Source organism: Ochotona princeps, chromosome 5 (genome assembly GCF_030435755.1).
Source record: "Ochotona princeps isolate mOchPri1 chromosome 5, mOchPri1.hap1, whole genome shotgun sequence".
NCBI classification, from domain to species: Eukaryota; Metazoa; Chordata; class Mammalia; order Lagomorpha; family Ochotonidae; genus Ochotona; species Ochotona princeps.
Window position 1 is genome coordinate 80,421,102 of NC_080836.1, and position 288,358 is coordinate 80,709,459.

Sequence of the window (288,358 nt, forward strand, 5' to 3'; positions counted from 1 at the left end):
CTACAAGCACCATGTGCCAAAACTGCCAGCCACACTGCTCCAATCCCAGATACCCAGGTTCTTACATACACACACACACACACACACACCCCAATTTAAGTGTTTTTTATTAAGTGCCTTGAAAAGCAAAGAAAAATGTATCTCCCTCCATCTAGACATCCGTAAGTATCTTACAAGTTACGGCATTCTTTCTTCCCTGGCCCTCATGGCTCCATTCCCAGTTCCCCGAACTCATAGTGAAATGTGACCCCCATGGCAGTCAGAGCCCTTGATGACTCTCAACTCACCAGGAGAGAGAGAGGCACCGGGAATAGCATCAAGATGCAAATCTTGCTTTTGTTTTAATGCCTAAGGATCACCTATGTGCTAGAAAGACTTTTTAAACCCAACCAGTGTGGCCAGTCTGGTGCATATGGGTAGTAGACTGTCAGACCATTTTGCTGCTATGGTTACCAACACTTTTGTTTCTCTACTACCCAGAGGGAAAAATAAAAGGTGAATGGGACTGGCTGGTTCCTTTAAACAATAACTTATGAAAATGCTAGTGCAGATGGTGATGTCACAGTGTTTGGTATACAGAGAGGGAGACTCCACTCTGACAGCTATTTATTCCTGTGTGTGTGTGTGTGTGTGTGTGTGTGTGTGTGTGTGTCTCTTTACGCGCCTTTGAGTTTTCTGTATCTATTGTGTATGTGAACGGTCACGTGGGACTTGGTAGTGCTGTTGTGACTTTGACCTAGGGCTGCTGATCTTGGCACTCGTGGGCACAGTGGTAGTTAGAGGTAAAAAGTGAAACTGTCAAGCCTCAAGGGCTTAGTGTTAGGAGCCCCTCTGAGCTGGGTGTGCAGTAGGTGCAGGGTTTTTTTTAGGCCCCCTCCTCCTCTACACCCTCCCGTGCAGCTCTGTGTTCACAAATCTGGCAAGTCCTAAAAATTTCCAGAAGAAGCCTACAGCAAAAGAGCCGTGCAAAAGCCTGGCCTGCTCATGCCCAGTGAACCATTTTGTAATTCCCCAAAGACCAGCCCTTTCTGGGGCCCGCAGACCCATTCTAAGTTAGCTACCACTCTGCTTGTGTCCCCCCACATGCATACTCATCACTGACTGACTGGAGGCCCCCAGGGGCCCTGAGTGCTGAACATAAGCAGGGTCCTCAGGGCTCCATGGAGATACCTCATCTAGGCTGCAAGCTGGTCTGTTGTGAGCTGTCCAGCAAGACAGCTGGGTTCAATTATGACTCCACAGAGAGCAGGGTGGGGGTGGGGGTGGGGGCACCTGGGTGCATCATCCACTTCTGCAGGTAGGCTAGCTGACCCATCTCCTGAGCCGTTCCCTTTCGGAAATCCAATTCACAGTATTGATCTCCTTTTTGCCTTGTACTGAATGACACGTTACCTCCACACTCTCCCAGACTAGTCCACAGGGTTGCTTTTTCTCATTGCTGGGGAGGGGGACTTGACAGGGATGAGGGTCCAAGGGAAGAACAGGAATGACAAGAAATCAAGGGGGAAAAGCAAACTGTCACACAGGAGGTTAACTTTTCCCGGGCTTGCAGTTAAAGGTATTCGACCATTCACTGGCTGAGCCAGATCATGGGAACTTGAGAGCTTTTACTGTGATTCTTCAATGTAAAAAACAACAACAACAATGTCAAACTGTGTTTATATGATTTGTATAAAGCCTTTTTAAAATTACTATTTAAATAAACATTATGCCAGAGGTATTTTTCTGCCTTGTGCTTTCAGGGGATAAAGAGACTTGGGACTTGAAAGACTAAATCATCTCAGAGTGTCATAGATTTTTTCCTGGTTTTCAGAAATGAAAACCCAATGTTCTGGGAGACCTCTTTTTTTGAGTCAGTTTGGATTGTCGTAGCCGGGGCACCTTAATCCACAAACATTTATTTCTCACAGTTCTAGAGGCTAGGACAAACCAAAATCAGGTCCCCGGTGTCCAAATTCCGTGTCCAATGAGAACTTCTCCCCAGCCTTGCAGATAGTATCTTTTTCTGTGTCCAACTGACTTCCTGGCAAGAGATTCCTCTGCCTCCCTCTAATAAAGCCGCTAATCCCAACAAAAGAAGCCTACTCTCCTGACCTCATCTAAACCTAATGCCATCTCAATGAGGGTTAGGGGTTTAAATGTAGGATTTGGGGGAGGACACACATCTTTAATCCCAGCAAGCTAAGATGCTTGATGCTTCTCCTGAGGTCATGTTTCTCAGCATTAGTGAGTAGGCTGATTGGTTGCCTTTGAGAAAATGAAGATATAGGAGTTGGGGGAAGAGCTACCTCACTGCATGAACTGAATGAACCAAGAATCTTTCCTGGAAGACTCCAGAGGCTGTGAGTGCTACCAACTCTCCTCCTCCATTGAGTATCAGCAGGACTTGCAACTTTGGATGCTTTGCTGCTGCTTTGGTGTTCACAGCATATACCATGGTATCTCTCGAAGTAGGGTCCTAGGCCAGCAGCTTCAGCTCAATCAACAACTTGACAAATGTGTGAATTCCTCAGCTCCATCTCAGCTCAGAATGAGAATCTATGGGGCAGGGCCTAGGGTGGCTGTATATTCATAAGCCCTTCAGGAGATGGTGAGGCACTCTCAAGTTTAAGTACCACTGGTTCAGTAAGAAATGAAAGATTTCTTGGCCTCATGAAGTAGTTAGGAATATTTTTGCCTCTGGGCTGGCATTGGGGTATAGCACATTAGGTTGGTGCCAGCAATGCCAGCATCCTTCCCATATGGGTACCAGTTCATATCCTGGCAGCCTCACAGCTTGACTTGAACTTCAGCTCTCTTATGGTAGCTGGGGAAGGCAACAGAAGGGGCTTAGATTTTTGGGACCCTGCCATCTATGTAGGAGACCCACAGGAGGGTCCTGGCTCCTGGCTTGGGCCCAGCCTAACCCTGGCCATTACAGCTGTTGGGGAGGTGAACCAGATTGCACAGCAAACTGCATTCATCAGAACGCGTTAGGAAACATGACCTCACACTTCAAGAAAGTACAGGAAGTCTCCAGGCAAGAAGAAAGAGTTTTCTTAGAAGCTCCTCTCCCCAAAGCAGCTATGAACTGAGACTCAGTTTTCCCCTATCCCGAGCTCTATGCACCCTGAAAGGAAATTTGATCTGATCACATATTCAGGAAATGTGTTTTAACACTTCTTAAAAATTTTGTCAGCTCCTGTAGTTTGCAATCCCAGTGAGAGGTATAGAAAGTGAGCAAACGTTAAGGTAGTGTCTGGCTACTATAAATGCAATGATGGAATTCATAGGTCACTCTGACAGGACGTGACCACAATCCTCCCCCCTCTACTGGGTGCTCTTAGAAGGTATTTCAGAGTTCATGTTTACACTAAAGCCTGAAGATATACAGAGTGATGAGCTAAGTAAAGCACCTGGGGAAACACTTTACAAGTTGGAGAAGCAACATATAAAGATCTGTTATTGGATCAGGATTGATACACTCCTTGGAACACACAGCAGTGAAAGGACAGTGTGACCCCACTGCGGGGAAGCCTCCATGGGGCTGGGGAGCGGGCAAGAGCTTGTTCACACAGCAGCACTAAAGCCACAGCAGGTGTCTCCAGTGTGTATGATTTTTCAGGTTTTTTTTAATATTCTGGTGGGGGTGATTAAGGATTTATTTATTTGAAAGAATTACAGAGAGGGAGAGGCAGAGAGAGAAAGAGAGAGATGTTTGATTTACCAGATCACTCCCAAAATGACTTCAACAGTCAGGATTGGGCCAGACCAAATCAGGAGCCAGTTTTCTCTGGGTCTCCCACAAGGGTGGCAGCAGCCCAAACACTTGAACCATCTTCTGATCTCCTCACGCCATTTTGCAGGAAGTTAGATCAGAAGTGGCATAGCTGGGATATGAACTGGCACCAATATGGGATACATATGTTGCAGGCTATGTTGCAACCACTATACAACAACACTTGCCTCCACATTTTCTCAATTTATAGACAGGGAAGCCCTCTTTCCTCCCTGTCCAGTAGGGGCACCCTGGTCAAGTTTCTACAACTCCCCCTCTTTGCCCCTCCAGGACTTCTCATGATAATTTAGCATCTCTGGAGACACCTGACTGCAGGATTGCTAACCCTTGCCACAGGATACTGGTTAAAATAAAAGTCGATATCCCCTTTCTTCTAGTTGAGGTTTGAGGTATTTTTAAAGCCCTAGAAAATTAATATCTCCTGATCTTTGGCAATGCAGTGCTTACATAAGACCTTTTTCTTTTTTCTTATCTGCATCCTTCTGGAAATGTTTACATGATCCCTGGGGGAAGCAGAGAAACACAGTTGGAACAGAACTCTTCTTGAGCAAAACAGGACCCATCTGGATGCTCAGGCCACCTCCTGCCCCCGCGGTTGTGGTGATGATGATGATGGGGGTGGGGTGGTGGGAAGGGGCTCTGGAGAAGAAGTTGAAAAATGACTCCTGTCCAGTTCTCACAAGCTTCAGACCCTACTCTCAGGCTGAGCTGAGGAGAGCCCTGAGAAAAATGCTCTCCCCCAGTAGGAAACAGGCTGTGAGAAGCAATCGAAGAGGAGAGTTGAATCAAGGAAATTCCTCCTGCAGATCCATCTCGTGGTTCATTCAGTGGCCTTCCAATAACTTAAATGTTCACTGCCATCATCAGGAAGCCTAGTGGCTCCCCTCAACTCCCCTGCCCAAAGCTAAGGCAAGGCAGAGCCTGCTCTAAACTCCTCGCTCCCTGCCTACCCCAGAAGGCTGGTTCTCCTCAGTCCTCAGCTGTCTTAGTGACCCTGAGAGATGGCTCCTGCACAAATGACCTGCCTTCCTTGTGCTCCCTGGAGACCTGAGCACTGGACTTCCGGGGGAGCTGTGAGCCAAATGGATTCTGTGGCTTATCCAGAGAGTGACACCTGTTTCCTCCCCATTCTGTGCCAGAAAGTCCCATCGGATATGTGTGTATGTGTGTGGAAGGGTTGTTCCTATCCTTGCAGATGTAAGAATGTTTGGAAGGAAAAGAGGTTCCTGCTAAGGAAATGTGTCTCACCAGAATGCAACACGTCTGAGCCATTCCAACATGGAGATGACCATGCACGGTGACCCTAGTGTGGCAGGGTGCTCCTCTCTGCTGAGGACCCCACCACACAGGGGTTGGGCTGAGGCCTTATGAGGCCCCTGTACACACAGGTGCACCCATGCTCAGCAGAAGGCCCCTAGAAGCAGAACGCAAAGAACTCGGGCCAGGCATCACAAGTGTGAGGATTTGGGTGCTCAGTCTTCAGCCCCTCATCAAAGCAGCAGGCTCAGGCAGCTGTGACCAGATGTGATGCTTCACCAGCTTCTCCTGGACATGGTGCAGCTCTGTTTACGGGGAACAGGCTGCGCTGCCACAGTCCCCAGGCTCCTGGGAACCATCGGCAGGGCCAGGTTGCCGGCTTGGAGCGTAGCTCCACTCATCAATCTCATCCCCAAGCTCTTGACTGCCTCCACCGGGAATTGCAGTGTTGCCTTCCCACGCACCCGCTGGTTGTACTCGGGAGTGCCAAGCCTCACGCGTGCCAGCCCTGCCAGGGCCCTGACGCCAGAGTGGGTGGCAGGTGGCCAGACTGGACCAATCTCTCTTCACAATTTTGCCTCCTGTCAACTGTCCTTGAGCAATCGTATCTCCCTTCCCAGCCAGGCTTTCTCTTTCAAGGCCTGTGGGAATTCAAAGGCAACCTTACAGGGTTTTTAAATCCTCAGTGTTCCCCATCCTTTGAACTTGAACATGTTGCAGAGGTGGGAGGACGCTGGTCCCAGAGCTAGAGAGACCAGGAATCCAGATTCAGTCCTGACCCCCAAAGGCATGATCTTGGGTAGACCATGTAGCATTGGTAAAATGGGCATTGGAGCCAAGTGGCTCTTCAGCCCCAGCAATGGGATCCCAGCACATGGAGTGATTATGTTTGTCTTTTCTCTGTCTGTATTGTACAGCCCAGCGAAGACAAAGCTCTGCACATGCTCTCTCCCTTAGGTTCCCTTGGACTCTTTTCCTGCAAAGATGCTGGGGATGGCATCTTTGGGCTTTCTCACGGAGCTGGCCCCCAATCCCAGCTCCTCCATAGCAGAATCACTCTCTTCCCAAAGTCCCTCATTTGTGTTTACATAGAAATTGACACGCTTAATTGTATCTCATTAGCCCTTGAGGGAAGAATTTATGTACACACTCATTTGTAGAATCAGTGTGTTTTATATTAAATGTTTATATGAGCCTTGCTTGGTGCTAAGTGGATAAACCAAGTGATCTGGTCCCTGACTTCAGTGAGTTTACAGTTTTACAAAGAGTCACAGGTGAGGCAAATGTCTATCCAACTTCAGCAATGTGATAGGAGCTGCAAAGAGCAGAGATCTGGGAGTGCCTAAGCAGGAGTCTGATCATGTCCCCTAGGAATTAACTTCCCATGAGCAGAAAGGGCAGGTTGGAGAATGTGATAGGATGGAGTTGGTAAGTGCACAGCTGTGGAGGTCCAGGAAAGCCTGGTTACAGCCAAGCATGAGTGAGCAGTAGCATCTCATTCATTTTTACATTGGGACTCAGCCCACACACCAGCACCTATTTGCATGCATAATAAATGCTGAAAGGATGAGTGAGTTGTACAACTTCCCCTTGTGATAAGCATCAAGCTCTCCAGTGTGTACACTAACTTTTTGTTACCTGTGCTTCACTACTGTGGAAAACATGTGCAAGAAATTTTCCAGGGCCAGCATCAAGGTGAAGTAGGTTAAGTCATTGCCTGGGACACTAGCATTCTGAATGGACACCAATTTGACTGCTGGCTGCTCCACTTCAGACCCAGGTCCCTGCTAGTGTGCCTGAGAAAGTGGCTGAAGATGGTCCAAATGCCTGGGCCCCAGTCTCCATGTTAGAAAGCCAGAAGAGGCTCCTGGACCCTAACATCAGCCTGGTCCAGTCCTGGCTGTTGCAGCTATCTAGGGAATGAACCAGTGGATGGAAGCTATTTCTCTGTCTCTTTCTTTCCTCTCGCCCCTCTGTCTCTTCTCTTCTCCTCTTTGTAAGTTTGTCTTTCAAATAAATAAATAAAAATTTTAAAGAAATAAAATTTTCAAGAGCCAGAACTGAGAAATGACACCCACAAGTTCCAACAAAGAGACAGCCACTGTAAGTTTCTGTTTCAGTATGTTAACTTACATTAAATATAATATTTAGGTTAAAATTCTGTTGAAACATTTGAAAGCTTGCCAGATAGAGCAAATAAAATGTGGCCACTGTAGAAAACAGTATGGCAATTCCTCAAACTGTTAAACATGGAAATACCATGTGCTTCAACAGCTCCACCATTAGCATGTGTACTCAACATAATTGAAAGCGGCTACTCAGATAGATGCCTGTGTACCCATATTTACATCAGCATTAGTCACACTATCCAAAAATAACTCAAATGTCCATCAACAGATGAACAAATAAACAAAGTATGATATATACATGCAAAGGTCCTTTAAAACACTCATGAGAAATTAGATTTAATGATAGGCCTACTTTGATGGAAAAATAATGTTTGGAATCCCTAGTTTTTTCATCATATGCAGTTCCATGAATTTTTAATATATTTGTATCATGAGATATTATTCATGCTGACAGATACTATAACATATGCTAACTTCTTAAAAGATTTATTTATTTCTATTGGAAAGGCAGATATACAGAGAGGAGGAGAGATCGAGAGGAAGATCTTCCAACCGATGGTTCGCTCCCCAAGTGACCACAACGGCTGGAGCTGCGCCAATCAGAAGCCAGGAGCCAGGAGCTCTTCCAGGTCTCCCACGTGGGTACAGGGTCCCAAGGCTTTAGGCTGTCTGCAACTGCCTTCCCAGCCACAAGCAGGGAGCTGGATAGGAAGCAGGGCCGCCAGGATTAGAACCGGCACCCATGTGGGATCCTGGTGCGTGCAAGGCAAGGACTTTAACCACTACGCTATCATGACAGGCCCAACATATATTAAGTTACACTAAGTGAAGTAAATCAGATACCAGAGGACAAATGTACAATTCCACTTACAGGAGATGTCAAAATAAGCAAATTCATAGAGATAGAAAGTAAAGGTTAGCAGAGGACAGGGGAAAGGGTGAGTGGGGAGTTATTGTTGAATGGGCACTGAATTTCTGTTTACACTGATGCAAGGCTCTAGAAATGGATATTAGTGATGGTTGTAAAACATTTTGAATTTTCTGAATCCTATTGAATGGCACACCTCAGAAAAATTAAATGGAGGACCCATCGTGAAGGCTCAATGGTTTAATTCTCTCTTTGCAAGCATCAGGACCCCATATGGGCACTAGTTCATGCCCTGGCTGCTTCAATGCCAAAATAACTCCCTGCTTATCAGCTGGGAAAGCAGTCAAGGATGGTCCAAAGTCTTAGGACTGTGCACCTACATGGGTGGCCTGAAAGAAGCTCCTGGCTCCTGGCGTTGGATCGACGCTACTCTGACCATTATGGATATCTGGGGAGGGAACCAGTGGATGGAAGATCTTTCTTTCTGTGTTTCCTTCTCTCCATAAATCTGAGACTGACCTGCCTTTCCAGTAAAAATAAATATACTTTAAAATTTTAAATACAAAAAGAATGGGAATTTCATATACAGATTTTACCACAATTTTTGTAAAAGCACCTCACTTTTCAAAAAAAACTACTGTGGTGGGCTCTTGGTAGAGACATTACCAACTGCTTTTGAGATCCCACATTCTGCATCACGGTGCCTGGATTCCAGTCTTGACTATGCTCTAGGACGGCAGCAGGAAGATGGAGTGCCCAGCTCCTGGCTTCCACCTGGCTCAGCCCTGGATGTTACAAGCATTTTGGGAAATGAAGCAGCCGTATGTCTGTCAATGTGTGTGTGTGTGTGTATGTGTCACTCTCTCTACTTTTCAAATAAATAAAAATAAGCAACTAAAAATGTGAACATACTATTTAGTACTCAGAGCATGTTTAATCCTAAGAAGTGTTCTTGGTTTCTTGGACCCTAAGTGTAGCTGGGTGTTCTGAACTTCACATCTGGACCTAGTTGAGTAGCTAGCTTCCGCCGCACCTCAGGATTCCTAGGGCCTTCCTGGGATCCAGAGCCCATATTCCCCAAGCCAAGAACCAGTGCATGAATTCTGATAAGAATGGAAGTACAAAACAACAGTGGAAGGACAGAGGAACAGTGCCTTCCCTAACTACAGATCCAACTAGAGAGAGAGACCAGGAAGTGACTCCCTCAGCCCTTGCACACTGTCAGCAAGGAGGTGGAGATTAGAAATCTTGGCTGGGTTTCCCATCTGTTGTCTAATCATCATGATCCCCAAATGCAGTAAAAGCTGGTTGTAAACCCCAGCTTATGACTGACCACGTGGCTGGAATTACAGCTGCAGATGGTGATGCTTGTGTGTGTGACTCAGGCGAGAGCCTTGTCCCCCGCCATCAGCGGATCTTTGCACCAGAGTCGGTAAGAACCCATGGTGCTGGCAGATGCCTAATTGTACCACCACTTGCACCCATCCCTTCCTGTTGCAGGAAACTGCCTGCACAACTCATTTGTAGCAAGAAACAACAGGTGCAAAAGACAGAGGCCACTTAGGAGGCATTTGGACCAAAGAACAGGGCTCAGAGCAACAACAATGCCACAGACTCGGCAAGTGTACATTCATCCGCCTACAAGGTGGGCCTGGCATCACACCACAGCCCTGGTGGGTGTCTACGGCTGCGGTGCCAGGTGGTGCCACCTACTCCTCTCCTCATCCGACACGAAAGGCAGCTTGGGAAAGCATCACATGCAGAGATGGGTCGTGTCCAATTCATTTTTACTAGGCACTGACAAGTCCCTGTGAAAGTCTAGAAATGCGTGGCACAGCAAAACACGCGGGTCACAATGCACTGGTGAATGATTACAGGAGGAGAAATTCATTACAGGCTGCCCTCAGCTCCCATCACATAAAGAAGTGTTACATTAACAAGATGGAAGGGCTCTAGGCGTCCCCTCCCCAGCACAGCCCCAACTGCCTCTGTCTGCCTCTCCCTATTTCAACTTGTGCTGCCTGGTGGGAACGGAGCCTGGAGGTGGGGGCAGGTAACTCAGCTGTCCTAATCAACAGCAGGCTGGGGCAACTCCATGGCAGCCAAAGTCAGTGGAGCAGCTCTGACCTGTGTGCTACTTGAAACCCTTCCACCAGCTGGCACCAGAAATGATGATGGTCGTCTGGCACCCATGTGTAGCATGCAAATAGCAGGAGTCATTTTCAGCTATTCACGCAACTCACTTCATATCTGGATTGCGTGTGTGTGTGTGTGTCCCTATAGTCACACCGGTGCCTCTCACCTAAAGGCACCTAGACTCCCTTTGGGGTCTTAGCCTTTCCTTTCACTGCTGTAGGTAGAGATCCTAATGGGGTGCAGTATGGAGCTTGCACTGGACACTGTAGAATGGATATGGAACAACTCTGCATCAAAGAGCTCAGGGGCAATGAGAACAAAGCGTCGGTTTTGTGGTCGCTGTGGGGACTTCCTACATCAAATGCCCTGCAAGCCCTTCCCGGTCACTGTCACACACAGCCTATGACACACTCTTCTTTCTAGTCTCTCTTCCATAATTGCCACTTCCCACAAGAACAAATCGCAGGCTACAAGTGCAAGGTTAATCGCAAATCAAAAGCACACACCTGATGTAGCGATAATTCATCCTAAGCAGGCCTTCAGCCTCTCCTGGAGGCCATCAACACGCAGAAGAGCCAGCCAGGCATGAGTGCCCAGCCAGGCTCAGGAGGGACAGACAGCCGAAGCAAGGGGCTCCCCACAGACGCCTTCCAAATGGGACTTGCAAGCTCAGAAACATGACCATGCCCCCGTAACCAATCTCTGCCTCCCGACAGGCCCGGAGCAGTGCCCGCTGTGTCAATGTTAGGTGGGAAGCCCACCCCAGCACACTGGCCAGCCACTACAGGATTAGAAGTGCAACTTGCAGATGGCCAACCTCCTTCAAGAAGAGAGATGCTTCTTCCAAAAGTGCACCCTGGAGCGCTGCCCTCTGTCTTCTCGGCACTGGGGAAGCCTTCCAAGATGCTCAGTTAGCCCAGGCCCATCCACCTCTCATGTCACCACCCACATTTTCTCCTCTCCTCCTTTGTCAAAGCCGCCAATGCAGAAACTGTCACTGCACTTGGGGTCAATCCAGAGGCCAGACTGAGACGGATTACCCTGCTGTGGTTTCCCCAGTCCCTAAGTTCTTCCCATGGAGCCTGCAGTGGCTGCACCTCATCCCCCCAGTCCTGTGTTCATTTGGCATCTGTGGGATGTCTCTGCTATGAACACATGATAGGGGTCTACATGGTGGCGCAGCACATGAAGTCTCCTGAGATGCCTGCATCCCATACAGATGCTAGTTTGAGCCCTGGCTGCTCCACTTCCCATCCAGATCCCTGGTAAGGTGCCTGAGAAGGCAGAAGATGATGACCCAAGTACCTGAACTTCTACAACCCATAGAGGAGACCCAGAGAGAGTTCCAGGCTCCTGACTTTGGCCCAGCCAAGCCCTAGCCATTGCTGTATATGGGAGATAGGCCAACAGATGGAAGATCCATCTCAAAATCTGTCTCTTCCTCTCTCTCAACTCTAATTTTCAAAGAAATATTTTTTAAAGTTTTCTTTTTTAAGATTTATTTTCACTGGAAAGTCAGATATACAGAGAGGAGCAGAGACAGAGAGGAAGATCTTCCATCTGCTGATTCACTCCCCAAGTGGCAGCCACGGCTGAAGCTGAGCCAAGCTGAAGTCAGGACCCTACACAGGTGCAGGGTCCCAAGGCTTTGGGCTGTCCACGACTGCATTACCAGGCCACAAGCAGGGAGCTGGATGCGAAGTGGGCTATCAGGATTAGAACCGGCACCCGTATGGGATCCCAATGCATTCAAGGCAAGGGCTTTAGCCAATAGGCTACCACGCCTGGCCTATAAATAAATAAATAAACATTATATAAAAAATATATAATATAAAAATTATATAAATAATATTATAAAATTATATAAATAATAAATATATAAATAAATTATATGAATAGTATAAAATTATATAAATATTATAAATAAATTATATAAATATTATAAAATTATATAAATAATATTATAAATAAATAAATATATATATAGTAAGAGAAGGGGACAGACATCACATTGCTTTCTTGCAGGGGCAAAATTTCATTCCAGAGAAGCAAAGGTGGCCATCTGAGGCCACTGCCACACCCATCCACCTGCTGATGTGGACTTGGAACTCTGTGCTGTCGTTTAGAAACCATCTTTTCCAAATCTGTCCAAAACATGTGGCTTCACCCCCAGTGGTGACAGGTGTGATTGGAGGAACACTTTGCGTACCTCCTCTCCCCTGTGTGCCTTAGAAAAAGGCACTCCAGAACGTTCAGGGCAGGTGGCAGCTCAGATGGAGATGACAGCCAGAGGCGTCCCTGACAGCCCCTGGCTCGCCCAGGAACAGAGAGTCGGAGCTCTGATTGATACCCGAGAGGGCAGCTGTCATCAGGGAGGACACAGAGGGAGATAAGGGACTCAATCAGTGTCAGGCCTGTCCCAACACGACACAGCCATAAATCATTTTGGGTAAAGATTCTCAGCTGCTTAAGTAGAGAAGGGCAAGCAGGTGACAGAAAAACAAAGGGGAGATGTGGTCAGGTGGATTGCAGGAGGGACAAGGCACCAGGTGCTGCCCTGGGTGAAGGAATAGCCCCCCTTGGAAGAATCCCAGCTATGTGTCCATTCACCCTTAGCCAAAAGGAGCTGCAGCATTTGCCTGGCTTAATTGCACAGGCCTCAGATACAACCCAGGGTGAGCTTCAGAGGTTATAAGCCACATCCCAGTGAGGCTGTTACAAATGCACACATTCGTGTGTTGCACCAGTGGCCCAAGGCGGTGGCAGCAGAGACCCCGTTTCCACCTTTGTCCCTGTTGCTGATACCTGGTGAGGCGCAGCACATGGCGAACCGTGGGGAGGACAGCAGCTCAAAGAAAGGCTCACTGTTTTGATGAGACAATTTCTCTAATTCCAGAAAGCCTAGAAGACTGCCCCTCAGCAACCCCCATCCACACTGCAGATGTGATTAGCACGGGCCAAACCCATTTCAGAGATTGCCTCTCCATGTATTCTAATTAGACATTTAAAAAATAATAACCTTTTTTTTTTGTCCAGGGGACAAAGATTCCTAGGTTGGAAATAAAGAATGGATTAACGATTAATTAATTGTTGGCAGGTGTGGGGAAATGTATCTAAGGCTTCTTAGCATTTTTTCTCTTTTCTCTCTTAAGATCACTTCTTATTTTAATTAATTTTTTGCCACCCCACCATTTCTCTTATCAAATATTCAAATAAACTAAACAGAGTATACTGAGACTAAAGCACTCAATATGGTGTTTAATTGGAATTGTAGCCTGTTTTCTCCCAGTAGAGTCTCGGGGTACCTGGAAGCTTTTCCTGGCAGTGCAATTGGACTCCAAAAGTGCATTTTTAGCATCTAGCTAATCTTCCTCTCAGGTGCCAAGGGCATGGATTGATTGAAACAAGGCAAAGTAAGCCACTGGGTGGTTTGGGGTTTCCCACGCCTGGTATGGGATGCAAATGGCAACATAACAAGGCTGTGGACTTTCCGTCCTCTCATTCTACTCCACTCCTCATGTGTGTCTGCATCGTACAAGTGAAGGCATGACCCTGGGTACAGAACCCAGCTGCTGGGTGGGCCTGGGCTGATGGCGGCCACGTGCCCTCAGCTGCCAGCATCACTCCAGATTTGGTGGGAGGAGGAACAGTCATCACATTTGCCACTTTTGCCTGCTACTGGACAACTAAGTCTGCATCTGTGTCTTCAAACCCAGCCCCCAACAGAGCAGGGGGGCCAGGCAGGGTGAATGCCTCCCGAGAAAAGTGGACTTTGTGCCCTGTCCTTTGCAAAGAGACACCACTGAACTCCTAAGACGTGAGACCATTTCCAAGTCAGGGAGCCAGCCTCCAGAACGCCACAGGGACTTGGGACACAGGCCTGTGATGGAGCCAGGGGTGCTGGCTGCTTCACCAGCAATTACGTATTTCAGAACACAACCCTGGTGTCTTTCAACAGCTGAGAGATTCCTTTGGAGGGACGGCCTCCCCTGTTTCCTCAAAAGCAGTCAACTCATGGAACCACCACCATGGATCTGTCCAGAAATTATGATTAGTGGGAATTCAGAAGGAATGGATAGGCAGTGTGAAGAGTGTCGAGGGTGGTCTCTGTGTCATTCAATCCAAATTAATTTTCTCCTGATTGAAGCAAAGACAAAAAGTTGGCCATGACCCACAAGCTGAGAGGGTTCCTTGCCAAGCATTTCAATATGCAGGAACGGAAAGGTGGAGCAAAGGACTATTAAAATTACACAAGCAGAGAAGGATTCACCAGAGGAAGATTACCCTTGCCTTTCTCAGTCACTCTCTCTCCCGGGCTGCAAAAGTGAGACAGGGATCCTTAAACGATTTGTAAAACAATGATTGACAGAGCTTTTCAGATTCTCAGGGATTGGTTACAGGGCAGCTATAACATAAATGTATAGATACATACATATAAACATGCAAAGCCATCATGTATATATGAAGAAATGTTCTTTAAAACATTTAGTTAAATCAAAAAGCAAAGTGAGGGGCTGATATCCTGGCATAGCCAGTTAAGCCTCTACCTGAGGTTCCAGCTTTACATATGGGCACCAGTTTGACTTCTGGCTGCTCCAATTCTGACACAGATCCCTGCTAGTGCACTTGGAAAGACAGTGGGAGACGGCCCAAGAACCCTTGCATCCATGTGGAAGACCTGGATAAAGTTCCTAGTTCCAGCTTAGGACCAGCCCAGCTCTAGGTATTATGGTCATTTGGGGAGTGAACAAGTGAATGGAAGATCTCTATGTCTCTTCTCTCTGTAAATCTGCCTTTCAAATAAAAATAAATTAATCCTAAAAAAAAAAAAAAGCAAAGAGGGAGCCAGTGCCATGGCCCAGCAGACTAATTCTTTGCCTGCAGGCATTAACATCCCAGATGGGTACTGGTTCTAGTCTCCACTGCTGTACTTCCTCTCTGTGCTTGTGGCATGGGAAAACAATGGAGGATGGCCCAAGTCCTTGGGTCCCTGCACCCACTGGAAGACCCAGATGAAACTGCTGGCTTCGGATTGGCTTAGCTTCAGCCATTGCAGCCATTTGGGGAGCAAGCCATCTGATGGAAGACACTGCCTCTCCTTCTCTCTATAAATCCGCCTTTCAAATAAAAATAAATACATCTTTTTTGAAAAAGGCAAAGTGATGAACCACATCTAATATGCAGAATAGACTATGTCATTCACTGGATCCAGTACAAAATGAAATTATGGAGTTCAGAAATTATTGAGAATTTCAACAGAGCATTAAAGCAAGTACAAACTCTCCTTCCATCCCCAACACAGAGTTCCAAGTGACTGCACATTCTACTCCCGTGAAACTAATCCTGCTGCAGTGCTACCGATGGTTGTAAGCCTGAAGTGTCACATAAGAAATAAACAAGGTGTACCTGTGGGAAGGACCAGTTAGGAGAAGAATTTCCTCTACATGCACACTTATCTATTTTAAGAGCTGGATCATGTGGTTGACTTTCCCATTAAATACTTAGGAAAAAGTTCTCCTGGCTCCAGAAAATCTCTCACAGGCCATAAACAATACATGGGCTCCCATTCATGTTTATTTTGTGATTACAGGTTGCTATGCAAAAGTCCTGCAGAGGAGAAGAAGGTACTAGAAGAGACACATCTGTTACAATGAATAAGGCAACAACTGTTCTCTTTCTCACTGCCACTCCCCAGTAGCGGCAGACTTTCATGAAGCCAAATAACATAGAGTATGTTATCTTGAGCTGTGATCTCCATCAGCTTTCCCTCAGCTGCCTGAACTCTGCAAGGCCTCGGGCACGTGGGCCAGGGCCTATTTTCAGAGCTACCCTTCCGGTTAGTAAGCGCTACTCTTCCGAGCAGGGCGACTCTAGTGACTCCAATCTCATTAAATGCCCGGGTTGGATGGATATATCCAGAGTAACAGTGATAATCAGGAATCACAAGACACTTCAAGCTTAAGCAATAAGACCTGCTCATGTGTCTCCTCAATGGTGGCAAAGCAATGAGTGAGATACAAACAGTCAAACTAACAAGTCTGCACGTACTCAGTATGTCCACAACGTGATGAATGAACTGTTCATCTAATCCTCATGCTTCTCTCCCAGGCAGGTCCTGCTACTTTTTACTTTCAATAGATAAAGAAATAAGGCCCAACAAGACGAGTAACTTGGCCCAACATTACACAGCAAAAAAAGGTTGGAATCTGATTGGAATACAGACATCCAGTTCAAAAGCCCAAACTCCTATTAACCAACACAGAAGGAAGTCCAAAATTGAATGTCAATGATCTGTATAATGCATGTCTTTGCAGCTATTCCACTGAATAGAATCTTCTGCATTCCAGAACACAATAGCACTAATTTAGAAGTAAGGGCTGCCTATTTTCATTTGGGTAGATAATGGCCACGAGGTCCCCTGTGCCATCAAGTCAAATGGACGCTAGCTCACGACTGTTCAAGGCCTACAATAATTTTCAGTATGGCTCTGAACCCTCTTTTCTTTGGAAATATCACCTCTGAAACTGCAACAATTTGACAGTTCTTGGGAGCAACTCTGTCTCTAGTCTTACCCTCTAGACTCCCCAAGTGATGGAAGTGGTGGAGGTTTTTTTCAGGTGAGGGATAAGGAATGACTTGCAAAAGCACAGAGAAGTCAAGCAAGACATTGCAGAGCAAAAATCAGCTGGCATTCCCAAATGGGAGAAAAAGATTCCAGGACTTGTTTCAAATTTTAGCCACAGAAAAATTAGAAAAGTGGGATCAAACCCTAACATTTTCTTGGGAATTTTCCTCCTTCTGAATTGCCTAGTATCCAAGAAACAAGCATCTATGTAACAGTACCTTGTGCATACCTGCACCTACTATATTGTCTTACATTTATCTTCTATGAAATTGTAACCTTTGATGAGAAATCAAACACATGTTATTGTTCCAGGATCCAACATGACCAACAATAATCATTAATAGCCATGATATGCAAATCATATGCAATCTCATTATGCAATGCAACACCTCTCTGCACCTGCTATGACGTATTTTATTTTAATGATATTTGTGACAATTACTAGAAAGTCTACTTATTTTTATTTTGATGATACTTTGTGACAATTACTAGAAAGTCCACTTCCAGTCGGCAGAAACTTGAGATGAATCTGAAATCTCGTATCATTTCAGATTCAGTTGAACAAAAATTGGAAAGTCAAACTAAAATGATTTTGATGCAATAAAAATATATTTTACAAATCAGCTTAATGTATTGCCCTTGAAGTGGCTCGCTGTGTTTGTATGATGTTGTCAAGTAACTTCTTAGTAAACACTTCTAAGCTTGTTTGGCTTACTTAAATTTACAACATAAAAAGAAAGAAAAGAAGTTTGGCTGATTTTTACAGATTCAACAGCCACAGCAATGTGGAAGGAAATACAAGCAGCTGGGCTTTATGAAGTCGCTAATTTAACTGAAAAATAATCATCTAAGCAGAAACACTTCCTCTGCCACATCTGGAGGAACAAGTGGGAGAAGTGAAGGTACAAAATGTTCTTTAAAAGGACAATAAAATATTTTAAATTTTCCTTTAAAAATGTTTTACAGAAGTTCAAATATCTTAAATATTTTAAATAATTACATATATATTTTAAAGATTTATTCTTATTTTTATTGGAAAGTCATATATACAGAGAGGAGTAGGGACAGAGAGGAAGATCTTCAATCTGTTGATTCACTCCCCAAGCGATCTCAGCGGCTGGAGCTGAGCCGATCCAAAGCCAGGAGCCAAGAGCCTCGTCCAGATCTCCCACGCGGGTGCAGAGGCCCAAGTCTTTGGGCCATCCTTGACTGCTTTCCCAGGACACAAGCAGGGAGCTGGATGGGAAGCAGGCCCAACAGGATTAGAACCAACGCCCATATTAGCTGCTAGGCTATTGCACCAAGCCCAATAATTAAAATATTTTAAATATCCTTTAAAAGGATATTTTCCTTATTGGGAAAAAAAAGAATCTGAATTTTATGTAAATTGTCATTCAGTCTTCCTCTCCCTGTTATCGTTTTTTTTTTCCTTTTCCTCCCCACACCCTACCGTCAAAACGGTGGGACCCAGGAAGCAGGAAGGTAGTTTGGGATTTTGATGAGGAGTAAGTTCAGCTGCCCCTTCTTGGGAACGAGACTGAGCTGAACCTTGGCCAGGTGATGAGACTTCATGAGGAGACCAAAACATTAAGTCTTCCAGTAAAAGCCGCGGGTTGGGAAAGGTTGCCAGCAGTGTGTGGGGAGAGACCAAGGACTTCCAACACCCTAGCTAACTGAAGATTTAGAGCTTAAAGGAAAAGTCGAGTTACCAAGAAACAATGATCAATAACAATCAATCTATTGGAATGAAAAACTTAACCTGAACCTGTACACTATTTGCATATGAATAAACCCTGTCCATACTGTTCTAAGAGTTACATATCAATTTGGGATGTTATTTCTGTTTTTTGTTTTTTTTTTTCTCAAAATTAGTGATTCCTAGAACCTTATCTATTTCAGAATTACCAAGGAAGCTTTTCTTCTTTGAGATTTCTGTATTCAATCTAATACGGTTGGGACTGAGGAACCTGTGTTTTATTGAGGTAGAGTTCGCTGTCTCTGGTTAATTTTAACAAAGCTTCTCTGAAGATTTAGAATATCTGTCCTGTGTCTATGCAGCTGAAGCAAGGAAACGCCACCTAGTGGGATTTTGCCAAAATTACAGGCATAGTGCGAAGAACAGACATCTAATTTTATCATTTGTAATGTCAAATACCTGCTCAATAAATGTTTCAAACCTTGTATTACTTATTCCAATTTAAAATGTTAAATAATTAAGATAGATATGGATTATTTTTACAAATTGAGTAGCAAAAATCATGTGAGAGAAAAAAATGAGCAGTGGATTTGAAAAATGACTAAATTACTGCAGTTTCAGAGTCTAGATAACCTAGAAACTGCATGCAGAGTAGAAGCTGGAGGACTGCAGAAACACATTTATGTACTTGTCAATTCTCCCTGTGTCTTTCAATTAACAGTAGCATAGGAACTGGTGCAATGGCTCAACTGGCTAATCCTCAGCCTGCAAGCGGCAGCATCCCATATGGGTTCCAGTTTGAGTCCTGGATGCTCGACTTCTGATCCAGCTCCCTGCTAGTGTGCCTGGGAAAGCAGTAGAGGCTAGTCCAAAGCCTTAGGACCCAGTACCCATGTGGGAGACCAGGAAAAGGCTCCTGGCTCCTGATTTCAACTCAGCCTCAGTCACTGCAGCCATTTAGGGGAGTGAACCAGTAGTTGGAAATCTGTCTCTCCTTCTCTCCATAAATCTGCCTCTCCAATAAAATAAGCAAATCTTTAAAAAAGAAAGAATAATAGCCTAATAAGAAACTTCAACCCAATGAATTAATACGTGGATTAAGAAATCACCATTGGGCTACAAATCTCTATTGGCCCTTTACCTGCATTTAAAAGTGAGGCATGCTTCTCTGATTGAGTTGAAATTCCTCCTTCTTCAGGGAGGTTTCTCAGGCAAGAAACCTGTATTGAATAAAAGGAACCCTGTCCTGGAGAGCACTTTGACGACACAACTTCAGCCAGTGGGTAGGTGTTGTTTGGCCTGGAAAGTCCGACCTTCCACACTGACCTCTCATTTCACTCCCCTGGATCAACAGACGGTACAGACATCAAACCTTTGCAGAAAGCAGCTGCCTTCCAGCACAGCATGAGGACACATGGAGCAATTGGCTTTGATGGTGATTTTCACAACCAAGGGCAAATGACTTCTCTCGGTCATCCTTTCTGCCTCCATTAGAGGAATATCCCTTCCTTTTGGGATTGTGAAAAGTTGAACTAATGTATGTAAAATGCCTGGGATATAATAGGTGCTCAATAAGTGGGAGTTGCTGTTTTGTGCATGAGTCTTGGGAAAACGTATGTGTGAACATTTAGTTATTAATTAGAAGGTAAATGAAAGCTAGCTGGAGGGAACTGCATTTGACCTTTAGCAAATTATTTCATTTAGATGCGCTGATGCAAAACTATCACATCATATGAAGAAGAACGAAAAGAAATCTGGCTGACAAAAGATATTTTAATAAATACTCAATCTGTCTCCAACATACTCTGTGGCCACCCCACCCTCATTTGTATGCTGTCTGGAGAAGCTTTTGTGCCTTCCCCTCTCTTGTCATAGTCCATCACTGGCTGATTGGAGACCAGCTTCAGTTCTGAAAGGCCTTTGCTGAGCACCTGCAGCTAGTCACTGCTCCCACAAAAGGAATTGCTAATGCGTTTCTTCCTCCAAATCAGCTTGCCATCAAATGAGCTCCCGGTGTCCTAGGTTGGTAGACTTACTTAAATGATGCCTTGGCTGTGTTCAGCTCAGCTAGTGCAGTGCGATGCAGGGACCTGAGGCATCTGTCCCTTTCTATGCCCATTTTATTGATAAGCAAAGAGAACCTGCCACACTGGGGTAAAATTCCTGATGCCAGGCTATCTTAAGAGAGTCATGTCTGTTACCAGGAGAGCAGTGTGCCGGTTCCAGCTGATGAGAGGAAACGGGGAGGAGGAAATGAGCCACCTAGAGGCAAGGTGCAGGCAATTCTGAGTCTAGAGATAAGAGTGGGAAATCAAGCAAAAGAAGGAGGCTCTGTGACGGCATTTCTGGAGGGGAGAGCTATGTGCAGAAGAGAAAGGCTGCAACAGGGAGGCAGCAGGAAGAGGTTGGGGCTAGAACTGCTCTTCGAAGAGTCAGTGACAAAGAACGCCCTAAGCCTTAGGGGAAAAGAGAGCTGAGTCTACTGTGCTTTTTTTTTTTTTCTTCAAAAAAATGAACTAGAAAAGAAAAGATAGCTGTAAAAGGAAGCCACTGGCTGATACCAGCTTGCTGGAATAGACTGCAGGTCCCATGACTAGAACAGACATTTGTATTTTTCACATGTGATTCTTTTATGCTAAATAACACAGGGTAAATGGTGCTACCAGGGGCATCGTCTTCTGTTTCTCTACCTCCCAACCTACCTGGGAAGAGGATGTATTAGAAAGTCCAACCCAACGAACTTTGCAAAACGGCTGTGATTAGCTTCAGCAGGCTCCAACTGTGCAAGCAGCCAATATAATAAGCTCACATGTTGTGACTGATTACATCCATTATCATGCCTGCATATTTATGCTCACAGAGGAGCAGAAGGAACAGTCAGAGAAACATCTTTGGGACCAGTTTATTAAGCCAGTGTACAAGGAATTGCCCATTTTTCATCCTAAGAAGCCATCAAACCCTTCAGCATTTTCATTAGAAGTCGTTTATTTTAAATAATGATTCAGTGAATCCTTGAACTGTTTTTCATCCAAGGATTTCAAAACACATTACTATTACTGCTGATTCTAAGCATTCAGTAGATAGCATTATATTAACTTTCTAGACAGACTAAAGCATCTAATGGTGAAATGCAAAAATGCTGCAGAGGAGTTTAGTTGAGCCTGCTATCTGTGTAGCTGTTCATGCTGTATGCACACCAACATCCAGATGTATAGCTATGAGCAGAGGACATCGGTCATGTTGGGTGTTATCTGATGTTGTTGCATCTTCTCGCGTTTGGGGAGGCTCTTTTTCCCAGCCTCCCTTGCAGCAGCAGTGCAGCCCTGCATCCTTGACTCTAGCCATCAGACGCACCAGTGAGGATCAGAAGTCTAATCTCTGGCACAGAAATTGCAAAAAAGCAAATGAGAGTGTCAAGTTCACAGTGGTAGCAGCACTGACTTCCTCATTAGACCAGTTTGACAGAACAGTTGCAGACATGGTTCTGAAAGGTGACTTTCTGGTCTGGTTCTTCAGCTCTCACAATGTTTGACAAACTTCTAGTATTTTTAATGCACATCTCTCCTGTAAGATCAGCCAGACTTAACTTCTGTCACTTACAGCTGCAAACTGCAAACAGGTATACCTTCCCATCTGATAACAGCTGAGCTCACAGATGACTTCGTTTGTCTTTAGGTTGATAGGTTGATCACTTACTAGCAGTCCATGTTTGAAATCGAGTGCAAGTTTACTCATTCGATACTTGATATATACAAAGACCTAGTATTTACTGAGCACCTATGTGTTATGTATGAAACTCTGTGCTAAGAATTGTGGGAGATGGCTGCACACCTGTTATCCACTGTGTATCACTGTGAGCGTTGTGGGTATAAGGAAGCATGTGGTCACCACCCCCGAGGGTGTGTAGTCCACAGGAAAAGGCAGACAGTAATCGAGGAATCACAGTCAGTGTGAAACAGCCACTACCACACGTGATATGAAAGATAGAGCAAGAATCCTCCAGGGAAGGATACCAGCATGAGATTGGCTTTTGAGGCAAAAAAAAAGCAGATTGAAGTCAGTTGAAAAGATGTGAAAAGCAGCCACAGACTGTGGCCAGAAGAAAACAATGTTAGTAACTCAGAGGAAGCTAATGATAGCTAGGGCTGGCGAGGTTGTAGGTGTAGCAATGGCGGGGGGTGGGGGGAGACTGAGAGACTTGGGAGATACTTTAAGAGGTGAAATTAACAGTACTTAGCCATGAAAAAAATGCAAAGAGGTCAGGATAAATCCAGCTTTCTGCCTTAATCCACTGGTTAGATGGTGGCATCCACCACTGGGGGTTGGGGGTACCAGAAGACAACCATATTCATAAAGTCATCCCAAGCCCAAGCATGCTGCATAAGTTGCCTTTGAGACATCCATGTGTTGGTTGCACACTGGTACAGAACTTGGAACAGAGGACTGGCTGCAGGCACAAAAGAGCCCTTGTGGGGTGACACTGGGCTAAGCCACCGCTTGAAATGCTGACATTCAGTCTCAGAGATCTATTCCCAGCTGTTCTCGCAATCCAGATCCTTGCTAATGCACCTGGAAAAGCAGCAGCAGATGGCCAAAGTAGTTGGGCCACTACCGCCCACATGGGAGACCCAGATGGAGGAAAGAGATAATTATTAGTACTCTGGAAGGTGTTGGCCCCATAGCATGAGATGTAAGGATAAATGAGCAACTGAATAAAGAATAATCAACTCCTGGCACCCAGGAGCCATCTGGACTAGGAGCCAACGGAGTTGAGGCAGAGATAACCTCCAAAAGCCAAGGACATCAGTGAAGGACAGCATCATTTTGGACCCATCTTGAAAACGGTCTAGGAAGAGAAAAGAAAGTGCGAGAAAGCAGCTACAATGGGAGGAACTTTTCCTCAGTGTTCATTTGTTCTAGACTCTGATATTTTCCGCTGCTCAGCACCAGGATATTTGCCTGAGGGTCTCAAAATTTTTTTTTTGTTGTATGTATCCAGATTTTTTTCTTTTGCCTTCTCAATATTCCGCTGCTAGTGGGTTGCATGGACTGATCATAACTACTGGCTCCTGACTGCAACTGATACACAGTTGAACTGAATTTATTCTTAGCCAAGTGCTTCAAAACATAAACACACACAAAGTCCGGGACTTCCGTCCTGCCTCCGCCAACCCCAACACTAATTTCTAAGCTAAGCACATGAAAGAAAACAAACTCTCAGCACCTTTGTGTGGCAATGCAGCTATTGAGACTTGCTCCCATCTTGGGAAATACAGGTGAGGCAGCCACATACCTCGCCCTGTGTCATGGCTTCCAAGATAAGCATCCTTCAGGAAGCATTACACAGCACTCAAAATGACATGACAGGGAAAAACCTATTGGTTTTTTTGTTTTTTTTTTTTTTTGTAGTCTCAATCTGTATGAGTAAGAGCTTGCCCCCAAATTCCCCTTCTGTTGACACTTGGCAGGACTTCTGTCATCAACAGTTATATCAACCAATACCTAGCGGAGTGCCTGGCACATGATAAATGCTCAATACCTGTTTTTAAAAATCAGATGGAAATGAGCCATGCCTAATTTTATAATGAGCTAATAGAGTAAAGCAATTAGAGCTAAGCACAAAGTAAATGCTACATAAATATTAGCTATTAAAGTTATTATCAAGAGCTACTGCATCTTCTTGTTCACCTTCTGGAAATTAAGAAGGGCCTTTTACACATGCCTCTCATCCCATCCTTCTTATTTAAATTCTATCACAACTTACAAACATTTAAAACACACCTCACATACTCACACACAGTAAAAGATCATGGCCTCACTCATGCATTGCTGATGGGAGTATAAGCAGGGCAAAGACTTTGAGGACAATTAGCAAACATCAATCAATTACAATTACAATGGCAACTGTATTGCAGAGTTTACCCTACAGGTTAGCTCACACCCATGTGCCATGCAGAATGTTTAAAGTTATTCATTGCAGTCTTGTTTCAAATAGCAAAACAAATAAGCAATGTCCTTGAACAAGGAACTTACTAGATGAATCTTAGTAGATACACAAAATGGAAAAATTACAGCAATGAACCAACTTTCAAATAAGGAAGATCTCTTTGTAGTTAGACAAAATCTGTAAAATACATTGATAAGTTTAATTTTTATCTTTATTTTCATCTACTTAAAAGGAGAGTGAGGGAGTCTGTGCCATGCTGTGGTGGGCTGTCTGCCTGCTGTGTCAGCATCCATATGGGTTCCAGTTTAAGTTCTGGATGCTCCACTTCTGATTCAGTTCCCTGCTGGTGTGCCTGGGAAAGCAGAAGAAAATAATAATAAAACAAGGAGAGCAAGAGAGAGAGAGAGAGAGAGAGAGAGGGAGAGAGATCTCACCTCTTGGTTCACAACCCAAATGGCCACAGCAGCCAGACTGCACTCAGGGCTCCCATGTAAGTGGCACAGACTTAGGCAGTTGGAACACCATTTGCTGCCTCCCAAACACATTAATGAGAAGCTAAATCAGAAGCAGAGAAGCCAGGACTCAGATTGGCTCCCCAGTATGGGATGCAGGCATTGCAAATAGGGACATAACCTCTATGCCACAATACTTATTCCAATATTTCCATGTTAAACAAAACTACATATGGATAGTGAATAAAGCATCCCAAATTTCTCACTAAAATGGAGGTTGATGAAAACATGGACTTAGTTATTTTACATTAAAACAAACTGTGGGAGGATTTGGAAGAGATGTAACTGCCATGACAAAAAATAAAAAATTAGATTAAATGGACTAGGAACAAGGTTTGATAAGAGATTTACTGTAAAGTTTTCTTCTATTCAGAATAGATAAGAAAATATGATAGATAGGGGCTCGGCAGCATGGCCTAGTGGCTAAGGTCCTCGCCTTGATCCCGTATGGCCGCTGGTTCTAATCCCGGCGGCTCCACTTCCTCTCTGTCTCTCCTCCTCTCAGTATATCTGACTTTGTAATAAAAATAAAATAAATCTTTAAAAAAAAAAGAAAAGAAAATATGATAGATAGATACATAGTTAGACTGATCCAACTTTGAAGCAGCACGAAACCCATCTCTTGTTCACTTAAGCTTGCTCACCTGTCAATGCCCTGTGATTGAAGTTGATGTCCTGACAAGTCAACCTCTTAGACAGTCCTGTCCTCCATCCTTCAGAGACTGACCCCTACTTACTGTGGGACACTGCTGTTTCGGGATGGGGAATGGTACCTGGAGAGCTATACCCCTATACTGGCTAAATTAAATCAGTCTTGGGCTATGGGCCTATTGTCAAATCTATGCATTCCTTCTGGGATGTAAGAGTATAAATTAGGAAAAATCTCTCAGGCCACGGGCTCAGTATTATAATTTTTCATTTCTTTGCTTTCATCAGTTTAAATTCAGACGTTTAATGTGATTTGCAAATAGGTTTGTGTGATATGATATTAGAGGTCAGAGGACTTTTCAATCCATCTAAAAATAGATAAACACACTGCAATGAAAATCCATTAAAAGTAGAAACAGCTAATCCTTTACATGGGGAGAATAAATAAGTCACCTCCAGGCTTTCCATCATAAATCAGCTATGTCATCATCAGATGCCCAAGCTGGAAGAGCGGAGCAATTGAATTCAACTTTGATAATAATAAAGAAGAATGGGAAAACTAGGGAGGAAACATTTGTTTTCCTTCTATGTCGTTCTCTAAACAGACTATATAATGAAGGAACTGCAGAGAGACGCCTGATTTCATGCCATTTGTGATGAACCTTTCCCTCATTTACCTCAGGTAACGGGTCTCCAGGGTGTCTCTGACTCACACATTACAGGATCTAGCAATGCCACATGCCAGTCTTCTGGTTTGATTCACACCCCTTCCCAGTCAAAGCTTTCCAGAGAGGAAACTTTTCCTCTTCGCCTTTTGGTGCTCCCCCTGGAGGAGTAAGAGGGAACAGCACCATCCTCACAGGTCCAGGGCTGATCCTCAGGGAAAGAACTGTCCCTACACTTCAGTGAATCAGGGTCAGCAAGGCTGTGGAAGAGGACCCAGCCAGGAGATAAAGAGGATCTCACAGGTTAAGATTGTTTGATCCTGCAGTTCAGGGGGCTTGCTCCACAGATGCTATCTACTCCTTAACTCCTGCCAACACTCCCTGATTTACGATCCAATTCTACCTCCATCTTACAGGTGAGAAGACAGAAATGCAGCATAAATGAAAGCATGTGTGGCTGTACTCAGCAGTGAATCAGAAAGTTCAAGGACACTTCAGCTTTCACCAACTTTCAGAAGAGGCTGCCGCTCAACACCCCCAATTCCATTCTGGGCCCTTGACAGAAGGAAGAGAAAATCCAAGGCCAGAGGGCTCTAATCTGAAAGGTTAACAGAGTCACTTTGGGTTTTAATAATGATTGCTACACCAGGAATATAGGCTTTAGTAGGCTGACTGTTCCCAGCATTCACGAGCCTTGTCTATCCAATGAAAAATGGCTGGTAGTCAGCTTTTTGCAAAGCTGATCCGGAATCAGGAGAGATGTGAGATCATTCTGAGTACAGTCACACCCTACCTCCTCATTCGAAGTAAGCCCCCCACATGGTGATTCAGCTTAACACCTCCAAAACACAGGCTACATCAGCAATAAGAGTGCATATAATCTGAAGCAGAGGGCCTGACACAGGAGCCTAGTGGCTAAAGTCCTCGCCTTGCATGCCCCAGGATATCATACGGGTGCCAGTTATAATCCCAATGACCCCACTTCTCATCCAGCTCCCTACTTGTGGCCTGGGAAAGCAGCCGAGGATGGCCCAAAGCCTTGGGACCCTGAACCTGAGGCTCTGGGCTCCTGGCTTCAGATCCGCACAGCTCTGGCCATTGCAGCCACTTGGGGAGTGAGTCAATGGATGGAAGATCTTCCTCTCTGTCTCTCCTTCTCTCTGTATTTCTCACTTCCCAATAAAAAAAAATCATAAAAAATATATAAAGTAGAAAGGGCAAACTATGTAGCAATTAGCTATTTCTACCACACAGTATGTGAGGAGCAACCCAAAATTCAATGGTTTTCATTAGGACAACTGGATAACTATATGACTAAAGAAGAAAACAAAATTAGACTTTTGTCCAATATAAAACTTGTTAAAATGAATCAATGGAGCCTGGTGCAATCACTCAGTGGCTAAATCCTCACCTTGCATGCACCAAGATCCCATATGAGCATCAGTTCATGTCCTGGCTGCCCACTTCCCATCCAGCTCCCTGCTTGTGGTCTGGGAAAGCAGTAAAGGATGACCCAAAGCCTTGGGCCCAGCATCCACAAGGAAAACCCAGAAAAAGCTCCTGGCTTTGGATTGTCTCAGCTCTGGCCACTGTGGCCACTTGGGGAGTGAATCAGTGGACAGAGAATCTTTCTCTAGCTCCTTCTCTCTGTAAATCTCACTTTCCAATAAAAATAAATAAATCTTTTTAGAAAAATGGATCAATGGCTACATGTAAGAAGTAAAACATCATCTAGAAAGTAAAAAGGTAGCTCAGAGAATGGGAAAGACCATTTACAAATCACAGTTCTGATAAGGATCTAGTAGTCATATACAGAACTCAGTAATAAAAAAGTAAACAACCATGGTGGGCATGTGGCACAACAGTTAAGCCATTACTGGGGACACCCTCATCCCTATCAGAATGCCCAAGCTCATGTCCTGGCTAGACTTCTGATTCCAGGTCCTGTTCATTCACAGCCTTGGAGGCATCAGGTTATGGCTCATCATCTGGCCAGGTCTCTGCCACCCCCATGAGAGGCCCAGGTTGAGTTTCTGGCTCCTGCTTGCAGCTTGGCTCAGCTCTGCCTGTTGAGGGCATCTGAATGAATTAGCACAATACCTGTGTGTCTGGGGAAGAGGGTTTTTTTCAAATAAAGAAAAATAATTTTTTAGAATTGTTGAATGATATTATTCCCAAGAAGTTATACATATCAACATCATTAAGCGATAGAACAACACAAATCAAAGCTACAGGGAAGTATCATTTTACACCCACTAGAGTAATTGCCATAATTTTTAAAAGAAGACATTGAGGAGTAGTGTAACTAGTATTAGTGAGGATATGAAGCAATGGGAACCCTCCTAAGTTCCTCGTAGACATATAAAACAGTATTGCCGCTATGGAAAATAGTTTGGTAGTTCCTCAAAATTAAATATAGAATTATCAACTGACCCAGCCTCTCTACCCTAAGATAAACACCAAAAATAACAGAAAATTTTGATAGGAACACACAGAACAATGCTATTCATAACAGTTAAGAGGAAGAAACAACCCAAAAGTCTATTCCCTTGGTACTGATATGGAATAAATCTATACAATTAAACATTATTTAAGCAAAAAAAAAAAAAATGACATACTACACGCTGCACCATAAATTACCTGAACATTGCTATGCTGAATGACACAAAATGACACGTACTCTGTGAGTTTATCCATATGAAAAGTTCAGAATTGGCAGAATCATAGGAACAGAAAGCAGATTAGTGATGGGCAGGGACTTGTGGGAAGAGACAGTGGAGTTTGACTGTCCATGGGTGTGGGGTGTCTTTTGGAGGTGATGAGAACATTATGAAATAGATTGTGGTACAGGTTGTGCAATACTATGTATGTACTATCTATAACATAGTTTTTAAAATGCTGAATTTTATGTGAGTTATACCTCGGGTATTAAAAACTCAATAGCTTCCATTGTCTAAACATGATTTGACTGTGTTTCCCAAAGTTTTATGTGCCAGTGGCTTGGTCCCCTGGTGACACTATGAAAAGGTGATGAAACCTTCAAGAGGTAAGGCCTAGTAGCAGGGAATTATGTCATGGGGGCGTCACTCTAAGAAACGATCAATCCTAGACTCATTCAGAATTAACACCTAGGAGAGAAGCGTGTTACAAATCAAGACCTCCTCATGCTGTTGGCTTCTTCTGCATGCAACTGTTTCTTTTTCCTCTCTGCCAAATTGTAACCCAGCCCTTGGCTTTATGGCCATTTGGGGACTAAGCCATGGGGTGGGAGACCTTCCTTTTTCTGCTACTCCCTTTGTCTCTAATACTGTTTCCAATAAATAAAATAAATATAAAATTAAAAAAAAATGGTGGAGGGCTGTGAAGAATTGGGACTTATAATGCAATGTACCACAGTTCTTTTTCTAACAAAAAACAAATTCATTTTTTAGTCCTAAATAGTAATATCGTTTCCACCAGTTTTTCCTATTTTTTTAGAGAAAGGGGTCTTTTTCTAAGGAATGTGATCCTATTCACTCTCAAGTTAGCCCTGATTATCCTGTAAAAAACACAGATCAAAGTGAGTGTCTTCTTAATAAATGGTGCTGGAAAAACTGGATAGTCACATGCAGAAGACCCCTACCTCTCACTATTTACAAACATCAGCTCGAGACAGATTAAAGACATAACTGTGAGACCTGAATCTTCAAGACTATTAGAAGAAATCACAGGAAAAACACTTCAGGACATTGGATTTGGCAAAGACTGCCTAGATCAGACTCCAAAGCACCAGGAATAAAAGCAAAAAATAGACTGATGGAATTTCATCAAACAAAAGAGCTTTTGCACAGCAAAGAAAACAGAATGAAGACAACCTTTAAAATGGGAGAAAATACAAAGCGTACATCTGACAAGTGGTTAATATCCAGTGGTTAATACATACAAAAAATCCAAACAACTCCATAGCAAAAACAAACAGTTCAGCTTGAAAGTGGGCAATATATCTCAACAGACATTCTTCAAAGCAAGACATAGAAAGGGCGAATGATTACATGAAAAAAAGTTTACCATCCCTAATCATAAGGAAATGTAAATTAAGTCAAAGCCACCATAAGATACCATCTTCTCCAAAAAGATTGGCTATTAACAAGAAAACAAATTAATAACAAGAGTTGGCAGGGATGTAAAGAAAAGGTAATCGCTGCACACTCTGAGTGGAAATATAAGTTAGTGTAAGAACAGTATGGAGGTTGCTCAACAACACTAAACATAGAACTACAATCTATAATCCAGCAATCCCACTTCTGGCTATATAGCTAAGGGGAATAAAATCCATCTATCAAAGACACATCTGCATTATTCACAACAGCCAGGAAATGTCCATCAGCTGGTGAGTGGAGAAAGCAAATGTGTTACTTACACACAATAGGATAGTTCTCAGTCATAAAAAAAAAAAAGGCTGAAATCTTGTCATCTTCAACAGCATGAATGGAACAGGAGGTCATTATGTTAAGTGAAGTAAGCCCAGCATGAAAAGAAAAATGTCACATGATCTCACTCATAGGTGATCTCATAGAAGCCCAAAAAATTAATGTTGGCTATCAGAGTCTAGGGAGGAAAGTGAAGGAAGGACTTGGGAAAGGTTGACTGATGATATTAGGCTATAACTAGAGGGGAATAAGATCTAGGTTTCTGTTGCACTGTGAGGTGAAAATCTATCATGTTAATTGCCTGTATATATCGCTATCTAAAGCCACAAAAAGAATTTTTGGATGGTTTCACTATAAAGAAATGTTAAATGCTTGAAAAAATAAATATAATTATCCTGACTAGACATTACTCAATATTTACCTATAACAAAACATCACATAAATGTGCAATTTTTATATGTCCACTGAATATTTTGCAATAAAAGAAAAAAGTATGGGGTTGGTGCATGGCTCAACAGGCTAATCCTCTATCTTCAAGCGCTGACATCCCATGCGGATGCTGGTTAGTGTCTTGGCTGCTCCACTTCTGATCCCTGCTTGTGAAGGCAGCAGAGGATGGGCCAAGTCCTTGGGATCCTGTACCCATGTGGGAGACCAAGAGGAGGCTTCTGGCTCTGGGCTCTGAGCTCATGGTTTCAGACTAGTTTGGCTCTCACCGTCGCAAAACAAGGAGATGGAGGTTATTTCTCTCTTTCCTTCTTTCTGTAGATCTGCCTATCAAATGAAATTAAAATAGTTTTTAAAAAGGAAAACAAAATTTAAAGAAGATAAAAGAACATGAAGGACTACGTGGGAATTTTGTTGGCCAGTCCTGGAAGCAGCATACATCATTCCTGACTATACTCCATTGGCCAGTACTCAGTCACATGACCAGCAAGCTGTATAGTTGTAAAGGAGACTGGGAGCTGCCATCTAACTGTACACCTAGAGGAAAGTAGAACTGACAAAGATAGTCCTTGCCAGCCTCTCCATTTAACAGAACTGCTGTTGTTTGAATTCCAAACCATCTAAAGTTGGCTTATAAAATTTGCTCCTTTAAAACTATAGCAATAGAGGATGCAGAGCGGGAGATTCAGCTGAAGATTAGTGGAACAATAGTGTGAAGAAATATCAGCACAAATAAATAAGAATGACACCAGAATTTGAAGAAAAAGCCTGTGGGATCAGTGACCCAGAGGATTCCCAAGAAGGAAATGGCCTTTGCTGTGACAGACCAATGCCGTCATGTCACAGCAGTCTCAGCCTCACTCAGTCTGGCCTGGGGAAGACCTCCATGTGTGTCACATGTTACAGCGTCCATTAACACTGTGCTCTTTGTACTTCTACTGTCAACTTGAATGTAATTCAGATTGAACAAGCAATGTAAACAAAGTGATTTGGACACAAAAATCCTTTTTCCCCTCTCTCCTCCCACATCTTTTGCCAACCCTACAATCCCCCCGTTACAGCTACCCTGAACCACAGTAAAGGAAAATCCAGGCCAACAATGCTGTTAACACCTGCAAGAACAATGAAAGGCAAAAGGAATTCAAGAATCCTACTTCCAAAGTACTCGCTGTACATCCCTGGACTGGCAAGATCTTCATTTTTCTGCAGTGACCTGCTCTTCTCCCCTGAAATTTCAAGCCCGTTGCCATTTCCACCCCCTTCTCAATTGGGGGCTTTATTATCTTAAGGTGTGAAAAGTTTCTTGGGCAGAAGTCTGCCTGGGAGAGAAATCAGAGTGATTTAAGCAGTGCCCATGTGTGTTGGAAATGGAAACGAATCCCCAGCTGACACATCAGAGAGGGAAAATGTAAGCTCAGATGCATTTATTAAGGGAGGCTGAATGTCTGCTCAGCAAGCCCCTCCTTCTTTTTAACTCTCAGATGCTATTTTAATATAAAGCCACCACAAGTCTTCAGCAAATCTCAGCTTTGAAGGAAAAACATCAATTCCTATCAAAGCCTGAAGAATTGTTGGAACTGACAGAAGTCTAAATTCATTTGTTGGTTTCCCCATTTCTCCCTCCATCTTTTCAAGCCAACCCCTGCCTCCCCCAACTGGCCCTAAAGCACAGGAATAGAGCTGCAAATCAAGGCCTGGGGAACATCCCATACGACACTGGGAAGGTCTAAAGAAAGGTTAAAGCAGAAAGGAAATGAAATTTATAGACTTAGCATTAAAATCTTAAAGGACCTTAGGAATAGCAATGAATCTGATGCTAGGAAAGGCAGGGGCTGTCAGAGGCCATGGCAGGCAGGCCTGACAAGGGTCATAAATCTAAGCGAGGAGTGGAAAAAAATAGGTGTCCTTTCAGGTGGAGGCAATGTGATGAAAAGACTACAAGCTGGACTTAAAAGAGAAGCAGGGCCACGGAGGCACAGTGGGGAGAAACAAATGAGGAATTGCAAATAAAAAGTGAAAAGTGCAGTAGACGGTGGGGGTGGGAGAAGGTTGGGCTTCCCCAGCAGAAGCCAGCAACCTGAACAACCAGCAGCAATTTTAGGCTGTGGGCTAGAGATGGGGAAGATGTTTGAAATAAATCCCCCCAAAAAGAAAACAAAAGATGTGGTTGCTCCATGCTATAGGCATGAGATGAAATGCAGAGCAACCTTGTAAGCAACCAAAATTAACAAGCAAAACCAGACAAAGGCAAAGATAGAGAGAGAGAGAGAGTGTTGGGGGCAGCATGGTGGAGATGTCAAACGAAGCACAGTCCTTGAGGAAGACAACAGCATTCAGTGACTGGAATGCCCAGGAGTTGCAAAGGAGTCGGGGTGGAGCAAGAACTGGGATTCTTTTTAATTTTTCATTCTGTATATTTGTAGGGGGCGTGGGGTGGGGGTTTAGGGGGTGTTTTGTGTTTCTGTTATGCCCTCTGGGGTCTAAGCAGCATTCAATGAACAAACTAAAATACATAAAACAATTACAACTGAAAATATCAAATCATGCATCATGATGAAATCACCAAGCTTCTGTGGTCTTCCCACCCAGGCCAAAACCAAACTGCCGGAGCTCAAGCCAGCTTCCCCCATGCCCTGGGGTTCAGCATTGCCCTTGCTTGCCCTATGTCCCACAGCAGAGAAGCAAGCAGATCTGCTTCCTAGTTGTGGGTAAGAATTAAACTCATACACCATCACCTACATTTCGCACCTATGAGATGGGGTCTAGTTGTTGCCATGATAATGGCATATGTGTGTAACTACACAATGATTCTTCCATTCATGGAATATGCGCATCATGAAACATCTCTGCAAGAGTTTCAAAACTCTTTGTACCCAAATAAAATTATGTTTTGATGTTCCATCTCACAGAATCTTTTCAAAAAACTCACACAGGTGTATATATCCACACAGGAAATGCAACCTTTCCAGTTACGAAATAAGAAAATCAGGATACTTTCCCCATGTGTCTGACACTCTGCCCGACCCATTGTCTCTCTACATTCTGCACATCTTCTCTTTTACTAGTTGTTTTTTCCTTCCCACGAAAGTGCTGTCACTTTCATTTCCTAATTTCTCCTTCCTCTCCTTTCCTGCCAGTTTTACTCTACCCAGTTTCTCACTCTCATTTGCTTTGAAAACTAGAACGCATCTCATGTGCAATGTCACTTCATAGGTGAGTACATATGGCCATTAATATTCATTAGCTTTTGTATTCTTTTTTTTTTCTAGTAAAAATATAGGGAAAAATGGTACATTTTGAGGTGTTAGACTGGTTGATTAGTAAAGTATCCAACCCTCATTCTGTAGAGAACTAGGAGGTGGAAAAGCTCTGGAGTGTTTTTTGATAACTTTGGGCCAACCAAGAAGAGGGAAATGAGCCAAGCTGAGGGATGACCTTGCAGAAGAAGGCTAAGCCTCCAGTGAGAAGCATCATCTTAGCCTTCAGAGGTGAATTCCTGGGGCTGGCTCTGTGTCATATTCAGTAAAGCTCCTACCTGAGGTCCAGGAATCCAATTTGGGTGCTGGTTTGAGTCCCAGTTGTTCCACTTCCTAGCCAGCTTTTTGTTAATGTACCTAGGAACACACAAGAGGCTGGACCCTGCACCCCTGTGAGAGACCTGGAAGAAGCTTCAAACTGGCTCAGCTCTAGCCCTTGCGGCCATTTGAAGAGTGAAATAGTAGATGGAAGATATCTCTTTCTCTCTCTCTCATATGTATGGACCTGCAACCTGAATTCTGTCTAAGATATTTATATATGTAAGAGAGAGTGAATTTACACACACACACACACACACACACACACATAGAGAGAGAGAGAGAGAGAAAGAGCGCGTGTGTGTGTTTGACTTTCAAATAAATATATTCCTAAAAGAAGGGCGTCACCCCAAAATATTTCTGAAACATGGGGATCACCTTCTATGTCCAGGTCTTACCTGCAAATCAAGGGATTTCTCTTATGAATTCAGAGCTTCAACTCTTTAAACTGACAATTGCCATGTTTTTAGTCCATTAAAAAACCAGTGTGGATCAGGAAAAACTGGCTGTTTTCTTGTGATAGAGCCTTGAACTACCTTAAACATAGAAAAAAAACCCTCCAACATGGGATGTGAATATCCCAAAAATATTTAAGAGGTAAAGGATGTAGAAAATAAAAAAGGAGTCAAGGAACAAGATGGAAAAGCACATACTACTTCAGTTATATGGAGATAGATATATCGGGCCTCCTATAGGAAAAAGGAAAAAAGCGTGTTTTTGGTTAAGTCAATGAAAACAGAAATAAATGGACTTAACTTGACTTCTAACTCATTTGGTGAAAAGTTAGTGGATCAGAAGTTTATTTGCAGAGCTGAGGTCTTTCAGCAACTTAATAACAGGCTTCCTGTTTGACTTCAAGTAAGTTATTTAACTACTTCATATCTAAAGTCACTCAACTGTAACGTGAATAAGACAATATGATAGCCATGTTATTTTTGGCTCTCTGGCTGCTTCCCAGCCTAAAATGTGTAATTGAATCTTACAGAGGAATTTCACAGAGTTAATGAATATCTGCAAATGCTGACTTCATGATATTATCATTGGAGAGTGGATGTTAATAGCTCTGGTATCATCACCCCCTCTCTTAAATCACCGCTCTCTTCTGCTCAGTATGACCAGGGTCTACAGAATGTCCATCCCTGCTAGAAAAGCCCTTGCTCCATTCTACTGATCCATAGATCCATCCTTTACCATCTCAGAAGAACTCTCATTAACATTATCTTCTCTTGTTCATTCTTTTTAAAATTTTTACTTACATATTGAAATGTGTTTAAAGGCAGAGAGACAGAGTTTCCACATGCTGGTTCACTGCCCAGTTGTCCACAACAGCCAGGGCCGAGACAGTTCAGTCAAGAGGCCATGGCTCCACTGGACAGCAGGGCCCCAAGCAGTTGAACCATCATCTGGACTCTCCCAGCGTGCACACCAGCAGGAAGCTGGATGGGAAGTGGAGTAGCCAGGACTCAAACAAAGCACTCCATTAAAGGATACAGAGGTCCCAAGTGGCAACTTAGCCACTGTACCAAACACTCACCTGATCCTCATAACACCCTCCAATCCACTTTCATCATTTTATATGGTTTTGTTTCTGAGAAATGTCTCTACACAGACCTTTCTGCAAAAATGTCCTTTTTCCCATTTTATTCTAGTGCTGTAATGGTTTATGCATCAGCTTCAGACATGCCTCCACATAGTACATCACCCCCAACAGTTCTGATAACTCTTTGGCAGAGTCTTTTTTCTCTTCTTGCCCAGGAGCCATTTTTAGAATTCTTCTCCATATAAAATTCCCAATAAAGAGTTTTCCAATCATGTGGTTTCCCTATCAACAGCGTACACAACCTCCAGTTTCTATTTCTTACCTCTTATATGCCTGCAACCTGAATTCTGTCCAAGATATTTATAACAGATACCTCTTCTCACAATTATAATGTGTGAGACATTTCCTTAAAACCCAGTAGTTTGGGACCCACTGCAGTAGTCCAGTGGCTGACATCCTCACCTTGCATGCACTAGGATCTCATATGGGCTCTGGTTTGTGTCCCAGCTGCTCCACTTCCCATCCAACTTCCTGCCTGTGGCCTGAGAAAGCAGTAAAGGATGGCCCAAAGCTTTGGGACCCTGCAACAATGTGAGAGACCCAGAAGAAGCCCCTGGCTTCAGATCAGCCCAGCTCCAGCCATTGCGGCCACTTGGGGAGTGAACCAGTGGACAGAAGATCTTTCTCTCTCTCCTGCTCTCTGTAAATCTGCCTTTTCAATAAAAATAAATAAACCTTAAAAACACTCAGTGACTTGAAATATAATGGCTTTACAAATTTTGTGAGTACATGGGTGTTTCAGGTAGTTTGGTGCTGCAGGCATGACATGACTGATTACAACCGAATGTGTTCATGCACCTGTGCCATTTGGTGGGTTTAGGAAGGACTGGGTGATCTCAGGTTGTCTTAGTGGAGACAACTGGGATGTCCTGGCTCTGTGCATGGGGCTCTTCACTCTCCAGAAGACTAGCCTGAATGATGACAGAGTTATGAGAGCACAAGCGTGCAAGGCGCAGCAGTAAAATACTGTTAGAAAGCATACAAACCTAATTAACCAGAACAAAATACATGGCCAATCCATATTCAAGAATAGGAGGGGAGGGAGGCTCCCTTCATGATGGAACGAGACACAAAACCATAATTTCAGAAACATAGGTTAAGGGATGAGAATAATTAAGACTACTTTTCTAGTCACACTACCACTATACCTCCATATAAATGTCCTGCCATCAGACAAAACAAGCAAAGAAAATACTGACTCCCTGCCTAGACTTGCGGGCAGCACTGGCAGTATTCCATATCCCTGAGCTCCCTGAGGTTAGAACCTGAGAACCATCATTCAGCCTAGTTCATACTATCAGCACTGCCTGGACATATCAGACTTCCAAAGCTCTTAGAGTCATTTCTATACAAACATCTGCATTCCCAGAGACCCATCGTTTCTTCAAGTCACCTACATTGTTTTTCTGTAAGCATCACGTTGACCCACTCCACTTCTTATAAAAATCTCTGCTCCTGATCATGTCCCTCCACGGTAACTGTATTCCTCAATAGGTTGGCATGCCACATCTTAATGGGAAATAAAAATAAACACCAAAGTACAATGACACTATAGTTGCAATTCAATTTATCTGTATTTTCTAACTGAGCCAAATCCAGAAAAATGCTGAAAATTACATGTTAGTATCTTCATGTCATTCAGTCATGCTGTATATCCATCTTTTACTACATATAATAAATGCATTTAATTGCTGAAAAACTCATTAATCTGGTGCTTGTTGATATGGCTACTGTCAAGATTAATTATCTTTTCTCAAGTAAGATAGCTTTTCCCTTAGAGTCCTTGAGTAAAATAAAACGTGACTGCTTTCACAAATATGTTTGAAAATTATAAAGAGATCCAAACTGAATCAATAATTTCTAGAACTAAAGCCTGTGACTCAGGTGTAACGTCCTATTTGGACTAAAAAAAAAAAAAAAAAAAAAAAAACACTTCTCACTGGTTTGCTCATTTTAATTTTTTAAATGAATGTTTATTTCCTGTTGCTGTAACAAAATACTTGAGACTATGTAGCTTATAAGGAAAAGAGGTTTCTGTAGCTTACAGCTCTGTGGGTCCAAGAGCATGGCCTCTGGTCAGATTCTGATACGGGATTTGTAGTGAAAGGGTTCACATGGTGAGGGAGCAAGCAAGAGTGGAAAGCAGGTGCATGAGGCCAAACTTCTAGGCGCACCCTTGCTTTATGGCAACCAATTCTCTTGGTAACTAACCCAGTCCCGCAAGACTTGACTCACTTCCTTTGGACCTAATCAAACCTCAAGAAACCTACCTGAGTCTCTCAGGAAAGATAATATATTCATGAGGATGGAATCTACATGATCTAAGTATTTCTTAAAGGTTCCACCATCTCTCAATGCCAGGACATTGGGAATCCAATCTTAACATGAGTTTTGGTGGGGACAAACCGTATTCAATTCATAGCAGTCTCAAACCACGTTTTCTGTTCTGCAGAAATGCCCATGTTCTTACTTCATCTCTTCGTTAGGCCATTTCCAGAGAATAAGAAAACTTTGTCTTCTCCACTCTTCTCTATACGTCCCCAAATTGCTTTGGCATATAACTGACATTTAATTAGTATTTACTGTTTTTACAGTAGTGTGGAGCTCATTCAAATGGACCACCCCTTTGTTAGTGGACTTTACAGAGGCACCAGCTTGGAGTGGGAAAGTACAGTCTCTTTAACATCTGGAAAAAATGCAAAGAGCCTGGTCTGAACCTTCTTCCCTAAATATTTCAAATTCATCTTCCTTTTGAGTTTGTATGTGTGTGGTTATGACTATTGTTCTTGGAAAACCAGTGTCTGGTGCGTCTTTGGGTTTTGGACTCAGAGCCCTAAGCTAACTTTACCCCTTTTTACAGTTGCCCTCTATTCATTTTGTTGGAACTCAGAGACTCTTTTGCATGTCCTCAATTCCATGTCTTTTATAGCCTCAATTTCCAGGTCTCAAAGACAACATTAATGGTCCTTGGAGGGAGGACTCCTTCCTGCCCAAATATTGTTTACATAAATCTGGTCTTTTCCATCTCTGTTTTGCATGGCTCAGTCATCATTTTCTGCTATATATAACCTTTTTACTTCTATTCTTACACTTTCAAGTGCCCCATGACTATTCTTGAGAGACTACCTGATCTTTGCTTATCATTGCCTACTAGACTGTCTTTGATTTCTTTCTTCCCTCCTGCTTTTAAAATAAAACCAGACTAGAGAATCATAATAACCAGTAGGTAAGTCAATAGGACCAGAGTTAGCGAGGACTAAAGTTCTGAGATTATTTTCTTTATACACACTCCTTTCTGATTTGCAAGGGATCCATTTGCAAGGAATCCTTCTCACTGCACTGACTTCAAGTACTGTGTTTTACAAAGCTCCCTCTGACACACTCACCTTAGCACTCCCCACTTCTCTTTCCCACAAACTCTTGAGGCCCCAGAAAGTCTTCTTTCAATCCTTACAGACAAGCAGTTCCACTTATTAGTTTGACTCCTTGCCAAGTTACTTTTCCAAAACACTTTCAGTCTGCATTATAAGCCAACGCTCCCACGAGAGCTGGCCTGTTTCCTTCCCACACTGATGGTGTGAGGGGGGAAAAACACTCCACACATCAAAGAACAGTCCGACTCAGATCTGTGATTGGCTGAGAGACAATTCAGGGTGTGGTTCTGGGTCAGCTCTTCCACCCACCCTCTTCCACCTGCAGAAGAGAATCAATGAGCAACAGGAAAATTAGGAAAATCAAACAAGATGAATTAAATGAGCTTGTCTTTCCACACTGTAATCTGCATAGTGTTGTGGAGCAGTTTTGAATCAAGATGTAAGCAGTAGCCAAAACTATTAGTAGGTTGGGAAATTGGGTGCATCAAGGGTCAGATTTCTAAAACAGTGCTCTTCAGCCAAACCTCTGAAATACTAAACAAAAACAACACTCAGATGCACTGAAAAAACCCATCCAAAGCATCTGGTTTCCTTAGCTGGTGCACATAGCAGGAGAAATGTTGGCAGGACATTTGATTACCATAAAGAGAGAGCTATGCAGAAACCACATTAGAGTAAACTCAACCAAAACAAAGTCAAATGTTGGAACTGGTTTGAATAGATTATGGTAGTGACTTGAAAAAGAGTCTAGCCAGGATTAATGAGAAATGCAAATGAACTGGCCCAGAAGCAAACCAGCTCCCCCAGTGATGTGACCCTTGGTCCCTTAGATTTGGAAGTAAGGTAAATACCTGCCATCCGCAGTATGGCTAGAGGCACATCCCCTCCCCATGACGGGTGGCTGAGGCCAGGCGCGTTAAACACTTCCAGAGAAGCGCTAAATCCGCCTGATGCCGAAGCGTGTGTGCAGATCCCCTGACTGCCAGCTCCACCCCTCTATTCCTTTCAATGAAGAACTACATGGAGCAGCTGGTTTTGATCACATCGTCCATGGCACAGGCTGTGAGAAACACATTCATTTTGTTAACACACAGCAACATATATATACATTTACACATACATATTTGCACATACTTTTTCTCTGGGTTGTGTATGTATATGTCTCTTCATTGTCTAGTGTTGGCAATAATCTTCCATCAATCTTTCAGAGTGTCCTGTTAGGAACTGTCAGCAAAACCTTCCCTAATTTGGTTTCTTGGCAGCTGAATTCAACCACCATTGCAAACCAAACTGCAAAGCTTTGGAAAGCCCAACCCACCCATCTGGACAGGCCTTTCTCAAAGGGACTCTGACCTCTCCCAGAGTCCCTCCCCCCGAAGCTCCTCTTAGCATTCTTCTGCTGTAAGAGACTGCTGAGAACCAGCAAGCAGTTTGAGAATCTATGTGTGGTTCTCATCACACTCTGCAGACTATCCCAAGTGGGAGCAAAGATTCAATGAACTGTAGGCTTGAAGTTCAATGGATCAGGAAAAGGTTTCCCTAACGAATATTAATGAAAAGAATACGGGAAAGTATCGAATGAGGTTGACAGCATGCCTGGGACTCGGTTATAGGTCTGCTTTTTTGACGGCAAAGGGAACACTGACTAATAGGTCTGCTGATAGGGAGTTCTTTTCATGAGGGCACTTTAACCGGGCCACTCCTTCTCCCCAGATAGCCAGTCTGCTCGTGCCAGGGAGCCAGCACCACCACCCCCTGCTTGTGCTGCCCAGGGGTTGGGCTTGAAAAATGGGAGGCAGCTGTGGGAGACAAGAGCCAGACCTCCTTCTATTTATTTATTTAACCGCTCATCTAGCCTGGGTGCAGCTATGTGGTTTTCCATTTACATGGTCTGCTAATTGGACAGCAGTATCTGCCTTGTCTTGGCCCATTCTTAGAGACCAGAGGAACAGGGTCTGTGTAGTTCCAATGCGAGGGTCAAGGGTGGTCAGTTACAGCATGCCTTAGAACCATGGGGGAAAGCCTGATAAAATGCACAACCCAAGTCCCCCCTACCCCAAAGATTCTGATTCTGTAAGTCTAGGGTTAGGTGTGAAATTCTCCCTATCTAACAAAGCCAACACTGATGTTGCTGCTCTGCAGATAACAGCACTGCCTTTGAAGGAGCAGCTAGCAGTAGAGAGCAAGCTTTTCCCTTCTGTCAAACTGAAAATGGATGCTCACTGGTAACTAACTTTCTCCAGATGAGAAGAAAGGACTGTGATCCTACAGGTACAGATGTTTATCCCACCACCCTCCAGCTCCCAGCCCCTAGACAAAACAACTCAACCTTCAAGGCCAGGCTTGAGTCCCTCTGGAGTCTGAACCAACTCCTGCTACCAACACAAATGCCTGCCTTTCCTGAACTTCTCCCAAACTTAGTGCTGTCTGCTTTTGTTCCTCATTATTCACTAATTGCTCCTTGCATGTGAATTTTTTCATAGACCTAAACTCTAACGCAACTGGACAAAAGCCCTTTCATCACTCACAGAGCTAGAAGCAAGCCCAGAATTCTCCTTACAACAAATTTTTAAAGATCAAAGCCAAGCTAAATTAAGGTGCCTCTGAATGTAAGAACAGGTAACACTGAGAGCTGTGATCGTAATGGGGTTATCAAATCAATTCAGCACAATGTCATTTTGGCTGTGGTTCTACATTTTTTGTTTGAAGTGGCTGGCACAAGATAAAGAGGCTCTGGTCTGTGCAACAGAAGATGGCTTATCTTTTCTAGTATTTTTTTCTAGACATGGATTAGTTCAAACTATTCTCAAGATGTTCACGATTGGATATTGCCATATGAAACAGGGGTAAAGGCAATATGGTAGAGACTGTGAAATGGCTGTGTGGAAAATGAGGTAGGCCTTCTCCCCAGGTAAGGACTATTTAACTACTGGGAATTATCTTTGAACTATTGGTGTAAGATAGATGTGTGTTGTAATCTCTAGAACAACCACTAAGAAAGGAGTTAAAAAAATAGAATATAGATTAAAATCATTAAAACTTTTAAATTTCTCCTGCTAGAAAATAGTTAGGGTGCCGCCTCTGTGGCATAGCAGGTGAAGCTGTCACCTACAATGTCAGCATTCCATATGGGTGCTGCTCCACTTTTGATCCAGCTCCTTGCTAATGCACCTGGGAAACCAACAGAGGATGGCCCAAATACTTGAACCCTTGTACACATGTGGGAGACTCAGAAGAGGCTCTTGGCTTCTTGCTTCTCCAGCCTTTGCAGCCATTTGGTAGTGAACCAGAGACTGAAAGATCTCTGGCCATTTCTCCCTGTCTACGTGTAGCTCTTTCAAATAAACAAACAAATAAATAGATAAATAAATACATTTTTTAAAAGAGAAAATATTCACTTAATGTAAAATAAAGCAGCAGAGGAGAAACAGGAGCAGACATAAAACATGTAGAAAAAGAAGCTAAATGGAAAATATGAACCCAATCATACCAATAGAAACACTATGAGTAGATTCTGCAATCCAATTAAAAGGTAATCACTATTACACACAATAAGAAAATAGGATCCGGGCCCGGCGCCGTGGTCTAGCAGCTAAAGTCCTCGCCTTGAACACACCAGGATCCCATATGGGTGCCGGTTCTAATCCCGGCAGCTCCACTTCCCATCCAGCTCCCTGCTTGTGGCCTGGGAAAGCATTCGAGGATGGCCCAAAGCTTCGGGACCCTGCACCCGTGTGGGAGACCTGGAAGAGGTTCCTGGTTCCTGGCTCTGGATGGGCGCGCACTGGCCCGTTGCAGCTCACTTGGGGAGTGAATCATCAGATGGAGGATCTTCCTCTCTGTCTCTCCTCTTCTCTGTATATCTGACTTTGTAATAAAATAAATAAATCTTTAAAAAAAAAAAAAGAAAAAAAGATCCAACTATATACTACCCACTGAAAACATATACTAAATTCAAAAAGCTAGAAAGTAAAAGGATGGAAATAGAAACACCATGCAAACAGAAATTATAGAAAACATGAATGGCTATAATAATATCAGACAAAACAGCCATTAAAACAAGTAATGTCATTGGAAATAAAATGAGTATTTTATAAAGATAAAATTACCAGTATCAGATGGTACCACAAGTATAAACCTATGTGCAACTAACAGCAGTTACCAAAAAAAACATAAAGCAAAGATTATTATAGAAGGAAATTAGAAGAAAAGATAATAACAAAAAATTTAATACTCTGACTTTGGCAATAACTAAAGAGAAGTTTGCAAATATATAGAACTAATCTAAAAAATACGCCACTCAACAGAACACATATTATTTTCTAGCACTCATGGAACATTCTTCTAAATAGACCATATGACAGGATATAAGTCAGATGTCAACAAATAATATAAATTATTGTCCAATCACTATGGAATTAAACTAGAAATTAAAAACATAAGGAAAATTTATGAATAAGAAGAAATGAGATGCACACCAAAATAACCAGTAGGTCAAAGAATAAAAATTGCAACCGCAAAAATACTTTAAGATAGGTGTAAATTAAAACACGGCATTCTGAAGCTTTTGGAAAGCACCTATAATAGTTTCTAAAGGTAAATTTGTAGCTGAGAATGTTTATACTGAAAATAAGACATTTCAAACCAATAATTCAGGCTTCTACATTAAGACTTCCTTAAAAGGAAGAGAATAGCAAACACAAATTAGGCATATGTAAGGAGATAATAAGCTATAGATCAGAAATGAAATAGAGAACAGAAAAATATCAATAAAACCATAAATTTCTGAATCTTTAATTAGAAACAAACAACATTCCCTCTTTGGAGAGAACACTCAAATTGTCCAATCAAAATTCAAATTGGAGCATTACTACTGACCTTACCAAATCCAATATAATCACAAATGAAGATCAGTTCATCTGAAGCCAAGAGCCTCCTCCGGATCTCCCATGTTGGTGCAGGCTCCCAAGGCTGTGGGCTGTCCTCGACTGCTTTCCCAGGCCACAAGCAGGGAGCTGGATGGAAAGTGGAGCCACCAGGATTAGAACTGACGCTCACATGGGATTTTGAGTTTGAGAAGTTTCTGTTGACCTATCTTCTAGCTCACTGATTCTTTCCTTAGCCATGCCTGATTTCTGAGATGGTTGTTCTTTTTATCTCCAACATTTTCTTTTGACTCATTCTTGATGTTTCCATTTCTTCACTTACATCAACCATTAATTCACGTATGCAGTCCCCTTTGACCATGAGCATACAGTTATTTCAGTTCAGTCTTAACCTTCCCGAACCTCTGCCACATCTGAGGCTTATTCTGATGCTTGCTTTATATCCTCAAACTATGTGATTGCATATGTATTTTTTTCTTTTAGAATGTCTTGTGGTTTTGTTGTTGTTGTTGAAAGCTACACACGATATGCTGGATAAAAGACAGTGAGGTAAACAGGCCTTTTACATGAGGTGTTACGTTTATCTGACTCAGAGTTAGTGTTCACTGTTGGTTGCAACTGTAGGTGTCAAAGTCTAAATGTCCTTGAGGGTCCTGGTGTTTGTTGCTCCATTGTCTTTCCTAGCTATTACTAATTAAATGAAGCCATGGAGTTCTTTTATCCATAATATACTATCACTGACCAGGAACCTGATTGGTGTGTTGGTAGGGTGTGGTGGGAGAGGAAACATTCACTGACACAACAATGTGATAGGAAAGCCTGTGACCCCAGTTTGCACTCTTTAAACCCTTCCCCCACCCCATCTCCTCTAGGTGACATTGTAAGACTAGAGGGGCCAAAGTTAGTTACTTCCCTTCTCCTTCATCAGAGGCCAGAAAAAAGAGGTAGAACTGTTAGTTTTCCTTCCTTTTGATTCTTTGGGCCATGCCCACAGCCTCCCCCCAAAATTGCTCCTTTTTTTTTTTTTAGGGAGAACAGAATCCTCTTGTAATTTCCAAATGACGTTCTCCCTTGCCCTGGTGGTTGCACAAGAAGAACCATTAGTCTTCATCTTCAGAATCTTGAGAGGAGGTCAGTGCTGTGACTTAACAAGTAAAGCTACTGCCTTCAACGCTGGTATCCCATATGGATGCCACTTCAAGTTCCAGGAGCTCTACTTCCAATCCAATTCCCTGCTCATGTCCCTGGGAAAGCAGCAGAAGTTGGCCCAAGTCCTCAGATCCCTGCACCCATGCAGGATATTTGGGTGAAGCTCCTGGTTTTGGCCTGGCTCAGTTCCAGCTATTACAGCCATTTAAGGAGTGGACCAGTAGATGGAAGATGTCTCCCGGTATCTCCCTCCCTCTCTCTCTCTCTCCATCCATCCCCTCTCTAAAGAAATCCTGAAAAGGAGGAGTCCTCAAAGTGTTCAATTCTCCAGCCAACCCACACGGAGCCTACAGCTGTTCATCGGACACCACTCAAGTTTTGCTATCAGGGCTGGCCTATGTGTTTGAACTGGTTCTCTTCCTAGGCTGGGAGACTCTGCTTCAGGGGCAGTAGTTTGCTTTGTTTCCTAATTTGTTGATGTTGAAAAGAAAACTTGATCTTCAGTTTGTTCAGCTGATTTGGCTGTTGACACCTTCGAAGCTCTTAATCTTCATACCATAAGCAGGAAGTCAGATGGAAGCATTAGGAACAACTGTATGCTAACAAGGTAGGTAATTTCAGACAAAATGGGAAAAGTCCCAGAAAGACACAAACTTTCAAAAATGTACTGAAAAACTGAGTACTCAAAATAGACTTATAGAGCCCGGTGGTATGGCCTAGCAGCTAAAGTCCTCACCTTGAACACCTCAGGATTCCATATGGGCGCCGGTTCTAATCCCAGCAGCTCCACTTCCCATCCAGCTCCCTGCTTGTGGCCTGGGAAAGCAGGAGAGGACGGCCCAAAGCTTTGGGACCCTGCACCCGCGTGGAAGACCTGGAAGAGGTTCCAGGTTCCTGGCTTCAGATCAGCGCAGCACTGGCCGTTGCGCTCACTTGGGGCGTGAAACATCGGACGGAAGATCTTCCTCTCTGTCTCTCCTCTCTGTATATCTGACTTTGTAATAAAAATAAATAAATCTTTAAAAAAATAGACTTATAAAAGATGCAGAGGCCAAATCAGTAATTTTAAAACTTTATACAAAAAAAAAAAAGCTTCTCCAATATGGCTTCACTGGTTAATTCTATCAAACATTTAAAATAGAATTAATACTGCTTCTTTACAAACTCTTCCAAAAATCAAAAAACTAAAAGGAAGTAATTCTTTGTATTTCATTCACTTACATTATGATGATACAAAATGAGACAATAATATCCTAAGAAAATAAGATCACAGATTAATATTCTCTATATAGATACTCCTCAACAAAATGTAGCAAACAAAATCCAGCACTATATAAAGAGAATTATACACCATGATCAACTGGGATTTATCCTAAGAATACAAGGTTTGTTTAATATCTAAAAATCAATCACTGTAGTACATCATATTAATAGAATAAAAGACAAAATCCCCATGAGGATTTCAATAGATAGAGGAAATTCATTTGACAAAACCCAAGACCATTTAATGATAAAAAGCCTCAATAGACTAGGAATAGAATAAAGAGCAACCATGAAAAACCACTAGCATCAAATCCAACGAACAAAAAATGAAATAGACTGCCCTCCCTCTAAGACTGAAAGCAAGTCAACGATACCCCGCCTTTCCATTTCTGTTTCTATTCCACATCATACTGCAATAGCCAGGACAATGAGACAAGAATCAGAACTAAATAAAAGACACTCAAATTGGAAGGGAAGAAGTAAAATTGTCTCTATTTATGGATGAGAGATGTTACGCAGAGAAAAAACTAAAGAATCTCCTAACCCTTGAGAGATACACATCAAACCTTTTTAGGACTTATAAACAGGTTCAGCAAGGTTGCAGAATATAAGCTTGATATATAAATTCTGGTTGTGGTTCTTTACTATAGCAATGAAAATGCTAAAAACAATGTGATGAAAACAGTACCATTTACAATAACGTCAGAAAACACTTAGAAATACGAAGTGTAAGTCTTCTATAATAAAAATGACAAAATATTGTTGAAAGAAACAAAGCAAAATTTAAATAAATGAAGATACATTCCCATTTGTAGACTGGAAGAGTTCATATTAAGTCAGTGCTCTCAAACTGATGGATTTGTACAGTATAATCTCTAGTAAAATCCCAACTGGTTTCATTTTTTTCCAAGTCTGTAAGAGAATTGACAAGCTGATTCTCAAACTCATATGGAAATGCAAGCGACCTAGAATAGCCAAAATAAACTTGAAAAAGAAGAACAAATTTAGAGACTCACGCTTTCCAATTTCAAACTTACAGTAGACGCTATGGAATAGCTCAAGGACAGATATAGGTTGATGGAATAGAATTGAGAGTTGAGAAATCAACCTTACATTTATGGCCAAGTGATTTTTCAACAAGAGCACCAAGGCAACAAAATGGGAATAATCTTTCACCAAATGGTACTGGACATTACATATAAACATGTGAGCTTCCTCACATTATATATAAAAATTCTAACTCAAAATAGAGTAAAATTATAAAACACAGGAGTAAATCATGGCCTTGGATAGGTGACAATTTGTTAGAAATTGCACCAAATGCACAGCAATAACAGAAAAAAAGCTAAGTTGTATTTGATTAAAAGTAAAAATTATCCTTATTTTGTTTTGTTTGTTTTATTTGAAAGGCAGAGATACAGAGAGAAGGAGAGACACAGAGAAAGATTTAAGATTTTCCATTTGCTGGTTCACTTTCCAAATGGCTGCTTAGTCAGAGCTGAGCCAATCCAAAGCCAGTAGCTTCTTTTGGGTCTCCCACATGGGTGCAGGGGTCCAAGGACTCAAACCATTATCCACTACTTTCCCAGGGCATAAGAGGGAGCTGGATCAGAAGCTGGATCAGAAGTGAACTGTTGCCCTTATGGGATTACTGGCACCACAGGCAGAAGCATAGCCTATTATGCCTGTGGTATCAGCCCCAAAAGTAAAGTTTTTCTGCTTTTAATTATACCATCTGGGGCCAGTGCAATAGCATAGTAGGTTAAGCCTCTGTCTGTGCTGGTATCCCATTTGGAAATCAGTTGGAGTCCTGATTGCCCTATTTCCAAATCCTGTTAATGCGCCTGAGAAAGCAGAAAAGATGACCCAGATCTTTGGACCCCTGTGCCACTATCTCTCTCTCTCTCTGTCTTCCTTTCTCTCTCTTTAACTCTTGCTTTTGAATAAAAATAAATCTTTTTTAAAAAATGATACCATCAAGGCAAGAAGAAGAAAATCCACATGGTAGGAGGAATGTTTTCAAATATATGTCTGATAAAGTGTTTCCAACAGGAAAAAAAAAATTGCAAGGAAGGGAATGCCTATAACTCAATAATTTAAAAAGAAATCAAAACTAGGCAACGATTTGAATAGAAATTTCTCCAACAAAGATACACAAATAACTAAACTGTGCATGAAAAGATGCTGAAAGTTTATAGTCAATCAGAAAATACAAATCAAAACCACAATAAGATATTGTTTCAAACTTACTAGGATGGCTACCTAAAAAAAAGAGGAAAAGAAAACAATTACAACAACAAAACCCAGACAACAAAAAGGGTTAGTAAGAATGTGAAGGGACTGGAACCTCGGCTGCATTGCTACAAGGGACATAAAATGATGCACTCACTTTGGAGACAGTTTGGCAGTTTTTCACAAAGTCAAACCCAGAGTCATCAAATGATTCAGCAATCCCACTCTGAAGGATACACTCAGGAGAAACAAAACCCTACATTCACAGAAAAAAAAAAATCATAACAGCAAGACTATACCAGCCAAATGTGAAAATATTCCAAAGATTCCACCAGATGACAAGTAGGTGAGTAAAATATGTGTGACCATACAATAGAATTCTGTACTAAAGTAACTGAAAAAGAATCCAGTTCTGATACATGCTACAGCATGGGTGAACCTAGAAAACATACTAAATCAAGGAAAGCAGTTACAAAAGACCATGTATTATGTGATTTCATTTCTATAGAATGGCCAGAGATGCCTCATTACAGGAATAGCAAGTACATTGCAGTGGCCAGAATGGGTGTGGGCCAGAAGGGAATGAGGCATGGGTTCTTGTGGGTGGGCCTAGTGCTCCCTGCTAGGATGATGAGCATATTCTAAAATTAGATTGTGGTGATTGTTATAAAACTCCATGGCCATGCTGAAAACCATTTAATTGTACATTTTAAACAGATAGATTTTATGGGTGTGAATTATAGCTCACTAACGCTGTCAAAACAATTAATGTGGTGAGTCTAAAAGCTCGGAAACTTGCCACACGCAGCCTAGTTCACAGGCAAATTCAGCGGGCATCTAGAAATGTTGTAGAGTTCACTATAGCATGGCTGGATCCCAATGCTGCCACCCAGCCACCAGCAGACCAGCAGCCTGCATACTCATGTGTGTGTGCGAGTGTTACCTGGGCTGCTTTCCTGTGTGTACCTTGTTCAGGCTGCCTGTCCCACCAAGATGCCCAGCAACAACCCAGTCATAAAGGCTCACACTCTGCCTCTCTAGCCACTCCAGTGGGGTGTGTTTCCCCTAGCTACACACAAATCCCCTAAGCTGGTTTTGGGTCTTTCCCTCCACTGCATCAGGCTTAAGTTCTGATGGGTCTGAGCTGGACGCCCTGCTTATCTCTAAGCAGGTGTTGGAGAGCCTCAGTGACACACGAACTATAAGTGATGATTTTCCTAAGGAAGTTTGAGGGACAGAGAGCAGAAGCAAATGTAAGTGTTGGGATCCTCTACAGGGGCAGGAAATACTTTCAAGGCTGTTATTACACATTCTAGGCTTAGGGGAAAATCTATTACGATCCCAGGAAACAATTTTTAAAGCCTGTGTGAAGAACAAGGTGTACCCACAATTGGGTAATAGACTTTGACTGGGTAGTCATGTACACAAAAGGTATCCTTGAAGAAGTCCTACAAAGACAGCAAATAGTTGAATCTGCTGGGGTTCTGAGGAATCCGGTTCTTAGGATTATCTAGCTAGATTCGGCACAATTTCAACATAGAGTCCCTAGTGCAGTATACTTAGTGTATACTCCTGACTTCATAGACATGTAGGACTACATCATGAAATATGAGGGAGAAGGAGAAGGGCTGCAGATAACAAGATTTTGCCTTATGTTGTTTCCTGGTTTGCAATCACAGAGCAAACGCACCTTTGCCACTTCCCTCCTGGAGACATTTGGGGCTCACGATTAGTCACTTTCAAGGTGGCTGAATTTCCATCTGGTTCCTATGATCTCAGCATCTGTAATCCTTGTTATTTCAGAGAAGACTCCTAGGAAACTTTTCCAAAAGTAATGTTTCAATAAAATGATGCACTTGTGCCCTTGAGTAGCCTAGTATTGATCCACAAGGGATTTTCACAGTATTTTGATTTACATGCATCAATTTATCTTTGCAAATAGAGACCAGATATGGTCCTTTTTTTTGTAGCTGGGTAAATGGGTAAAAAAACATTATTTTAATTAATACTAGTCTGATTACTGCTAATATATTAGAATTTTCCCTCTGCTACTAATGATAGCTAATATTTATTGAGAACTTCCATGCAATCACTAATTGTCACACAATTCCAAGAGGAACAGTACCACTTCAAAAATAAGGAAACTCAGAGAGATTAAGTAATTTATTCAATATTCCCACTACGTTCTTTATATTTTCCTCTCTTTGAAACTCTAGTTTTCATATACATTAATCTTTTTTTTAAATCCCACCTTTAGGGGATGGACTCGGAACTTAAACATACTCTATTCAGTGTGCTTAACCACCTTAAAGTAGTTTTTTGAAGAGTCTCTAAGCTGTTACATCCATCGAAAGCCCTGGTGACTCCGTTGTGAGGAGCAGGTACTGCCATGACTGGAAAGGCACACACATGAGGCAGCATAAGCACTGGTGCAACATGCACATTCACACACACACACACACACACACACACACACACCACAGATGCTCATGGCACTCATGTGCATACACCACTTCTCCAGCTGCGCTCGCTCGCTCACTTCTTTTGCTTCCACAGAAAACAGAAACCAATGCCATTTATTTCCTGGATGACCATTGATAAAGTACATAAACTGATCTCAACATACATAAAACAGCCAGCCTTCTTTATCTTACCCTTGTCAAGATCAAGCAAGGTTATGTTGGGACACTCACTTTAGATAAAGAGTTGGAGAATTCATGTCAGGAGATGTTGCATGTCCTTTCCTTTCTCAAGGTGACTAAGACATGAGACCCCAGTCTCTGCACATTGCTCTCAGCAGCCCTAGATATCTAGGTGCTGACCACATCACTTATCCTCCCTGTCTGCAAGGAAAAGAACAAAAACAGACAAGATAATTCCAGAACCAAGTCACCTTACTCTTATCTATGCCAACCCAAGAAAGCATATCCTAGGCTCTTTCTGCCCCTGGATGGGTGTCAATCTAAAAGTTGGCAGTGTGATCAAGGCTCCTTGGCAGCTAAGTTTTTTGAAAGGAAGGCAGACACCTGTTAACAAGACACTGGTGGGAACTAGTAGCTGACTCTTCGGACCTATCAGGTTACAGAAATGATGTCAGATATAGCCATCTGCATTAAAGAAATGTTTCCCATTTCCCAAGAATGGAGTGGGATCAGGGGCAAAACCATAGTCCCAGCTAGCAGAACTTTATCATGAAGAAATGTGAGAGAAGGCCTGAGAACTCAGAGAAGCTGTTACAAAGGAGAGATCCCCTCCCAAGACCAAGTAGGTGCCAGCCCTCAGAGGCAGGCCTCCCAGCAGACATCTGCCAGCACAGTGGGCTGATGCCTCCATTACCTGGTTTCTTGCTTTTGGAGTTCTCAAGACAACCAGACTGAGGCAGTCTCTAGAAGAACTAGAGCTGCATCTATAACAGCCTGAGGGCAAGGGAGAGTAGAGGCTAAGTGTGCAGGTTTTCCTGACACCACTGAGGCATGAACCAAACTGGGGAGACAGAAAGGGAATGTAGCACTGTGGGGAGCAGGGTGCTGAAGCCACTCCCCAGAATAGGAAAGCCGGAATAGGAAAGGCTGTGGCAGAATGGCGGCTGGCCCAGGGCCAGGAGGCGGGGTTGGTCTCACCAGCAGGTAAACAGGAAGTCACAGGGATAGGCTAATGCCCTTGCTGCGATTATGTCATTGCTACCGGCCTATCAGGTAGTGCCAAGTGGACCCACAGGGAGAAGTGATTGGTGGAGAATGGTAAAAGCTAAAGAGGGATGAGGATGAGGAGAAAGAGGGAGAGAAGAACGACGGATGGAAGAAGAACGGGGCAGCAGAGAGGGGAAGAGGGGCTAAGATCTTTGGGTGGAAAAGCGGCTGAGAGGGATACAAAAGCAGTACAGAAGCAGTAAGACCTATGTACAGGGACAAGAACGGAGGAAAAGCGGCAGAGAGGGGAACAAACGCAATGCAGACCTACGAGGAGAGGAACAGGAAGAAGGATGGCGGAGAGAGGGCTGCAGAAGCGGGGAGGAAAGCTAAGACCAATGGAGAAAGAGGCAGCGGAGAGAAGGGTTTAAACGCGGCCACTTTAGGCAGTTAGGGGTCCGGTTGTGGTTCCGGCTTTTCCCAGACCCGCAAGATTGTGCCTCGTTATTTAGTGTCACTGATAACATAGAATGGTTTGGTTCAGGCTTTCAAAGCTTAGAAGATACCAAGCTTCCATCAACAGATGAGAATATTGAATCATGGCGAACAAGTGTAACGACCTCCTGAAAGGACACAAAGGAGCACCCTCATGGCAAGCACATAGAGAAAACCTGTCCCTGACTCTCCTATTCTCACAAAGGAGCAAATCACAGGGAAGGAAGGGGGTCCAAGAAGGCAAGGCTACAATCCCGCCTTCTGTCCAAGCCAATGAAGCCAGGAACACCAGGAGGGAGGCAGAGAGCTTGTAATGAACCCTGAGACTGAAGCTGAAATTGCAAAATAAATGGGAGTAAATCTCAATAACCAGAATTAAACTGTTTTAATAAGCAGAAATGAGTGGAAAATTATGGAATCCAACTGTGAAGTTGCTAAGGGAACATGCTGCTCCAGTGGGATTGGCAACATCATGGGCCAACAGAGCACAGCTGGTAGGAGTTACTGGAAATACAAAGGGGTCTCATGTTTATTTGCCAGTGAGGTGAGATCTCCCTATTTAAACTTCAGTGTACTGAAGATGACAAGAAAGGCATCCATTCTCACCTATATGGGCCAAAAGTCATGGCTGTGTGACCAGGTGAAGAGCCCTGGAGTTAGAACCAAATGTGGCTCTACTATCTACTAGCAATGTGGCCTGGGCAAGTACAATTCACTGTCCTTATTTGGGGGATGTTATAGGGGTCTTGTGTAGATTGGCAAAGAAAAATCCATATAAAGCATATAACCAGTGTCTGGTAAATGCTGAGTTCTTAAATTCATGGTTCTTATTACTGATCTTTACTCAGAAATCCATAGTGTTCCCAATGCCACCATCTTCCTCCTTACTGAGGCTGTCTCTAACTCTCTCCTCTTAGCTTTTTTGCCACTTCATTAACTTCTTCTTCTTAATCTCCTTGCTAGAATTTTTCCTCCATTCACCTGTCCAAACTCAGTCCTGCCCTTCTCTCCACCACTTCTGTGATCTCTCTGGGCGTCCACACCAATCCCCACCACTTTAGAAACTATTGATGGGCCTTAGCCCTCAAATACCCAGTCCAAGCCCTGAGAGCTTCACTGAGCACCCAGCTCTCAGACTCACTGCCAACTTGATAGCTCCCTTAGTGGTCTCATGAGTCATTTCACATTTAGCATTCACATGTGAGCTATGATTCTGCGCTAATCTGCCACAACCCATCCCAGTTCTGCCCACTTAACTACCCATCCAGCCAGGCCCAGTTAGTTCTTCAAGCCAGAAACTTGGAAGGAATTCTTTAATCTCTCTCTCCATTACCATCCCCACCAATCTAGCCAACTTAGTCCTGTCCCCAAATATATCCTCAATCGTTCATCTCCCCACCACACCCACCACACACATACCCACCACCATAACACACTCCATCCTGAGCTCATACAAAGACAATGGCAATGCATGTCTGATGGGGCTTCTTGTGATTCTTCTCTTTTTCACTATATTTGTGGCAAAAATGCACATAATGTCAAGTCAGAAGCTTTATGAAGTGTATGATTCAGTGTTGCATGGTCTTCACTTCACTCTAGCTCCAGAAGACTTATCGCCCTAAAAGGAAACCTCACCCCTATGGAACAGTCACTCTCCTCCTCTCTTCCCCTTCAGCCCCAGGCACTCCTGCTCTACTTTCTCTCTATCCCAATCTAGCTATTCTGGGTAAATCAACCAGTGTCTGGCTTTTTCTGCTTAGCCTGGTATTTCCAAGGTCCATTCATGTTGCAAGGTTTACTCCTGTTTTTCATTCCTTGCTTTCACATTTGCCCCTTCTTTATTCTCAGAAAGAAGCCAAATCTTATAAAACTACGCTTCTCTCGTTTGTAGCATTTTTCCAGCTGCCCACTGTCCTTAGGATAGAGCATAAAATTATTGCAGAGACACTGAGCACCTGCATCATCTGACTCTGCCTTCCCTGGCTTGCTTTGTCCTGCTGTGTTGATCTTTCCAGCCATGCAGCCTGGCTCGTGCATCTTTCTCCTTCTTTCTGCCTCCAGAGAGGAGCCCTACCTATCCCTACTTTCCCCAGAGCACCTGGCTCCAGAACACATCACACTTTGTAATTCAGCATCCAAATGAGTCTTCATGTTTTGGCATATATCTTCCCTACTAGACTGCAACTTTTACTGTTTTTGTTTAATTTTTACTCTTTTGTTCATTTATTTGAGAGAGACAGAGACAGACAGCAGAACTTCCATCAGTTTTTCTACTCACCCCGCAAACAGCTGCAATAGCCAGGTTGGGCTAGATTGAAGGCAGGAGCTCCAAACTCAATCCAGATCACCCTTGTGAGTCACAAGGACCCAAGTACCTGAGCCATCACAAGCTGCCTGCAAGGGTGCACAACAGCAAGAAACTAGAATCTGGAATAGAGCAAAGACTTGAACACAAGCATTGGATAGGGGGCACAGACATCCCAACTGGTATCTAAACTTCTACACAGAACACCTGCCTCCCAGGTCCATTTTTTTTTTTTTTACTAGTGTTATATCAGAGACTAGCACTGTGTCAAGCACACAAGAGTTGCTCAAAAGTACACTGTGACTGTGCAAATCGATGAACTTTCCAAAGCAGAAGGAGGAGGTACCAGTAACTTGGCCACTTCCACTGCTAAAGAGTGTGATCCAAAGTTACTCACATGGACATAAGCTCTCATTTAGCCTCATCACTGCCGCTGTCAACAAAGTGACTTCCCGCTGACCTAATGGTGACTGCGTCGCAGCAGCCTCAGGAAAAAGCACACTTTCTGGGTAATTCCAGTTCTTCTCCTGTAATTTTCACTCCAGGCAGCTGGAAGCTAAAGGCTAGCAGCCAGCTCCATGAAGTATGACTATAGGGCTTAGAGAGACTGTAGGACAATTTCCCAGCTTCTAGCCTTCGGTTGGCCAACTCACACTCAAAGCAGGAGCTTTCCAACATCCTCATTTGCAAGGTTCTTCCGGGAGACCCAAAACACCTTCATTCCACTCACCACCCCCAAAAGAAGTGTTCAGGAGAAGAATGGCCCTCAAAGATCAAAAGAAGGCTGTCAGGAGCAATTACTAATTCACATCAGCAACAGAAGCTTAGCATTAACATTCACCCTGCAGGAGAACAGCCTTGCAGACCACCGGGGAACCTGGACCACACTTCAAGAATTTCTAAGGAGACTGGGGAATTTCCTGCTAACCGCCCTGACTCTATTATTGTGGTCCCAGAGACCCACCCCAGTCAAGTTAGCATCACTGTTAACCAAAAGCAGAGCCAATCCCACTCTGGGCGGCTTGCTCCTCTTTGCTGCAGCACCGTCCTGCCTGGAGTGCTTCTGTCAGCTGGCATGATCTCCATCCCCTTTTCATGTGGCTTCCCATTTGCACATGTCTTGGTCTGAGCACATCTGGAGCAAACAAACAGGGTCCGTTAATTCTAGTACTCCAGGGCTTACAGACCATCAAAAGCCACAGTCAGGCTTTAAAAACAACAAGAGGGCCCGGCGCCGTGGCCTAGCGGCTAAAGTCCTCACCTTGAACACCTCAGGATTCCATATGGGCGCCGGTTCTAATCCCGGTGGCTCCACTTCCCAACCAGCTCCCTACTTGTGGCCTGGGAAAGCAGCTGAGGATGGCCCAAAGCTTTTCGACCCTGCACCCGCGTGGGAGACCCGGAAGAGGTTCCAGGTTCCCAGCTTTGGATCGGCGCGCATTGGCCCGTTGCGGCTCACTTGGGGAGTGAATCATCGGATGGAAGATCTTCCTCTCTGTCTCTCCTCCTCTCTGTATATCTGACTTTGTAATAAAATAAATAAATCTTTAAAAAAAAAAAAAAACAAGAGAGGCCACAAATGGGGCTTTTAACTTGCTCATCCCAGATCACCTCTGCAAATGAGCCCCAAGTCCCAAAGAACATTGAATAATACATTCAGATAGTCCATCAACAAATTGAACATTGTCCAGGCACTGGGTTGGGGACTGAACTGGGGGCATAGATGTTTCAGTCTGTTCTGGTAGAGTTTATAGCTTAGTGGGAATACGCAAGGTGATGACTATAGAACTTTACTCCTTGTTACATTAAGGGAAGTGAAGCATCCTTTGGGAACTCATAGAAGGAACCATTTATCAAGATTTGGGGGCCCGGCGGCGTGGCCTAGCAGCTGAAGTCCTCGCCTTGAAAGCCCCGGGATCCCATATGGGCGCCGGTTCTAATCCCAGCAGCTCCACTTCCCATCCAGCTCCCTGCTTGTGGCCTGGGAAAACAGGAGAGGACGGCCCAAAGCTTTGGGACCCTGCACCCGCGTGGGAGACCCGGAAGAGGTTCCTGGTTCCCGGCACCGGATTGGCCCGTTGCAGCTCACTTGGGGAGTGAACCATCGGACGTAAGATCTTCCTCTCTGTCTCTCCTCCTCTCTGTATATCCGGCTTTCCAATAATAATAATAATAATAATAAAGATTTGGAAAGAGGAATTATTCCAACAATGTCTTTAACTACTAAATAAACAGTATATTAGAGGGGGAGAAATAGTGGATGTTATTCCAAAATGCCAAGGATGAAGAGGGAAGAGTGTTATGGGGAATTCAATGCGAAAGATGGCAGCAAAACTGGTTCTTGTCTCACACAAAAGAAGAATTTTCATGCGGACAATTTCAGTGTGTAATGCAGGATTTATTTAAGAGAGAGAGAGAAGTATCCTGCTGCAGTGACAGAGGCTCCAAGGGAAAAAAGACCTGAGAAAATGGTGGAAGTATTTAATGCAGAATCTCGGGGAAGAGGACAAATGAATCAAAGGATGGAGAGGGAAACTCACTTACGATGGGCAGTCTAGTTCCTGGTCAGAAAGATGTGACTGGCAGCCCCCTCCTTCCATTCTCTTTGCTTTTGTCATGACCACAACTTAAAGGATGGGAATTGATATTCTGGTTTTGTCTCTTGGCTCTCTTTTGAGGGGACTGAGGGACAAAGCTAGTAAGAACATGCCCTTGAAAGGGTTAAAAATTGAAGAAATAAGATTTTACCTTTTCAAAAAGTCACATTGTGTGAGGAGTTAGACTGGGTGGTAGGCAGTTAGGGTATTCTGGGTCCCCAAGTCATTTTTCTTCCCAAATATAAAAGGGAATTTCCCCACCATGTTTTAGATTCACCAGAGCAGTCTCTTCCAAGGGACAAGGGTGCTATTAGCATATCAATTCCCCACCTGAAGCACCAGCCATTACCTCCAGCCACTGTGTAGGAGGGTCCCAGGCCTATCTCCTTATCATTGAAAGGAGGACAGGAGGAAGTAATATGCAGATGCCTAAGGCCTGGAATGTCCTGTCTAGCACCTCTCTGGTCTTTTTGTCCCAAAGGCAGATACCTGGAGACCAGGAAATTCCTTTGCCCTTGGAAAACCCCCTCTTTGAACTAAAGCTTTAAAAGGGTCCCAACACCCCCATCCACGGGTCTTTTCTATCTGAGAACCCCCTCCCGTCACTAGGGCAGGAGTCTCCTTTCTTAGCTTTTCTAATAAATCTTACTTTAAAACTAAACTGTGTCCGCATGAAAATTCTTCTTTCCTGCGAGACAAGAATTTGAGGTTGCTGCAGTATTCAGGGTTCAAAAACCCTACAACAACATCACCATGGTCCTAACTACCTAGAAGCTCATCTAACTCCTCCCAAGAAAACAAAGTTATTCACGAGCAAGAGAATACTAAGGAGACAAATGGGGTCTGAGGGAGAGCAAGATAATGATTACACGATGGTTCAAATCAATCATGAAATGTTGTGATATACAGACACAGGGAGCCCCAGAACTCTGGCAGGTTCAAAGAGGAGGAAAGTTTGATTCTTCACGTTAGTTTGCAGGTGTCAGGGGGACATTTGCATGGGGCTGTTGTGTGGGTTGGTGACTTGTGAGGTCTCTTTACCCACATTTGGGAATCAAGAGCATGGGTGTGCTTTTTGGAGGCATGACAGTTCATAAATCCACACTGAGAAACCTTTTTCTGGTGGCAGTTACAATTAAGCAGAATTGGAAGGATAATTAGAATTAACAACCAATTAGAAGAGTAACAAAGAAAAAAAATCACGATGAAGACAGCAGCATATACAAAACACCAGAACGGAGAGAATTTAAGGAACTAAAATCAGCTTAGTGTGGTGAGAAAATTAGAAGGCCATCAAGATACAATTCATAAGAAACACCAACATTCAAAGAAATTGAGACCATCCAGGCCTGCCAAGGTCTTGGCCACTCCTTCAAGTGGGTGGCACCAGCATTGCTCACTTAATTCCTAACTGGTTAAGAGACCACCAACGGGGAACATCTTACCTGTAGGTTCCCACCCAACAAGCAGGTGTCAGGGAAGGCTTAAAAGCCCAACACCATTCCTCAAACTTTTGATGTCTCTCCCTCCCTCCTTTTGAAAGGGACCCCACCTCCCAACTTTCTCTTGGGGAGGGGGGAGTGCTTTCACTTTCCCTCTTCTTTCCCCGCTCACCTGATCCCTTCACAAAAAAAACTTTTCTCTCTACAACCAGTTGTTGGCTTTATATTTCTATATTAAGATGAGGAAAAAAAAAAAAAAACCCACCAGGCTTTTCTGGTAACATATTTTTCCCTGGCTCCCAACATGGGGCTTTGAAAAAGAGATTTAGACTGGAGCTACATGTTCCAACTCAACTGAGAGAAGACTTCACAAGGTCGGTATGCCTTGCCTCAAGTGGGACTGCACCCATGGAAGTGACCCTTGGCAACCCATGGCTCTGCACGTGACACCCTGGCCACGGCCTAGCTACGGTCAAACCTCCAGAGGGATTGTATTATTAGGAGGGTGGTGTTAGGATGGGCAGTGTAGCCCTTTAGAGGTCCTAATCCCTAACCACCTCTTTGCCCTTTCCTATCACCTTTGTTTCCCTTTCAGGAGCAAGGCAATGGGTGCTCATGCTCAGAGGGAACCTGGAGGAGGACTGACAGTCTCTGGCAGAGGCCACTCTTCTACGTGATTTGAAACTCCCCAGGTGGATTCTGAATGCTCAACGCCTGAATGGGTACCTGAGTGCCATGTTTCCACTCACGTTTCAGGCTGATCTACCCCTGGAGGAGGAGGGGTGAGACTCCTGGGAACCCCCACGAGTGTGCGGCTTGGGTTTGACCCCTTAGACTCATGCAGACCTTTGGATGTCCTCCTCTACACTCCCCAGATGACTTGAGAAAAGACTAGTCCCTTTACTGTCTCCATTCCATCACCCATGTGGTTTCCCACCTCTGAAACTCAAACAGCCTTAGAATGGGAGGGATACATTCAGAGCTGTGCTATAGGAGCCTGTCCCTTAGAAGCTCCAATAGTTACCGGGGTCTTTGAGGATTTCAGGGGGCCTGAAGCCACACTTTGTGTCTTCAGGTTGATATTTTCAAAATCCTATCACCTGTGAAGCCAAGAACAGCAGCAGAAGAGGGAGAGGCATGTTTGGGAGTAGTGAGTCTTTGAGGAACTTTGGACTTTGGCTCTGTCTCTGTCTCCATTGTTATTCTTATCTTCCTTCATTTGGGAAGGGGAAATTCCCAAATCATCTAGGGAAACATTTAAGAAACTTTGCCACTTTCCAGTTCATTCTGAGGAGCAATTTGCCTTTCCGTGGAATGGAGAACCCTCAAGACTGTTATAGGGCACGCTCCCACAATTTGATCCTGTAGATGCCTTACTAATTTTGAGCTAGATTAAGACCACACAAAATTTGTGGGCTTTTGTTTTGATCAGGCTGAGAGAAAAATCCAAGCAGTAAGAGTCATCTTCCTTAGCTCCAGGGGCTATTTTGAATTTTCACAGCAAAGAGAGTGTTACCAAGGATTCTGGAGCCTCCATATAGGATAAGACAATGGTCAGGGGCAGGCGGGGAAAGGCAGGGGTAATCGTGATAGTCCCCATGTTCGTGGATCCTGTCCAGTGGACAGGAGTGCCATTTTTGCAATGACTGCACACGGGGTCAGACTGGACTTGTCCCCAGTTCTAACATACACTTGTGGCACAGGCTATTTAAGGGAGAAAGGGGCAAGTCTCTCTCTCTAGCCTCTTCATGTTTCTACTTTGTTGCTTACATGGGATCTTAGAATTTGCAAGTGAACTCCTGGACACCTCTTGGTTGTATCCTTAAAAACTGGGACTTATTTGACTCCCGGATCCTGAGCAAGGTTCACAAAACCAGGATGTACTTGACCAGGCAGGAGTCCCAGATCTAGCATGGTGCAGGAAACGGGAACTGATTAATTCCGGTACATGCTACTTCTGATAGGTATGTCCCAGAAGGCTTGGAAGGCTGAGCAACTGTGGGTTTAACCTTATCCTCACATTCCTCCCTTCCCTGTGGGCTTCAGGGCACACCTGAACACTACAGATTGGTTACAAGCCCGAGAGATATTTCAAACTTGAGAGAGACAGAAACTGAAGGATGCTTCTGTTTTTATCCTCCCATTTTAGATGGGAAATAAGCTATTTGCCACAAACAACACTTTGGGGCTTATCCTAAAGCATTGGGGTTCCTTTGAATCTCCCAGCATTTAAAGAGAAAGTGCCAATTTTAACTTGAACAAATCCCTGATTAGGGCCACAGAGAAATTCCCCACCTTAAAATGTTTGAGGAAGACTTCAAGTATACTCCATTAGATTCTGTGTAGAGAGGAATAGGTGATAGACGACAGATTCTTAACTGCCCTGAACATTAGGAAAAAGCTTGAGAGACAAGATGAATATCCCCATTGGAGCAGAAGTAATCCCTACAAAGAATCCCAACTGGGACCCACAGGTTGAAAGACATGAGTGAAAATGAAATCACTTCATTTATTGTATTTTAGAGGGATTAAAAAAGGCAAAAGTGAAGTGTCTGAACTCACCACTGTTCATCAGGGAGAGACTGAGCCACCAACGACCTTTCTAGAGTGCATGAAGGGTGCGATCATAAAATTCACTAATTTGGACCCAGATACAGTGGAGGGTGGAGCGATCCTCAAGGACAAGTTCCTTGTGCAGTCTGCCCCAGATATCCGGAGAAAGCTCCAAAAGCTTATGGCAGACCCTGATAAGTCCTCCTTGCATCAGTTTATCCAGGTAGCCAATGCTGTTTACTATAATTGAGACTTAGAGTGAAATGCTGGCTGCCATGAGTGTGTCCACCTTAGGAAAAAGGACCCTGAGGTGCTGCTATAACTGTGGGAAGCCAGGCCATTTTCAGAGGGAGTGCCCTCAAACCACAGGCCAGGAGTATCCTCTGGGACAATGCCCCATCTGCAAGGGGATCATTGGAAATCAAACTTCCCCCAGCTCCAGAGAAAACTGGGGTCTGCTGATCAGGATTCCCAGTGACGGGTCCTGGGGACTCCTATCCAGGCTCCCACTACCTCGGTTCATACTGAGGAGCCTTGGGTCTCCCTGATGGTGGGCTCTCAGAAGCTCAATTTTTTACTAGACACAGGTGCTCAATTTTCTGCCTTGCCTTTTTCTCCTGGACCAAGATCCATTCAAAGTAACTGTAAAAGACTTCTCTGGCCAGTTTCCTTGGCCTTGGGCCTGTACTTGGGGAGATCTCCACTTCCACCACTCTTATTATTTCTGAGCCACCAGCCCCTTTATTGGGGTGAGGAGGTCCTTGTAGCCTTAGTCTTCGCCCCTGATGAGCAAGAATGTTTTCCCCTGAGGTATATATTGATTCTACCATTTGAGGTCAGCACCCACAGTCAACCATATTCTCTAGAAGAAACCTGTGAACCACTGGAGGATTTGAAACTGCTTTCAGAAAGGCACCTGCCAAATAAGTTTAGCAACCAAAACGCTGGCTCCATGAGTAGAAATTTAATATCACAGGGCTACAATCCAAAATATCACTCACACCCAAGGATGACATCCGCTGGCCATAGCAGATGTCCTTAGTGTCTTAATGGTATTCAGAAGTCTGCTATATTTGGACCCTGTACTCTCAATTGTCTTTGTCTTCTTTGTTTCCTAATTAGGAGTCATCAGACTCCAGATGACCCCAAATATGCAACCTTGTATGACGACCAACTTCTGTCACAGCAACTTGGATGACCCAGACCATCATTCTGTGGATCCCACACCTCCAGGCGCCCCTTTACCCAAACAATGCCCTGTTTCAGCAGGAAGTAGACAGAAGACATCGTTGTCCTTTACTCCTACAGAATCAGATGTGGGATTTCAAGGGGAGGGTCTGAGACCATCCAGGCCTGCCAAGGTCTTGGCCACACCTTCAAGCGGGTGGCACAAGCATTGCTCACTCATGTCCTAACTGGTTAAGAGACCACCAATAGGGAACATTTTACCTGTAGGTTACCACCCAACAGAAATGTTTAAAGGAAATACCACTTTGGCAGAGGGCATTTGGCATAGCTGCTAAGAAGCCACTTGGGATGCCCATATCTCTTACTGGAAGGCCAAGGTTCAAGTTCAAAGTCTGCTCCCAATTCTCACTTCTTGCTACTGTGTTGTCTGGGAAGCAAAAGGTAATAGTACAGTACACAAGTCCCTAACATCCACGTGGAGACCCAGAATGAGGTTCTGGGTGCCTGACTTTGTTCTGGCCCAGCCAGACTTCTGCAGGCATTTGGGAGAGTAAAATTTGAGAGATTCCTCAACACCCCATTTCTCTGGCTTTCAAATAAATGCACATTAAATGCATTGAAAATGAAAGGAAACACCACTTAAAACTCTAAGGAAAACAAAGACTTAGCTAAGGAAATAGAAGAAAACCACAGAAATCAAAGGAAGCAAATAAATCAAGATATTGGTTTACAGGGTCACCTAGTGCCAGGAGGCTATATCCCTAGAGCCTAGAACATAGGCTGGAACCAAATGATTTTTCAATTACATTAAGTTACCTGTATGAAAAGTCTCTCCACTGAATTTAGCAGTCTGGCTCATCAGTAGCCTGGAAAAGGAAATTTCTCATGGAGTGAGCCAGGTGTGGTGGCATGAGGAATGAATGTGGGCTAGGAAAATAAATGTTGATAACCCCTTCATCTTAGGGCATCCCCAGGCCCAGGAACATTTTGTAAAGCTTGGACAGGAGAGCTGCCCAATCTGTTTGCTTTCCATTCTCTGATGAGGTGTGGGAGATCACCCCTGGATCTCTGCCTTTTTGTCCTATTTGGAAAGTTGTAGGTACACAATGAGTGACCTATGATATCATTGGAGGGTCCTGAGACATGACTTCTATCCAATTACAGTGCTGTTGTTGGGTGGGAGAACTGTTAGGAGATGCCTTTCTGCCTTCCCCTTTCTTAGCACATGTAAGTTTGTGCTTGCATTACAATAAATGGACATGATTGATTAAAAGAAAGAATATTTACAAAACAATATCTTTTGAAAATTAGTGTAAAAGGGAAGATATTAAAGTAATTCTTTTAAAATAAAAAATAAGGCAAAATGGCTCAGTCTTATCATTTCTAATTAGCATGATATTAAGGACCCAGGCACTACAAGAAGAAAAAAGAAAAAAAGAAGGAATGGGAAAGAAAAAAAATAGAACTGTGTTTTCAGACAAACTGTCTACATAGACAATGAAAATGAGATCTGAGCAAAGTTTTAAATTATAACAAAGTTTAACCAAAGTTAGTTATATTTTTGTTCTCTTGGAACAAGCAATAGGAAATGTAATTATAAAGGAGACCACACTTTCAATAGTTTCAAAGGATATCAAGAATCTAAAAATCAGGCTTAGCGAAATGGTTTGACCAATCCTTTCCCTTCAAGCACTAGGATTCAATATGGACACTGGTTCCTGTCTGGCTGCTCAGCTTCCCATCTAGCTCCCTGCATGTGATCTAGAAGTCAATGGAAGATAGCTCAAAGCCTTGGCACCCTGCACCCATGTGGGAGGCCTGGAAGAACCTCCTAGCTTCAGCTCAGGTCTGGCTGCTTTAGCCATTTGGGAAGTGAAACAGCAGATGGAAGATCTTTCTCTGTGTCTCTCCTTATCTCCATAAATCTGATATGCCTTTGCAACAGAAATAGTATGTTTTTTTCAAAGATCTAAAAATCATCACAAAAATATGTGCAATCCCTCCACAGGCAGAATTATAACACTTTATTAATAGCCAGGAAAATGATCGAATAAATCAAAGGGTAGATCATTTTATGAAGAGTACTAGCACAGTATTGCCTGTCTCTACAGTTCAATAAAGTTATAGTCAAAGTGCTAACATGTGTTTTATGGAATTTAATAGGCTTGTTCTAAAATGTATAGGAAATAGTAAAAATGAAGGGGAAAAATTACCAGGGTCTTTATCAAGCAGATGAGCCTGGAGAGAAAGCTTGCTCCATCAGATACCATGAGACTGCAGTAATTCAGACAGAATGGTATTGGCACTGGGACAAACAGGCCATGGGAGAGAAAAAAGAGCTCAGAAATAGACCCAAACATTAGGGAGCTTTGTTATGTGACAGAAGTGCCCTGCCAGATCAGGGGAAAAATAAATAGAACTAGGTAAAAAAGGTTATCCATACAAAAAATATGAAATTGTATCCCTACATCAAGCCATACACCAAAATTGATTCCAGATGGATTGAGGGCTTACCTATAAAAAACACAGATTTAAGACTATTAGCAAAAAGCAGAAACAGATACCTTATACACTTTGAAACACTCAAAAGGTACTATTTCTTTGTAAACTGATAATTGTGGCCATGCTAAAATTAAAACCTCTATTTATCAAAAGAAAATGAAAAATGAGATACAAATTGGGAAGCCAAAAGGGCATAGTATATGATTATTCTTGCACAACATGGGCTGTTTCAAGCAAACCAGACTCCAGGTCATTCTACCTCCAGCTAAAATTCTACTCCTGGCATTAGGTTATGAGAAAGTCTCATCCATGAGCATCTTTAGTCTTTACTTGGGCAGGCAATGTATCTTGATGAATTTCAGGATGATGAATGCCTAAAGGGAAGAGGACAAAGGCTACTGGGAGATAAAGGGAATGCTAGGTTCCAGGTGAGGAATGAAGAAACAATGAATTCATGGGCTATTTTGGAGAAAAAATAAGCAAGTTGTATGATGAACAGAGATGTCAAAAAGCACCCACAAGCCCAAGTGTAATAGCAAAAGATTGGTCAGCTGCAGTTACAGATACTTGTTTTGAGATCTCTCCAAAGGCACTTTCTTAAAGGCACCGAGACTTCCTTTAGGAAACTCATTCCCTCCTCCACTGGCCATTTTCATGGAAATATTAACAACATATTCTGTTTTGCCCTAGCCAAGGTGCTAACGTGAGATTGAAATAGACCTTAAGACGTTTGAGTGGCAGTATTCTGCTTGGCAGGTGCTTCCTACAGCAATGTGAAAAGGAGAGGGGATGGTGGGGGGAGGGGAGTACAGACTAAGAGCACATCACTGTCACGGGCAAGTGCAGCTCAACCCCTTTAAAACCCTCCAGAGCAAGGTGTAGGATCACTTCTCAGAGATTTGCTGCCCTGAAGTGGAAAGAAAGGTGGGGTACATACACACCAACTCCTGTGCCTCATTGAAGGTCCCTCTTGGGGAGTGGAGTCCTCAGGAATTCTGACCTGCCCTATGTGTCTTTAGGCAGAGAAACACAGGAAGCTATCAACAGGTCAGGGAACCACTGGCAGGTGACCTCCATGGGTGCATGGCTGGTGCAGAGATAGCATCTGTTCTCCAACAAAGCTAAGTCATGTACCTCCTCACTCTTGGGAAACTGAAGTTAACAAAAGTACTTGGAGACTGGAAAAGCCGAGATCTGCTTCTGCCATGACCAGACCGTTTCTAATAGAACATCCCTCTTCTGCCACCCCCTCCTATCCTTCTGAAAGACCTGGTTTCTAGTCTATTTCCAGACCTACTTCTCTAGGTTCTAGGACATTTCTGCCAACTTCAAACATTCCTTGACTATTTCCAGAGTTAGTTTCTACTGTTTGAAACAAAGAAATATAACCACTTTACCTGGGGACCTATTACATTTAACCTGGAAATTTCACCCACCTGGCACATCTGAATATCTAATACACCTGGAGATTGCTGACATTAGCTGAGTCTTTAAGACTGTAATTCATCTCTGTGCATCTCAGGATCCTCATCTATAAAATGAAAGGACTGACAAAGATTCTTTCCACGTTTCTACCCCATAGTTAGATTCTGATTGAAGTTGAAGTAACTGATGGTTAGACATTGAAAACCTCATGAAACTTATTCATATAACCTAACCTTCAAACTTCCCTCCGTGCCATGTCTAAAGCCTCCTACAAATAGTAATAAGATCACTGTGGGTTGACTGGCCATGCAACTCAGATGGCAACACTGGCAAGCTCCTAGATCTTTTTCCTACTGTATTTGGAAAGCCATCAAAAGCACACCTGAATTTTAAAAATTGCTTTGTGATTACCCACAGGAATTCTTTACGTGTAAGGTGAGAATGCCCACAGAATTCCCATCACATCAATCTCCCAGTCCAAACATAATTGGATTTCTCTTTCCTCACTTCCATTCCCGTAGCTTCTGGGGAAAAGAATGGAGCAACGGCACACAGAGTCCATTGTTCTCCTACGAGGATTCAACAAATAGATGCCAAAGTCAGACAGAGGCTGAAGCTGCGGTTGGTGATCACCTCCCAACTAATGCGGCAGCTGAGCCAGCGCAGAAGGATTGCAGAACAGGAGCAGAATCAGGGCTCTGATCCTCCATGAAGTTGTGATGATTTCCCAAGACATTCAGAGGTGGCTGATACAATGCATGGTGTGGACTGAACAGCATGAAGGCATCAACCGTCTGCAGCTGATTTGGCAGCCCACAGCTATTCCTGACAAATCTAAACAAATCACCATCCCTGGCTTCCTGGTGCCCTAGGAAAGTCCTGCAGTAGCTGCTCTGCTCAGGCCTCCCAGGCAGTGCTGAGGAAAACATGCAGATTCCACAAGTTCAGAGCCAGCCTTCCTAGGGCATCTGCTCAATGCAGCAGCTGCCACATTTTCAGACTGCTCTCTGCAATAACCCAGGTTTGCAATAACTAATCATACATTTGCAACCCTTTCCACTGTGCCTCCAGCTAGCATGGTGGGTCCCACAGACCTGTCTCCCCCATAGTCTAGTCTATGGAAGCCCAGAATTTATCACAGTCCCAGACAAGAGAATCTAGTAGCTGTGCTGTGACACCCTAACCATGCCTTCCTAGCTCCTTCCCAAAGGCTTGCTTGCTAGGTCGGTGCATTTGGCCATCACTTGAAAGCATATTTCCAACCTCCAAAATGCTAACACTTTCCTTTCCCCATCCCTCCCACAGCTGCCAGAACAACAGCAGATCTGCCAAGACTAGAGATGGTCACCTAGTTAGACAACATTTCACTGGGGAAATGGGATGGATCCACCCTTACCAGCTGGGCACATGGTGTAGGTGGGAGAGAAATCTTGTCACTGAAACCTTTTCCTCCATAAATTAAAAAAAAAAAAGCCCTCACTGTTTCTGCCCCAGTAGCATTTTAAGGGGCAGCTCTGAGGAAGGCAATGTCATGACAATCTGATGGGCCGCTCCCAGAGGCTGCTGTTGAGATACCACATCTTAGGTGCACTGGAGCAGGGGGCTGGTGAGGGAAAGCCCTATGGCTCACAGGGGAAGCACTCCCCTCATACTGCTCACGCGGGGAAGGCAGTGAAAGAGTGTCTGACTGTAACCTAAGCAGCCCATTCGTCATGTTCAGACAGCACAATAGACATGCCAGCCCTTCCAGGACTTCCATGTTGTGATCAACACCATGACTTGGGAGCAGGGATCTCCTTTTTTGTATGTGCCTTAATGTCTTGTTAGGTAGCCTAGACAGTAAGGCTGGAGGGTTTCTCATGGAAACCAGCATTTTTGAGGGAAAATGGAAGGGAGGAGAGGGCAGGAGAAAGGAAGCAAGCAATGGAAGGCAGAGAGTAGGGAGAGAGAAGGCTGGAGGGGTGAACAGAGCTTCTCCACCTGGTGATTATAAGGCAACATAATCACGGCAGAAACACCTGAGCTCCTAGTTTGCTGCCATGTACACAGCAGGTGCTCAATAAAAACTTGCTGGTGATACAGTTAAATGCAACTTCCTAGACAAAGTCTGCTTTACTCTAAGTGAAATAAATACAGGCTGAATTGCATTGAATTGAAAGTGGCAGCGGGTTAGTGGTGTAGTTTCAGGAGCAATGGAAAGATGGTCCCTTGTCCCAAATCACTTGGCTTCAGAAACTGCCAGAGAACGGCACATTTTTGGATTCCTCTTTCAGGTTAACAGGATAATTAAAACCTTGTTAAAAGCAAATACTGTCGGGGAAGATTGACCCCTGAAGCTACTGGTTCTCTCATTTATGCAGGGTGGCAAGGAGAATTCAGTTTCAGACAGCTCTGATGGGCACCCGGAGCTATCAAGGTCTGTCCTGAGAGGCCTGGAGGCCCTGCATGCTTCCGAAGAAAACAACACTGTGAGGAATTATTTTGTGTCTGCCCAGGGAGTAAAGGGGAACTGATACCAGATGCCACATGTTTGCCATGAATTCTTTAAACATGTTAACCCTAGCAAAGAATAGGGTCCTTAGGAAATGCACGTTAAATGGACATTCTGAAAGAGCAGACAGCCTAAGTTGGATGGAAGAAGACTGAAGGATGGTTATTGGAAAGCTAACTTCCCCCATTGCAATCTTATCTTAAGCAAGAATGTACTACAAACTCGCTGACCTAAAGAGTGACCATAGCTCTTACTTCTTCATTACTTCATGGACACCCAGGGATAAAGTCAACACACGCCACAAGCAAACCATGTCTTGAAGACTCCATTTTAGCTTACAAGTTCACCTGAAATTCACATCTTTGTATTGTAACTCTTGGCTCTCTTGTAGAAATATTTAAATTATTATTGCATTCTATGAGTATACTATTTGCTGTAACAAACCCAGTTCAGAATTTAGTGATTTCTTACTTTACAAATATATTTTTCCATCACAGAAAATGTGTGTGGCTGATCAATGAGTAACACTTGGTCTTGCCAATCTACCTTTCTTCAGGAATTCTACATCATTTCCATTCAACAGGTAGATGGGAAAGAGACTGCTTAGAAATGGCTTGGGCCCAGGACTGCCAGCCATTCCTTTCACTTTCCATGAGCAACAATTTGTCACGCAGTTCCACTGAAATGCAAGGGTTCTGGCAAATAGATTTCCTGACTCCTACCTAGCAACAACTCCAGCTAACTGGGAAACTTCTGATTCATCATCAGTGTTTTACTTTTCCATCTCCCCAAATTGGTGGTATAAATTAATTTTTCAAAAAGATGTACTCAGCTTTATCTTGCATCTTTACTCATCCTAATCACATGGCCACATACTCCCAGAAGAGAATCCCCATTTAAGAAACTCGTAGGTGGTCCATTTTCAGTAAGATTAAATTTCCATTTGGAGCCCAGTGAAAACCAATTTTAATGGACTCCTCCTCCGCTTTACCTCCTCCTCTGATGGTTCCTTCTTCTCCTCCTCTCAATCCAGTTAGGTACCATCAAGATGTTTAAAGTGGGCCCAAAGCCATGCTGAATATTGCCAGGAAATGACTGGCTGGCCGTCCACCAAGAGGCCTTCCAAAGTGGCATTATCTTAATGAATTTTTCACAGTCCATGGTCTAGCCAGAAGACTTTCTGTTCCAAAAGTTCAATCTTGTTAGCATTCCATGATTTTCCTGACTCGGAAAGGCTGACTCATGTGAACTAAAGTCACCAAACACCAAAACTTCTCATGAAAATGGCAATACTTCTATTGACAAGGGAATGTGAAATTGTCAAGGAAATCAAATATTCAAATTATGCTACTCAGCATTTTTTTTCCTCATCAAAGAAAATCCACTGAGAAGGTCAAGTAACACTCAGAAGGCTTTTTGGTTTATCTGGATTCAGAGCATGCATGGATCATTTCGTGGGCCAACTTGAAAGCTTAATAGCATCAGGTGATTGGTTCCCACTGAAACTATCAATTCTGAAACATTCATGCCCACTTGTCAGACGGTCATTTTAGTCTTCTTGTCTTAATCCTGTGCTCCCCAACCCCCTTTCCGATGACACATCCATTAGACACATCCATACACTCTGCGAGGTTATTGCCAGATCTGTACTCTGCCTTCCTCTGACTCAGCAGATATTTTGTCCCTAGCATGCATTTGCCTATGGCTGGCCTTGCCTGTTGTGTTAATTTTCTAAAGTAGCTTGCAGAGCTTGTAAGAGGCAGAGAGGGGAAAGGGCAAGGAACTCCTTCTCATCTCTGCCAACACCAATTGATGTCAGCATAGAACAAGATAGAAACTTATTTGAAGAACTCAGCAAAAATGACTGGATATTTGTAGATTTTTGACTGAAAAAAATTTTTTCCACTCTTTTTGCTGGAGCCACGGCAGACCCAGCAAGAGGCACGGAGATCTTCCTCCCACCCACTTTCAAGGTTGGAGCCCAGAGCTGGCGCTATCAAGTGCACCCTGAGGGAAGAGTTGCACTTAGAGCCAAACAGGATTGTCAAGTTCAGCACCAGAGAAGATTTCAGTTGCCCTGAATGAGAACAGACTGTGGATATAGGACAAGCAAAAGTACTTACCATGGTGCAAGAACAGGCCTTAAATTCAGAGGTCAACAAGGTTCCAGGGAAGTGGAAGAAGCAGAACCCTGAAGAACAAAACAGTACCGCACAGAAGTGCCTTCTCAACAGGTACTAGCCAGTAAGAAGTCTGAGACTGAACTAGGCACTAGGCTGGCTACCTAAAAAGAAGCCTTCTTTGAGTTTGCAACATCAACAGGCAAGTTCATAGGATACTGAAAAAAGGGATTCAAGCACAGGCCATAGCTAGATTGCCCTCCCATTCAATCATGTTATTGAAAAATGAAGGGGCTGCTTCACAGTTGCAGCCCTGACAATAATTGGAAGCTTGTCTTCTGCAACTCGCTTCATCTTCCTGTGACTTAGTTTTCTCCTCTGTTCAATGTGGCATTTGATGTCAGTGCTGACCAAACTCCTCTCCTGAGGTACTGATATATTTTGCCTACCAAGATAAAGCATCCCTGTAACCACACATCTATTCCTACAACTACTGGGAAACGGCTTTTATATATATATCTTCTTAACTTTTCCATGGAAAGTGAGCAAACAGAACCTGTAACAAACTCCCAGACTAAGCCAAGCACTCTCACAAGCAGGCCAATACCTCCCTAAGCCCTTTCTGTCACTTCCTTGCCCTCAAAAGTAACTAACATCCTAACTTCTAACCAGATGAAAGGCTGGTTTTCTTGGATTTGAAGTCTTATGTAAACTGGGTCACACAGTATGTAGTGTTATGTGAGTGGCTTCATTTTTTCAATTATTTGTCCACAAAACTCATCCATGGTGTTACATGAAATGAGGGTTGGCTACTTTCTTGTTGCTCGATGAAACTTCCTTGTATGAACACATCACAGATATATTTATCCATCATACTGTTCAGGAGTTAGTGAGTGTCTCCTGTTTTTGGTATCAAGAATGTTACTATGCAAATTCTTATGCAAGTCTTTAGGTATATATTGATAAGCATTCACAATTTAGTTACCTATTGCTGTATAACCAACCACCACAAATTCACCAGAACATATGTTTGTTATCTCAGATTTTCTATGGGTTGGGATCTGATCTGGGTCTTCAACTTTAGGACTGCACTCAGGAGTCAGCAACAGCTAGGGACGCATCTGAAGGCTCCATGGCAGGAGGATTTTTCTCCAGATTATTGCACTGGCAGTTTCCATTTCCAGATGACTGTTTGGCAAAAGCCACACTCATTTCCATGCCACGTAGGTCTTTCAGACACCATCATGTGGAATCTAAGAAACAACAGGAGAGTTTGCTACCAAAATGGAAAGCACAACTTTACGTAATTTCATAGAAGTGATATCGCTTCACAGTTACTGTATTCTATTGATTAAAAGTAGGTCATAGGTTCCATCCCTTCCTGGTGGGACAAGATTATACAACAGCATGAATCCCAGAGAGTGAAGATCACTGGGGTCATCTTAGAGTGTGGCTGCCACAATTTCCCTTAGGATAATAACCGGGAGTAGAACTGTTTACCAAGGGGGTTAGATAAACTGACACTCTCATCAGCATTCACTGCACACGATGGATAGGGTTTTATATTAGTTTCCTTCTGCTCTTGAGTTATCAAATTGTTCCTGGCCTGAGGGGGAAAATGGCCTCCTGCACCATGAGCTGATTGCACTGGGAGGAGGAATTCTGCAGTTCCTTGGCTCAATCTGCTCAAGCCTTAGGCCTCTATTCATAGCACTGGACTACCCCTGCTCTCCCCAGACAGAATGAATTCCTGTAAATGCATAGTTTGCAAAGGTGTCAACTATAGCCCACGTCATCAAGGACAATGGCCAACAAGTCACAGGGTGAGGGACCCTGGAGATGGCATCATCAACTCATTTCCTGGAGTTTTCTCCATTTTAGTCTCTACACAACTTGCAAAGAGCCACTGGAGTGGCCCTGGCTGTGTCCTAAACTGTCAGCTAATCCTAAAGAGGCATCCACAAGCATGGGATGGAAAGGCTCTCACTATCACGCTTGCACAACAAGAAATGCAGTTGACCCACACTAACTGTTCAGTTGAAATACAGTAAGAGGTAGAACACTTCCAGGCATTCAGCCTTCAAAGGGGGTTTCTCGGCTTCTCTACTGCCAATGCAGCACAGACTTCAGAGGCAACAGAATCTGGGAACAATGCAATGAGCCAGAGCATGCAGGTGATGTCCACGTTTTTCATTAATATTTCTCCACAAGTGTGTCAGGCACAGTGGGCTCCCGAAAGCTACCAATTCAGCACTGGGGTGACAATGTGAACGAGCTGGCTGGATTTTTTTTTTTTTTTTAAGATTTATTTTACTTTTATTACAAAGTCAGATATACTGAGAGGAGGAGAGATAGAGAGGAAGTGGAGCTGCCGGGATTAGAACCAGCAGCCATATGGGATCAAGGCAAGGACCTTAGCCACTAGGCCACGCTGCCAAGCCCGAGCTGGCTGGATTTAAAAAAATTTTTTTCAACTGCTTCCCAAGAAGTTCTTGAGGAACAATTGATTTGAATAGGTTCTGAGCAAAATACCCTCCTTTGGACACCTGGGAAATGTTGAGGTTAATTGGGACTTCTGATGCTGATTGTGGAGGAGTGTGGGGGTTGCTGTTTTTCCTCCAGTGAATTCCATCTCCTTTCCTCCTCCTTCCTTTCATTGGGGTTGTTAGTGTATCAGATGTAAAGAGTATTAAATGGAAGCGTGCTTTTGTGTGGAAGTCATTACTGTGAACACCTGTTCACTGTTGAGTTTAATTGGACTACAGCTGGTGCTGATTGTGTGGAAAGGGGGGTTGCTCTCCTTGCCGAGGAGTTCACTGTCAGTGGTAACAGTGGGGAAGTCAGCGCAGCAAAGTTCAGCTCACACATTGTACAGGCAAGTACTCCATGTCCCGTGTGGTTAGCTGCCTCTCAGGGGCACCGTGGCAAATCCAGACAGGCATGAAAAGAAAGGGTTCTTGCCTTTTTGGTCTATTTTTATTAAATCAGCTCAGTTCTGCATATGGAGAGTCAGGGAAATAGGAGGAAGATGATTGATGTAAACTTAGCATAATTATTTACAAAGGAAACAAAGAAAAGGCGAGTGCACTCACAGTCATATTCTCAGCAGTTTAAGCTGTTCGCTTGTGTCCAGAGATTACAGCAACAAAGCAAACACATAAATAGGAAGCCAATAAGGCAGCCCAGGGGTAGGCGGATAATGGCAGATGAATATTGCATTCCTGGTCGCAGAATAGAAAAAAATGTGTCTGTAGCCTTTAATAATAATAATGTATATTTTTAAAATCCTCTCAGGTTGTTGACTTAAAGAGAACAGATGCTGACTTGCATATTTCAGGAGTCTAGATGTAATTCACATTACTTATTCATTTAATATCAAAATGCATTGAAACATTGAAACACTGAGGCTGCTTTATAAAGTCTGTTGCTTGATATTAATATTAATACTATTAGATTCCAAGGTTTGGAGGATGCCCTATGTCCTCGGAACAACAGCAACTCCTACAGTCCCTGCTGATCAAATCTGCCAATCATTGGTTGCGGCCGCTCAGTGAGCTGCTTCCTCTTGGCATGCACCTTACACCCCTAATGGAAGGGAAGCAGAAGCACTCCTCAGAGTGATGAGCCAGACCAGCAGTTCTGTCTAAAAACTACTCCAGAAGCCAATGTTCTGGGTCAAGGCACTGCTTGAGACCCTCACATTTTATGTTAGTGCCTGGATTCAAGGCCTACCTCCATGCCTGATCCGTCTCCCTGCTATTACACATCCGGGAGGCAGCAGATAATGACCCAAGCACTTGATTACTGTCACCCATGTGAGGGACCAGGGTGAAGTTCCTGCTTCCTGGCTTTGGCCTTGTCCAACCCCGCTTTTGCCAGGCATTTACAGAGTGAGCCAGCAGATGGAAGATCAATCTCTCTCTGTATCACTCAACCTGTCAAATAAATGTCTTCTTTAAAAAAAAAAAATTAAAACCTATTCCTGCACTCCATTTTTTGTTGTGTCACTATGTGCATGTGCCTTTGGTGAATGGATGAGAAATCACAGTTGCCCATTCATGCTTGCTGAGGCTGGGGTTCCAACCTCAGTCCAGGAAGGGAACAGGGTGACCTTCCCTAGGGACAAGAGCAGAGCAAGAAGCAGCCACACAAGCTCCCCTGCCTTGACTTCGGAAGTCTCTGCAAACCCTCCGAGAGTCAACCACTCCTGGCTCGAGTGTGGCCTCATTAGAGCAGAATCCAGCAGGTGGCCATTGTCTGGCTGTGAGGCCTTGCATGGATAGGATCAAATGAAAAAACATGGCAAAAAATGCTTTGTCAACTGCAAAGCGCCTTACAAATATAGCAATGTTTATGACTGAAGAGTGCAGTTTTTCAGCCAACTGAAAACAGATTTCTTTTTTTCTTTTTTTTTTTTTTTTTTTTTCTTTTTCAGCGTGAGAAGCTATGTCCCTGTGAAAGGCAACAACGAGAGATTTAAGGGTGGGTAGTGTTCGCCTCCTCTGTTCTCCGTTTGATTGCTTATGATGAACGATTCTTTTCAAGCAGACACCAAGAACAGCTTTGCGGTCAATCAATGGATGTTCTTCCCCAATTGTTTCCATTTTCAGTCTCAGCTTTGTAACCAAATATTACAAATGTGCTGTTTGGGGAAATGCATGCATGCACATGCGTGTACTCACAGTCACACATACACTCACACATGCCCTCTGTTTTCCAGCACAGATGGTACGCAGTTTGAGTTCATTTAAATGAGGTCACAGATATTTCTCCATACACTGGTGTGATCTCTCTGTCGCCACACAAGCCCCCTCTTCTGCCCCCACCCCCAGTAGTCTGAAAATGTGAGATGCCCTTGATTAGATCATGGGAACAGAACGGAAGCCCTAGACACAGCTCTTCAGCAGCAGTGGCCGGGCACTTGCCTCTGCTCGCCCAAGAGCCAATGCAGGATCCAAATCTGCTGCCTATATTGAATAGTCAACTGTTTCACTCTCCGATGATCAGGCAGAATGGGAATCAGGCCACAGAAGAAAAAAAATGACTGACACTCATTTTCCTGAATTAAGAAATAGAACCATATGTGGAGCGTTTCCAAACTGTAACTTAAACTACCCTTTGTGTGATGACTCAGCCTTCATAAAAATGCATGCTAGCGATGGGCACTTGGCCCAGCCATTAGGGTGCCATTTATACTGCCCATATTACATGTGTAGGTTCGATGTTCCACTCCAGCTCCCAATGCCAGCCTCCTGCTAATGTACTCCCTCCGAGGTAGCAGCAAGGGCTCAAGTGAGTCCCTGTCACACAGATAGGGGACCAAGATGACAAAATCCAGATCTAATAAATAAACTTCTAAAAAAAGAAAAAACAGAACAGGTACTGGCTGATCTAAGCACCTTGCAGAAGGGCATGCTAGAATCTCTCAGGGACAATGTAGCACAGCATGGGCCTGCTCTGGGCTTTGGTGTGCAAGGCCATATCCGCTTCAGGCAAAGGGTTCTCCAGTGAGCCTAGGACCATCCCCCGTGGGCAGCACCCACACAAGCTGCCCAGCAGCCCTGCTGATGAGCACTATCGAAGCCAGCATCTCTGAGATGCTCATCGCACAGGGCGTTCATTTTATCTGAAGCAAACTGAGCACCCTCAGTGTTGGCCGCTGGCTGACTCCAGCCTAGGAGAATTCTTCAGGGCAGACACCTGACACCTGCAGGTTTGTTTCTGTGCTGTCCAGGGAGCACAGCTTGCTGTTAACTTTGTCCATTCCACTTGATGGCATGCCCAAACCACTCCCATGAAGCTGTTCCAACTCTTCTTCCCTCCCACTCCCCGCCGAGCCCATGCAGTGAAATCCAGAGATTTCCCTAACTGGGCAACACCACCTCTCTCTCCAGCCTGGTCAACTGGAGTGTCCCTGAATAGGCATGTGGGTTTGGGCAAGTCACACACAGAGGGTGAGTGGGCACAGGAGCCTCACACACAGCTTTCCCTGAGCACAGTCACATGTTTTCCCACCCTGGCATTGCTTGGCTTCACTCAACTAATTTGGAACAGGGATCTTGACACCAGAATATGCTCTTATCCTGCTCTGTGGCTGAGGCTGCTCCGCCTGGGGGAGGACCTGCTCAGTGAATGCACAATTATCCACCCAGTATGCTTGTTAGTCACAGCTGCCCTGGGCTTGGTGGCTTTGTGTTCTACAGGAGATGACATCCTGGCAGAAAGGCCATAATAGCCCTGTCACCCTCCATGCTGCATCTGATCCAAGACAGCAGTTTCCCATACCCCATTCCCTGTTCTGCACATCTCCCTCTGAGCATAAGTGAGACATGAGTCATTCCATTAGCTCAATAGTTCAGATCTTAATGTCACGTATGAGGTACTGAACATGCAGATTTCTGGGCTCTGGATCTAGAGATTCTAATATAATCAGTCAGGTTGAGTGCCAGGAATCTGCATTTAGGAGCTATGAGCCCAGGAGGTGGAGATCAGCGCACGTGTCTGCTTTGGCACCATTACCAGCTTCTGAGCTAGTGCTCACACCCAGTGGATACCCAGCGGATGCCCGAACTGGAAGAACGACCAAATGGTGACTGAATGGTGCTCGCAAAGGTCATGTCCTATTCACCAAGGACCAAAAGTATCAAGTGCACCTCTCCACAATCATCTAGGAATATGTAAATAGAATGATAGAACTTCAAAGTTGGCAATTCCTTTTGGAAAGAGCACACACTAAAACTATGATTTTAAAAATGTTCATTATTTTAAAAAATTCTTTACATATGAGAAAACGAGACCTCCAGCACTGTGTAATAGGAGGGCTGCATTGGCCCATGGCTTGCCCCGTGAGAGAATCCTACCTGAGCCCCTACACGTAGATGTGTGACCTGGACAGATGAGACCTGCTACAAAATGAAGAGAGCAGAGCCCACTGCCACCGTGCCCCCAGCCTCCAGAGCCCACACAGGCACAGACCCAACTTAAACATGTGCCTGAAAGACCATGAGTGGGTCTTAGTTCATGATCACTTGGTTCTCTCACACTTACATGAAATAAATAAAAACAAACGAGGCTGCCGCCACGTGGCTGGCCCTAAGCTCCTGGTCCACATGTAAAGAAAAGGATGGGGAGAAGCAAAAAGTTGGGCTCAGAGCAAAAACATTGGAGACATGCATTGGTTTTGACAGACGGAGGAAATCACTCCCAGATGCCTGGGTCTGTTCTCTGCTTCCCACTCTGCATTCCCCTGGCAGCCTCTCCCCAGAAACCCTCCTGCCCTGGATGCTCTCCACCACCCGGGGACTTCCTGGCCCACAGCAACACAGCCCCTCTGTCCTCAAGAGGCAGCCCTCCTGCCCAGGGCCTCAGAGCAAGGCAGCTGTGGACACTGGCAACTCTCAAACAGCCCAGTGAGGAACAAAACAACATGCAGATGCCCTGGTCTGATCAGGCATGCCCCCCAGGTCTCGGACAGTTCCCTCTCCCACCAGAGGTAGGAAGGCCCCGAGGTCAACTCTTTAAGCACCTAGCAATTCTTCCCCAGGGACCTGTGAGTTAAACGAGGTGACCTCAGCCCAGACAACTTGTCAGTAAGTTGCCTTTGGAGCCTGACAAGAAAGGTGCATTCAGGGACAGGAAGCAGGAACAGAAAAGAGAAAATGCTTGCTAAAAGACAAGGCAACCGGTTGAAGCCAAACAGCATTAGCAGTAGCATCTCTCCCCAAAGCCAAGGCAGCTCAGAGCCAAAGCAACTGTGTTATCTGAGCACCGTGGCTTTGGCTGCCGGTGCCTGAGAAAACACAAACAGAATGTAAGGACGTCTCAAAGCCTAGGCCTGCTAACAGCTCTAAGATTGCCCACCTGGGAATAATGTATCAGGCTTTCTGTTTTCAACTGCGCAGAGTTTAATGTTCTGAGCATCATCCCACAGCTCTGGTTTAAAGATTCCTCGTGCCATTCCTAAATCAGGACATTGAAGCACATGGGCAATAATGGACACAGCAGGACAACGGACAGTGCAGGTCAGAGGATGACTCACCAATGGGCTCTAGCCCTGGACTTCCACTGTGCTCTCACTGCTGGGCGTGAGGTGGTGGTGCTCTGGAGATGGGAACTCTAGATGTTTTGCAAAGCAAGTGGCTTAGATTTGTATGTCAACAGAAAGGCGGGTTTCTTCTCCCTTGTACAGTTTTAGTATTCACCGAATTGTAAAAGTGCAAGAATAAATCTAGGAGAAATTATACTTTTTGAAGTAAAATTCACCCTGTAAATTAACCCTTTCAGAGTGCACAGTTCCATAGCATATTCAAATATCCACATTATTGGGCGACCTCATTCATGTCTAGTTCACCCCAACAGAAAAATTCCTAATCAGTAAGCCCTCCATTTTTACTACTTAGGCAACTGCCTTGGCTCCTGGCCACCACCAGTCTACCTTCTATCTCTACCAATTTATCTAATCTGCATGCTGATTTTGTTTAAGTGAAAATAGAGCTTGTAAATTTTATGTCTGGTTTCTTTCGTTTAGCCTAAGGGCTTCACTGTTCATCCCTGTTATAGCATGGGTATTGCACCCTTTCTCAGGGCTGAGTGATACTACAGTGTCTACATAGACAACTTGTTGTCTATCCTGCTTAGCCATCGATGAACACTGGATTGTACCTAAGTATTGATTCAACGAACATTCATATCCAGGTACTTGGTTAAATGTCTCTTTCCAATTCTCTTGAGCAGCTATGTAGGAGTAGAATTGGTGGATCACAGGTTCAACTTTTTGAGAAATCTATACCTTGTATTTTATATGACTCTCTACCAAAGGTGTTCATTATTTTGGAAAATCACCCTGTTGATGCCTATGCTTAGCACAGCCTGTATTTGTGGTTACCATAGTCCCAACCATTGACAATCACTGATACTCTTAAAAATGTGTGGAAAATGTAAGGAAAACAAATTTTATTTTGATGCAAATATTTTGGAATGCATGCTTAGTTTTTCATAATACACACTTCCATGTACTTTTTGAAGACCCCTTAAACAAGCACCAACCTCAACAAGCACCAACATACTCAAACTATTTTGTGAATTTATGAAAGGTCTTCAAAACGTTCATGGAAAATGCATATCATGAAAAAAAATTGCATGGGTTTCAAATATTTTTGCACAAAAAAATATATTAACTTATTGTTTTGGGAAAAGAAAATTATCTTCCCTCTACTGGTTTCACTCCCCAAACACCTTCAATAGTTATGGCTGGGACAAACTAAAGCCGGGAGCCAGGAACTCCATCTGTACCACCCAGGTAGGTGACAGGGAATCACGGGCCTGGATTCCTGCTGCTTCCCAGGGCACATATTGTCGGGGAATCTCCGAACCCACGGAAGAAAACCCGATGCTGCGTGAACGTGTAGGAACTCTTTATTGCACCAGGCAGCATGCAAACAGGAAAGCCGCCTACTCCTTCTTCCTCTCCCCTCTTTCTACTCTCCCCTCCAGGACCCAACCTGCTTATATATAACACCTAGCCAATCAGCTAAAAGGTCACCCCTGCACGTGGGAAGCGACCAATCAGCTAAAAGGTCACTCCCACAGGCAGGACACGCAGCCATGCCCAAAGGGAAAGACACTTCCTGAACTTGTTTACCGCTGCCCTCGTCAGGGCATTGGTCCGCGGTGCTGTCCTAGACAGCCCCATAGATCATTAGGCGCTCTCAACACACATGAGCAGCAAGATGGAGCAGAGATGACGCCGGGACTCCTACCCAGGCACTCCACATAAGAGATACAGGCATTCCAAGGGCACCTCAACCACTGTACCAACCGCACTCCTAACGTCAGGTTTCTGTTTCATTTTTCTGTGAAGTTTTTAAAGTGCCTTCCTACATTTTGGGAAATATCATTTTAAGATTATTATTGTTTTATTTTGCAGCCAAGTTTTCATAATTCCTTTAGCCTTTGTGAGAGTCACTTGTATTATCTGTGCACTTGAGGAGAGGGAGCGCTGTGAATTATCTTAAAGGAAAGAGCTAAGTCTGACAGAGTTGAGAATCACCAACAAGGAGTAGCAAACTGCTTGCCAGCTCTTAGCAACTTTGGAAACAAGATGACATTGACACTGAAGTCTGGGCAGGCCGGATTAATTACACATCTTTCCTGACAAAGCCTGTGGTTTCTCAGCTATATTCCATTGAAGTGAGTCCCAAATAGTTCGCTACTAAATCACAGTTGATAGCACTGATGGTGTTAGACAGTACAGAAAGAGACAAACACTTGTTTCTGTTCAAATAGGCAGAAGTTTCCAAGGTGCTTCTTCCCAGCATTTGCCTTCCGCCAAAGCCTGAATAATAATCCCCTCACCAGCACACTGTGTACAGGGAAGCTGGCCACAAGTAACAAAGCCACAGAGAATTTTTGAGAGGGTCGCCTCCTCAAATCGGAGCTGCAGCTCCATGCCACAGTAAATTAGAAAGAGAGATAGAGCTGTAAAATAGCTCATGAAAACACAGGGCTTAAAGTGCCACCATTCCCACAACACTCATGATAGCGGTTGCCTGTGGAATGTGGAGGAGGAACATTTGATTGAAAACTAATTCAACTTTCTCATAATATTTCATTTCTTTTACTTTAAAAAGAAACCACTGCAGAAAATAGGTTGATATTTGTAAATTCTGAGGTGAGAATACAGATGCTAATTACATATTCTCCATAAGCTTATGTATTTTTTCCTCTGTGTGTGTGTGTGTGTGTGCTTTAGAAAAATCTTAGACAAAAATTCACCACTTTTGGTAGTTTATATAAAACCAAAAATGTTACCTGTCTAGCCCAAACTGACAAAGACTCAGCACAGAACAGCAGATGAAGTATGACAGGGACACTGGAGACAGGTGCTGTGGTGCAGTGGGTTAAGCCACCAGTTGGGGTGGCTCGCATCACATCTCAGGTGTCTGATCTGAGCTCTAGCTGCTCTGTGCTTCTGCTCCAGCATCCGGCTAATGCACCTGGCAGGCGGCAAATGGTGGCCAAGGACCTGAGTCCTAATACTCATATGGGAGAACCAGGAGGAATTCTGGGCTACTGGCTTTCGCTCTTTCAGGTATTTGGGGTGTGAACCTGGAGATGGAAGGACTCTTTAAATAATAAATCTTACAAAAGAAGAATAGTGAGGCCTGGCATGATGGCCTATTGACTAAATCTCGCCTTGCATGTGCCGGGATCCCATATGGATGCCAGTTCTAGTCCTGGCTGCTCCACTTCCCATCCAGCTCCCTGCTTGTGGCCTGGGAAAGCAGGAGATGATGGTCCAGAACGTTGGGACCCTGCACCCACATGGAAGACCCAGAAGAAGCTTCTGGCTTCAGATCGGCTCAGCTTTGGCTCTGCGGCCACTTTGGCAATAAACCACTGGAATGAAGAAGATCTTTCTCTCTGTATTTTCCTCTCTCCATAAATCTGCCTTTCCAATACAAATAAATAAATCTCTTTTTCAATTGTTTTAGGTGATGTTTACATAGTTGATCAGGGCTGATCCAATCTAGGGCTAAGGAGAAGTGGGTGTGATCACTGTTTCAACTTTCTATTTCTTCTTCCCATTTCGAGGGATGGGAGAAATGAGAAGCTATACCCAGCCTCCCAACTATCCCAGTACCCAGTGATGGGGAACAATCACCCAAAATCAACCCAGGGTCACAATGTGGCACATGCTCCGAGGGTTCTGCCCAGGTGGATGCATTAATTCTGAAATACTGCCAATCTTGCCAATTTGTGGATGAGGAATCCCTTCCAATGTCCATTGGCTGACACAGTCAACCTTATCGTCTCCACGCTGTCATTGTTTGGCTGGGGCAGTTGTCCATGTTTTGTTCTCCATTCTCTGCAGATGTACTCTGCAGGCCCCAGTGGCCTACCATATCCTCCATGTGCACTATAATCTGCCATCCAGCACTCCATCCTTTACACTGTAGAGGACAAGTTCTCATAGGTGGGCCCATGGACTTGGGTCAGGCGACCTGGGTCTCACCAGACCCCCAACCCTAGGGCTTACATACCCGATGTCCACCATGCAGGTTGGCCCAAGAACCCAGGCCAGTTAACCCAAGCCCCGCTGGACTCCCCAACTCTGGGGTTCACGGACCCCACACTCACCACGCAGGTGGGCTCAAGCACCTGGGCCAGGTGATCCAAGCCCTGCCAGACTCCCCACCCCTGGATCTCACAGATCCAGCACCTACCATGCAGTTGAGCCCTAGGAACCAGGCCAAGTGACCCGGGCCCAGCCAGATCCCTCACCACTGGGGCTCACAGATCCAGCATCCACCAAGAAGGTGGGTCCAAGGACCCGGGCCAGGTGACGCAAGCCTTGCCAGATCCCCCGCCCCTGGGGTTCATGGATCCAAGCCCTGACCATGCAGGTTGTCCATTAAAAAAAATAGGTTCTTGGGCCCGGTGGCATGGCCTAGTGGCTAAAGTCCTCGCCTTGAACACCCCGGGATCCCATAAGGGCGCCAGTTCTAATCCCGGCAGCTCCACTTCCCATCCAGCTCCCTGCTTGTGGCCTGGGAAAGCAGTCGAGGACGGCCCAAAGCTTTGGGACCCTGCACCCGCGTGGGAGGCCTGGAGGAGGTTCCAGGTTCCCGGCTTCAGATTGGCACAGCACCAGCCATTGCGTTCACTTGGGGAGTGAATCATCGGACATAAGATTTTCCTCTCTGTCTCTCCTCTCTGTATATCTGACTTTGTAATAAAAATACATAAATCTTAAAAAAAAATAGGTTCTCTATTTTAAAAAATGGCGTATGATAGTGAAAAGATAAGACAAGAGTACCGAAATGCACACCTTTCCCATGACTACTTCTGGAGTCTGAAAAAAGGTTCAAACAATTGATATCTTAATGGCAGACAAGCATTAATACCAGAGCCACAGGCAATAGTAATCGCAACTTGTGTTTATGGGCATTTAAATTACTGTTCTGTATTTTGTGTCTGGAATGGATTCAGTCGTATCAATTAATATTTTATGTTTTCTGAATGCCATCCAGAGCTGAACAAATTTTCCAAGCACTGCTTCAGATAAATCTGAGGCCAGCTGAGCCCCATTTGAGATTTTATCTTAGAGTCTGATGCCTAAGAGAACTGACTTTAGGAAGACACCCATAGATTCAAGATGACCACCAATTCCCCTCCCTTCCAAAAGGTGGAGCATGTTCTAAATCCCAGGGAAACTGAGCTGATCATGACTGGCTTGATTAACAGAATCCAGAGGCACTTGTGCAGCCTCCTCTATGCCCCTTAGAATTCCGAACTGCAAGAAGCCCCCACCATGTCAATCTGAACACAGTGAGTCAGTCATCCTGGGAAGAAGCCCAAGCTAAGTGAGGAAAGATGGGGCCCCTGTACCCACATAGGAGACACAGAAGCAACTCCAGGCTCCTTGCTTCAGATTGACTCAATTCTATTATGACCATTTGGGGAGTAAACAAGCAGATGGTTGATCTCTCTCTCTCTCTTCCTGTCTCTCCATCTTTCTGTGTGACTCTGCCCTTCTAATAAAACAATCAATAAATATTTTAAAATTACTGATCTATCAAAATTAAGTATATTCCACTCTTGCAAGACTTCTCAGTTACTAGTATATAAATGTACGTTGTGAGTTGTGAAGAACATAATAGATAGATCATTTTTTTCGGATCTATTTGACCATGAACAACAGCTTTGTGTGCCCAACACACCACTTGCAGGATTATTGTTTTACAGAATGGTCCACCTTGGACAGTTCATCCAAGCCATCGGCTGGCACCCATGTTTTTCTCTTGCTTTGTAACTGTCTAGTAGGCAGAGATACACTCCTAGTTCTGGAAGCATGTCACTCAGCAGGGGTTCTGGGAGTTGCCCTCATAACGTGAGACTTTTGGAAAGAAGCCAGTGGATGACAAAGTTAAATTCAATGGGTACCTGCAGGCAACACTGTGTCCCATGTTATACTCAGTGTCTCCTCTAATTGGTCGATGAAAGAGCCATGCTGATGGTTAAATGCTTTTCTCCAACATCCCTGGGATTATAACTATTGAGAAGCAAAAGGAAACCAATCAAGGTGGAAATGATCCTGTATCTCAGACCATCATCATTAAAAAAATCATTTTGCCTTTGATTCTTGGAGGCACACGCCTAGGAATACTCCCCGGACCACACTTGACCCCAGTAGAACTGGCCCTTAATGCCACCAAATGAGCTTCTGATTAGTCATGCCCATTTTAGCTGGCCTGGTGCCTAAGCAATGCCCAAGACTGGTCCAAGTGTTTTTCCACCAATTTGAGCTGTCAAACCCATTCATTTTTCCTAAGTCATTAATGGTGGCTTGGTCATCCACAAAAGCACCATTTTCTGAGGGACAAGGCTCACATACTCCCTAGAACCACAGCCAATCAGGGCTCAGCCTGGCTGAGATTAGGAATTTAGAAAGGCAAATCCAGCCGCTCCATTCTGAGACAGTGTCTGCTCCCAGTGCCTGTTCCAGGTCCAAGTAAGTAGTTGACCACACTTTATTCCAGGTTGTGTAGCCACAGGAATTAGATTGGAGAGAATAGTATTCTAGCCATAGTCATTGACTTTATAATTTGGGGATTTCATATAATTGGGGGGTTCATTTCTTTTTTCATGCTTCAAGTTAGTACCATATTTTGCATCTTGATTGTAGTGGTCAGGATAGTGGATTATAATTTCACACTGACATGTTTGTATCTTCTACTGGACTGGAAATGCAGTGCCACCAAAGTCCTCTTTTTTTTTCTTTTAAAGATTTATTTTATTGCAAAGTCAGATATACAGAGAGGCGGAGAGACAGAGAGGAAGATCTTCTGTCCAATGATTCACTCCCTAAGTGAGCCGCAACGGGCCGGTGTGCGCCGATCCGATGCCGGGAACCAGGAACCTCTTCCGGGTCTCCCACGCGGGTGCAGGGTCCCAATGCATTAGGCCGTCCTCAACTGCTTTCCCAGGCCACAAGCAGGGAGCTGGATGGGAAGTGGAGCTGCCGGGATTAGAACCGGCGCCCATATGGGATCCCGGGGCGTTCAAGGCGAGGACTTAGGCTGCTAGGCCACGCCACCGGGCCCAGTCCTCTTACTTTCTATATCCCAGCACCTACCATAGCACTACCAGTTGGCCACCTCACCCTGGGCATCTCATTCACAGTCCAGGTGGGAAGTAGGAGGAACAAGAAAAGACAGAGAACAAAACACATGCAAACACTAAATCTACCCGTTTCTCAGGAAGCAACAGTGTCTGGTAGTTCTATCCACAAGAGTATCTAGCAGCCCAGCAGAATGTCCTCACATCTCACAGGCCAGAATTGAGTCATTTAACCACCAGCCAAGTAGAGAAACTTATGCCAGGAATGGGGAGAACATTAACTTGGCACACGACTACCCTAACGAAGTAGGTTTTATTTATAGGAAGAAGAGCCGTCATGGAAAAATCTGATGTTGATTGAAATGAAAAGACTAGGTCTGTTTTTATTCATAAAAACATATTTGTGCAAAAATAAGTGTCGAAGCACAGGCATTTAGTGCAGTGCTTAAGATGATGTTGCTTGGGATACTGGGAACTGGAGCTACATTGAACTAAACATCACTACTCCAAACAAAAAAGAGCACTCCCAGTGAAACAGTTAAATATGCCTTCAGAGTATGATACTAGATGTTCCTCTTCCATACCTGCAATGCGGTGATACACTGGAATAGCAGAATGTCAGACTTGTAACTGTTCCTGAAGAACTATGTTACCATAGTAATATGGATGGAAATCATGAGAGGGGAAATGGGGAGGGAGAAAGGGGAGGGAAAGGGCAGAATCCTTATACCTATCATGGAAAACAATAAAAAATAATTTAAAATAATACGATGTTGCTTGGGATACCACATCCTGTGTTTGGAAAGTTCCACATCCGATCCAGCTTCTTGCTAATGTACACCCTGGGAACCAGCAGGTGATGGCTCCAGCACACAGGTTCCTACCCTCCATAAGGGAGACCCATATGAAGCTCCAGGTTTCTGGTTTCAGCCTGGTCCAGTCCTTGCTACTTGCAGTTATTCTTGGAGTAAGCCAATGGATGCATGAGCTCTCTCTCCCTCTCTCTTCCTCTCTTTCTCCCCGTCTTTAAGTCTCCCTCCCTCTTCCTCTTTCTCTCTCTTCCTCTTTTTCTCCCTCTTTCTCTTTTCCCCTCTTTCCCACCTCTCTCCCTCCCTCTCTCTGTAGTTCTGTTAGTCCTTGCTTTCACTGTGTGTGTCTACCTTTCAAATAAAGTGAAAACAAATACTATTGAAAGAAATAAGGCTGTAAGAGATGTGTTTGAGCATATCTACCCATGGGTACAGATTTAACTTAATTCTGCACAGAACAGTCTGGTGAGAAATGCTCATGCTCATCTGGCCAAGGGAAGGGATGGGGGCAAGAACGAGGGAGGAAGTTATTTTTAGACAAATCAATCTGCTGTCAGAAATTGAGCACAGGCCCTCATACTTTGGGTTCCTTTCCGAATCACCAGACCACATCCCTTCTCGTTTATTTGCCTGTGTGGTGTTGCAAATTAAGCTTTAAAAGACACTTTTTTCCCCAAAGAAAACTGAAAGAATAGAGTAGCACCACCCAGGATAATGAACTATAGCTGCTGTCATCCTGGGAGGGCTTAATGACAGTGTTCACTGTGTGTGTGGACAGCAGAGGCTTCCTTCAGAGTTGCCTGTGTGAATGGGCTTCAAGATGTTTTGACTATTATCTGTTACAAAGCAACTCACTATTAATTGCATATTGTCATAGCTTTTAGTCCGACAAACTGTTTAGCCCAACAAAGCATTCTCTCCTCAGAAAAAAGGAATGGGGACACAGCCCAACTTTTTTTATTTCCACTGCATACATGGTTCTAAGTCCCTCGCAGCTCCATTCTTCCAGTTTTATTGAGAGAAAATCAAGTCGAGGGAAGGCTCTGTCTGCTCAGAACTTCAGTGCTCTGCCACCAGGAGTGAGGACGGGCCTCCATCACCCCCGAGTCAGCCAGGGAAGCAGCAGCAGCTGCTGCATTTCTCAGTGAAGTCACACAGAGGACACCAGAGATAACACAGAGGCCCTGAGGAGCTCGGGCGGCGACAGGAGCACCCCTGCACTCCCCACACTCTCTCCATCCACTGTGTGTCCAGATGCTGGATAAAAATGTGTTTCGTGGGAGGCTGGAGGGAAAGTCATGTAAGGACTGAGGTCAGACAGAGGAGCAGTAGAGTACCTAGAAATGTTAACAATGTTTTTGCATTGGAGGGATGGTAACGAAACTCTGAGAAGAAAGCAGCAACGTCACTGTTGGTTAAGTTCTGGAGGTTTTATTCCCATCAGAGACAAATCCAAGCAGCTGAATCAAGTAGTTTTCTATTCTCCACACTCCAGTGAACTGATGAATTTAGAGTGCAGATCCAATCCCATCCTGCCCCCCTGCTCACTTCCAAAGGCTTCTATTTCCTGCAAAATGAAGCCCAGACTCAGCCTGAAAACAGTTCTTCCATGATGGTCTGTGCACGCCTCCTGCCATGGCTCCCCCACTCCGGCCCTCCCCCGGCCACTCTAGAGCCACATGGGCAGGTGTTGCACTATCCACAAGGTCAGTGCACTTTCCTATCCTCACTCTGTGACCTACGATGCTCCCTCTGCTAGAAGGCCATTTACTTGCCCAATCAACTCCTGTCCATCCTGCAGGACCCAATTTTAAAGCCATTTTCTATTTAATTCCTGTTACAAGGTCTCTAGCAGAATTCATTTTACCTCTCGTCGTTATATGCCCTTTGCTCCTACTTCAACCATGGCACTAACCACACCGCATCACATATCTCTGCCTTCTATTGAGGGGTGAGCAATCTTCCCACCAGGATTTGTGTCTCATGAACTGATATAGTTCCAGCCACCAGTACAGATATAAGGAAAAGAGTGTGCTGTCAGATGAGAGGAAAAATGGACGGATGGTGGATGGACAGAAGGATAGATGAATGAATGGATAACTACTATTGTACATCATACCCTGGGTTACAAAACAGGATCCCACAAGCTTCTGAACTCCAAGAAACCCACAAAGGAATCATTGGATTGAGACACAAATGATGCAAATCCTACTAGCTTTAAAGGCCTGAGTCCACATTTAATAAACAACAAAGATAATTTCTGCTCTAACATTCTGTCAGTTGGTAATAACCACCACTGACATTGAATAAAATCTGCAGAAATGAGAAGGTTATAAAGTTTGTACTGTTCAACAAGGTGGCCATTTGTTTACATGACTCTAGTGTCCACTTGAATCTGTAATTTTATTTAATTTTAATTTACGTCTCGGTAGCCCTGTGTAGCTAGTGACTATAATACTGAACCTCACAGGTGTAAATCATTATGCACAAATGCTATGCTGCATGCAGGATACTGACACTTACCACCATCATTGTTCTATAGGCTGAGACTGCACAGATTCTTCTTGCGCAAGTGAAAAAGACACCAGCTAGGTGAAACGAATTCTTCTCTACCGTCTCTCATTTCTCAACTAAACATAACTGCCACACTGACTTTGGTCCATCCTACCATGCCTGCATGGCCTGATCTGACACGGTTAGAACTGTAAAGATTGGGCCTGGAGCAATGACCTAGTGGCTAAAGTCCTCACCTTGAATGCCCCGGGATCCCATATGGGCGTCAGTTCTAATCCCGGCAGCTCCACTTCCCATCCAGCTCCCTGCTTGTGGCCTGGGAAAGCAGTCGAGGATAGCCCAAAGCCTTGGGACCCTGCACCAGCATGGGAGACCTGGAGGAAGTTCCTGGCTCCTGGCTTCAGATTGGCGCAGCACCAGCTGTTGTGCTCACTTGGGGAGTGAATCATCAGAAGGAGGATCTTCCTCTCTCTCTTCCTCTCTGTATATCTGACTTTCCAATAAATAAAATCTAAAAAAAAAAAAAAAAAAAAAACTATAAAGATCAACCCAGAAACGCCCAACCAAAAGCTCAAGCATGTGAGTCCCAGCGTATGCTCTGTTACATTTCCAATTCCCTTTGAATTCTATTCCTCAGTGTTGTCACTATGCTGAGGAAAAGTATGGTGCTTTATTCATCACTAAATTTCTCCTAACACCCGTACTAATTCCTGGCACTTAGCGACTGCTCATTCAGATTTGCTGAATTAATTTACCATGATTGTCAGCAAAGAACAGCATGCTAGCCATTAGCTTGGATTCTTCTGATCAATGACTCCACTCTCAAAAGTCTATCTGACCATCTCAGATTTCAATTATTAAACCTTCAGCAACGGTCAAGCCTTAAATGTCTTCTATGCAGCTGAAACTAGACATTTAGCCATTGACTCAAGATACAGAAAACATAAGACAAAGACTCTCACCTCAAAGAACTCACAGTTTAGTTGGAAACAGAGAACAGGTAATCAATCCTAATCCCAGGAGTCACTTAATCCAATAAGCTATGTAAAGAGACATACCGCAGCTCCTCATTTAAAACAATTTAAGAATTTCTGGGGTTCGGAGGGCTTGAAAGGCTGAGTGCACAAACAGGACCCCTAACCCCATCAGCCACTTCTAGGTGGCTTAGCCTGGCTGCTTAGGAGCAGCAGGGGCCATCTTGACTCTGGCTTGGAGGGCTTGGAGGCCTGAGTGTGCAGATAGGACTCCTCACCCCATCAGCCACTTTTGCTGGTCAGGGCGGGAGGGTGTGGCCTAGCCTGGCTGCTTCGGAGCAGCTGGGGCCATCTTGGCAAAGGCAGCCAGAGCACCAATCGGTGCCAGGCTCTGCTCGCTGGCCGCCTGTCGCTGAGCTCTGGGAACTTGGGGGAGCCTAGGGACATCCATGGATAAGGCCACAGTACATGTAGGTGAGGAATGAATCCTGAGGGACACCCAACAACAGGGCCACTGTACTTGCACGTAAGTGAGGGGACTAAGACCTGGTCGTTGGAGGGGAGAGACCTGAAGATCTGCATGGTTGAGACTGATTTGCCACATAGGAGTCCTGAGATGGGCTTGCTAGCTCAGAGCTTTGCTGATTCCATATGCCAGCCCACATGAAAGCTACGGCTAGGGGCCTATCCAGCAGAGCTAGATCCCAGTACCTAACTGAGTGTCAGAACAGGAGACAGGCCACATCAGGCAAGGCCATGACACTAACCAGCATGTGAGAGAACCAGGTCCAGCGGTAGATTCCACAGGGGATAAGTGGGCCCAAGCCTGTGGAAATACAAGTCCCACTGATTAGCTCAAGAGTTGGGGTGTAATGGGCTGAATAGGTGTGAACATGGAACCCACCAACACTCACTGGTACTGGGGCCTACAATAAGCTGGGCAGGTCCAAGTTGCAGCACCTGCATGTGCATCCTAAAACAGAGTGTGGGACGGGCCAGCCTGCAATGTCCACCAGCTCACACAAAGGCCAAGACAGAGGGGCAGGCTATGCCGAGCAAGAGCCTAGCACCTGCTGGTATATGTGAGATCTGGGTCTGGGAGTAGGCTGAGTGGGGGAACCTGGGAAACTCCCCTATGCAGCCATAGCTCCCACTGGTGAGCACATGGTCCAGACCTAGGGGTCAGACTAGCTGGGCAAGGTAACAAGTGTATGGGCTGGTTTTGGAAGGCGTTGGACTGGATAAGGATGAGCAAACCTTAACCTACTGGTGAATGCAGAAACCAGGCTGGAGTACAGGTCATGCCAGGCTACGGTATCACACCTACTGGTTTACATGAGCCAGGGATGGGCTGCAGCACCCGCCAGCAAGAGTTGGGACTGGAAGCTGGCTAAGCCAGGGCAGGTTGCAGCATCCAAAGGCAAAGGCTAAAACAGGTAAGGCACCAGGCCAGGCCAGGTCAGAGCAACCACTGGCACACACAAGATCTGTGGTTGGGAACAGACCTGGTTGGGGAGCAAACAGACACCTGGCTGGATTATTGTTCCCATTAGTGAGCATGAGGGCCAGGAGGGGGGCTGCAGGATCCCTCAGCATGTGTGTGGGCTGAGTCTGGAAGGCGCAGGACTGGGCTAGACTCCAGCACCCACTGGTGCTCGTGAGAACCAGGGTAGGTGTAAAACAGGATAGGCTAGGTCTCTGTCCCTGCTGAGCCATGTGTGAGCTGTGTCTGGGTGCGGACCAGGCTTGGCTGGGCTATACAGCCAACAACAAGAACCAGATTGGGTAAGGACCAGTGAGGAAAGGCCACTCTTCCTGTGGGACAGGAGGTAGACTAAGTAGGGCTGGCCCATGGACCCATTAATGTGTATGAGATCCGGCATTGGGAGAGATCCTGATGGAGGAGCTTGGGTAATTCCTCTGTTGGAACATACTGCAAGACAGGCAGCAGCCCAGACTAGGCCAGGAAATGGTACCCGTCGGCATACATTTTGATGCAGGTCAGGGGCAGAGCAGGCTGTGTCAGTTCATATCACCCACTCGTGAATTTGAGTGCTAGAATGGAGTGTGGGTTATGCCAGGTTGGGATGCAATACCAGCCAGTCCACATTAGGGTCAGGACTGGGGGCTGGCAGGGCTGGGCAAGGCAGTAGCCCCCACCAGTGTGAGCTGAAATTGGGGGTGAGTCAGGCCCAGCCAGGCTACCACACCCACTAGCAAACGCAAAAGTGAGGCAGGCTGTGCCAGACTGGGCCGCAGCACCCAACCGGCATATGTAAAACCTGGGGCAGGAGGGCGGGGAAGAACCCGGGGTCAGCAGAGCTGCAGAGGCCCCCCCTACTGGGCCACTGCTCCCACTGGTGAGCATAAGAGCTGGGATGGAGAGAGACCAGGCTGCGTATGGCCACAACATCTGATGGCCTACATATGAGCTGGATCAGGGAAAAGCCAGGTTGACTGTACCTTCTGGTACATACATAAGCCAAAGTGGGTGTGGGTGGGTTGGGCTTTGCTGCAGCATCACTTGACAGATGCTAACACGGAGGATAAATTCGTCAGGCGCAGGCATGGCTAGACAGGTGGTGGCACCTGCTGGCACAAGTGTGGACTGGATAGTAGGGCTGGTTGGAATGAACTGGGCATCAATGCCCACTGACAAGTACAAAAGTTGATTGAGATTTGGGACAGATGGGACCAGTCAGCTGTACATACCTGTATGCATGGGAACCAGGGTAGAGGGCTGGCCAGGTGGGGGTTAGTACAGTCTCTCCAACTAGGCTGCAACTCCCACTGGTTTGCATAGAGGCCAAGTATGTGGTGGGCAGGATCAGGCTGGACTCCATCACCCTTGGTTTGTGTAAAACATGGGACTGGAGACAGAATTGACCCAGCAATTGCAACAACTAGTATGTACGTAGGCTGATTTTGGTGATGGACTGTGCCAGGCCATGTATTGGTGAAAACACACAAGAATCAGGTCTGGGATCACCTCAGATGAGGTTTCTTTGGCGATTCCCTACCAACTGAATCGCTGGACTCAGAACCTCAACCATGGAGAGAATAGAAGGTTCCATGGCATGTGTCAGAGCTGGGCCTCCTCAGTGGCTCAAAAGTACATAGAGGATATGGCAGCACATTGGAGTCTCCAGAGGATGCCTGGTACCATGGCAGAGGTTGGAGGACAGAACAAATTGATCTGGGCAGATGGAGACTCTAAGGTGGACCATAGCAGTGGATTCTGGAGAGATTTCATCATGATTGGAATGATGGGATTAACAGCAACTCAGGACTGTTGAACTATCAAAACCCCTTGAGAATTTCATGGCATTGTAAATTTCTTTTTTTCTTCCTGTTGTTGATTTTGTATTGTGGCTTTTCATTTAACGGGATGTAGAGTAACTGTATAATGATTATCATATCCAGATGTGAGGATACAATGCAGTATGCATCTCTACTTCTAGATCAAAGATGGACTCCCAATGAAACTGTTAACTATATCTTGACAATAGGATGCTGGACTCTCTGCCATTGTCCATGCCCACAATGATGGACATATAACTATTTATAAAGAACTATACTATAGTAATAATATAGGGGAACTCATTGGCGGGAAGGATACTTGGGGTGGGCGTAAGGAAAATCCCAAGGCCTATGGAACTGTATCATAAAGTGATAATAATTATGTGTATATATATATATATATATATATGTATGTACATGTGTATGTGTATATATATATGTATGTGTGTGTGTATGTATATATATATATATATAAAGAATTTCTGGATGGGATACTGTGTTAAACATTGAGTTGCATCACCCACAATCCCTTTCAATGACTTAGCACTAGGACTGCTGTTAACCAAGTCCAATCCCAAGCCCTTCAGATACATGCTCTTCCTCTAGTTACCGGGAAAGGCAGGTGTACAAAAGGCCCAGCCATTTTGTTCCAGTTCTGGGTAACTCTGACGGGTCACATTAACCCTCGGAGCCCGTATCATATTTCTGTGCATGCTTCCGCTTCCTCCCCACCTTTCCTCCAGTGCCTTCCATAATAACCCCCCCCCCCATGCTAACCTCCATGCTAATATGCACCTCTACGCTCCTCCGCAGGGAGGCCATCCTATAACAGTTATTACTCCAAGTGGTAAGAGAAAGCAGGGGGAATAACTGGGGCTGTGGGGCTGCATCCTTTCCTGCCTGGCTGCCTATGAGACCCCACAGTCACCGGGGAAAGCTAGGGCATTGTGAATCCTTGGCACAATGCAGTACCCTGTTTAGTTGTAAAGGCAGCTGCTGCTGGAGCCCTGGGATGCGTCTGAGGACTCATGGAAAGGAACCATTTGCTGGGACAAAGGGACAAAGAAGCAGATATATCAGCAAGCTTCAACAGTACTACGAAAAAGAGGGTAGGAAAAAACTGAGAAGGCCAATCTCAAATGAAAGTTAGATGTGAAAATCAAGACATCCCAGACACTGCAGAAAAAAGCTGTCCTCTCCTACAATGGGAGAACAAAGAAAGCTAAGGATTAAGGCCAAGGCATAAATACAGCTATAGTCCAAAGTGTAAATTCTGCTCTCCCAAGGTCAAGGCCATAGTCAGAATAAAATGATATCCCAACAGGGGATAGAAACAGCTGGATGACTCCTCCCTCCCAAAATTTTCCAAATATTCCTGCAGAAGTGGTCTTCCTTCCTATTGAGAATAAGGTTTGCTGTATCATGGAATGAAGATAACACAAATCTTCTCCCAGTGAGGTCACAAGCATCCCTGCCCAAGATGAGCCTCCACCTCTCTTCTTTGTCATTAGTTCTATGATTAGGGTAACTTAAGTTACAACAGAACCCTGCCCATTGCAGCTAATAAAGGAGCAAAGAGGAAGCACACCCTTCAGGAACTTGGGATTTTCCAAGCATGGACCAGCAGAACTGGCTACCTACACAAGGAATTATATTTTAAGACTGAAATATAAGGTTGAATAAGTAGGAATTTATCAACTCAATAATCCTCTCCAGTGGCAGGGAGATTTACTATCTTGGCAAGAACCCCAGCCAATGGTGCAAACTCAAATTTCAAGGGCTCCTACAGAAGAAAAGCCAGCATTCACAGTGAGGGAGAGGTTAATGTTAGGAGTTGCTGGATCTAATCGTGGAAGAAGGAACTAAAATCCTGAGAAGCAAAGATGCTAGAATGAATATACTAAAACAAACCAGAAAAACAGTCTGAAAGATGGGAATGTTTCAAGAGAAGACATAAAGAATGTGTTGGCGAGAAGGGCATCAGTGGTGACTTCCCTTTCTAGGTCAAGGCTGACAGGAGGAAAAATTACTACCAAGGTAGGTTCCCAGGGCAGGCATTTGGCACAGTGTTAAGCTATCACTTGGCACACCCATACACTAAACGGAAGTGCCTAGTTTGGGTTCTGGTTCCACCACTTCCCACCCAGCTTCTTGTTGATGTCCATCCTGAGAGGGAGCAGAAAATGGCTCTAGTAGTTGAGTCCCTTCCACCCATGTGAGAGGACGAGATGGAGTTCAAGACTCCTGATTTCAGCCTGGCTTCACCTTGATTGCTGTTAAGTGTTTCGGGAGTGAACCAGCAGAGATCTCTATCTATATTTCTCCCTCACCCCTTTCTAATTTAAACATAATTTTTCAAAACAACTAGGCTTCCTGACAATAATGTGATGAAAAGACTCCTTAACAATACAGGCAATTGGCCATGTAGAATTATTAGGCACCCGTTCGATTCAATTGTCATATGAGCAGGAGGATTTTAATGGAGGAAGCAGACCAACAGGGAGGTCATGCAGTTGTTTTTATCAATCATGAGGGTCAAAAGAGAAAGGTAGCCAAGAAGGTGCTACTCGGTCCATCCAAACTAAAGAAATCATGGATCAGGAGACTAAGGACGGTTATTCCAATAGCATGATCACTTGCCCAAACTGATTTCCCACAGCCCATTAACTAAAGATGTCGGGTTCTCTGGGAGAAAGGACTCTACAATGCTACAATGGATATACCTGCTTCCAAGTGCCCCACTTCTTCCTCCATACTGAATTTGGACCAATTACTCCATCAACTAAACTGAGGGAGGAGGATATCCAAACATTTTGAGGGCTGTGACAAGCAGGATCCGAACTGGCACTCACATTCAGAGACCTGTTCTAGGAAGGTTCCATGAGAGCTAGATGGTAAATGGAATCCTGGACAAAGCCTAATTCATAATGTGCCCCTGGAGTCTGCACACCCATATGATGATCATTTCTTCAGAACCTGGTGGTATAATTAGTATTAACTTGCTTGTTGGTTGACACAACTCTTATACTGTATCTGTGTTCTCCGTAATAAAACTTATTATAACAAAAGAACTTCTACATGCTATCTCCAAGACAAGATTATTTAAAAAAAAAAAAAAAAACAGGGGCTAACATTGTTGAAAAGGGGTTAAGCCACAACCTGCAGTGCATGTTTGAGTCCCAGCTGCTTTATTTGTAATCTAACTCCCTGTTCATGTGGCCTGGGGAAGCAATGGAAAATGACCCAAGGGCTTGGACCTCTGCACCTATGTGGGAGATCCTCATGGAGTTTTACACTCCTGGATTTCACCTGCTCCAGCCCTGCCTTGGAAAGGGTAGCCATTTGTGGAGTGAACTAGTAGATGGAATATCTTTCCCTGTGTCTCTGTGTGTGCCATGTGTATATGTGTCACCTCTCTGTGTATAATTCTGCCTTTCCAATAAATATTTTTTAAGAAAAATGCAGTTATTCCCAAAGAGATATGACTAAAATCAGAATCTTTTCTCAAAATATAGGGCTTCATTGTTCACTTGGTAGGCTCAAGGATATGTGGGTATAGAGGATTTGAAATTCTGTTAGTGTGCTGGCTTCGGCAGCACACATAGTAAAATTGGAACGATACAGAGAAGATTAGCATGGCCCCTGCGCAAGGATGACACGCAAATTTGTGAAGCGTTCCATATTTAAAAAAAAAAAAAGGAAAGAAATTCTGTTAGTGTGACTAAGGCATTGCCCTTTTAAAATTTTTTTTTTATTTCAATTAAAACATTTTAAACACATACATGATTCAGTCATTGGAAAACTTTTAAATATATTTGGGTCAATTTGAGTATGTGAGTCTACTTTTTCAACTGCAAATTTTATTAAACCCATATAAACCTAGGTCTGACAAAATTTTAATACATGAATTGGAATGTACTGTGAGTATTAATGCACTTGATATGAAAAAGGACTACAAAATATCCCATTAATAATGTTTTATATTTATCATATATTAAAATATTTTAATAGATTTAGTTAAATAGAATCTATTGCTAAAATTAATTTCCTGTTCCCTTTTACTTTTTTAATGTGGCTATTAAATCTCTTCAAATTACCTACAAGCATGTGATTCACTTTACACAAGTATAAACAGTGGAAAATATGAGTCTGAAGGATGCAGAGGCGTGTTTTCAAGCATCTCTCCATTCGGTCCATGAGTCTCGGCTCTGCAGAAACCAGACAGGTTCTACAGCATGATTGTAGACAGCCACCCACTAAACCAGTACAGGCCTCCACTGCAGCTACCTCGATGGTGTGATTTCTTTCATAGAGCTGTTAGCAGAGCCTCAGGTCGCGCTGGCCCTTAATGTGGTAACCGGGTTCTGTTTCATCCGTAAGGGAAAGTCTCAGAGACCACTGGCATCACATGCAATGGATAACAAGGCACATTTTCAATTTTGTCACATTGGGCTCTCTAAACCAAGTTCAAATTCCAATTCTTTCCCCTGTGCTTTTAGCAATTTAGCTTCCCTAAGTATTACATTTTTTCCATGTATAAAGTTACACCCACCTCATAGCGGTACTATGAAGACCACCATGAGTTAAGCTGGATAAAATGCCTTTCATCAAGTAAGCAAACAATAAATGCAGGTCTCCTCCCATCTGCGGCCAAAGAGGAAACCTGGGATAGTAAGTCAAGTGAAGCACCCAAGTCAGAGCCAATGGGATGCAGTCTCCACTGGGTATCACACACACTGACAATACAGCGCATGCTGACACTTAGCCTGCTGCAAGAATAGAGTCCACGAATGGCCGAGACTGCATGGCAGAATCACCTTGAGAAGTTTTTAAAAGTATGGACAAGCAGGCCCAACCCCAGAGATTCCAACTTCATTTAATCTTAAAATTTATAGTCAGGGTTGGTTGAGCTGGTTCATGTTCCAGCTGCTTTACTTCCCATCCAGCTCTCTGGGAATGCAACAGAGGATAGCCCAAGGGCTTGGGTTCATGCACCCACATGGGAGCTCCAGAAGCTTCAGGCTCCTGGCTTCAGACCAGTTCAGCTCAGGCTGTTGTGGCCATTTGGGGCATGAACCAGTGGATGGAAGGGCTCTCTCTCACTCACTCGCTCGCTCTCTCAAATCTCCCTTTCAAATAAAAATAAATACTTTTTTTTAAAATCACACTCCATTCAGTTCCTGGAAAATGTTTAAATGCCTTTGGTCTACTGTGATATGCAGGTGTTTCGTCAAAGCTTCCCAGGTGACTGTAATAGGCAGGAAAAACAACTTTCTCTACCTGCTCCCCTAGTCCTGAGTCTTGCTTGGATAACCAATCTCCCCACCTGCCTGCCCATCAGTCACAGATGAAAACAAATGAGGCAATGGCATCCGGGAGATCTTTACTATGGGGAGGGAGGCCTGAGATAGAATGTAAAGCCATTGCCATCATGATTGCTTCAGACATAGAGCAGTAAGGAGAAGAGGGAGACAGGATTCCCCAGCTTCCCCCAACCCAGATTTATTATTCTGCCCATGCCATGGGGGTCTGAGACCAGAGAAGGTTCTGCAGCACATTGATGCGGAGGCCCCCGCAGCCCAGGTGTGAGCTGGGCTCTGATGCTACTTGCTATTAAACACAGCAACCCCCGTGTCAGCATATTTGCAGCACATTTCAAGATGGGGTCAAGAAGCCAGGAGCTGATGATGGATTCTTTTATTTATATATATATTTATTTTGCTTACTGGCAAATTTGAGATTTGGAGGGTTCTCTGGCAGCTGCTGTCAGATCGCCAGGTTACAGAGAGGGGAAAAAGCAGATCCTGGTTCAGACTTCCCATCCAGTCAGCTTTTTCTCCACACAATTTGCCATTTCAAGGCAGAGAGGCAGCCAGGATGAAGACAAGAGAGTGCTTACCAGCGACCTGGTAACCAAGGGTGCTGGCAAACCAGAGCAGCCAATCAACTTCCCATTCTGAGCTGATGTGTGCAGCTGAGTGGTCATGGCTGGTTGGACTCCAGCAGGGAGTGGCAGGTGATTTCTTGAGGACAAGTTGCCATAAAAGCTGGAGCCTGTCGTGATTCTCTCTCCATCTGGTATCCTACTTCAAGATGCGATCCTTTCTCATGCGTGTGCACCTGTCACTCCCATCCACACCGACGTCAGCGACGAGAGCCCTCATCAGAAGCAGGTGGACGCCAGCACTGGGTTCCTGAAGCACCAGGACCTAAAGCTCAAGAATCCTCTTTGCTTGGTAGTTACTCTACTTGACATATTTTGATGTAGTGAACCATTTTAGTGCTTCTGAGGAATTTGGGTTCCCCTGTAGTCGCCAGCTCCATGCATGGGTGAGGCACAGTGGCAAAGGCAGAGCTGGTTGGGGCCGTCCCTGGGCCCCGAGAATGTGACACCTGGAGCCTCTCAACACCCTAACACCCTTCAGCTGCCTGGAAAGCCGCCCGCACACACACAGGGTATACGGGCCTTGTTGGCTTCCTCTGCCTGTCATTCTTCTTTCTCTTCTTCTAACATTTTCAAGTTCCCTTTTCCTCCTCCCAGCCATCTGGCAGCCCTGTGAGGCCAATAGTTCTGAAACTCGTGTCGCTTCCTTAACCCACTCTATCCTACACTAGTCGATCCTCCGCACCTGATGATTCAATACCGCACACCTGCTGCAACAGCACTGTGGGATGAGGAAGTTCGTAGCAACTCAGGTTGTGAAGCAAATGCGAAGCTACTTGCAGCCTCGTGCCTTCAGGGTATCGGGAAAACGGCATTTGTCCCGGCACTTGGGACACCTGCAACCCATAGCACAGTGCCCCGGTTGGATGCCCAGCTGTCCTACGGCAGCCCCTGGTAAGCGGCAGGGATGGCTGAAGGGTTGGGTTCCTGCCATGTGTGCCGGCTGGTTTCCGCCATCATGGGCGTTTGCGGAGGAAACCAGCAGGGGAGCGCCGTCTCTGTAGACATGCCTGTCTTTGTCTCTCTCCCCCGTTTCTCAACTGAATAATGATTTTTTTTCAAATGGCCAATTAAAGAAAGAGTATGTATATAGAGAATGACCTACTTTATCACATTTACAAATACAAAAAAGATCATTTGATTAAGACCAGAGAATATTTTCATAAAACGGAACACTTGTTCATGGTAAAAATGCACAGGCAAACTAGGAATAGAACTCTGCTTCCTTGAATGACAAGAGGTGTCTATCAAGAGTTACAGTAAACTCCACTTTTTTTTTTGAAAGTCAGATACACAGAGAGGAGGAGAGACACAGAGGAAGATCTTCCATCCGTTGATTCAATCCCCACTCCGCAAGTGAAGAAACTATAAGGATTCCTAAAGAAAGCACGGAGGCAATAGACTTTGAGCACTTTGCACAAAATAAACGCTCAATAAACATTAACAATGACTATGTCGCCCCCCAGAGGTTGGAAGTGGTACAGGAATAGATGCAACCGGACATCTGAAAATCAACCTGAACCCAACATTCTTTGCCCAGTTTCTACTAAAAACAAATACAAAAACAAAAACATCCCATGCTAATGAGACTATGTGGATTTGCATCCCTTCCTGCAATGACAAGGGCAGAAATTCTTGCAGATTTCTAAAAACAGCAAATTCTGGCAACTCATACCTATAGCCTTAAAAGTGTTCCACACACCCTTTAACCCAGAAAGTTTACATACAAGCCTTTCTCTGAGGAAATAGTCATGCCTGTGTGCCAAGACATGCACCCAGGGGCATTCACAGGAGCACTGCCAATCACTGACCAAACCCCAGGATGTGGGGAAGAGAAGCCTAACACCTAACAAAGGGGATAAAAGAAATGTCTGTGGAACACTTGGACACGACTGGCAATGAGGTTGCAAGGAACTATCAAATAACAAGAAAATTCTCACAAGCTATATTAAAATTTCGGCAGATGGTTTCCAGGCCAGCATATGGCTCAGTGTGTTAAGCCACAACGTGCATCAGATGACATCCATGTAAGTTCACATCCCAGCTGCACCACCTCTAATTCAGTTCTCTGCTACTGTGCCTTGGAAAGCAGCACAAGACGGCCTAAGTGCTTGGGTCCCTTCCACCTAGGTAGCAGATCTAGCTCCTAGTTTTGGCCTGGTCCAGCTCTACCTAGCCTTTGTAGCCACTTGTGGAGTGAATTCAGTAGAAATAAGATCTCTCTCTCTCTCTAATCAATAAATCTAGAAAAAAAAAGTTGGGGGCCAGTGTGATGGCTCAGTGGCTAAATCCTTACCTTGCACACACAGGGTTCCCATGATAGAGTCGTTTCGTGTCCCAGCTGCTCCACTTCCCATCCAGCTCCCTGCTTGTGGCCTGGGAATGTAGCGGAGGATGGCTCAAAGCCTTGGAACCCTGCACCTACATGGGACACCCGGAAGAAGCCTATGGCTCCTGGCTTCATATCAGCTCGGCTCTGGCTATTGCAGCCACTTGGGGAGCAACCAGAACCAGCAAATGGAAGATCTTTCTCTCTGCCTGTCCTTCTCTCTGCCCCTTCTTTCTGTACATCTGCCTTTCCAATATAAATAATTTTTTTATTTAAGTCCCTCCTTTTTTAATAAAAAAAGGCTGGTTCCCAAACAGAGGAAATTTTAATATTCCCTGTCAATACACCCAAAACGCTCTAAGCAAACTTTTACAGGAACTGGGAGTTGTCGCTACCCTCCTCCCTTGCTAGCAGATTTTGCAATGGGGCCGTGGGAGGACTTCACCATTCTGACCTCAGCCCTGCAGCCTTCAGGACTAATGAACCCTCCCGTGTGTGGGGCACTGCGTGTGGGGCACTGTGTGGGCAGCCTGTGCAGACACAGCCTCACACCCCACACATCTCTCCCGCTCTCCGCCTGCGGACTCCAGGCCATCCTGGGAGTCAGGTTGGCTCCTTGGAAAGAACAACACACTTCTCACAGAGCATGTTTATGCAATCGCTTGTGAAGATGCCTATAAAAAGAGCTTTTTTTTTTCAAATGTCTTTTGTACTTCACCAAGTACAGCAAAGCAGGAAAACATTATTTTTGGTAACAAACGGAATATAACACACAAAAAATGTTGAGCGGAGTGGTAGAAACAAAGCCATTTCTATTTTGGTGCCTCTCTGCTTCTCTCTTCCCACCTCCAGAGCTTGCCAACACAGTAAGCATTTTTTGAAGCTCAGAGAATGTCCTCAGCGGGCCAGCGTGACTTGTACAAGGGGCAAGCCCAAGGGCTGGGCCAGGGTCGGTGCCCGAGGCCCGCCTCACCAGCACCTCCGGAGTGCAGGAGCCCAGGCCTTCTTGTTCTGCAAACACCCTGAGGCTTGGTGCCTTTTCGCTGGACACTATGTTTGGGAGAAATAGATAAAAGGTGTTAAGCTAAGAAGAGTCAGGGTTTACTTCCTTCTTTGTGCTTTTCTGTATCTTCCCACCTTCCTACCGTGGATCTGGATTCCCTGTGCAAGCTGGCCCTGTCACTGCTTTTTCCCACGCCGAGGAGAGGAGAGGGGTGGGCAGCTGCCTCCGTGGCCCTGGAACAACTGTCAGGAAGTCAGTGGTCTGAAAGCACAGGAACTTAAACTCAAAGTCCTGGGGTACCTGGCTCCTGACTTTGGTCTGGTCTGGCCCCGCCCAGTCAACCTATTAGGTGCACTTGGGGGAAGTGAACCAGCAGTTGTAATTGAATTCATTCTCTCTCTCTCTTTCTTCCTTACAAATAAATCCAAATTTTGAAAGATTCATTGATTGATTGAAAGGCAGATTATACAGAGAAAGAAACAGAGCTCTTCCATCTGCTGGTTCATTCTCCAAATGGCCACAGTGGCCAGAACTGAACGGATATAAAGCCAGGAGTTTTTTCTGGGTCTCCCATGTTGATACAGCGCCCCAAGGCTTTGGGCCATCCTCCACTGCTTTCCCAGGTCACAAGCAAAGAGCTGGATGGGAAGTGAAGCAGCCAAGACAAGAACAGGTACCTATATGGGATGCCCAGGTCACAGGAGGAAGATTAGCTTGCTATGCCATCACATCAGCGTCTCAAATCTAGTTTTTAAAAAATACACACACAAAAGACTAAGCACTTGGTAAGTGTTCTTTATAGTTCTTACCATTTTTCCCCTCTGGTGTATTGATCCACAAAGAAACAAATAAGAAAATAACACGCAACCAGGGACTCCTGCAAAGGGGAAAAACTTACTGGGTTTCTGTTTTTTAGAGAAAAGCTAATGGAAGACCAAAAAAAAAAAAAAAAGATCAAATTACTTTCCTGTTTTAGAAGTTCACCTGAAGTATTCACAGCACAAATGAGAATAAACCAGAGTCACTTTCCTAAAGTTACTGCCACTTAAAGCATGGGAGCAGGAAAAATCCAGGGGCAAGGAGAGCGTGAGAGAGCCTGGGACCTAGAAACGGGCTGACTGTGGAGAGAAAAGTTGACTTTGCCCAGGAGAGAAGCTCCGCCAGCTCCTGATGCCACCACGGGTCCTCTGCGATGGACAAACAGCGCCACTCTCTGGCCGGTGCTGCAGTGCAGGCGAGCCCCATTGCCTTTTCCCCGCCAGGGACAGCATTCCTTTGCAGCAGTTAAAAGGCCTCAAAAGCACTTCATTATAGACAAGTCGGTAAGAGGCAAACAAAATTAAGCAAGGCCTGGCAAGCTCCCCTCTCCGCCATCATCCACCACCTCATGTATGCGTCCGATTCCGGTTCCCTTCCAAACGCCCCAGCGTCAGAGGTGTTCCTTCCCAGGCAAGCCTGTGTCCAGCAGCAGCCCAGATCAGAGGGGAGACAGGCAGAAGTGAGAGAGGTCAGGGACACCGCAGGCAGAGAGGAGCAGGGGAAGAAGGGGCCACACCGGCTGGGCCCTGACCGTGGACTTCACATCAGGCACTGGAGTTCTTCTGCTGCCGCTGCTATTGCCAAAAATCATTCTAGAAACCAAAAATGAGTTTCCAGAAACCAAGGGGCGCACGGAGAGCCCCGTGCAAAGGGCTGTTTTGCAGCTTTGCTTGTGATGCTGAACTGCTGGGAACAGGTGAATGGGCTACCAGAAGGACAGTGGCTCCAGAAGGGTACTGGCAGGGCAATGGGTGGGACAGCAGGGGGCCTGGGGAGTGAGCCTGCCTGTAGGACTTGCTTCCAGCTATGCCCCTTTCTGAGGTCGTGTGTCTTACTTCCGTTCCAATGAAAGCATTACACTAAAGATGAGGCTGCAAGGATGTATAGATATTCTCGATGACTAGAGTTCAGTTTGCAAAATGCAGATCTGGGGGCCAGCAGTTCAAGCCCCTGCCCTGGGAGGCACACATCTGGTATCAAGGTGCCTGGGGCCCAGGACCCCTCAGCTTCCCATCCAGCCTCCTGTGTCTGGGCACCCTGGGAGGCAACAGGTGATGGTTCAGGTAGTTGGATCCCTGCCCCCTACTCCCAAAAGCCAAGACGGAATCCCCGGGCTCCTGGTTTTAGCCAGGACCAGCCAGCCCAGGCAACTGTTGGCATTTGAGGAACAAACCATTAGCTGGAAGATCTCCAGGAAGCTCATGTGTGTCTCTGTCCTGCTGCCTTGAAAAATCAGTAGATAATGTGTTTTCTGAAATGCTTCTCACATCCGCAGCTTCCGACTCAGCGCCCCACCACACCAGCCACCTCCGAGAGGGGAGGTGACACTTGAGGCTGTCATCAAGTGTGCACTGGTGGAAATGAGTGGAAAATGCACTGCAATGGATCTGGGCTTGCCTTGGAGTCAGGGCCTGAAGCCAAATCCTTACTTTGTGGTTTATTAGTGTGTGATTAGGCTTAACTTCTCAATCTCCTCATCCAGAGAGTGAAGCTGTAACCATTATGCCACTCAAGGCTGCTGGCAAATTAAATGTGCCAGGGAGGCTACACCACACCACACTGCTGTTTGGGGGAATCAAAAATGGTAAACATGGGGCTAGCATAGGGGCATAGCAAGTAAAGCTACTGCCTGCGATATCAGCATCCGATACAGACACGGGGTTTGTGCCTTGGCTGTTCCACTTCTAATCTAGCTCCCTGCTAATGCACCTGTGAAAGTAGTAAGAGCCTGCCCAAGTGTTCAGGTCCTTGCCGCTCATGTGAGAGATCTGGATGAAGCTCCTGGCTCCTGGCTTCAGGCTGGCTCAGCACTTGACCATCTGGGGAATGAATCAGTGAATAGAAGAGTGGTGTGTGTGTGTGTGTGTGTGTGTGTGTGTGTGTGTGTCCCTCTTTCTCTGTAACTCTTTCAAATAAATGAATCTTTTAACAGGGGGAGAAATGAATACTGGTGATTGCTGGCCTGCCAAGCGCTTAGCACACAGAGTCTGGCACAGGGTCAGGGTGCACTCCCCAGAGGGGCAATTTCATTCCCATTTCAGGATCCAGCTGGAGGGGTGGCAAGGGAGGAGGAACAGGGCTGTAGTGAGGCACAGGGGCTACAGGGGAGCCAAGGGGAAAGGGGGCAGAGGCTAGAGATATAGTGTTGGAAATGTGGTGCCAAGGGCCCACACGCAACGACATCTTCACACCCTCCTAACCACATGAAAGTTGCTCCCCCATGGCAGAAACTCTCCTTGGAACTCCTGGGAGCCCATCTCCTGATCCCAGCAGTCTGACGTCACAACTGGGACCCTGCGGGCTCCCGCCTGCACCTCTCCATTGTGGCAGCCCACGCCTGCTCCCACCGTGGGGAGGGTATGGAGGCTGGGGACAATCTGCTGGCTGTGTGCTTTCTCCGATCCTCATTAATTCAGTTCCTGTAAGTTCCGTTGCACCAGGTACTGAGAGAGCCAGGCCCGAGGAGAGGAGCCATCGGAGACCTTGTTGGAACAGCAGGGTGTGGGCTGGGGCAGGGGGAGGGGGAAGCAGGATAAGGGAAGATACCAGGAGTCAATCTCTCAGGCCTTTACGGGACACAACACACAGTACGTTACCAGATTCTGAATCAGCCCCCATAAAATAAGAAGTCTGTTCTGTCCCAGTTGGGGCTGCCAATGACCCAGCCTCCTTGGTGAAAACTTGGCTTTGACCCATACCACCTTAAAAATTCAGCTATGGGGGCCGATGTTGTGGCATAGCAAGCCAAGCCAACACCACTGACATCAGCATCACATGTAGGCACCCGATTTGAATCCTGGTTGTTCCTTTTCCCATCCAACTCCCTGCTGATGCACCTGGGAAGAGCAGCAAAAGATGACCCAAGTGTTTAGGACCCTGCCACCCATATGGGAAACCCAGATGAAGCTGCTGGTTCCTGGATTCAGCCTGGCCCTCCAGTGGCTGCGCAGTAAATCAGTGGATAGAGGAGCTTTCCCCTCTGTCCTTCCCTCTCTCTAACTGTCCACTTTTTTTTTCTACCCACATATAGTAAAGACAAAATGAGGGGGAGCCCTCATAGTCAAAATCATTGGGAGGTTCCTGCTAGAGGAGTTAAATTGAAAGTGTGCTTCTACAACATACTGTTTCCTTCCCCTAGCTCCACTGGGAACTTGTTACCTGAACCAGGAAGGGTCTCCAAGAGGGAATTCAATATGTACATACAGGTTTTAAGGCCAAGCCAGATGTCCCCCACTTGCATCTTAGAGGAGTCTCTAAGTAACTGCAGGAAATGCCACTTGCCCATCTGCACAGAAAGAAGTGTGAAACAACTTCCATTGAGCAACTGTGGCACAAGCATCTAATGGCACTGCCCAGAACCTTAGGGTTTCGACCACCAGCAAGGTACTTGCATCTAACTGATGTGATCAACCAGAGACACAGAAGTGAGTCAGAAACACCACCTCTCCCTCCAAGCACCAGCATTTGAGTGCAGGCCACCTCCTAACCTCACCGCTGAGCAAAGTCAAGGCTCCGAACGGCTGTGACGTGGCCAATGCGCTACACATACCGAGTTAGTGGCCACAAAGGGACTAGAATATGATGTGTCCTAACCCCAGTCTCAGTCCTCTGTGTCATACACTTCCTTCATGCAACCTTGCATTCAAACTACTCTCGTTTTGTTTGGCATCACCTTTTCCTCCCCATCAACAAGACACCATGGAGCAGTCTGTTCCTTGCTAACAAAAGGGAGTTGGTAGAAAAACAGCAGCACTCACCCAGAAAGCAGGTGTCAGCTGCCGGTAACCAGAGGCATCAAACACCAGAAGAGAACCCAGCATTTTTTTTAATTATGTAAACGATGAAAGCTGCCTTTTACTGCGTCCTTCCCATCAGAACTCTTGGAACATCTGAGGCTTTGATTAATGAGGCCATAGCCAAGAATGAGATTCGTGTTACCCCATAAACACACCATGGGTTGTTCCGGACTCAATTTTGGCAATCTGTTTAATATTCAAGCTGGCCTTTCTGCACCCCACCCCCACCCCTTGTATCTTATTGCTTAGGTACAAAAAGATGTTGTTTAAATAAGAAAATCTCTTCCTTCGTGTACTGTTCTAAACTCAGTGGGTTCTTTGCAGCCAGGTGAGAAAAAGTTGCAATTTCAATGCACAGTCCTTCTGAATGCCTGCGGCCTGGGAGGTATAATGAACAAGCCTCCGTCTTGGATCGGTTCCCAGACCCACAACGCGAGAACGCTGTGGTGTCTAAACAGAAGTCCCTGGCTTTCTTTCAGTCCCTAGTCTTATTAGGCTTGATGCTTCTTTATTATGTTTTGTTCTGCATCCCTAAATCCCCCTTCTGAAGCATAATGCTGCAAACACAGGGTCTGCACGCCCAAGAGCATTGTCCCCTAGTCGCCATGGTAACCCAAGCACATCCACCAGGCACTTTACTCCAAAGGAAATCGCAAGCTCGGGCTCTGAGCTCGCACCTTGCACACGCCCACCCCAGTCAGCGGCTATCCCCACGGGGGTTTCTGTTTATGAGAGAGTTGGCAAGAACCAAAAGGGCCGGCACCACAGTGTTTTATCGACTTTATTAAAATACCTGAGACACACATTCAATTTCTATTTATTATGGTTTCACCTGTGCCGAGAGGGGGGCTGCTGCGCTTGACAAATGGGCTGAGCTGCTAGCGAGTTTCACTCGGGTGTTGGTGGGTAACAGATGCCGAATAGTGGTTTCATAATAGTGTCATAGGACTTTGTACTTTTACCACACCTTTCATCAGTGACTCTCCAAGGCTCCCTCATTAGTCCCCCCCATTCCCCCTGGGAAGGAAGTAGGTGGTGACGGGTACCCCACACATCATGCCTGAAGAAAGAGGAGGGTGTGAGTCGGTTGCCCAGACATAAACACAGAGCCACAAGCAGGAGGCGGGAGCCCCAGTCGGATAGTCGCTCTCATCATGTAATTATCCTACAATCGTGCCCATCATTTGCATTTTTAATTCCACTCATTAACTTACGGCTTCTGTTTCGGGAGACTTGTCTCCACACATCTGAACCGTCGGAGTGCCTACGGCTGGTGCTTTTACGCAGCAAGTTGGCCTCATGTTGGGACAGCTCAGGGAAATGGCCCTGGTCCCACCACGAGTACAGCCCATGACCCACCCCAGTGGAAGGACTCAGAGTCAGAAGTCCTGAGCAGTCCTGGGCATCCAGACGTCGGAGCCATCCCACACTGCATCTCAAGCCAAGTGCAAAACATGAGTAGGCATTACACAGCACGACAGTTCCACTTTCAGGTGAGGAAACTGAACCCCAGAGCGAGTTCTCAACGCCAAGCCCCATAGCTAGCCAATGACAAAGGCCTGCCCTCCATGCCCAAGCCAGCTGGAAGGTTTTGTCAGAAAGCCTAGTGGGAACTTCCAGACCACATGCACTGCCCTTGAACGTCAACCGTGTAAACTTGCCATGAAAGGGATTTTTGGTCTGTGTTGTTCCCAGCTCCACTCCAAATGAGAGAGCTTCACCCTCTGGTGAACCACCCAGGCGTGCACTTTTGTGGACTGAACATCTGCACGAATCCTATTCCACACAGCACAGCCGAAGAACAAGAATGGAACGGGGACGGGTACAGAACCTGGGCTTGTCTCAATAGATCCCACCACCAGAAAACAAAGCCACTATCTTTGACCACCCCTTCATCCCATCCTCTGCCCAGGCTATGGGGAGCAAGAGGCGAGGCAGGGGTGAGGATTCTGGTCCTGCGATGCCATTCCTAGTTACAGTTCCCTCCTTAGGACTCAGCTGCAATGTCACCTCCTCCAGATGGCCTGCTTGCTTTCCTCTCCCACCGCAGTCACTCCCCTTTGTTTTATTTCCGGTTTTATTTTCACAATAGCAGTAACAAATAGTTGACCCAAAACTTGCTTATTTGGCAACTATATCCTTACTCTAATACTGTAAGTATCATAAAGTTAAAGATTTATTTTACTTGAAAGAATAACAGCGAGCGAGAGAATCTTGCACCTACTGGTTCACTCCCCAAATGGCCACAAAAGCCAGAGCTAAGCCAATCCAAATTGGAGAGCCAGGAGCTTCTCCTGGGTCTCCCATGTGGGTATAGGGGACCATGGATTTGAGACAGCAGCTGCTTTCCTGGGCCATCAGCAGAGAGCTGGATCAGAAGTGGAGGAGCCAGGACACAAACTGGCCCCCACATGGAATGCTAACACCTCAGGCAGAGGATTAGTCACACAGGATGCAGCATATCCTTATCTGCCTGGCTTCCAGTGATTCCAAGGCTGGCATTTGCAGTGTTTGTATCAGCCCCTGGGACTTTACTGATGCAATTACAGACACGTGATCAGTGGGTATGTAATTGGATGGATGGGATTATCTACAAAGAACAGATCACCCAAAGGCAGGTGGGAGCCCAAATCACCCAAGAAATCAACTGCTCCTGCTGGTCCATCTTACGGATGTAAAGACTGAGGCCCTAGCAGGTTCAAGGAACCTGCTCTAAATCATCTACATGTATAATCTGGGGGGAGATCATAGGACTTTAAATGAATAGCTCTGCCCTATTTTAAAACAAACAAAAGCTCAGCTCAAAGAAAGTAAGGTCAACAAGGCTCAGTTGAATATGGTGTCACAGAGATCTCCCTCCCCCTCCAAACTGTAAGAATCAGAACCCCCAGAAAAGCCAACCCGGAAGGCACGTGTCCCACCATGTCACCCACAGGGAACACAGGTGCAGAACCGGATGTCCCGTCATACTCTCAGAATCCTCCCCTCTTGCCGCAGGAAACACCAGCCTGCCACAGCCCTCCGCCAAGACTCTCCATTTCCTGTGAAAGAGGAATGTAAGCCCACTGCCAGGCCAACCAGGAGCACCACTGGCATCTCTTGGATGTAGGGGAAATTTTAGCACACAACTCAGACTTGTCCGTCTTCTAAGATGGAAGACTTAGGTGGTCTGCTTACCTCACCTGCCCTGCCCCAGCACCTCCTCCCTCTGCCTCGGAGCAGAACAGCACCGGGTCCGTGGTGACAAATGGCAGGCTCTGTCATGCTGGGGAACAAGACCCCTGCCTTCACCTCATGTCAGAGTTGCTGTGATGACACAAATGATGTCCCTACACCATCACCCTCAATGTGAGGTTATCTGATGGTTTTCCCAAACAGAGCTGCCCCATTTCCAAATATTCACCATAATTGCAATGTGTTGGTGCCTGCGTGGGTGGTGTCTGATTGCTTCAGGATGTGTGAGGATATCAGGTGGTTTGGGCATATGGGAGTATGCCTGGTTAGGCTCCTCAGTTTACCATTAAATTAATATGATAGCTTGGACTCCTCATCATATAAAGTATGGCAAGTTTCCACTGCTTGGCATTTTAAAAAACAAGCTATCCCTCAGGCAGGGAAGCTGGGAGATTCCAAGTACTTGTGGTAGAAAACACAAGAACTGCTTTTCAGCTGCAGCTGAACATGGCTGGGCCAGAAGCAAGCACAGACCATCAGCACCATCATCAGTGCCACCTGCCCTCTCCCAGGTTGTTTCCCTTGGAAGGGACTACAGCACACAGTGGCGTGTGTTCAACACACCTCTTGTTGGGCACACAGAAGGCCAGGTCTCCCAGGCTCCCTGATGACTTAAGCCATCCCATTCACATGTAAGTTAAGACAGGGTACCAGCAAACTGACTTATGCCTCTGACCTAGAAAACCATTCCAAATGACCCACCAACCCTCTCTTAAGCCATATACTTAAGGTTGTAGGGTCATCATAGAAGGGCTTCATCCTTGGTCACTACATAGAGGGGTACACCAGAGAAAGCCATTCAGCTCACAGCTCACACTGGATTGTGACATGATTAAGAAGGAAAGAGCTATAGCAAGCCCCTGAGGTTTGGAGCTTTATTTGTCACAGCAGTAGATCTGGGCCTTTGCTGACTGAAACAGAATGCATTTTGGCAGTGTTGAACCCATCTTCACATTTGGGTAACTGGTGTCCTTTCTCCTCTCCTCTTTGCAACTTTAAAAGACTCACTCTCAGGGTCACCACGATAGTGCAATGGTTAAGGTCCCACCTTGAACGCACCAGGATCCCATATGGGCACCAGTTCTAATCCTGGCAGTTCCACTTCACATCCAGCTCCCTGCTTGTGGCCTGGGAAAGCAGTCAAGGATGGCCCAATACTTTGGGACCCTGCACCCACGTGGGAGACCCGGAAAGAAGTTCCTGGATCCTGGCAGCACCAGCCGTTGCAGCTCACTTGGGGAGTGAATCATCGGAAGGAAGATCTTCCTCTGTCTCTCCTCCTCTCTGTACATCTGCCTTTCCAATAAAAATAAATAAATCTTAAGAAAAAAAAAAGACTCACTCTACGAAATTTTAGGCCTGAACTAGTATGCATATGTTTGAAGGAGCAAGCATGCTTTAGCTGACTGATGACCTTGCAGCCTGCATGAACTTGAGATGCCCAGCTCGTATGGTAGACCTGAGAGTGGCTCCCAGGGTCCCGCATCCACATGAAGACAAGAGTTTTGATAGGAGGGCTCAGTTACCAACACCTACATTTAACAAGTGTAGGAAAACTACCCATTACTGCTCAATGACTTTGCATGGAGCAGCCCTGGGGCCAGAGGAGGACATCCCAGAGGGCCATTTGCAATCATTATGCAATTAACATTCTCATGATGTCTCAATTCCCACAATGGTTTTCTATTGATAGAAACCTTGTCTTCCTGGACTTTTCCTCCAAGTAAGCTGGCTGCCTGTCCCACCTATGTGACCTACAGGATCATCCTTCAACAACCTCACTGGTAGGTTTTATTCCACATTTTTGTGGGGCCTGGAAGTCCTTGAACTGGATTTCACAGCTCTCTCTAAAGACAAGTTACACAAGGCAGCTCAGTGGACTCCTCCCACCATCAAAACTTAGATTTATTGACTGAGAAGAACACAACTGACTGAAACTTCACCCAGCTCAATAGTTGTCTCCGAGACGATAAATCTCAACACTGACTGACCCAAACTGAAAGTCGATGGATGTGTATTGTTACATACTTTCTCTTGTCAAGAGTAATCAATTGGGTATGGATTTTGAAATCATTTCATTTTGATTAGAGCAAGGAGCTGGCTTGACAGTGCAGTCAGAAGACAAAGAGAGAAATGTGTGATGGGAACAGTTGTTCCTTGTGATCCCATAGTTAAATGTGGTGCAGTGAGCAGCACTTAAAGAAAAAAGACCCAGTCACCACCAGACATCCTGAAAGGCTGCCTGATGTGCGGTGACGTCATCCATGGCAGAGTGTGTTAAATCCTCTGTGAACCCCCACAGGGCATTGGTCCTGCATGAGAATCAATTACAGGAAAGATATATGGTGCATTAGAAGTGTCTTAGGGCATATATTTCACTTCTGATATATGTTACTCTGCTGAGCCACAAACGATTGAAATAAACCTCGACGCCGTGTTTGGACCAGAGAGACACAGTTAGTCAGAGAGGGACCATCCTGATCACAGAAACAGCAGTTTGTGGAGAATGGTGAAGCCACCGCCTCTTCAACGCAGCACACCTGGGCCATTGCCCTAAGGCTAGCAACCAGACCTAGGTAAGTGACACAAGTGCCCGGCTTTGAGCTTGCTGGTGGGACACTTCTGGGAACTCAAGTTCACAGATGGACTCCAGAGAGCTCATGATCATGAGGTTGGGACTCCACTCCCCAGTGAGCCTATGTTCTGTGGATTCGGTCCTTTGCTGTCTCAGCCACACCTCATTTCTCCTCTGACTTCTCCCCAACTGTGCATGTAAAAGGAGGAGTGTCCACTTGTTCCTCTTCAGCCTCAGACTCATTGCTCAGGATGTGTGTGCACTGGCTGGTGCCACACCCATCTGGAGCTCCTGCTCCACAGCCCAGCCCCAGTAAGCTGTGGTGCCCCTGTTGCTCCTCCACCCGTGCCTGCAATAGGTTCTCACATCAGACACTGTCTTTCCCAGGGCTGGGGCACAGCCTCTGAGTCCCTGGTATGACACCCTCCCCACCCTCCTCAATGTCTCTTTCCAGAATCTTTTTTTTTTTTTAGGATTTGCTCAATTTTCTTGGAAAGTCAGATCTACACAGAGAAGGAAAAACAGAGAGAAAGATCCTCCATCCACTGGTCCACACCCCAAGTGGCTGCAATGGCTGAAGCTGGGCCGATCTGAAGCCAGGAGCCAAGAACTTCTTCCATGTCTCCCATGAGGGTACAGGCTCCCAAACCCTTGGGCCGTCCTCCACTGCTTTCCCAGGCCACAAGCAGGGAGCTGGATGGGAAGTTGGGTAGCCAGGGACAGGAACCGGTGCCCATATGGGATCCTGGCATAGGCAAGGCAAGAACCCCAGTCAACAGGCCACTGTGCTGGGCCCTTTTTCCAAAATCTTAAGTGCTTTTAGAGCACAAGGTTGAATCTTGGTTAAGGCAGTCCTACATATTTTCATAACAAGAAATTCCAGCCTTTTGTGAGAGTCTCTTGCTGGGGGATTCCTCAAACCCCCCAAAAATCTGGGGGTCTTTTCCATCACTGTAATCACCTCGGTTTTTTTTTTCTTCCTTGTCTCCCCTTAGCCTTACATAGCATGATAAGAGCTGGCTTCCATCTTATTCACCATCTTATCACCAATTACAAACCTGGCACCTGCTAGACACTCAACAAGTGTTTTAGGAATAAGCATAAACATTTCAAAATATAGAATGTCTATGCTTAAGCTTTTCGACTGCAGTCTAATGTGGTTGGATTAGGACCATCTGAACATATAAGCAAAAGATTCAGCAAAAAAGGCCACATTCAGGACCCAGAGTTTCAGGCCCGTCCACTGTCTACAGAAGTATGCGTGTGGACTATTCAAGCAGAAGAGAGTTTACTGGTTCCAGGCCAATGAATACTGCTTTCTTGCTCATGAGATTTTTTTCCCCCTTGTTTCCATGGAAATGTGAATCTGCCCAAGCAGAGCAATGAGGTCAGCCAGAGGGCACAGTGGCATGTGTACATAACTCTACCTCCACAAAGCTGGGCTGCAGTTCACTTTTCTGCACAGTTGCTCCATCACAGCTCGTGTCACATTGTGACCACCTGGTTCTCTCGCTTCCCCTTGCCTTGACCCATGTGTAACCTGTCAATGCTTTAAAGCTGAAGCTGTTCTTTCTTAACAGCTTTATTGAAACATAATTGACATACAATATGGCCCATTTGATGGATGTTGACATATACACACACCTAAAAAACCACAGAGAGTATGTTCATCATGTTCGTACCCCTTCTCTTAGCCCCTGCTCCTCCCAGCCCCTCCACTTCCCGGAAACCACTGATCTTTCTCTTTACTGCAGATGAGTTTATTTGCTGGCAGTTTCTAGAGGTTTCTGTAAATGAAATGATCTGAAATGTACTCTTCTTGACTGACTTCTTCCATTGGCATAACTGTGCTGATCTCCTTCTATGTTATTGCTTTATGACTTATTCAAAGCTAAGATTCTTTAAATTTTTTTATTTTAATAATCTTTACATAGTTGATTAGGGCAGACAGGGTAAAGGGCTACAGGAAAGTGGATAAGACCATTGTTTCCACATTAATATTATTATTTTTTTTTCTGTATCTGGGGTAAGAGGAGAGACAAAGGTAGAAACCCTATGCAGCCCCCCATCCATCCCAGGTCCCCGACGTGGGGCATGTTCTGAGGGTCCTGCTCATGCAATTTTGATAGTTCAATAGTTCTGAACTGCTGCCAATCTCGCCGTTCCAAGCACAATGAATTCTCTTCAGAATCCACTGGCTGACAGTCTTCTCATGATAGAGGTTCTGACATCAGCAGTACAGTTGGAGGGATCCCCAAAAAACTTCGTCTGAGGTCATCCCTGACCTGCTTCTTGTGTGTGTTAAGATTCTTACACAACTATCCAGAGAGCCATGGGTGGAAGGGAACGGAATCACAAACACTGGAAAGAATGGATCTCAGGATGAATTCTTACATAGAATACTGGGGCTTGTTCTAGAATTAGCAATCTTGATATCACATTAGTGTCCAGAAACTCAAATAAGGAAAAACTCAGGACAGGAAAGGGGAAAGTAACAAATGCAGATAAACAGCTAAGAGGACAAAGAGAAGGAGCTAGAAATAGCTTCAATTTTCCTTCTGTCTGTAACTTTATCCTCTATGTTGCTTCTCAAAAATTCAGCCCAATCTTTAGCTGAAAGTAACTTCACTTCCCACTCCTTCCAAATGCCCTACTTCCCATTAATAAAGCTTTTTGTCTGTTACCTTCCTTTAGCAGAGCAAGGGTAAGTGTGGAATAACCTTCCATTTGAGTCATCTCACTGAAAATCTACTGATTCAACACTTAAATTTTTTTTATTTTAAATTTTTATTTGAGAAACAGAGATCTTTCTGCTGATTCACTCCCCAAATGATTACAACCACTGGGACTGAGCCAGACCAAAGCCAGGAGCCTGGAACATACCCCAGCTCCCTTATATAGGTGACAGGGATCCAGATAGGGTGTATGTTAGCAGGGAGCTGGAATGAACAAAGGAGCCAGGACTGGAAGCCAGGTGTTTTGATGTGGGATGTGGATGTCCTGCCCACCCTTAGTTGCTGTGTTTACAATTTGGAATGCAGAGTCACACATGGCAACTCTTTTTGTTTCAGATTCCCAAGTGAGGGAGCCTCTTCCTGTGTGCCAAAGACCTCAGCCCCATTAGGGGATAGGCTCTCCCACTTGTTTGTAAAATGGAGTCAACTTCCCATTGTCCAGAGAAGCAGGGATAAGAGGCTTTTCAGAAAGCATCCTTCCTTGTAATCTCATAATAAAAGTCTACAAGTACTTGCTTCACTAGCATAGGTCAGTTTTGGGCACAAGAACCACGTTGGCTTGCAAGCGACTGCTTTTCCCCCCTCAGCCTTTCCATTTTAGAAGAGCTTGCTCTCATGCTGCAGTTGCTCTTCCAGAATCTGTGAATGCGTGAAGGCCTCCCTCCCTGACTCCTGCCTATGCAAACACCTGAATCCCAGGAGACTGACAGCAGGGAGAACCCTAGCTTCAACAAGTCGTGAGGGAGAGATGCTGGTTTACTATTTACTGTCAGAAGTCCACTTAAACCTCTGTCTTTACTCCACGTCTGCTGGCATAACTTACCTATTTAATGGGCACACTTTAATGCATTACACAGCACAGATTCCAAAGCTATGTTTGAAGGCAGAGCAAAAAATGATTCCCTTGTAGATAAAGAAGGCGCCAGTCCAATTACTGTAAAACCTGGCCACAAACTGCCAGGTCTGAATGATACTTCATCCAGACTGCTGGGGAGTGCCTGGCCATTCCTTTACCTGACACTTTGCAAGTGAAGTACTCTTTCCCTCCCACTCTACTCAGCAACCTGTGCCAAGAATTTGCTCATGCTTCCAGCAGGAGGTTTAATTACTTTTGACTTAATTGGTCCTTCTATAGCCGTGCAGAGTTGCAACTCTTCTGAGGTGTCTTCATGGACGCTCTTCTGCCAGCCCTTGGTCTGTCTGGCCTGCTTTACCTCCTGTGTTTTCTAGACCATGAGGACACACCAGGATTGCCTTCACTCTGCCTGTTTTCCACAGTCTCCTACCCAGATTTCTGTCCCGGGTCCCTGCTTTCCCATCACAACATGTCCAAAAGTGTTCATTCACAAAGTCTAGATCAGCTTGCCACCTCACCATTAATGTGCCCAGAAATCCCCAGGCACAGTCCTTTCTTTCCTTTTTCTCTCCTCGAAGCACTTAGTTTTCTCTACAGATATGGAAGTTGTCAGATTTTGCACTGCTGGGAGTTAGGGTAGCCCAGAAAGCTACTTTAGCATGGCCTACACTTAAACATTTTTAAATTGGGGTTTTTTATTATTTGAAAGAGAAAGAAGATCTTCCATTTTCTGACTCAATTCCCAAATGTTAGCAACAGGCATGGCTGGGCCAGGTCAAAGTCAAAGACTCCAGAACTCAATCTGAGTCTCCCACATGAGTGACAGCGACCCAAATACTTGAGCCATCACCTGCTGCTTCTCATGGTGCACAGGAAGAAGTTGTATCAAAAGCAAAGTAGCCAAGCCTCAAATCCAGGCATTCCAATACGTGACATGAGTGTCCCACGTGGCAACCTAAACACTGCCAAACAACCACTCCTGATCTATGTGCCTGGAGTGCTTCTCTTGGGCAGTCACTCTGCTTTCACGTGGATTATTATACTTAGTTCTTAAAGAGTCATCAAATCTCAAAAGCATTATTTAACTTGCTTGAAATCACAGAGCTAACCAAGCAAAGATATGAACCTAAGGCATTCTGACCCTTGCACTCAACCAAGGTACTAGATTATAAATTCCAAGCAAGAAGAGTATCTACAATACTTACAATGGGTCTACTTTTTTGCAAGGACCAAATGCATATAATATGCACACAGATACACACATACACACTCTGCAAATACACTGTATATATACACATATGAGACATGAAGTAAATGTTGTATATATGTATTACATATATGTACATATATACATACCTTATACAAACATGTGGATATACCTCTTAAAATACAAAAATGAATGAACAGAATGCCTTACTTGGTGGTCTGTGGCTGGTATAACAGGTTACCATAATGATTAAAACAACAGAAAATTTCCTCTTACAATTCTGGAGGCCAGAAGTCCAAAATCACAATCACTGAGCCAGAACCAAGGCATGGCCAGGGCCAAGTGCCCTCCGAGCAGCCTGAGGACGAACTCCCTGCATGCCGCTCAGTCCGTGGTGGCTATGGGTGTTCCTTGGTTTGTGGCCACATCCCTCCAGCCCCTGCCTCCTGAGTCCCATGCTCTTCTTGTCTGTTGACTCCTCTCATGTCATACTTGTGCTTGCATTTAGGACCCAAGACAATGTCACCATGACCAAGATTCTCTACTGGATCACCCCTACAAAGACAGTTTTCCCAAGTGTGCTAAGAGGGATGGATGTATTCCAGGCATGGAAATCTGCTGTCTTTGGGGGCCATTGTTTAAGTCAACCACAACACCCACCCCTAGTGCTGATCTTAGCATGCAGCCAATCTTGCAAATTAATTTGTTCTAGATGATGAAATCTGACTGTGCAGGATCCATTTTCTCAGTTTTTGAAATGAAAAAAACCTTGACAATCACCACCATTTCTCAGAGGACTTCCTCTAGGAGGAGCTGAACATAAGGATGGAAAGTATTATCCTCAACATAAAAAATAAACAGAGCCCATTCTTCCCACCACATGTATTTTAGGTCACATTTTTACGACTGAATCAACAAAATAATCTCCAACAACTACAATTTCGTGCAGCACAAACTGTTTCAGAAACATTTATACTGCCAAAAGGAGAGTAGACACAGCTCGTGCTCATACCCTGGTGTCTCCGAAAATTTTTTACCATGTATCCTGAGATTGTCTGCACTAGCAGGCTAGGATAGTCCGTCATCCCCCAGTGATGGGCCAGCTACCCTCTGCTGAGAGGCCCAGGAAGTCTCAAGGCACAAAACACTTCAAGATTGTGTGGTAGAAGCACCAGACAGCTACAAGGGATCCCGTAGCAGAGTAACAAGGGCCAACCTGAAATCGCACCAGACTCCTCCACCACTTCCATGTATGCGGACTTGGCTAATAAATTCTCCATTTGGCAAACAACTTCCTAGAAGATGTTCAGACAGAGTGTCCCAGCAGGCCTTTGGTCAATATGATTTTATGGTTTGTTTAAAAATGGTTAAATAGCAATTAAGCTCCTCTCCCTGGCCTGTATCCCTGTCTTCATATAAGTCATGACTGCATTCTCTCCCTCCCCCTAGAACTCCCAGATGCATAAACACACCCTCACTCTCTACTTTGATTGCTCCATTACAGAGATGAAACATCCTGAGGTTTTCCACCTCTGCTGAACATGAAGATGCAGTCCCAGCCAGGAACATGAGCATACTGCCCCCACAGTGACAGGCTCTGTCAGTGTCTCAGCCCCAAGAGCTCACCCGGCACCGACATGCAGCTGCAGGGGGGTTGGGGATGGGGGAGAGGTTCTTTTCTTCATCCAGGCCCTGTTTCAAACAGCTCAACAAAATTGATGGGATCGGAAAGCTTGCTTTCTTGATGATAGTTCAACCTCCTCTGTTTTATTCCTGCTGGGTTGGCAATAACTTGCCAGGCAGGTTGTTAACCAACTTGATTACTCACAGGCCAGGAAACCTGAGTCAGCCACATGCAGAGAAGGCGCCCTGAGCCCTCGGAGGCAGCTCTCCCTGGAACCTCTGGGCCAGGCGCAACATCTCCTGCAGGAGCACATTTCAACGCTCGCCGGCTGAATGGCCATGTTGATCAGGAGCCAGGCCGTGTTCTCTTCCAATGTCACTCCAGGGGGAGGCTCAGCAGCCGTGAAACCTCTTGTGGGACACTGTCATTCAACCATTACACACAACACGGATTTGCCTGACAGCCTGAAACGCTGCAGCGCATTTCTCGCAAACCCTTTATCTACGCAAGAAGGCTTCACTGAGGATAGAGCTATATTTTACACCGTGCAGCACATTGGCAGAGATCCCTTTCGCCAACACATGATTTAGAGTCACCCTGTGTGAGGACCTGGAGTTAATACAGTAACAGAATTCAGTCTTTGCATGAACCAGAGAAAGAGTGCAGAAATAAAATTATAGACAGCTTAGGGAGGCTAACTTTTTTGCTGTTTGATTCATTGAACAAATCTTTATTTGCCAAACACAGCACATAAACAAGGGAGGTGCTCTCAATGATTTAAACATGGGACCTTGGAGTGGACATTGAGAATGCTGGTGAAGACGCCCATAATCCCACTCTGGAGTGTTTGGGTTGCAGTCCTGGCTCTAGATCATAACTTCAGCTTTCTGCCAGTACAGACCCAGGGAGACAACAGTGGTGGTTCAGATAATTGGGCTCCTGCCACCCACATGGGAGATGTGGATTGAGCTCTTGGCTCCCAGTTCTGGCCCTGGCTCAACCAGGATCTTTGTAAGTATTTGGGGAATAAACCAGTAAAAGTGGAGGATCTCTCTCTCTTCCTCTCCCCCTCTCTTACTCTCCTGTTTCTGCCTTTTAAATTTTTATAAAAATTATCTTCCACCCATATGTGCAATCTGAAAAGGCTGTTTTCATGGAAGTAGAGAATAAAACAATGGTTATCAGATATTGGGAGAGTAGAGGAGAAGATGGAGACATTGGTTGGTCAGGTTAAAATTAAAATTAAAATACAGGGTTTCCATAGTTAGGAATAATAAATATTATAGAATAGGTTAAAAAAAAAAAGGGAATCCCCAAGTGGTCTCATCACAGAGAGAGGGTGAATGCTCAATGTGATGGATATGCTAACCACCATAATCTAATCAGTGGGGAATACAATAGGACTTCAAAATGTTTGTGGGAAAATACAATTAAAAGATAACTATAAAATTGACTTCTCAACATTTAGCTCCATCAAGTTCAAGACATTTCCGATGGGAGAAGCATTTGGTACAATGGTTAAGAAAATGCATGAGGGGCTGGAACCATAGGGTGTAGGCTAAGCCTCTACCTGCACTGCCAGTATCCCATGTGGGCACTGGTTCATGCCTCGGTTGCTTCACTTTTGATCTAGCTCTCTGCTTATTTCATGGGAAAGCAGTAAAAAGTGGCTCCAGTCTTTGGGCTCCTGCACACATGCGCAAGACCTAGAAGTTGCTCCTGGTTCCTAGCTTTGGATCAGCTCGGCTCCAGCCACTGTGGGCACTTGGAAAGTCAAACTCACCCAAAAGGTTCATTTTTTTTGGTGAGAGAAATGAGAAGACGTGCTGTCACAGTAGAGATGGACTCTGAGATGTCTTTCTGCTGAAGCTTTCTTAACTTTCTCAAACCACTCTCATAATACACAAATGGTATCAGAAAGTCAATAAAGCAAGTGCCTCAAACTTCCCAAGACACTGTAGAGTGACCTTGGCTTTGAACAGACCATGGCCCTCACTTGGTGGCTGTGTTTTGTGGATCTTACTTGTTTGAATTTCCATTGTAGGCCTGCTGTGGTTTGCAGCTGATTTGAGTTTGGCACTTATCAACCATACAGTTTGCTACACTTGGATTTTTCAGAATTGTATAAGCTGAACCAGCTGAGGGTCCATATTACAGCTATTGGTCTCTGTTAATCATCACTCTTCAGTTAGGGCTTGCAAATTGATGGGGATGGCTGACCATGAAAGGCTTCATCTTCATTATCACTTCATTCCATCTTAAAAGGAGTTATCCACTGTCAACTTCTTTGGGGTGTTGTCCCTATAACCTTCTTGTAAGGCACCAGTGATGTCATTCAAGCATCACCTTGCATTTAACAGTTGTTTTTACTTCAATTTTAGCAGAATTCTTGCTGCTCTAATAAGGGCTTCAAACTATGTCTTATTTTAGTGCCTCAAACCAGATCCTGTTTAGACATGTTATAACCATTTACTTTGTGTTTAAAATGTGTTTATTTTAGTGTGACAAAAATTGAAACCCATGCACAAATTTTCCATCATGTGGTTTCCATGAACTTTTTAATAGCCCTCATTATGTTTAGAGCACCACATCATGTACCATTAATATATACAACTATCTTGTTTTGATGTAAAAATGAATAGAAAATAATCTGAAATTCAGAATTTTATTCACGTACATTCATTTTTTTCATTCACTGAAGTTGACGGAAAGAGGGGATTTCAACCACCATTTGGAAATAAGAATTATGTAACTCACTCTTGGTCCTATCTGTTAACCTGCTCCATTAGAGCAAGAAGCCTTCCCTTTCCTATCCTGCTCATGGTAGTCCTGTAGGGATCCACAGGAGAGATATACAAGAGCAGCAGAGGAGCCAGTGTTGTGGTGCAGTGGCTTACACCAACACTTGTGATGCCAGCATCCCATGTTGAGTTCCACCTGCCCCACGACCAATCCAGCTCCCTGCTAATGTAAACACTGACAATGCAAGATGATGGCCCAGGTACTCTGCCCCTGCCAAGCACATGCCACACTTGACTCCTGGCTTCAACCTGGACCAGCCCCAGTCATCATGGCCATTTGGGGAATGAACCAATGGAAGGAACACCCCTCTGACTGTCTCTCCCCTCTCTGTGTGTTGCTCTGCATTTCAAATAAGCAAAATAAAAATTTTTAATGGGGGTGTGGGACAGAATAAATAGTAAGATTCAAATTCTCTAGGAGGCTATTAATGATTAAGTCCATTCCCTGCCAGATTTTCCACCTTCTTAGCTTAAGTTTATGCCTGTTTATCAAGAGGACACACCTTTTTTAAGCGCAAGAGGCTTCTGTAAACCATCTAGTGGCATAAAAAGAAAACAGAAAAGACAAAATTGCTCCTGTACAACAAGCAAACAGATAAAATACACCCAGCAGCATCAATTTATTCCCCGGCTGAGAATGCCTTCTCCCAAGCATTCCTTTCAAACATGCACTTCTCCCTAAGGGAAGCTACATGTCAAACCTCCTGCCTTTAGCAGGCATGATACTTTCAAATTCTTCAGAAAAAAGAAAACTCCAGAAAGGTTGGAAGCCACAAAGTAGATTAACAGTAACAGAAATGGAAGTCAGGAGAGGGAGGCCCTCAACCAATTTGGACATGTGATCAGGATATAGTCCAGGAAGCCGGGCTGCTGGAGGAGTCCTTTTAGGGAATGAGCCCTACGCAGGCACCCAGTGTAGTAATGAGCTTCCACTGTTCTTGCCAGCCAGGTTGCTTTGTGGGGCACAGAGACTTCATGATCTACCAAGGAAACCCAAACTCTACCTCACAGCTTCAGTTAGGCACTGGCCCCGAAGAATTTCCATTGTGAAGCAAAACAGAAAACCTTTTGGGGACAATGACATTCCTGGCTTTAGAATACATTGAATCCAGACACGTGGGAAGTTTTCTTCACTTTGACTCTATGTTCCTCAAGTGTCCTGTCCTATCTTCTAATGGCCAAGAGGTTGGGGTATCCGCTGACTCTGTTTCAGAATACACCTTTGACCAGGGCAGGGGAAGCAGGGGAGGTGGCAGCATAATGGCGTAGTAGTCTAATCACTCACCTGCAACCCATATGGGCTTCAGTTCATATCCTGGCTGCTCCACTTCCAATCCAATTCTATTTATGGCCTGGGAAAAACAGCAGAGGATGCCCATGTCCTTGGGACCTCACATCCATGTGGGAGACCCAAAAGAAGCTCCTGGCTCTCAGCTTTAGATCAGCTAAGCTCTAACCATTACAGCCACTTGGGAAGTGAACCAGCAGATAGATAGAAGACCTCTCTCTGTCCCTCCTTCTCTCTGTATAAAATCTGCCTTTCAAATAAAAATAAATAAATCTTTAGAAAAATGTATGCCCTTTGTGTGTTTTTTTTCTCAACATCTGGAAACTCCATTCTCCCCATCCCATCTCCTCGCAGTTTTCTTTCTCTGACGTCAGTGAGGACCAAGATGGCAGATGTGTTTGTGATATTTGTACATCTGTTCTACTGCTGAAGAAACAGCTATGATCCCTGGCCATTGTATACCTTCAGAAGACTCTGTCTTATACAGACCTCCCCACCCTCTTCCATACACCAAGGCCAGAATCAAATGGAAATGACAGGTGACACAGAGAGCCAGGCATGGGGATGGCGTTCTGATGTCAAAGCCCTGGAGTTGTGGCCTTTGTGCCAGTCCTGTGTTTCCAAGGAAACAGAGCAGCTAGGGACCAGGGGATTCCCCCACCCCAGAGTTGAGATTCTTTCTTACATGGTTGGGAACTGGTTTCCTAACTCTTAAAAGGTCACATCCGTACTCCTCTCCTGCAATGACCTATCTTCTAAGCGGCAACCATGCCATGAACCACCAGAAAGGTTACTGAAATAAAACACTGGGTCCAGGGGCCTACACTGAAGTGGGTTGCACTGGAGCTTACATCACCAGCATCTCATACCAGAGCAATAGTTCAAGTCCCAGCTATTCTGCTATTCTTGGTACTGTACCAGGGAAGCCAGTGAAAATTTTTGTACTTAGGACCCTGTCACCTCTTGGGTGACCTGAATGGAATTCTAGGCTCCTGAGTCTGACCTGGTTCAGATCTGACTGTTACAGCTATCTGGGGAATGAGCTAAATGATGGGAGATTTTTCTCTCTTACTCTCCCTCACTCATTTTCTGTCTCTGTGTGTCTATGTATGTTGTATGTGTTCTACCATTCTCACTGTCATTCTACCTTTCAAGTTAATAAATCCTTTTAAAATAAAGTAAAACAAAGTCCTGGATGCCACAAGAGTGGCCACTACTACTCAACCAGGATCCAACTTCATAGAACAAATAAGCTTAACTGTAGGCAACCGTGTTAGCCAGCTCCTGCCTGCGGGCTGGTTTCATACTCTGTGGCCAAAAGGATAAGCTCTCAGGTTAAGGAGGACAAATATAAGCAGCTTACTGGGCTGCCTTGCTCAACATGATAACTACAGACTGAGGGAGGCACAAGAAGTGCCTTACACTTACTCCATAGTTGATAGGGGCTTCCTGATAAGTGTTTTCTGTTGAGAAAAACAATATAGTGGAAACTTCAAACCATCATTATACTCAACTACTGCGTTTTTTTAAATACTTAGAAATTTCATACAAGTTTAAAGAAGCTTCTCTTAGCTAAATCATTAAAACAAGAGGAAGATCATTATAATAATCAACATGTTTCCCCATCAAAGTCATGGCCTCGTATTTGATTTTCTTCCTGCAGATCATTAAATTAATACTCTCCAAATTTTATCCTAAGTTTAAATATTGACCAGAATGTCCTTCCTGGCATATTATGTGCATATTGTAAAAACATATTTATCATCATTTTGGAGACAAAGGTGTAGTTCAAATAAAGCCAAGAATGGGGAGAGGAATTCTTTCGTAATATGGAAAATGGATGATTAGGAAAAGAATCAAGAGACAATTGGTGAACAACTCTTGCCAAGCAGTTTAGCACAGGGGCCGTATGGAAGTTGAGGTTCAGGACATCTATTCCCTTAGCGCTACTAATGACCACATTAAGTTTCCTATACTCCCAGACACATACAAATCCCAGTGCATCAAATGATAAGACAGCCAATCCCTTCACACAGTCCCTGCCATCCAGTACAAACTCTACCAAAGCTAGATTTCAGTGTTAAGTCTAGTCCCTGAGAAGTGCATAGCTTTAAAAAATATATCATGTACATGATTTTTTGTAAAGATTTATTTTTGTTGGAAAGGCAACTTCCAGAGAGAAAGACAATGATCTTCTATTCATTGGTTTACTCCCCAGGTGACTGCAACAGCTGGAGCTACACCAGTCTGAAACCAGAAGCCAGGAGCTTCTTCCATGTCTCCTGTGGGTGCAGGGCCCAAGGTTTTGGGCCATCATCTGCTGCTTTTCCAGGCCTTTTGCAGGTAAAGCAGTCAGGACATGAACTGGCATCCATATGGGATCCCGGCTCGCAAGGGAAAGATTAGCTAACTGAGCCATTCTGCCAGGCCCTAAATAGTTTCATCCCACTCCCCGACTCACTGCCAAAAAAAAAAAAAAAAAAAAAAAAAAAAAAAACCACTGGCACACATAGTAACAGGCAACAGGTGTCATGAAAAATTAAATTATATTGAACTACAGGAAAGAAATGTGTATTAACCCCCCAGCAGGGAAGCTCGTTCCCTGCTCCTTGCAAGCCTTATTAATGCTGATGACCATTTAATCTCATACCCTGATGGTGCAGGAAACATCTTGCTTCCATTCGTTAGATCTCAGTGACCTTTTTGTTCACCCAAAGTGCTTGGGACAAGGTTCAGTGCACAGTGTCACTGACAACTCTGCTAATTGAAATCCCATCTGAAGCACTGCACCTACACAATGGAGACCAGTCAAATCATCCTATTCCTTTCATAACATCTTCCTCCCATGGCTGTCCTGAGCTCCTGTTCCTAATTCACCCTAAGCCCAATTTCTAAAGGATTTGAACTCCTCAGCCACTCAGTGTCCAAGATTTGCATTGGAAAATTAAACATCTGTTGAATGAAGGCATACAGGTATGCATGACTGAACAAATGATTTTTAGAAAACTAGAACCACAAAGAGTTTGGCTCTCTGGTCTCAAAGTCAGAATGAGAACATCCCTCAATGTGTCATTCTTCTGTGCACTGCCATGACTTGGGTGACACCAATTAAGTCCTCGACAATACCTAACAAACTGCTCAATAAAATTAACCAGTCTTACATCCTGACCTCAGAAAGGGTCAAGTGACTTAATGACCCAACTCTGCAGCCAGGTGGCAAACTCCCTTGGGTGTCCTTTGACAAGGACAGCCCCGCCACACAGCACACTCAATATTCGAGACTCAGCTGTCACTCGCATTTCTTGCTTCCTCATCCTACGGGCCAGCATGCAGCATCCATTTTCCAAGCCAAGTGCTTCATGCCATGCCTAGTGATTCTGAGCAGCTGAACCCTGACTTAGGGTCCTGGTCCTTCCATGCTTCTGTCCGCCTCCCCCTGTCCAAGGAATACCCAGTAGCCCTATCTTCTCATCCACTGGCTTTGAACACTCATCACATCCTTAAGAAAGAAGTTACTAAATGTCAGTGAGAAAGAAAAACATTTTTAAATGTCCTAAGAATTATAGAATTCTTTTTGGGAAGTCGCGCTTGCTCCATCGCTGTCCCTGGGTATGGATGTGCATCCTTTATTCCCTTTATCTTGGGATACGACCTAAGTAAGCAAGTCATTTTACAGTCCACCAAACTTCGGCTAACTTTGAAATGTTGATTGTGACTGGAGATGGCACGGGTGTAGTTGTTTTTTAGCACTTTGGCCTGTCATAAAAACATTCTCTCAAATCCTGGTGCTTCTCAGAACTCACTGGCATAATAACTTGGAAATGTATTATTGCTGAGAGACTATTCTGTCTGCCAGCCAGTCCCCAGAGGGATGTGCTAGCAGAAGAAAGAAGTTTCTACAGTCACTCTGAGACAAAGTCACTCAACCACTGGACCTAATCAAGTTTTCCAAAACGTGGCCCGCAGCTAACGCCCTGGGCTACACTCTTTGTTTGTACTTTTTCCCTGAAAAAAAAGAAACAGCCAAATCCTAGGCTTTGGCTTCCACAGCAAAACATGACAGGCCAGCACAAGCAGCCACTATTATGACAGTGCTAATAGACATTCTAGCCTGTAAGGAAAAAAGACTTACTGGGACCAGAGGACTAATTAGCAGGTCAGCCAGATGATGCACTAACACAGGAAGATATGTGTATTTAACAACCAAGGCTGAGTGTGTGCTGCAGGCGGCTGTGGGCTCAGCAGCTGCTCTTCTCGCCCTGTGGAGAAGTGTTGGCATGGGGTGGCGGTGAGGGAAGGGGGTGACCTGAATTCCAGCCCCCCTCAATGTCTCCCTTTCTCCTCCATGAATCCTATTAAAGCAAAATGCTCTGAAAGAGCTGGAGGAACAGTTTAATAAGCATGACTGCCCCTTGGCAGCGTGGTATGAGATGTACAAGTAGATGGTCTTGTCTTCCCGGAGCTTCTGTTCCACGGTAAGGGCCTCAACACCCACTTTCTCTGTGTGTCTATTTTCATTGCGTGCAAGGTGGAATCTGAGGCCTGTGCACGTCAGGGCATCCAGTACACTTCCCACAGCACCTTCTGTGAGCTGGCAGGCTTGTCTACTGGCTGGCAGGGCTCTTAATGGAGATCCAGCAATTTGTAGGATCTGTCAATGCCATCAGAATTTGCACAGAAACATCACCTATGGAGTCATTGCAGTGTTATATAGTTAATTAATTAGCCCACCCCATTTTGCAATGAAAGCAGTTGAAACTCAACGGTGAGTGTGTGTGTAAGTGACCAAAGTCAGAATTCCCTGTCACAGCCCTGAGTGCAACAGTGAGCTCGAGAAGTATGTGCTGTGCTGCTTTTCTTTTACCGCTGGACAATGACCAACACACAGTAATTTAAATCAATGCAGATGTGTCGCCTTGCACTCCTGGGGGCCAGGAGACAGGTAGGTCTCTTGGCCTAGAGTGACAGTGTCAGTCACCTGTGGAGGTTCTTGGGGAGACCCCTCTCTGGCCTTTTCCAGTTGCTGGAAGCTGTCCACATTCCCCGATTCAGGTTTCTCTCTCCATCTTCAAAGCAAGCGATGTGGCATCCTGAAATTGCCTTCTTACCTGATCAAAAGCTCCCTCTTTCTCATTCAGAGGCCTTTAGGGATTAGCCAGGGCCAATCTGGATAACCCAGGCTGCTGTCTCTATTTCGATGTGGTTGGTTAACAACCCCAATTCCCCCTAGCCATGAAACATAACATAGTCACAGGTCCTAGGGATCAGGACACGTACGCCTAGGGGTTGGGGTGCAGACACATGACTCTGACCACCACAGTGTGTCTTCAACAGCCCCTTCCTCATCCCATTCCCCCTTTAATTTGTTCTTTCACATATTAAAGCCAGGCCTACCTAGACAACACATGGCTTTTAACTGGGCAGTTAAAGGGGCAGTAGACTAATGGAAAATGTAGGTTAGAACTGTCACATTAAAGTGACACCTAGGAGGAGGATAGATGAAGAGGCAGAGTCCAAGGGGAGCCTACAGCAGTAAGAGTATCCTGTGGGACACCACAGTGGCAACAACTTGTACTAGCACACTTGCAGACACTCAGAACACGGCAGCACCAACAGAAAACCTACAGGTAACTGGGCTGTGGGTTACGACAATGTGTCAGTGTAGCTCTATCCACCGGCCCCAGCAATGGCAGGAGGGAGGTCTGTGTGTTGGGCATGCAAACTACAAGCAGGTGGAAGGAGGGAAGATAGGGTCTTCTGTATTTTCTGCTTAATTTTGTCATCCGTGATAACTAATCAGCTTAGATCAGATCCTTCCCAAGTTTAATGTGATTCCAAAATAGGGGAGTAGGAGGAACGTGCCCAAATGGAGACTCTAATTCGGTCACTCTGGCTATAGGTCAGACTCTGTGTTTTCCATTGAATATCCAGGCAATATTGAATATCACTGATCCAGACCACACTACACATCAACATTGTCCTTAACTTCAAGCCCGGTGCATTCCATTGGCCACTTCTTTTGCTGGGCCTTGTGCGAATTCACTGCAGTGGGTCTGTGATACCCTTCTTCATAAGCCCTCCCATAATACTCCTCCCATGAGGCCAGCTTACATTCTGCCAACACAGAGAACCGAGACAGACATGTCTGTAGACCCTCATGGAGTATACCCAAGTCCTCCTCGAGTTTGCTTACGTTTTTCTAATATAATCTCTTTAACTATATTTGAAAAGCAAAGAAAATTTTCCAAAAACATTAAACTTAGCTCTCACAGTAACACAAAAAGATTCACTATTCCATGTATGAATATGTCTATAACATGAAGTCAAACCCTATTGCCACAACAAGCCCAAGTGGGATCAAATCTAAGAGGTTTTTGGTGAGGAGGCATCACAGGTAGAACCAGTGAGGATGTGGCCCGGAAGGCAGAGGCTTTGTCACACAGTAAAGCCTTAGCAGGTGCATCTCACCAAGGAAACTGGTCAAGGAGATTCAGGTAAGAGAATCCGTGCCCTATGTTCAGGTGCTTCCCCTGAATCAGCCATCAGTTTAGAAACGTTCCACATCCAGAGAACTGTGCCTCAGAGTCGTCGAGGCAAGCAGCCAGAATGGCCCTCGCAGCGTTGGGCGCAGGCCACCGCCTGTCAGGGCTTTCCAACACCACACCACAAGCTCACACATGGTGATTCAGCCCACCCTCTGTGGCAGGGCAGCCTGTGTCTGCCCTCTGAACTCCAGTTCCAGCACTGAGAAAACTGTTCAGCCCCTCAGTGCCCATTTCCTCCATTGAAAAATGACAGTACAAATAGACTGGCCCTCACCACTGGTCATGAGTCTTCCAACACCCATAGGCTAAGACATCTGCCACAGTGATTCCTGGCAAGGGCTGGAAAGAGGACAGCTCTTTCAAGGACCTTCAGGAAACTCAAGGTTACTTTTAATTACAGCAGCACAGGTCAACTGGAGACAAGGTGAAATCATCTTACAGTAATTTGTAAATTCATAGATTAATAGACTCGGGCCATATGAAAAGGTAGTCACTATATCCCACGGTGGCCAACAGGATAACCCCTTAAAAACTACAAATACATCAGTGGCACTGAGCCACTGCCCATAAATGGCCTCCGAGATGAGGGCTGTGGCTACAATCACCCAGGCTAATTCCTCTCCACACTTTCCCAAGTTGCATCCTTGCTTCTCTGGCAAGAAACACACAGCATTTTTGAAGTAGTGATCAGCGAATGTTAAGAGGGCAAGTCGGTTCTCAAAAGCCCTTTCCACACATCACAGACCTCTAGACATGTGATCCAAATGTATCTTATTCTTACAAATACTGTAATGGGGGCCGGGTACAGTGGCCTAGCAGCTAAAGTCCTTGCCTTGAACATGCCAGGACCCAATACGGGTACTAGTTATACTCCCAGCTGCTCCACTTCCCATCCAGCTCCCTGCTTGTGGTCTGGGAAAGCAGTCGAAGATGGCCCAAAGCCTTAGGACTCTGCACCCACGTGGGAGACCCGGAGGAAGTTCCTGACTCCTGGCTTCAGATCGGCGCGGCTCCAGCCATTGTGCTCACTTGGGGAGTGAATCATTAGATGGAAGATCTTCCTCTCTCTCTCTCCTCATCTCTGTATTATCTGACTTTGTAATAAAAATAAATATACCTTAAAAACACCACAAATACCATAATGGCCATAGGATTGGACAGAAATTGACCACTGTTGACAAAGTTCCACATCCATAGATTCAATCAATTGTGGGTCCAAAATATTTGGGGGAAAAAAATTCACTGGTACTGGACACATACAGACAACTTTTCCTTGTCATTACTGCTTACACAGTGAATTGCAACAGCTATGTGGAACATTCGGGGTAACAAGTCATCTAGAGATGATGTAGAGCATACAGGAAGGTGGCACTGAGTTTTACACAAACACCATGCCACTTTTACAAAGGACTTGGGCATCCTCAGGTGTGGGGTCTGTGGAGCACCTGGAGCCAGTCCCCACTGGATGACAAGGGGTGACCATACTAGACAATGAGATGAAGTCAAACAGTCCCCATTTCACCCCTACTCAGAACTGCTAAAGAATCCAGTTTACATAAGCCTTGCATCTTCTGTGGAACAGCAGCTGCATCTAAAGTCCTTTCTTTAAAAAAAAAAAACAAAAAAACAAAACTTTTTTAGGACCTGGCACAGCAGCCTAGTGGCTGAAGTCCTCGCCTAGCATGCAGATCCTGCTTCCCTTCCAGCTCCCTGCTTGTGGCCTGGGAAAGCAGCAGAACAGCCCAAAGCCTTGGGACTCTGCACCCACGTGGGAGACCCAGAAGAGGCTCCTGACTCCTGGCTTCAGATTGGCTCAGCTCAGGCCATTGCAGCCACTTGGGGAGTGAATAAGCAGACAGAAGATCTTCCTCTCTGTCTCTTCTCCACTCTGAATATCTGACTTTTGAATTTAGAAAAAAAAAAAAAACCTTTTACAAAAACTTTTTAAAGTTTACTTACTTGAGAGGTAGAAAGACACAGAGAGAGAAAGGGATTACTCCCACCTACTGATTCACTCCTCAAATGCCTACAATAGCTCCCACTACACTGGACCCAAGCCAGGAACCAGGAACTCAATCCAGGTCTCACACATGGGTGGCAGGGACCCAAGTCCTACCATGCAAGTAGGAAGCTAGAGGCAGGAACAAAAGGCAGGAATCAAACCCGGGACCCTGCTGTGGGGCATGAGCATCGTAACTATCTTAACTGGCGGCCAGACACGCACCCCTCAACCCTTTTCTTAAGCCCTTCATCCCCCACATGCCTTCAAAGTACTCAAACCTCTCAAGACCTTTCTGCCATCACTGATGCATCCTGGGAGCATGGTGTGCAGCCGAGACACCTGTTGGGAGAGGACTGCACAGAGATGGAGGGGGCTGTGGTGGCTGGTAACCTTGTGACCAGCTTCTGGAAGGGCGCAGAGAATGAGACATGGCCAAAGCGGAGGAGAAGAGCTCAACACAGCACCTGGGGTCAGTGCTCTGCTGTGGAGCCCACATGAGGGCAGCAGGGCACTGGAGTGCAGCTGAGAGAAGTCACAAGCACTTCATCCACAGCTGTCGTTTTGTCTTACACGCGGCGTGCTCACTAAGTACCAGGCCCAGAGCACCTGCTCTTGCAGACATGACCTCATCCATGCCTCCCACCGCCCTCCACAGCATAACAGCACCTGACTAGGGGTGGGGCATGACCTGTGCAGACGGCAGGGAACGCAAGGACAGAGCCAGGACCTGGGGCTCCCACTTCCAAGTCTCTCTCCTCTGGAAGAACGTCTGTCCATCCCAGAGTAGAAGGCGGGCTCCTCTCCGGGCCTTCTTGTGGTTTATCATTTTACATCAGATAAATAACAGGAAGTGTCTTCGCCATGTGCAGGTGACCACCTACACCAGCACCTGAATTCTCACACCCACCCACCCTGGCGAAATGTCAACCCCACATCACTGGAGAGAAACTTCATTCAGGGAACTTGGGCAAGTGGCTCAAGTTCACACACAGCAAGGGTGCATGTTTGGCCCATGTCTGACATGAAAGCACCTGGGATGTTCCCAGCTCTGCCACCTGATTCCAGCCCTCTACTATTACTGCAGGCCCCGGAGGGAGTGATGAGGCTCAGGTAGTCAGATCCATGCCACCCACATGGAGACCTGACCGAGATCCCAGCTCCTGGCTCCAGCAGCAACTGGGAGCCACTGAGGATACTTGAGGAGTGGCCAACAGGTGGGATCTCTATCTTTTCTGCTGTCTCTTTCTCTCTCTCGTTCTCTCTGTCCCTCCACCCCCAGTCCAGATAAAGATACACCGTAATTACAAAGCAAGAGACCTAGGAGTACAACCTAGTTAGTCCGATTGCCAGTAACTATACATTTAGGTCAGCTAGGCTAAAGACACTCTTAAAAATTTGTTTTTGCTCAATTCCCAATAATACAGGCCCCCAAAAAGATGAAAAGAAACACTTAAGAAAGGGTCTTGAAATGTCAGGAGACCTTGAATACAGAGGAAAATTCAGAGACCCTCAAGCGCTATGATACTTAAGGATGAGCCAGCAGCTGCTCAGGCAATTCAGCTCACATTTTTCAAATGAATACAAAAACCTGAAAAGAAAGTTAAGATCTTTTTCATTTCTTTCTAAAGAGCAAAGTACCCGTCCAGGAAACGCTCTCTGCTTCACACACATGCTCCACATCTCCTGAAACCATCGAGAGTGTTCACCTGCCAAGCTGCTCTTTCAAGGAAAGTGGCCGGGACTGCTATCACTATGCCGTCCCCACACACCTCACATCTGACAACATGAAATGTCAGAGGCCCCACATGTGGTCCAGGAGCTGTGCCAAGGAGTGGTGCCCTGGACTGCAAGGCTAGACTTCTCCGTAAGACATACCTGGCACCTGCGGGCCAATGTTAGCAGGCAGCTCAGCCTCGGCACTACGAATCTGAGCCCTCCCCCGCAGGCTGATGGGCAGCCCCTATTGGAACACTGATCCCAAGAACTAGGGGACGCTTGGCCGTGAATACATAAACCTGGACATACAGGAGAGTCTTCAGGGTCCAGCACAGTGGTGCAATAGACTAATCCTCCACCCTGTGGCACCGCCATCCCATATGGGCAAAGATTCCACTGCTGGCTGCTCCACTTGCAATTCAACTCCCCACTGATGCACTTGGGAAAGTGGCGAGGGATGATCCAAATCCTTGAGACACTACACCCAGAAGGGAGATCTGGAAGAGGCTCTTGGCTCCCAGCTTCAAAACAACTCAGTTCTGGCCACTGTGGCCATTTGGAGAGTGAACCAGCAAAAAGAAGACCTTCTCTGTCTCTCTTTTAAAAAAAAATGCCTTTCAAAATAAAATAAATGAATCATTTTTTAACATAAGAGTCTTGAGCTCTAGAGGATGCCATGTCACTGGAAAACTCAACTGCAAACAGCTCTAGCAGAAACTGATCAAGCGCTCAAGCACATGAGGAAGGAAGCAGGGCAGATGGGTGAGGTGGGGCTCCCCCAGCTGCAGGTGCCTCCATCAGTCAGCAAGTCCAAGCCCCATTCTGCAAATGCTAGGGCTGTGTGCCCAGCATGGAAAGCATCCTTTCACATGGTGCTTGCCTTTTGTCCCATGCCTGCAGTAAGGATGAGCCCACAGCCTCCCAAGCACCTGCAGACTCCGACTGTCAGACTTCCCAACTCCTCCCTCTCCTGACGCCATTGGCTGAACTGGAAAGACACCTGCAGGGCACATTCTCTCCCCTTGCCCCACCTGACCCACGTGCCAGGTCTCTAGAAAGTGACTATCCCTCCTCTCCTGCACACCTTCTTTCTTTCCCCTGAAACAAGTGAGCTGCTGCCACAGCCAGCGGGTGATCCAGCCACTCATGGTAAGCCAAGTGTCCTGTGACACCCTGGGGCACACCTGCTGAAAACGGAAGAGTCCTCCGTGACTCCCAGGCATGAAGAAGATGGGGCAGAGGCAAGGAGTAACACAGACAGCTCTTCAGCCAGAACGGGAGCCAGTTCAAGGTCAAGGGTTCCTCGCCTGCCATGTTGTTTTCCGTGGCAGACAGCTCAGTGTCCAGCTGATCTTTCTGCCCCCCACCAGGTCTTCCACGGCAAGAGAATGTGCTCCCATAGGTGCTGCATTTCACCCTTGGCAGAGTTACTCACAGAGCTTTCAGCTCACACTCCCCAAGTGCCTTCTGTGTGCCAGGACCTGCACCGGGCCACAGGGACCAAAGGCCTCCAGGAAGAACAGACAATGGAAGCTGCCGCTCAGCCATCTGTCAGGGACTCTGGGAAGAGCTGTCTTCACCACACTCCCAGGCCCTGGGGTGACCGCAGAGGGCCGGCCAGGCGGGCCGAGCACAGAGCTGTGCGCAGAGGGCTGACCTGGAGGTGCCGAGTCCCAGGCCTCCAGCTCACAGGTCTTGTGCCCCAGGTCAGGAGCCGGGCTCACATCCCAGATGTCACAGCAGGAGGAAGCTGAGGACAGCATCAGCCGGGAGCTGGACTGACGGCAGGTGGGACAGAGCAGGGAGGACACACCTGGGTGGCTGCAGGGCAGTGGGAAAGGTTATCAGAGGAAGCAATGGTGCAGAAGCCCAGAGCCTGAGTGGAAGAGAGGAAGAGCACAGTGGCCCCGGCTGGTGGGAAGGAAGTGGGACGTTCAGGAGCCAGAGGCTCAGGTGTCAGGTTGGATGGCCCAGCGCACTGCTGCTCCAGAAGTCAAGAGGCCAGGACGCATAGAAAGGCAAAAGCCCAGAGAAACACCAATGTGTAAGAAAAAGTGGGGGCGTGGTGGGTGACACTGCACCTGAGAAAGCCAGCAGAGGATGGCTCAAGTGCTCGAGCCCCTGCCATCTGCAGAGCCCCGTATGAAGCACCTGGCTCCCGGCTTCAGCCTGGTCCAGTCCTGGCCACTGCAGCCGTCTGGGGCGCGAACCAGCAGGTGGGAAACCTCTCTGTCACTCTCTCGACACCTTAGGTATTATTTTTTTTTAAGAAAATTAGGAGCAGATGTGTATCCCAGCAGTCAGGATGCCGCCCCAAAGACACCTGCACCCCAAATCAGAGGGCCTGGGACTCCCCCGAGTCCTTGCTCTACTTCAGATGCCTGCTCCCTGCTAACACACATGCTTGGAGGCAGCGGCTGATGCTCAAGTACTTGGGCAGTGACTCGGTATAGAATCTCTCTCTTTAAGAAAAAGGAAGAATCCCCAAGCAAGTTTTTTAAAAGCCTAGGAAAAAAAATCCAGAAGAGGGTTAAGGCACAAAAACAAAGGCAATGGGCCCCTCCAGGACACCATGTCGGACCAGCTCTTCACAGAAACTTTCTCATTCCCATTGCACAGACAGAAAAGCAGAGGTTCAGAGAGTCAGTTTCTGCGACCTGCCCCGGCTCTAGTGGAGAGGCACCACAAACCCACAGCTGCCGGCTGCCGACTGCCGGCTGCCAGCTCCTGCCCCGGCCAGTAAGGTGGTCTCCCTCAGCCAGAGCAGGCTCTGGTGTGCTCAGTGATGCATTCATTAACGGAAACTCTACTTCCAGGGCTCAAAATATGTAACTAAGAATAAGGGAGACAGCTGTGTCCCAAAAACCAAAATGCCCTTAACAGGCCTCCTGCAGGCAGCATCAATGCCCGCTGAGGTCTTCCCGGCCGACTCTTGAAGGTCCAGCCAGCAGAAAGTCAGCGGGAAAAAAAAGGACTGGAAACCACTCAATCAGCGATGATACCCATGTGTCAGAGGTGTGCACCGTGGGGCTTCCCGCGCGGCTGCCAGGTAGATCAGGCAGTGCCGGCTGGCTTCCCGAAGGCACTGCCCAGCCCAGGGTGGCCGGCGCCCTCGGTCCAGTGCGCGGGCCTGCAGCGCCACCTAGTGCGCGTTGGCTGCACAAACGCTTCCCGGGAAAGCAGCTGGTCTGGCGAGCACCTTGGCTGCAATGCCCTTAGTCCGTCGGGGAGACCCCGGAGCATTGGGAAACCCTCCCTTCTCTCAAGTCTTCTCATGCCAAGTGTCCCAGAGAGGCCGGCGAGGGTGGGATGCAGGCGCAGAGACGCTAAGGGAACGCTGCAGGTGAGGGGAATCAATCGCAGATGATTCCCGCGGAGATGCAGATCCCCCAGGTCCCCCCGCCCCGGCCGCTGTTTCCCAGGGGCCACGCCTGCCAACTGTCTCTCTAGTGCTTTCAGCAACTGGCACCGTGACAGGAATTATGCCGCGGTTCTTGTCAATTCTACCTTCCCTCCCTCCTTTTCAAAGGTTTCCTTCAATAAAATGCAGATGGAATTGTTGGAGAGCTGCTTTTTCATGTGTTTTTAGGTTATTTCTGCTCGGCTGCTGACGCAGGTGCATGTCTCTAGGCCTTTTTTTCTTCTTTTTTTAAATTTCTATTAGGGAAATGGAAACATGTGGATTCCTTGTTTGGTCCCAGGGATTTTCTAGAAGAGTGTCCCTATTGCTCTCCTCAAATGTCTTCCTGTAAACACATGGCTCCAAATTAGCCGCTTCATCCCCAGTGGAAAAGCTGTAATACCGGGAAATTTGCTCTCTGAGCGCCCAGGCGTTTGCAAAGTAGATGGAAGGCGGTCATTCAGGCAATTGTGTGCGCAGAGGAAGTGTCAGCTGGAAGGGACACAACGCGGACAAACGAGCAGGCATTCAGCATGGCGGACAGCAAGTGGCACCCAGCAGGCTGAGATTTTTCTGGCCTGGTTGGGGAAAAAACAGCCCTCAGGTGCAAGGCCATGGAAGACTTGTATTTGGACCTGAACCTGAAGCACAGACAGGAACATTTGCTGCAGAGGCTCGGCAAAGGCTCTTTTACCTGGATGACGGAAAGCTCTGGAAACCTGTGCACAGTGTAGTTTGCAAGGAAACAAATGCAGGTTTGCTGCAGTAATCACCCCAGGGACAACAACCACCTCGCTTACAGAGGGTGGCAGTTTTATGAAGATACCCACCACGTCCTTTTAGGAAGGGAAAATAAATGTTTACCAGGAGGCTCACAGCCACCTTGGGTTCGTTGAGACTAGTGGGAAAAGGCCCACAGTTCGGTTGCCAAGCTTTCCAGGGACAGGACCAAGCTTGGTGCTTCGCAGTCCTGCTTCCCTGCAGGCCTAGGGTCCAGCCCTGCCTCCCCCTCAGAACATGGGGGAGGGAGCACTCCAAACGGCAGGTGCACCCTGCGAGCCATGAGCAGCGTGACGGGCAAAGCTGCAGACCCACATGGGGCTGGGACGTGCCAGCCTCCCTGGGCCTCTTGGGAGAATAAACAAGGTTGAGGGATATTAAGAAAGTCAGGTGAGGCAGCTCTAACCCCCGTCCCTGAAGAGCATGAGGGACCTGCTCTTCTGGTTGGGCTTGTGACTTCCAATTCCTCTGAGAGCTGTCCCACATGTGACACTAGGATGTTTAAATAGGGCCACAAAAACGAAGATGCAGATACCCCGTGCCACACATACACAGATCTGAGGTCGAAAACTGACCTTTGCAAGGAACTCCGTGCCATGGGACTCAGTAGAAAAGTCAGATACACAGAGAGGAGAGACAGAGGAAGTTCTTCTGTCTGATGACACACTCCCCAAGTGACTGCAACAGCCGGAGCTGAGCCAATCCGAAACCAGGGGCCAGGAACTTCCTCCAGATCTCCCACGCGGGTGTAGAGTCCCAAGGCCGTGGGCCGTCCTCGACTGCTTTGCCAGCCACAAACGGAGCTGGCTGGGAAGCAGGACTGCCAGGATTAGAACTGGTGCCCGGTTGGGATCCAGGCACATTCAAGGAGAGGACTTCAGCCACTAAGCCACTGACAAGGATCCACACACAACACCCGTGATTGACTGCGGGGCTGGGCTTGGCTTTTCCCCTCTCCAGTTCCCAAGTCTGATTTGTTTCCAGCGCCTTCTCCCAGGACACGAGTCAGGTGCAGCAGTGGGATCCCTGGCCAGGGGACGCCACATTTGTAGTCCCTGTTCAGCTGTAGAGTATGGCCTCAAGCAGATGGTACGGCATCCGAAGTCTCCCAGCACACAAAAGGAAACCCATCCACAGAATGATCTGTGAAATCGTTGCTACCCTCAGCCTGCTAGCACTTGACACACTCAAGGGTAAACTGTAACTTTAAAGATCTGCTTGAGCCCAGAGTCGTGGTACCAAGTGTTAAACCCCAGCCTGCAACACCAGCATCCCATAGCAGAGCGTGAGTTCAAGCTTCCGAAGCAGCTGCCCGCCGATGCCCGTGTGGCAGCTTCGCCGTGCAGAAGGTGGAGTTCCAGGCTCCCGGCTTCAGTCTGGTCCAACCCTGACGCATGCAGCCATTTGGAGGGTGAATCAGTGCATGAAAGACTTCTTTCTCTGTCTCTTCCTCTGCCTTTCGAATAAACTCATTAAAAGAAAAAAAAGAAAGGAATGATGCTGCCGGCGCCTAGGATGCTCCCGACAGCCTGGAAGTGGTTTCGCCCCACGGGATCTGTCTGCTCTTGGGTGACCTTTCCTAACCCCAGGCCTCACTGGAGACACAACATCTTCTGTCTTGATAAATAGTTCCTCCCTCCATCTTCAGGTAAACAAATGAGAAAAAACCCAGGAGGCCCTGTGACTCCTGGAGTGGAAGGGGTTACACTGTACTATTGGCATATGCTACAAGGTATACTGGGCCTGTGATTGCAGTTCTAGGAGATGTAATTACCTCCGTCACCCCCCACTGGGCAGAGACTCTTAAGGTCGGCTAGCTCCCAGTGTGGCTGGTGCTCAATAAATGACACATGCAATTATAATAATTAATAATTCATATATTAATAATGCAATCCCTTTCTTCTCTCATTGCAGGCACACACCATGCAAACACAGGAATGGGGACTGCAAGGCACCCAGGATATTTCTCCAGATTTTTCCAAAGCCGTGTCCAGAAGTCACCCTGAGGAGGTCATTGGCGCTGCCTGTTGGCCCACCAAGCATGGCTGCCTTGACTTCATTCACTTTCCTCTCCTGCCTGTGTCAAATGTCTGCTGTCATCAGAGACCCAGCCCTAGGACACCAGTGTCAACGGTGGGTAGCTGGCCAGGCTCCCTGGGGGCACAGCAGGCCTGGTACCCACTTCAGGCCAGGCAGCCCCCACCTTGTGCAAAAGCTAAGTGTTCAAGACACTGCTATGTCCTCAGCCTGCCTGAGCCCCTCTCAGCAGCCAGAGGGCCTGGAGACTGTGCGGAGCCACTTATCTGGGGGAGAGCTGGTGAACTCGCTTTGGCAAATCCTCACCCCACACTGAACGAATTGTTCCTTTCGGAGACCGTCAAAGAAATCAAAAGCTCAGGCAGGTTATTAATATCCCAGCAAGTCTTCCCAGAAGAGGGCTAATGTTGATCTCTTTATCTCTTCAGTGTTGTCTTTTTTCTTGGCATTCTTTGATTTTTCACAATTCAGGTAATTCTACTCTGTTTGATCAGAACTCACTCAAGTTGCCTAATGAATTTCAATCGTCGGTTTATTTAGTTTTCATGCGATCCTCTCCTCCCCAGACATTCCAAGGGGTTTCCGAGCTGAGATTAAACTCCTCCGCATTTCGGACTCTCCCCTTCTCTGCCCCCCAAATCTATCTGCCCTTCCTGAGCACTTCCCAGGCTCTGTCATCAAGGACACAGGGAAAGTAATGTTATCAAGCAGCTCCCTAATCCTACCACCCATGCAGCACTGACTTCTGGATGCAGAAGATCCAGCCTGCTGTCCTAACTGCAGGGGTGCAGAGGGCAAAAGAGCCCTTTACAGTAACCACCTTGCTTCTTACAAATCATTTTCTCTCTTGGGTTTTTTTCTTTTCAGCTTCGCTTCCTTGTGAGTTCCAAATAAAACCAACTAAAATAACTTCTGCTTCCACCTTAGAAGGATTAAAAGTCTCTCCAGTACGAACTTTTCAGTTTAGTTTTCTGCATGTTGATTCGATCCTGCTCAGCATGATCACGTCTGACTGGAGAGCCCTGTGAGACAGAGACTCACCCTACATAGCCATGGTAAGAAGACCAAGCTCCCAGAGTTCCCCACGCGAGTGCATCAGCCTCCTCTCTGCCTGCAGCCTCCGGGTTGAAGGGCTCCACATGTGTTTTGGCTTCGCGTCAGGCCTCGCAAGTAAAACCTTGTATGTGAAGGTCTTCTGCCTCCCAGGCTACAAGTTCAGGCCAGTGTCACAGCTATCTGCTACTGTATTTGCTCCCTTTTCCCAGAAACACTAAAAATACCTTGGCCTTCATTTCCGTTCTTTGTTTTGCTAAATTTGAGATTTCTCATTAAACAAACACTAAGCTCATCTGTAGATTATCATAAAAGAAATTCAGTTTCACAAATTTACCATGTTTCTCTCGGAATCTGCTTTCTCTGTTTTTTACACTAATTTGTTGGGAACAACCCCACCACCACCCCACCCCAGGGAGTAGCAAACTTTCTCTGTCAGGGTCAAATAAATATTGTAGCTTTTGGGACTCAACCCTGACACAGCTACTTGGCTCTGTTGTTATAGTGTGTAAGCAGTGACAGAAAGTGTAGAACTAGGGAGGGCACTGTGGCATGGCCAGTAAAGCCACCACCTACAGTGCTGGGGTGCCAGTTCATGTCCCAGGTGCTCCACTTACAATTCAGCCGGCTGCTAACGGCTAGGAAAGCAGCAGAGGGTGACCCAAATGTTTGGGCTTCTTTCACCCATGTGGGGGACGCAGATGAGCTCCCAGCTTCGGTCTGGCCCAGCCTCAACTGTTACAGTCATCTGCAATCAGTGGATGAAAGATCTCTGGGAAGAGCAGTGGAGGGTGGACCAGTTGTTTGGGCTCCGGCTACCTACATGGGAATGACTGGGGAGTGAACTAGAAGATGTAAGATGTACATGTGTGTATGTGTGTAAGTAACTCTTTCACAGATTTATTTACCCAGCCACTTAGAGAGATTACACACTCTTCCATATGCTGGTTCACTTCCCAGATGGCTGCAACAGCCAGAATTGGGTCAGGCTCAAGCCAGAAGGAAGCCAGGAGCTTCGCTGGAGTCTCCCATGTGAGTAGCAGGGGCCTAAGCATGTGATCCACTCTCCTGGCAGAGGGCTAAACTGGAAGTGAAGCAGCTGGGACTCAAACCATCACCTATATGGAATATCAGCGTTGCAGGTGATGGCTTTACCTTCTAAGCCACAACCCCAGTCCCACCACTACAAAGTCACATGTTGAAATCCTGTCTCCCAAGCTGATGGCACAGGAGCGATCTTATGAAACAGACTACTTGCACCTTGCATCAAGATAGTGTCGCCCATGGGCCAGGACTCAGGCCCTCAGCAGTCACAGAATCTGCTGGTGTGACGAGCTCAGACTTGACACTTTCCAGAACTGGAAGGAATCAATCTGTTGTTTATCATCTTCCCATTGTGGGGTGGCTTATGATAGCAACCCAAATGGTAGTTGTCAACTTTTACAAGAAACAAACCTGGGAGGCATCCCATATTCTGTCCCTCTCTCACCCCATACACCCAATCAATAGTTGAGTCAGCCAATCTACTCTCCCAAATAGTTCTGAAATCTCTCTTCATTGCCATCCTTAAGTTTTTACACCACTTTAAGCAAATTGCAATGGCAAATTATAGCAAACGCAAAAAAGACAATAGGGAGTGCCAAAGATTGCTCAAAGAAAATTACTCATACATCAAAAGATTGGAAAAGAAACTCAGGGCTCATTGTATTTCATCAAATCTAAGATACCAATGATTCTAAGATATACATCACTTTGTGCATACCACAAAGAAAGGGAAAAAAATGCAGCTATAATCAAAGCTTTCTTATCAATTTGACTTTTCCTTTTATACTTCTAGAACAAATTAATTTAGACATAGGAAATACTTTTATTAACAGTCTGTGCATACTATTTATAGGTATATTAGCATGCAAAATAAATTGCTTAATGTTTTCTATACTTAATCTTCGCCAAAAGGCCGAGAAGCGATTACTTATTTTCTTAAGACATGAAAAGCCCAGGCTGTGCATCCTTTCATGCCAGACCCACTGACATCTCTGTCTTCCAAGAGCTCCTCCCCTACGCCACCAAGGGTGACTGCCAGGCAACTCTTCTTAGAAGAGGGTCCCCAGGGGCCCAGCACAATAGCCTAGTGATTAAATTCTCACCTTGCAACCACCTTATGGGTTCCAGTTTGTATCCTGGCTGCTCCACTTCCATCTAGCTCCCTGCTTGTAGCTTAGGAAAGCAGCAGAGAATGGCCCAAAGCCTTGGAGCCTGCACCCATGTGGGAGACCAGGAAGAAGCTCCTGGCTTTGGATAGGTTCAGCCCTGGGCCATTGTGGCCACTTGCGGAATGAAGCAGCCGACGAGAAATCTTTGTCTCTCCTTCCCTCTGTAAATCTGCCTTTCCAAGAGCTGGCGTGGATTGGCTCATACCTCGCTGGGTGGAACACAAAGATTAGTTACTCCTCACCATGGTGTTGGGGATTTTCCTGCACCCCCCCCCAAAAAATGTTCTGCACCTTAAATGTCGACAAGTATCTTGTTAGAGTTACAAGCCAGTCTAGATTATCCCCAAATCTGCCAAGATCAACAAAATTATACTTCAACACAACAAATGGCTAAATACTAAAATGAAATGGACACGAGACAGCTGAATGTTACCCTATAGCCATTTTAAGGTATATAGCAGCCGGTCCGGTCCTGTATATAAACTAAAATTGAAATGTCAATGAGCTAATCATAGGTTGTGGTTAAGAACTTGCTTTTTTTTTTTTTTTTAACATACTGGTTACTCACAACCATGTCAATTCCATAATATTGCAAATTGCTGTTGATGTTATATTGGGACTCTTAATTGACTGGGATGATATTCTACCAGCTCTAACTTCAGACCAGAAATGGTCTCCCCAAGAAACTGTTCAACCCATCTGGACAATAAGTAGCTGGACTCTATGCTTGGTATATGTTTACAAGGAAAGAATCTTGATTGAATTTGAACTGTAATACTGCATCAAGGTGGAGGAATCCACCAGGGGGAGGGGAGGGGGAGAGGTGGGGGGATTCCCAGAGCCTATGAAACTGTCACATAATGCAAAATAATTAATAGAAAAAAAATCTGCCTTTCCAATAAAAATAAATATTTTTTAAAAAAATAGAGCAAAAAAAAAAAATAGAGCCCCCAGATCTTTCTAGGAATCTCTGCCTTTCCAGACACCCATGTCAATGCTGTCACCATCTTGATGTACTAGGAGGTGTCAAGACAATGTTCGTCTGCAACAGCCAGGACTTGCACACACTGCCTCCACAATGCTGTGTGGTTTAGTACAGTGAGGTTTTGCCATTGACCTGTTGTACTACCAGAAGTGCAAATAAGCCCACAGCCAGCCATGAACTAACAATTCTCTCTTACATTTTGCCTAGAAGATAGTGATTACAAAAGAATTTCAGTCTCAGCATTACAAACACAAATGTAAAATACGTGCATCTTAGCATCCAGAAAATACATTACATGCTGGTGGGCACTTGGCCTGGTGGGTTAACCTCTGCTCGGCACCCCCAGGTCCCAATCTGAGCACCTGCATTTCCATGCCCAGCCCCGACGCCTACTCAAGCACCCTTTCCCTGCAGACGGAGGCAGTGAAGATGGCTCAGGGAATCAGGCCACCCACAGGACAGAGCTGGGCCCAATGTCCAGCCCCTTGCTTTGCCTTGGCCCAGTGTCACTCTGCAGGCACTTGGGAAGGAGTCAGAAAATAGAAGTTCACTCTCCCCCTCTTTCCATCTCTCTCTGCCTCTCTCTCCAAGTGAGTCTGCCTCTTAAATTAAAAAAAAATAAAACAAGCAACATACTTTAAGTTGCAGCACATGTTTATAACATGTATGTAATATTTTTATGCTCCTCCCACTTCAATCACTTATTTAATTAATTACTACTAGTCTTTGTTGCTATAAAATGACAGCTTCTGGTGCACATGCTTGTACCACGTAGGACTCTGCCAAGGTTGGTCTCTCCCCTAGGGGCGGTGAACTTTGGAGCTTACTTTCTAATGACAAATATGTCCCAAACATATGCCACTAGTGGTTACATCGTCTCCCTAGCACCATCTTTAGCAAATAAAAAAAAAAATAGAAACTATTTCTTTGCCCTCATCTCATCCCAGAGAGTTTCAACAATTTTTGTTCCTCTGTGAACATGGCTTAAAAAGGCTCATTGCAAATCAACCTCAAGCATTTTAGCCCAATCCTCCTAATCCAAAGTTTATAACATGACCTCAAGTGAGTGCAATACAGGAGGCCACACAAGCTTCCACAGGAAAGAGCGGAGTCTCAGGGGGGAAGCCACTGGCACCTATGCTGCTGGAACCTCCTGGAACCTCCTTGGATCCTCCCCGCAAGGCACGCGCACTGAGGAAATCAACTGTAGCCCTGAGCTCCGCATAAGAAATGTGGGCTGGCCCCACTAAGGCTTGACCAGGGTTTGTCCCCCTGAAATTCATGTTGAAATTTGGTAGCTATTTTGGTGGTGGCGAGAGATGGGACCTTCAAAAGGAGATTGGGTCATAGAGCCCGGAGTGGTAGTGTAGCAGCTAAAGTCCTCGCCTTGCACACACCGGGATCCCATATGGGTTCCAGTTCATGTCCAGCTAATTCACTTCCCATCCAGCTCCCTGCCTGTGGCCTGGAGAAGCTTTAGAGCATGGCCCAAAGCCTTGGGACCCTGCATCCATGTGGGAGACCTGGAAGAAGCTCCTGGCTCCTGGCTTTGAATCAGCTCAGCTCTGGCCATTGTGGCCACTTGGGGAGTGAATCAGCAAATGGAAGGTCTTCCTTTCTGTATATATCTGACTTTCCAATAAAAATAAAATAAATCTTAAAAAAAGAGTGACTAATGAGCACAGTGGTTAAATCCTCACTTTTCACTTGCCAAGATCCCATATGGGTGCCAGTTCATGTCCTGACTGTCCCTTTTCCCATCCAGCTCCCTGCCTGTGACTTGTAGAGGATGATCCAAAGCCTTGTGACCCTGCACCCACACTGGAGACTCAGAAGACACTCCCTGGCTCCTGGCTTCAGATGGGCTCAGCTAGTAAACCAGCAGACAGAGGACCTTTCTCTGTATCTCCTTTTCTCTGCAAAGCCTCTGTTTAAGAAAAAAAGAGTGTCAATGCCTTTCCACAGGAGTGAGTGAGTCCTCTCTCTGGCTGGCACTGGATTAGTTTAACGCCAAGGTGGGCTGTGCAAGAGCAGGGCTGTCCCCTCGTGGTTTGTGACTTCCTTACACACAGGCTCTTGTCCCATCATGCTCCAATAGAATACAAAATCCTCACCAGAAGGGGCCACTGCATCCTTGAATTTCCCACCTTCCAGAACTGTGTGCTGAACAGGAGTAAGCTCTTTCCTTTATAAAGTACTCAGTTAAGCTCTATCCTTTATAAAATGCCCAGTCTTGGGTATCTGTTATAACCACAATAAATTCACTAAGGCAGACACGTATTTCCTTCCAGAATTAGATAATAGTTCTGCTCTTGAACAGACAAGGTACATGCTACATTTATACTTTTCTAACTGTAGAACTAGACAGGGACCTCAAAAAGTCCAACCCCTAAAATTCCAGCTGGGAAGATGAGGAAAAAAAGTGAATTTACATTGGAGAACCATTCAAGGTCAAAGTCAACCCTGTGCACGTGTCCTAGAGTGCCTTGGAAACAAAACACTCGATTCTGGGATTGGCATTTGTGGCAGTGCAAGTTCAGCCACCAGTTGCAATGCTGGCATACTTATGAGCAACCATTCGAGTCCCAACTGCTCCACTTCCAACCCAGTGCTTGCTAATGCTCTTTGAAAAGCAGTGGGAAATGACCCAAGTGCTTGGACTCCTGCCACCTATGCGGGAGACCCAGAGGAGGCTCCTGGCTCCTGACTTCAGCCTGGCCCAGCCCTGACTGATGTGGCCATCTGGGGAGCGAGCCAGCAGGTTTAAGAGCTCTCTCTTTCTCTTTCTGACTTCTCTCTGTCAAGCAGCCTTTCAAATAAATGAAAAAAATCTTCTTTCAAAATCCTTCAATTCTTCCAAAAGGCCAATTTTTTTAATCTCATTCTAAAAGAAATCATCATCTTTCCTGTACTTTGAAATACTGATGGAGGTGCTGCCAAGAAACTACTTAAGTCTTCCTCTCTTCAGCCTGAAGTTGAATCCATGAAAGCCCCTGAAAAATAAATACAATTGTTGGATTTTGCTTGTGTCTCTAAAACATACATCTGGGCTTTTCAGAAGAAAGGCAGCACAGCCAGAAGAGTTAAGGCCAAGCAAGGGCTAGAGGAAGCAGCCCAGCTTGCTCAGGGTCAGGATGGCTCCTGCAACACAAACCCCAGCCAGCAGAGCTCCAACCAGCCTTTCTCTTAGGGGGCCCGCATAATCCCCAGCTAGTGTCTTTTGTGCCTCTGAAGACTTGCCACTAGGTGTGAAGTGATGGAGGAAAAGAACAGCAAAGGGAGTGAGGCGGGGGCACTTTCCTCTGTCTTATTTCAGCTGTAAATTTTCTGGGCTATACGACCATGACAATTGATTTATTTTTCATTTAATACAGATTTACTGTGTGAAGCTTTGAACACTCACTGACTCAGAATGGAGAATTTTCAGTTTAGCAAAAGCAAACGCTCAATAGATCTGATTGGATACGAAACTTGTTAATCTGCACTTCCCCTGTTTGGAGATAACCACGTTTTCTGCGGCCCCATTTGACAGATCTCCAACCTTTTGCATTTCAAGGCTAATCTAAAATGATAAGTGATCAAAACTCATAACCTGTTTTCTTTTCAGGCAAAGCTTACATTTAAAAAAAAAAATCACATTCTTAAAATCACCCAAAGAATAAGTCAGGCATCCCCAGGGAATCTAATCAGATCCATTATGCTAAGGATGAGGACACTGTTGCCCCCAACCCCTCAAGAACAGATCTTGAGGAAGTAAGAATTAAATTGCCAAGTCTAATGGATTCCCCGTGTGACTAAGTCATTGCATTGTTTCCCCTGTTGGAGGAGATGCACAGATTTCACGGACAGGCTTAGAAACTCCTGCTAGAACAGCTGCTGCCCTGCCCCGGAGTCTGAGGTCAGGTGCGTCGGTTGGGGGTGGAGCCCAGCCGCTCTGACTCCAGCAGGATGAATGCATGAAAGCATTTTCTGTTGACATTATTCTGGCGCTGCCAGGAGACCCCTTCCTACTCCGCCCAGGAAAGATTCCACCCCTCCACGATGGGAAGTGGAAAGGATTAAAGGAATGGGGTGGATGAAAGCTCTTTCATCTGAAAGGCTGAATAGCATGAAATGGTTCAAGGTCACCCACACCCACCAAGGATGCGCTACCCCCCTCCGGACTCCCAGCCCTACCTTTGTGTTCAACAATTTGCTTCTTCTGGGCCACCATTCCTTATGCAAAGCTCCAGAGAGAAAGCTAACTATAAGACTTCTTAAATCCTGGTGGGGAAAGTGTGGGATAGATGCTGCTCAACAGTTCACAATAAGCTGTCAACTCTTCGCATTTTCTTTTTGCTCTCTTCACATTGCTCACCCTCTCAACTAAACCCTCAATCACAAAGTCTCAAGTGGCATTTACTCAAGACAGTGGCCATAATTATTTAGTTTCTTTTCTGTTCAATCTCACTTACTATATCTCAATGTTTTCAAAACATATTTATTCTTTAAAAATCATTTTAAATATATTTAATAATGAAATAATTAGCCATGCAACTATAATCATATCTCCCTAATTGTGCATACTTCTATGTACCACATTTTAAAATATTTCTGAAAGGCAAAGAGAGAGAGGAGATCCAACAAATTCAAAATCTGAAACCCTTTTTTTGCAAACATGTCAGGTAAGAGATTGTCAACCTGGACTACAACTGAATCTCAAACTCTTCCACTTTTCTAGCAAGTTGTCATTTGAAATGGTCAAGGGGAAGCAAATGGCATCCAGAGGTGATGATGAGATGTGGGGTGGCTTAGGAGAGCTTGTTCCCCAAGGCACTGGGGGGAGTGATCAGGAGGCGGAGGGGAACGCAGCCGCACAGGTGTGAGAAAGCCCAGTGCACAAACACCAGGGCACCAGCAGGAGACTGGAGGGAGGAGGGAGCGAGCACCTTCGGCTCACAGATGTGCGCTCCTACCAAGGCTAGAGTGCATGCAGACCCTGTGGAAAGCTGCGGACAGCTTCCCATTAGTTCTTCTTTTTTTTAAAAGATTTATTTATTTTTATTACAAAGTCAGATATACAGAGAGGAGGAGAGACAGAGAGGAAGATCTTCCATGCAATGAGTCACTCCCCAAGTGAGCCACAACGGCCGGTGCTGCGCCAATCCGAAGCCAGGAAGCAGGAACCTCTTCCAGGTCACCCATGCTGGTGCAGGGTCCTAAGGCTTTGGGCCATCCTCGACTGCTTTCTCAGGCCACAAGCAGGGAGCTGGATGGGAAGCAGCGCCGCCGGGATTAGAACCGGAGCCAATATGGGATCCCGGTGTGTTCAAGGCAAGGACATTAACCGTTAGCTATTGCGCCGGGCCCAAATTTTACTCATATATATATTTATCTATTTGAGAAGTAAGAGAACGAGCGAGCTCCCATTCGTTGGTTCACTCCCCAAATGCTCACAGCAATGGGTTTGTTGCCGGGGTCAGGGGGGTTCAAGCCAGAAGCCAGGAACTCAATCTATCTTCCTATCCTCCCCAAAGTTCCTTGCCAACAGTTTTCCCCCAGCCAGGAATTCTAATTCAAGGTGACACTGCATCCCGCAAAGTAACAAGGTGCAGGGAGGGAAACACCAAAGACACAATTGTACAAACACCCTAAAGAGTCTGCAAAGCAACTGGAGCTGGAGACTGGAAGAGCAGATATGGGAGAAGGAGCCGCTCAGACGTCTGGGTAGTTGAGAACAGGTGATCTCCAAGTGCTAATGAACTGATGTTGAAGAATTTTTTTTTCTTGCTTTTCAGCACTGGAAAAATATCAAATGTGTGGAGGTCCCCAAGCTACAGCTTGCTCCAATTCGTTCAAGGTGGAAGTGGGGCATGCCACCCTCAGATGCTGGCAGCATGGGTGCAGGGCCTTGCATCACCCACATCCCAGTGACAGGACAAAGCAGGCAGCAGGTGCAGCCATCACAAGCAGCCGCCCCTTCTGCAGGGACCCTGGTGACAGCAGCAGACCCTTGGCCAAGGGCAGTGCAGGGCAAGCAGCCTCACTGCTGAGAAAGACAGGCTACTGCGCTGCATCTCCCCAGCCCCTCCAGGAAGCTCTGGCAAAGCGAGCTCAAGGCCTATAGGAGCCATCAGCAAAGCCATGGCAACAAAGGTCAAGGCAGCTTCCATTTTTTCATCTGTAAAATAGGACCACTCCAGCTGAGCCGACTGGGTGGTTTGGTTCAGGAACACTGGCTGGCCTTCATATGCCAGGTAGTGGGCCAGCCCCTGCTACCCACTACACATCACCAGTGCGCACCCCATTCTGACAGCACTGGGTCCCCAAAAGGAAGCAAACTGGCTGGGACGCCTCAGAGATGTCAGCCCACGGGCAGTCACATTGTGGGTCCACACCTGTATCCAGCCACAAGCACAGGCTCTAACCCAAAGCAGCCAGGCAGGACAGCACAGGTACTACGCTCATCCAGTGTCACTTTTTTGAGGGTCATTTATTTATTAACCTGACATGATTTTAAAAAAATGGATAAAACTTAGAAGATAGCTTTCAGCTGGATCAGAAAATCCTGGCAACCTACAAAAAGGCACACTCACAGGAGAGCAGGCAGGAAACGAGGTTAGGGAAAAGCGTCCTGCGGATGTAAAGACCCAACCACCTCCACCCCACACAGCCCTTCTCAGCCCTTGTCTGGCCCAGGGTCACTGGCTGGACCCTCTCTGTAGATGGACACTGCACCAACCACCACAAACTCTTCTACATTTAAAATAAAAGGAATTCAATAAAGTGGCATGCAGAAAAGCCTGGTGTCTATGGATTTCTACTCTGATTCTTCCCAGCCAGGCTTTAAAAATTTGATCTGATGTTGGGAGATGTATGACTGGTAGGGAGACTAGACATCCAACAACAAAGCTGTCACAAGGAGACAGAGACAGCCTCCGACCCTGAAAAGGAATACCCTGCCTCCCCCAAGCGCTCTGGGACTAGTCAACTAAGGCCGATCCCCTAGATGGTGCTGGGTACCCACAAAGGGGTCCGCACGGCTCACCCCTTCTGTGCATTTTTCGTGAAAGCACTTTCTCTTTCTTAAGCAGGCTCAGAGCCTGCTGGAGGCTCCCCGAGATGGATGAGGAACCTTGAGTGTCAGTGGAAAACAGGACCGATGGCAATTGTGACAATAAATAATCGTAATGCTTTTCACTTTTGTGGCCTCCACAATTTCAGGATCTCAAGACACAGTAGAAATGTCGAATTATGGGAGAGGAGGCGGCCTTGAGGAAGCGGCACATCATTCATCCACTGGCTGACCCAGCATGCAGAACAGAGGCGTTCCTGGGAGCCCTTGGCCTTGACTGCAGTGATGAGGATACAGGTGCAGCCTGGGTTATGGGATGTGTTTCTACATTGGCCTGGCAATGAGGGGCAGGGAGGAGGGGTTAGACTTCAGAGCCCTCCCTGTGTGCTGAGGAGGCCAAAGAGAAGCAGGTTGGGTAGAGAGGATAAGGGGAGGTCCTCTTAGTGCCACGTGGGCAGGGAATGGAGCCGACCCTGCAAGGTCACCTGGCTACCAGCCCCTTCCCAGGATCTTGTCTGGAGAAGCAGACCCACCCCGCTCCCATGGGCTTTAATAACAGCCTTGGGCTTCACACCCAAATAGCCACGGTGAGGGGACTTTGCACGTGTTCACAACAAGCAAGTGGAATGGAAGAAGCATTACAATTCCAGACCTCAAGACATACTTCAGGGCAGTGGTCATCAAAACAGTCTGACAGAGCACAGAACCAGAGAAGATCAGTGGAACAGAACAGAAACCCCAGAAGGAAGCCCGTACATGCACAGCCTACTAATTTTTGAAAAGAAAACTGAAAATAATCCAGGGAAAAAGGTGGCCTTTTCAGCAAATGCTGTTGAGACAACTGGGTAGCAGCCTGCAGTGTTAGAAACAAGACCCCTACGTGTCACCTTATACAAAAATCAGCTCTAAGTGAATCAGGCACCTAAATCTATACCCAGAAACTATCAAACTATTAGAGGAAAACATAGGAAGCACTCTCCAAGATACAGACATTGGTAGAGAGTTCTTAGAAAAATCACTAAAAGTCAGGCAGTCAAAACCAAAACAAATGGGCTACATTAAACTAAGAAGCTTCTGTACAGCAAAAATGGTCAACAAAGTGAAGAAGTAACCTACAGAGTGGGAGCAAATCTTTCCACACTGCACACTGACAGGGGACTGAGATCCAGGATTTCTCAGAGTCAGAAACTCAAGGACAACAAAACAAACAACCCTGTGAAGAAACGGGCAAACACAATTTTCAGAAGAACAAATTCAGACAGCTCACAGACATATGAAAAAATGCTCAGGCTCCTGAACCATCAGGGAAATACAAATAAAAACCACACTCGGGGCTCGGCACAGTAGCCTAGCAGCTGAAGTCCACACCTTGAATGCACCAGCATCCCATATGGATGCCAGTTCTAATCCTGGCAGCCCCACTTCCCATCCAGCTCCCTGCTTGTGCCCTGGGAAAGCAGTTGAGGCCGGCCCAAAGCCTTGGGACTCTGCACCCACGTGGGAGACCCAGAAGAGGCTCAGGGTTCCTGGCTTTGGATCGGCTCAGCTCCCACCGTTGCGGCCGCTTCGTGAGTGAATCATCAGCAGGATATTCCTCTCCATATATCTTACTTTCCAATAGAAACAAATCTTTAAAAAAAAAAAACACGCTGAGATTCCATCTAACTACAGTGAAACTGGCCTACCAATAACACCTGCTGGCATGGATGTGCATAGAAAGCTACCCTGATTCACTCCTGGGGGAGCGCAGGCTAGTACAACTATGGCAATCAGTATGAAGAGTGCCAAGACAATTGAAAATTGATTTACCATATGATCAAACTATCCTAGTTCTTGGAACATATTCATAGGAAATGAAACCTGCATATAAGAAAGTGATCTGTCATCCTATATTTACAGCAGCACAATTTACCATGGTGAAGACATGGAAACAACCCAAATGCCCGTCCAAAGAGGAATGAGTAACAAGCTGTGGTACATCTAACCTATGAAATACTACCCAGCCACTACTAACAGAAGAATGCAAATCTACTATTTGCAACAAACTAGTCCCAACTAGAGACCATTATACTCAGTGAAATAAGCCAATCCCAGAAGGACAAATATCATATGTTCTAATATAAAGCCACCTTAATGCAAAATACAAGATTAATAGATACATAGGCAAACATGTATACACATATATCCATCTAGAAGAACTGTAGAAGGGAGAATATCATACCAAGAAGGGAAGATACAGTGTGGCATGCATCTCTACTCCTGAATAAATATGGACTCCCAGTGAAACTTAAATCTATCTTGACAATAGGGTGCTGTGTACTCTGTCTATCCCCACAATGTCAGGACACACTTAAATAGCAGAATGATGGACTTGTGACTGTTGCTAAAGGACTTTACCATCGTAATAATACAGAGAAAACAGTGTGGAGGGGAGGGTAAACAGGGTACATGGAAAGGGAAATCCCTGAGCCTATGGAACTATACCATAAAAAACAATGGGAGGAGGAGAAGAGGAGGAGGAGAAGGTATATAAAATAACTGACAAGTTTCTTCACTTGCCCTTTTTTCTTCCCTGTTTTGTTCAAGATTTTTTGTTTATTTAAAAGGCAGAGTGGCAGAGAACGAGAGATCTTTGATTTGCTGATTCACCCCCCAAATGGCTACAAGAACTGGGACTGGGTCATGCTGAAGCCAGGTCCCACACATGGCTAACTGGGACCCAAGCACTTCGCCCATCTTTTGCTACCTTCCCAGGTATATTAGCAGAGACCAGAATCAGAAGTGGAGCAACCACGACATGAACTAGCACTCTACCACACACATTGGCTTTACCTAATACACCACCACAATGCCAGTCACCAACCTAACCCACCTTACAAGGGTCCAAAAGACTGGGCTATCTATCACCTGATAATGCAGGTTTCTGGTCAAAGCTGCAGAGAAACTGGGATTCAAATCAACTACTTGCATAAGGCATACGGGCATCCCAAATGATGCTGAACTGGCTGTGCCACAACCTCCACTCCTCCAAAAAAGTGACTAGATTTTACAAGCCCCTAGCACTCCTTAAGGATGATATTTCTCATTTTCAGAAAATATAAAATCCAGAAGCAAGATCCCATATGCTGAGAGTTCCAGACAGCAGCTCGGTTTTACCCAGAATGCTTTGCCTCTAAAGGGTCTGTGATAGACATATCACATATGCATGCCAGACTGTCTCCTGAGCAAACCACACAAGGAAGGAGCAGAAATAAACACTATTTTTAATTTTAAAAATGAAAATGATAGTTGTCATGCCATCAGAAAACTGACCTTGAAACAACAAGCAAATAGTGGCATGTGTCAGGCTAGGGAAAAAAATCGAAGGATTTTTTTTTTATGTTGTTTACGTAATTGACAAGAATGCAGGTCCATGAGGACCACCGAATAGGAAGGGGAGAGTCAAGCTATGGGGCAAGGTGGATGGGACAGTTTTCCTTTTCTTCCCTTTTCTCCTGTTTGGAGGGGAGAAGGGAAGGGAGCCACTCCCAGCTGATGAACTGTGTCAGTACCCGAGGATGAGGTGTCCACTTGATGTCATTTTAGAAACCCCGATGTGGAGAAGAATGTTCCGAGAGCATTGCTTGAGTGGTTTTGGTAGCTTCAAGATACTGTTGGGTTCACTGCTCCAAGGTTGAGAAAATCCTTCCAAGGTCCACTGGAGGACAGAGTCCACCATATACATGCACACACCTCGACACTTGCTGCCAAAACTTGGCCAGGACAGTTGTCCAATCTGTTTTACTCTCCATCTTCTGACATGGCACTTAATGTCCTCTGCAGGCCCAAATAAGCTTCCCATCATGTCCCTCTTACGTGCCTTGGCATTTCTGTCCACTGTACAGGCATCAGCAATTGAGAAGGCCCAGTCCCAATACATGCATTCTGAGGATGGACTACAAATCCTATGATTCTCCCTGTGGCCAGAGTTTTGAATCCAGTGGTCCAGTTGGGGGTTCCCACAAGAAACTGTACCAGAGGTGACCTCAGACTTGACTCTTGCATGTGCCAGGCAGTACACAGTCCAGTTCAGTCCATCTCCCGTATCAGCCTATGCACACACATTCATGTGGTTGCCTGGCAAGTTCCTTCCCCAGCCCCATGTCCATGCAAACCTACAAGTGCTGGAGCCCAGCCCAGCCCAGCATGTCACAGATATGACCCTTGCACACACCTGCGGGAACTGCAGTCTAACCGAGGCAACCCTCAAAAACCCCTACCAGACCCAGCCCGCCCCGGTTCTTAAGCATGCCAATATGTACAGCAGGTTAGTCCAACCCATGCCACATCCCAGTCAGGCTCTCATATACACCCATGTGTACTGCAACTTATTTCTGCTCACTCCACCAAACCAGTCCACACATACGCTGACAGGTGCTCCCACCTTGTCCAGCCTGGCCTGCTCCAGCCCTGTTTCTCACACACACCAGCAGGATCTGCAGCCCAGCAGAGGAGTGACAATAGCTTCCCTACTAGGGACCCACTTCCCTATCTGGGACCCACTCCCAGATCTTGTACTTTCCGTGAGTAGTACGGTACTTGATGACAGGACTTGCACCCCTGCTCTGCACTGGCCAGCAGATTTCATGTGTTGGGGTGAGCACATGGGCCAGCAGTTCCAACAGTGCTTGGGATGTCCCCACCTCTTACCACAGTGTCTGGGTTCCAGTTACAGCTCCTCACCTTCCAATCCATTTCCTGCTCATGTGAACCCTGGAAGGCAGAAGACAACTCGGGTGTTTCGGTCCCTGCCACTCGCACTGGAGACTGAGTTCTTGTCTCCTGCCTTCCAACTGCTCTGCCCCTGTTGTGGCAGGCATTTCAAAGAATGAGCTAACAAATGAGAGATCCATCTGTGTCTTTTATAAATTTTTAATCCATATATTTATCAAACAAGATAGGGCCAAATGTCCAAAGAGTTCCAAACATACAACTGATTCTCCACTGCTCAGGTATTCTTGAGGAAAAGCTACCGTGCTCAAGGATATAAACCTACTGGGAAAACAAAAGGCCATAGCATGGCACTGCTCTGCCATCTGGTGGCCAAAAGTGAAATGACCTCGGACGCTCAATTTAAAAGCTTGAAAATGAGACTGAGACACCATGCTTACTAACAAAGCGGGTTTTTCCTAAGTTGGCTGCCAAGGGCAGCACCAGCAGGAATCCTGAAAACGCAAATTTAATGAAGAATCTCCTTTTTTGGTGTCACAGCTGCGAATGAAAGCCTCTTAAATTTCGCTTGCTTAAATGAGCCTGCCTGGTGACCCAGCGTGTGTGAAGTCAGTTCTTTCCTACGTAAACCCCTCTGTTCACGTGAGACCTCTGCCCTCGTATGCATGCCTGATGCTGTTGGAGATACAGTCACACAACAGGGAAGGGAGGCATGGCTGGATCTCTCCGAGAACCCCTTATGAATATATTGAAATAATGCAGGCTACGTGAGAAACCCTGCCAAAGATGGTTACAGGAGTTTAGAAAATCAAACCCCTTTCTAGCAAGTACATCTTTTCTTGCCTCCTGGAAGAATCAAGACCCACCATAGTATATGGAAGTCCTCAGTTAAGACAATAGTTTAACTGTGCCTCACAGCTTCTCCCAGATTGCTTTGGCCTCTGATGAGATTGTGCTTGTTAATTTATGTACTTTTCATTTTTAGTGTGTGTGTGCATACATATATCCAAAAAACTTTTAAAATGCAAGTTTAAATGTAAATAGGGTCTGTTCTGCAGCCAGCTGGGCAATATTTGGAAAGTTAGTTAACCTTTAAGTGCATAGGTTTCTTCAGATGTTAATCAAGAATGAAAACGTGGAGAGAAAAAAGTATTTTACTCAGCTATTTCTAAATTTGCTCATTGTTTCCCCAAACCCAATTTCCTTTATTGTTAAGAATTATTTCATGGTAGAGTAACACACAATGGTTGAAAGTGGACCAGACCAAAGCCAAGAGCCCAACATTGCACCAACCCTCCCACATGGGCAGAGCACAATGCCAGCCACAAACCTGGTTTTCAACAACTTTGCCTGTGGTTGTTTTAACCCATTACTCTAGAGTACTCCCTCAAAAAACGCAGCCAGTGACAATCCAACCAGGCTATGAAGAACACAAGGGACAGAGGACACAAGGGCAAAAAGGAGCTACAGATCTTCATCTTTAAAAGATGTTGGGGGCCCTGCACTCATGTGGGAGACCTGGAACAGGCTCCTGGCTCCTGGCTTCAGACTGGCTCCACTCCAACCATTACAGCCATTTAGGGAATGAACCAGCAGATGGAAGTTCTTTCTCTCTGCCTCCTTATCTCCATAAATCTGATCTGCCTTTTTAACAAAAAATAAACAGTTTGTTAAAATGTTTGAAAATGAAGTAAATGGGCCCAGCGGCGTGGCCTAGTAGCTAAAGTCCTCACCTTGAACACGCCAGGGTCCCATATGGGCACCGGTTCATGTCCCGGCAGCTCCACTTCCCATCCAGCTCCCTGCTTGTGGCCTGAGAAAGCATTCGAGGACGGCCCAAAGCCTTGGGACCCTGCACCTACATGTGAGGTCCAGAGGAAGTTCCTGGCTCCTGGATTCGGATCAGCACAGCACCAGCCGTTGTAGCTCACTTGGGGAGTGAGTCATCAGATGGAAGAGCTTCCTCTCTGTCTCTCCTCTCTGTGTATCTGACTTTGCAATAAAAATTTTAAAATTAAAAAGAAAGAAAGAAAGAAAGAAAATAAAGTAAATGGAGAAAGACCAAGCAGATTAGTAGAACAGAGGAAATTACCAGGTACAGCAAACTAACTTCCTCCCATCTGTGTTCTCCTGCTGTGTAACTCTGCCACTCTCCTATCCGGAAGCGTAGTCTAACCAGTCTAATCCCTAGTCCCTTGAATCCTGGTCAGCCCTGATCTATGACTACATCTTGTGGTTCTGCCTTGTTCTCTTGGGGATCCTCCTCTCAGTAGCCATGCGGTGAGGAAGCCCAAGCCACTGATCCACAGGTCTAGTTGAGTCAGCACAGCCAAGGTGGTAGATGGGGAATGAATATGACTAAGCATGCTAAATACAATCTTTCTGTGGGCAGAGGATTTAACCTTATTTCTCATTAGTTGTCACTAACACCTCCAACAAGACCCAGCACCTAAAAGGAGCACAATACAGATTTGGCAAATAAGAAACTGAATTAAACAATTCAGATGGTCACAAGGGAAGACAAAATCAGTGTAAGGAACAGAATAAAACTTCAACAAAGAATTGGTTCATCTCCTCAGAGACGCAAACAGCCCCCACACTGGGAGAACTGGAACTTTCTGGGAAGCAGGTGAACAGAGCATAAGAAAAAGCTGTTGCAAGGTAAAAGTATTTCAAATAAAGAACTGAGCAGAGGGCCTGTTAGATAAAGCTTACACGATCTCCCTGATGGTGAACCAAGAGATGGAAAATGGGGGAGAAAACAAGGAAAGCCAATCCAGGAGGACTCTGAAAACAAGGACAGAAAGACATGAAGCATAACTGGGCAGGGAAGGGCAAGTCCAGGAGACAGGTGTGCTCCAGCCAGACTCGCTAGTCACTGGAGAACCCAAACTGTGCGCAGGGGCCTCCAGGGAGGCACGGTCGGCTGGTTTGGTCAATCTGAACACTGGGAAGAACAGTACAAGGTGTTCACTGGGAAGACAGCTCAAGTATTTAGGAAAGAAATCCTTTCGTAGAAGGTATGTATGAATTGCTTTGGTATAGTCTAAACGAGCAGAGCTTGTCCAAAGATGACTAACTCATTCAGGACATTGTAACGGGACTACGTGTGCATGGTGCACTATGTGCCAATTCAAGGATTTTGGGCAAGGGCAAGTTCTTAAAGTCAACATGACGATGGTGACAACAGTTCTGAGTCACAGGCCTTGGCTGAAAAGAGTGTAGGTAATTCTAGTCTAAGGATGGACAGCAGCTGTTAGGCAAACTTCCTACATGTTTCTCCAAGTCAGGTTGTGGTGAGCTTCGTGTAAGGTGGTGGTTCCAACAGAATATTTGGTGATTAGTTCTTGTTATCAGGTACGTGTGTGTTTCATTAGAATTTGGTGGGGGACCCGGCAGCATGGCCTAGGGGGCCCAGCAGCGTGGCCTAGCAGCTAAAGTCCTCGCCTTGAAGGCCCCAGGATCCCATATGGGCGCCGGTTCTAATCCCGGCAGCTCCACTTCCCATCCAGCTCCCTGCTTGTGGCCTGGGAAAGCAGTCGAGGATGGCCCAATGCATTGGGACCCTGCACCCGCGTGGGAGACCCGGAAGAGGTTCCAGGTTCCCGGCTTCGGATTGGCGCGCACCGGCCGTTGCAGCTAACTTGGGGAGTGAATGATCGGACAGAAGATCTTCCTCTCTGTCTCTCCTCCTCTCTGTGTATCTAACTTTGTAATAAAATAAATAAATCTTTAAAAAAAAAAGAATTTGGTGGATCCTGACAGTTTTCATAACGGGTAGATCCATAGGGGAAAAAAAAGTTTTAAATACAACTTCTTAAGAAACGAATTGGGTCTGGAGTGGTAGCCTAGTGGCTAAATCATTGCCTTGCACATGTTGGGATTCCATGTGTGCGCCAGTTCTAAACCTAACTGCTCTACTTCCCATCCAGCTCCCTACTTGTGGCCTGGGAAAGCAATGAAGGATAGCCCAAAGCCTTAGGACCCTCCCTGAACCCATGTGGGAGACCAGAAGAAACTCCTGGCTCCTGGCTTTGCATCAGCTCAGCTCCAGTCATTGGGGTCACTTGGTAAGTGAACCAGTGGATGGAAGATCTTGCTCTATCTCTTCCCTCTGTAAATCTGTCTTTCCAATTTAAAAAAATCTAAAAAAAGAAATAAATAATGTGCCCAGCATGATGGCCCAATTGGCTAATCATCCCGACAAGCACTGGGATCCCACATGGGCACCAGCTCATGTCCCGACTGCTCTTGCCATCCAGCTCCCTGCTTGTGGCCTGGGAAAGCAGTAGAGGACAGCCCAAGACTTTGGAATCCTACATTCATGTCAGAGACCCAAAAGAGGTTCCTGGCTCCAGACTGGTTTAGCTCTGGCTGTTATGGTCATTTGGGGAGTGAACCAGCAGATGGAAGATCTTTCTCTCCTTCTCTCTTTCTATAAATCTGCCTTTCCAATGAAAATAAATAAATCCTAGATAAATAAACACTGATCCTGCAAATCACTACCTAGCAGTAACCAGACATGACTCTCATTTAGCCCCTTGATTGTGATAGCAATGCGTTGGAAGAAGAGGGGAGAGGAGGTGGGCAGAGGGAAGGGTGGTGTAAGGGAGCTGTACCCCCAGGATCACCAACAGGAAGCTCGGGGACAACTCGGGGACCACTCTTCATTCAGAGGGGCGAGAGAGAGAGAGAGAGAGAGAGAAGGCTTTCCTGGAGAGCAGGAATTGGTTGGGAGCATCAGCAGGTGGTAAACTCAATGGAAGGGAAGTTAGAACAAAGCAAACTTCCAGAACTGCTCACACATCTCTCACTAATGCCCTCCACTGCCACCACCAGGAGACCACAGAGGGCTGCCCACCACCAGGATGTGGCTACATTGCAAGGTTCCTACAAACTAAGATCATCCATTGCTTGAAGAGATTTTGTCATCACTACCAATGCTTACCTCTCAGCCCTGAGGATGTTAAACTATGTTCAGAGCGAGTTGTTTGTCTTGCCTGGGAACCAACGAATGGGGTGCCACTGGCAGCTAGTGGTGCAGTCCAGGGATGCTCCTAGTAACACTACTACACACAGGATGGTGCTCCTCACCTCCCCACTTCAATATCCAATCACCTGACCCAAAACGTTAGGAAAGCTGCCACTGCATAACTGTGGGCATGAACTTGGCTTATACTTACTTGAGTGAGATTTTTTTTTTAAAAGATTAGCTGTCCTTTTACCACAATGAAGTTCAATTATCTATAAATATTTGGTTTGATGGAATGTGTTCCCAGCCATGTGCACTTGTTGGGACCATTTATAGACAGGTGTGTTTGCAAGAACACCAATCTTTCCCAAATAAGCTCAGGATACACCCAGTGTCACCTCGCCTTAGCAAGCACAGGTGTAAGCTCATAAGAGATGCTCTGCATGATACGCTTTTTTTAAAAGTCCTACTTCCCACTGAAAGTTGAAGATTATAAAAATAAAATGCAAATACAAAACTACTGAGGAAAACAACTTGACAAGGCTAAAAATAAATATGTTAGCGTCCTAGTATTAAGGCAAATAGAAGACACTGTACGGCAAGTTCAACACAGCAACAGGGGACCAAGCCTTGTGGAATAGCAAGTTCAGCAGCCCTCTGTAATGTCAGCACCCATACAGGCACTGGTTCATATCCCATTTGCTCCGCCTCTGAACGAGGTCCCTGCTAATGACCTGGGAAAGGCAGCTAAAGGTGGTCCAGTACTTGGCCTCGGCCACCCATTTGGGAGATCCAGAACCTCCTAACGCTCCTGCCTGTGGTATGGCCCAGCCCTAGTCAATATAGTCATTTAGGGAGTGAACCAACGGATAGAAAGTGATCTTTCTCTTTTTTTGAAGTCTGACTTTCAAATTTAAAAAAAAAAAATCTTGAAAAAAAAAAGCCATCAGCAGGGGGCCAGAGCCATGGCTCAACAGGCTAATCTTCTACTATGTGACACTGCAGCCCATAAGGGTACCAGTTAGTGTCCCAGCTGCTCCACTTCTCATCCAGCTCTCTGCTTATGGCCTGGGAAGGCAGTAGAGGATGGCCCAGTTCCTTGGGACCCAGCATCTATGGGAGACCCGGAAGAGGCTCTTGGCACTGGCTTTAGATCAGTTCCATTCTGGTCACTGCAGCCATCTGAGGAGTAAACCAGCAGATGGAAAACCTCTCTCTCCTTCACTGTAAATCGGCCTTTCAAATAAAAATAAAACAAATCTTTAAAAAACCTTTTTAAAGATATAAGCAGAATATTTGTTGAAATGTATGCATGTTCCTTCCTGACAATAAAATTCAGTGTAATCATTTGCGAAGGCTCCAACTATCAACACCATAACTGGATCAAATTTTTACCCTCTTAGCGCCAATAACATCAGTCTTGGGGATTACGCTGCAACATGAGTCACAAGTATCCAGTTATAGCACTCCTATAGAGTAGGTTTTAATCAATTGTTGGATTAAATAGTAGAAATATGAAGTAAAATATACACCTATACAGCCATCAGCTGGTGAATGGATAAACAAAATGTAGTCTATCCACTTTGTGAGATAGCCATCCAGCAACAAAAAGAAACCAATTACTGATGCCTGGTGCAGCATGGATGAACCTTAAAAGGCTCATGCTTTGGGAGAGGATCCCATATGGGCACTGCCAGGATCCCATATGGGCACTGGTTCTAATTCCAGCAGCTCCACTTCCCATCCAGCTCCCTGCTTGTGGTCTGGGAAAGCAGTTGAGGATGGCCCAGAGCCTTGGGACCCCGCACCCATGTGGGAGACCTGGAAGGAAGTTCCTGGTTCCAGGCTTCAGATCGGCGCAGCACCGGCCATTGTGGCCACTTGGGGAGTGAATCATTGGACAGCAGATCTTTTTGTCTCTCCTCCTCTGTGTATATCTGACTTTCCAATAAAAATAAATAAATCTTTTTTAAAAATAAAAATTAAATAAATAACTTGAGAGAAAAAAACACAAAGAAAGCAAAAGAGACTCATCCTTACAACTCTCTGGGGCCACCTTAACCCACACTGGGGAAGGAATATTAACAGTGTCACCACCTCCAATTCTGGGAGGAGGCGTCATCTTACAGCCTAGAGAGAAGAGGTGGCAGAAACTAGAAAAACAATCTTGAGAAGTCACAGTATGGAAAAGTGCAGAAGTCATCCCACATCACAGCTCTGCACGCTGGCACACGCACATTCACATTGCTGGGCCCCCAGCAGCAGCATCTGGGCAAAGCCTGTCACAAGCTCCCAGAGACCCTGAAGCATGTGCAGCCAGGCAGCTTTTAAGGACCCTTGCACTAGATAAACCATGTCACCTGTTTCTTCAGGGGTCTTGAGTGGACGGGTCACCTGAAGGACACAGACACACACACATACATACATATACAAGTTCTGAAAGCAACAGGTCAGGGTCAAGAGGGTAAGCGGGGGCGAAACGTGAAGACCAGTGGTAACAACGACAAACAGAAGAGGTCGGGAGATCAAGGCAGCTCACCTTTACTCACCCCACACTTCACTATGTGCCGAGCCCACCTAAATACTTACCGATTTGTCTCTTGGGGAATGGGGTAGCATGTGTCCCTGATTCATAAGCACAGGTGCACAGGGAAATGGACAGCAACTGGGAATCTTAATGTCTGCTCAAGCACTCACACCCCACCTCCTGGGAAAGACAATCAAAGCAGGCGCAAGGAAACTGGAATGTTCTCGCCTTTGTGAGTCCTCCAGCCAGGATGCCAGGTACGCACCTCAACTTTGTGAGCATACTCACTGGAGGAAACTAGAGGAAGTGTGTCAGTTCACGCCTACAACAGGAGTCGGCCCTACCACAGTTCTGCAGGCCAGGGCCCCCCCTAGATGCGAAGACCTAAGTGTCCAGCAGGGCCCATTGACCTGTTGGTGTGAGGGAGAATCCCTCTGCCCTACAGCCCCGCCCCACGCTGCCTCTGTCCTGGCTTCTGATGGCTGGCTGCTGGCATTCCTTGTGGGGCACACGCCACACTTATCTCCCCAACACGTTCACACAGAGGCCTCTGACAGACTCCATGCTTGGCCAAATTTTAGTTGGGCTTCTGAAACTTCCCCCTTGCCTATCTGCACTCCCTTGTAACTATCCAGTTTTGTCAACAACTCTGTTAAGTCAGTTCAGTCAAAGTCCACACCCTCATTATTCTGATCAGGTTCCCCAACCTCCACTGCTCCCTCTAGGGGTCATCTGATCTTCCCTCAGCCTGGCTGTCATCAGTAAAAATCTCACCTGGTCCATTTAGCCAGATCCCCTTGCCCCAGTTTGACAGTTTCCACTTCTCACCCCAGCCCTCCCTCTTAGTGTAAGTCCCTCACTTGCCCACACTCTATTCAGAAATGAGTCCACTCTCCCCCATTGCAAGATGCTATTGTAGTGGTCCTTATACCCATGACAACAGGCGATCCTGAATAAAGACTTTCTTACTGTTCTTTAGCAGCTATTATTGGGTAATTCTTTAATATTGTGTGTGTGCTCCGTGTCCAAATTTGCCCTTTATATAAGGGCACTGCTTATATTGCGCAAGGGGTTCATCTTAACCAATTACATCTGTAATGATCTCATTTCCAAATCAGGTAACATTCGAAGGTACTAAGAATTATGACCATAAAACGTGAGTTGTGGGGGTGGAGCACAAGTGAACTCAGAGAGGAAGCAAAAACGTCTTCCTGCAACTGACTACAAATGACTGCATCCTAATGACTTCCTTGAGCAGGGCCAGCATTCCATGCAGCACACACTGAAGACATTTCATTGCCATCCATGACCTTGAAAACCATCGCTGTGATGCAGAATTCACTTACGGAAACACATTAAGGGATTTCTTACAACGAGAACTCTCCTTTTTTCCTCTAACACTTCAACTTTGATGCCTCTCTTTCACATCCACCCACCATCCAATTATAAAGCAGAAACATGGCAAGTCAGGTGAAAGCTATCTCAAAGAACCTGCCACTCCCAAGATGTGTGAACCTCTCCTTTTTTGAATAGCATTTGAGTTAAAGCTGTGCTCGCTTTCGGAGAGCACATTCAAATTAGAGAAGATGTCTCTGGTGGTTCCTCTGGACAAAAGTCTAAGAGATGAAGGAAGCAATGTTTTGTATCAAACTGCCCGGGAGAGACGTAGAGACACACCGATTCCATTACTATATCCCCCGCCTCTTTCCATCCTTCAGTGTGAGATGAACACACACACAAAGATGCTACATCTGACTCCTGCAAGAGTTCGTATGAGTAAGGATGCAAGAGTTTGTATGAGTAAGGATGAACAGTACAACCTTTCTGGAAGTAGAGTGGGGAGTGTTCTAATTAACTGGAAGACAAGTCTGCTGAGCGCACTCTTGAGAATGTCAGTTTATATCCAAAGCAGAATTCAACTTGGTTTAATGCATAAAATACACGCATAGAGAAAGGATGATAAAAAGACTTGGGTTCCAGCATAGCTATGAGGACCTCCTTCTTCCCTCTATCCCACATTGCAAAAGGAATGAGCTGGAAAATGAGGAAAGAGGGAGGGGGAGGGAGGGGGAGGGAGGGGGAGGGGGAGATGGGAAGAGAGCGAGCGACCTAAATCTTTCTTTACTTGGTTGAGTACCCCAATGCGCCACACCTGAGTATAAAAGGACCCGGGGCAGGTGATTGGTGCAGTAAAATGCCACTTAGGATGCCTTGCTTTTCGTACCAAAGCATCAGGTTCATTACAGCTCTGCTTCCAATTCCAGTTTCTTGATAATGCACACCGTGGGAGGCAGTAGATGACGGCTTAAGTACTCAAATCCCAACCAACCATGTGGGAGACCCAGCTGAGTCCTGGGGCCCTGGCTTTAGCCTGCCTCAGCCCTGCCTGCTGCTGGCATTCGAGGAGTGAACCAGTGAATGGAGTATTTCAGTCTCTGTCTCTCCACCTTTCAAAATAAAACAAAAGCAAATACATATTTTGAAAGGCTCAATCCAGTCTCAGTGCCTTCAATTTTCCACAAAAGGATGATTAAATCAAGTTCCTATAACTTTTGCGAAAAAGTGCCAGAAAGTAAAGTTCACTGTCTCAACAGCTTCTTTCTCCACCTTGAAATTAATCGTTAACTGGAGTACACAAACAAGGACTTTGTCTTTTCTGACACTCTCAGGAAAGGCGGGGTTTACAGGTGGAATTTTCTCTAGGGACTCTAGCAAGCACACAGGAAAGAGAGATCAGAGGTCTCCTTTGCCACACCCTCTTCCACCCTACCCTCACTGCCCAAGGCAATCTTTTTCATGTTGTGGGACACCAGCCTTCTGCTGCAAATCCAACTCAGCAGCAACATTTTGAGAACCTTTCATGTGTAAGATAGGGCGTATGGTGCTTTGGAACTACAGGGCCTCCTGAGAGCAGTTAGGATGCCCCATCTCCTGAGAGCAGGTATCTCCACTAAACCAGACACTTCTCAAATTTGAAACACCTGCATAGCTGGTTCAATTGCACAGTCTGCTCCTTGAGACCCAGGGCAGGCTCTAAGATTCTGCATTTCTAATTCTGCCGCTGCTGTCAGTGCAGGGACCCTAATTTCCATAGCAAGAATCTGCCGTAGCATCATCCCATGGAAACACAAAGCAAGACATAAATGTGAATCCACATTCATGAGTTTACCCATGTATGTTTCATTGTTTTTTTTATTTTATTCACATTTATTTCAAATGCAGAAAGAGAGAGAGAGAGAGAGAGAGAGAGAGAGAAGGACCAGAGAGAAAGAATCTTACAGCCACTAACACGTGCAATAGCCAGGGCAAGGTCACTCCCGAACTAGGAACCAGAAATGCAGGCTCTGGCAGGTGGCAGGAATTCAGTTTCTGAGTCAGCTCCACTGCCTCCCGGGCTCTGGAGAAAACTGGAATTTAGAGTTGGAGACAGAGCCAGTACTCCAACCCAGGCCCTCTAATGTGATGTGGAAGTCTTTATTACCAGGCCAAATGCCTGTCCTGGACACTGTCATGTCTAACCCAAGTCCCGGTTAAAGCACAGACGCAGGGCCAGGGAAATCGCACAGGAGGCACAAACGAAGGAACTGGAGCATAGAATTTGGAAGGCTTGCACATCTTGAATCTTCGACCACTTGCCACCCTACGGCAGCAGTTGTTTAAATCGCGGAGGATGTTAAAATCAAAAGTGCCTTCCGCTGGCCAGCATGACTGGTTATCCAATTTGTACTGTGGCTGGGCCACAGCAGAGGAAAAGACCAACCTTTTCTTACGGAGATCTGGGATTAACAGGGAGCTACTCTTAGGGCGGGCATCCTAGGGTCAAACTGAGACCCAGACTTTCCCATTTTCTCCTCTAAGGCCCCAGACTGGTCAGAGTCCGGCAAACGGAATGGCTCTGTCACCCGACTGGGACGTCTCCACAAGTCGAGTGAGGCCCAGAGGACAGTCCTGGATGGCCCCGAAGGAAACCCCTGACGCAGCTGTGACTTAGCGGCCATAGAAAAAGAAAAACCCCCGAAACGCAGAGGCATAGAAGAGACCGGGAGGACTTACCCCGCACGGCCAGGTCGTTCTGAGGAACAGACGGAGGTAGAGTCTCAAGTCGAGGTGCCATGTCCCAGGCTGGAGCGGGGCCCAAGTAAGGAGCAGCCTCAGCGGAAGACCCACTCCTGGGTTTCACGGCACCCAATGTAATGTCTAAACCAAGTTCTAAGAATCCGCACGAGATGAAAGTTCAGCTCAGAGAGAGCTTTATTGGGAGTGCTACCGGGCATGTTAACCAGCCCAACAAAGACTAGAGCCAGGGAAGTCACCCTGGGGAAGCGGGAGCAGGAGCTTTTATACGCAGGTCAAACAGGAAGTGGGATGGGCCTAACGGCATAGAGCATTTCCTTATAAGGTAACGTGAATGCTCATAGGTTCCCTCTGACCTGGTTGGGCCCATACATCACTTCTGGTCCAGGCAGAGGCTTCAGGGCATTGTAGTCCCCTGGCCTGGTTGCATCAGCCAGTACGGGGTGGAGGTTGGGGTGTCTCTGGGTGTTGTAGTCCCTCGGCCTGATTGCATTAGCCATCCACCCCATCTGCCTCCCTCCCCGACCCGGCTGGGCTTCACAGAAAATGGGTGGGGAGGGCATGGTTCCTGAAGGGGAAGGAGGATTTTGCAGAAGGAACTTTCTCACAGGGACTCCTGCAGGGAGAAGGAGAGACAGAAAGATCTGGCATCTGCTGGCTCACTCACGTGGCCACAATGGCCGGTGCTGAGCCAATCCAAAGCCAGAAGCCAGGAGCTTCCTCTGGGTCTCCCACATGAGTGCAGGGTCCCAAGGTTTTGGGCCATCCTCCACTGCTTTCCCAGACCACAAGCAGGGAGCTGGATGGGAAGCGGAGCAGCTGGGACAAGAACCTGGTGTGTGCAAGGCAAGGATTTAGCCACTGAGACATCATGCCAGGCCCTTACAATTTGACATTTGTTTGTCTGCTTGCTTGCTGACTTTGGTTTCTGGGCACACACAAAGATCAATTTTGGAGACTTAGCAGGCAGAGACTTGATGCCACCTGTTGAGCCATAAATGGCACAAGAAGTTCACCCTGGACACTCCTTTCTACAAAATCTGCTTATGGAAGTCATAGAACTGTACAATTATTTATTCCAAATGCCTAAGTAGGAACCCCTTCTGAAAGAAGAGCAGCCAACTTCTTGCAAACATCCAGAAAGAATTCACTGTTCCAGTAAAACATCCTTTTCTTTCTTTTTTTTTTTTTTAAGATTTATTTATTTTATTACAAAGTCAGGTATACAGAGAGGAGGAGAGACAGAGAGGAAGATCTTCTGTCCGATGATTCCCTCCTCAAGTGAGCTGCAAAGGCTGGTGCTGCTGCCAATCCGAAGCCGGGAACCTGGAACCTCTTCCAGGTCTCCCACGCGGGTGCAGGGTCCCAAAGCTCTGGGCCGTCTTCGACTGCTTTCCCAGGCCACAAGCAGGGAGCTGGATGGGAAGTGGAGCTGCCGGGATTAGAACCGGCAACCATACGGGATCCCGGGACATTTAAGGTGAGGACTGTAGCCGCTAGGCCACGCCGCCGGGCCCAAAACATCCTTTTCTATTCCTAAGAAGTATTACAAATTTATTTCTAATAGGTTGAAATTCACCTCTTGAATATTCAGCCGCTAATCCCAGGCCTGTTTTCCAGAATTACATGAAGTGAGTGTCATCCACATTCGTTAAGTAATTGAGGGCAGCTGTTGTGGATGTTTGTGCTTGATCCCTTCCTGTTCTTTAAATCAAATTGAAACACACACACACATACTGGTTCATGTTCCAGCTGTTCCATTTCTGTTCCAGCTCCCAACCTATAGACTGGGAGAGCAGTGGAGATGGCTCAAGTCCTTGGGCACCTGCACCCATGTAGGGAGACCTGAAAGAAGTTTCTGTCTCCTGTATGTGGCCTGGCCCAGCCCTAGTTAGTGCAGTCATTTAGGAAGTGAACCAATGGATGGAAGAGCTCTCTCCCACTTTCCTTCTCTCTGCATAACTCTACATTTTTAAATAAAAAGAAAACAATAAATTAAAAAAAAATAACTAGGATTCAGAAGCTGGTATTGTAGCAAAGTAGATGAAGCTGCCACCTGTAATGCTGACATCCTATAGGGGCTCCAGTTTGTGTTTTTGTTGCACTAGTTCTCATCCAGTTCCCTGCTAATGTTCCTGGGAAAAGAGCAGAGGATGGCCTAAGTCCCTGCAACCCATGTGAGAGACTCAGCAGAAGCTCCTGGCTTCTGGCTTCAGCCTGGCTCTATCCTGGCCATTGGCCGTTGCAGTCACCTCTGCATGTGTGTGTGCACATACGCACGTAATTCTGGCCTTCAAATAAACAAAAAAAAATTTTCAAAAAGGTTAAGTAGGGCCCGCCATTATAGCGTAGTGGCTAAAGTACTCGCCTTGAACGCACCAGGATCCCATATAGGCACCAGTTCTAACCCTGGTGGCTCCACTTCCCATGCAGCTCCCTGCTTGTAGCCTGGGAAAGCAATTGAGGATGATCCAAAATCTTGGGACCCTGCACCCATGTGGGAGACCTGGAGGAAGTTCCTGGCTCCTGCCTTTGGATTTGTGCAGCACCAGCTGTTGTGGTCACTTGGGGAGTGAATCATCAGACGAAAGACCTTTCTCTCCATCTCTCCTCCTCTATGTATATCTGCCTTTCCAATAAAAATCAATAAATCTTTGTAAAAAAAAAAAAAAGAATAAGCAGGAATCAGTCGTTGGAAATATTGGCTTAACTATCGAAATCACAGGACCCTAGACTGTTAGAACTGGAAGATACTTTAAATAATGTCATAGTTACTAAGTGTATCCTTCAAATCCAGGATAGGCACCAATAGCTGTAATTACAGATCTCAGCTAAGGATAGAAATTTCACAATTGACTATCCCATAGTAGGATGGGCTCCCCGCAAGAGGGCACAAAGGTAGAAGGATAGTTCTTGCATTATGGAATTAGTCTAAAATACCCTTCCAACTCTAATATCCTATATAGTAAGAGGTTAATTTACTTAAGACCATTGTGCACTGGTTATTTAAAAATAGCATCAAAAGGAAAAGAAAAAAAATTATACTAGGGTCAGTGTCAACCTTACTAGAACAGCTAAGGCTCATAAAGGACTTTAAAAGCCTCCTCTTACTAAATTCCTCAATTACAACCTTGGACGCATCAGAGCTTGGGGAGTCCTTATGCGCCCTGCTTGCTGTGGCACATGAGCTGATCCAACTTGACGTGTCTGTAAGACAAGCAGCCAGCAGAGGGGTTAGAATTAAGGAGCTTGGGTAGGGAACAAAACGGTAATTAGTTCTTGAATAATAGATGAGGCTGCGCACCAAGACTATTATTCCACAAACATTCTTAATGGCTCTGAAACTAATCCAAATCCTTTTCTGATTCCAACCAATGGCTAGATTACAAGTTTGCTCCAAAAGAGACACTGTACAGGCATGATGAATAAATAGATATTCCAATATATAGGAAAGGCTGTACTAGAAAAGGTCTTAGAGAAATACAATTGACTGTGCAGTAGTTAAGGTTCTGCTTGGGATTTGGCAGTCCCTTACCAGAGTGCCTGGACTCCAGTTTTGCCCTGGCTCCTCTGCAGATTCTAGCTGTCTGCTAATGGGCATATTGGGAGGCTGCTGGGGTTGACTGCAGTAGTTGGATTCCTACCAGCCATGTGGAAGTTCTGGATGAAATTCCAGACTTCAAGCTATAGCCTGTTCCAGCCCTGGTTAATGCAGGCAATTGGGGAGACTGAACTAGCAGATGGGAGATCTGTTTCTTCCTTTGCCTTTCAAATAAATAAATAAATAAATCTCTTAAAATATAATCTGGGGGGCCAGTACAATAGCCTAGTGGCTAAAGTCCTCACCTTGCATGTGCCAGGATCTCATATAGGTACTGGTTCATATCCTGGCTGCTCCACTTCCCATCCAGCTCCCTGCTTGTGGCCTGGGAAAGCAGTTGAGGACGGCCCACAACCTTGGGACCCTGCACCCAGATAGGAGACCTGGAGGAGGTTCCTGGCTCCTGGCTTCAAATTGGCTCTGATCCAGCCGTTTCTGCCATTAGGGGAGTGAATCAGCGGACGGAAGATCTTTTTCTCCTTCTTCCTGTAAATTTGTCTTTCGAATAAAAATAAATCTTTAAAAAAAAATACATGGGCCCGGCGGCGTGGCCTGGCAGGTAAAGTCCTCGCCTTGAACGCGCCGGGATCCCATGTGGGCGCCGGTTCTAGTCCCGGCAGCTCTACTTCCCATCCAGCTCCTTGCTTGTGGCCTGGGAGGGCAGTGGAGGACGGCCCAAAGCTTTGGGACCCTGCACCCGCGTGGGGGACCCTGCACCCGCTTTGGGACCCTGCACCCGCGTGGGAGACCCGGATGAGGTTCCTGGTTCCTGGCTTCGGATCGGTGCACACCAGCCCGTTGCGGCTCACTTGGGGAGTGAAAACATCGGATGGAGGATCTTCCTCTTTGTCTCTCCTCCTCTCTGTATATCCGGCTTTCCAATAATAATACAATCTAAAAAAAAAAGAAAAATACAATCTGGGAGAGTACTCTCCAAAATAGCTTGTCTCACAGGATGTTTATGCTTTTTAAATTTTTTTCTGTAGCATACTGGAAAAGAACTGGGGAATGGCCAGAAGAGATACTACGTCGGGGCTAATGAGTGCCATGTTCCACCAGCAGAGAATCAGCACGCCTCGTTACATACAATTTATGATTTAGACAGCAAAAGAAAAATGAGCAGCTCCTATTAGGAGCCTTGAATGTTCCAGAACAAAGTTCCAGATGCACATTTAGCCTTATTCTCTTGATTAGCAGATGAAGAAGCGAAGCCCCAGAAAAGTGAGGTTATTCTTTCCCCCAAGTTTAAACTTTAGTGGGCCTATGGGTTCTGGTAGCCATCTATTTCTAAAATGCCCATGTTTTGGTATAAATGCGCGTGCACATTTATACACAAACATATACACACCTTAGAATTCATTCCAAGACAAAACTGAGAATTCTATAAAGACTCAAATTATGCCTTCAAAAAAAATTCACTTTTTTTCCACTAGAGTAGTCCAGTGGCATCAAGAGCAATTTCCATATTTAACAATTTAAATACTTTAATCAAATTTAATATGTGATTTTAACGTTTCCTTGCCTTTCCTAGCAATAACTTATTTAATATTAGAACCAAAATAGTTCCCCAAAAAAGCTTCTCAAGTTGGTAATTTATGTCAGTAAGAAAATATGATTGGCCCGACTGGAATCCATCATGCTAAGAGAAATGAACCAATCCCAAAAGGTTAAATACCACATGTTTGCCTTAATCTGAGATGATAAGATGACAACTTGGAAGATAGTACCTGTATATTGTAATATTAGTGCAATCTATAACAACCTGTATCCAATGTAATAAGATAATGCAATGTAAACTATAAACCAACAATTAATGTCAAAATACTTAAGATCTACATCGAAAAACTGTAAAACCTACTATACCCTCAATACGCTATGTTAATCCGTGATGGGGGGAATGCAGGGAAGTCTTTCAGGACCATAAAAAGAGTGAGGAAAAAGTACAATAAAGCCTACCAAGATCAAATCTGGTAATTCATAGACAACAGACTCAAAGTGGCACTAAACAATAGCAAAACTACTATACCAATGCATGAGGGAGGAATCGGGTGCGATCCTGACAACCTCTTAACAGGAGGTCATGTGCGTGGAGCAGGAGGGCACTCCAGGGTGGAGCAGGTGGTAAGGAGGAAGCTTGGATCCCAACCATGAAGACTCCCAAACCTTCACCACCAAACTATTAATACGAGCAACAAGGACTACATCCCAACTGCCAAGGAGGCCACAGGGAATTGGATGCCCTCGGAGGCCGAGTACTCTGAGGTCACCCACCCCCAACCGGAGCTTCCGCAGGGGATGGAAGAAGTCCAAACACTACCGTGCAGAAGCCAACGTCATCGGAAAGACAACCAGAAGCCCTGAGCGGTTCGCAGAAACAGAAGAACGATAAACGTCCTTCGGGACCAGGGAGGAGAGCTTTCTCTGGTCCGAGCCTGGCTCCACCTCTGGACCCCCACCCTCTCTCGCGATGACCATCGGGATCGCTCCGAAAACCCCTCATAGCAAAGAAACAATCATACAAACTAAAAAAACCTAAAATAAATAGACAAACAACAAAAAGTAGAGCCTGGAATCTGACAGGAAAGAGCTGGCGTGGATTGGCTCATGCCTCGCTGGGTGGGATACAAAGATTAGTCACTCCTCACCATGGTGTTGGGGATTTCCCTGCACACCCCCCCCAAAAACAAACAAACAAACCAAAAAATGTTCTGCACCTTAATTGTCGACAAATGTCTTGTTAGAGTTACAAGTCAGTCTAGATTACCCTAAAATCTGCCAAGATCAGCAAAATTATACTTCAACACAACAAATGGCTAAATACTAAAATGAAATAGACATGAGACAGCTGAATGGCACCTTATAGCCATTTTAAGGTATATAGCAGTCGGTTCCGTATATAAAACTAAAACTGAAATGTCAATGGGCTAATCATAGGTTGTGGTTAAGAACTTGCTTTCTTTTTTTTTTTTGTAACACACTGGTTACTCACAACCATGTCAATTCCATAATGTTGCGAATTGCTGTTGATGTTATGTCGGGACTCTTGGTTGAATGGGATGATATTTTGCCAGCTCTAACAACGGACCAGAAATGGTCTCCCCAAGAGACTGTTCAACCCATCTGGACAATAAATAGCTGGACTTTATACTTGGTATATGTTTACAAGGAAAGAATCTTGATTGAATTTGAACTGTAATACTGCATCAAGGTGCGTGGGGGGATTCCCAGAGCCTATGAAACTGTAACATAATGCAGAATAATTAATAAAAAAAAAAAAAGAAAATATGATTGGGCCCGGCGGCGAGGCCTAACGGCTAAAGTCCTCGCCTTGAAAGCCCCAGGATCCCATGTGGGCGCCGGTTCTAATCCTGGCAGCTCCACTTCCCATCCAGCTTCCTGCTTGTGGCCTGGGAAAGCAGGAGAGGACGGCCCAAATCTTTGGGACCCTGCACCCACGTGGGAGACCCAGAAGAGGTTCCTGGTCCCGGCATCGGATCGGTGCGTACTGGCCCATTGAGGCTCCCCAAGTGACTGCAATGGCTGGAACTGAGCCAATCTGAAGCCAGGAGCCAGGAGCTCTTCCAGGTCTCCCACATGCGTGCAGGATCACAAGGCTTTGGGCCTTTATCAACTGCTTTCCCAGGCCACAAGCAGGGAGCTGGATGGGAAGTGGGGCTGCTGGGATTAGAACCCGTGCCCATATGGGATCCTGGCGTGCAAGGTGAGGACTTTAGCCACTACACTATAGCGCCAGGCCCTGTCAAATAGCTTCTTACAAAACAGTGAAAGTTGAGAAATGAGAATAACACGAATAAATTAAATCTCCAAGCTTCACAATATTTTTGTATGACAAGATTTTTAAAAAGTTTTTAAAATGTATTCACTTGAAAGATGAGAGATGTTCCATCTGCATATTCATTACCCAAAAAGCCCACACTGGCCAGGAGTCAATCCTTTTTTTTTTAATATTTATTTTTTATTGAAAAGTCAGATAAACAGAGGAAGATCTTCCATCCACTTATTCACTCCCTAAGCAGCCGCATCAGCCGGAGCTGCGCCAACCTGAAACCAGGAGCCCAGAGCCTCTTACGGGTCTCCCATGTGAGTGCAGGGTCCTAAGGCTTTGGGTCTTCCTCGACTGCTTTCCCAGGCCACAAACAGGGAGCTAGATGAGGCTGCCAGGATTAGAACTGGCACCCATCTGGGATCCTGGCACGTGCAAGGCGAGGACTTTAGCCGCTAGGCTACCGCGCCGGGCCCAGTGAGGAGTCAATGTTGGTGTGCCCTCCGAGTGGCACATCCTAGCCACCTGTACTGTCACCTGCAGCATCCCAGGAAGCATGCAGTAGGAAGCTAGAAGAGGAGGTGGAGCTGGGACTCAAGCCATGCTGCAATATGGGGCGAGGTCTTCCCAAGCACATCCTAACTGCTGCACCTCATTGCTTTGAGAAAAGCATAGGTACAACAGAAACAGAAAATGATGCATTTCAATACCAAAATTCAAACGAATTTTGGCACTGCTATTCTATCACTATATAAAAATTAAATTTAAATATAGTGTGCATATTTTTCTAAAAAATATTTATTTAAAGATACATTTCTTTTCCTTTAAAAGCTAGAATTACAAAGAGTTCTTTCACCTGCTGGCTCAGCCCCCTCCCTACACCCCCATCAACTACCCACCCACTTATGGCCTCAACTGCCCAAGCTTGCTGGGTGGATCTGAAGCCAGGAACCAGGAGCTTCCTCCAGATCTCCCATGTGGGTACAGCGGCTCAAGGACCTGGGCCATCTTCTGCTGTTCTCTCAGACACACTAGTAGGGAACTGGAAGGGAAGTGGAACAGCCAAGACTCAAACTGATATGTATATGGGATGCTGGCACTGCAGGTGGAGAACTAGCCAGCTATGTCATGATTCTGGCCCCGAAGACTGATTGATTGATTTAAAAGGCAGCACAACAGAATGAAAAAGAGGACAAGACAGGGGCAGAGACCTTCTAATCCCTGGCCTACTCCCCAAATGGCCAAAACTTCCCTGGCCTACTCCCCAAATGGCCAAAACTTCCAGGAACTCAATCCAGGCCTCCCCATGGGTGGTTAGGTCGCAGGTACTTAGACCACTACCCACTGCTTTCCCAAGGGTACTAGCAGCAATCAGGATGCAAACAGAACAGTCAGAATTAAACCAGCATGCCCATATGGAATGGCAGCGAGGCAAATGGAAGCATAACTTGGCATACCACAACCCTGGCTCTGAATGCATTTTCCTGAGTATTAATATTCTGTGCCTAATTTTGAGGGAGAGAGGACATCTATAAATGAAAGGCAATCTAACATATGTGTGGCAAATGAGCATTATAGATAAGAAAACCAATTTTTAATACCAAGATACACTTGAAAACTCATCATTTTCTCAATCATTGTGCAATCAAACCAACAGCATCTCAGAATTATCAAAACCACTTTAATAACAACCTCAGAACACTCTCTCCCCACTTTGGGGTCTCTAGGACATCATCAAAGGGCTATCCGCTAACCCCAGGTGCTAACACAGTGGGACAGCAAAAAGCAGCCCTCTCCTTTCCCCCCACACGGTGGACACAAAGAAGAAAAATATAACCTGAAACCTGAAACCTGAAACTTTTTTTGAAAAGATTTATTCTGTTTTTTTTTGGAAAGGCAGATATACAGAGAGGAGGAGAGACAGAGAGGAAGATCTTCCGTCCGATGGTTCACTTCCCAAGTGGCCGCAAAGGCTGGAGCTGAGCCAGTCTGAAGCCAGGAGCCTCCTCCGGATCTCCCACACGGGTGCAGGGTCCCAAAGTATTGGGCCATCCTTGACTGCATTCCCAGGCCACAGGCAGGGAGCTGGATGGGAAGTGGGGCTGCTGGGATTAGAACCAGCACCCATATAGGATCCTGGCCTTAACCGCAACGCTCTCGCGCCGGGCCCAACCTGAAACATTGTCCCTCCCACCTTCCTGCATACCTCGATCTGTCTCACCCTAATAGGAAGGCCACACGAGTGTGCACACCTCTCAGATATGTAAACAATATTAAAAACACAAAATTTTAAAAAATTCCTTATCTTCCCTCCACCAACAAAATCTGATGCACTATTTGGATTCTACATTATAAAGAGCAACAATTTAGGTTCTGTTCTGTGTATCAGACCATTATGCCAAGTAATAAGCTTTTTTTTTCAAAGATTTATTTATTTTTATTGGAAAGTCAGATATACAGAGAGGAGAGACAGAGAGGAAGATTTTCCACCCGATGATTCACTCCCCAAGTAAACGCAAGGGCTGGAACTGAGCCAATCTGAAGCCAGGAGCCAGGAACTTCCTCCAGGTCCCCCAGGAGGGTGCAGGGACCCAAGGCTTTGTGCCATCCTCGACTGCTTTCCCAGGCCACAAGCAGGGAGCTGGATGGGAAGTGGAACTGCCAGGTTAGAACGGCGCCCATATGGGATCCCGGCACGTTCAAGGCGAGGACTTTAGCCGCTAGGCCATGCCACCGGGCCCTACCTTGTGGTTTTATGAGGTTGGTATCACATGCTAATTAGATTTTTTATGGTTTTGTAACTAATGGAGAAGCTTCATGTGTTCTTTGTTGCTGTTACTAACCCTTCATTGGAAAAATTGGGTGTTGGATTGTTTGGTCAAATGATTAGAACCTCTAGAAGTGCATTGTATGATTATAAAATGATGACAAATTTATGATTGTGGTTACAAGAGACATTAGTGTTTGTGTTATGTAAAAAGACATTGGAGTCCTGAGCTATGTGTGATGCCACCTTTAGACATTCTGGGAATGTGGGATTCTCTATCAGCTCAAAAGCAGGTGTGTAAAGGTTGTATAGAGTTGAAGAAGTAACTAGAAAAGAATCCACACAGGCAAGCCTCCTAAGTCAAGGCCATTGCAAAGCATTCAGGTCGACTTTCCGGAAAAGTCCAACATGGGAAGCTTAAGATCAGAACCAATTGTACATGGATTTAACCTTTGTAGAGAACAGTAAGACCACAAGTATCATTTCACATCGATGATACTAAAGTAGGTTGTGGGAGATTTGGATCTTAAATGAAAGAGTAGCACTTTCACTCTTCAGGAAAGGTAGAAAGGATGAATCCAAAAGAAGCAGGTTGCTAAATTGATTGTTTATTTTTTCACAAGATTTATTTATTTGAAAGGCAGAATTACATAAAGGATTGGAAGAGACAGAAATTTTCCACCTGCTGGTTTACTCCCCCAAATGGTTGCCAACAGCGGAGCCAGGCTGGGCCAGAGCCAGAAGCCAGGAGCCTTTTTCTGGCTCTCCCACCTGGGTGCAGGGGCCCAAGCACTTGGGCCATCCCCTGCCGCTCTTCCAGGTCTGGAAAAGCATGAAGCTGGATGGGAAATGGAGCATCTGGGACTCTTTCAGGGGTCCATATGGGATGCTGGTGACAAAGGATGCTTGCTGGCTTTACCTGTTATATCACAGCACCCACCCCATGCTAAACTAATGTCAAATTACCTTGGACCCAAATGCTTTGCCAAAGCACTCCTTAGGATTAGAACAGGTGGGAAGTCCTCCTATGAACTGCTGCCCTGGCTCTGTGACTTATGTTGGACTGCAGAGCTCCTGACCTACTATGGAAACCAAAGATCAGTTTCTAAGGAACTGTTTACTGGCCACCTCCTCTACTTTTATCATCTCTACATTTGAAAGAACTCTTTAGCCAGACTCCACCTCTTGAGTTCAACAGGTCATCACTTTCAACCTGGTGATTTAGTGCCGATTAAGATCTAGAAAGAAGATAAACTCCAACAGCACTGAGCAGGGCCCATATCAAGTGCTCCTGATTACCGGGGCTGCTGCACCACCAGCAGAGTGTGAACTGCACTCAGGTTAAAGGACTAGTAAATGAGACCCCCAAACCAGAAAAGGACAAGTGGGGATGGTGTGAATTACTCAAAGAATCCTTAAAGTGGCTCTGAGAAAGGTTTTTAAAAACTGTGAAGGGGAAATTCAACCAGAATTTCTTTTTTGTGATTTATTTTATTTATTTGAAGGGCAGAATTACAGAGAGGGAGAGACAGAGAGGTCATCTTTCTGCTGGTTCACTCCCCAAATGGCACCATGATAAGGGCTGGGCCAAGCTAAAGTCAGGAGCCAAAAGCTTCTTCTGGGTCTTCCATAAGGGTGCAGGAGCCCTAGACATGGACCATCCTCTGCTGCTTTCCCAGGCGCATTAGCAGGCATAGGATCCAAATTGGAGCAGCTGGGATTTGAACCAGTGCCCATATGTGATGCCAGTGCTGAGGTGGTGACTTTATCCTCTATGGCACAATGCCATCTCCCAGTCAGGGTATTTTAGAAACAGGAGTGCCTGACTAGAATGGATCCATTTCTCAGGCTGACCCCTTACCACAGGCATAAGTGGCTCCTGTGGATGGGATCCTGATCCTGATGCACACTAATTCTATACAGGGACCAAGAGACAAGGGGAAATAAGACTTGTAAAAGCCCATCGTTGGTTATCCTTGTCCTCCCCGGCAATGTCCTCCTTCTCCACAGGGTATTCCTTCTACTTCTTCAGGCAGGGAACCAAGTTCAACAATCCCTGGGAGAACTGTTGACCCACATATTTATCTTCAAGGTCACTAATGTGCCCAGCGGTGTTATTACTCAGCCCTCGTTATACCCCGGGCTGATGAATAACAGTGTGATGGAAACATGAATCCCGACCAGAACTTATGCTTTAGTTCAATTGGCTGTTCCCTTCACCCTGGCAGTCCATGAAAAAGAAGGTCTTTGAAGTCCTGTGCTATGGCACCATGACTTAAGCTGCTGCCTGCAGTGCCAGCATCCATAACTATACCATTTTGAGTCCTTGCTGCTCCGATTCTAGGCCAGCTTCCTGCTAAAACACCTGGAGTAGCAGTGGAGGATTGCTAGAGTACTTGGGCCCTTGCCCTCCAATGTAAAAGACCCAGAAGGAGCTCCTGGCTGTGGCCAGTCCCAGTCCTGGCTGTTGTGGCCATTTGAGAAATGGACCAGCAGATGAAATGTCTCTTCTCTCTCATATCTTTTTTTTTTTAATTTTTTAAGTTGTCAAATAGAAATAAAGACCAAATTTGTGTGTGTGTGTGTGTGTGTGTGTGTGTGTGTTTTAAAGGGATTGAGAAGTAAACATGTGGTTCATTTTCAAAGTAAGATGTTTAGCTGTGAGTAGACAATTAACTAGTATAACAGCTATGCTACATGTGCCTGAAAACTCTTAAGCAAACAGAATGTTAGTGGTTCAAACAGCTAAAGCAAATGCCAGGGAGATTGCTAGCATGTATTCACTCAACCAATAAGGGACAGAAAGAGCCTGTGTGCTAACTGATACATAGCTTGCTGTAAACATCCCTGCTGTGTTGGCCTACCACGTACCCATTCTTGCAAGATTATTAATAAAGTCTCACTTTTGCTGCACTTGCTGAGCCCATGCTTGGAGTGGATGAGTGAGGCTATTGCTCATAACATCTAAAATGTACTAAGTACTTAGTAGATGCCAAGGACTGCTTTGTGTGTGTATGAGTTGTTTTTCACTTTATTTGAAATGCAGTCACACACAGGGACAGGAAAATACACACAGAGAGGAGAGAGATCTTTATCTGCCCATTCTCTGTCTAAATGCCCACAACAGGGCTGGGCCAGGCTGAAGGCAGGCATCCAGGCCTCAAACTAAATCTCCCACATGAGTGGCAGGGGACACAAAGAGTAAAATCCTGCCCCCCAGGATGCACATCAGTGAAAAGCTGAATTAGAAGCAGAGGAGCTGGGACTTGAACCAGGCACTCCAGCATGGGATGGGATGACCCAAGTGGCATCTTTAATTTTTGAAGATTTATTTATTTTACTTGAAAGTCAGAAAGAGTCAGAGGAATCTTCTATCAGCTGCTTCACTTTACAAATGACCACAATGGTCAGAGCTGGGCATGTCTGAAACTGGGAGCCAAGAGTTTCTTCCATGTCCCTTACATGGCTGCAGGGACCCGAAGGCCTTGGGTCATCCTCCACTGCTTTCCCAGGCCATTAGCAGGGGCTGGGTCATAAATGGAACAGCTGGGACTCAAACTGGTACCTGCACGGGATGCCAGCACTGCAGGGGCCTGTAAGCCACCATGCCAATGCCCAAGTGCACCTTAACAGCTGTGCAACTCTTGCTCCCAAGGATACTTCTACATGTTTTACATGGGTGCTGTCATACAATCCTCCCAATGGAGTACAGAGGTTTCTGCAGTTGACCAACTGAAGCAGACTTGCTCAAGGTCCTATAATGTATAAATAATAGTCAAGATTAAAACCAAGAGATTCCCGCTCTGAAGTGCACAGCCATATTATTCTGGAAGCCTTGCAACAGATCCTCTGAGTCTCTACAGCTCTGCATTTCTCCTCACACACATCTTCAGAGTAATAGCTTCAGTAATATCTCTGCTCTTCCTGAGTTACAACTGATGCTGATTTCCAGCTCTAGACTTCAATCCCATTCTGCTCTGGTCCCTCTTTAGCTTCCATCTGCCCTCGTCTCTCCCTCGTTCATTTCATGCTCACACAGGCCAGGGTGCCATGGCTGCTTATGCTGTTCCCTCCACCTGAATGATTCCTCCACTTCAGAACATCCAACCACTGCCCAACTGTATTCAGACTTACTCTCCTCCAGAAAGCTTTCCCTGCTCTTCACTTGGAGACCATTGTCAGAGATGAAGTCACGCATCATTTTCACTCTTCTTAGCACTCAGTATCTACCTTTAATTCCAGTGATGCATGTTCTCTCTTATGCAGCAATATTTGAGTGGACCCATCTATTTGCTGCCTGAAAGAGATATCTCACCAACAAATATAGACACGGAGTGAACGTGAGGATGGAAAGAAAATATTCCAAGCTATTAGAAAGTTAAAAAAAAAAAAACTGAGAGGAATATACATCCTAAATTTAGATAAAATAGATTCAAGGCAAAAAATAATGTTAAAGAGATGTTGAGGGGCCAGTGCTGTGTCATACAGTGGCTAGATATTGCCTGCAGTACTAGCATCCTGTTGCCAGTGGTTCTGATTGATTCCCGGCTGCTCCACTTCTGATCCAGCTACCTACTAATGTTTCTGGGAAAGCAGTAGAGGATGACCCAAGTTTGTGAACCCCTGCACGACGTGGGAGACCCAAAGAAGCTCCTGGATCCTGGCATTAGACAGATCCAGCTATGGCAGTTGCAGCCATTTGGGGAGTGAACCAACATTTTTCCTCTCTCTGTGACTCTGGCTGTCAAATAAATCAACCTTAATGAAGGACATTATGTAATGATTAAGAAATCAATAGGAAGATGTGATTATAGTAAACACATACACACTCAATATCAGGGTGACTGGCTATTTAAAACATTATTAATGGGGCCCTGCACCTTGGCCTAGTGGCTAAAGTCCTCGCCTGGAATGCGCAGGGATCCCATATGGGCGCTGGTTCTAATCCCGGAAACTCTACTGCCAATCCAGCTCCCTGCTTGTGCCCTGGGAAAGCAGTTGAGGATGGCCCAAAGCTTTGGGACCCTGCACCCACGTGGGAGACCTGGAGGGGGTTCCTGGTTCCCGGCTTCGGATTGGCAGCAGCACCGGCCATTGCGGCTCATTTGGGGAGTGAATCATCAGATGGAAGATCTTCCTCTCTGTCTCTCCTCCTCTCTGTATATCTGACTTTGCAACAAAAAATAAATCAATCTTAAAAAATACGACTCTCTCAACAAAGCCTGTGCTGGATGTCTCATTGCTGAATTCTTTTTATTAATATTTAATATTTTAGTATTTATTTTGTTCTTGAAAGACTTGAGAGAGGAAGATCTTCCATCAGCTAGCTCACTTTCAAAATAACTGCAATGGCCAGAGCTGAGCCAATCTGAAGTTGTGAGTTGGCAACTTCTTTGGGGTCTTCCAGAAGGTACAAGAGCCCAAGGCTCTGCTGCCTCTCAGGCCATTAGCAGAGAGCTGGATCAGAAGTGAAGCAGCTGGGAGTAGAAGTGTTGTCATACAGAATGCTAGCTTCACAGGCAGAGGATTAGCCTAACACACTATCATGTCAGCCCTTTACTGCTGAATTCTACCAAACTTTTCTTTTCTTTTTTTTTTAAAGATTTATTTTTATTACAAAGACAGATATACAGAGAGGAGGAGAGACAGAGAGGAAGATCTTCCGTCCGATGATTCACTCCCCAAGTGAGCCGCAATGGGCCGGCGTGCGCCGATCCGAAGCCGGGAACCAGGAACCTCTTCCGGGTCTCCCACACGGGTGCAGGGTCCCAATGCACCGGGCCATCCTCGACTGCTTTCCCAGGCCACAAGCAGGGAGCGGGATCTGAAGTGGAGCTGCTGTGACTAGAACCGGCGCCCATATGGGATCCGCCGCCGGGCCCTCTACCAAACTTTTCAAGAATTGCTTCCAATTCTTCTCAGACTATTCAATACAATTGAGGAGCTGGCACCATGGCATAGTAAGCTAAGCTATTACCTTTGTTCCTTTGTTGCCTGCATCCCATCTGGGTTCCAGTTTGAGTCCTGGCCAGTTTGAGTTCCTATCCAGCTCCCTGCTTATGACCTGGGAAAGCAACAGAGAGTGACCCAAGTTCTTGGGGCTCTGCACCCATGTGGGAGACCAAAAAGGAGTTGCTGGCTCCTAGCATCAGATCAGCTTAGCTACAGCCATTGTGGTTATTTGGGGAGTGAATCAGCAGATGGAAGATCTCTGTCTCTCCTTTGTAACTCTACGTTTCAAAAAATTAAATGAATCTTTTTTTTGAAAGATTTATTTTATTTATTTATTTATTTATTTATTTATTTATTTATTTTGCAAAGTCAGGTAAACAGAGAGAGGGAGGAGAGACAGAGAGGAAGATCTACCATCCTTGGTTCACTCCCCGAGTGGCCGCAACAGCCAGTGCTGTGCCATCTGAAGCCAGGAGCTCAGAGCCTCTTCTGGGTCTCCCATGCGGGTGCAGGGTTCCAAGGCTTTGGGCCATTCTTTATTGCTTTCCCAGGCCATAAACAGGGAGCTGGATGGGAAGCAGGGCTTCTGGGATTAGAACCAGCACCCATATGGGATCCTAGTGCGTGCAAGGTAAGGACTTCAGCCACTAGGCTACCTTGCCAGGCCCTAAAATGAATCTTACAAAACACACACATACACACAATTGAGAGGGAGGGGATCCTTCCAAGCTCCCATGAAGCCAGTCTTAATCCAAAACCAGAAGAAAGAACAAAAAAAAGAGAACCAGTATCTCTGAGGAACACAGAGGCACACATCCTCAACACATTCCTGGCTAAAAGAATCCAAGAACAAATTGGAAAGGCCATTCACTTAGGGCAAGTGGGATTTCTCTCTGACAAACAGAGATAGCTTAACATACTCAAATCAATAAATGTGATATATCACATTAATAAATCAAATAAGAAAAGCCATGATTGGGTCTAGCCTTGTGGCATGGCGTAAAGCTGCCATCTGAGTTGCTGACATCCCATACAGATGCCAGTTCACACCCTGGATACCCCTTTCCTGATCCAGCTCTCTGTTGATGGCTCTATTGTTCTGGGAAAAGCAGCAGAGGATGGACCAAGTGTTTGGGTCCCTGCAAGCAAGCGGGAGATGTAGATGAAGCTCCTGGTTTTGGCCTGGCCCAATCCTGGCCATGCAGCCATTTGGGGAGTAGACCAGTAGGTGGAAGATCTGTCTCTTCCCCTATCATTATAACTCTGCCTTTCAAGAAATTAAAAAATAGGGCCCCGGCACAGTGGCCTAGTGGCTGAAGTCCTCGCCTTGAACGTGCCGGGATCCCATATGGGCGCCGGTTCTAATCCCGGTGGCTCCACTTCCCATCCAGCTCTCTGCTTGTGGCCTGGGAAAGCAGTCAAGGACGGCCCAAAGTCTTGGGACCCTGCACCCGCGAAGTAGACCTGGAGGAAGTTCCTGGCTCCTGGCTTTGGATTGGCGCAGCAACAGCTGTTGTGCTCACTTGGGGAGTGAATCATCGGACAGAAGATCTTCCTCTCCATCTCCCCTCCTCTCTGTATATCCGACTTTGTAAAGAAAATAAAAAATAAACCTTAAAAAACACTCCTATGACTATTTCAGTAAATGCAGAGGAAGTACTTGATAAATGTAACATCCTTTCAGGACCAAAACCTTAGCAAATAGGACATAGAAGGAGCATTCCTCAACATTAACAAGGTAACACATAACCCGCAGACAGCATCATATTGAATGAGGAAAAGCTGGAAGCATTTTCGCTAAGATGCCCAATTTTACCATTGCCATTCAATATAGTTCTGAGAGTTTCAGCCAGAGCCATTAGGCAAAAGAAATCAAAGAGATAAAAACGGGAAAGGAAGAAGTCAAACTATCCCTGCTTGTAGATAACATGATCTTTTCTCTAAGAGAAGCCAAAAGACTCCACTAAGACTATTGGAACTCTTAACAGTTCAGTAAAGTACTGGCTGGGTACAAAGTCAAATGCACAAAATCAATAGCTTTTGTATATGCAAATGATGTTCCAGCTGAAAACATTTCTAAGATCAGTAGCATTCACAATAGACACACACACAGACACCACCACCAACAACAACAACTTAAATATCTTGGAATAAATTTAACAAAGGATGTGAAAGATTTCTACAGTGAAAATTATAAAGTATTAAAGACACAACAAAATGGAAGGCTTTTTCCTGTTCATGTAGTTGAAGAACTAACATCATCAAAATGTCCATACTATCCAAATCACATTCAATGTGATTCCTATCAAATTAGCAAGGACATTCTTCTCAGACTTTGTACAAAAAATTCAACTCAGGTACAGCCTGATACCTTCAATTTCCTAATGGGTAACATAGGGGAAACCTGTTAGACATTGGCAAAGACAAATACTTGTTATAGACACCCCCCAGAAGCATAGGCAATAAAAGCAAAAATAGATAAAAGGAATTGCATCAAACTAACATGTTTTTGCACTGCAAGTAAGAAGCAACAAAAGGAATGGAAGAAAATATTGGAAACTCATATATTTGATAAATGACTAATATCCAGGCTCTATAAAGAGTTCAAGAAACTCAACAACGAAACTATCCAGTTAAGAAATGAGCCAAAATGGCTGGCACTATGGCTCAACAGGTTAATCTTCCACCTGTTAGTGCCAGCATCCCATCTGGACACTGGTTCCTGTGTCAGCTTCTGCATTTTCCATCCAGCTACCTGCTTATGACCTGGGAGAGCAGCAGAGGGGGGCTCAAGTCCTTGGACCACTGCACCCATGTGCAAGACCCAGAAAAAGCTCCTGGCTTCAGATTGGCTTAGCTCCCGGCCATTCAGGCCATTTGAGGAGTGAACCAGAGTATGGATGATCTCTTTTTCTCTGTAATCCTTCAAATAAAAATAAATCATTCTTGAGCCTGGAATAAAAGCTTAGTGTCTAAATCCTCACCTTGCATTGCCAGGATCAGATATGGGTGCCAGTTTGTATCCCAGCTGCTTCATTTCCCTTCTAGCTCCCTACGTGTGGCCTGGCAAAGCAGTAGAGGATGTGGTACAGCCGGTTAACCTTCACTTGGGCTGGCTTTATCAGTGTGCCTGGGTAAAGTCCCACCTCTGGTTCTAATTCCATTTCCTGCTAATGTGCAGCCTTGGAAGCAGCAGATGGTACCTCTTGTACTTGGGTTCACCTCTCCTGCATCATGGGAGACAGACGGGTTTTCTGCCTCCTGGCTTTGGCCTGGTCCAGCGCTGGCTGTGATGGGCATTTGGAAAGTGAACCAGCAACTGTAAGCACCTGTTCTGCTTTTCAAATAAACAAAAACAATGGGTAGCTGGAAAGACAAGAAAACTGGTTGCAAGCAATGGAGAAAGAGAAATAGAAACAGTATACATAACACAATGGCATTGATTAAAATTCTAGAATGGGGGGCCCGGCACGGTGGTCTAGCAGCTAAAGTCCTCACCCTGAACACTCCGGGATCCCATATGGACACCAGTTCTAATCCCGGCAGCTCCACTCCCATCCAGCTCTCTGCTTGTGGTCTGGGAAAGAAGTCGAGGATGGCCCAAAGTGTTGGGACCCTGCACCCATGTGGGAGACCTGGAGGAAGTTCCTGGCTCCTGGCTTTGGATCGGTGCAGCACCGGGTGTTGTGGTCACTTGGGGATAGAATCATTAGAGGAAGATCTTCCTCTCTGTCTCTCCTCCTCTCTGCATATCTGCCTTTCCAATAAAAATAAATAAACCTTTAAAAAATAAGTAAATAAATATAATTCCAGAGTGGGAAGTGATAGGTATCTCTTCATCACATGACTTGGAGATTGGAAAGACAACCGAGTTTACAGATAGTTACAAAGGAACTTTTCAACAGTTCTGTGAAACAAAGTATCACCTTAGTGTCCAGAAGGTATACATTATTGCTGGAAGGTACAAATTCCAAGTAAGCAGCTTTTCAGCAATCCACAGGACCTCAGCCCTATTTAAAGGTACTGCCTCAACTCAAACATCACACTAACAAGTTTGTCACCTGAGACTACTGTTTCTACAAAAAAGTCAAATCCATGACTTATCCATAGGTTTGTACAGAAATTTTGAAAATAGTTATCTTTAAGTTGAAAATAACAGAAGTTTAAAATCAACCACGGTCTGAAGAAATCGACAGAACGATTTTATGCATTATTCTCCTTAGGTTGTTGTTTTCAAAAGCAGAGAAATGGATGGATGAATTTCTCTTTGTACGGTGATTTCTCTAGTGCTGTGGGTAGTCTCAAAGCAGAATTTTAGAATTACATACCAAGGAAAACAAGACCAAATGCCTCCCAATACCATATAAAAGGAGGATGTGACTAGAGTTACTTATCTGCGAGTTGTGTCCTACCACCTGTGTGTGCCACAAAATAATTTACAACTACTGAACAAGAAATGTTCCAATTCTTAAAAAATAAAATCCAAGATAAAAGGCAAGCATTTGACAATGCTTTAAAGAAGCCAGTGTTTTTTCAAGCTTTGTGGATTTTTAAACATTGGTTACACAGCAATAAGTTGTTCAAATATTTCTGAAATTATGAAAATAAAGGAACTCCCACTTAACTGAAATAGAAATCAGCTTGATGGGCCTGGCATGGTAGCCTAGTAGCTAGGTCCTCACCTTGCATGCACAGGGATCCCATATAGGTGCTGGTTCTAATCCCTGCAGCCCTGTTTCCTATCCAGCTCCCTGCTTGTGGCCTGGGAAAGCAGTCGAGGATGGCCCAAAGCCTTGGGACACTGCACGTGCGTGGGAGACCCAGAAGAGACTCCTGGCTTCGGATCGGTTCGGCTCTGGCCATTGCGGCCACTTGGGGAGTGAACCAAGAATGCCAAGATATTCCTCTCTGTCTCTTCTTCTCTCTGTATATGTGACTTTCCAATAAAAATATCTTTTTAAAAAAACAGCTCATCAGAACTTCATATTACAAGTTAGCATTTTCAAATGCAAGTTCGGGTTTGACCTTAGGGTTGAATGTTATAGTCACCACTGTGATATAATAGATTTAGCTGCCATCATCCCATAGAGCCACCAGTTTGTCTCAGCTCCCCCACTTCAATCCAGCTCCCTGTGAATGACCTGGGAAATGCTGCAGAAGATTACATAACTGGTTAGGCCCTTTCTGGCCGTGTGGAAGAGGTGGAGCAGCCTGGTTTCAGCCTGGCTTACAGCAAGGGATTTAACCAGCAGATGGAAGCTTGCTCCCTTTGTCCCCTCTTCTCTGTTCATAACTGTTTCAAAAAACCCAATCTAAAAAAGTCACCTTGAACAGAATTTAATCGATCCACAATCAAATTACATATTTTTTAAAAAAAGATTTATTTTATTTTTATTCCAAAATTAGATATACAGAGAGGATGAGAGACAGAGAAGAAGATCTTCTGTCTGATGATTCACTCCCCAAGTGACCACAACACCCGGTGCTGCACCGATCCAAAGCCAGGAGCAGGAACTTCCTCCAGGTCTCCCACACGGGTGCAGGGTGCCAAGATTTTGGATCATCCTCGACTGCTTTCCCAGACCACAAGCAGGGAGCTGGATGGAAGTGGAGCTGCCAGGACTAGAACTGGTGCCCATATGGGATCCCGGGTGCTTTCAAGGCAAGGACTTTAGCTGCTAGACCACCGTGCTGGGCCCAATCATATTACATATTAACAATCACATTCTAATTAGACCACAAGGTCCACAACTGGATCTCCTTAGAGTTCTTGAAGAAATGTAAGATACAATAAAACTGTTTAAATCAAAGAGGTGGAAATACCTACCATGGATTAGCAACATCCACAAATATCTAGGTAAAGGAAATTACACTAAAAGCAAAGCTACTTCACAGCAAGATTTATTAATACATCCAAAAGAAAGAAAGAAAAATCATTTTGTCACACTATATACAGATAATACATAGAGTTTTATACACATATTACATCAGTTTTTACACAAGAAAAATATACATAAAAATGTAAACTTTTGTATACAAAAACCCTTAAACAAATTAAACAAGGACCAGATAACAAAAGGAGACCAATCCATTATTATTCATCAAATTTTTAAAACAGTAATACAGTACATTCATTGAGATATAGATGGAAATGTGAGCCATCTCTTCTTGTTTAAAGGGAAATTACAAACCAAAAGCCCATCATCTCCCTTGATGTGGTCCCCACCAAGCAACACTGCATTCAATGCCATGGAAAGGCCTTTCCAACAGAACCAAGGGTTCCTATCCCCACCTGCCCATCGCCTCATCCTCCTCTACCATCTGCAGAAATGAGTGGCTCCTGGTTTTTGTGCATATAACTAAGCTTGCAGACACTATTAAATACAGAAATGAAGACGCTCAGTTTGTAAGTTCCCTTTAAGCAGCTTTTTTTTTGTATATATTTTTAACATATGGCCTGTTAGCATACCTATGTGCCAAGGTGAATGAGAACACTGAAAAAAAGAAATGCTTTGAGAACTGCTAGTCCTTGCTACCATGCAGTTACTTTGTTAGAAGCAATTTTAAAACTGTCCAACGTGTCATTTACTGGTTTCCAATATGCTACCTCACCTTTGATTTCCCACTGCAACTTGGTTTTAACTCACACTTCAATCCTCCAGTTAGTACCATAGAATTTGTCAGGAGGCATTTTGTTAAAGGCTGCTTCTGATATCAAGTTCCAGCTGAGCTGCTCTGTAAAACTGTTTCAACCCCAACCTCTCCAATTTAGCCTTCCGGAGTACTCCACTAATTCTTTTGGTAACATCTTAGACTTTAGGACCATCTACCACTTTCTCCCTACAAGGTCTTGAGAGATGTAATCTGCCAATTCATCACAAATGAAATATCAAACAGTTTTTCTCTTAATGTTCTTGACTTAATGTTTTTGCTAAACTGAGATACTAATGAAAAATACCTGAAGCTAGGAGGAGTAAGAAATCTGTCAATATGCAACCTGGAGTAATTAAGAAAAAGAAGATAAAACCTTTAGGAAGACTTTTAATGAAATAGATGCAATATGTGCTTCAGATAGCTTCGAGAGAGCTAGAGCTATTTCCAAAGCTGAATCCTGAACAAGGCAGAATAATAATTAGGTGATATATTTCCCTGCAGCAAGAGAGTAGTTAACTTCCCCCCAGGCAAAATGATCTTAATGATCATTATTTATTAATGAAAGGAAGAGGCAAATTGGTGAATTAAGTTGATCTAGGAGATGGTGGATGACACACACTAATGGTCAGATCAGGATCACTTTATGACTGAAATAAATGGGCTGGTTCATGGTGGATCTCCATTTCAAAAGGAAGAAAACTGAACAAAGTTCCTCAAGTGAACCTTGTCTCTCATGGGACAGATGGCATTTTAAAAGTAAGTCTCCCTTTCAGTCAAAAATACATAACAAAAAAGGAAAAGGAAGATAAATAAATAATGTGGATTTCTTTAGATGACACTTTAAAAAGTTCTTAAATAATTTCTGATAATGCATTTAAAATCATTACATACAACTGCTCTTGCAGTGACAATATTCCAGTAGGGGCAGCATTTGCTAAATGTAAAAGATTGCCATTTAAAACTCAGACATGTACATGTGTATATACAGCCATAAACACTATTTATATACATATATATCTAGAGAGCAACACTGCATTGCCTCTGGGTATCTATATATCCACTAACACAATATATACGAGACATACTGTGCGAGTGTATACCAAAGTATATGTACACATGCCCGAACATGTATATATACACTTTTTTTTTCTGTGTGTGCATAAGAGCTTTAAAGGCACAATATCTAAGGATGCAAGTTTTTAGAGATGCAGCAAAGTTAAAACATAATGTCCAAATATGAGAAAAGTCTAAAGGAAACAGTAAAATTCATCACACAGGAACCTATCAAAGCAGTTTCATCATGAGAAAAATGAATTACAGACTTCAAGAGGCTTACATGTGATATTGTATGCTTCCCTTAAGTCAGTGATAAAAGTATGATTAAACCACATAGCAAATCAAACTTTAAATGACAGTGTAAAAATAAACATGGCACTAATATCAGTCATAAAGTCCTAATTGTGTTCCTTTGTAGTTTCACCAGAATATCCCCAAATCACCTTCCAATTGGTTTTGTTTGGATACCGGCTTTTTGTTTGCTTTTGAGACACAGATGGCTCCCAGTTCTCTAAATTGACTATGGAAATTTTGACTAAAACTTGTATCTTCTGGGAAAATTTCAGAGATAAAGATCTTTAAAAATAAGCAATCAGCAAATTGATGAAATGTGCTTAAGCCAAATGTTTCTACTTAGAAATGACATAATTAAGTTGTGCGTGTGGAGAGGAACAATTTTGTTTTGAACGTGAGATTGACCAGAAATACACAGGAAGACAGAGTGGAGTGGAACTGAAGTGAGAGTGAGGAGCTAGCGTCCATCTAGGATAACCGGCGGCAAGGCTATAACCCACAGGACTTCCATTTTAGTATGCACTGATGATGTACTTCACACTGTCACCTCCATCTTACAGAGTCATCCAGAGTTTGACAAAGTCTGTTTACTTATTATACACACACATTTTTTAGGGAAATATACGTATATAGATTTTATCTATACACACACATATACATACGTGTATATATAGATTTATACAAAAGTATAAATAAACATAATACTTTTCTATCTTTCCATTGACAAGGCAAGTTCACATTCAGCAAAGTGCCACCACATCCCATATACACATCTCTGTACAGATATACACAAAAGGGTCTGTTTTCACCCTTCAATCAGGGAGAATTTATTCTAGCAAATCCCATTAACCAGCAACTGAAGGGAGAAATGGCACCAGTACAATCTCCCTTCTTTCATTTGCATGCATATGTACAAGAAATATGCAGGTTTTCCTAAAATCCAAAAGCAAAAGTGATGAGACTAGAAGATGCTACAAAAAACATAACTGTAAAAAAGGGCAACATATAAAGCTTTCCAAGGTCCTGACTGTATCTCAAGATCAAGTAAATGAGGCTTCAAAGACAGCGACAAACCCAGCTGTATTATGAGAAGCTGTTTTGACATATTTCAAAGTTCATAATTTCTTAATATTAAAAATAAATGTGACCGGACCAACTCTCGTTTTTACTATTTTAGATGACCAGTCACCCAGTAATAAATGTATCATAAAGTGACAACTGAAAACTCAAAATACAGGAATGCATTTTAGAAATATTCCACATGAATCAGGTAAAAGGCAAGCGTAGCATACTTTTTCCTATAGCCAAAATACAGGGCTACAGCAAATAATAACACAAATGAGTAAATCTGGCAAATTTTTGGAAACAAAATCACCTCGGTTTTGAAATATGCACGGTGAAATGATCCCACCAACTCCTTAAACATACCAACACCTTCAAAAAGTTCTTTATAAAAGTCCTAGATTCTAACTTCACCAAGAAAAGATGATTGAAAATCTTACTAGAATATAAAGAAATCTATTACTAACATGAAAAAGTTCAAAAGATCTCTGGTCCCATCGCTCTAACAGATAAACACAGCTCCTGTCTGTCTCTCTCTCCCCCTCCTACTCTTATGTTCAAAAGTGAGAGGCTGTTTTAGAATCTGTTGTTTCTCATGTCAATTTAAAAATACAGCATAAATTAACTCAAAGATTAAAATAAAATGTACATGATATCAGAGCTAGCCTTTTAACATAAGAATTTGGCATATTTATACAACAGAGACAATGGGAAAGTAATTCCTTTACCCTTGACTAAACAAATCATATTTCTACAATACATTCGGTTACCATTCTCTAGTTTTTTCGTAAGCACACATTCATAACTCTCCCACACGTGCCCCCGATGTATATTTCTGCATGTGTGTAAAAAGACAGACACAAACATGCACACGAGTTAATTCTATTTTTAAGTCACAGTGGGAATTCCTTAGTGAGGAGTGATAAAAAAAGTTCCTGAATAAGACACTGAGAATACCTAGATTTATTGTTTTCTCTATTTTACTTCCTGACTTACAGAATGAACTGTAAATTAAAGAATAGATCCATAGGAAATAAAAGAGGTCTTAAAAACTTAGTTTACAAATTCCAGCTACAGTAGTTGGAGTTTGCGTGAGCTGTGTGTTTCTACTTACCCTGTAACTAAGCTTCTAGCCATCGTATGCGTAAACCACAGATCATTTGCTAAACGACATGATTCTCAATAATTCTATGAGCAACAATAAATGGTCTAAAAGGTGTTCTACATTTTGAGGCCCCAGGATATCCTTTCAGTTCATATATCTGCAAGGTAGCAAAGGATAGCTATACACCTTGACACGGCAGAGATCCAGTGTAAAAAGGTGCTTCACTAGGTTGTTTTGTAAAACAAAACAAAACAAAAAAGCCAAAAAAAAAAAAAAAAGCTCATATATAATTTTTAAGCTATTAAACACATAGGCAACATAATTCATTACACTCAATACAGCTTTAGTATAAAACTTATAATTTATGAGGTGATGTTAATAGCATAAATTAATATACCTTTTTCTCTTAAAATCTACAATAAGTATTCTGAAAGCTCATTGGGGGAAGGAAATTCTTAAATAAAAGTTTTAAAGCTGTGCATGATGGGAAAGGATTCTGTACGCAGAAGCTGAGATGAGAGCCTGAAGGAGAAAGGGGAAAAGTCCTATGCAAGACACTGTGGGCTCTGAAATCAAATGTTTTCTCTTTCTTGCGCTCTCTTCAATGATGAGTCACCTTTAGTTTCTTTTAAAACTATTGTCTTATTTTAAAAACTGCCCTAATTTCCACAAGGAATCCCTGAGACATACTGAATACTATACAGTGAAAAGAACTGTCACTGCTGAGAGGAACTGATTCAACCCTTCCAGACAGCTGAAGACAATGTCAACAAGTGTCCAACTTGCCATCATTTCAGCATTAAGCCGCTGGAGCCAACTGTACTTTTATGATGCAGGCTGCAGTCATTTGAAGGGCAAATCAGTCCATTCCCCAAGTAAAAGCAATGGTGTGGCATTTAGTTGTGTTGGAGCCTTCTGTACTGCATGTAGAAAATTTTTCCAAGGGGAACTTTGGGTGCATATAGAACTTACTTTAGTGGTCCCCAGCTTTAAGGAACAAATCAAAACAGTGGAAGAAGAGGACTCTGTTACTCTTCAGCTAAGACGAGCGCAGAAAGGTTTGTGCACAGACATGTCAGTACTGCGGCTGGGGAGAGGCAAGCAGGCAGAAGGGGCGGAGGAAAGCTGTGCTGCCCGGCACGGTTTCCCACAAGTTAAGTTTTTATCTTCTAAGAATGCTTGTCAGAATAAACTTGACATCATCAATAACTCTGCCATTCAAACTAGCCACATATTTGCAACATTCAGGGACACAGGGTAAAGAAAGTCATACCAAATTTGTTCTCTTTTTCTCCAAAATGTTACATTTCCTCTTATTAGCCCTCTGTGATAGACAGGAAAGGTAAGTCAAGGTAAGAGCTGGAGTGAAAAAAGGTATTTTGCTACTTAGAAATAAGGCTGCTTAAGCCAAACCCACAATCACAGCATCAAGGACGCTGGGTATTAGAAGACATTAATTATTCATGTATATTCTATGTTTTCTTCCCTCACTCAGTGGTTGGATGAAAATGCTTAGTAGATAACTGAATACGTTCTTCTCTGGCATATTTCTAAAAATCTGTTTCAAGACAGTAAGTAAAATGTTACTTTTTTCAACCAAAAATGATTTTGGTTCCCTCTAGAATATCCTATAAGGAAAGCTTGTAGGAGTCAAGATATTAAGAAGTCATTAAACCATTTTTCTTTTCTAAACAGTGCAATAAAGACTCAGTTATCTTGAATATATTGAGGGGGGAATCTATGATTTTTCATATCTACACACATATTGTGTATATGTAGATAGAAATATATATATAGTATGTGTGATATATAGTGTGTATATATGTCTATATGTTTTATATATATATATATATATATATATACCCCCCAGAAATTTTTTTTTCGGTCAAGAAAAACATCCTTAGAACCATGTAGATACTGGCAATGAGAGAGATACAAATGAATACTGTTCAACATGACTAAATTTTCTTTCAAGGAATCCGCTAAATTGCCATCAAACTACAGTTTTGTTAATCATCATTTGGTAGACCAATCCATTACTCTTTACATACCAGAATGAGAATAGAATGAAGCAGAATTTTAGGAGGCTAAAAAAACAATAAAGAAACTGAAAACTAGATGGCTAAAACAGTTTCTCATGAATTTCAAACCCTTGAAACTGACCTTCACACCTTTTGAAGCAACAGGCAGCAAAGGCCACAGCCCCACAAGCATCGTCGGGAAGCAGCCCACCTGCAGCTGAGCCAGGACTCCATGGCAGAGGCCGGACCATGGGCAGGAACTGGGGAGCCTGCAGCCCGGCAGTGATCTGCACTAGCTCTCCATTGCAGTGGGAGCTCTTTCCCTGCAAGAATCACCTTTGACACTGGGGTATGAGGTCCTTGGTTGGGGTGAGTTCTGACAAGGAAAAGCTGTAGTGTTTATCACAGAAAATGATGACTTAACCTTCGGCTGACAGACCAGGCTTATTTAAGAAATAACTCATAAACAGGTATTTGGCAAAGAGAAAGATGAACTTTCTTTAGCCTTCAGCTACTAATGGCAGTAACATCAATTTAAAAAAATGATAAATTTTTTTCTTAAGCTTGATTTTCATAGCTACTATTTGCTTCTCATTAAATTATTATCTTCTTATAGGGGGACACTAGACACACCACACCACCTGTCAAACTTGAAATGACCCAGAAAGTCTCTTATAAAGCAGGTATATCCACATGGTCGGCTCACTAGAGAGGACAAGCCTTTGCTATATAAGCTATGCCACGGTAATTAGAAAACTCCTTCCATTGCATAGTCGGTCACTCGGTGTAGGTTAAGTGCAACTGCTGGATACTGTCAGAGTTGTTTTGGAGCTATATAACCTATCCAGATGTGCAAATTGCTAAGCCATTTTTACAGAGGAAAACATTATGTCTTCAGTATTTTTATTAAAATACGATGGACAGCTATTTAGAGACAGTGAGGGAGAGAAAGCCCATCTTCTCTTCAGATGCTATAGTTCTGAGTCAGGGATTATCACATTGGAATTCAGATTCGCAGGGGACAGAACGTACCCGTCAACTGCAGCAACTCTGTAAATTAACTCACAGTAATGCAATCTAACTGGCCTTTAGAAATGGTCCCAAACAAGTGTAGAAACAGAGTGAACCTCCTTTGACACTATTTCTCATACATTTAACCCCAGAATAAAAGCTAGTTTCCAATAATTAGAATCTACAGAAGATTTGTTTTTGATTCCAGTATTGCCTTATGATAGCTGAAGTGCTATTTTAAAAGACTCTACTTTTCATATTTCTGGAATAAAAGACACTTCAGTCCTTTTGTTATATGTTAACAGCATACTAATAGAGTAGAATTGCTTCATTAGCTAGAAGAAACCATAATGGCATCTCTGGGCTTACAGATGTTCTCTCTTCCAAAGAGGGATCCAAGAAACAAGAGCAAAGCAAACAGCAAGCTTGGATGTTTGATTTGAAAGAGATGCAATGAGTGGAAGTTTTGTTTGTTTGTTTTTTTTTGGCTAAGTCCTCAACCCTATCCTGGTACTTTCTAAGACTACCCTTTCCTCAGCTTTCACCCTGGGCATCTAAACAAAACTGAATTGACTCAAAGTTTTTGGTGTGAAGCTGTAACTGACAACATTCCTGATCATTCCATGCCTCCTTACTAGAAAGCAGAGAAGGGCTTTTAAATGCACATGAAACAGAAAATTGCAAACAATAAAATGTGCAACTTACTGCAAACTCAGTTTTCATAACTGAAGAATTTTAAGCAGCTAACAAGAGGGAGATATAGCCAGAAAAAAATTCAAACCGACTACCTATGATTCCCTTCACTGTCAACACACAGCTACAACCTTTAGGTTAGTGCACGGGGCCAACTACACCCAACAGCTGGCACGGGACAGCTCTGTAGGGATAATTACACTGGGACGTGAATATAGCTCAGCAAACCACATGACACTTGGAGCAGACGTCACCACTCCTAATCATTTCATTACAGTACATTAAAATCAAAAAGGTTATTAACATGGGTTTACAGGTGAGTAATGTTCAAATTATCTATTCTCACCATTCAGAATAGAAATTTATGGCGATACCAAATATAATTTTGCTTTGTGACATAATTTATAATTTAGAAATTTCTCAATCTGCAAAAAAGGCAAAGATATTAAAAATAAATCTTCCAATCAATTATCATGATTAAAAAAAAACCTAAGTATATTACAAACATATTTTTGGCCCAAAGGAAAAAACTTTCAATAAATACAAAATAGGGCATATAATGATGACTTCTACAGTCATGTGACATTTCCCCTCTATATCAGGCACGTGGTAACTCCATAATGCCTGCTCATCACCATTATTCCTTTAAAAAGCAGAGAAAGAAAAGCTTTCAAAAGAAGGGACTGGTTAGAATTAGCATGGCATAAAGAGAATACATACAGGAAGTAGGAAAATACATCCAAATCTTTACCTATGAGAAAGAATTAAAATAAAATATTCCCTGACAAATGAATTATTGTACCACATCATTAATAGATGTCTCTCTACTTATCTTTTAAAATATATATATGTGTGTGTGTGTGTGTGTGTGTGTGTGTGTGTGTGTGAATTAGGCTAGACTCAGGTATAAATAGCCAATGGTATCTCAAGGGACAGTGAAATTTCTTAGCAAAAGCAGAGTAGTGATGCCTTTAAAATCTTTACCTTCTCTGCAGGGGAGCGGGAAAGGCAGGCAAGAAGAAACCTCACATATTCATTTCATAGTTACCAACTTGCTAAACTACCCAACATGATTTTAAACTCTAGAATCCTGGTACTTTAAAAAAAATTTCTCAAGACTATCTCCAAATTCAGATTTAAATTATTTTAAAAGTACCAAAGAATAGGTAAAATTTCTGTCTAACTTTCATATTCAGATTTGAAAGAAAATTTAAAATGTGCATCCTTCAGATATTACACATCACTTCACAACTGGTTCACTGATTCTACAAGTGTCTTCAACATTTTACAAATCTTACCAAGGAATCACTACTGTAAACATGAAAAATTCAAAAGCAAAAAGTGGATCAAGGAGTTCACAGATTTCATCTTTCAAATCTATCTGACCTATCCTGTTTCTTCACATCAAAATATTTTAATTACATCTCACAAAGGTATTTCATGACAGAGACTTAAAAAGCAAATGTATGTTTGAAGAGGCCAAGTGACCACCAGAGCCTAGACCTTCTTCAGCCCGGCCATCCCTCCAGGCGAAATCTACATGACACCCCTACGTCGCCAACATAAATTCAGCCTTTTGTGTTCCGTTTCTTCTTGGGTCAATGTTTAGCAGAGAAAGGTTGTGCTATTCACATGATTAGACCACCACCTTCCCTAGCCAAGAAACTTTAGTTAACTGGGTGGAGAATATGACCATCCTTACCAGGGTTGTGAGATGCAGGAAAGAAGAGCCTTATACTTATTTTGGCAGGGGGAGGGGAGAAACAGACACAAAGCAAGCCAATGCGAGAGTTGCTTCCTGGACTGCATAAAAAATGTATGTGTGGGTGTACACATAATCACAGGCGGTCAAAGATGAATTCTTTCTTTTCATTAAACACAACTGCAAATGGGAATGGCAGCCTGGCCTCACTGCAGTGTTTAACTGTTAGTGCTAAGTCCCTGCCCTGCCCTGCCTCCTGTACATGCCACCTGCTATCTCTTACCCAGGAACTCAATCAATAGGATCATTCTTCCTAGAACCACCTATGTAAAAATCTGGCAATAGAATGGAAAGCACTGATTTGAATACAAGGAAATAGTAAAGGGCACTGATAATCTGAGGTATCTTCCACTTCTAGGATTCGCTGCTGAAAATCAATCCTATCCAGTCATCGTGTTGAACCACTAGGACTGAGTGGACCTGCCAGAGGGAATGAGCACCAGTGCTAAGGAGCACACGTGAACACTGAAGCAAGGTCCACCACAGGGCTGCTTGTTGAACTGGGAACGAGTGCCCCTCGAATCCTCATAGCATATTTTAAAAATCTTCTTTAGGAAAAAGGGGCAGGGATGCTAAAGAGGAAACAAAGATAGAAAATGCCAGGATCCCCACCTGCCTGCAAATGCACAGACACGCTCAGTTAGGGGAGGGAAAGGGGGAAGATGCATTATTGGTACTCGTAGCTGTGGCACCTGTTACTGTGAAGCCTGTGGGAGGGGCTATTGAGCTGTGGCTGGGCTGCAGGTCCTTAGGAATGCCACTGTGAGAACTCAGCTGGTGGCCGAAGGCTGCGCTGAACTGAGGGAGTTGCTGCTTGGGAGAGGTGGAGGCCATGAGTTCAGCGGAAGGCCCCATGCCACTGAAGCTGGTCTGTGGCAACCCCGGAAGCACACTGGAGCTGCTGGGGGTCGCGGTGGCGAAGGCAGGCTGTGTGGTCTCTGAGTTCGAAGTGGTGGGCGGTGTGGAGAGGGAAGTGGAAAGAAGATGTCCATCTGCGCCGAGAAGGTTGCTAAATGGGGAGGGATCTCCAAGGTTGACAGGGAGATTGCCCCAGTGAGTTCTGGGGTTCACCACTCCTCCAAGTGGCACCTCGAGTTGGGTTGGGATCAAGTGCTGCGCCATGATGGGCATCTCTGCTGAAAAGGTAGCTGCCATATTATCACCAGAGTAGGATGTTGTATGGGGAGATGTGATGTGGTCACTGTAGGGAGACGGCACGTGCTCACTGTCATAATGGCTTCCATGGGGCGAGGAGTGTGAATGGTCACTGCTGTATTGCTGTCGTGAGGTGATTAGGTCATCTGCCTTGCTCAGCAGCTGGGCAGGATGTGGCCTCTGGGAGGCATGGCTGCCATCATGAAGTCCATGAAACTGTCCTGGGAAGGCTCTCTCCCCAAGTGCACTCTGGCTGATCAGAGTGGCAGAAGTAAGGCCAACGTTGGCTGGGGCAGAGAACTGCCCCTGGATCTGCCCTGCCAGGGGTGTAGGTGGGTTAGACAAGGTGGCAGAACGGAGCAGGTTCTCGTCCAGCTCTAGACTAGAAAAATTATCGTGTACTATGCGCCCATTCAGCAGCTCTCCTAGGTCCGTGTTGACTTCTCGGCTCAGGGACTGGATTCCTGAAGCTCCAGTACCTGTGGAGAACACCCCTATTCCTCTATCCGATAACTCCTGGACTGGCACACCATCTGACTGGGTAAGTACCCCAATGGTACTCAGGCACTCGAGAGAAGTTACAGCCTGCAAGGCCCGTTCAAGCTCCTCAGCCTCTTCGGTAGTTGGGAGGAGGTCTCCATTCTTTCCTGAGTCAACAAAAGCCATCAAGAGTCAGTAGAGCTTTGATATATTCTATTGACAATTGCACAATTACTTATATCCTTTCACCTCTCAATCTTTTGCCATTCTTTTTTTTTTTTGTAAAGATTTATTTATTTTTATTGGAAAGGAAGATTTACAGAGGAGACAGAGAAAAAGATCTTCCATCCGTTGGTTCACTCCCCAGGTGGCCATAATGATCAGAGCTGAGCTGTTCTGAAGCCAGGAAACAGGAGCTTCTTCTGGGTCTCCCACATGTGGGTGCAGGGTCCCCAAGGCTCTGGGCCATCCTCGACTGCTTTCCCAGGCCACAAGCATGGTACTGGATGGGAAGCAGGGCAGCCAGGACATGAACTGGTGCCCATACGGGATACCGGTGCATGCAATGTGAGAATGTAGCCTTTGAGTCATCGCACCAGGATCAGCCTTTTCTCATTTCTAATTAAAGTTCATAAAATGGAAGCCCATTGATCTACCTGAATTTTATTTCCAATACATAAAATAAATCTACTTTTGGGGTGGGTACTGCGGCATAGTGAGTAAAGTCTCTATCTGTGGTGCCAGCATCCTAAGTAGGTGCTGGTTCAAGTCCTGGCTGTTCCACTTCCAATTCAGCTAATGGCCTTGAAGCAGAGGAATATGAACATGGCCCAAGTGTTTCAGCACAGCCCAGCTCCAGCTGTAGCCATTTGGGGAGTGAATCAGTGGATGGGAGATCTGTCTCTGTAATTCTGCCTTTCAACTAAATTAATCTTTCTAAATTAAGTCTACTTTTATAAACTTAGATACCCAATTTGTAATGGCAAAAGAAACATTCTAAGAGTAAAGAAGGGAAAATTACTGAAGAATAAGAGGCATTAAGTAAACTTTGTGTTGGGAAAAGTATCCTTCAACTTCTATACAGGGTGAATGTATATATATATACCCACTTCAAGCAAATCTCATGAAACTGTTTTTTTAAATACATACATGGAAAACCTGCTTCCTTAGATCAAAATATTGACCATACCTTCAAAAAAATCAAAATCTTGCAAGTCATCAGGTAACCGTGGCAAGACATCTGAAAAGTCTTCCTGGTTCAATTCCAAGTCGTGTGGAATGTCGGTGATCTCATTGGCAATGTCATCCGGCAACTCATCAGCACTCAGCTCAGGCGTGGATGGGCTCCTGGCAAAGACGACCACTTGGTACCACTACTTCCCTTACAGTTTCACACCAGACAAGCTCATTGAAAATGCAAAGAGCCTAATGCCAGGTAGGTTTTCAAATATTTAATGCCAACATGGGAAATCCCAACTTAAAATGTGTCTGTCATCATTTTAAGGGAAGGAATTGTGAAGGCAGAGTCATTGCAAAAAGACAGACTCTGCTATGAGCACTCACATTTCTGTAACTTTTAGCCATTTACTAAGAGAAGACAGTAAGTAAGGGTTATTACTTCAAATTAGTATAATGAATCACACTTTAACAGTGCGGCAATTCCTTTTAGAATTTTAAAAATTAAGTTCTACACAGGAAATAAACATTTACAATTCTAAATTTTAATTAAAATTTTAACTTTGCGCTGAGAAAGAAGCCTAATTCATCAAGTGAAAATGCTTAATCTTTTGGCCAAAATTAATAACACACCAAATTTTTGATGTGCTCTTTCTATTGGAATATGTATGTAATTTCAAACTGAAAACAAATTTGATCATATACAATTAAATTCTCAGTTTCAGAATCTGCTTTATTTTAGATCTAACTCAAAGTAGATACTAAAATTTGTACCACAATCTGCCAAAAAGTCTGGACAAATTCACACAATGGCTTCTGAAGTCCTAGAATCAACACCACGATAACCACGTGACACATAAAGAAAAAGCCAATCCCAGTGCCACTACTGACCGGATCTGAGAGGCCTCCACTGGCAGTGAGACGCTGGTGGGCATGCTGAGGTTCCCTTGTGGGACTGCAGGGGGAATGGGTTTCTGGGGTCGACGAGGTCCACGCCTTCTCTTCTTCTTGTGTTTTTTGGTAAGAGCAGGAGGCTTGGTTTTTTTCCTGGGTTTCCTCTGCTGCTGGTGCTGAACTTTACGGGAGTTATCTCCTCTCAAGAAATTATCCTTCAGGACAAACAAATGGGTTTTAAAAACCAAGCTTATGGGGGAAAAATAATCTGTTGAAAAATATTTTTGTATTTCTTCATACTCTAGCCAATACCTAAAACTGCACATGAGAATACTTTGAAAAATATTGATTTAACTCACATTAATTTAACATTGAGTTCATCCTGCAAAAAAGGCCAGTGTGGCAAGAAGTGTCATGGTACAAGAGAGAGAAAGCAGCAAGCTGTACTCTCAAAAACTTGCTTACCTGCTTTCCCAGGGAAATTTCTATGTACACATGTATGTATGTATATGTATATAGATAGTATACAGAGAAAACTAGTCAATGATGAAATATATATCTCTTGGGGATTCACAAAAGGAAAATTATTTCCGGTTTTGAGAAATTTAAGGGTAATAAGTAAGACTTTAAATGGCTGGGGGAAAGGTGAGGATCCCTTAAGACTAAAGGAAATGTCACAAACATAATCAACCCAAATTAATTGGTTAAGCACTAGGGGAATGGAAAGGCGAAAGAAAGAACCTTTGCAGAAGAATTCTCAAGAAGCAACAGCTGCTTGGACACACTGGGGATGAACGGATAATAAAGTTAGAAAACATCTCCAGGGTTTCTGCTTTTGTTGATTGGTGCATGATGGCAACATCAGTAGGTTTGGAAAAGAAGTTAGAAATTCATTTCAGTTAATATATACTTTGATATATGCAGATGTTTAGGGAAGCAGAAGAAAACATCTAGTGCATGGAAATTAAAGAAAGGGCAGGAGATGTAGACTTGAAAATCCATGACATAGTATAAGTCCTTCGAATAATGTCCAGGGGCTGGGGAGAGAAGATAAAGGGAGGAGACAACAAGGACACAGAGTACACCTGCTGCAATCCAGTGAACACGAAAAGGGAGAGCAGTCAGTACAGAAAACAAGAAGCTTCCATTGTGTCATAGAAAGAATGCCTGTATGCCTCTGTGTGACGGTATGAGAGGGTGACGCCTTCACTAGGACAGTGGAAGCCACATGAATGGGATCAACACCTTGACACAAGAGGCCACACAGAGCTGGCTCTCCATCTGTTATGAGAGATCTTGGGTTGGGAGGCTGCAGCCTGGAGGAGGGTCCTCACTGGAACCAACCATGTGGGTACCCTGCATTCAGACTCTTCTGTTGTTTATAAACCACCTGGTCTCTAGCACACTAACAGCAGCGCAAACCAACAAAGACACCACCTTCCATCAATCTTACTGTGTACATTTTAATATCTCTGCAACAACTTTATAATTGTTGGCATCTTACAACTTCTGTCCACCAGGAGATGGTCATTAAAGGTGGAAATTGCCTACACATGCCCAAACCAAGCCACAGTTCTTTGTACTGGCATCATTCAAACTGAAGTATATGCATTGTTGGTACTACATGCGGTGGGAAAATATTTGTGTTTGCAGAAAGGCACTAAGAGCAATAGGGTATAAAATTGCTATTAGTGGAGCAAATTGTTATTACTGAAGAACGGATTATTTAATTCTTTTTTTTTTTTTGCAAAGCAACAACAAAGTGATAAAGGCAAATAATAAAGTAGATGAAGTTGTGTTATAACTGACATGGGGGTAGAGAATACTGCCTTTTACATGTCAAGTGGTACAGAAACCTTAATGATCCAAAGATAAAAATCTATATCAAAGTAAATTTTAGCAGCACTTACAATAAAAAGTAAAAAACACAAATTCTAAGAAAGCATTGCATTATTAGCAACATTTTTCCTTCTTTGGTGATATTTAAAGCTGGACTTTTGCAGTTGATGCCATCTTTGATTCAAAACATTCAGTGGTAACTCATAACTAGCTACATCAAAATATCAGACAGCAACAAATCAAGACCAGTAAGAAGGAATTCAGGAAATCCAAAAAACTGTAATCCTATTCAAATACTTGAATGCAGGAAAAAACATGGTTCTCCTAGGTTGATGCGCTGTAGCCCTGCAATATTTCGTAGTCTTACATCAGGCACTCCACATGGAACTGCCCATGATATACACTCCGTCTTGCTCTTGACAGTCCCTCATTTAGCCCCTCCAGAGAGCTTTCCCACTGCCTGGAGCAGTGGGTGGGGAACTTTTATTCTGCTAAGGGCCATTGGGTACTTGTAACATCAATCATAGGACTACCAAAATAATTGACTTAAAAATTCGCATACTATAAACTTACTGAATTTCAGGTCATACATGCAGTTGCCTTGGGACAGCCAGACCAAACACTTTCATGAACCTTAAATAAGTCACAGGCTAGACACACCCTACTACTCCTGTACTAGAGGCTTGGCTGGCAACAAGTGCTCCTTATTAGCCTTAGTGAATACTAGAACACCTTTCACCTCCGACTTTCTCACTGTCATATTCTACCTCTGCATCAGGACAATGCACTTGATTGCCTGCTGCCTGCTGCCTGCTCATTCCTGCTGGAACATCCGGCACTGCCTGCAGCCTGCACTTCTTGTAGCTTAAACCTTTTCTGCCAATGACCGTCTCAAAGATGAAGGCTGAACCTTCATCTTTCCCAAGTGCACAATCATTAATCTATTCATCCGTTTCTTACTGAGTTATCTCTGCTCTAAGAACTAAGCATACAGCAATGAAGAAAAAAAGTTGTTGGTCTTGTGAAGTTTACATTCTGGAAGTATAAGACAACAAACAATCATTCTAACATGTTAGGTTAACCATAGGAAGAAAAAGCAGGTAGAGTATACAGATAAAACTGACACAGAACAGGGAATTGGAAGACTTTTTTGGTGAGGAGACACTTCAATACAGGCCTGAATGAAATGAAGACGGGAGCTGCCAAGAAGCTTGGGAAAAGAGCATTCCAGCGAAAGCAAACAACAAGATCAAAGACCCTGAGGCAGAAGCACACTCCATGTTTACACAGCAGCAAAAAGCGAGAGAGGAGGGGAGGTAAAAAAAAGTACAAGGGCCACACCAGAAAGGGCCTCATGGACTGTGGTAAGAATCTGGATTTGCTTTAGGTACGAAAGGGCCTTGATCAGCCTTACTAAAAGGATCAGACATGTATTCCAAAAAGCCTGCTTTAAAGGCTAAATTACGCCATTTGCATTTTGAAAACTGGGTATAGAAAACCGACTAAGACTAAAGGGTTAATTACAAAGCAGTAGCGTAAATGAATGGAGGCAGGGGCCAGCATACCCCTGTGTCCTGGTTATACAACACAGGTTTGAAAGCCTCTGTTGCAGACAATCAAAGGCAAGCTTACCATTTTTTTGGCATGCTCTTCACACAGGGGTGTCTGGTGTGTGATGTCAAAAACTGGCACGGAACACTGCTGCCCGTCTGCGAACTTGGCTGTGCAGCTTGAGAAGAGCTGCTGGGAGCGATTCAAGAGGATATCTAGGTTTGGTTTTTAAGAAAAAAACACACTGAAACCATGTCATTTTCCATTTTCTATATAAAATTTGCGTCTCCCTTTAATGATGTTCAATTAAATATATTTTTCATTATCTATAAAAGCTGAAGTACTAGCTCCACTACTGACATAGGAGCATGATAATGGTTGAATTTACCATCATTAGCTATCTGATATAAATACTTCTGAAAAAGTCTATTCTGCTATCAGCTCCCAACAGCAGCCTTCTTCATGGCTATTCTTGTTTTTTTTTTCTTTTCCCTGAAAATTTACTTATCTTTACTTGAAAGGCAGAGTTACAGAAAGAAGAGGCAGAAAGATCCTCCATCCAGGCACTTGGCGCCATGGCCTAGCAGCTAAAGTCCTCGCCTTGAACGTGCCTGGGATCCCATATGGGCACAGGTGACCTGGGAAAGCAAGGATGGCCCAAAGCCTTGGAACCCTGCACCCATATGGGAGACCTGGAAGAGGATCTGGGCTCCTGGCTTCAGATCAGTGCAGCACCGGCTGTTGTGGTCACTTGGGGAGTGAATCATCGGATGGAAGATCTTGCTCTGTCTCTCCTTCTCTCTGTATATATCTGCCTTTCCAATAAAAATAAATAAATCGTAAAAAAAAAAAAAGATCCTCCATCCACTGGCCTACTCCGCAAATGGCTGCAACAGCTAGAGGTGAGCCAATCCAAAGCCAGGAGCCACGAACCTCTTCCAGGTCTGCCACATGGGTACAGGGTCCCACTCAGACCATCTTCCATTGCTTTCTAAGGCCAAAAGGATCCTTACTGGGATAGAAGTGGAGCAGCCAGGCCAAGAACAGGTACCCATTTGGGATTCTTCAAAGTGGAGGATTAGCCTGTTGAGCAGTGAACAGTACAGACTAAAGCAGATAATGTTATCTGGGGGAGTCATCTCCTTCCTATCACAGTATTTTCTGGAAATTACCTTACAATGGTTTAAAAACTTTTACAAGAAAAACTTCCTGGGGTGGCATTTGGTCTTGCACTTAACACAGTGACATCCTCCAACACAGTGCCCAAGTTTGATATCCAATTCCACTCCTGACTCCAGTGCAGGACCTGGAAGCAGTGGGGATGACTCAAAGTTGTGGCGTTCCTGCAACCTATATGAGACACATAGGCTGAAGTCCCAGCTCTCGCTTCAACTTCCAGCAACGCATGGGCGTCCAGGGAGTGAACTTTCTCTCACTCTCTCTCAACTCTACTTCACAATAAAAACTAAAACAAAATAAAATTCAATGACACAACCTGGGGCTGGCACTGTGGCATAGCAGGTAAAGCAATTGCCTCCAATGCCAGCTTTCCATACGGGTGCTGACTCGAGTTTCTACTTCTCAGCTTCTGATCCAGCTGCCTGCTAATGGCCTGGGAAAGCAACGGAGGATGGGCCAAAGCCTTGGGACCCTGAACCCACATGAGACCTGGAAGAGGCTCCTGGCTGTTTTGCCCAGCATCAGAAGCTATCTACCCTCTCCCACTGTAACTCTGCCATTCAAATACATAAACAAATCTTTAAAAAAAAAAAGAGTATAAAGATATAATTATAAAATGCTAATCTGTTCTACTTTGAAAATCTCATTTTACTGTTGTAAAATCTCAAACTTACAAAAACCTAGTTTTAAATCCAAATTTTACCTTTAAATTTGCCAACGTCAACTTTATATCATCATCATCTTTATGCACTCACACATTTAGCCACTAAATTTCCTTCATCTATTCAGGAAAGACATTGGCTGTTTATGCTGAAGGCGGGCTAACAAAGCGTTTACTACACAGGGACAACTCCAAGAACAGAAAGGAAGGCAGAAATCAGACAGACGGTAAAAAAGAGCAATTGCTACTATCTAAGTTGATCAAATGTAATCTCATTTTCAGTATTTAACAGAGTGAGAGGAATAAGGCTTCATGAGCAGCCTGAAGCGCCCCGCGCGGTTTGACCTCGTTTACTCTCCTAATGCACCTTCCTCCTCACTGACGTCTACTTCCTCGGACTAATCACAAATCAGCACTGTACTGGCTACAGTAGTAGGTTAATCTTACAGAAAAAGGTACCTAGAGAACTGTGGGACTGTCTTGAAAGATGGAAAACAATGTAAAATCATGGGATGTGGTTTTTTTCCCCATCGATGTTAGGGCTGAATCTTTCATGCTACCTAACAAACCAGAATTCTATTAAAGAAATAAAACTGACAGTCACTGAAAGAACCTGCTCCTTCCTATCAATTTTGATTATTTTGTTGTGACTCTTGAATGAATAGTGACAATAATATGAAGCAGAAAAAAATTACTCAGGAGTCCATGAAAATCAGAAGCTACATAAAAATTATTGTAAACATCAGTTATAATTTCAAAAATTAACAGGCTTTAAAAATGGAGTACCCAGTCCCAGATGAGTGACTGGGTTTTCAGTGCACGGTCAAAGGATACGTTGAAAACAGTGCCTGGTGAATGGAAGGGCTCTGTTAGTGCAGGGTTCACCCTTCACCGTTCCACTGCATGTGGCTGCTTCCGCCTCCCTTAACGTGGTCTGGCTCATGCTAAGGAAGAAAAAAGACAAAATTAATTTTAAAAAAATGCTTTAAAAATTCAGGGTAAAGTTTCAATATTATGCTACCACTCTTAAATAACCCCCCCTTTTTCTTTAGATTTTTAATTGTTTCTTTTTGAAACTCAAATTTATAGAAGAGACAGAGAAGATTCCTCCATCCACTGATTCACTTGCCAAGTTGCCACAAGGGCCACAGCTGAGCCGATCAGAAGCCAGAAGCCAGGAGCCTCCTCTGGGTCTGCCACGCGGGTGCAGACTCCCAAGGCTTTGGGCCGTCCTTGACTGAGTTCCCAGGCCACAGCAGGGAACTGGAAGGAAACTGGAGCAGCTGGGATGTGAACCAGTATCGATATGGGATCCTGGTGTGTGCCAGGCGAGACCTTTAGCCACTAGGCTACAGCACCCACCACCCACATTTTAACTACTTACACTATCTCCAGTCATGAAATAAAATGTAATTATGAGTTAGAGAAAGCAAATATTATTACAATTATCAACCGTGTTATTTCTCCAAGCCATGACATTCAAAGCAAATTAACTAGCTGAGAAGAGGCTATATAAGGGTCTGTTTCTGTTTTTATTTTTAAGGGATATTTTGGTTTCCTTTTTGATAAAAGGAACAAGAGACAGAAAAGTGATGAAGAACTTGAGACTAGAATTGAACACACTTAGATCCGAATGTGTTCTACCTGTAACTAACTGTGTGACCCTGGGAAAACTACCTAGCCTTCACTCACCACATAACATGCAGACAAGGGCACTTCACACCATCAGTGCTACTTCCAGCATAGGAAGTTCCAACACATCTCAACTACTTACATACAATACAACTGTAAGAAACACTGAACTGTGACTTTTGGTCATAAATCACAAGGATTTGGTTCCTGTCTTTATCCCTAATTAGCCAGGTCCCTCTCACACCATAATACATAATCATTTTACGTGCTTGCAGATCTTCCCACATTTTAATGTTTAAAATTTTTTTGGGTAGTTTGGTCCAAGTACTTTTCTTAGGGCTTTATGGAATGATTGAAGCTAAACAAGCATTCGTACAGAATCTATATTACATGCAAACTTACATAAAATCTAAATAAAAGAATCCTTTTATTCTAATTACTACTCTCATAGATAATACTCTCATAGACACCCAAGTACAGCCACGGCACTTGTCTTAAACAAGAACTTTGCAAGATTTGTCAGGATCCCAAGAGTGGAGTAGTGGGTCACTACAGAATTCATTTCTTCATAAAGACTTTTACAATATCCCAAAGAAGATGTCTAACTATTAACTTCAGCTTTGTAGAAAGGATATACAACTTCCAATAAATAAAACTTTACTATTTTGGCAGCTAAGCTTCAGTTTTCTGATCTAGATTTTCATATTGAGGGAGTACCTTTCAATGAACAATTTACTGCTTTCATCGGCTATCTACTAAGCCTAACGTTCAATACATTCCCTCACTTGCTTGATTCTAGTCTTCTAAAGAAGCCATTCATTTCAAATTTTAAAAATCATCTGATATTCCAACAATTTATCACTTAAAAAATAAATCCAAAGGCAGAAGTGCAATACCCTCATAGCTAATATGATGTAAATAAACTACAGATCTACATTTTAGATTAACAAATGATCATTTAAACAATCTTTCAAAACAAAACTTTCTGATATTGTTAATATGAAAATTCTTTGTTCATTCCTTATATCATACATAAACAATGATGTTTTCACACAAACATCAGTTACTGTACAACTTATGGGCTACAAAACATGTACCTTTGGTGTTCAATGGAATATTCTACATACTAACAAATCTACCAAGGTATGACAGAAGAAATGCTTTCATACTCTTCAGCTTGTATACAATCTGTATCTTAAAAGGATATATACATGGGCCCGGTGGCATGGCCTAGTGGCTAAAGGCCTTGTCTTGAACGCCCTGGGATCCCATATGGGCGCCGGTTCTAGTCCCAGCAGCTTCACTTCCCATCCAGTTCCCTGCTTGTGGCCTGGGAAGGCAGTCGAGGACGGCCCAATGCTTTGGGACCCTGCACCCGTGTGGGAGACCTGGAGGAAGTTCCTGGTTCCTGGCTTCGGATTGGCACAGCACCGGCCACTGTGCTCACTTGGGGAGTGAATCATTGGACGGAAGATCTTCCTCTCTGTCTCTCCTCTCTGTGTGTCTGACTTTGTAATAAAAATAAATAAATCTTTAAAAAAAAAAGGATAAATACATATTTAGCAATTTAGTTTTTAGTTTCTAAAGCATTTAGTTAAATGTCTTGTGAAACTAGGACTTTATTACCAAAATACCAAATAGCAGGAATTAGGGAAGTAACAACTACCTTTTGTGAACCTAAAACACAAAGTACAGCAATGAGCTGCAATCACTGTGAAGCACTATTATATCATTATCAGTGACATGACAGGCAATAAGCTTTTCAATAATCATGGGTGACATAACCGAATGACATCATATCAATCTGAAAGTTTGGATACAGTATATTATGGTACTTTGTTTTCTGAATAAGACATTATGTTATCATTAATTACTTTCTATAACTATCAGTAAATTTGGTTTGGGAAGTGTGAAAAAAAAATCATAGAATCATAACTTATTTTCTACAAACTTGTCCCATATTCATAGTTTCAAGTATAGAATTTTAGTGAAAAATTCCAACTTTGTGCAAATTGCTCCATGCAATCTGGGACCATCTTGCAGGATTGCGTTCTTACAGCCCTGTCTGCATCTAGGGAGTGAATCAATGGACTGGAGTTTTCTCTGTCCATGTCTCTCAAATGAAAAAAAAAAGTGAAAAATTTAAAATATATACATAATAGCACTTATCAAGCTTAGAAAATACAACTTTTCATTTTCTGATTATATTACAAATTGTTTTGAAAGAATACAATCTAAGTAATAGTCATTGCACTTAAAGTATTGAATACATAGATAAACTTCAAAACAGTAATTGGCTCAGGCCCGGCGGCGTGGCCTAACGGCTAAAGGCCTCGCCTTGAAAGCCCCGGGATCCCATATGGGCGCCGGTTCTAATCCCAGCAGCGCCACTTCCCATCCAGCTCCCTGCTTGTGGCCTGGGAAAGCAGTCGAGGACGGCCCAATGCATTGGGACACTGCACCCGTGTGGGAGACCCGGAAGAGGTTCCAGGTTCCCGGCTTCGGATCGGTGCGCATCGGCCCGTTGCGGCTCACTTGGGGAGTGAATCATCGGATGGAAGATCTTCCTCTCTGCCTCTCCTCCTCTGTATATCTGACTGTAATAAAAAATGAATAAATCTTGAAAAAAAAAGAAAAACAGTAATTGGCTCAAATTTCCTCACTAAAATATCAGTCATTTCCAATATATATACAGAATTTCATCAAAGGAATGCTTAGTAAACAAATCATGGCTTCAAAAAAAATCTTTAAGAACACAGGGGAATGATTCTGATACACTTCTAAGGGGAAAAGATTTTTTTAAAAAATTTTCATAAATAGTATAAACCCAGGTTTGCTTAAATGCACACATACAGCAGAAAAAAATCCACAGACTGATATATATCATGTACTGATAAAAGCCGTATCTGAATAAATTAATACCATAACTAAATAAAAATGGAATAAATTCAGGGATACAAAAATATACCCAGCATAATCTTAATTTTGCTTATTAATATAAACACACAGCTACATGGAGATTTTACATCTAAACACACATACACAGATACACAAATACAGAAAGACTAGAAGGAAATAAAATGTAAGTGTTAACAAAATTCCAACTCTGTTTTGTGAGTGTTGATATTAGTGGGTTTTTTCCTTTCTTGTTTTTCCAAACGTTGCACAATAAATAAATATCTGCATTATAAAAAGAAAAAATCCCCCCCCGAAGAAAATTCAATATAATAAAATGGCAGAAACACATAATCTGTTGGGTAATGTACACATCAACAGAAAATAGCCTGAAAATGCCAAAGAACAAGAAAGAAACCTGTACTCGTAGAACAGAAGTAAAATATTTTAATGGATATTTTCTTTATTTTTTTTTTAAAGATTTTATTATTATTATTGGAAAGCTGGATATACAGAGAGGAGGAGAGACAGAGAGGAAGATCTTCCGTCCAATGATTCACTCCCCAAGTGAGCACAATGGCCGGTGCTGTGCCGATCTGAAGCCAGGACCAGGAACCTCTTCCGGGTCTCCCACGCGGGTGCAGGGTCCCAAAGCTTTGGGCTGTCCTCGACTGCCTTCCCAGGCCACAAGCAGGGAACTGGATGGGAAGTGGAGCTGCCGGGATTAGAACCAGCGCCCATATGGGATTCTGGGGCTTTCAAGGCGAGGCCTTTAGCCGTTAGGCCATGTCGCCGGGCCCTTTAATGGATATTTTAATGGATCAGCTGGGCTGATCCAAAGTTAGGAACCACAGGATTCCTCTGGCTCTCCCATGTGGGTCCGGGAGATATGGCCAAGGACCTACGCTGTCCTCCACTGCTTTCGCAGGCCAAAAGCAGGGAGCTGGATCAGAAGTGGAGTGTTGGTGCCACAGGCAGAAACTATAGCAGCACTATACTATAGCACTGGTCCCCTATATTTATATTTTTAAGACAAGTCATATTCTCAAGGTTTCACTGAATTAATTTTAATTAAATCCTAGCAAAACATCGGTAGTAAATTTAAAATCCAAACACGTCATGGGAGTACTATTTTACCACTTATGGCCTGGTGTGGTAGCCTAGTATCTAAAGTCCTCGCCTGGCACACACCAGGATCGCATGTGGGTGCTGGTTTGTATTCTGGCAGCTCCACTTCCCTTCCAGCTCCCTGGTTGTGGTCTGGGAAAGCGGTAGAGGAAAGCCCAAAGCATTGGGACCCTGCACCTGTGTGGGAGATCTGGAAGACGCTCCAGTGTTTATAAGTTTTCCACTTACACATCTATCTCATACTGTGCCTCAACTCTTCTCTCAAAACATACAGAAATCAGGGGACTAGCATTGTAGTGTAGTGGGTAAATTTGCCACCTGCAAAGCAGCATTCATAGGGTGCTGGTTCATATCCTGGCTGCTCCACTTCTGATCTAGCTCCCTACTAACATGCCTGCTTTCCCAGGAGGATGGCCCAAGTGTTTGCGCCCTTGCACGCACATAAAAGACCCATGCAAAGATCTTATCTTCAGCCTGGCTGAGCCCTGGTCATTGTGGCCATCTGGGGAGCGAACCAGATCTCTCCCTCTGTCTCTGCAGCTCTGACTCTCAAATAAACAAACATCTTTAAAAACAAGCAAACAAAAGCAATACGCATACACACACACTTACACACACACACACACACACACACACACAAGTGGAGACAAATTCCTTAGAAACAGGGGCTGTGGCTGGCTCTAACCTGGCCCGGCTACATGCAGCTCTCCGCAGTTCTTGGACGAGCCGCCCAGCACACTCGGGTTCCTTGCTGGCTGCCTGCAACAAAGCCTTCCTGAGCATATGCCGGCATTTCTTTTGACGAGATTCTGCCCGCTCCAGGCGGCAGAGGTGCTTGTATTTCTGCTGAAAGTAAGTGCAAAGTTGGGTCACCCTGGAGCTCCTACTCTCCGTATCATCGTCATCTGACCTAGGAGGCAGACAGAGAAGTGGAAAACAGATTAGGCTCATTTTAGAAAAGCAACCAGAGAATAATGAATAGCAGCTTGATGAGCAGGCTTACAACATTAGTCTCTGATACCTGTGGTTGTCACAGTGATGAATACCCTGCTTTGGACTTCACATTTTGTGTTGCCTGGGTTCAAGTCCCCAATGTCCTGTTAGTGTATAACCTTGGAGCTAGCATAACCCAAGTCCTTGGGTGCCTGCCATCCACGTAGGAAACCTGGATTGTGTCCCAGCTCTGGGCTTCAGCTTGACCCAGCCTGGCTGGTATAGGTACTTGGGAAGTGAACCAGCAGATGGGAGATTTTAGTGTCTCTCCATGTCTCTCACTCTTTCAAATAAATAAAAGAAATAAACAAAACTTCATTTCATATGAAGACATACTTAGCAAGAGTTAGAGAATTCCAATACGACTGAAAATAGCATGATATTTCTCAACAATTACCAAGCTGATAGGAGCAAGCCAGTGCGTTAGTAGTTTAACCTTCTTAACATGTAGGCATTAGTGCTTTTGGAAGGACTTCTAAGAGCAAAAAGCGTTATTTTTTTGTTATTTTCTAAAAGTCAGAGTAAAGAACATGCGGCACAGTCTAACCCAGCAGACAGGTCGTACAGAAACACAGCCAAGGAATCCAGCAATACAGTATCCAGCAGCTGCCTCTTAGACATGTGGCTTTGAACTACTGTTTTCTTGTGTTGGGGCTCCATGAATCTGGTACTTCATCAAGTACAACCAGAAAAGTATCCTGAGCAGCATTTCACAGGTGAGCAACTGCAAAGAGGTTTCCCATCACGCGGTGATGTCATGACTGCTGTGGGCGGAAGCCGAGGGTACTTTCACACTCACAATGCTGTGGCTGGTTAGCAATGTCCACTATCGGCGAGAGTGAAAACCACCGCTTCTCTATAAGCAATGTGGTATTGCTCTCTACTATAATAATGTACACTAAACATTAAAACCGGTGTTATTTTCTTTCTTTTCTATAGCAACATAAGTAAATTCTACACTTCTCACTATAGACTATTAATTATTTTTTTTTCATTTATTCATTTTTTTATTTTTTGCCCAAGCCATCCCTGTACCCTCCCTCCTCGGTGGACCGCCCCACCCCGTTGCCATATTACATTTTTGGTTTTTTGTTTTTGTTTTTTATTACATTGCATTATGTGTCATAGTTCTATAGGCCCTGAGATTTTCCCTCCCCCACCACCATAGTGTATTCCTCAACCTTGTTGCACCACCACGGACCAAATTCAGCTGGGATTCCCCCACTATGCGCATCCACCAGGCAAGAAGTCCCACATCCCACCGTCCAAAAATGTCCATCAGTTTCTTGGGGAGACCATCTCCGATCCAAAGGCAGAGCCGGCAAAGTGGTTTTGATAGTTCTACAGAACTGTACTGTTGCCAGTCTCACCACTCTAGACACGATGCGGTCATTGGAGAATCCACTGATTGACATGGTCCATCATATAGTCTCCAGTAGCCCGATTTTTTCATTGTCAACACACAGCTGAGATGGTCGATTGACTTGTTCTGTCCTCTGTCATTTGATGTTTATATTCCAGAGACCGAAAGCTCGATTGCGGGGATCCTAAAAGAAACTACGAAGGAGGTGCCCACTATCTCCCTACTAGTCCTCTCGAGCTTCTGGGTCCTGGTTTGTTTGGTGGATCAGTCTGGCTCTAATAGTTCTTATGGGTGCTCTCATTCAAACCTTCAGGTCTCTGTCCCACTCTTGCCCTAGTGTTTATGGTTACTATTACTGGGAATACACAGAAAATTATCGCTCACCTACACAAAGGCTGGCCTTATTTAAGGGTGGCCCTAAGCAGCTATTTCTGATAATAAAAACTCCGAAGCTGGCCACCGGGCGGCCAGCAGGCAGAGCCTGGCACCATTTGGTGCACTGGCCACCCATAGCCAGGGACCCCCTCACTGCCTTGTGGCGGTGGTCTTGGCATGCTGAGTCCTCGTTCTCGGATCCGGCCTGGCTGGGCCGCCCCCCCCAGGACCACGCAGAGTCCTGTGGGGCGGCCCAGCGGCTTCTGGTCCAAGGTTCCAAGGTTCTGATCCCTCCCAAACTCGCCCCGCCTCTTGACAGTGTTTAAAACTATTGCTGGGGCCCGGCGGCGTGGCCTAGTGGCTAAAGTCCTCGCCTTGAAAGCCCCGGGATCCCATATGGGCGCCGGTTCTAATCCCGGCACCTCCACTTCCCATCCAGCTCCCTGCTTGTGGCCTGGGAAAGCAGTTGAGGATGGCCCAATGCCTTGGGACCCTGCACCCGTGTGGGAGACCCGGAAGAGGTTCCGGGTTCCCGGCTTCGGATCGGCGCGTATCGGCCCGTTGCGGCTCACTTGGGGAGTGAATCATCGGACGGAAGATTTTCCTCTCTGTCTCTCCTCCTCTCTGTATATCTGGCTGTAATAAAAATGAATAAATCTTTAAAAAAATAAAATAAAATAAAATAAAACTATTGCTGGATTTCTCTTCTTTACTTTCATTACATTATACCACTTTCTTTCAGAATAGTCAGTGCTAGGTTACTTCTGTTAGTGTCTTATTCTCTTCTTCAGTACTTTTGCTATATGCATACACTGTATCTTTGATCTTTCAATTATCCAACATTCAACATTTATTTTGTGTCTTATACGCTGAGCACTATGGAAGAGAGGACCAAGTTTCAGAGTTTACAATTTAATGTACACAAAATAAGCACAAGACGATCTATCAATCATTACTGGGAGATGGTAACATTTGGCCTAGTGGTTAATGCACCATTTGGGACACTTGCAACTCCTATTGGAGTATGTGGATCCAAGCACTGCCTCTGCTCCTGATGCCAGCTTCCTGCTGATGCACAAACTGGGAAGTGGCAGGTGATGGGTCAAGTACCTCAGTTCCTGCCACCCATGTGAGAGATCCAGGGTGAGCTCCTACTGCTGGCTCTGCTGGCTTTGGTCTGGTCCAGCCCCAGCTGTTGCAGGCACATTGGAATCTCCATGAGGTAAGTACTAGGAATATTTATTTTGAATTATCCCATAAAGAGTCACAGCAGGTCTAAATTTGGGAGTCCTGATATAGCCAGTAACTCGCGTCTACCGTGAGAAGAGAAACAGCAATTACCACAACTAAGCTATGAAGAAAGTGCCAGTGAGGTTCCCTGGAAAGTTTGCTGGTCAGGAAATTCCAAAGAAGAGATGATGATAAGAGAACCTACAAGACGGGGTAGAGTCAGAAGATGTGATAAAAGGATGCCTCTCATAATAACAGAAACCAGATACAGAGATGGACAGGATGGTGAGCAGTAAGTACTAACTAGCTATCTAGGAGCATAGTGTTAGGTAAACTTTCTAAGCCTAAAAAGAAGATTAAAAAGTTTAACTTTTATTTCACAGAGAATTAAAAAAACACTTTGCAGATTTCAAAGAAAATTAGCATGCATAAGAAAGACTATACTTTCAACAGATTCGAAATACAGAGAGGAAAAGACAGAAGATAGCATGTAACAAAAATGAATATAAAACCCAGGGAAGAAATCACAATGACCAATGGCAGAGAGGAATCAGCAGGATGAAAGTAATCAACTGAAGGGGAAGATGGAAGGCACAGTAATCACTCAACAGCTCCCACCAGCAAAGACCGGGGAGGGGCATCCCACGTATACAGTGAGCAACAGGAGCCAACAGCACACTGGGGGCAGAAAATCAACTCCAAAGAGTAGACAGGGCATCACTGGAGCTGTACAAGATCCATTAGGAATGGCAACACAGCATACTTGGGGAAGAGATACAGATTTCAGTCAACAACCAACAACTGAAAGACAAGGAAGGGACAAAGGAAAATGGCACAGAGATACCAGGAAGAACACACACAAAAGCCACAATCATGAAAGAATTAACTCAAATTGGCAACTGCATAAGAAAGAAACAAGAAAGTCAATAATGATTCAATGGTTATGAATCTTCAACTAGCAGCAAGGAAATGGCGTTAATGGAAAAGAGGAGGAAAGATGCAGGTCTTAGATGGAAGTAAAAATGAAAAAGATGATCACTTGGACTTGGCACGATAGCATAGTGGCTAAAGTCCTCGCCTTGAATGCGCTGGCATGCCATATGGACGCTGGTTCTAATCCCGGCATCTCCACTTCCCATCCAGCTCCAGGCTTTTGGCCTGGGAAAGCAGCTGAGGACGGCCCAAAGCCTTGGGAGCCTGCACCCACATGGGAGACCCAAAGAAGTTCCTGGCTCCTGCCTTTGGATTGGCTCAGCTCCAGCCCTTGCGGCCGCTTGGGGAGTGAACCATCTTCCTCTCTGTCTCTCCTCCTCTCTGTATATCTGACTTTCCAATAAAATCAATCAATCAATCAATCAATCAATCAATCTTAAAAACAAAAAGATGATCACTTACCAAACTGTTATTGCTGAGGGAGGACAGACGCATCCTGATGTTAATGCATGCTATTGAACTATGAAAGTTCTTGAGGCTTATTTCTGACTCAGAGAGAAGCAAAATGCTGCAAGACAACATCTATCTATCTATCTATCTATCTATCTATCTATCTATCTATATCTATACACATACACACATGTATCATACTGAAAACTAAAATCTACTAAGAAAAAATGTAAAAGGATACAAACTAGAACAGTATCCTCTACTCATGGGTTGGAAAACTTAACGTTATTAAAATGTCAATCCTACAACAGTTGATATAGATCTCTATCTCTAAATCTCTGCTTTTCAAAAAATAAATGGTGAGGAAATCTAAGCAAGAAACCAAGAAAGCATTCTGGAAATACACAAGAATATTTCAAACTATTTCTAAAAAATTGGAATTAAAAGTTAAGTATTTTGGTACAAATGCTTTTGAAATGCATGTAGTCTTTTTGCTTGCTTGTTTGTTTTCATCATAGACACTGTGACACAAATAGATACAAAGGAAGATAGGGAGGAAGAGAACTCTTAGCTGCTGGTTTACTCCTCAAATTCCTGGAATAGTTTGGCCAAAGGCTAGAGTCAGGAATTTAACTCAAGCTTCCAGCTGAGGAAAGGCACTAAACCACTAGAGCTAGTACTGTTGCCTCCCAGGGGCTGCATTAGCAGGAAGCTGGAGTCAGGATGTAGAAACAGGCCCTTATTCCAGGCACTCATATGTGGAATGAAGTGTTCTTCAGGGAAAATTCTCGCTCTTCCATCAACTTTTTAGAAAAATTATTTATTTATAGGAAAGGCAGGTAAAGACAGGCAGTCAGAGTTCCTATTCACTATAGTCCCCACAGGCCTGCAACGCGTGGGGCCAGCAGCCAGACTCAGAGCAGTTCTCCCATGTGGGTGGTGACGACCCACCTGTTGCAGCCACCCCCTGTGGCCCCCAACAGCGGTTCCGTATGGAGCCCAGGCACGCTGGCAGGAGACACAGACATCTCAATTGCTGCCTCAATGACTAGACAGAACACCCATCTCCCAAGAATTCTCAGCAGTACCCTCTATATGTGATGACTAGTGTCTACAACACATAATGGGTTATAAGAAATAAAAAAAATCAATAATACAAACAAAACAGATGGCAGAAGGCTCAAAAAATTTACATAAAGATCTCAGAATAGTCAACAAGTGCATGAAAAGGTGCTGAACATGATCAGTTCTCAGGAAAATGCGCAGAAATTGACACTGACACTTCATTCTCTATCATCTAAAACTAAAAAACAAACACCCGACACCACCAATTGTTTGAGAGGATACTGAGTAATTGGAATTTGGGACAACGCTGGTGGGAATATGAAATCTACAAGCACCTCATGAAACTGTTAAACCTCTTGTGAATTTAAAAATCCATCTGGGGCCCGGCGGCGTGGCCTAGCAGCTAAAGTCCTCGCCTTGAAAGCCCCGGGATCCCATATGGGCGCTGGTTCTAATCCCGGCAGCTCCACTTCCCATCCAGCTCCCTGCTTGTGGCCTGGGAAAGCAGTTGAGGACGGCCCAATGCATTGGGACACTGCACCCGTGTGGGAGACCTGGAAGAGGTTCCAGGTTCCTGGCATCGGATCGGTGCACACCAGCCCGTTGCGGCTCATTTGGGGAGTGAATCATCGGATGGATGATCTTCCCCTCTGTCTCTCCTCCTCTGTGTATATCTGGCTGTAATAAAAAAAATAAATAAATAAAATAAATCTTAAAAATCCATCTGAGTTACGCTTCATGTTACACTTAAGAATGTGTAAGTGGCACAGAGGTTCAGTTGCTGCCTGGGATGCCCAAATCCCGCATCTGAAGTGCCTGGTTTGATTTCCAGCCTGTCTGCTTTCAAGCCAGCTTCCTGCTAGTTGGCATCCTGGATGGCAGCAGGTGATGACTTAAGTTGTTTTCTGCTTCCTATGTACAAGTGACAGAGTTCTAAACTCTTGGTTTGGGCCTGACTCAGCCCATCCCTGGCTGTTTGTGGGTATTTGGAAAGTAAAACAGTGGTTGGAAAATTTCTCCCCATCTGTCTGTTTCTTTCTGCCTTTTTTTTTTTTTTTTTTTTGATAGGAAAGGCAGATTTCAGAAAGCAGAGATTTTTCATCCACTGGCTCACTTCCCAAATGGTCACAATAGCTGGAGCTAAGTCAATACAAAGCCAGGAACCAGGAGTTACGTCTGTGTCTCCCATAAGGGTACAGGGTCCCAAGAGCTTGAGTCATCCTCTGCTGCTTTCCCAGGACATAGATAGACAGCTGGATGGGAAGTGCACATCTGTGACACAAACTGGTATCCAGGGATCTTTGCAATTGCAACTGAGGTTTTAGCCACTGAACCATTGTTGGACCCAAGATTTAAACAAACAAACAAAAAATTTTAATTGCAGGTCCATGTTCTATTAAAAGACAAAAATAAGGTTGAAAGGAAAGAAAATGGTGTATATGCTAGAACATTTGATGAAATATATTTTCAAGGGCTGGTGCTATGGTGTGACAAGCCAAACTTCCACCTGAAACACTGGCCTCTCATATGGGCATTTTTTTCACATCCTAGCTGCCCCACTTCCAATCTAGCTTCCTGCTAATGCACCTGGGAAATCAGCAGAAGATGGTCTAAATTCTTGGACCCTTATACCCATGTGAGAGACCCAGAAATAGCTCCTGACTCCCAACTACGGATTGGCCCTGCTCTGGCCATTTTGGCTATTTGGGGAGTGAACCAGTACATGGAAGATTTTAATCTCTTTCTCTCTCTGATACCCTACTCTATCTTTAAATCTGCCTTTCAAATTAAAATAAATGTCTTAAAAATATAAAAATTTTTAAAACAGAGATGTCTTAAAGATAAAGGTGGGTACTTAATGATAAAGGCATCAATACAAAAAGAAGGTATATAACACACATGCATAACAAGAGTCCTAAAACACACACAGCAAAAATTAATGGAAGCAAAGGAAAAACAAAATTCAACAATATTAGGTCCTTTAATATCCTACTTGCAATAATAGACACAGCAATAAAATAGAGGATAAACAAGGAAACAGAATCAAATACCAACAAATATCAACTAGTTCAACGAAACAATACCATCACCAGCAGAATATGCATCTACACAAGAGCAACATAAAATATTCTCTAAAACAGAACATGGGCTGGGTTCTAATACAGGTCTCAATATTCTTTTTTTTTTAAGATTTATTTTATTATTATTGCAGAGTCAGATATACAGAGAGGAGGGGAGACAGAGAGAAAGACTTTCCGTCCGATGATTCGCTCTCCAATCGGCCACAATGGCCAGTGCTATGCCAATCCGAAGTCAGGAGCCAGGAACCTCTTCCAGGTCTCCCACTTGGATGCAGGGTCCCAAGGCTCTACGCCATCCTCCACTGCTTTCCCAGGCCACAAGCAGGGAGCTGGATGGGAAGTGGAGCTGCCGGGATTAGAACCGGCGCCCACAGGGGATCCCGACGCGTTCAAGGCGAGGACTTTAGCTGGTAGGCCACCACGCTGGGCCCAGGTCTCAATATTCTTGACAGACTAAAATCACATCACATAGAGCATGCTCTCCAACAACAGATTACAATGTATGATTGCATTTACATGAAATGTCTGGCATGGATATCTACATCTACACAGACAGAAAATAGGTAAGTAGCTAAATTTGGATAAATTTGGGTTTTCATTCCTGGCTCATGGCTCTTAACTCTTCTCAAGGCAAAGCCACAACAACTAGAATTTCTCTTCCCCAAACAGGGTAATAAGAACTCTATCACAGACTTCCTGTCTTGTAGCTGGCCACAAGCAAATTCTCTCCTGAACAGATTATGCCCCACACCCTAGAGGAAGGAATGTTGTAAAGACAGGCAGAAAAGGATGTTGAATCTGACAGACTTTGCTGGGTTTCCCTACCCAGTCTGTTAGCATTGGATCATATTCATTTCGTCCAATCATACCTCAGTACAGTTACCCATGGTTTACTCATTCCTAGGCAATAAAGCTTCCATAAAAATCCCAAAGGGTGATGCTTAAAGGGCTTCCTCAGGTGAACACCTGGAAGCTCCTGGAAGGTGGTGCACCCAGAAATGGAAATGGAAACCCTATATTTCCTCTTCTATTTCTTGCCATGCGCATCTCCTATGCCTTTTCTAATAAACCACAGAGGAAATTTTAAGTAGAGGAAGGTTCAAACACCGTAACTTACTGATGAAGTTTTGAAATGTATAGATACAATTATCTATGCTTAAAAGGATGTCAAATCAGTACAAAACCAGAAAAAACGAATTCCAAAACAAATAGAAGAAAGGACATAATAGGGAAGAAACAAATGGAAAAAAGAGAGGAAAGAAAAATGACATTGATTCTTTAACATCTCCAACAACATGGATAACCTCTTCAAGCTGGAGAAAAAGAGATGTCATCTGTTACAAACATTAGGTGTGAAAGAATAGATGCTATCTATAATCTTAAAGGGAATAAGAAGATTATAACAGAATTCCGTGAAATTTATATTCTACTGTATTAGATACCAGACAGAACAGACAAGTTCCTAGTGTGACAAAACCTTCTGAATCCGATTCAAGAAAAACTAAAAATCTTAAAAACAAAACAAAATAAAAACACAACTATCAAGACTAAATTAACTTCAAAAAATCTTCTCTACAAAGATAAACTCAGAACCAGAGAACTAGTAAATTTTATCAAACACTTATAGATGGATTAAGGGCTGGCGTTTCTGACAGTGGTTAAGATGTTACTTAGGACAGCAGCTTCCCGTTCACGTAGACCTTGGGAAACAGTAGGTGATGGCCCAAGGACTTGGGAGACTGAGTTTCAGGCTCCTGGCTTCTGCCTGCCCAAGCCTGGCTGTTGTTAGTGTTTCAACATAGAACTAGCGAAGGAAAGATTTCTGTCTTCTTCTCTCTGCCTTCCAAATAAAATGAATAATAAATGTAAGGGAAAAAGATAAAGAGAAAAAAAAGAAGTGAACCCTCAGAATTAAAAATAATAAGTGCAGATATAAATGTTTCCATAACACAATAAGGAAAGACCGTCAGAATAGGTGAGTAAAATGAGCAGAAGTGAAAGTACGTTGATGCAAGGTTCTTACACATGAGGACGTTTAACACCCAACGACAAACTATGGAAAATGAACTGGTATGACATATTCGTGGTGGGTGTTTGGCACAGCAGTTGACTCTGAGATGTTTCTATTCCATATCAGAGTTTCGAGTTCACGTCCCAGCTTCGTTCCCAGTTGAGCCTTCCTGATGATAAGCACTGTACAAGATGGCTGAAGATGGCTCAGATGGTCTGCCACCCTTGGACGAGACCCAGATGCAGCCCCCAACTCCAGGTGTTGGCCTGGCCCAGTGCTGGCTGTTTGAGTCATTTCCTCAAATGTCAAACAATAGAAGGAAGATCTCTGTCTTTCAAAGTAATAAAAAAACTCTTTAAAAGAAAAAGAAAAGAAAAAGGTATACTATAAAACAAGAGAACAGTTACTACACAAAGAAGATGCAGAAATATGATTAATGAGTCAATGAAGGAGATAAAATAAAATCATAAAAAATAGGGCCTAGAGCGATAGTGTAGTGGTTAAAGTCCTCGTCTTGCACGCCTGGGATCCCATATGGGTGCTGGTTCTAATCCCAGCAGCCCCGCTTCCCAGCTCCCTGCTTGTGGCCTGGGAAAGCAGTCGAGGACAGCTCAAAGCCTTGGGACCCTGAACCTACGTGGGAGACCCGGAAGAGTTTCTGGCTCCTGGCTTCAGATTGGCTCAGCTCTAGTCATTGCGCTCACTTGGGGAGTGAATCATCGGACGGAAGATTTTCCTCTCTGTCTCTCCTCCTCTCTGTATATCTGCCTTTTCAATAAAAATAAATAAATCTTTTAAAAAAATAATTAGTTGGGCTGGTGATTGGCTCCACTGGCTAATATATTCAAGTGCCAGGATCCCATACGGGCACCAGTTTGTGTCCCAGCTGCTCCACTTTCTATCCAGCTTCCTGCTTGTGGCCTGAGAAAGCAGTAGAGGACATCCCAAATCCTTGGGACCCTGTACTCATTTGGGAGACCAGAGGTGACTCCTGGCTTCTGCCTTTGGATTAGCTCAGCTCTGGTCACTGTGGCCATTTGGAGAGTAAATTAATGCACGGAAGATCTTTCTCTCTGTCTTTCATTTTCCCTGGAAATTTTACTTTCCAATAAAAATGAAATCTTTTTAAAACTTTAGTTAGGATACAGCGTGATGGCCTAGTGGCTAAACTCCTCACCTTGAATGTGCCGCGATTCCAAATAGGAGCTAGTTCTAATCCCGGTGGCCCTGCTTCCCATTCAGCTCCCTGCTTGTGGCCTGGGAAAGCAGTTGAGGATGGCCCAAAGCCTTGGGATCCTGCACCCGTGTGGGAGACCCAAAAGAAGTTCCTGGCTCCTAGCTCCTGGCTCCTTTGGATTGGCTCAGCTCCAGCCCTTGCAGCTGCTTGGGGAGTGAATCATCGGACAGAAGATCTTTCTCTCTCTCTCTCTCCTTCTCTTTGTATAGCTGCCTTTCCAATAAAAATGAATAAATCTTAAAAAAAAAAAAGTTACAACAGACTCAAATCAACATTACACAATAGTTAAACCACAAAGACATATAGGAGGAATCAAGAGCGATCCTGACAACCTCTTAACAGGAGGTCATATGCACAGAGCAGGGGGGAACCCAAGTGGAGCAGGTGGACAGGAGAAGGCTTGTATCCCAACCCTGAAGACTCCCAGATCCTCACCAAGGACTATCAGTATGGACACCAAGGACTACATCCCAACTGCCAAAGAGACCACGGGGAAATGGAGTGCCTTCGGAGGCCGAGAACTCTGAGGTCATTCACTCCCATTTGAATCTCCCCCATGGGATGGAATAAGCCCAAATCCTTCCTCGCAGGATCCAATGTCATCACAAAAACAGCCAGGAGCCCTGAGCAGTCCACAGAAACAGAAGAACAGCAAAATCCCTTTGGGATAGGGAGAGGAGTTTTCTATGGTCTTTACTTAGTTCCAACTTTGGATCCCACCCTCTTCTGCAATGACCACCAGGGTCGCCCCGGAGCCCCCCCAAAACCACACCAAACCAAACCAAAACAACAACAACAACAAAATTAGAATAGACAGAACAACAAGGAAAGCCTAGAACCAGACAGGAAACAGTCAGCGGGGACTCACATATACCTTACTAGGTGGGACATGAAAATAAGTTACTCCTCACTTATTTTGAAGATTTAAAATAACTGAAGATTTCTCTGCACACCCCTCCTAAAACTGTTCTGTGCCTCAACTGTAGACATATGCCTTGTTAAAGTTATAAGTAGTTTGGACTATCCCAAAATCTGCCAAGTTCAGTAAAAATTATGTTTCAATACAATAAACTGCTAAATACAAAAATGAAAACAGACATGAGACAGGTGAATAGTATCCTGCAACCATTTTAAGGTGGATAGAAGTTGGTTGTACATAAACTAAAATTGAAATGTCAATGAAGTAGTCACAGGATGTGGTTAAGAATCTGCATTTTCTAACATATCAGTCACTCAATACCATGTTAATTAACTCCATAATGTTGTAAACTGTTACCGATGTTGTGTTATGGCTTTTAATCAGTCTGGACGATATTCTGCCAGCTCAGCTTTTAGATCAGAGATGGTCTCCCGAAGAAACAGTTGAATTTATCTGGCTAATAAGATGCTGGACTCTATGCATGGTACATGCTTGCAATGAAAGAAGTTTGACTGGATTTGAACTGCAATACTGCAATAAGGTGGAGTAATCCACCATGGGGGGAGGGCACGGGGAGGGGTTGGGGGAACCTCACAGCCTATGAAACGGTGTCATAAAATGAAAATGCAAAAAAAAAAAAAGACCTCAGCCATTCTACTACATAATCAGCTGTCTTAATAATTGACAAAATAAAGTATATAGTCACGCTTCATCATATTAAGAAAAAAGTTAAAAAATACGAGTAACTGATGTTGTGCACAGCATGTTAAACCACTATCTGCAGTGTCCACATCCCTTGTGAGCACTGGTTTGAATCTCGGTTGTTCCACTTCCAATTCAGCTGCCTAGTAATGTGTCTGGGAAGGCAGTATAAGATTATCCAAGTCTTTGAGATCTTGTTACTCAGGTGGGAGACCAGGATAGAGTTCCAGGTTCCAGGTTTTGATCTGCCCCAATCGCAGCCAGTATGAGTATTTGAAGAGTGAACCAGTGGATTGAAGTTATCGATCTCTTTCTCTCTGCTTTACAAGTGAATAAATAAACAAATAAATAGTTTAAAAGGGAAAACACACACACACACAAATAGGGCAAACAGAAAACAAATAAAAGGTATTAGATTTAAACATAGTAAGCCCAATAATTAAATTTAACTTAAGTGATCTAAAGGAACCTGGCATTTAGCTTAACAATTAAGTTGACTGGCTCCATCTTTGACAGCTTAATCCAATTCCCAGTTTCCTGGGAGGCAGAGGTGATGGCTCCAGTGACCGGATTTCTGTCACATGGAGACTGACACTGAACTCCAGGTTCCTGGCTTTGGCCTCAGGCAGTGATTGTGTCGGGTATTTTGGAGTGAACCAATCATCTAGTTTTTAGAGAACGCAAGGTTAAAAGGTAGTTTCTGGTATCAACAGAACTGAAATTAGCCAGCAAACCACCCTCACCGCCCCAAAAGAAAGATACTAAATCACTTCTAAATTACCCACAATATAAACAAGGAATAAACAATGCTTACAAGCAATCTACAGTGAATGAAAATATCTTACCAACACTGGGGTTACCTAAAATCTGTACTTAAAGGTATAGGCAAGCGTCTATGTGAGAAGGAAGATTTCAAGTTAATTTAGGTACTACCTTCAACACTACAAAAAGAGGGATCAGGGAGCTAAATCCAAGATTGAAACCATCAAACTGCTGGAGGAAAACAGGGGAAGCCTTGCAAGACACTGGCCAAGGCACTGAGTATCTACACGTAACCAAATGGAGCAGTCAGGAAACCTCAGAAACAAAGCCAGGCCTTCCAAACATTTAAGTCAAATCCCAGTTTAGCATGAAAATGTTCTTCAACTACGAACATGATGATTGTTTTTCTTATAAAATGCGATGGACTCTGGAATTTAAGAGTGCAGAACCTTCCGTAAGAAAGAGACGGGCATTTGGAAAAACATTTGGGTCACTGCTTGGGACGCCCTCGTCCTGTACTGAAGGACAGTTCTACAAGTTCCAGCTCTACCTACTCTATTTCTGAACCAGCTTCCTGCTAAAGCATCCTGGGAGGCAGCAGAGGACGGTTAAGTACTTGGGCTCCTGCCATCCAAGTGGAAGACCAGAATGGAGTTTCAGGCTCCTGGCTCCGATCTGGCCCAGCCTTGGCTGCAATGGTTGTTTAGAGATAGAAAATATTTCCATGTGTCTCAGTCTTTCTGCCTTTCAAGTACATATAAATAAGTAGATGAAATTTTTTAATTAAAAAAACCCCTAGGGCCTGGTGGCATGGCCTAGCAGCTGAAGTCCTCACCTTGAACGCCCCGGGATCCCATATGGGCGCCGGTTCTAATCCCGGCAGCTCCACTTCCCATCCAGCTCCCTGCTTGTGGCCTGGGAAAGCAGTCGAGGACGGCCCAAAGCTTTGGGACCCTGCACCCATGTGGGAGACCTAGAAGAGGTTCCCAGCTTCAGATTGGCACAGCACCGGCTGTTGCGGCTCACTTGGGGAGTGAATCATCGGACAGAAGCTCTTCCTCTCTGTCTCTCCTCCTCTATGTATACCTGACTTTGTAATAAAATAAATAAATCTTAAAAAAAAAAAAACCCTAAATCCTATTTGTCTCTACTGTACTCCATCTGAAATAAGGAACACATTGAATGATAAGGAAACAGTTTTAAGACATATAAATGGGAACCTCAAGAAAAAATACGGCAGTATTCTTCAACATTATTTAGCAGATAAGTGAGGCAAGGATAGCTGGAAAGGAAATAAATTCCCAACACAGAAGCAGATGTATCACAGTATTAAAATTTAATGACACTGGTCATTCATAAAACTCCTTATTCCATGCCCAAATAAGCTCTATCATTTGCTTCTTATGTAATTCTGTGCAGTGACCATTTACACTACTTGATGAGTGGATTTCTTACTATAAACTGACATTTTGGTTTATAGAGTAGTCTCAAATGAGTAAGTCCCCTAAGCCTAATTACCTATGAATACAATAACAAATCAAAATTTTAACTTCAGAAAATCAAAAACCATAGCCTATTTGTTATCTATATAGCAAAAATGTATGTCTGGGAATCTCTCTGGGGTAGACAGATGGTCCTCCTTTTATCTTGCTGAACTTCTATTTCAACCACAATATTTTAAGTAAATCATTAGCTGAGTCTGTAAGGCATCTCTGGCTGTCTGATGACACAGGCTCACTGCACTAAGTGAGTCCCTACAATGCCAAAGCAGTCCACTGAAAGAAAAGTCTTCCCAGTATCACTGCTTGCACACCTGAGGAAAAACACTCATTCGGAAGGCATATTTAGGATTGGATCATTGCAGAGGTGACGTAAGGCACTATCTCCAGCTGTGGCTGGGGATGGACCAGGGCAGACACCACTCTCTAGTGGACACGGGCACTTTCATTAACCTGCCTGGGCCTCGCTTTCTTTTCTGTAAACAAAGAAATTGTACCAGGTTCCTCCCAATTGTAATTTCAATTACAACTGGCTCCCTCAGTGATGAAAGGCAAAAGTATGGCAATAGATTTTCCACAAAACACAAGAGTATCCACTTTTTCTCCATCACAATAAAACTTGATCCGATAGAACAAAATTAGGAATAGATAGCAAGGAAAAACTTCACTTGGCTACAGTGTTCGTTTAAGAAGAGAAATTAAAAGAGATGACTTACATGTGTCTTTCATATCTGAGGGTTTCTCGGATGGACCATGCAACCTGGTAGGGTGAGGCCTGCTCGGAGTCCTCCAGCTCCTCTCCGCTCTCTTCGGACCAGTCCAATCCTGTGATGGACAAGATATTGCCAGGTTAGAAAACAAAACCCCGCTGTTATGTAAAACATGGAAGAAATAAGATCATCCGAAATACACAACTCAACACCAACTGCCAACTGCTATCAGAGTGTGGGTAAAGGTTTCCTGATACGTCTCATTTCTGTTCTTACAGAGACATTAATAAGGAAAATATGGAATCCGCTGAGGTTCAGACCAGAGGACTAATGAAAAAGCTATGCTGTGGTCTCAGGATGAACCCCTGGTTACAGACTTCACTAATACGGTACAAAGAGCGTAAGGGAAAGGACAGAAATCAGGCAGTGAAACAAGGTAGAATTTCTCAAGTAGCAAAATATTATTGGCACCATGTTGTACAACAGAACTCTTGAACTTATTTCACCTATGCAAACGAAATATATTCTCCTTTGATCCAAAATGACTTTAAATCCCCATTGTGTGTCTTTACATTTAAATTGTTTTCCTGGGGCCAGCAAGATGAGCAGGTTGAGCCACTACCATGTAGAGTTCTGGCTACTCCACCTCCCATCTACCTTTTCCAGCACACCTGGAAAGGAAACACAAGATGGCCAAGTGGCTGGGCCCCTGCCAGCCTCATGGGAGACTTGCAGGGTGGTCACACAGAGGTCCAGGCTTTTAACTTTGACCTGGTCCAGCCCTAGTTGTTACAGTCATTTCAGGAGTGAATTTGCACATGGAAGATCTCTCTCTTTCCTTCTCCCTCTCTCTTTATTCTCTCTCCTCCTACCTCCTTCTGAAACTCTGCCTTTCAAGTAAATAAGTAAATAGAGAATAAATAAAACTGAGAAAAAATGGCAAAAGACCATTCTCATCAGACACTTATATTAAAAAGAACCTACACCCAATTAAAAAGGTCTACATGGATTTCTTCCATAGCTTAAATGCATTTACACGTGTCCAATGGACAAACTACAAAAACATTAAAATACAAATAACAAGTGTTTAAAATTAAGTAATACATTATCACTCACAAAATGAGAATCAGATGTGTTTCAAGATGACCACCTAAAATGTCAAGTCATCTTAAACAGTAAATCACTGGGAGATCGGTGGGGAGGGGAGGGAACTTGGGGAGGGGAAAGGGAGACCCCAGTGCCTATTAAACTGTGTCATAAAAGTAAATCCCTGAGGCCGATGCTGTGGCTCAATAGGCTAATCCTCAGCCCTTCAGATCGGGCATCCTATACGGGCGCTGGTTTGTGTCCTGGCTCTTCCACTTCCCGTCCAGCTCCCTGCACATGACCTGGGAAAGCAGCAGACGATGGATCAAGTCCTTGGGCTCCTGCACCCACATGGGAGACCCAGAGGAAGCTCCTGACCGGGCTCAGCTCCAGCTGCTGTAGCCATTTGGGGAGTGAATTAATAGATGGAAGATTTTCATTCTCTCTTTATTCTGTAACTCTACCTTTCAAACAAAAAAGTGATTTTTTTTTTTTTAGTAAATTAATTTTGCTTAACTAGAATAATTAACAGTGGCAGGCATTTGGCACAGGTGGAGACGGCATGCTCAGAAGGCCCGTGACCCCTACTGGACACCTGGATCTGAGTCCCTGCTACACTTCTGATCCAGATTCCTGCTTTGTCCATGAGCACGCACGGAGACAGAAGCGACGGCTCACGTAACTGGGTGCCTGCCACCCACAAGGGAGACCGAGATAAAGTGCCACTATTGTTGGCACTTGGGGCACTGACCAGCAGCTCGCAGTGCCTTCACCTGTCATTATTTCTCACTCCACTTTTCAAATAAATAAACAATTTAAACCTTGTCATTAAAAGAAATATTAATTTAAAAACAAAGCAACCACAATAGTATCAACTTCAGTGCATTGAAATGTGATATCCTTTAAAGTAACTTGAAGTGCCTTTAAAAATTAGAACATAACCTGTGTCTTAACCATTTCAATAATGACTTCTATAAGGCAGTTTCACTTTCTCTGAAAGAGTTACAAGAACAAAGATGAAGTGTTTCTCTTGTTGTGATATTCACTGTCCAATAAAACAAACCTTTGATCTTGGATTCATTATCACTAGTTTTACTGTAACTAACTGACAGGACCAGCCCAGACACAGTTGTAAAAGTGAATTACAAGACTGAATGTGTCTTTACTTATCCTTTGCTGACCATGGAAGCAGATTGTGCTTGGTTATTATAAGCTTGGTTATAAGAGTGAATTACACTCCCTAGTTTCCCTAAAATAATCTTTTGTTGTTGTTGGAAAATCTCAAGCTTCTAATATGCTTGGACTTTTAAAATATCTAAGTTTTTGCTCAAAAAGGATCAAAATCAGCCTCAGCATAACGTAAAACTTCATGGTTTCAAAGGTTGTAGATTTATCAACATTCAAAATAATTGAAATCATAAAAATCTGGCAGATGATATACATAAGGATTGGAATTAGTGGCAAATATTTGCAAAAAGAAATAAAGCTGATACTCCATCTCAAAAACATATAAGTGAGTTCCAGATATATGACTAAAATGTGAATAATGAAAAAAATTTGAAAAAATGTGAATATATTTATATATTCTTAATAATGACAACTTTAAAATGAAACAAACTTGTCTCAATTCGAAAATCCTTATATGTTTATATATATAAATATAATTATATAATTATTTATATAATTACATATATAATTTATCCAATATATTAATATATATATGTATATATAATTTCAAAACTCCAAAATCATTAGGATAAACATTTGAAAGCATTCAGGTAAGAAGTAGAAGAGGTTTTGCAACAAACAAGAAATATGTTTGGGCTCAGCAAGTGGCCCAGTAGGGTTAATACACCACTTATAATGCAAGCAAGTCACAGGGGAGTGTTCTGATTCCTGGCTGCTCCTGCATTCTTCCTGCTATCCCACCTGGGAACACAGAGATGGCCCAAGTGGTTAGGCACCTGCTATCCATGTGGAAGACTGGGGCATTTATGGCTCCTGGCTTCAACTTAGCTCAGTCCCAACTGTTGCAGCCATTTGGGGAAATGAACCAGCAGATGGAAGTTCTTTTTTCTTTTTGTGTCTCCCTGTCAATCTTTCAAATAAACAGATCTTTTTAAAAAAAGAAATATGTATACAAAACTCTTATAAATCAATGCAGAAGAGAAACATTTCAATAAAGATGGAAGAAGTAAAAAGGCAAACGTAAGAACAGTGACTAAAAACCATATGAACAAGCATTCAACTACATTATTAATCCAAAACAGCAGCTCCCAATAATGGTCCACAGTTCTTCAGAAGTTCCCGAAACACTTTCAAGGACTCCTCAGATCAATGTGATTTTCAAATGATACCAAGACAGACATTATTTACCTTTCACTCGGCTTTGACATTTATACAGACGGTACAAAAGCAATGGTTGGGGGCAGGTGTTTGGCCCAGCAGTTAAGTTGCCAATTAGCAGACCCACATCCCACAATGGCACAGGTGTGATACCCAACTCTAGTTCCAGCTTTGGCTCCTGACTTGAGATTGCTATGAGTGCAGACCACAGGAGGAAGTAATAGGGGTTTTAATGGCTGGGTTCCTGCTTTCACCTAAGAAGAGAGCTGGTTTGACTTCCTATGCTCCTGGTTTTGGTCCATGGCTACTTTGGGTATTTCTCTCTCTCAAAACAAAAGAAGCAATGATGGGTAGAACTATAGCATCTTCTTCATACCACATCTTTACAAGTAGGTTTTATTTAAGAAGTATTCATTTGGGAAAGATTGCTTATTTTATTCTATCTCCAATCCTTGAATCTATAAGTCTCTCTGACTAAATATTATGTATAAAGTGCTGCTTATGAAAAACTTTATGGTTTTCTTGGAGTGTGTCTTTGGCTCAGTATTTAAGATGCTGTGTCTTATTGATGTCAACAGCATGCTTCAGCTGTCTGCTATAGCAGCAGTGATGGTCCAAGTATTGGTTCCTTGCCACCTGGGAGATCTAAATAGGTTTACCAGTTCCCAGCTTCAGTTTTGGCCCAATCATTGTAGGCATATGGGGAGTGAACCAAATAGGAGATTGCCTGTGCACTCACATGCACGCAAATGGGAAAAGCACAATGCTTGTTTCTATTGGAACTGAACAAGTTGTCTCACATCACTTTTATTTCAAACATTGCCTTTGGTAATTTGTCAATTTTCCTGAAATGAAGGCTGCGCTGCTGCCAATCAAAAAAAATTCAGATTTTCACTTTAAAGTTTGGGTTTTAGAAAACTGGAATTCATTCATCACTGAGAGCTTGACAACTTACTAAAGACTTTTGTTTGTTTATGTAATTATTCATTTGAAAGGCAGAGTTACAGAGAGAGAAGGGGACATAGGGAAAGAAAACTTTCATCCACGAGTTTATTCCCCAAATGGCTCCAGCAACCAGGGTTGGGCACATTATCAGGGAGCTAAACTGGAAATGAACAGCTAGGATTTGAACCATTCCCCATACAGGGCATTGCAGGAGGTGGCCGAACACACTGTAACACAAGCCCCTGGAGACTTAAGAGAGTTGAGGTAATATTAATGAATTTGATGTTCTAATTTTCTATAATGAAGTGTGTTGGGGTCAGTATTGTGCTATAGGCGGTAAAGCTACCACCTGCAATGACCCCATAACATGTGGTTTGAGTTCAGCTGCTCCATTTTGATGCAGCTCCTTGCTAATGCTCCTGGGACAGCATTAGACACCCAAGTGCTTGGGCCCCCAACACCCATAATCCCATAGAGCTCTAGGCTCCTGGTTTTGGCCTGGACTAGCCAGCTGTTGTAATCATTTGAAGAATAAACTAGAAAATGAAAGACCTCTCTCTGTCACTCTCTTTAACTCTGCCTTTCAAACAAAATACAACATATGTGTGAGCTGTATTTTTACCTTACTAACCAAAACTAATAACTGCCTGTATGTAGAAGCAGATATGAGAATCCAGCTATTTTACAAAACCAGATATTGAGATCTGCAAAGCAATGGAAAACAATGCTGTTTTCTCTCAATATTCATCTTTTCATTAGAAAATGTTAACATAATAAACTTATTGTTTCTGTTGAAATTAATAATATATTCTGTCTTAACTTCTAACACAGTAGATATCAATATCATATACAAAAACTCTATGGTATCCTTAAAAATTCTTAAACATCAGGAATTCTAACGCCAAAATTTTGGGAAACACTGATCAAAGATACATAAATTAAAGCAGAATTTCTATCAAATTTGCAAAGGCAAAGATAACAACAATAACCAGGGCTGGTAAAGACATAGGGAAAAATGTCATCCAGACCTACTGCTAAACAGAAGGGAAAGCTGACAAAACAATACTAAAGAAAAAGTTGGCAACATGTCAAAAACTTAAAAAAAGAGAGAAAAAAGAACTGGGGCTATGGCTGCAGTATAGCCCATTAAACCACTGTCTGTAGCACAACCATCCTGGCTGCTCCACTTACAGTCCAGCTTCCTGATAATGTGCCAAGGAAAGCACCAGAGGATGACCCCAAGTGCTTGGGTCCCTGAACTCACGTGGGAGATCCAGATGAAGCGCCTGACTCTGGCCTGGTCCAACCCTGGCTTCTGTGGCATTGTGAAGAGTAGACCAGCAGATAAAACATTTGTCTCTTTTTCTTCTTTGTAAGTCTGAATTTCAAATAATCAAACAAAATCTTAAAAAACAAAAAACAAACCCTGCACAGGTTTGGAATCGGCAATCTCTACCTCCAGAAATCTATTTGGGGTCTGGCTTGATGGCTCAGTGGCTAAATCCACACCTTGCATGCACCAGGATGACATATGGATGCCGGTTCATGTCCTGGCTGCTCCACTTTCCATCCAGCTCTCTTAATGGCCTGGAAAAGCAGTAGATGGCCCAGAGTCTTGGGACCCTGCATTTGCTTGGGAGACCAATAAAAAGCTACTGGCTCCTGGCCTCAAGCAGGCTCTACTCTGGCTGTTGTGGCCACTTGCTGAGTGAACCAATGGATGGGAAATCTTTATTTCTGTCTCTCCTTCTCTCTGGAAATGTATCTTTCCAATAAAAATAAGTAAATCTTAAAAAAAAAGCGGGGGGAGAGTACAGAGGTGAGAGTAATTACTTGGCTCAAGGCTGCATATTTACATAGTTTACAATGATATAATCTGGGAATGACTTAAATTGAAGACAGAATTTAGCCATAACAAGGTTATATGTGAAAAATTAATGTCAAAACACATTATGAAAAATTTAAAAATAGTAAATAGAGAAAGAACCTAACTTTAGAAAACTGAAAGGTTATATCCCGGTATCAAAAATGGGTAACAGTGGGATTGGGGATGTTGGCAATTTATTATTTTTGCTTACCTCTTTTCTTAAGATTTTGCTGTTATCCCAAGTCATAAGCAGTTTAGCAACAGGTAGACCCATTCACATAAGATTATACTTCAAAAGGCACCACTCTCGCCTCCCATCAGACACAGCCTGCCTGTGTCCATCCTCCCCGTGGTAGTCAGTGCTCACAACCTGGGAGTGTTTCCTTTGACCCTGATATCTATGCTCACCCCAAAGAGGCAAACATCTATTCACATATTTAATCAATATGCTGATATCTCTTGCTGGTTTATCTACTTTGCTCACTCATTCTTATCAAAATGAACTAATACAATACCTCTTAGTGTTTTCTACTTGTTAATATATCATGGGCACAGTGCGATCAAGGGCCACATTCTCCACTCATTCTTTTTACTAACTATAATACTTCATAAACCACACATGCAGTAGCATAATTTATTTAAGATGTCCTCTCATTCAAGTTGCTTACAGATTTCAAATGCTGCAAGTAATGGTGCAATAAATATACTTATATACATATTCTTACATTTCAATATTTATCTGCACGATAGGTCCGTAATGTGAACTTGCTGGCAATATCTAATGAATAGTTATTGCTGCATTACTATCAGATACCACATCTTTACCAACACTGAATATAATTTTTGTCCACCTGGCAATTCCCAGTTGTTTTTAATATTTCTTTCTTCACCTGCCTTGCAGATTGAGGTTTTCAGCTACTTAGTGACAACTTATTTATTTCTGCTATTCATATCCTTTGATCTTGTTTCATGCTTTCGTGCTATATAATAACTCTTGCTCAAGTTAGAATTAGTACCACAGTTAAGACTAATCCCCCAAAAGTTAACGGTTTAAAAACAAAACAATCCCCCCTCAAAAAAACCGCACATATACAAAATCTGAATAAATGGAGGACTTAGAAGAAACTGTATTTGTTTCACTTTTAAATCATCAACAGGTATCGTTTTGGGAATTTTTAAGATGGGAAGTGTTACAAAGCACACCTGCCAGCAGACAGGAATCGCACTGTCCACCATCCGAGTTCCTACAAGACGCATGGCAAACTCCCTGACACACAGGTACTAAGCAGCAGAGGTGTGCCATCAAATTGCCTTTAACTTTGTTTTTACTGCTAACAAAGTATGACCACTTTATCCAATTCCTATTTCTGCCTTCAATTTCCAGATGTTATTCTCTCCACTAGCACACTCACTTCATGGTGCTCTTTCTAAATACGGTACCTATTGTTGCACCACCCAGTTAAAGTTTCTTCTACCCCCAGCACATAGGTGGCAGCCAGGGAAGGAAAGCCTCAGAATGCATTTCATTCTATTGTACACGTGAGATTCGGTATAACAGGTAACTCACCTAAGTGGGGAAAGAGATCGGTGTCCAACTGATGTTTTTGTGTGCACAGTTTCACCAGTCTCTGCAGTCGACTTATACAAGAGAAGTGTGGAGTGAAGGCTGTGGCTTTCATGAGGACCCGGTCAGTCCTGGGTGGGTCCACAAGGGGAGCCCTACTGGATGGCAGGATGGGCAGAGGCCTCTTGTGAGACAACTGCCTTGCTTGTGCTATAGTGTGTGTGGTGGGTGCCACTCCCTGCACTGGTAGGCTGGTGTTCTGAGGTTGAGGTGACTTGCAGACTGAACCCTGCGGTGGCGCTGGAGGTTTCAAAGAAGTGGATGAAGGTGACAGGTGGGAGTGCTGCTGCGGAGGCTGCTGCTGTGAAGGTGCAGGTGGGGGACTAAAGTGCTCTTGCCGAACTTTCAAAATCTCGGTCTCTCTCTGGCGCTGCCGATTCTGGGCCAACTTGCTCTGCAACTTCTTCCTCACAGTTGCCCCTTTCTTTAGGTCATCATCTTCCTCGTTGAAAGCAAAAGGGTCTTCCAACTCAGTGTCCAGGTAGTGGAGGGGGACCCTGGCCCCAGGTGGAGACAGGGACATTCCATCCAGTCCATTGGGCATCTTCAGGGCCAGCGTGGGCACCGTCAGGCTAAAGGCCATCGTATCCATCTGGTGCCTGACCTTCACCTCATCTATAGGATCATTCTTTTTCTTCCTCTCTTTTTTCGGGATAAAGCCAAGTACCTGCAAGTGGCTATTGCAGTACCTTTAAAAACATACACAGGGGAAATGTTCATGATACGTATCAGAAAAAGTGGAATATAAAACCACATGTTATAAAATGCAAATTCTAGCTATGTTAAAGATTGTGTATACCCAAATATACAACTGCCCCTCAGCATCTCAACTAACCACCTCAGTGTTACTGGGAGCTGCATGAGTGCGGCGATGGCCAACAGCAGCAAGTCCTGGGCTGGTGAGAGGCCCTGATCAGTGGCACAGCTACTGCTGTACCTGTGGTCTGTCAGCCTCTTTGATAGCACACAAAGCGACACATCGAGAGTCTGAAGGATCACACAGAACTCTCTTATGGGGAAACAAATATATGTAGATTCACAAAGGTCTTGCAACATAATCTTCAAGAATGTTAAGTGTTTGCTTTATGCATACCCATAAGAGAGAAACCGACAGGGAGAAATTTTGCTGGCTTCTTCAGAAATAAGGCTATTGGAGGCATTTATTTATTTTAAATGGACTACTAAGCAAAAAATGAAACAGAGTAGATGTACAAAGCTAAGCTGCGGTTGATGAGGTGTATTGGGAACGATCACACTCACCAGGAAGTTCCCCAGAAACAGGAAAAAAATGTAATGAAAAGCAAAAGATTTTCCATGTGGGCAGGCCCGCTGCAACATGAGGCTGCGTAAGGAACAGAGCTGAAGCCAATCTGCACATGCAGGCCTCCTTAACCTTACGTAGGCCAGTAACCGGGTCACATATCACAACTCCAGAAACCTTCTAAAAGGGAAAACACTTCCTAACAAGAATGGGTAAGGCGTGCTTAGCTAGTGAACAGCAGAGGCTAGGTATAGTCACTGCCTGTGACACTGACCCCTCACACAGGTGCCAGTTCATGCCTTAGCTGTTTCGCTTCCAACGGCCTGGGAAAGCAGCAGAAGATGCACCCATGTGGGAGACACAGATGAAGCACTTGGTTTCAGTTTGGTCCAGCATTGACCATTGCAGCCATCTGCAGACTGAACTAGCATATGGGAGATATTCATTCTTATTCTCTCTCTCCCCTTCTAGCTCTCCTTCCGTAACTCTTTCAAATAAATCTCCTTAAACAATAAACAAATATAATTAAGTTTGCATTATGACAATCATATAGAAGGGCAACTGCCAGAGGGCACAGTTTACTTTGGGAGGATGAAAACGTCCTAAAATTAGATTGCTGTACAATCATGTGGAATGGTAAAAAATAGTGAATGCATACTTTAAGTGGATAAATTGTATGGTATGTGAGTCATCTTAATTAAGCTGTTTGGAAAAAGAATAAATGTGCAAGAAATAAGAAAATTCCTTGGCAGATAGATGTGAATTATATATAACAACCATAAATTTAAAATATTATCTAAAATAACCAAACAAAACTGCTTATTTCTGTGAAATAAGGACACAGTGATAAGCCTTATCTCCCCACCATGCAATTGTACCCAAAAAATGAACTTTAGCAGCACTACCTTCCATGGAGTTAAACATTACTCTATTTTAAAAATGCAGACATGCATGAATTAGCATCTATAATGTACACCAGGTAAGTTAGAAACCAGAAGCTCTAACTTGGTGAATGAAAAGCTTTTGAGAACTTGTTTCCTAAAACAATACCTAAAACTATGCCCCATCCAGAGGTCCAGAGGTTACTGTGCTGCCAATGATGAAAACTTATTTTCAAAGGGGTGCTATTCTTCTCTATAATACATCATGTAGTATAGTTGCAGCTATTAACATTTAAGCACAGGTTTAGACATACTAGTACATGAATTTAATCTGGATTTCTTGAGGTAACAAAAGAATACTACCTCTTCCTAATGGCCACTTCACCCTGTTTTCGAACAATGCTAAAAACTGCAGAAATATTGATAATATTTCATCCATAGGCTCATGAACCAGTTGTGGAAAACAATATAGAACTTGGTGCTCAGGAGGCAAAATATTTTCTGATATGAGAGACAGAGATCCTTTCCCTTGGCATCTTGTTCTGCAACGGGGACACTACTTTGAACATAAAGAAAGACACAGACCATGAAGAATTCATTCTTGAGAATTACAGAATTCATGTCAATCTTGCTGCCAACTACTAAGGTAACTCCTTGCTTTGCATCAAATGCTCAAAGCCCAAGGTCCACAACTGCAGCAGTGATACACTGAATTTAAGAGAAAATGCCAGAGGTGTTTACAGTGGGGCATGAACTAGGAAATTCACCTACGTTCATCCATTCTTAGGGCTAACAACAGGGAGGGGTAAGGCACTACCATTTTTTGGTCAGCTCAAACCAACTGGACAGATATGTTTACCCTACTCCAGTCTTACCTGAGATTAAAATTTTATTCCTTGCCTCACTAAGCAGCTGTTGTTAACTTTCAGGCATTGTAATTTGAAACGTTCAGTACTCATTAGAAATTCTAACAGAGTATTCCCAAATCACCACATTACACTCGTTTTGGTAGGAACTCTACCAACAAAATTATTTCACGTCAAAAGTATTAGAAATGCTTAATATAACATACAAAACACATAATTCCTTGCCGATCAAACTATACAAGTGACATTTCTCTTGTTTATAGGAACATGATGAAGGCTACATGTGTTTTAAAATAGACGTAAAAGGTTTATATTTCCTATTTCAAGCTAACAAGCATGTGAAACTTTTGGAAAACCACGTTTCATCTCTTTGATATCCTGCAATGATCAGTAGGGTTTCTGGAGAGTTGAAAGAGTGACATGAGTTTACAGAACCAAGACTGAAGTCCCCCAGAAATATGATGACAAATTGCCAATGTAAAAACAGATCAACATTTTTCCATAATATTCAGCAAACATAAACTAATCATTCTAATGATAGTCTACACTTACAGTGAGACTGTTGTTTCTAAATTATGATAAACACACTCTTTGGAATTCTTTATCAAAAAAGCAAGATTATGAAACAACGCCAAATGTTGCTTAGAAATCTGGTAGGAAGTCAATCCTCTGAATGATTCAAGTAATATATTTGATGCTCTATTGTTCAGGGACAGATTTAAGACGCTCTAAAGTATTATCATCTGTCACAACACATAATTAGTTCCTATAATATTTCTCATTTAAGCTGGTGACAAAACTAATTAGACAAGTCAGACATTAAACCAAATAACCCAGTAGCAGTACTTCAAGGAACAACCATGAGAGGGATGGAGGGGTGATGTGTGTGTGTGTTTTACATAATTCTACACTTCTAAGTCTAGGAAACCAATCAAAAGAAAACATTCAATTTTTTTCAAATAATTCTCCAAATTTCTTACTATTTTTTGTAAAAATTCCCATCTTTCATCTTTAGAAGCATTCTAAAATTTACTGAACTCAACACGTAAACCCACCACCAGAAAGACATGGAAAGACAAGAAATGGTACAAGTACAAGCTCACCAAATTAACTCCAGGATTGAGTGCGGTCATTAGCTCTTACCTACGATCCTCTGATTTAGGAATGGGGTTGGTGCAGCGCTGGCTGTTATACTTTGCCACATATTCACATTGCTTGAAGGGGGCAGTTTTGTCCTCCAGAACGTGTCTGATACAGAAAGCGTAGCCGTTGAGTCGCCGCTGCTTGCACAGTTTGGGGCTATACGAGCACAAGGGCTTATTGTCAACCTCAGAGAAGTGTATATGTTTCCCTTCATACATCACGTGACTCTATTCCTTGTGAACATCAGCTAGAAGGACACCACAAAAAAAAAAAAAATCCAAATGATAAATCAGAGTATGAGGGAGACTTAAATTGAGAATTTCACTGAGGGACTTCGGGCCCCACAGTCATACCTGATTTTAAATCTTCCGCACCATAGCAATCTTAAGAGAACCCCAAGGATACCACAGTTTGGAATGCTGCAGAATCAAGATGAAGCAGATTGTCTACGAAAATATCAAAAGGCCTAGTTAACAAACAGAAATAACATGAAGCTAGCTCCCAGGAAACAGAATACCATGACATCATCCTTGCTAATGTGATGAATTCTTCATTGCAATCCAAGATTCCCAATAATGTGGTCAAATAGGAAAATATTAGTCATTATAAAATATTAACTTACCTTCTCCCCTTAATTAAAGTTATTTCTCAAACCTGCAGGACTCTCCCACCAAATGACTGTGATAGGTGGAAGCTCTTACTACAGTATCATTGACGTGTATACCATACCTATTTTCAGAATCCAAATCCCTACCCAATGCCAAAGGAATAAACTGTAAGCCTAAATATCCTTCAGAAAGTCCACATTTTTGGGTATGTTCATGGAGTATTTAGCAATCCATAACAATGTTTCTACTAAACACAAAATAGAACAAACTCCTGCTTTTAAAAAACAAAAGTTATTATTTTCCCATGTCTCACCCAACTCTAACCTCAAATCCAGACTAGTCACCTGACCACATTTATACCTCTTTGTTCGGTGCTCTGTGCTACATGGTATCCATCTTAGCACAAAGTAGGGCGGCAATAATGGCTTATGCATCTTTTAGAGAGTCAATAAGAAACAAGAAGGGAAGAAATTACACAATACTCATTATCTCTAACACCACACACCTATTTTGTAAGTTAGAATCTCAGCGACAGGAGCGAGTAAAACCCACCCTCTCCCTCACTTCCAAAGTCACTCATATCGCTGAAGATCAGCTTAGATAACAGCTACCCAAAAAAATCAGCAGGTGCCCTCTTCAGAGGACCGAGCATGAACTTTGTTAGACCAGTGACTAACAAGACACACAAATGCCAGAGGAGTCAGAAGTCTAAAATTCTCAGGTTGTTGTGCTACATTGGACAAATCGTTAAACCTCTCTGAACCAGTTTTCTTGCCTGTAAGCCCTGTTATCAACAGGTTGCTGCAAAGATCAAATGATACAAAGTATATAATATACCAAGTATCATGCCTAGTACATGGCAGGCACTGGATACATGTAAGTAATTAGCCATAAATATTACCTCATTTATCTTCCAATGAAAGAGGTTGAGAATATGAATTGGCTTTAGGAAGTATTTTACCTTCTTTTTAAAAAATTAAGGTTTTTTTTTTTTTGAAGGCTGATTTTAGGGCTGTCATAATGGCTCAATTGGTTAATCCTCCACCTCCAAGCACCAAGATCCAATATAGGTGCCAGTATGTGTCCCAGCTGCTCCACTATTTTTTTTTAAATGCCCTTTGCTATGTTCTTGAACAATGTAAAGAAAAAGCAGTTCCTATCTATCTATCTATCTATCTATCTATCTATCTACCTATCTATCTAAGATTGCCAAGTCACCCACCAGCTGCTGCATCCAGTATGCACAGTAACAGTGCCCTGCGTGGGAGTACAGCAAATGGGACTCAGACGGGACAGTCATACCAAGCAGCAACTTCACTACTCTGATGAACACTAGCCCCTAAATTTCTTTTTTTTAAGCTCTCATTTGACTTGAGATCCTATTCAGGTACAGACCCTGCACCCTATGGTGCAGCGCTGCCTCAGACACTGCATTCCAGAGAATAAAACATAATCTGCACAAATCTCTTGTTTTTTAGATTTGGCTGAGATTTTCTTCTTTCTTCCTAATAGGTACTCTTGAAAAAAACATTCTTTATTGTTTCTAAGGCATGTTACTTATTACATAGTACATGATATTGTTAATGTCATTATGCCATTACTTCTTTTATCTGCTTGTTCTGTCAGGGGTTAGATCAATCCAGTCAAAATTCTCTACTATAATTACAACGTGGGCACTGTGTTACAACCTGGTGCTTGGGATGCCTATATCCCATATTAGACTGCTGGGTTAAGTCCCACCTTCTCTGCTTCCAATTTAATTTCCTGATAATGCACCATAAGGGGCATAAGATGGATCCTTGCTGCTCACATGGGAGACCCAGATGGATGTTCAGGCTCCTGGTTTTGCCCAGACCCAATCTTGGCTGTTACTGGCATCTGAGTTTTGTCTTAAATTTAACCTTGTCAGACATAAACACTTCTTTTTAAAAAAATCTTTTTTTTAAAGGAATTTTTACAATTTTATTTAAAAGACAGATTTACAGAGAGAAGGGGAGACAGAGAGGCCTTCCATCTGCTGGCTCGCTCCTCATCGGCCTCAGTGGCAGGAGATGGTCCTACTCAAAGGCACGAGCCAGGACCTTCGTCCGGGTCTCTCATGTAGGTGCAGGTTCCAAAAAGGCTTCTTGGCCGTCTGGGCTGCTTTCCCAGGCTATAAGAGGGAGCTGAATCAGAAGCAGAGCAGCCTGAAATGCTGGCACTTGCAGGCCAAGGATTAACCTGTTACACGACTGCGTCGGCCCCCGGGACTATCGGCTTTGATGGTTTGAAACCGTCAATCATGGGGCCAGCACATGGCTCAGTGGGTTGACACTGGGATGTCTCCATCACATAGTGGAGCACTGGCTGGAATTCTGGCTGCTCTGCTTCTGATCCAGCTCCCTGCTAGAGCCCCTGAGAAGGTGGAAGATGATGTCCATCGCTCATGTGGGAGACCCAGACAAAGCTCTTGACTCCTTCAACTTGGTTCAGACCTGCCTGTTGTGGCAGTTTGGGTGGTTAACCACTGGACAGGTGTACTGTCTGTCACTCTGCTTTACAAATGTCATTTTAAAGTTTCCCATTGTGTTTTTGCCCCTTACTTTTGCTCTGAATTTTACAGACACACAAAGTTTTAAACCACAGATCATAATACATACAACATAAAAGTTACCACTTCAAAGAAACTCACACAAAAACCATAGACTGGGGAACTATGACTTACAGTTTTGTTGTATTTCGTAAGCTAACGCTTTATTATTACACAGCCATACTCATTCATTACATCCTGCCCGTGGCTGCATTCTTGCAATGACATCCTAACATAAAGCAGCGTAGTCACAACAGAACTGCATGCCACAAAGCCTCAAATACTTAGAAAGTATTTGCTAGTCCCTATTCAGATACATCTCTTACAGAGTTTCAACTGTTACTCCAATCTGAAAGTCATTTTGTTTAAATAAGTGAGTTGATCCAAATTATATTGTTTTTACTTGCATTTGAGTGTTCCTTGATGCCAGGGATATATTCTGAGAAATGTGTCATTAGGCAATTCCGTCATTATGTGAACATCAAAGTTCATACTAACACAAAGATGGCTGCAAGCTTGCAGGGTGACAGATTCAGAGAGCAGCATATCACTGATAGCCACGCGGTCATGTAACACATGAAAAATATTTCATCTCAATTCCCAATTTCTCTGTATTGGTCTTTCATGTTTCAAAAAGATTTTCTCTTATTATATATCTCACTATAAAACCTGCATTACTGAAAGATTTACAGATTCTTTTAGGTACCATTTCTTTAAGAAAATCAATACACTTCCCAGCATTTTCACTGTTGACCCCCCAAGTATGAGCAATGAGAAAAATTTCCATACCTACCCACCCTCAGGTATTTTTCCTTATGTAATTTTCACATTGCTATAGTTTGTAACATTTCTTAAAGACAGAATTCTTTAAATGACAGAGCAACCAAATACAGATGGAGTGAGAGACAAAAAAAGAGAGACCTCTACTCACTCCCCAAATGATCACAATAATCAGGACCATAGCAATCCAAAGCCAGGAGCTGGTAACTTCATCGTGGCCTCCCAATAAACACAATCAATAAACCTTAAGCTTTTTTTTTTAAAGAAAATAATCTTTATTTGATAATGACTGTATTTTTCTTTCACTGTTTATCTACTCCGGTTCTGCCAGTTCATTCTTTGTCTTCCTGTCGTCTTTTCATCTACATTTTTAAGATTTTATTTTTTATTGGCAAGTCAGATTTACAGAGAGAAGAGACAAAGAGAATGATCTTCCACCTTCTGTTTCACTCCCCAGTTGGTCAAAATAGCTGGGGCTGAACCAGCTATTTTGAACCAGGAGTTTCTACTGGGCCTCTCATGTGAGTGCAGGGAGGGTCCCAAGGCTTTGGGCCATCCTTTATTGCTATCCCAGGCCACAAGCAGGGGGCTGGATGCATAGTGGAGCAGCCAACGGTGTCCACATGGATCCCAGCACTTGCAAAGTGAGGATTTAGACAGAGATCCTTCATGTATCTATTTAAGCTTTGACGTCTCATCTTTACACTCCTGTATCAGAAGGGCTACCTCCCACCACAGGAAGTATTTGTTCACAACTTTTCACTTGCTCTGCTGCTTCACACAACTAACATCTTCCCTTGAGCCTTAATTTCATGCTGGACTAGTCTTCTTAATTCACAGAGGCCCACATAGCATAGATTTGGCAGTGGATGGATGATAATTTATGCTTTCTTTTCAGCTGATCAAGAAGAGTTCTACTAGGCTTCTTGCTACTGGCCTTCTCCCCTTCTCTGAAGTTCTTGTATAGACCAGTAGGACACACTGCCTTAGCCCTACCTCTCCCGTCACTCAGGAATCCCGCCCAACACACCCACCTTTGCCATTCCAAGCATGGGGGTTATTGGTTTGGGCCTCAGGGTGTGTCAACTGCTTGGGAGGACACTGCCCAGTCAAGCAAGTTGTTCTCTCAACTTTCACAGCACTGAATAGCAGGAATTTATATATTTTGCTTACAAGGTTTGATAAGTTATCAAACACTCTATTTCTTTTGTTTCTCTTCCTCCTTATTTTCAAACTGCCTTACAGAAGGGAGAATAGAAATGCTAGAACTCTGCCACCATTAACCAGAGCTATCTTTAAAAATTTTGTTTACAAAAATATACCATAAAGAAAAATAAAAATCATAAGACATACTCGCAAAATTTTATAACACTTATTAAATAAATATATGACTTAATTGTTTAAAGATTTATTTATTTGAAAGGCAGAGTTAACAGAGTGAGGGAGGGAGGCAGGTAGAACATAGCAGAGGAAGAGGGAGGGAAGGAAAGAGAAAGATATCTTTCATCTGCTGTTTTACTCCCAAAAAGGCCACAGCGGGTCAGGGCTAGTCCAGGTCCAAGCTTGGTCTCCCATGTGGGTGGCAGGGCCCAAGTGTTTCAGCCATCACTTCCCTCCTTCCCAGGTACTTCAGCAGGGAGTGGGACCTGAAGCAGAGCAGTTGGGACTTGAACCAGAGATCCAATATGCGATACTGGGGTTGTATGCCTCAGAAGCAGTGGTTTAATTTGAGGCACCACAACACCAGCACCCCACATAGTACTTCTAAAGCAATTTTCTACATTTTCAGCTGCACTAAAGCCAACACTTAAACTAGTGATTACAGATGCTGGTTAGGACACCCATATCCACATCAGAATAACTGGGTTTGATTGCAGGATCTGGCTTTTACTCCAGCTCCCTGCCAGTACAGACACTGGGAGGCAGCAGTGAAGGTTCAAGTAACTGGGTTGCTGCCCCATCCCACACACCAGCATAGGAAACCTAGATTAATTTTCTGACTCCCAGCTTTGGCCCTAGAGCCTGAGACATTGTGCACATTTAAGGAATAAACCAACACATAGGCACACACATGCGCTCTAATAAATGTTTAACTGCTAAACTTGCTTTAATTCATTTTTCTCCATTCCAAATCCACATGGAAAATATTTATTAATTGAGCCCAATAAAAAGTCCATTGTTTTCCCAGTAGCTTTGGAGGATATTAATAGTAATTTTAGGCCCTTAGAAGATTAGTAATCTACTTGATGCATTCAAAAGAAGTGACTGGAGTGGGCATGATATTGCAGCATGTTAAGGCAGCTCCCTGCTCATGGGATTGGAAAACAGAAAGTGATGGCTCAAGTGCTTGGGCCCCTGTCACCCATGTGGGAAACCAGTTAGTGCCAGGCTCCCAGTCCTGGCTACTTCAGCCATTTGTGAAGTTAACCAGGAGATGGTTTTCTTACTCTTTCCTTTCTTCTCTCTGTTTGTGTCACTCTTTTTTTTTTTTAAGATTTATTTTATTTTTATTGGAAAGTCAGACACACAGAGAGGAGGAGAGACAGAGAGGAAGATCTACCTTCCACTGATTCACTTCCCAAGTGGCTGCCAAGGCCGGAGCCGTGACGATCCAAAACTAGGAGCTACTTCCAGGTTCTCTCACACAGGTGCAAGGTCCCAAGGATTTGTGCCATCCTCCATTGCTTTTATTTGACAGGCAGAGTTACACAGAGAATGGAAAAAACACAGATAGAGAAAGATCATCCATCTGCTGGTTCACTCCCTAAATGGTTACAAAGGCTGGTGCTGGGTCCATCTGAAGCCAGGAGCCAGGAGCTGCTTCCAGGTTTCTCACATGGAATGCCAGTGCCAAAGGCAGAAGAAGCTTAGCTTACTGTGATACACCTAACTGCCTTTCAATAAAAATATGCCTTTCAAAAAAGGAAACAAAGGAAGGAAGCAGGAGACCTACTCAGGCACACCCTGTTCCTCTGGTCCTACCAAACCTTAAAGCATCCTAGTATATCAGATATACCTACATTTTCAGAGCAACAGATTTACAAATTGGTCCCCCTCCTCTGGCCATCCCTGGTCACCACATGCGGATTCCCAAAGACTGAGGACATAGTCGTCAACTGAGGAACCTCTTGTGCTTCCCTGTTTGGGTATTCATCACCTTCCACTTTAAACGGCTGTTTGGGGGCCCGGTGGCGTGGCCTAGCAGCTAAAGTCCTCGCCTTGAAAGCCCCAGGATCCCATATGGGTGCCGGTTCTAATCCCGGCAGCTCCACTTCCCATCCAGCTCCCTGCTTGTGGCCTGGGAAAGCAGTTGAGGACGGCCCAATGCATTGGGACACTACACCCGCATGGGAGACCTGGAAGAGGTTCCAGGTTCCTGGCTTCGGATCGGCGCAGCACCGGCCCGTTGCGGCTCACTTGGGGAGTGAATCATCGGACGGAAGATCTTCCTCTCTGTCTCTCCTCCTCTGTGTATATCTGGCTGTAATAAAATGAATAAATCTTTAAAAAAAAAAAACGGCTGTTTGGTAATCTCCCACCCTAGAGAGAGAGCTTGCTAAAGAACCAACAGTTTGGGGCCCTGCGCAGTAGCCTAGCCGCTAAAGTCCTCGACTTGAATGTGCCGGGATCCCATATGGGTGCCAGTTCTAATCCTGGCAGCCTTGCTTCCCATCTAGCTCCCTGCTTGTGGCCTGGGAAAGCAGTAGAGGATGGCCCAAAACCTTGGGACCCTGCACCCACATGGGAGAACCAGAAGAGACTCCTGGCTTCAGATCGGCTCAGCGCCAACTGTTGTAACCACCTGTTGAGTGAACCAATGGATGTAAGATCTTTCTTTCTGTTTCTCCTTTCTGTATAAATATGATTTTCCAATAAAAACAAGTAAATCTTAAAAAAAAAAAGAACCAACAATTTTCTGAGCATCATTACACCCCAGTGCTTCCCATAGGGTCTGGAAGTTAGCAGGTGCTTGGTGAGTACACACTGAATATATAATTACATTCTGTGTCAGTAACTTTTAATTACAGACTTCTTTCCCAAAAGCTACCACTACATTTACCAACTGATTATTAAATGATTTTTAAATCCAAAATAGGTACTTCAGATCATCAATACAATTATTCCTAATAACAACAATCATAACAATATATAATTTAGAAGCATTAAATTTTATGAATACATTAGTACATCATAAAGTAATATCAATTGTCTCATCAAAAAATTGTCATGCAATTTGCAAACCCATATTTATTGAGCAATGTTCAAAAACATTCAAACTCCCCAGAGTGCCCAATGGAATATTATTTGGCTACAAATGAAATCCTGTCATTTGTAGCAAAACAGACCAAACTGGAGGACATCATGTTGTGGGAAGCAAGTGACACCTAAAGACAAAATTGTCACATGTTCTCCCTTCTACGTGGAAGCTAAAATAAAAATAAAATAAAACAGCTCAATCTGAATACAAAATGCTGATTAGGAGAAACTAGGAGGAATTTTAGGGTTAGCTGACTTTTGGAGAAAAACAGGGGAAGCCTGGGGCCAGCACGGTGGCTCATCAGGCTAATGCTCTACCTGCAAGTGCCACGATTTCATATGGGGGCCCCAACTGCTCCACATCCCATTCGGCTGCAAGCTTACGTCCTGGAAAGGCAGCGTAGGCCAACCCTGGTCCGTGGGCCCCTGCACCCATACGGGAGACCTGGAAGATGTTCCTGGCTGCAGATCAGCTCAGGTCCAGCCATTGCAGCCATCTGAACCAGGCAGATGGAAGATCTTTCTGTCTCTCCTTCTATCAGTAAATCTGCCTTGCAAATAAAAATAAACGTTTTTTTAAAAAGTCCAATATACCTTTCAAAAAAGAATTGGGAAAGCTGGGTGTGGTTCATCATTTATGACAAAGATACTAATATGATACTAACAGAGGAAATGGGCTGAGGTATTTAGGGAGATACTCTATTACTATCTCACAATTTTTGTTTTGCAAGTTTAAAACCTTTCTGAAAAAAGTATTCAAAAATAAGAAAAAGAAAAACATTAAAACTTATTAGAATCAACTTCCTTCTAACCTGTCAACTGAGCATTTACTCCAAGGTGTCAAAGCTCTCCCTAATCACCACAACTTCTATGACATTATAAAAAAGTGTTGAATTTCAACATTAGCAACTTTTCCTCCATCTGAATTTCTTAGATATGTGATTAATTCTTCCTTCACATTCCAACTTTAATGTTTTTTAAAGACTTATTTGAAAGCCAGAGTTAGATTTTTTCCAGGCCCTGGTTGAGTCCCTAAATGGTTGCAATGGCTCTGGCTGCTCTCTTCCTGGGAGCATTAGGAGACCACTGGATCAGAAATGGAGCTGGGGTGACAGCCTCAAATCACTCCTCACAGGCTTAAGCCATCATGCAATAAGCTGGTTCTGTCTTTCAGTAGTTCCAATTCTTATTTTTCATTTTATTGTAAAGACAGAAAGAGAAAAGGGAGTGAGCAAAGATCTTCCATCCAAGGACTTACTCCCCAAGTTACTACAAGAGCCAAGGTTGGACCAGGCCCAAGTCAGAAGCCCCGTACCCAATCCGGGTCTTTAGTGCGGCTGACAAGATCCCTGATACTGGAGTCACCATGTGCTGTCTCCTAGGGTGTGCATCAGCAAGAACTGCAAGTGGAGCAGACTTGTTGAGCCCAGAACTCCTCAGTCAGGATACAGGGACCCCAAGTGATGAGTCAACCTTTGCACCAAATGATCATCTTCCTTCTCTTCCCTCCCCCGCTGCCCCGTTTATTATTTTTCAAGTTCTGTTAACAGCCAATTTTCCAAGTGGTTATTGTGGTGCAATGTTAAGCCACAGCTTTGAATTCCCAACCCCATATCAGAATGCCTGGGATCGAGTGCCTTCTCCACTTATGACCCAGCTATCTGTGCATATATAACCTGGGAGACAGCAGTTGATGGCTCAGGTAACTGGGTCCTTGCCACCCATGTTGGAGACCTGAATGGAGTTCTTGCTCCTGACTTCAGCCCGGCCAATTCCAGCTGGCATCTGAAAGATGGCTCTGTCCTTCTGCCTTTCAAATGAACAAATATAAACAAACATTTTTAAAAAGCCAACTTTCGGCCCGGCACAGTGGCCTAGCGGCTAGAGTCCTCGCCTTGAAGGTGGTGGGACCCCACATGGATGCCGGTTCTAGTCCCAGCAGCTCTACTTCCCATCCAGCTCCCTGCTTGTGACCTGGGAAAGCAGCTGAGGACGGTCCAACGCCTTGGGATCCTGCACCACTTGGGAGACATGGAGGAAGTTCCTGGCTCCTGGCTTCGGATCAGCACAGCACCGGCCGTTGTGGTCACTTGGGGAGTGAATCATCGGACGGAAGATCTTCCTCTCTGTCTCTCCTCCTCTCTGTGTATCTGACTTTGTAATAAAAATAAAATAAATCTTAAAAAAAAGCCAACTTTGTATCATTCTTTGCATCTTACTTTTGGATACTCAGCTATTCTCTATTTCCAAATCCCTCCTTGAAAAGCTCAGTTTAATCTATGTATTCCAGACATGTCTTAGATGCTGCAAAAAAGCAGGAATTCAAGGGAAATAACCTGCTGTGTCAAACCCTAACTTCCTTCTCAAAGGCTGTGACCTTAGCCAAATCACTCTGTCTTCCAAAACAACTGCTCACCTGGCCTTCTCTCTAGGAATAGGTTTTCCTTTTCAGATAAAGAAATCATGGGAAAAGCCCGAGGGCAAGTCTCAGGACAAAGCTAACAGGTTTTTCATTCTTTATCTCCAGCCTTCCACTAGGAAGTTCATTACTTTTACCCCTCACCCAAAGTGAAATTCATATCACTTTCACTCTCGGCCAATCAGTCTAAGATGTAAAGAAAAAAGGAAACATCCAAGGCCAGAGAATCTTAATCAAAAGTCTTCCAGACCCGAAATGTTTAAGTACAACGTTAATAAACAAAGACAAAAAGCTAACACAAGACTCTAACTTCTAATGGTACTTTTTATAGGAAGAAAAAAAAATTCTTAGGCAGACTAAATTTATTAACAGCTCCAGGAACAGCATCTTCAGCTCTAGAGGCCACTTGCTTAGAATATAAACGGATCTATATTCCCCTACAGAAGAGAATGTAGGTAATTAAGCACTTCAGAGCAACAGCGGAGTATGCACCCGTATTTAATTATTACCGAAAAGCAGAAATAACTATTTGGGAGAACAGACAAGAATCAAGTCCCACAGAAAGCCTATTTCCATAACAAACACATCCACACCAGAATGTAAGGGTAGGAAATATGGCTTGATGTAAAATCGTTAAGAGGGGCGGAATATCCCCCTTGGTATTTTATGCTGAGTTTGACTGGAAAATAGTTTCCATTGTTTCTTCTTGCAGACACAGAGTTAAGACATCAGCGGAGAGAAAGGGAAGATAAGCATTTTAATAGCAGCAAAAAGCCCTTTGATATGCCAGTAATAGCCATAAAACAATCTGACAAAAATATGAACATTGTTCCCTTTGGGACTACTGCGGAGCGGCCTCCTGGGAGACTCTCTAGGTGATGCTGCTGCGTTCCAGGCTCTCTGGCTCCGCCCCCGGGCCTAACCCTAAGTGCTGTCTCCTACCTAGAACCTAGACCTGCAATATATAGTTTCCCAATAATCTTAAGAAAAGTTATTCCGGAAGGGAGTAAGTGACTGATAAAAATCACATTATAGTCTCTTACTTTTAAATTCTCAACATACATGTTTCTCCATGAGAAATCTTTTCAAAATTAAACTTAATTCAAATCACTGGAGCACAAACATGTAAACAGATGACAATATATTTTTAAAAATTTTAACATGCACAAATCAACATTTAAAAAAAGGGAAATTTTTAGGGTGAAGAATGAGGGAAACTTTATGAATTCGTGATTGGAAGAGAATCAGTCAAAGACTGCTTATCACTCAAAAATATAAACACCATTCATTATAATTAAAATTCAAAGTAGAATATTTTTCAAATAAAAGCTTATTAAATTTGTATTATATACCACATACTAGGTTCAAACAACTCTACAGGTTCATTTGTATTATGAATGTAAAAAGTGTGAATGGCCTTTACTCTAGTTCCTGATCTGATGTATGAGTAAGGCAGGCCAATCCTCTCCACAGTGGAGAGCCCTCACGGGCTCAGGTCAGGTAGGTCACAGTGATGCCGTTCAAATCTGGTTCTGCTAATGATCAGGTGTATGACCTTAGGCAAGTGATTTAGGCTTCGTTTTCTTCTCTGTAAAGGTAAGGTAATAGTACACCTCTTTCAGCTGCTTAGGAAAATCAAATTAGCTATTTCATGAACTGTGCTTAGCATGGTACCCAGCACACAGCAATCACTTGATGTTAACGACTAACCAGTGGCTTATTGGTATTATCATTTTAATCTGGAATCTGCAGGGCTAAGGTGCACCCCTCTGGCTGTTAGTGGTTATTTGAATGGTATAGTATAAATCTCTATTAATTCTGCCCCTCACATCCTTCTTGGGGCTAGGGTTACAGAATTCACTAAGATTTATTTCCTATGATTCATATTAAAAATCTAATATTAAAAGAGTGATGATCTTATAATGGAAAATACTAGCAGGATGGGCAGTGCTAGATTTGGTCACAGCAATTATTAGCTCCAGTTAATAATCCTTTTAAACAAAAAAAAAAATGCTCTCTGAGTTTTTAATCCTTACCATAGCCACTCTATAGTTAGACCCTGCACTGTAGGACAGGAAGACAGAAGAAAAACTAAGTTGTAACTGTAACCCTAAGGGCCCAGCGACATGGCCTAGCAGCTAAAAGCCTCGCCTTCAACGCCCCAGGATCCCATATGGGCGCTGGTTCTAATCCCGGCAGCTCCCTGCTTGTGGCCTGGGAAAGCAGTTGAGGACAGTCCAATCCTTTGGGACCCTGCACCCTCTTGGGAGACCCGGAAGAGGTTCCAGGTTCCTGGCTTTGGATTGGCACGTACCGGCCCGTTGCGGCTCACTTGGGGAGTGAAACATCGGATGGAAGATCTTCCTCTCTGTCTCTCCTCCTCTGTGTATATCTGGCTTTCCAATAAAAAAAAAAAAAAAAAAAAAAAAACTGTAACCCTATAAAAAAAATTTTTTTTTTAATCTGAAGCTAATGGTCTCTTTGTTACTAAATTCCACCTACACTCCTTTCCTCTTTCACTGACCTGACCTCTCTGCAGCCCTGGACACTGCTGACCACTTTTCCTTTTTTGAGAATTTCTGCTTTCTCGCTGTTCAGTCCAGTGGCTTTCTTTTTCTTGCTCCTGACACTTACATGTCAATGTTTGGAAGCTCTTTTAATCTAATTTTACCGGGGTGCAAGATGAAATGCCAACAGGGGCCCCAGGCAGAGTATAAAATTAAAAAAAAAAATTTGTCACAAGTTCCAGCAAGTTGTTGCAATTTAAAAAAAAATGCAGACCTAAGGTTTCTAAAGAATTCAACTTTTCAGAGGATAAATTCCAAATTCTCCCACAAAAATAATTCTTGTTTTCCATGACAACAGCTTATTTAGACTCTTAGGCATACATGCTGTTATGACCCCGACCACATGATTTCATAAACATTTCCTCTTCTATGAAATATCAGCCATACAGTCACATTCAAAAAGTCTAAATCAAACAAAACATTTCTACAGGCTATGATCAATTTTATTCTATACCAACCCTGAGATTAGAGGTTTTACCCAGACTTCAAACCAAATATACAAAAATTGTTAATGCACATGAGTGCACTTTTCTGGAGAAAGCCCAAGACAGCTACCACAAACCCAAACATAGCTGCCTCCTGACTACAGGTGCCCTCTTGGGAGGATAACACTGCTGGCTTCAGCCAGAAACCCCATGGCTTACCGCCTCCACCAGCCCCTGCAGCCTCCTGGACCACCACCTTAGCGCAAATTCCTTCCCATCTCTTCTCAGCAGCTAGCTGCCTCACGGATACGGTTCTTACTGCACTCCTTGTACAAATCAAATCTTCTACCTTGCAAATAATTGACTTGGCCCAATTCTCTTGCCTATCTCAAACTCATTTTGACCTGGCCAGGAAGGCCTCTCCTCTCACTATTCCCCAGCTCCTCCAACTTCTGGGCCCTACACTCTGAACCACAATTTGCAACACAGAACAGCCTTTTGTCCCTAGGCATTTATTCATACTAGCAGGTCCCACCTCCAGGAATGCCTAACTCCTCCCTTTCACTTAGGACATCAGTGCCTCCAGGAAGCTCTCCCTCTAAAGCCTGCCCCAGGGCCTCACTGCAGGCTAATGTCTCCTTTCTCATTCAACTCTGCAGATATCAGTTAATTTCTCTTCTATACACTAAAAGCTCCTCAAGGGCAGACCTAACACACAGAAGTTAATCTGTTAAATGAATGAACCAACCCTGACCTTTGGCCTAAGCAACTCCTACCTTCAACTCCAGTACTCCAAAGTGAATTTACCAAAAGCCCCAAACTAGTCAGAGTGCATGAGACCCTAGAAGTAAACTTTAAACACTCAAAAAGTAAAGCCACCTCTGCATTCCCTTGCTGGTATATTTGGCACACCTCTGCATTCACTAACTTACAAAATCCAACAACTAACTTCCTGCTGCAGAAACTGTCTACAAATACACTGTACAGTCTTTCATTTGCACAGACATGTTGATGTGACCCATGAAATTAATTATAGCATCCTATCTGTACTCAACAGATGGAAGATCTCTCTCCTCTCTTTAAATCAGCCTTTCAAATAAAAATAAATAAATCTTTCAAAGATGTTACCAGTGGTTATCATCTGAGTGGAAGGAGTAAGCCTACTCATAAAATAGAGTATGAGCATGAGTTAGTTAGAAAATGGCATTATGGGCACTGACACAGTGGCTCAATGGCGTACTTGTCAGCCTTCTGGTACTGGCATCCCATATGGACACCAATTCATGTCCTGGCTGACCAACCTCTGATCTGGATTCCTGCTTATGGCCTGCGAAAGCAGAAAAGGATGGCTGAAGTCCTTAGGCCCCTGAGACCACATTGGAGGCCCGGAGGAAGGTCCTGGCTCTTGACTTCCTCCCTTCAAATGGGTTCAGTTCCAGCCTTGCAGCCAGTGAATGGCAGATTTCTTTATCTCTTTCCCTCTCTAACTTTGACTTTCAAGAAAATAAATCTTTTTTTAAAAAAAAAAGTACCCAGTAAGATATCTCAGTGGCTAAATCCTTGCCTTGCAAACACTGGGATCCTGGATGCTGTACTCTCCATGCTGCTTCTTGCAGTTGGCCTGGGAAAGCAGTAAAGGCAGGCCCAAGACCTTGGTACCCTGCACATGGGAGACCCAGATGAGGCTCCTGGCTTCCAATTTTCCAATTTTTTCCCCCCAATTTCCAGATAAAAACCAAAGATGAAGGAACTAGCCAAGTGAAAGGGACTCAAGGCCCAGGCCAATGTCGGCCAGCAGGGAGCTAGACTACAAATTAAATCTCACCAAACACTGACCTTGTCTGAGAGATTCAGATCAAGAAGTCAGCTGGCTTCAGTAAGAAGAGGGAAAGGAGAATGGCCTCATCTTTTAAACTATCTCTCCAACTGTCTCGGAATAGCCCTGTGACAGCCAGTGCCCCTGAGACAACAGTGTGAAGGAGGCTGTTCTGACAGGCACAATGGGGCATCCAGATATATTAAATGCACTTAGATGTAACTGCATAGCATATACAGGTGGGACAGCCTGCAACTCGGTCTCACCTATTCACCAACTGTTTTACAAGTGACCAGGTGTGTGTGTGTGTGTGGCATGTCTAAGAACATTGCTCTCCAACTGTACTCAGCTACAAGTGATCTTTCCTAAACTATCAGTGCTATTCCAAATCTGGACAGAGTGAACCTCAGGGACCAGCTCAGCTAACAAAGAGGGGATCAGCATTTGTTTGAAATGACATTCTTTTAATATTGAATATTCCAAAAATTTTAAAACCATCTAAATTAAAATGTTCATTTCTCTAAAAATAGTAACAACATGATCTGCTAAGAAAGGATGGGATATACAAATTTCCTTATACAGTCTTTCAATAATATAACATCCATTTTTAAACTAAATTTTTTAACAGCAAGAAAAATATACTTCATTAGCAAATTAATTCAAAACTTTCCCTCGAAGTCTTCTACTTGTTTCAAATGGAATGCAAGCTTTAAAACATCAAATTTTCTATTCCTTCAGTAATAAAATAGTCCATGAGTCAATCAAACCAAGAAATTAATTTGTAACTGGAATGGGGAGATGAAAAAGTACAGAACTTGTATTACACAAATACAGTTTCAGAAAATAAAAGAATGCAAAGTTGACAATATAACCACAAAATAGCAAATTATGATGCAATAAAATTTTTTTTCAAACCTTGAAATGTTCTAAGAAAAGAGAGTCAAAGGATCATTTTTTTTCTCCAGTCAATACGTTCTAAAAATAAGGACAAACTATAATAGAAGAAATGATTTTTGGTACACAATCATATGAAAATGTGCAAGTCAATAAGCAATTTCAATTAATCAATAAAGTTAAAACAACCATGAAATGTAATTTGCATTTTATATGCAATCTCAAATATCAAGACTTCCTAAGCATGAACTAAATGGCTATTATTGTTGAGAAACAGAGTTTTATTCCAAACATACAAGAGGAAAAGTCAGACACACTTAGACACCACATCAGCGGTGTCACTTAGATGCCCAACAGAAGTGGGCAATGGCTAAGCCAAGGGTTGCCCATTGCTGTGCAAGTGGCAGCTTTTCATTGCAGATCAGTGAGGAGCTGAGGGGTCTGGCTGTGGAGCCCCTGTAGCCTGCTACCAAGCAGCAACGTGTGTACACACACACACTCACACCACACACACAAAACAGAAGCCTGGGGCTCACTAAAAATCCAACCAAGGTTACCCCTGCCACCCACCCCCCACCCTGAGGGTGGCTAGGGGACATTAACATTTCAACTCCCACACTGAAGACCAGGTAGAAGGGGAGCCAGAGGAACCACAGGGAACATCCTATTGTTGCATAGCAGGACATCTGGATTAGGCAGTTCAAATTACATTTCTGCTAAAACTTTTCAAGGGCCCCAGGCACCAAAATATAACTAAAATCGAATCCATTTAAACAGAAAACTAAACACCCCCACCCCCAAAGTAGCTAAGTTCAGGTGCCCCAAGGGTTCTTGCACAGGCCCTTCTGAGTTGTGGCAAGAACATGTCGAAATTTCCTTAAAATTCTCACGTTTCCATTTCCAGGGTCAAGGTTCAGGACAGCACATAAATCTAAGCAGTTACTATCAGAATAAAGTCCTGATCCTGGAGCTGCAAAGGTGGTCGGAGGAGCTGCCCTGCCCACTTCATCTCCCCTGGCCCTCCCTTCCTCCCGCCGAGCTCAAAGCTGCCCAGCTTTTTGACAAGCAGGGTCTCCTGTGGGCTTCCACTCCTGGGCTGATTTTCCAGGACCGTGACCACCCAGGAGGGGCCACTCCTACATCTGGGGGACGCTCCAGAAATCCTGCTCGGTCCGGCCCCTCTTCACTGAGTCTCCTTGCTGCCCCCTACATCTTCCTCTCTACCGGGGCCGCCCAGAAACAGGAGGATTTGGGACCCGAAGAAGGCCAGCGTGCAAGGGCGGGAGGGGGAGGGGAGAGGGGACACTAAATCAGAAATTAACACCCCCCCCCCCCGATTTGTGGGACACCCGCTGAAAACGGCGGCTTGGGGTAAAGCTTTTCCCGTAGAAACTACCTGGATTTACCTCCTCTCTTCCTACCCCTAAAAGCCCAATCACTAACTAATCAAGCTAAAGGGGGGGAAAAATCCCTTGCAAACTTTTCCGAACCGGAAGAGAAGGCCCTCTCTCCAACCCGAGGGGCTCCGGGGACTCGGGCTGGAGTTTGCAGCCCCGAGAGGGTTCGCGGGGAGTGGGGTGGGGCGCGGGGCGCAGGGGCGGGGTACCTTCCATGGACAGGAACTGGCACGGAGTTTCCAAATAGCCGAGAGCTAGCCCCCTACCCCCGCCCCGCTCCCTCGGGGGTCCCCGGCGCGAGGACCAGGGCTCCCCTAGAGAGGGCGGCTCCCAATTCGGGCCTAAAAGGAAACTTTCTGGGCCGCGGCTGCACCTGACTCCACACCGCCCCTCCACCCCACCCTACGCCCGCCAGGCCGCCCGCCCCGCCCCGGCCAGGCCGCCTGGAGCGCGAGGAGGGGGATAAATAAATTCAACTATTACCGAATCTGGGGAGTGGGGAAGCGTTTGTGAGAGACCCTAGGGGCTCAGAGAACGTGCGCCCATTCCCCACTCCTAGGCCCTTACGCCCCTGTCCCAGCAGCCCGGGCCTGCCGCCCCGCGCGAAACCCTCCCGGTCGGCGCAACATTCGACCCCACAGAGCCACCGTCCGGCCCCGGGGCTCCGGGGGACACACGGGGGCTCCGGGAGACCTGGGGTGCGGGGACAGGGCGGGGTCCGCCGGTCTGAGGCCTAGCCGGCACCCCCTCTCCCTGCCATAGCACACCCCCACTCTGCCCCGCACAGGCCGCGCCGCTCGCCCCACTCCGGCCCCGGCTGGATCCCCGCCGCCCGTCAGTCGGCGCTGCCGGCAGGCGCCCCCGAGGCCCTCGGACCCCAGGCCCCGGCCACCCCATCGCCGGCCCCACTCACCCTTTCATTCTCCGCCCGGGGCCTGGCGTGGGCCGGCGAATCCCCGTCCTCACGTAAGCGCGCTCGCCGCCCGCCCTGCCTGCGCGGCCCAGCCCGCCGCCCTACGGGAGCCCGGGGATGTGGGCCGGGCCTGGGGCCGCCTCTGCTTACCTTTCAGCTGCTTTTTTTTTTTTTCCTCCTTCCCCCCTTTTCCCTCGGCTGGGCTGACAGATCAGAGTGAGAGGCGCTGGCAATGGACTAGGAAGCTCGGCTGCCGCTGCTACTGCTCCCCCCTGGGCTCCGGAGAGAGCCTTTCCCTGTCAAGCAAGAGGGGTGAGGATCATATTTTTATTTTGGAAACTCAAAAGTGCTCCCGGGGTCGGTGATTATTAAGGGGAAATCCCTGAATATACTCTCCAGCCAAGAAGGCAGGGCTGCCGGGGCTGCACCAGAAGAGGCAGCAGCCTCCTACAGCACCACTACAGGCACTGCGAGGACATAACACCAGAGAGCGGCTCTTCTGCCCTCCGAAACGACAACTTTCCTACCATCTTGGAGGCAGAGCAAAGGGGGGCCGGGGGGAAAGTGCACCCGCTCCCGGTAAAGTACAAATTTTGACTTCTCATCTCGGGGGAAAAAAAGGTGTACACCGGCAGCCTACACCGGCACCTGGGTAGAAAACCGAGAGGGTACAGGAGACCCATTTTCGTGAGCTCCGGGGCCAAAAACGTTTCTGCATCTTCTGGTGGATGAAATCTCTGCCGAGACACAGCTTTTCCGGTGATTATTATTTTTCTGATTTCTGTTGGATTGATGTCTTTATTTTTTTTTCCTCCCTCAGGCTGTGAATGATTTTTCTCCATGATAGGTCCAAGTTGGGTGTCTTGTGGTCCGTTTGTAAATTTGCACTTGAGGATATTTTAGCCATCACTTGATTTTGTGTGCTTGTTATTGTATATGTAAATGTATGGTTGATTCCATGTTATATGTAAAAATTGCTGTTACATATTATCCACCAAACTGAGATTGCTGTGAGACAGTTGTAGAGATGTCTTTTGTCTCCTCTCAAAGCAATGTAAATACAACCTATTGACTGTTCAGAAAGGCATAATACAGCTGTTGAATTTTCACAGTGCAAATAAAAGCAGAGTCACTGAGGGGTTTAAATATACCCCTTCGTTCCCGGGTATCTAACTGATCCCCTTTCTGGAAATCATCCTGATTATGTTATAGTCTGCCAGTGAAGAAAGGCTTATTGTAAACCTGGAAATAGATTTTAGCAACAGCTTTAGAGTTTTGTTTTTTAAGTAATATTGTTTATTAAGGATCACATTGGAAAAACATTATAGCCAGGTGTTTCATATTTTTTAAAAATTCATTTAGTTTCCTTAAAGTTTGGATCTTTAGTGTTACTGTTTGCTTCCTGTGTCACAGATTTGAAAATTGTGCCTCTTTTTTTGCTCAAGTTGAATGATTTTGGAATCTCCCACGTGCTGCTTGCCTGTATGAGACTTTTGATGTATTCCAGTAGATGTCATGCATTTATTTTTCTTTAATGAGCAATGCATTAAGATAAACAGGTTCAAAGTTAATCAGTGTGAAGCGAGCATGGAGAAACGTGCTGTTTGCATCTGTGCCAGGTGAGCTCTTACTGCAGGAGAAGAAACTGCAGAGACTTTTGTGTGTTTTTGTGAAGCAAGAGAAGAGGAATAGAGAACACTGTCTTTTTGTATGTCCCACGGAGGAGGATGAGTTGGGTCTGGACTAAAAATTTTTTGCCTAACTTGGTGGGAATGAGTTTGCAATATCCATGCCTCCAATCAATTAATGGAATCATTTCTTTCATTGGAAGTATATTCTAAAATACTTAAACTATTTTTTGAGCTATATTTCAAAACAGTCATAGCTCTAAAGTGAGATCAGGTAATGAATATGTCAGATATTTATTATGTGCCTATGGATTCTCATCTTTATCTTGTGTTTTCCTTTGTGGATATTTTCCCTTCATTCATGGGAAAAAAACAAAATAGCTGAAGTAGAGTTAACTAATGTTATCATCTTGGAAGCCTCAGTTGTGAAATTATATTTACAATGTTTTCTTGACATCTAGTGGTAAGCATATGGATCATAACAAGGAAGCTACTTCCCTTAATTCAGAACTCTAGTGGACTTGAAAAACGGGTTTGCTGACAACTTGTTTTCCCATCTACTTGGTGACTTTGTAGGTGTGCTTAGGATTTTTGTGAAATTAAGATGTGTCTGATTGCATGAAGTCGTTTGCACCTTTTTTGTGCAACCCCTTTTTTGACCTCAGGATCTTGTTTGCATGATGTCTGTGGTGGAGCTGAAAGCTCTGCTGCATAATCTTAGCATTTCAGTGCGTTTCTCTTTGTCAAGTTTGAATTGTACATGGCTACAATCCATGGTATTTACTATCAATTGAGCAAAACCTGGAGGTTACAGCCCAGCCAAGAAAGAAATCCCATTAAATTTGTAATATTAATGAAGAGAGTTGGTTAGGATTTATTTTAGGAGATCCATTGAATTCATTTCAGGTGCTAAAGCAGATTTCTGGAAGCTGTGAGCGTTACCAGATCTGCTGACAACAACTGAGTAAACCTTTCTCCCCAGTAGAATTCCAACTATTCGGATCTGGCTCACATTGAGCAATCTACTATGGCTTGGTATCTTTTTTTTTTTTTTAATAATCTTAGTTGATTAGGGTACAAAGAAAGGGTCAGGGGCTACAGGAAAGTGGGTAATACCATTGTTTCCACACTAATATCATTTTCCCCCCTGTATCTGGGGTCAGGGGAGAAACAAATGGAAAAGCCCCACCCAGCCTCCCACCCCATCCCAGGTCCCCAATGTGAGGCATGCTCCAAGGGTCCTGCTCAAACAGTTTTGATAGTTCAACAGTTCTGAATTGCTGCCAATCTCACCATTCCAATCGCGATGAAACTATTCAGAATCCACTGGCTGACATAGTCTCTTATGGTTGGGGTTCTGAGATCAACAGTTCAGTTGGAGGGATCTCCAAAGAAACTTCGTCTGAGGTGATCCCAGACCTGATTCTTGTATGTGCTTACCAGTACAGGGTCCGGCACCATCCGTCACCCCAGTCAGCTTATGCACATGCTGGCCATTGCAATTGCTGGGTCAGTTCTGTTTCCAGCCCTGTCTTTTACGCAAACCAGTGGTTGTTGCAGTCCAGCCCAATCCTGACCACATCTTACTCGGTCCTCACACAAAACAGTAGAAGCTGCGGCCTAGTTGGGGCGACTCCCCACAACCCTTGTTATGCCTGTTCCCTACCCTGGTTCCTATGCATGCCAGTATATACCACAGGCTTGTTCAGTCTGTCCCACATCCCATTTAGCTCTCACCAAGATCCCATATGGGTGCCAGTTCTTGTCCTGTCTGCTCCACTTCTCATCTAGCTCCCTACCTATGGCTTGGGAAAGCAGTAGAGGATGGCCCAAAGCCTTGGAACCATGCACCTGCGTGGGAGGCCTGGAGACAGTTCCTGGCTCTTATCTTCAGATCAGCTCAGCTCATGCCTTTTGGTCAGCTGGGGAATAAACCAACAGCTGGAAAACACTTTATCTCTCCTTCTCTGTAATTCTGACTTTCCAATAAAAATTTTTAAAAATCTGAAAAAAAAATCACCAAGTGTTTAAACATTGACAGCAGACATGGTTATTAGTGTTTAGTTGTATTTGGAGGCAAGAGAAAAGGAAGGATAGGTGCCTTCCCTAATCATACACGTGTTTTTCCTAATGTTTCTCGAGGCCAACTCAGAAGTCACGCAGCGGATCTCTAGCTATTACAAAAACTGCAAGGATGAAAGTGAGGCGCAGTCACAGCCTGAACATTCTGAGAACCATGTCATTAGGATGACCACAGACAGACATTTTTCTCACTCTAAGCATTATTGTTTTGGAAACATTTGTTGGTAATGTTTCAACCTAAAACAAAGTTTTGGATTTCATTGTGGTTACTGTGCCCTACAACAGAACATTTCTGAGAGAAGCATTGTGTTTGGCAGACATCTGTATCATAGCTTTAGTTTATTCAAGTATGAGATGTGTGTGAGAAAGATGTAGCTACAGTCAGAATATATGGAAAACTTGTGTGGCTAATTTCCCAGATTCTAACACCTAATTCAGAGGAAGAAAACCTTGGGAATTGTTACTGGACTGTATACCAGAATCCAAGAGAGTTTGCTTTTAGTTTTTGGTTGTGAAATCCTCACAAGGGCCAAATAATACAGAGACCAGATGGCCAGCTTCAGCAGCAGGGCAAGGTGTGTCTCCTGGAGCACTGTGCTATGGGTGAGGCAGAGGTGCGGTAGGTGTTTTGGGGTCATTACATTGACTTCTGGTCATTGAGAAAAACAGCTCTCCAAAATAAGCCATATTTACTAATAATCAGTACAAGGAAACCCCTGAAGCTGTATTAAACATTGGATTGGGGAGGACTTAAAAGTTGAACAGTCATTGTGGCACAGTGAGATAAACTACTGCTTGCAACACTCAGAGTGTTAGTTTGAGTTTGAGTTCAAGCTACTCCACTCCCAATCCCACTTCCAGCTAAGGTATCTGGGAAGTGGGTGATGGCCCAAATACTTGGGCTGCTGCCATCTATGTGGGAGATCTGGATAGAGTTTTTGGGCTCCGAACTTCAACTTTCATAGAGAAATAGATTACGGGCTCCAAAGTCACAGTAGTGTTTTAGAACATAGCCCATTGGATTCATAAGTTTGGATTCTCTGTGCTATAACATCTGTGCCATGTGACTGTTTGTTTTTGTGTGTGTGTGTGTTTTCATTTGATTTATGTGACTGTTAAAAACAGCAAGAATTCAGCAGTAAGAGTGGAAAAATGAAGGAAAATCCTCTCATTCAAGTAAAATAAGAAGTAACTATTCCAATGTTCACATGCTTAATTTGAATTCGAACAGGAAAGATAATCAAAGATACAAGCGTTGTAGTGCACCAGAAAGAAAGAGAACACTTGACAACTTGGTCCTGTTTACCTCCGACACTGTATATGGAGGAGTTTCCTTTTTATACTTTTCTGGGCACCAGAGGATCTTGTAGGTATTTGCATTTTATTCTCAAGGAGAACCGGAAAGAGAGAAATGAGGGGCAAAAGCAAGTTGTGACTCTAAAACCTGCCCAGTGTACCCCTCTTCGGCTGCTACTCTCCCCGCCCCACCCTGCAAGGGGCATCTGCTCTTTGGAAGCCACTCTTCTCTGCTCTCTGGTCTCAACTCTACCCCACAAAGCCCACTCTGCCTTCCGCGCCTTGCTCAGGGTCTTGTCCCAGGAAGCCTTCTGATGTCAAGTCTATGGTGAACTTATTACTAGTTTAATTCTATGTATTCTAAATCAGGAGGGAATTTGGTGGGTTTTTTGTTTGTTTGTCCCCCCCCACACATACACACGAGGTGCCATGTTTGAGGTTAAGAGTTTGAGCTGTACAGTCGAGCCTTTCTGGCTTAGGAACTCACTTCTGCTGGTTTCCTTCTTCGTGACCCTGTACAAACTCCTTAACTTCTCATATCTAAAAATAGGGATAATAACAGTATCTGTTGCCCAGGGTGTGTTCAGAAGATTGTATGCTATGATGTAAGGCACCAGGCTAAATCTGCAGAACATAGCAAGTGCTAAGTAAAATTTCAGTGTCAGGAAGCAAGGGGCTGGCATTGTGGTATAACACGTTAAGCTTCCACTTGCAATACCAGCAACCTATACCAGAATGCCAGCTCAGGTCCTGGCTACCTGCTTCTAATCCAGCTTCCTGATAACGGCCCAGTTCCTGGGCCCTGCCATGCATGTGGTAGACAAGAAAGAATTCCCGACTCCTGGCTTTGGCCTGACCTGTATCTGGCTACTGCCCCTCTTTGACAAGTGAACCAGTGAATGGAAGACCTCTCATTCTCTCTCAGTCTTTCGTGTCCATTTTCTTTTTTTTATTCATTTTATTATTATTCTTATTATTTTATAGCAGTTTCATATTCCCTTATCCCCTCCCCTGTTACCTCCCCCCCTAGTTCCTCTATATCATTACTAACATATAGTTCTTCATACTCAGTCATATGTCCATCATTGCAGGCCTGGACAATGGCAGAGAGTCCAGAATCCTATTGTCAAGATATAGTAAACAGTTTCATTGTAAGTCCATCTTTGTCTAGAAGCAGAAATGCATGCCACACTACATCCTCACATCTGAATGTTAGTCTCCATTTCACAGCTACTGTACATCCCCTTAAATGAAAAGTCATGTTTCAAAATCAACAACAGAAAGAAAAGAGGAAATTTACAATGCCATGAAGTTAAATGACATGTTACTAGATATGATAGTCTCCATTGCACAACTACTGTACATCCCCTTAAATGAAAAGTCGTGATACAAAATCAACAAATAGAAATTTACAATGCCTGAAGTTAAATGACATGTTACTAGATATGACAGTCTCCATTACACAGCTACTATACATCCCCTTAAATGAAAAGCCACAAAACATAATCAATATCCAGGAGCAAAAAGAAATTAACAACACCAAGAAGTTAAATAACATGCTATTAAATGACTAATGTGTAGCTGAAGAAATGAAAATCAAGAACCTTCTTGAAGAAAATGATGCTGCCGTGTGATATACAAGTCATTGAATGATTTAATCAGAAGGAAGTGTTTTGAAGAGATGAAACTAACAGAGAATAACAAAACCCATGTGATACAGTTTCCGCTAATCTTTGTTGAAGGGTGTCTCCTCCAGACAATAAGCAGATGGGTTTTGTTTTATAATCCAGTCTACTACTCTATGATGTTTGATTAAGCTTAAGCCATTTACATTCAGAGTTTAATATACATGGGTGTGACGTTGGTCCTGTCATTTTAGGAATGGGTTGTTCATTGGTTTAGTCTTCTGTTGTCATTTTACTGGGATGTTCTTCCCGTTTGCCTTTGTTTTTGGTAGGTGCTATTCCTCTTCTCTGCCAAGAGAGCATCTTGAAGTATCATTTGTAGGGCAGGTTTGGAAGAGGCAAATTCTTTTAGCTTTTCTTTACTGTGGAAGAATTTTATTTCATTTTCAAAGGCGAAAGAAAGCTTTGCTGGATATGTTATCCTGGGCCGAAAATTTTTTTCTTTTAGAATCTGGAATATGTCACTCCATTCTCTTCTTGCCTGTAGAGTTTCCTGTGAGAGATCTCCTGTGAGCTTAATTGGCATTCCTTTATTGTCAATTGATTTTTTTCATGTGCACATTTAAGGATCTTTTCCTTATGTTCAGCTGAAGAGAGCTTGATGATCATATGCTGTGGTGAAGATTGCTTTTGGTCAAGCCTGTTGGGAGTTCTGTGCCCCTCCTGGAACTTGTTTCCCAATTCTTCCTCTAGATTAGGGAAATATTCCTTTATTATTTCATTAAATACATTTGCAAACTCAGCTTCTCTTTCTGCACCTTCTGGGACTCCCATAACTCTTAAATTTGGCCTCTTAATAGTGTCTTTCAATTCTTGAATACTTTTTTTGGCCTGATCCAGCTCTGCTTCCAGCTTTTTGTTTGGTTCCCCCTGGTGACAGGAAATACCTTCCAGTTCTGAGATTCTTTCTTCTGCTTGCTTCATTCTATTTTGGAGACTCTCCACTGTACTCTTAATTTGCTCTATTGTGTTCTTAATTTCTGATATACCAGCCTTGATTTGCTTTATTGCTTCCTTAAATTCTTTGAACTCTTGCATGAGCTTCTCATTGTTGATCAGAATATTTAAAATGAGTTTCATGAATTCTGTGTGCCCCATTTTCTCAATGTCTTCCTCAGTTAACTCTGAGATTGGCACAGGGTTTTTTGCTCCCTTGCAGGAGAGTTTTAGGCAATATTCATTGTGCCTTTGTCTCTTCTTTTGCTCTTGATCATTGTACTTCTGGTTAGCAGAGTCTTCTCCTTTTGGCAGGTTTCTAAACTGTGTCACCCACAGGTCCACAGCGTGATTTTGCTTATTGCAGTTGGTACACAACTTTTCTTGCAGCCACTTGTGCCACAACCTCCAGCAAGTTCCAGGTCTGGGTTCTTATGTCAGATTTCCACTGTGGTCTCCACAGCCCCAGGTCTTGGCTCACCACTCACCACCTCCTGTGATACCGTGGTGAGGCTGCACCGTTGTCTCTGCAACCTTTCTCCCACTTCTGGTTGGAGCAGGTCCCAGGATTAGAGAGACACCAGGTGTCCTATATAATTAGGTTGTTGGTGGCGCTGAATTTGCTGGAACCTGTTGGACGTTAGGTCTGGGTGCCACACGGACCTATTTTGACCCATACAATGCCACAGTCAGTATTATTTTCCTGCGGGACCAGTGCAATCTCGGACCTCAGCAAGTTCTCGCGAGATCAGCACATATGCAGTTCACTGTTGTCCCTGCAGTCCCAAAGCTATTGCCACAGTGCCCAAAATGGCGCCTGCCGTACAACCACTAAGGTTCTTGATTTGCTGGCCTTCAGATCTGAGGGCTATTCCAGACCTGCCCTGAGTGGAACCTGTAGAATGCCACGTTGGTGCAGTTCACCCAGACAGAAATGAGCTCACTCGCAGCTCAGCGCATGCTCAGTCCTGTCCCTCGCCCTTTCCTCCTTACGCAAAATGGCGCCCAGTTCAGCTCTAGGGGGCTGACTGGACTGTGAAATCCACTCTGTTCTCGCACTGCCCGTCTGAGATCTGCTGCTCTGTCTCTGCTCCTGGTCAACTCAAACGGACCAGCAGAACGGACAGTTGTTTGTCTGGGTTCACCACCCGAGCTCCCAGTGAAAGTCCCTTCCCACCTGGTTGCTGGTGGAGTTCCTGCTGCTGTGGAGTTCAGATCGCCGTGCTGGAGTATCAGTCACTGCAACACCACACCATTGTGTCTGCTGCTTTCCTGTGTCTGTCAGTCTCCAGGTACCCCTCTGCTGTTGTTCTGTCCTTTCCTATTTCCTGAAATATGTCCTCTCTGCTTCATCCTGGTTAAATGTTTTTCCGTCTGTTTAAACGTGTCCTTACCCTATTCCGCCATCTTGATTCTCTCTCGTGTCCATTTTCTTTCTTTTTTTCTGTCTCTTCCTTTTTCTCCATCACTCTTTTAAATAGATAAATCAATTTTTAAAAGTTAAACAGCACTGTTTTATTTAATGCAACTGAGAGAGTACACTTGGTCTTGCCAGTTGAATTCAACAGAGAACGAGTCACAGAAGCCAAATGTGATTATAGCATATTGATATTAATATCTACATTAAAACAGTAGCGGTTAACGTGTGTTTTTCCAGATAATTTTGGATACCCAGATTATTTATAGCCTGTGTCAAAGAATTTTGTTTCAGTTTATGGTGGTTTTCAGACCCAATCAAGGTCTTAAAAATTTATAAGTTGGCAGGAGGTGGAAGTGGGGGGAGGGTGGCTGGTCTGGTGGTGTAGCAAGCTAAGCATCTCCCAGAACTAATCTTTATTTACAAACTTCTTTTTCTTCTCCTTTTTTTTTAAAAAAAAGATTTATTTATTTTTATTGGAAAGTCAGATATACAGAGAGGAGGAGAGAAAGAGTGAGTGCAACGGCTGGAGCTGAGCCAATCCGAAGCCAGGAGTCAGGAACTTCCTCCAGGTCTCTCACATGGGTGCAGGGACCCAAGGCTTTGGGCCGTCCTCAACTGCTTTCCCAGGCCACAAGCAGGAAGCTGGATGGGAAGTGGAGCTGCTGGGATTAGAACCGGCACCCATATGGGATCCTGGTGCATTCAAGGTGAGGATTTTAGCTGCTAGGCCACTGTGCCAGACCTGGAAAACTTCTTAACACATGACTATATGTAATATAATACCAGATCTGAGCAGATCTGAAGCCAGGAACCTCTTCCAGGTCTCCCAGCAGCCACTCCATAACTATCTGTTTCAGGTTCTTTTATCTGGACTCACTGGAAAGTATCTGGAATCAAAGTTCAACTGAAGTATGAAAATTGGGAAGAATTTGGAATCTTGCTCTAAAATACATTTCTGAAATATCAAAGAATAATGATCAGATTAATTAAAACCCTATTTCCTATTTATGTACATGATATCTGTGGGATTTCTTCTTTGGATTAAGGTTAGTTAGCTCTTGAGTAAGTAAATATTTCTCCTTAAACGTTTGTTTGGGAGGCAAATAGAAAGAACTCCCAACTGCTGCTTCATTCTCCAAACACTCAAAGCAATAAGGACTGAACTGGACTGAAATCCAGAGCCAAGAATGTAGTTTAAGTTTCCCACCAAAGCCCTGAGTCTTCCTCCCTGCCGTCGGGGTCTGTACCAGGAGAAAGCTAGAACCAGGAGCACAGCCAGGCAGCAAGTGAACTTTGCTCCCTTTTTGTTTGTTTTGTTTTTGTTTTTAGATAGTTTATTTGAAAGGCGGAATTATAGAATAGGGAATGATAAAGATTTTCTATCCACTGCTTCACTCCCAAAATGGCTGCAATAATAAGGACTGTGCCAGGAGCCTGGAACTCCATCCTGGTTTCCGACTTTGAGGGTCAGGGACCCCAGCATGTGGGCCATCTTCCACTGCTTTCCCCAGGAACACCAGCAGGGGGCTGGGTCAGGAGTGGAGTAGCCAAGAATCAGATTTAAGCCACTGCACCACAGTAGGGACCCTGAACTTTCTGTAGCCAGAACAAAATCACATAAATTTAGTCACTCAGCAGGACTCTGTTGAATACTTTCCTGGCTCTTGGTTCTGAAGTGCAGCCATTTAGGGAGTGAGCCAGTGGACCGAGTTCTGTGTGTGTGAGACTCTGACTTTCGAGAAAGTAAATGAGTATTTAAAAAGAGAAATAAATAAAGACCAACAAAGCATTAAATTATCTACCTGTAAATCAAAGTTAGCTCTTGAATCTCGGGAGGAACATTTTAGAAAAAAAATTTTTAAAGATATATTTATATTAATTGCAAAGTGAGATATACAGAGAGGAAGATCATCTGTCTGCCGATTTACTCGCCATGCGGCCACAGCAGCTGAAGCTGAGCAGATCTGAAGCCAGGAGCCTCTTCCAGGTCTCCCACGTAGGTGCAGGGTCCCAAGGTTTGGGCAGTATTCGACTGCTTTCCCAGGCCACAAGCTGGGAGTTGGATGGGAAGCGGAGCTGCTGGGAATAGAACCGGTGGCCAAATGGGATCCTGGCGTGTACAGGGTGAGGACTTTAGCAGTTAGGCTAGAAAATTTTTTAAAAGAAAACTATTGTGTGACTCCCCCTTTTTTTTCTTTTTTGCATAGGCAATATGACCATATGAAGTTTATATCCAACATTGTCAAAGTTGAATTATTTCATAGGTTAACCTTTTCTTTAAAAAAATTGTATTCTTATTGGAAAGTTAGATTTACACAGTGAAGGAGAGACAGAGAATGATTTTCCTTTCACTGGTTCACTCCCCAAGTGGCCACAATGGCTGGACTGAGCCTATCCAAAGCCAGGAGCCAGAAGCTTCTGGGTCTCCCATGTTAGTGCAGGGTCCCAAGGCTTTGGGCCATCCTCTGCTCTCTTCCCAGGCCACAAGCAGGGAGCTGGAAGGGAAGTGGAACAGCCAGGATGCAAACTGGCACCCGTATGGGATTCCAGTGCATGCAAGGTGATGGCTTAGCCACTAAGCTATCATGCCAGTCCCTTTTATGTGTTGAAACAAAATTATTCCAGCAGACAACATATAAATGCCTGTGGAATCTGAAGGCCACAAGCCGAAAGTGACTTTAGCCACTAGGTTACTGGGCTGGGCATGTTAACCTTTTAATACTTAAAAACAGAAAACGCAGGCTAAACCATTTAGCTTTTTTATAAGTTGGTGAAGTATTTATTGGGTGTTTGCTGGACACATTACTGTGTAATGCTGTATGAGGAAATGAAAGAAAATGCAATACACCAGTGCTCAGGGAGTTTACAACTAGTGGCTAAACAGTTGAATAAATAAAGAGCATCCAGGAACCACTTAAGAACATTACGGGCCCGGCGGCGTGGCCTAGCGGCTAAAGTCCTCGCCTTGAAAGCCCCGGGATCCCATATGGACGCTGGTTCTAATCCCGGCAGCTCCACTTCCCATCCAGCTCCGTGCTTGTGGCATGGGAAAGCAGTTGAGGACGGCCCAAAGCTTTGGGACACTGCACCCATGTGGGAGACCCGGAAGAGGTTCCAGGTTCCCGGCATCGGATCGGTGCGCACAGGCCCGTTGCGGTTCACTTGGGGAGTAAAACATCGGATGGAAGATCTTCCTCTCTGTCTCTCATCCTCTCTGTATATCCAGCTTTCCAATAATAATAAAATCTTTTTAAAAAAAAAAAAAAGAACATTGCAAACACTTTATATTTTAGCAATTGAAAAAAAAATTTTTTTAAATCACTGCTTTTCCATGTGTAATGAATGATTTTTCGGGGTAAGATACTTTTAAGATTTTGCTGTCCTTCAAAACTTTCATACACTAATTTTGGTATTTTTTTCATTTTCTATTATTTGTATCACTCTAGATTTGTGTATATAAATATTGTTTGGGCCATTGCAACACAATATTCTCTTTTTAAAAAATTAATTAATTGAGAAGCAGAAGGAAGAAAGAGGAAGAGATAGATGGGGTGGGGAGATAGAAAGAATGCTCTCATTGGTGGGTTCATGCACCGAATGTTGGCCATGGCTGCAGCTGCCAGGAGCAAGGGACTTGGACTCATCCCAGTCTTCCCCAAGAGTCACCAGAGCCCAGCCCTTGAGCCTTCAGTGCTCCCTGCCAGGGTCCATATGAGAAGGAAGCGGAGTCGGGGGCTAGAACCAGGCATCCAACCCAGGTTCTGCAATTGAAATGCAGGCATCTTACCCCGCCTTGTTTGGTTGTTCAGATCTTTCTGGTTTTGGCTATTGGAAATACTTTTGGTTACTTTCTGTGTCCTCTGGACAAGCCACCATCCTGTTCAACACATCTTTACTTTTTGTACCCAAATATGCTCTATATTAGTTCTTCCCGTTCCAGCCCCCACCCTCAGAACAACTGAATCTTTTAAACAGATTTACTTATTTATTTATTGAAAGTCAGAGGGAAAGACAGAGAGCTTCCTTCTGCTGGTTCACCCCCATCACCTCCCCAAGATAGCCTCAAGGACTGGGCGTGGCCAGGATGAAACCAGGAGCCACTTCTAATTCTCTCGCAGGTAGCAGGGACCTAGGCACTTGGCCTGTTACACGCTGCCTATCCGGCTGCTAGCATGCCGCTGGGTCAGAAGTTGAGCAGCAGGCAGAAGTTGGCATTGCAGGAAGCAGCTTCATTTGGTGTATCCCAGTGCTAGCCCTAAGTGAATCACTTTTCTAAGAATAACTAATTTTAATCCAAGAGAACTAGAATTAGCTTCTGTTGGCTACAAACTAGTATCTCCATAGGTTTAATGTAGATTTTTGAAAATACTCGTTTCTACTTGTTGCCCTAACAAATAACCAAAGATTAGGACTTACAGCAACATGGCCTTGTTTTTCTCAGAAGTCCACAATGAGTTTTACTGAGTGACAGTGAGGCTGAACGTTTCCACAGACTGTGGAGGGTCCTCTGTTCTTTCCTTTCTTCCAGCGTCTGGGCATGCCTGGGTTTATGGCTCCTTCTGTCCACCAGGAAGGCGAGCAAGCATACCTTTGCAGGCTGCCTCTGGCTCCAAACCGCCTCCTTACTCTTCAGGATCCTTTTGGATTACCCTGGCCCCACCTGGGTGATCCAGGCTCCCCTCCCCAGTTTGGAATCTTCAATCACCTCTTCTAATTTGCCTTCTCCATTCACATGGTATAACATATGTACTTTTGGGAATCATAATTCTACCCACATCCTGGATACTCTTGTACTGGTGGGACAGTCAATCCATGCAAATGGGGTCAAAGGAAAATGCCTTTTAAGAACATTTATTTTCATCTTTTCTTCTTACCCCAATGAATAGCTTTTTTAAAAATTGCAGTATCTTTGCACATTTGTCTAAATCCTTCGCAACTGTCCTTAACCGTCCACTTGTGGGATATTGGCTTTGATTTGTCCTTGAGCAACAGTGATCAACTCTTGTTGACCCATCTGTATCCTTCAAGTTTGTCACCAACAGCACAGATTTTACACTGTTGTAAGCAATGGATCATACCTAGCTATAAAGCAATGCTTATTACTTGCCATAATACATTACTCTGCTGTCCAATGAGCTCAGTTTATATGACTTGTATTCACATTGTTGGTTGGGAGTTACACTGCCAGAGCTAAATGAAAAAATAAAATGTTCTCCTCAGATTCATGGCCATACTGATGCATTTACTATTTATTCATTTACCCACTGAGCAGATGTTTATTGGGTATCTCACCATTCCAGGCACTACAATAAATACAGGCGATGAGCAATAAAATGTGGTAAATCGTGATTCAAAATATGATGTATTGCTTTTAGTAGCTTAACCTCAGGGCATAATTCAAGCATCCAATATTTATGTACTTACTTTCTATCTGGGATGTAGCTTTTAAAACCAAGGTTTACCCATTTTTATTACTTTCAACTGAGTAGAAATATAATTTTTGACACAAAGTATTGTGTCCAAAAAAAGCCATTTAATACTTTCTGTTCCAGTACTGCTGTATGCGTTTGTTCCATACTCTATCACAGGATTCTTTATTCTTTTTAAAGGATGAAATTCCTAGGAGAATTTTTAAATGTTTGACACAATAACTTATACTTATTCATCATTCCTACCCACTACTTTAAACATATTAAACCAGTGGTTTTCCAGACCACTCTATAAGATAGGTATTATCATCAACATTCCTATATTAATAGGGATGATACAATTGCTAAGTGGTAGAGCCACAATGCTAAGCAAGTAAACTGCTTGCAGTTTTATTTCTTAACACACAAATAGCTATATATATCACATAGTATTGTCACTCAGTAATATTGGAGCCAAGGATTGCTCCAAGTCCTTCTCATAACTTGGGTCATTTTCCCCAACTGTAGAGTATCGTGGAAAAATTGTAATCTCAGATTTGTGAAACAGAAATGAAAATTTGTGAAACAGCCAAATGTTGCACAGATTTAATAGGTTCTGTTGGAGGAGCAGGTGTTCTTGTGCTGTGGGTTAAGCCCCACATGGAATACCACATCCCATATCTGAGTCCTGACAAAGTTCCACATTTCCAATTACATTTCCTGCTAATACTCCTAGGGGGCAGCAGTTGATAGCCTAAGTCCTTGGGTTCCTGCCACCTTCATGGCAAACTCCAGTGCGGTTTCTGGCTCATGGCTTTGGCCTGGTGCAGGCCTGGTTGTTGCCAGCATTTGAAAGTGAACCAGCAGCTGATGAAAGATTTGTCCCCTCTCCGTTACTTATTTATTTATTAAAATAAAGTTTAAAATAAGTAAGTCTTCTAGATATACACATATATTAAAGATTTTATTTTTACTGGAAAGTCAGATTTACAGAGAGAAGAAGAGAGAAGGATCTTCCATCCACTGGTTCACTCCCCAAGAGGCTGCAACAGCCGGAGCTGTGACCCAGGAGTCAGGAGCTTTTTCCAGGTCTCCCAGACGGGTGCAGGGTCCCAAGGTTTTAGGGCATCCTTGACTGATTTCCCAAGCCACAGGCAGGGAGCTAGAAGCAAAGTGGAGCAGCCAGGACACAAACTGGCACCCATATGGGATCCCAGCTTGTGCAAGGTGAGGACTTTAGCCACTAGGCTACCATGCCAGGCACTTGAGGAATTTTTTTTAAGACTTAAGGCAGAATAATAGAAGTAGAGATCTTATATCTGCTTGTTCACTCCCTAAATGGCTACAGCAGCCAGACCTGGGACATGCTGATGTGGTATCTAGAGCCCAACACATGGCAGATTCAACTTCACCACTGCTTGTGTTCAAATGTTTTTATTTGGGTTCTGGCATTGTGGCATAGTGAGTTAAGCCATCACCTGCAACACCAGCATCCTATATAGATGCCAGTTCTCATCCTGGCTACTCCACTTCTGTTTCAGCCCCTTGCTAACATGCCTGGGAGTACACTGTAGGATGGTCCAAATGCTTCGTTCCCTGTTGCCCATTTAGACAACCCAGATGAAGCCCTTGACCCCTGGTTTGGGTGCCGGGCTGTTATTACCATCTGAGAAATAAACCAGCAGATGAAAAATCTTTTTATCTCTCTTCTCTAATTCTGTGTTTGAAATGAATCAATCAGTCTTTAAAATACAATCTTTTATCTGATGGGATTTTTAGGACAGCCCAGGGAGAATGTTTCCAGCAGATTTTTTTTTTAATGAAGTAGAACCATCATGTTTAACTTAAAAAGATTCATGAAAAAAGCATACTATGAAAGAACAATTCATGGTTTCGAAATGTTGCCACCAAGATAAACTTTTATTCTCATTTTTCATGAACGTTTTGAAGCACCCACATGTGTTTTAGAGTCTGTTTTGCCCATTTGGTAATTATTATCCCATAACTCAGGACTGCTACTCAGTTATTAGAAAATTCTAGTTCTTAAAAGAATTTCTGGAATAATGGTATAAGTAGATGTTGGCTGACTAGTGGCAGATATTTTAAAAATTTTATTAATACCTAATGAAATAAAATAATTTTCATGTTGTTTTATTTCTTCATTTTAAATATTTCATTCATAAGAACATGTAAGTTTTTCTGTCAACATCTTCATATCTAGATTGTTTTCATGGTCAAGGTCATAGATGTTTCCAAGTTCAGCTTTTTAAAAACATAAATTTAAATAAGTGAGAAAGGGAAAAATCTTTTTTTTTTTTAAAGATTTATTTATCTAAAAGGCAGAGTTGCAGAGTAGGAGGGGTAGAGATCTTCCATGCACTGGCTCACTCCCCAAATGGCTGCAGTGCCTGGGACTGGGTTCCTTTGGGTGCAGGAGCCAAAGGACTTGTGCCATCTGCTGCTGCTTTCCCAGACATGTCAACAGGGAGCTGGATCCAAAGTAGAGCAGCTAGGACTTGAATTGACACCATATGGGATGCCAGCATTACATGTGGTACCTTACTTGCTGTGCCGCAATGCTGGTCTCAGAAAAGTTGTTCCAATTCACACCACATTTCTTTGGATTCTGAATAGTCACTAAGAAAGAATATTAATCACTGTAACTCGAAGTTTTAGAATAAAATAGGTGAAATATAATAAATGTTACTTCCATAGTCCAATAAAATATGTACAACCTCCAGATACATTCAAAGTGCATTTGTATTATAATGAAATTAAAGTTTATCAGCATCTACTTCTACATGGCTACATGTGACTACTTTCCACTGAACTGCAAGTCATTTCATAAAACTGAGTTGCTTCTCGACAATTTTAAAGAAATTAAAGGCATCCTGAAGAAGCTATGAAAGGGTTCCTAGTGACCGTCAGAGCAAACGTTATCTGGGAATCAAAGTGACTACCCAGTTGACATGAATCACCAGAATCAATATGGTGAGCACATGGGAACCGTTCCTGATTATGACTGCGTTGCCAGGAGAAGGAAAGTCTAAAGCATGGCATGTGACTGAATTACAAATCAAAAATGGTTAATGATCAAACCTGCTTAGTAATTTAAGAAGTGTAATTGGTAGTGAGCTCACCATTTGGAGAGATAAATGAGTGACCGACACTTCTTTTATTTGAAAGGCAGACTGATACAGTGAGGGGAAAGAATAGAAACAGATAACTTTCATCTGATATTTCACAGATGGCTGCAACAGCCAGGCCAGACCAAAGCTTGGAGCCAGGCACTCCAACCAGGTCTCTCCCATGGGTGGAGGGGTACAAGTCGTTGGGTCATCATTTGTTGCCCTCCCAGGAACATTAGCAGGGAGCTGGATGGGAAGCAAAGCAGCTGGAACTCAAGCTGGTGCTCAGATAAGAGATGCCAGCATCATTCACACAGCACCTTCACATGCTGTACTGTAACACCAGCCCTGCCACCAACACTTTGATGTGTTTGAAAGATTCTGAGGAGGAAACGGACTGTGGAATTGACTAGAAATTGGTATGTGCCTTGTCTGGTCACTAAAGGAGACGTATGCTCGACTGCTTCAGAGCTGCAGCAGAGATAGTAGCTTACCAACTGTGCCTCATGGGACAGTGTGCTGAGTCAGGGTTGAGTCAGCCTCATTCTAGCAGGGACGGGCTCACTTGGAGAAAGGCCTGAGCTCCTCCTGGGCAGCGTGGCCTGCTCAGTACAATTCCTTGCCAAGGGTCTGAATCAACAGTTTGGTGTCTGGAGAAAATCAGCTGTTATACCCCAGAATGAAGCATTAACTTGTTCTACTCAACACTGAGGATCGTATGTAATCATCAGAGTTAACATCAGAACACTCACATCTAAACACATGAGGGGTACTGCTTAGGATATAATATGGAGTAGAAGCAGTCCTTAGCGGGTAGCCTTAATTGTAAAGCCATTAACTCTAACAGCAGGGTACTGTATCCAAAGCAGAAAAGCACCTGACCATCTTGGGTGGTTTTCCTAACAGAAATGTTTCTGCTTCTGTAGTGTTTTTTCATTTTCTTTCTGAAAAATTGCTCCTCTAGCACATATACTTACTGAATTACATCACAGACATGACTGGGAAAAACCAACTCCAACCAGAAAGTTCATAATGGAACATTGATGTAGATTCCTTAAGCCCAAATTTAAGCATGATTAAATCTGTCTTGTCAGGCACTCATTAGACTCATACAGTCTACCCCCTTGGTAAGTGAACCAGTGGACAGAAGATCTTTTTCTTGGAAAGGCAGATTTTAAAGAGAGGAGAAATAGCTCACTCCCCAAGTGGCTGCAACAGCCAGAGCTGAGCTGATTCAAAGCAGGGGCCCAAGGCTTTGGACCATCCTCTGCTACTTTGCCAGACCAGCAGCCAGAACATGAAATGGAGAAGCCAGCACCACAGCGGGGAGGATTAGATTGCTAAGCCACTGTGCCAGCCTGGTCAGTATATTTTATAAGCAGAGTCCAAATGAGGGACATGTGCAGAAAAAATAAATTTTAGATAGTTGTCTACCACTTTGATACATGACAAATTTGAAGCTATAGAAAATATAGTTGCTGCAGGAACAGAGAGTGAGCACACTGGAGGCGAACCACCAGAGACATTAGTGGTTGAGGAGTAAGGAGTCCATCCATCTCTTACAGAACAAAAAGTTAGCACAGACATATACGCCTAGCTAGGAAGGTGAAGGATAAACAAGGAGAGGGTGTGGGTCATAGAGGATGCCCAGAGGTTACTGAGTTCTCCTGTTTCCTCAGAGGGTTACTGTCCAGGGACACACTGTTCTAGTCCAGTCCCTTCGGATTTGCAGCAACAAAACAAGCCCCATCCATGAAAGACTGTTTGGAAAATGGTAGTTTGGGGAGCTAGAAAGAGACCTAGGTCCTACTGTTGCTTAACTTTATCCATGGGATGATAAGCTAGATTGCATCCAATCTTTTTTGTTTAAAGATTTATTTATTTTTATTGCAAAGTCAGATATACAGGGAGAAGGAGAGACAGAGAGGAAGATCTTCTGTCCGATGATTCACTCCCCAAATGACCACAACGGCCGGTGCTGAGCCAATCCGAACCCAGGAGCCAGGAACTTCCTCCAGGTCTCCCACGTGGGTACAGGGGCCCAAGGCTTTGGGCCGTCCTCGACTGCTTTCCCAGGCCACAAGCAGGGAGCTGGATGGGAAGTGGAGCTGCCGGAATTAGAACCAGTGCCCATATGGGATCCTGGTGCATTTAGCGTGAGGACTTTAGCCGCTAGGCCATGCCGCCAGGCCCACATCCAATCTTAAAAGGAAAAAAAAAGGGTAATTTTGTTTTTTGTCTTTTCTTTCCTTGGCAGAGAAAACTGGGATTAATGGAAATCAATTTTGTTTTGCAGGGACTTTCCGGTTTCCACACTCTCCCTGGACTTACTGCTTTAGCTTTAGGACAGTGGTCACCAACCAGTAGGAACAAGAAGAAAATCCCAAAGTCCTGGAAGGCTTTAGATATCTCAATAGGCACAATTTCTGCCTTGTGATGTATTGCTTTTTTAAAATTTTAATACAGAAAATAATGTACATTAGTAGTGAATATTACGTAGTCTGGAAGACATATCTTGCTGAAGAATATACTAAGTCCTGCATAGTAGAAGTGGAGTTAAAGGCTGGATTTGGGTTCACTCATACAGTGAAATACCAAATGTTTTTTTAAAGTATTTATTTTTATTGAAAAGGCAGATTTACAAAGGGAGGCAGAGACACAGAGAGTATGCTCTTCCATCTTCTCGTTCACTCTCCAAATGACAGCAACAGCCATTTGAAGCCAAGCCGATCTGAAGCCAGAGCCAGGAACTTCCTCCAGGTCTACCACATGAATGCAGCGTTCCAAGGACTTCGACCATCGTTTGCTGTTTTCCCAGACCACAAAAGAGAACTGGACGAGAAGTGGAGCAGATAGGATATGAACCAATGTTCATATGGGATGCTGGCATGTGCAGGTGGGGCCTTGCAGGTTGAGCCACTGGCCCCAATAATAAATATTTTGAAGAAAATTAACTTAGTTTGGACCTGCAGTAACTCACAATGGACAATCTATAAGCAACCTATCAAAGAATCATTGCCATCTGTAAATAGCCTTAGCCTTACAAAGCACCTTTGAGGGGCCTGGCGCAGTAGCCTAGCGACTAAAGTCCTTGCCTTACATGTGCTGGGATCATATGCAGGTGCCGGTTCTAATCCCTGCACCCTGCTTCCCATCCAGCTCCCTGCTTGTGGCCTGAGAAAGCAGTGGAGGACAGCCCAAAGCCTTGGGACCCTGCACCCACGTGGAAGACCCGGAAGAGGCTCCTGCTTCCTGGTTTCAGATCAGCTTAGCTCTGGCCATTGTGGCCGTTTGGGGAGTGAATCAACAGACAGAAGATCTTCCTCTCTGTCTCTCCTTCTCTATGTATCTCTGCCTTTCCAATAAAAATAAATAAATCTTTTTTTTTAAAGAGCAATTCAGTTATGAACTTGATTTTAAAGTTGTAAGAATTTGAGCCAAGGAGAAGGCTCAACTCTAAACGATACAGATCTGCTTTTTTCCATTTATAATTTGGCTCTTTTTTCCTCTTCATATCCTTTTCCATTAATATAATTCCTTACAAGGTGGTTGGCAAGAACTAATGTTCCCCGGTGTCTATTCTTAAACATTGCTTCAGTAGGAGTTGAGGTGTATGTTTCTTCCCTGTGAGCTCTGAGACTTGACTTGACCAAAAATGTACAGGGAAAGTGATGCTTATATTTAACATATTAACACTTACTTATTTTCATTGGAAAGGCAGAAGAAGAGACAGAGGGAAAGAGCTTGCTTGCATCTGCTGATTCACTCCCCAAGCAGTTGCAATAGCTGGAGCTGAGATTATCTGAAGCCAGAGCTTCTTCCAGGTCTCCCATGTGGATGCAGGGTCCCAAGGCTTTGGGCTGTTTTCTACTGCTTTTCCAGGCCATAGCAGGGAGCTGGGTGGGAAGCAGAGAAGCTGGGACATGAACCGGCACCCTTATGGGATCCCAGCATACACAAGTTGAGGATTTAGCCACTGAGCCATCACTTCAGGTTCTCTATTTTAACTACTTAAGTCATAAATCCCCTTACTGCTTTCTTGTCACTCTAGTGATATTCTTGCTCTCCAAGCTCCAAATCACCTGAAAAGAGGCTCAACTACCAAGACTGCCATACTAGATGGGCTCTGGGAGATGTTCCCATCTGACCATGTCATTCCAGCATTCAACCCAGGAGCCGAATGTGTGTGTGAAGATGCCATCCGCAAACGAACCCTACAACCATAGCTGTTCCATGGCTCCTGTCCTTGCATGTTTGGGTCATCCTCAAATAGTCCCGCCACTTAGCTGAGCTCCTGGCCTTAGGTAGAGAGGACTGCCTCACCTCTGGTGCACTTCCTGAATTCCAGGCCCGCAGATGCTGTTGAGTTTAATAATAGTTTTACAGCATCAGCTGTGGCATGGTTTATTACATAGCGAAAGGTAAGTCAAACACCTTTTCCTCCGATCTTTGTTGGACAGATGGCCACAGAGTCAGGGCTTCGTTCCTCAGGCTTCTCTATTGCAGGTCAGTGTGCCTAAGTCCTCCCTGTGGCAAAAGGGCAAGATGCAGTTTCTAAGTCATGGCAGTAAAATATTCAGCGCTTCTCTACTTCCTCTCACTTACCTGTTTCTTGCTGGCTGACGTCGTAACGACTGGAGCAGCTACTTGGCATTTGCAGGCCTTAACGATGACTGTCATGGCCTGGATTCCCCTGGAGGCAAGCTGAGCAGAGTTCGGTGTACTGAGTATTATTAGACTTCGTGGAGGTCAACATACGAGGGAGGGGAAGAGAGCCAAGAGTGGGCACAAGGGATGGTTGTCTTGTTAAGCCCATGCGACACCCTAAGGAAGCTTGGGGCAAAAATGGATCCTCGGAATTGTCACTCATTGGGCTGAGACCAGCCTTTAAAATCCTGTATATAACAGCCGTTAGTATGGGTTGTTCTTACATATGATCTTGCAGTTACAATCACAGAGTTATTAGTTAACCTTAAGTTACCTATTACTGCATAATAGACCCAAAAATTAGTGGCTAAAAGCATTTATTGCCTCACAGTTGATGTGTGCCAGGCATCCAGAAACATGATGTCATTTCTGACTCACAATTTTTATAGGATCACAATTAAATGCTTAGCTGCAGTGAGGCTGACCCTGTTGGGACTCACTCATGTGATTCTCCTTCCTACACAGGGCCTCTCCAGCAGTAACACTGTTTCTACAAACCAAGGAGGAAGCTGAGTATTATCAAAATTCAGTCTGGGGCCACGTTGTGGCATAGCAGCTAAAGCTACCTATAACACTGTCCTCCCGTATGGATTACTGGTTCATGTCCCAGCTGTTCCACTTCCAGTCCAGTTCTTTGGTAATAACCTGGGAAAGGCACAAGATTGGCCTATGCACTTGGGCTCCTGCCACTTATGTTGGAGAGTCCTTGATAGTGGATTCAGCTTGGCCCAGCCTCGACTTGCGGCCATCTGGGAAGTGAGCCAGTGGATGGAAGATCTTGGTCTCCCTCTCACATTCGTGGAGATTTGCTCTCTAGGATACAGGGATCTTTTTTTTTTTTAAAAGATTTATTTATTTTGTCACAAAGGCAGATATACAGAGAGGAGGAGAAACAGAGAGGAAGATCTTCCGTCCGATGATTCACTCCCCAAGTGAGCTGCAATGGCCGGTGCGCGCCGATCTGAAACCAGGAACCAGGAACCTCTTCCAGGTGTCCCACGCAGGTGCAGTGTCCCAAAGCTTTGGGCCCTCCTCAACTGCTTTCCCAGGCCACAAGCAGGGAGCTGGATGGGAAGTGGAGCTGCCGGGATTAGAACTGGTGACCATATGGGATCCCAGGGCCTTCAAGGCGAGGACTTTAGCCACTAGGCCATGCTGCCGGGCCCAGATACAGGGATCTTTGGGGTGCTCTGAGAGGCCCCATACCACATACAACACACACATTTCATATTCTGCTATTTTTAGTTTTACATCATAGTTTTGTTGAGCTGTATATTCTCCATTTATATAATAGTTTGTAAAGAAAGCAGGGACTAGCATTGTTGTACCGGTTTAAGCTGCTGCCTGCAATACTAGCATCCCATACAGGCATCTGTTCATGTCCCTGCTGCTCTGTTGTGGGCTAAGGACTCCACTGGCACTGGTAAAGCTGAGCAGTAACAGGAAATGGGCTTGTGGCCAAAAGCACCTGGACTAATGGGACTCACTGGCATCCTATTGTTTGGCTAAAGGACTTGGAGGGGAAAGAGTATAAAAGGAGTAATAAAGGGAGACTTCCACCATCACTGGTCTCCTGTCAGTGCTTCATCCCCAGACCACTCCGAGTCGGGTCCATGTTACTGGCTCTGCTGGCCAGAGCACTGCTCTACTTCCAATCCTGCTCTCTGCTGCGAGTCTGAGAAAAGCCTCAAGAGACGGCCAAAGTGCTCGGGTCCCTGAGGCCCAGGTATGAGACTCCTGGCTTTGCCTTTGCCCAGCTGTGGCTGTTGTGACATCTGGACAGTGATGTTAAGATCTCTACCACATTCCCTGTAACACTTTCTGTAACATTTTCAAGTAAATGAACCTTTTTCTAAAAACTATATTCTTTAATTCAGGGTAGTTAAATTTATCGGATAAGCACTGCAAAAATATGTTCTGCATCGTTTTGAGGCTAATGCAAAACATTTAAATTGGGCCTCGTGTGATGGCCCAGTGGTTAATTCCTTGCCTTGTGTGTGAAGCGATCACATATGGTGTCAGTTTTTGTCCTGGCTGCTCCACTTCCCATCTAGCTCCCTGGTTGTGGCCTAGGAAAGCAGTAGAGGATGGTCCAAAGCCTTGGGATCCTGCACCCGCGTGGGAGACACAGAGGATGCTCCAGGATCCTGGACTGAGGCCATCTGGGGAATGGACCAGTGGATAAAAGATCTTTCTGCCTGCAAATGATTTTCCAATAAAAATAAATTAATCTTTTTATATTTTTATTTATATTGAAAGGCAGGTTTACAGGGGACAGCCATTGAGGAAGATCTTTTATCTGCTAGTTCACTCCCCAAGCAGCCTCAATGGCAGGAGCTGAGCCAATTCAAAGGCAGGAGCCAGAAGCTTCTTCCGGGTCTCCCATGTGGGTGCAGGCTTTGGGCCATTCTTGACTGTTTTCCCTGGCCACAAGCAGGGAGCTGGAAGGAAGTGGAGCTGCCAGGATACAAATCGGCGCCCATATGGGATCCCAATGTGTGCAAGGCAAGGACTTTAGCCACTAGACAGCTGCGCTGGGCCCTTGATAAAAATAAACCTTTAGGGCCCGGCGTGGTGGCCTAGCGGCTAAAGTCCTCTCCTTGAACGCCCCAGGATCCCATATGGGTGCCAGTTCTAATCCCGGCAGCTCCACTTCCTCTCCAGCTCCCTGCTTGTGGCCTGGGAAAGCAGTCGAGGACAGCCCAATGCATTGGGACACTGCACCCGCGTGGGAGACCTGGAAGAGGTTCCAGGTTCGCAGCGCCAGCCGTTGCGGCTCACTTGGGGAGTGAAACATTGGACGGAAGATCTTCCTCTCTGTCTCTCCTCCTCTCTGTATATCTGACTTTGTAATAAAGTAAATAAATCTTTTTAAAAAAATAAATCTTTAAAAACAAACTGATTTAAGTCACATTTTGGGAGGCCAGTACCATAATGTGTAAAACTACTATCTATGATTCTAACATCCAATATGGATGCCTGTTCAAGTCCCAACTGATCCCGTATCTGATCCAGCTCCCTGCTAATGGCCTGGGGAAAGCAGAAGGTAACTGAAAGAAGTGGCCCGTCACCCACATGGGAGACCCAGATGATGCTCTTAGTGACTGGCTTATGCCAAGCCCATCCCTAACTGTTTTGGCCATTTGGGGAGTGAACCAGCATATGGCAGATCTGATTCTCCCATTGTATTTCCCCCTTTCTGTAACTTTCAGGTAACTAAATCTTTTTAAAATTAGACTTTGGACTAAATGAATTTACACGTGAGGACATGAATTGAGAGGAAGCAAGGGATGAATATTGTAACTTGAATGCTGTAAACTTCATTTCCAATTTGGAGGCAAAGCCACAAAGCTGTGTGGGAGTGTTTGCTCTCTTCTGCCTCTTTTACCACGTAGTGGACCCTTATGAAATGCCAATACCTTGATACTGGACTTTTCAACCTCCAGAACTGTAAGAAACAATTTTGTCCTTAAGTTACCAATTAAATCTATGGTATTTTGGGTCCTGTGCAGTGGCCAAGCAGCTGAAGTCCTCGCCTTGCAGGCGCCAGGATCCCATATGGA

At 44.3% G+C, this 288,358-nt stretch overlaps 1 protein-coding gene, 1 long non-coding RNA gene and 1 other non-coding gene across 5 annotated transcripts; 1 reads left to right on the forward strand and 2 right to left on the reverse strand.

Moving 5' to 3' along the window:
- Positions 1-24,707: 24,707 nt before the first annotated feature.
- LOC131480396 (uncharacterized) lies at positions 24,708-169,195 on the reverse strand. The gene is made up of 3 exons (XR_009245494.1): positions 169,139-169,195; positions 26,274-26,422; positions 24,708-24,788 (listed from the first exon to the last, which is right to left on the reverse strand). It is a non-coding gene; the product is annotated as an uncharacterized LOC131480396 (long non-coding RNA).
- On the forward strand, positions 98,241-98,347 carry LOC131480418 (U6 spliceosomal RNA). Its single transcript, XR_009245523.1, has one exon. It is a non-coding gene; the product is annotated as a U6 spliceosomal RNA (small nuclear RNA).
- A 30,093-nt stretch (positions 169,196-199,288) lies between the features above and the next one.
- Positions 199,289-284,954, reverse strand: INO80D (INO80 complex subunit D). 3 transcript variants are annotated; one of them, XM_004576903.4, is made up of 12 exons: positions 284,694-284,954; positions 262,656-262,801; positions 244,214-244,306; positions 243,861-244,107; positions 239,653-240,398; positions 231,848-231,956; positions 216,197-216,421; positions 210,691-210,800; positions 208,098-208,231; positions 204,624-204,841; positions 203,746-203,903; positions 199,289-202,723 (listed from the first exon to the last, which is right to left on the reverse strand). In XM_004576903.4, the coding sequence occupies exons 4-12, from the start codon at positions 244,076-244,078 to the stop codon at positions 201,558-201,560; spliced, it is 3,084 nt and encodes a 1,027-aa protein (XP_004576960.2). In that variant the 5' UTR covers positions 244,079-244,107; positions 244,214-244,306; positions 262,656-262,801; positions 284,694-284,954; the 3' UTR covers positions 199,289-201,557. The 3 variants fall into 3 exon arrangements, with proteins under 3 accessions (XP_004576960.2, XP_058520880.1, XP_058520881.1); XM_058664897.1 differs by lacking the exons at positions 262,656-262,801; positions 284,694-284,954 and adding an exon at positions 262,506-262,604; XM_058664898.1 differs by lacking the exons at positions 262,656-262,801; positions 284,694-284,954 and adding an exon at positions 261,802-262,164.
- Between the last annotated feature and the right edge of the window lie 3,404 nt (positions 284,955-288,358).

What these genes read in the sequence shown, in the direction of transcription:
- INO80D (XM_004576903.4), bottom strand. Translation starts at nt 244,078, where the DNA reads ATGTATGAAGGGAAACATATACACTTCTCTGAGGTTGACAATAAGCCC. An exon ending in GCTGCATGTAGCCGGGCCAG is followed by an intron (nt 210,801 to 216,196) that starts GTTAGAGCCAGC and finishes TTTCTTCCTTAG; the next exon opens with CATGAGCCAGACCACGTTAA. An exon ending in AGATTTTGATTTTTTTGAAG is followed by an intron (nt 202,724 to 203,745) that starts GTATGGTCAATA and finishes TTGTTGACTCAG; the next exon opens with GAAAGAATGGAGACCTCCTC.